Genomic DNA, 281,887 nt, shown 5'->3' with positions numbered 1-281,887 from the left:
TTCCTATACATAATACACAGTGCTCTTTCCCATTGACGCGTGACCTCTACAAATAGCCTACGTTAAAATAATGGGGATATGCCTAGTTAACGTCGCTGTGTGAAAAATAACCGGCCAATATTAAAAGTACTCTTCTAAAGTTCTAGAAAATATAGTTTTGTAACATGTCCTAATTTTTTTAGCTAATTTAGATGTTTGGAAATATTCGTACTTTGGTGTTTTAGTTAATGTTATAGGTAATAGTGCATTGCCTAGTTAACGTCGCTGTGTGAAAAATAACCGGCCAATATTAAAAGTACTCTTCTAAAATTCTAGACAATATAGTTTTGTAACATGTCCTAAATTTTTAGCTAATTTAGATGTTTGGAAATATTCGTACTTTGGTGTTTTAGGAATGATATGTAAACGACAGATAACACCAAAAAATATGAAGAAATTATTTCCAAACCGTGTTAAGTCTGCAAACCACCATGTTTCTCATTTTCAAGAACGCTGGTTAACAATAAGCAGAGTTTTGTCTCATTTCGTAAACAAAAGCCCACACAGAATTGTTCTCTAGCGCTCGCTTTATAATCGTTCACCCAACTGAAACTATAATCCCAGCCATTGCTCCATTGTACGTGTAAAAGCAGAAACATATGATGTGTGTATTTAACCAGAGAAGATATGATTTAATCAGTTGAGCTGCTTTCAATGAGTGTTATCTTGGTATACACTTCTAGTGCCCGTTTCTATTCATCGTTATGTATTCTTCTCCCGTGCATTATTTTCGCGAACTACCCTTCACAGCCCAAATTATATAAACCTGCACGCTAAACAATGCATTATCTAAAACCTGCACGCTAAACAATAGATTCTAGATAATACGTGCACGCTCAAATACTAGAAATACTACTTTCACATAACCATAAAGTAGAGTTAGGTGGCGCTTTAGACACAGAGATCACATAACTATATAATTGTCTGTTCGATATATATACCAACAAAAAGTACGAATATACATTCTGTGGTGTTAAAATGGTATAGTTACAAACGGTGTTCTATAATAGTGTACAATTACCGAATAAGGTGCAACTCGCTAGACTTGAGTCCAGTCCTCGTTTACGGAGTTTAGGATTAGGGTTTAGGGTTGGGATAGGGCAGTCTTGTAATAAGACTAGTAGAGTTGCACCCTTGCAAATATCATTGTCATAAATTATGATTAATGACCTCAAATAAATCAAACATCAAATGAGAATAATCGAGCTTCTATTAATTAAAAGGGCCAAAAACAGGTGGATCATAATTATACAAGATGACACCATTGCAAAATATTCAGCATTTTACAAATGAAATACATGTAGGCCTATATCTAAAATAACATAGCCGGGCCCGGGTAACACACACTAGCGCATAATATCATGATCATGCTTTATAATACCATAGGCCTTCAAACACATGTGTTTGAAGGCCTATGATAATACTGAACAAATTGTTAAATCCCAATGTCGTGTGTTTTAATATAAGTAGTTCAAATTATAGAGCTATAAAGTCCAGTTGATATTCACCGTAGTACTAGTCTGACATCTAAATCGATCGTTCCAACCGGTTCAGTGCTCTCTGTGTTCGAAACCACAATATTAAATGATCACAACATAAAGTCAAGTCAATTAAACCATGCGTGAATAAGTTACCTAAGTATGACGTATGGCGCAATCGATACCATTGATTACAAGGATTGATTTTCTTTACCAGTTAAATGCTACGTAGCTGGTCAATGTCCTGACGGTGTTTTTAAAATGTAAGATATTTTCCCTAATATTAAAACTAATATAATGAATGCAGCAATTAATATTGCCTATTGTTTTAATAGGCCTACACTCAAAGTGTATGACGGATAATGTACTCGTGCAAATGCATTCGTCAAGATAATTGCACTTGCCATGGAGTTATTGCATTTAGCTTTCGAGCCTATCGGCTCTCAAGCTAAATGCAATAACTCCACGGCGCGTGCGATTATCTTGACGAATGCATTGCACTCAGTTCATTATCCTTATCTTAATAGCTTTTAATGGGGTTTAAGTCCTGCAAAGGTCGAATTGAATTCTACTGTAGACATGACTGCATCATGTAAAAACCAGAATTTAAAAATTTTTTCAGGGCGTTCTCCTCAGCAAATGTTATAATATGGCTTTAACTTTTACTCATGATAATAAATTAATTTTGGTATGAAAATGTAGCCATTCGATTGTTCTTACTTTCTATTATTATTTGAAAGCAAACCTAGGTTTTATTATACCATGATAGGATGTGGATAGTTCACTAGTGGAAAATTAGATTTTTCATTACCATATGTAGGGCGAGTGTGTATGTGACAATGGCTTCAAAACAAACTACTACCCCATTTTTTTTTTTTTCAAAATTGGTTTCCATTTTTAAATTTTGTTTTTGACGTCAAGCGTCTAGGCAAACACTGACGGTTCAAATATTATGTGCGTGTTTGCTTTTGTGTCAGTTTAGGAGCGTGGGATTGGAGGTAGGTGTGAAGTGTATGGGGGGGGGGGGTGCGAGGTGGGGTTGGTGTACCCCCCATATTTTGCCAGCTGGGGATGGTCCATACATCATCCCCCCCCCCCCCAATGTTGACGCTTATATGTGGATTTCTGGCCTCATATTTGGCCATTTTAACCTCAAAAGTGCAAATTTTTGCGCGCTTCGCGAACATTTATTCCACTTTTCAGCACATATGAAAATGTTTAACTACAAAAACGATTCTTTTATAAATGCATCTACGTACAGTTTCCACCTCGATACACCCGAGTACACAAACATTTCCAGCACAGGGAGTCTAATCTCCACCCAGTCTGTGTTATACTACACGCTTGAGTGCATAGCATCATAAGAGCTGTGTGAGATCTAGTGGAAACTAGACATTTTTGCCAAAACCTCAAGTGTTCCTTTCATCCAATCAGAATTTTTTTTATATCGAACTTAGATCACACTTATATTGGCCAAATACCATGAATACTAGCTACATTAGAATGAGCAATGGCCACTCCCTTTCAATTGTAAATCTTGTACAAAAAGTTACTGTGTTATCATACGGTTGTAAATTCAATGAACTGACTTTGCTAAAAAGCGCTTTCAAATTGATATGGTTTAGCTTCAATTTTTTATGGCAACATTTTTCGCAGCCTGTCAGCCTTGTGTATAGTTTTGTCAGCCTCGTATACGTCACTTGTCGCGTGTCCTGTACCCGGGTCCTGTACCGCCTAAAATGCATAGAGATTTAGTGTTGCGCCCTCAACAAGTATAATGATCCAGAGGGATGACCTAATACGAGATCGAAGTTCCCTGCTTCCCGGCCCAGTAAAATGATCCAGATATCCAGAGAGGTCAAGTGCCTGTGCCGTACATCCCCAAGAGGTAATCCATGTATTCCAACTGTTCAAGGTATCTATGAATGATTAATTAGGTGACGTATTTATAAACTGCGGATGTCGTGTTTCGCCTCTGTTTCTAGAGGCGGCGGATGACATGATCGAGCCGGCAACTTGTGAAACGGCCGTATGCATTTTCCAATATAGGCCTAGTCAGTTAGTTTTGTGGGGTTCATTATCGAACCCCAACGGTTTTAGCTTGTATTTATATTATATTTATATTTATCAACATAGGCCTATTTAAATTGTTTGTGATATTTCAAGCGTTTTAAAATTTCAAAATAATCCCATTCAATTACACGGTTGACGATGAAAATTTACTAAATTTAGAGAATGCAATGCGGCCACCACCTGTGTTTCTACAAAATCACGAATTGAATGTTATTACAGCCATATATATTCAATTTTTACACTGTAAAAACTTCTAGACACCCCATCTTGTACTCAATTTGTAAACATAATTAAATGCTAAAACATGTTTAGGAATTTGATGCTTTGTGGTTAGCTATTCAGCTTGCATCCAGACGTGTTTTTATTGTCGTGCTATTATTTATCCTTCGTTTTCACACTTTTATCTACGTTGTGATCAATTTTGATGTAGTAAGTACTGTCAACGTTCTTTTGTCATCCTATAATGAACTCTCGCTAGCCTGAGATTGACTTTATTTGCTCCCATTTGATGTGTTTACACTTCACGATTCTACAACAAGTCAGCGTAAGCTTCCCTGTACAAGTCTATGTATTACTAAAGGCTGACATTAAGTGTTGCTTCTGCAAGGAACTCCGTTGATTTGTGTTTCATTGACTTTGAATGTCAGCCCTGTGTGAAACGGTCGCAATGCACCTGTTGGACACCAGAAGTTCGAGCCAAAGAATAATTTACTCTCCTGACTTTTTGAAAAGCTTGAACGGCAGCCCCAGTAACTTTATTGACAATGACTTAAAGATTAAACTTGATGAAATTAATACATACCGTAAACGAAATAAACGCGGTTGTCGTGGTGGTAAAAATGTACCAAGAAAGATTCAAGTAGTTGAATCTGCCAGAAACTCTGCACCAGTTACTGTTGTTGATTCTGGAAGAGGAGTCAATTACAACAACCTTTGTAAAGTAATGTGTGAGACACCTGTCGCCACCAGTACTAAGCGCCCCCATAATGACGCCCCATCTTTTGTGCTCACAAATGCACAATCGCTTATGAACAAATTCGACGAATTTGAATTGCTCTTGGAACAAGAGTCTATTGATGTAGGCGTCGTTACAGAATCCTGGTTTCGCCCTCACTATCCTGACTTTATGTGCAATATTGATGGATACGAACTGTTTTCAAATTCCCGTACTCACTCAAGAGGAGGAGGGGTTGCTATTTATGTAAACTCACAGATCCCAGCCAGAGAAGTTTCCGAAGTGTCAGTGCCTGATGAATTGGAATGTGTATGGGTACAACTGCAGCCAAAGCGACTACCAAGAGACGTCTCCGTCATTGTGGTTTGTGCAGTTTACATTCCGCGCGACTCACCAAATCAAGAACTTCTCAGACTTCATTTACTTGAATCAATAGACTTACTTCATACCAAGTATCCTGATGTAGGCTTTGTAATCATGGGTGACTTTAATAGAATGCAAATCAACAACATTCTTTATAACTGTAATTTGAAACAATTGATCAAGTTTCCCACCCGTGGTCAAGCCACTCTGGACCTTGTACTAACTAACATTGGCGCTCATTATAATGAGCCCATTTCCTTATCTGCGCTTGGGAAGAGTGACCATATAAGTATCATGTGGAAACCTTTAGAGCATGTTGCCAAACATTCCAATGTCAAAAGGACATATCGCTCCATGAAAGAGCACCAAATCAGAGAATTTGGTAACTGGATCCAGCACAAAGACTGGACCAATGTCCTTAACGCCAGCAACACTCAGCAAAAAGCTGATGCTCTCTATGAGTCTCTCCATGGTGCTGTAGAGTCATTCTTCCCTCTAACCACAGTAAAGGTTCATAATAATAATAAGCCCTGGATGTCTGATAAAATCAAAAAACTTGTCAAAAAAAGACAGCTTGCCTTTTCAACAGGTAACAATGAGGTGTACAAGAAGCTGCGTAACAAGGTACAACGAGAAATTAAGAGGGCTAAGCAATTCTATTATGCTAACAGGGTTCGTAATCTTCAGGCTACCAATCCACGGAAGTGGCATCAGCAAATCAAGACCATGACGGAAATACAAAATCTGAAGTCAGCATACCTGTCCCAGGGGTGGACAATGATGATCATGTTGCCATTGCGAATAAAATCAATGATCAGTTTGTGCAGGTCTCCTCCCATATGACACCTTTGGATCTTTGCAATCTTGAGACCTACTTACCGGCCATTGAGTCCCCTCCATTGCTCTACCCATGGGATGTGTATGCTGAACTCAGTAAAGTTAAAGCCAGTAAAGCATGTGGCCCAGATGGGGTTTCCCCAAGGTTGATCAAGGAATTCGCATACGAATTAAGTATCCCTGTAACGGACATTTTGAACTGTTCTTATCATGAGGGAGTGGTCCCCACACAGTGGAAAAAAGCCATCGTTGTCCCGATCCCCAAAACAAAACCTCCCAAGGTCGATAAACTTAGACCTGTCTCCTTGACCGATGTTTTGTCAAAAATAGGTGAAGAATTTGTTGTGAAGTGGATTTTGGAAGACATCGAAGACAAAATTGACCCCCAACAGTTTGGGAACATCAAGGGTATCTCGACTTCCCACGACTTGATCAACCTCCTCCACACTCTTCATCAAGGTGCTGACAGGGTCAACAACGTGGGAACGGTGGTTCTGACGGACTTCTCCAAAGCGTTCGATATGATAGACCATAACATCCTCACTGAGAAATTTATCCACTTGGGAGTCCGCAGATCCATCGTTCCCTGGTTGTGTGACTTTGTCAGCAACCGTATGCAATGTGTTCGCTACAATCAGTCACTCTCTGAGTTCAAAGTTCTCAATGGTGCCCTCCCACAGGGGACTAAACTCGGCCCAATTGGCTTCCAGGTTATCATTAATGATGCAGTCCAGTCCAAAGATGCAAGCATCAACTGTTGGAAGTACGTGGATGACCTGACACTTGCTGAAAATCGTCCGTATTCCCAACCAAGCAAGCTTCAAGACACACTGGACGAGTTCACTGAGTGGACAAACAAAAACAAGCTTAGCTTGAACCCTAGCAAGTGTCAGGCCATCCAGGTCTGTTTCAAAAATGAACCACCGCCCCCTATTGAGCTTAAGATAGCTGGTAAGCCCTTGAACTATGTAACTGAGGCTAATATACTAGGGGTTCACCTTCAAAATGACTTGAAATGGGACAAAAATGTTAATGAAATAACAAAGAAATCCAACCAGAAGTTGTATATGCTTAAACTGCTAAAAAAATTTGGTTTCAATGACGAAGAACTAATTACTGTGTACAAAGGTTATGTGCGCCCTATTCTTGAGTACGCAGATGTCACCTGGCACTGCTCGTTAACAACAAATCAGACAAAGTCACTTGAACAACTCCAAAGACGTGCATGCAGGATCATTTTAAGCCAGAGATTTACCTCATATGCTGAGGCGGTGCAAGCTTGCGACCTTGAGCGCTTGTCAGATAGAAGAGAAGATCATTGTAGGTTAGCCGAAGGGCTTGCCGACTCAGACCGTACCAAAGATCTTCTTCCTCCATCTAGACAAAGTGCTCATGGTCGCAACCTTCGCAATGCGCATAAATTCACCCAACTGCGGTTCAGAACCTCTCGCTTCCAAAATAGTCCCATACCATACTTTGTGGACCTGCTAAATAAGTAATGTGTAATTTTTCTTTTTTATTCATGTGCTCATTGTATCCTGCATGCACAGTGGCCGTGCAATAACCACCCCCCCCCTTTTCTGAAGTGTATTTTGCAATGTGTTTCTTTCCTTTTCTTTTCTTTTTATTTATTAATATTTAATGATACTATTTTAAAAGTGCAATATTAGTTTATGTAAATGAAATTTTATACCATTTTATGTGTTTTATAGATGTTATTCTTTAAAAAATATTTTTGAATGTTTGTTGTTTTTATCTTTGTAAATTTATCATGTAATTTGACCTTCGGGTCACCTTTTGATAATAAAATATGAATATGAATATGAAAAAGATATTAAAGACCCATTCAGTGATCCCAGCGTAGGGCCTAAGTGTAAAAAAAATAATCAAAATTAGGCCTATTTATAAATTGCTTAAAAGTGAAGGATATTCCAAATTAAAGTCATTCAAATGGGGCTATTTCAGAAAATAAGTGCACACCCCCTATAGAGGAGTAACTTTTCAATCAAAGAAATGTCTGGATTTCCAAGTCTGCTTTCTGAAAACGACTGGAATTCATTCCAGTTGCCAATGTCACTTGATAAAGCTGAATTGGAAATCCAATGAAATGAAGGAAAAATCAATGTCCAAAATGAACACTCAAATTCAGGATTTCTGAATTTGAACTATATTTCTGCCGGATTTGTTTGCCTTGGGCACTTTAAAAGTTTGGATTTCCATAAAAAAAAGTCCGGAAATTCGAACTCCTCTATAGGGGGGGGGGTGCATCTATTTTCTGGAATAGCCCATTGTCATTTGGTGTTTATGAAATGAAAAATTTGCCAAAAAATCGAAGAAAACATCAGTATTGATGAAGTTGAAGCCCAATTCAAATACACGTAGCTAATTTATGTACTGTCAGTATCTAAATTGCAGATTCACGCAAACATGGTAAAGGCCTTATTATTTTTGGCTTAAATACACAGCTTTCTTGTGAACCACTTGCAGGCTATGTTATAGCACATCTTTGACAATGGCAAAAGTACTAAAATCTGGTTTATGACTTCCTTGTACTCAAATTGAGTAGGCCTACCAAACAAACAACCAACACTGAGCTCCACCCGACTCACCCGCTGTCCCGCTCCCCCTCACTCAACATTGAGCAATTTTTACTATTTTTTAAAAATTAAGAGTGAAGCGAGTTTACAATGGCTAAAATACACAGGGATTAGATTTTGCCAGGATTGCCACCTTTATTAAACCTTTGTAACTGTTATTACATTTTGCTTGGTATTTCAAAACATTATAATAACATTTAAGTTCCCTTTTTAAAACATCGAAATTTGGTAGTTTTTCTGTCATCTTTACTCTATACAAATGAAGTTTTGCAATAGCCAAAATCAGTGTTAAAATAAAATCACGTGTTGGTCCAAAAAGAATTAATTGAGGGGTCATAGCTAGCTCTATATTAAGCTTCTCTTTTATCCAGTCTTTAAGATTATCCCAAAAATCTGAATTTTGATGATTTTTTCGATCATGAGCAAATCACTGAATGGGAATGGGCCTTTAAACACTTGATGTTTTGAAGTTTGACATTGGTGATTTTACACGTATTTAGTACTACTACTACTACTGCTACTACTGCTACTACTCAGTGCTACTACTGCTACTACTGCTAGTACTACTACTACTGCTACTACTGCTACTACTGCTGCTACTGCTGCTACTACTACTGCTACTACTGCTACTACTGCTACTACTGCTACTACTGCTACTACTGCTACTACTACTACTACTGCTACTACTGCTACTACTGCTACTAGCCTACTGCTACTACTGCTACTACTGCTGCTACTACTGCTACTACTGCTACTACTGCTACTACCTACTACTACTACTGCTACTACTACTACTACTACTACTACTACTACTACTACTACTACTACTACTACTACTACTATTATTATCATTCAATCATTGTTATTATAAATCATTCTTTCTCCTCTTCTCCTTCGTCTTCTTCTTATCATCATGTTATTTAAAACAATGCATGTAATCCCCGGATGCAATCATGATCGCATCATCAGTAGAATCATTAGAATCACCATCATCGGATTCATCATTATCATTATCATCATCATCATCATCATCATCATCATCATCATCATCATCATCATCATCATCATCATCATCATCATCATCATCATCATCATCATCATCATCATCACCATCGGTCATCGGACATCATCATCATATCTTAGAATCACCATAATCCGAATCATCAACACCACCTGAGTCAAATATCATCATCAATAATCAGCTGAATAATAATAATAATAATAATAGCTTAATAGTAATATATATCAACGATGATTATTATTCTGACATTCAACATATCATGATATAGTTGTATTTGTCAAAAGCAAAAACACAGTATCCTTTCAGTTTGTACTACGTCACCTGATTAATTATTCATAGTACCTTGAACGGTTGGAATACATGCCCACTGCCTGACGTTTCTGTTGCGTGGTACACATGATACTACTCCTCAAAATAAGAAAAAACTACTTTCTAATCCTCTGTATGGATTTTTAAGGGGGTCAAAAATGCACTTCCTGGCAACGATGCACATGCAAAGTACAGGTTATGGGGTCAAATTTTCAGAATGCTCCCAATTATGTCAAGTAATATATCAAATTACTCGTATGGTCATGAGGATTCCAAAATGTATAGTTTGTTATGTGTCAGACCTTTCAGGAGGGCGCTATGACGAAAAATGTTAATAGGTAAACGACCTTTTTGAAAGTATCAAAACACAAAAAATACAAAACAAATCTTATGTTCCTAGTAACATTAGACTACATTCTTTCAGATGCAAAAGACTAGAAATTCATATCTGGTGTACACCTAAAGTTATTAGGTGTCAAAATTTGCCGATTTTAAGCGCCATTTGTGGCTGAACCACTTTAGGGGGCCTAAAATTCTGTAGGGGTCTAGAAATGTCTCTTTTTTGAAATGCTCATAGACATTGGCACCTGGTTAATCCATTATGAACATAATTAGGACCTATAAGTGCACTGTGGCATTATCATGGGTCCTTCAAAATCAAAGATAATTTGATTGAACAGTATGAAGTGCTGATTTTGACCCCCTCTGAAATCCCAACGAAATTCCGAAATCAATCTTTTTTTTGGCACTAGGCATTTCAGACACAGCCAGTGAGTGAAAACATTCAAAAAGAGGGTCACAACTGATTTAATTAAGAAGAAAATGCCTCTCAAAGAGAGCGCTTTGTCATTTGGACACCTTAAATTCCCAATTTTGGTCAAGGTCGCCAAACTTAGATGGCCCGCCATTCGGAAACGAAATTGAAGTTGAATTTTTTTCTTGTGACCTCACCTAGGGGTCCATGAAAGGTACCCCTGAGCCAAAGGAGAGCATAATCCAAGAGGGTGGGTGTACACTCAGTCTGTTTTGACATGGACTGGCCCTAACATTGCGTTAGCTTGCGTTCGACGAACATGATAAACAGATGCTAGTCGAGACTAATAATTCTACCAGTACCTAGATGCTCTTGAATCACAGATATTGGAACACACTACTACTACTTCTTCGAGTTGGAACTGTAACTGCTACCAGATCAGAGAACGCCGGGGACCTGGGTACGAATACGTAATACCGTACGTGTCAAGGTATAAACTGTACTAGGCCCTACAATGGCGGACATAATAACCTTAAATGTTGGCGGTCACATCTACACAACAACAAGAAGTACTATGACTCGGTACCCTGATTCCATGTTGGGATGCATGTTTGGTGGCCAACTACTGCCGTCAGCAGTAGATAAACAAGGCAATTACTTCATAGATCGGGATGGTGCAGTCTTTCGGCACGTGTTAAATTTTCTTAGAACATCTCGGTTAGTCTTGCCGAAAAATTTCACAGACTATGAACTGTTGGGTGCGGAAGCAGACTTTTATCAAATACCAGATTTAATCAATGCTGTGGCTAAATTTAACGAGGACACGGCTGAGGATATTGTTGTTATTGAAAAGATAGTACTGGAAGAAAGTGACCATAATCCTGATGACACGCCAGAGATATTTTCAGACTGGACAATACGAGGACGCGAACAAACTATGGTACTTCTATTTGATTATGTTCTTAAGCGAGGACATGAAGGGCTGAATGACACTACCAGTGGAATTAAATTGGACTCCAGTGCGGGCTCCAGTGAATTGAGAATCAAAACATACGAACTTATTGAAATAAACCACCCATATATCCCGTATGATATACGCGGTAATTCGATTCAGCGAATCCTAAGCGATGGCTTTGTGGCCGATCGCGATGACCCCGGCGATTCCGGTGAGAATCTGGCTCAGCTTCGTATATACCGCTATTTGATGACAGAATTGTGGAAACTTGGATACAGACTCACTCATACAAAAATAGGAACATTCACTGATGACGGAATCGACAAAGATGTTCTTAGTCGTTCTAAAATTATAAACGGTGATATATTTCATTTTAAGAAACCTACACTTTGATGGTTTACTGTCGTCTGTTACATCCGAAGTAAAATCTGAACGGGATCCAAAGGCAGAAGTAACGTAAATATTACGATATTTAACTTGAAGACCAAGATCACAAATGGTATCAGGAAACCGTATGACGCTGCTTTAATCTTATGGACAACAGAAAATCATAATACAGAATGCAACAACAACGTCGTATTGGAAAAATATTAACCTCTTTGATCGCAAAATTATAGGCAATAAAACTATAAAAGCTCACATTGACCAAGATTTCACCCATGAACTCTGGGTTTTCCAATGAGCTATCAAATTGAACTTGTGAAATGTCATCGATTCTACCGCGAAGCCTAAAAGTTATGTTTGCTTAGGGACCGTTCACAAACACTTGTAGGGGGGGGGGGGGGGGGCGATGCAAAAAAATTTCATCGCAGAAAATTTCAGGGGCCCCTTTACAGACCTCAAAATTTCAGGCTCCCCCTTTTGACATGAAAATTATGGGTCAATAGAAAAGCATATAAACTCAATTTCCCAGGAAAATTTGTGGTCATTTTTTTCAGGGCCCCCCTTAGGCATGTTAGGAGGGTCAAAAATTTCAGGGCCCCCTTTTTGCATCAGGCCCCCAACAAGTGTTTGTGAACGCCCCTTAGCAACAAGCATTGTTGATCATGTAGATATATATGCTGATTTGAGGCCGCTCTTCTACTATCGACTAGTACCATGAACAGTCGTTTGTAGTGGAAAAAGAAAGGAAATTAGCTTCTTCTTGACATAGATTTAAACAAAACGATGCCAGACATCGTTTACTTGGTTTACATTACACGTGAGTTCTCTAAGGTTTACATCAATAGCGATTAAAATATTTGTTTGCGGTACAATTCGCTACTTGCACGGTTCCGCCATTATGCACTATGTGCGGGAGAGCCTCGAACTGGCAGCATACATGAATGGGAATTGAACTAGTCATAACGTTCTGTGTAAGGTTACATAATTCTTCCTTTCATGTATGCTGCCAGTTCGAGGCTCTCCCGCACATAGTGCATAATGGCGGAACCGTGCAAGTAGCGAATATACAGGGCTAAACCTGAGGGGAACCAAACTTTTATTTTGATAGGGTTTGTACAGCGCGGAGCACCGATCAAAGTTTTGCAAAAGAACTGTTATGTAGCCTGAAATGAGTCCCTTGACCGCTGCATAATTATAATGCACCCGCAACACAATTTCATGCCAGTGTCCCACCATGCCCACGGGGCTAAGGTTTCAAAGCTGGTTTAGATGTTTCTCAACTTTTAGAGCTTTTAAGGTCTTGAACCTTTTGAAAATTACTCTTGTCGATGTGATTTTCGCATACTGCCGGATACTAGACTAACTCCGAACGCGAGTGGCGACCATATCAAAAATGGCTGTACTGTGTTTAGCTCATAAATTGTAATTTTATAACGTCGCCCCATAGTCATTATAATAATTATAATACCGTAAAAATTCGACAATAAGCATAAATATTTGCCTATTAACGAATAGTTAGGACAAATTGAATTTTTAGGGTAGTTTGTTATACTTTTTCATTGTGTTTCTTTTAATTTACTAATATAACGCAGCTATTTATAAAATTAAAAGGAAAAAGTGAAAAAAAGTTTACCCAACTACCCTAAAATAATTCGTTCTTGTTCGAGCAACTCGTTAATAGGCACATATGCATATGCTTACTATCGAATTATTTACGATACTGTATTTATAAATGTAAAGTGTGCTGAGGCTTGTGGATCAACGTCTAGGCGTTGTGCCTGTGCGTAGCGCACTATAAATCACTGCGCTTTTCTTTTCTTTTTTTAGTTCACCTGGAATCGCGACTTGGATCATGGCGTATACTTAATGAACTCTGATCAAAATGTGATGAATAATTTGTGTATTAATGGTTGATGTATCATATGGACATTTTCAACTGTCTACATTCTTGTCTGTAATCATGGTAATATACGATATGAACGACGTGCCGTGGTAGTAACCGTACCTCGCACAGGATAGCTGAATAATATTGAAGCAGCAGTTTATTTCCTGACCATTACGGTACTTTAGTATTTGACCTTTTGGCACATTTTCTAGTTTTATTGTCAGTCTCATGATAACTGTCATTGTTATACAAATAAAATGTTTCTTAAGGACTAAGTACGCTTGAAGTCAGAACTTTCAATTTTACAGTCAGCGAGAGGCTATAACACACGCTTGTATTGTGTTGAATTTTTTTTTTTATAGAAGATCATGTTTTAAAGGTGGGTGACCCGATCGACATTCTTAAGACCCCCCTCCCCCACTTTACCCCGTCAAATTATCATGGATATGGCTTGTTTTAATACTTACAATAGTCCCATACATACCAGGGTTTAATGTGCATCCCCGGGAATCTACCAAACCAAGGTTTTTTAGCTTCCTTTCTTTCTATACACATTCAAGATGTTAACAAAATTAATTCCCGGCACTTCAGACTGCGAGACATTTTTCACTCCTTTGTGAGACAATTTTTTATTGCAAGATATCTAGTGAATAATTACAACCTTATTATTCAATCATTACTACTGCTACTGCTACTAGTACTATTAATTATATTCCATCATTGTTATCATCGTTTTTGTTAATGACGCAAGGCCAAAGTCACCCTTTACCCGAAATCACACGAATAATAATAATGATTACTTATTACGGCATTCAAACATAGTTGTATTTGTCGAAAAGCGAAACACTACAGTGCAAGAGAGCATTAATGCCCAAAATTTAAAAGCTATATAATTTATGAACAATATACACTACACATAAAAAATACTACTATATGGGATTTTCAACATATAAGAATCCTAACAATCAAGTACCAACATGCACAGTTTTGTCCTTATATCACTTTTGGTTTTTTAACAAAATGTTATCAAACCTCTACTGTGATTGGCAGCTGCATAAGGCATCTCTTTGATAGCTGATAATGCCCAGCCATTCAGCAATTTGCTATTAAATGGCCTTGATAGGCTTGAATGTCATCTGCTACAAAACCATCACACTCAAGGACCTGGTCACCCCATAATGCTGCAGGGAACACAATACTTTGACAATAGGATGAAAGACTCATTATTGATTAGGCGCGGATTTTAAAAGAACAGCTCATGTGCGTGTGTAGCCAAAAATTGGAATAGAATGTTTGGAATTTTGTAACTAAAATACTAAATGCATTTTGCAAAATGTGCTCTGACAAATCTATAAAGCATTACATTAGCTTTAATTTGACATATTGCTTGACATGTTTGGAATTATGGTAAATCATAAAAAATTTATTTATTATCGCAAATTAATTAATCAATATCATGTCCATTAATTAAAAAAATAAATACAAATATGCAATTTTTCTCCGACAGAATTGTAGGATTTGACAAGAGTCAATCTTTCCTGTAAGTTTGATTTTTATAACATATTTACTTTTGACGAAAAAAAAAATAAATTCATTTTTTCATACATTTCTTTTTATTATGCTAATTATATGAAAATGAACGAAAACGTGTCAAATTTTGCAACCTATATTAAAGATCAGAGTTTGATCAAAATATGTTGTAAGTGACATCTTTCACTTTAATCTAGATTTTAAATTATGTGTCAATCTGTCCAAAATTCAGTTTTGGGCATTTATGCTCTGTTGCACTGTACATCTTTTCGTTATAGTTTGAAATTACGTCACCTCATTAATTATTCATAATACCTTGGACGGTTGGAATACATGCTACCACAGGCATGACACTCGCTCATTTGCATGGCAGAATGACCACACCATTGTTCATTTGTGTATGGAGAGCCATTATACTAGAAATACATGTTACAGGTATTCAATTAGTACACCGTGGCCCGGGTGCACCGGAAACCCCAAATTCATTAAAACAAAACAAAAAAAAAAAACCCGCATGTGTGCAGATAAATGGGTAACAAAATTAATTGGTTTCAAATATTGGGCTATTCCAAAAATAGGTGCACACCCCCTATAGAGGAGTAAATTTTCAATCAAAGAAATGTCCGGATTTCCAAGTCTGCTTTCTGAAAACGACTGGATTTCCAGTTGCCAATGTTACTGGAAAAAGCTTGGAAATCCAATCAAATGAAGGAAAAATCACGGAAATGTTGAAAATAAGCTCTCAAATTGAGGATTTCTGATTTTGAACTATTTTTCTGCCGGATTTTTTTGCCTTTGGGCACTTTAAAAGTCTGGATTTCCAACAGTCACGACTGGACAAAAAGTTCGGATATCCGAACTCCTCTATAGGGGGGTGTGCATCTATTTTCTGGAACAGCCCATTAATGAATTCACACAAACATATGGAATATAACGGACCATTAAACCATTGAACTCATAATGTTAGCAGGTCATATGTGTTGACCTTCTATTGTTCATCTGTGTATGGAAAGCCAAAACTCCATCGGTTTCAGGGCGTAGTTCACCGGAATGCTATTGCAAGCCCGGCGACACTCACTAAAAATGGGTGACGGGGATGTGCGGCCACATTGACCATGTTGACCCAAATTTTTCATCTCGCTCTCACGCAATGACCCCCTTTTTGTTTTACTGAACTCCCGCTCACCCAATGCCCCTTGTTTGTTTTCCTAACACCAAAAGACCCCCTTTTTTCAACTTTACAAAATTGTTCCCAGTCTCTCTCTCTCCTTTTTTTGGTCAGATTTTCCCCAGTCTTACGAAAAGACCCCCTTGTTTGGAACCTTCTCACTGAAAGACCCCCCCCCCCTTTCGGTGTCTAGGCTCTCACCGAAAGAACCCTAGTTTCGAACTGCTGTCCGCACATCCCCGTCACTTCCAGTTCCAAAGTCGAGTGCCCCCCCGGGATTGCAAGTACTTTCATATTATGCACTAATCGCTGCGCTGCTAATGGATCGATGCGATTGAAACCCTAATAAATTATTCATAACAGTTACGTAATCAGTCGATAGCTGCGGACACTCTTCATTTGCAAACTATCAAAATTCGCTTTATATAGAAACCACTAGACGTTCGCCTTTTGTATCTCTTTCCTTGTTGGAAAGGTATAACGTTGTGGAGATAGGAACATGTACAGACCATCCGGGACCTACTCTGCCATGTTTGGCTGAGTAACGGTACGTGAACACGGTCTTTTGTGCCTATGTAAATTATCCTCTGACAGGTATTGTGTTGAGGAATGACCCCACGACTTTCACGTGCTTAGAATTGTACCATTGACATTTATCAAATTTTGACGTTCAGAAAACGATCGGATCTTTCTATATATGCAGATCATATTCGTTAGCCTGATATCTGGCCTTTAAACTTACCAATATTCTTCAGAAACTTGCTCATACATCTTTACGGCATGAAATAGACGACATTTGTGTGATATTGGCAATGTCAAAGGTTACGATAATCTGGACTATTCTACTTTACGGGGGAGTCCGAAAATGAACTTTGGCAGGGGCTGAAATGCATTTTTTACTAGCGCAATCTCTGTTTGTAACTAAAGCATTTGGAGTTCAAAGACAATCCAGCGTGTATTTTTTTTTATTCCAACGGGCGGCCGGCCGGTCGGTCATGCGTGAATTATTCTCGTTTTATACAGGTGTTTTACGTTTCATGTTAATTTACTATTCCTAATCCACTACTCCGTCATTTATTCACCCTAAAGTAATATGGACATGACGAGCCCGGGATGAGGCGATCGCGAGGTCAAATATATGTCAGATGCGAATGCGATTGCAGGCTACCCATAATACTAAGCGTGTATGATGGGCTATGTATCTATCGAAAGTATCGTATCCCACAAACTACATTGTACCAAATAAAATCTCATGGTAATAGACTACAAAGCATTATTGGTAGGGAAGATTGTTGCAAATGGAAAAATTCACAGCGCCCTCGGCGCATCAGGTCAAGAGGTCAAATGATGCCAATGATGTAAATAACGGAAGAACCGAACAATTCCCTCCAAGTAAATGCAAGCGTTTTCACGGCAAATCAACAGGGATCGTTGAATTGAAGGTAACACAAATGGGTACAATATCTTGGTCAATATTGAGGTTCATTTAAATAGGTAGGGAAAGTGTGCATAAATATGAAAAAATATGTTTTTTCAAATGGAATTTTACAGCTCTTGCGGTACATGGCAAGTGACCCACGAACACAATGAAAAGGTCAATTTTCATCATTTATTTGTTCTGTTGCGTTCAACCATCTCCAACAATTTTTTCAATGTAAGTGCCTCTGGCCCTAGTGGAAGTAAAAACGGATACTATGGCCAGAGTTCTAGGGCTAGAAACCACGTGAATAGAATGCCCTAGCTCGAGATACTCTAGCTAAAATACAGGTTTACATTTACTATCTTACATTATCTTGCTGTATTTCAGTTAGAGCGCCAGACGTCAATCTTCCGGTTTTTTTTTTGGAGAACAATACTATTAGACGAAGAAGAAACCCGCCTCGGAGCCCGCCCTACTCATTATTTCATTGTACTTATTGCAATTTGCCTCCACACATTACGTAATCAACACAAAGCTTTTGTGAGGATTAGTGAGTGGATAAGAAATTGACAGCGGAGGATACGAAGGACGTGCCGATTGTTAGTTGTTAATCATGAATTGCCGCAACGTTTTAGTATTTTACTGCATGCACCAAAAACAAATTTTGCCGTATTTTTCCAAAGATCATCTCATATGAAGTAAGCTGAATGCGATCTGTACTTTTGTTACATTCCGATCGCTTTTGATCACCTATTATCGGCGAATTTGCTTGAAAACACGTGAGTTCATGTTGTGTAAACATAATTAGCATAGACACAAATGAAATTGCGATGCAATACAAAGCAATTTGAATGCGCAATATCTATTGAAATAACGTGGCCCGGTTTTATGCAGAATTAGACCACGTCTGGAATGCCCTCTCAAGAATATCATTAATACGTGCTCTGTGTCAACGAATGCACTCGACAAACATAATAAACAATTTGCTAGTCGATACCTGATAGTAATAGGCCTATATAATATACCTGTCCATGTAAAACTCTTATTCCATGAGTTGACGTTCTAGATCCCCGCTTGAATTCAGTATCGAAGTTACGTAATGTTACTATGTCAACGGGATCACGCGCTTGAGTTATGAACCACGATCGAAACAATCACCACACAAAGTATATGGCACTTGAAGGCATATCAAAATAGCGTGATCCGGTAACCAAGAGAATTACGTAACCACTTCGATGCTGAATAGAGGCGCTGCATCATTTTATCGATTGGCTCCAAACAAAGGATTTGAACCGGTGTCCTTCACCGTAGTTATGGCGGAGTGCAGTCCATTCAATCAAATGTTGTCATCAACCTATTTGATCGTAGTGCAGGGTTATGTGTGAGACGAACTGTCACGGTAGATTGCAATCATGCTTTTGTTGAATGCATTTGAGTAGTCCGCCATATTTACGGGATGATACCAGGAGGGTGAAAGTGCATAGGAACGATGCCGGAAACTACGTCACGCTATTGTTCGACCTAGGCTACATATTTTTTAACGCATGCGTGTTTGTCAATACAGCTTTTAGTCTCCTCCACCTTCGCAACACGGTACGTGGAGTGTCTGGAATCACACTGACGGCGGAAGAGAATACTAGCTGGTCAGACAGTTTAATTTTATCAAGCATTTAATACCTGAACAATCACCGTCGTTTGATCGATTTACTACAGAATATATTGCATATTCAAAATATAATTTTAATATTGTAAACCTGTTAACTTATATATTTGTGTACTAAGTATAAGGACACGTGAATAAAATCATGTCGAAGACAAAATGGCCGCTAATCCGCCTATTGTCTAGACCTAGGATACATATTTCAACAGAGGGCAGCAGTCTAGGATGCCTATCCCTTTGTCTATTATTCCTGATGATACCAGGGATGCCGATCGATATAATGGGATAGGCATCGTAGTATTACGTAACACACCGAAAGATGTAGTTTAACTCTAGACAATAGGCGCCATATTGCAGGAGGGTTAGAGTTCATAGAGGAAACGTTAAAGGTTAGTAGATTAGGTCACCCAGGCACATCACTAATGTGTTTCACGAGTTGTAATACCGACAGGTAAAACATTGATTTTGTAAAATTCTCCCGATTTTTTAAAATTACTAAATAAGGTTAGTACTTCAAACCATTCTTTGATGAATCTATGCAATATGACGGTAATTTTTGAAACATCTAAGAATCAATCTTAAACATCTTCATGATATTCATTTTTTTGCGCATGGTCAAAGCATGCTCTTGCGCTATCCACAGACTATCCGGTGGAAACTTCAAAGCAACGATCATGCGTTAATATTTACAAAATGGCGAATGATGTAGTTTAAGTCGAACAATAGCGTGACCGGCGTGACGTAGTTTTTGGCATTGTTCCTATATGCACTTTCACCCTCCTGATATAATGATGATACGTCACATGCAAGGCCTCTATCTAGTTACTACTTCGAGCTGAAACTGTAAACTGTTCTACCAGATCTGAGAACGCCGTGTGCGGATACGGTACGGGTACCTGTACGTGTATGGTTGGCTAAGCAGATCATAACGTGTACTAATACGTGTATTCGAAATTTCGAATACGCGTAATGGAATCAACCAATCAGCGTTTAGATTCGAGAACGTGGGTTACAATTTCGACCTCGTGAGACTGCCCGCATGTGATATCAACGCAATTGGCACTTGTCCTCGTGCACTAATAACAAACTTTACTTAATAATCAAAAAGCTTATAATTATCATAAGAATAAACTATAAGAAGCGGCAGAAGAATATGAATGAAGATTATTTTGAAGCTTTTTGAAACGGACCCGATATAGCATTCATTTCTACATACTTACAAAGTATGATGTTTTGCATAAAGAAACACCGCGCGATGTGTGTTGTAAGGGTGCATACTACCAAATTACTGTCCCCCATCATTTATTAGACATTATGATAATCATCCCTGAAAACAGAAACATACAGTCATGCAGCGTACACTTAAGTGTGAAACATATGTTTGAACCTGAGGTAGGCCTATACTAGTTTCAGGTTTGAACATACATGAACACTAACTTATGCAGGATATACCCCATGCAGCATACGCCTATACGGTAGGTCTGACCAAACACGGAGAAGTTGAAGGTCACTCTGTATATATATTTATCTTGTACCTGACCAGCATGCAAATCCCTCAGAATTGAGAGACCCGCAGGTCAAGGGCATGGCTGTGTATGTGTTGTTCGGTATCGGCCGCTTTAGGGGCAGGATACGGTCACTGTTCTAATATTCTCTACTTTCAAAGAATAATTCCTATTATAATTTATATGTAGCCTAGCCTAATACTTTAGGATTCAGTGTGGAGACAGATATATACAGATATTGCTAATTCATTTGTTACATACACTATCCGCTGTTTAAAATGTTTTTATCCCAGGACGGAATAAGTTGGTATAGTGGAGTGTATCCTATCTATTATTTGCTACATTAGAAAATATTTCAACACGGAATAAATGCATTTTAATTCCCCCAAGAGAATTTTTGAAAAAGCATTTTGTATAAAGGAAGCCGATAGGCCTACCTTTAACCCTTCTCCCCTAAAAAGATATGAAAATACCAAAAACGACTTTATTCTCTGATCTTTTAGCATGTTCTGTTCATTCCCGTCATTTCTTACAAAAAACCGCGTGATGTAGCACGGTGAGGATTAAAATTATTTCCGAATTTTTATCTGCAGTGAACGAGGTTGTTTACGTGCCTCGATTTAAATACACGGGCTTTAAAATTCCCTCCCACGTTCTCGAAACTCAACGCTGATTGGCCTATTCTATTACGCGTATTCGAAATTTCGAATACACGTATTAATACACGTAATGACCCGAATAGCCAACCATATACGTGTCAAGATTTACAACTGACTAGACTACATGTATCACCGTGCATGGCCATAATGGCGGACATAATAACCCCGGGGGGTTCACTTCCATTGTGGCCTGTACATCATCCGCGATAATCAACTTTTGAAAAGCACCCTAAACAAGGATTTAACCCTTGGCTAAAACGATACCCTAAACAGGGATTTTATTCCTTGCATCAAATTTCATACCCCAAATTTCATTTCCGCGTATTTAGCAATTGCAATTTAGACCCTCCCTCGGGTCCATGGAGAACGACTGGTAATGTAGATTACAAATCAACCCTAATCAGCGCTCAATGGACGAGTATATTTCTATATTGCTGCATGGTTGACTGTGGTGGGTGTAATTAGTGGCGTCGATTTGTGGATGAAGAGGAATGGGTTTTTGGCATTGAAGAAAATAAGGGGGGGGTTACAGGACTTTGGCATTTTTTTCATAGGGCATTATGTAATTATTTATTGTTACACTATCCAGAGATGGAACCGAACCGAGACTGGGGGCCAGTCTATTGCAATTTTGATACCCTTTTTTCCCATTGTTCATGTTTTTGACACCCTAAACACGTTACGCGCGTATCGTGCATATCCACGAAAAACTACCCTTTTACGCGTTTTCATTATCGCGGATGGTGTACAGGCCACAATGGGAGTGACCCCCGGGATAATAACCCTAAATGTTGGTGGTAACATCTACACAACAACAAGAAGTACGATGACTCGCTACCCTGATTCCATGTTGGGGTGCATGTTTGGTGGCCAACTACTGCCGTCAGCAGTTGATAAACAAGGCAATTACTTCATAGATCGAGATGGCGCTGTCTTTCGCCATGTGCTAAATTTTCTTCGAACATCTCAGCTAGTCTTGCCGAAGAATTTCACAGACTATGAACTGTTGGGTGCGGAAGCAGACTTTTATCAAATACCAGATTTAATCAATGCTGTGGCTAAATTTAACGAGGACACGGCTGAGGATATTGTTGTTATTGAAAAGATAGTTCTGGAAGAAATTGAACCATATGAGCCTGAACAAGGATAGACCACAGACATTTTCAGACTGGAGAATACGGGGACGCCAACAAACTATGATACTTCTATTGGATTATGTTCTTAAGCGAGGACATGAAGAGCTAAATGACACTAGCAGTGGAATTGAATTGAACTCCAGTGAATTGAGAATCAAAACGTACCAACAAATGATTGATGAAGATAACGATGATTTAATATACGTATGATGTATGCGGTAATTCGATACAGCGAATCTTAGGCGATGGCAACACGGATGGCGATACCCGTGAGATTCTGGCTCAGCTTCGTATCTACCGCTATTTGATGATAAAATTGGGCGAACTTGGATATAGACTCTATGATACAAAAAGAGGAACATTCACCGATGACGGAATCAACAAGGATGTTTTAAATTTCCTTAAAATTATAAACGGTGATACATATACACTTGAAGAAATCTAAACTCTATTAAATTCACCAGAAGAAGAAATATAGCACCATATCTCTTATAGTAGGGATGACCAATGAACCATGCAGGGAGGGACATGCAGGGAGCTCAACTGTGCACTGCTTGCACAGACATTTCTAAATTGAGCTCATTCTTTTATTTTTCATAATTTTTCTGTAAAAATTGGAGATGTTAATGCCAATTATGTTTTGTAACTATCCTGCAAAAATTACAGCAACATAACTTATTGGTTTTTCTGTAAGTGTGAGTCAAAATTGGTCCATCGCCACAGTGCGCTTAATTGCCAGTGGCCAAGTGCAGCACTGCTCAGAATGGCACAAAATATTCAGATGAATACGATCAGGTGAACACCTTGACCTACTAAGCTGTAATTTAGCAGAGTTGTCGTTATTACCTCTATCATACCTTCTGTAAATAGGTTAAAAAATGGACAAGTAGATCTCGAGTTAAAAATTAAATCACCAGCTTCCCTTTGGAATTTCCATACACCTTTCGAATCATGTTAAATAGACACCTTTCTGAACATAAATGTGAAGTTTCGTGCTCATTTGTTGTATTTTTCACCTGATCTCAACCCTAAACATTTCTTATATTTATACCATCTGCACTGACTTGCTGCTATACAGGGTGTAACAATAAAATTTGTACAATTGCATTTTGACTTCTCTGGAAAAAACTAAAAGAGTTACGGCACAAATGTAATATGCAATAGAATTAGTGATATCTTGGCTAAAAGAAGACGTTTAGTTGGTTTCTTTACTAACTTGGGTTCAAAAGTTATGTCTGATTAATTAAATCGTCCAGAAAACGTGTTGGGCCACTTTTGCCATGTTAGCGTATATCAAGTTTGAACCGCGTAGATTGTGTTTATCGTGCATTGAACATGAAAGAACTGACACAAAAGAATTATAAGTGGTGTTTCGTCATATAATTAACATGAACTTAATAATAATATGATATTTCTTTAAAATCTATAAATGAAGTCATGGAATCTCTTTCAAATTATCTTATAAATTAAGTAATTTCTCATATCCCTGAGATATCATTTGGTAAAACTGAGAACAGTTTTTGCACCCATAAGTACAAAACAGTAAAAATTTGAAATTAAGTTCAGCTGGGCTTCTAGCTGTTCTGGGGCGACCACTATTGCCAGCATTTATGTCAACACATTTTACATACTTCTCATAGTTATTTGTAATTGTATGTCTTGAAGGAAGACATGAGTTTGGAAAATGAGCTATAAACATTATGATGGTTTCTGCTTGACTCCATGTGCTATCGAATGTCGCAACCATAAAAATACGCTCTTCCAACGTGAATTGGGGTTGAATGTGTTGAGCTGCAGCCACGATTTCTAGTAAATGAGGTTGTTATGTCAGTGCTTAGTTGTGACTTTCAAAAACTCAAGGAGATATTCTATTATGTAATCATTTCTACCACTTCGAATACCCCATTGGTTAAATTGACCTATCATAAGAGCAACCTCCAACTGGTCCATGGTTCAACTCTATTCAGTCACTTTTGTAACACTTATAGACAAAAGTGGCCCAAGCGGTTTTAAGATTAGGTTACATAATTGGCTATATCTTCACTTGTATACCTACGATTTTATTGAAACAAAGCTTATCTGATGGCTAAAGAAATTATCTTGATAGACATATTAATATCAAACCAAAAAATAGGCGGCATACTTGTGTCATTCTATTTTCAAAATTGTACAAATTTTTATTGTTACACCCTGTACACGCACAGGAGCTGTACTTTTAAAATACGCGCCTAATCAATTATGAGTCTTTCACTCCATTGTAAAAGTACTGTGCTCCCTGTAGCATATGGAGTGACCAGGTCCTAGAGTGTGATGGTTTTGTAGCAGATGACAGTATTCATTCAAGCCTATCAAGGTCAGTTATTAGCCACTTGCTGATAGGCTGGGCATTATCAGCTATCAAAGCGATACCTTATGCTGCTGCCAATCACAATAGAGGTTAAACATTTTGTTAAAACCCCAGAAGTGATATCAGGACAAAGCTGTGCATGTTGGTACTTGATTGTTTGGATTCCTATGTTGAAAATCCCTTGTAGTAGGCCTACATTAGTATTTTTCTTATGTGTAGTGTATATTGTTGCGGAAAAAAAAGTTCACCTGGACTTTTGATTTTGTGCCACTTCGGCCATTATGGATGATTTTTGGCAAATGTTTTCTAAAAGCATGATTTAAAGTGCCTCGGTTTGAAGAAATACTTAATGCTATTGACTAGTAAATGCCATTTCATAAGAAACCAGTGATACTTTCACAATGTTTGCATATATATTTAAAAAAAGAAATATAAAAAGGTAAATATATGCTTATACCAATTTTGCTCACATTGCTATTTTTAGACTTTGTCAATTTATTTCGTTCCAATGACCGGTCAGAATGGGAAACTTTAAAATTCATAATTCGAAAAGGTTTTGACCGATTTTGACCATTTAACCACCAAAATACTTCTGTTGGTGAGTTCTTTCCAAAAACAATCTTTTGTAGCAATAGGGGCAACATGAAATTATGATGGTCATCCCTACTTATAGTATGAGCAAGGTTTTTAAGTCAAGTCAACACATACATAAATGACAGCCAGTGAAAAATACTTATAGTACCAAGTACCAAGTCGGTATTAAAAATCTGAACTATTTTCGGGTTCAATGTTTACTCAAGAGCAATGGTGTAAGCAACGTGTGGACAACGTACATTGTATAATGAGGTGGCATTTGTTACATTTAGTACGCGATATTTGGGTCAATGTTTTTTACTTATCGAATCATATTATAAAAAGATATACAGGGTCTGGAAAACGTACCGTTTTGGTAAGTCCCGAAAGGCGTGTACGGGTGCGTGTTTACCAGTACATAGGCCCATAGGGCCTGCACTTTGGCTCGACATTCGAAAGGGGCGTGAATTCATTTTTGGATACGCCCCTATTATAATTAGGTATATACTCGCACACATTCCCTATATGTATATGGTCAATTCCAGCGAAAGCGGGACAAAATTCTCTCTATGTTAACTTTCCACTTTAAAATGTCATTAATAAAGGAAATCACGTTATTGATGGAGCATATCATGTCACGTCCAATGTGCTCTCTTTGTGCATATAGGCCTTTACTAGCAAGTCATACCAGGGGACAAGTTATGATGGCTTACATGAATTGGCGTTACCCACGAATTCAAAGATAAAGCATCATATATGTCATTGAATGTCCTTCAATCAAAATGAAATTATTACCGTTAGAAAGACGTTTGCATGATCTCTCATCATTATGTAAAACGATTGAATTCCACCAAAGTTTGTGGACTCTAGAGGCCATTAAGTCAATTTGGCTAATAATTTTGTTACCCGCGTATCAAAAATAAAATGATCGTTCTGAAAAATGTTAAGTGAATATGCCATAAATGACTATATCATGAAACGAAGATTCGTTCTATAATTCTGAGGTCCAAGTGATTATTTTATGCAAATACGTTTTACCCATAAAATTCCATAAAATCAAATTTGACGTTACCCACGTATCAACTGTTACCCACGAGTCCAGCAAACATAATTGCCATAACTTAAATTAATATTTAATGACTTTGGACACTGAATTTAGTTTGACAAGCGCTTAAAATTGTAAATCGTAAAAATAAGTTCACCGCTTTAAAAAAGAATCTACGACGGTTTAATCTTTCGTTACCCACGAATCCTGAATAGATGCTAACCTTGAAAAACAAGGAGATTGTTTATTTTAAGTTTAAATCAGCACATATTCAAGCCATGGGTATGCTATAATTTTTACAGTACTTACAGTTTATGCACCTAAGAAACGCAAACCCCAAACGGTACTATAGTACTTATAGCTTTACCCACGAATTCGACGTTACCCACGAATCCAAGGATTTACTCGTAAATTATATGTTTCTTATGCATCTTAACATTTTGAAAACATGCGAAATAGGTTCCAAAACAGTCCTGTTTAATAGCGTCCTCTTGAAGGCATACTGAAGCTGTATCATGAAGTTTTCTGTAATATTTTCTATTTTGCCGCTTACCAATACATACCTTCAAATATGTGTTACCCACGAACATTTTGGTTACCCACGAATCCCTACTTAAATTATAGTTAACAATGTATTGATAGTGTTTTAGTTCATAGGAACTGTCAAACACGAGTTAATAGAATATTGCTGCATGAAAATATGGAATGATTTTACTAAAATAATAGTGCCATTGCAGCCTGAATTATTGACATACGGAAAAGTATTTTTTATTTTTATTTAAAAAAATTAATAGGAATTGCTATTTTCCAGACGCTGTTACCCACGAATCCATCCGAGATCCTCATCCTGCGACGAGATACAAAATCTAACTTTATATTTATATGAAGCATTTATTCTAATCTTTCGAAATAATACAGTAATGTTAAATGATAGCCACTTTGGAAAGAGTTCGAAGAATTGACACAATCTTAACTGTACACCTGGTTCTTTCTTAAAATTTGTAATAACCAAAATATTTCTTTGTAGATATATGTAATAAAATTCTATTTTACGTTCAAAGTCTTCACCGATTTCTAGTGTATATGAGTCACACATAAAATATTGAAAGATATTAAAGAAAGTGAAATTTTATGGCGTACAACATGTGAAAAAGGCTTGAATTCGTGGGTAACATGCATATGCGCATTTAACACTTTATTTGGTCTAGCAAGAAAAGTTATTTTTCAATCCGATGGCACTTCCACCTGATGATTCACTAGATATGATCGTCTCATTTGATAAGTCTAGAATTGAAAAGGAAAACATTTTCAAAATGGCCCCAGAGAGAATTTTGTCCCTTTGGCTGGAATTGACCATATACATGTACCACATGTAGTAAATCTGTCTGCTTTATCTGCATTGTGCCGTTCTTAAGCAAATAGTTAAACACGATTTCATCAAACATTATAACAATAGCTCTTTTACAGTGTGCAATCATCCCGGGCAATAATTGGGCAATAATAGAGGATGTGCGTGAAATTATTGATTGGCTCCATACAAAGGATTTGAACCGGTGTCCTTCACCGTAATCATGGCGCAATGCAGTGCATTCAATCAAACGTTGTCGTCAACCTATTTGATCGTATAGTGCATTTGTTATGTGTGTGAGACGAGCTGTCGCGGTAGATTGCAATAGCTTGTAATCATGGTTTTGTTGAATGAATTTGAGTACTCCGCCATATTTACAGTATGATACGTCATAATCTAGGTGATTATTTGCATTGGATGTCTTGAATACGCTGGCGAAGTTGTGTAATAATCGGATTAATGCTATAACAGTAGGTGAATACAAGTTTTGAATATATCGCGTTGCAAAGCCCCATTCAGTGATCCCAGCGAAAGTGGGAAAAATCAAATTGTTACTTTCATAAATTTTTTTAATGAAAAATATTGCCAAAAAACCCAAGAAAACGGCAGTATCGACGAAGTTGATGCCCCATTCAAATACATGTAGCTAATTTATATATACTGTCAGTATATAAATTACAGATTCACGTAAATGCATTATTTTTGTCTTAAATAGGCCTACTCGGCTTTCGGCTGAACCACTAGCAGAAGATACCAAATTGATGTTTTATGACCTTTGAAATTCTTTTGTTGCGAGTGACATGGTCAGTTCAATACACGCCGAGTGTCCTTGACAGGTTTGACTCTGCTTCAGTGGTCATGAAAGAATTCAAAAGATAACCTCTGCCCCAACAATCCCAAGCAATTGTCTGAAACTGCTCTTCGGATGATGTATCATAAGAACTCAGTCGTCAAATGATGATAGTCATATAATGACCAAAAGATTATTACTGACTATATCATTGAAGACTGAGTTCCGCAGTCTAGTACAAAATCTGAATTTTGATGATTTTTACGATCGTCCGGATGAAAAAACCACTGAATGGGCCATTAGTACCCTCCTCTCCTTACCCTGGCAATATGAATAAAAGAAAAATAAAGAAAAAATTAAATAAAACAAGAAAAAAAAGTCAAAGAAAAGAAACAATAAAAGAAAAACAAATATGAAAAGTTCGAATAATATTTGGTTTATAAAATTAATGTGACCGTGATGAGGCTCGAACTCACCACCTTCCGATTTAAAGTTCGAAGCGCTCGTGTACCAAATTCTGATGCCTTTCCAAGTGAGCTAGATGCTCCTGAGATACGAAATAAAAATAAAATAATACACTGTATACCTGCTTGTGTCGGTAATTGATTTGCTCTAATTCCATAATGGTACAGTGCAACAGAGCAAAAATGCCCAAAATTTAAAAGCTATATAATTTAAAAATACTAATACAAGGGAATTTCAACATAAGAATACAAACAATTAAGTACCAACATGCACAGCTTTGTCCTTATATCACATTTGGGTTTTTAACAAAATGTTATCAAACCTCTACTGTGATTGGCAGCTGCAAAAGGCATCTCTTTGATAGCTGATAATGGCCATCCATTCAGCAAGTGGCTACTAACTGACCTTGACAGGCTTGAATGAGCACTGTCATCTGCTACAAAACCATCACACTCTAGGACCTGGTCACTCCATAATGCTACAGAGAGCACAGTACTTTGACAATATGGAGTGAAATTATTGATTAGGTGCGGATTTTAAAAGTACAGCTTCTATGTGTGTATAGCAAAAAATTGGAATAGAATGTTTGGAATCATGTAACTAAAATACTAAATGCATTCTGCAAAATGTGCTCTGACCAATATATAAAGCATTTCATTAGCTTTAATTTGACATATTGTTTGACATGTTTGGAATTATGGTAAATCATTAAATAAAATATTTATTAATTAATCAATTAAGTCAATTAATTAAAAATTTAATGCAAATATGCATATTTTCTCTGACAGAATTGTAGGATTTGACAAGAGCCATCTTTCTTGTAAATTTGATTCTTATAACATACCGGTATCGTATTGCGTCCCGTTATAGTTGCAGAAAAAATACGCGTGCAGGACACACATACGCACCCCCCCCCCCCACACACACACACACCCAGGGGATCGTACCGTTTTACAATCGTATAACATTCATTGGCGCTAGTAGTAAATTCCAATTTTCTTTGCTTTACCTCACTTGTTCGGCTCAAAAATTAAAGGGGGACATATCTGACAGTAAAAGCTTACATTTTATGGAAATTATGTTTAACTATTTGCTTAAACAGCACAAAACAAATAAAGCAGACAAATTTACTATGGGCCTATACGTATGCCAGGGACTGTGTTGAAGGGACTGGAAACGGCTTCCACCCATTGTCCCATGCGGGTTGTTGGTTTACAAATTATCCTCAGTTGAGCAAGCATGAATAATACGTTGATCGTAGTCCGAATAATCAGTCCCAGAACCAGTGGCGTAGCGTGGGTCATCTGATTGGGGGCACCGACCATGATTGGGAGGGGGCGCACCAGGTCTGATTGGGGACACAAGCCATTTTTGGCAATTTTCCTATGGGATTTTTAAAATTTTGCAATCGATTGGGGGTGCGGGCAGTGCCCCCCCCCATGCCCCTATGACGCTACGTCAATGCCCAGAACAAAATATAAATTTCTGACATGATCGTGCTCTGGATCTGAACTGTTTCCGTTTGAAATCTTGATGGCAAATTGGACAAAAGAAGCACATGGTTCTACTTGACCTCCTGAAACTTCCGGGCATCCCGGGGAGGGGTCAATCAAGGTCACATGGGGTCAAATTTTCAGAGTGCTCCAACTATGCCAAGTAATATATCAAAATACAAAATACTCGTATGGTCATGAGGATTCCAAAAATGTATAGTTTGTTATGCGTCAGACCTTTCTACAGTACGACAGCAACTTTGTGACCTCTTTTGTTCGACAGAAAATTTATACGGGTTGGTGAACACGGGTTACGTAACACAATTGAAATTTTAGCCGGCAAACGCTTTTTATCAAAATAGCTCCAGAAATTGAAGACACGGGTCGTATATTGCTCCATTTATGTACCCTGACCACAGATAAGATATCAACCATTTGTGTAAAGCAACAAATAACGTGTAAAAGTTTAATTAAATGGGAAAAAAGAAGCTTGAACATGTCCAAAGTAGCTCGGAAAATGAGAAAAATTGCATGTCACAAACACAAAAATGTTCATATCATCCAGCAAGAAAAAGCGCCGGAATCAAAAATGGGTGTCATGTTATAGAATAACTAAAGTTAGCTTGCCTGAAAATTTCATCACTTTAGGTTGGGGTAGGCCTATATTTCTAGTCGCATATTGAACATGTTGAAATGTTTATCTTTGTGCGTGACTACTGTCACGCCATATATTGTACGGGCGATGTTTTTCCTGCAAAGAAACTTTCATTGTCAATTGTCCATTGTTGGTTATTTATCTTGAAAATAATACTCCCAACGTTCAAACAATTTTAAAAGTCAGCATAAAGGTTTGTGTTACATTATTTGGACAGTGTTAATTCATTCCAGAAATAGAATACACGAGTGAGCAACTGAGTGGGAATAACATTGCTATTATTGTCACCGAATTAATCATATCTCTGGTATGGCTTAGTGGTAAATACATGTATTTGGAAGTTCGATCTTGGTTCGAACCCCGCAAGCACCTCTCTTTGATTTTCGATTTGATTTTAACTCATATTTTTAAATCCTAGTTTTCATATTTTTATTAAAGCCATAATATACGATTTCGGGCAAATTTGAAGTTTTGTTATTCCAAAAATTATAACAATATTTATAATATTAGTAAATAACTGTCAGGAAGGTTTTCACGTTACATTTGAAGCAGAAGTAGCGAGATAAAAATGAAAAGAAAACACTTAATATCTTGACCGCTTAACTGTGGTGTTCTATGGGGGACTAGTCTTAATAAGTTAGTTGCTCTATCTGGACAACGAACTTGGCTGATTCCAATTAGGTGTAATCCGAGGTGTAAGTTGGACATTGTGTAAAAATTACAAATATGCCAAAATATTAGGTTTGAAATTCGTGCATCTCATGATTTAATATGTATGCATAAAAGCTCATAAAATATGTTGCCGATAGGGAGGGTCTAGTCCAATTAAAAATCGTGAAAATCTGTGTTGACGTTCCTTTATTTGATAGGCCTATATATATATTCTTGAACTTTTAAAAATTACTTAAGTTTGACATGCTTTATTTGATTATTTCATATTGAAAGCTACTGAACTTAAATGCATTTTTTGTAAAAAAGATATGAACTCGAATGTAGGATTAGGCTTAAACATGCGTTTCTGTGGCATCCACATCTCTCATACCACATTATTAAAATATTATTTTGTAATATTAATATTGGTATCTCAATTGTAAATTATTTGGCTTTGCATTGTTACTAATTTATTACAAAATGTTTTTTTCTATATCATGTTATTTATATGTATGGCATGTGTTGAGATGAAAATAAAACTGAACTGAACTGAACTGAAATAAATCATGGAAAAAAGTGGGCCTTCAAGCTGACATTCATTAGGCCTATATTATTAAAGACAAAAGGAAAGGAAAAAAGAAAAGAAAAACGAACTGAAAAAATCCACATAATCGATAAAATAACACGGGAATCGAACTCACAACCTTCAGCACTGCACACCTTCGCTCTGTCCACAAGCCATCGCAACTTGTTCGGGCAAAGGGTATTCTTTTGCTATCTTATTTCTCGTTCAACATGTTCAAGGATCTCACTCAACAACAATCTTTTCAAAACTGCTTGTACTTCAGTTAAATGAGATGATACTACCTTCTTTGACGACTACAATATTTTGTTACACAATAGAGTATTTTGCATTTATAAAATATATAACAATAGACGTTTTTAATTGCTATATTAATCAATATAACATGTATAATAGACAGCGCCGGCTGGGATCCATTTCGTGAAGCATCGTGACACTTGCAACGTGCGCTTACGACACGAGGACTCAAAGAACGCAACTTTTCAACCTACGACTAGGTTATTCCACCGCTCATTTTCGCTGAAATTTTAATACAAGCTGTGGTTAATTAATGTTTATCATAACAGAAAAGCATTAGACCGGCGTTTCCTCAAAGCTGTAGATATAACCATTTTTGTTATCGTGACATGCATTTTCTCTCATTTTTTAGGCTACTTCGCGCACCAAAAGCATTCATTTTTTCCACAATAATTCAACTTTTACACGTTATTCTTTGCCTTATACTCATGTTTCATATCTTATCTATGGGCTCAATATGGAAATGAAGGGAGAAACGACTCGTATATTCCATTTTTTTATGTTTTCTGAAAAACCGTATTTGCCACCTGATTTTCAACATTGCGTTACGTAACAGCAGAGGTCACGCCTGTAAAAATTACCGGAAGTGAGCTAAGTTGCTGTCGTACTGAATAGGGTGCTTGCACGGAAGATCATAAGTTCAAATCATCCCCCAGATACGCTCCAGAAGACATATGCAAATGCATGGAGTACAATACCAATCACCTGTAAACTGGTATAGATCAAAGTAAATCGTTGTACTCCATGCATTAGCATATCTTATGGAGCTTGTCTGGAGGATGATTTGAACTAATGACCATTCGTGCAAGCACTCTATTTGACATAACTTTAGAAATATTTGAATAGGGCAACATGAGTAAATAATAAGAAAACAAACATCACGCCCTCGATGCAACTCGCATGTAATCGAAGGCCATAAAAGATAACCTGATAACAATAGCTTGACAATAGCTATCTATAATCCGTTTCGAGTCCCTTCATACACAGTCCCTGGTCCAATGCATATACTGTGTGTATTGTTCCCGGGTATAGTCAATGCAGTCAAGCAAACATGTATTACATTTTGAAAAGGCTATAGTGTATCACAGGCATGTATTGAATGGCCAGTCATGTCATGTCAGTCATCTATTGGTTTTTTGACCATCGTATCACAGTGATGGCCAATCACAGGCGAAGTAATCAAATAGCAGTGACTGTTGCCTTTGTTACCACATGTCAGTCATCTTGTGATTATTGGACCATGTAAACCTGCAAAAAACGAGCCAAAGTGCAGGCCCTATGCCTATGTTTCACCCATGCGCCGTCGTTAGCGAACATCATTACTGCGCCGGTGAACTACGCAGTGCGAAAAAGCATAGTGGTAAAATCCACACACTACTAACCATGCTAACAGACTATTCGCCAGCTGCCAAAGTCCCCGTGCCTTTGTATGCTGTGAATTCTCGCATATTCATGAGGGCCGATTGTTCAATCTTTCGTGCTGTTGTAAAAATATTTTACTCAACACTGAGTAAAGGTCATAGCTCACCAGTTGAGTAAAAATACTCAACATTAAGCTCATGTTAGGTCTCACAACTCAACAAATGAGTAAAAAATTACTCAACATTACTCAACTCAGTGTTGAGTAAAATATTTTTTGCAGTGTGTCTAACAAATCACGTCAGTGTTGCATGCTCTCGCGTTAAGGTACGTTCATACTACCACCGCATTTGCGATGCGTTGCTTTGCGATGCCGATATATCGATTACTTTTTGCCGCAACTCCACGCAACTCGTCGCATTTCCAAGTTTAAATATATAACTTCATTGCGATATCACAATGCAGTAGTTTGCAGTGCGGCAACACACCGCATCGCAAAGCAACGCATCGCAAATGCGGTGGTAGTATGAACGGACCTTTACGCGGTAGAGCGTTGCGTGTCTTCGCGTTTACACAATAGACCGTAAAATACGCCGTATGATGTCGTAAGTCTTCATCAAACGATTGATGCTGGAACTTTTGGCGAGTAGTCTGTGGTATTACGTTACCGAATTCCCTATACGCCGTAGAAGTGACGTCATAATCGGATTAACTACCATAGCAATAGATGAATACAATTTTTGAATATACCGCGCTGCACTGCAGCAGGTTGCACTCATCACCAGTCTTCAATCATATAATAGATTGAAAACAATACCGCTCTTTTCAAAGAGACTAATCGTACAGGTGCAAGTGATTAGCATTTCTTTGACATCTATGGTTCAATGCATTGGTACCGCATGAACGTTGTAGTGTGGGGCGATATAGCCAAAATTGAATTCATCTATTGCTATGGTAGTTAATCCGATTAACTACGTCACTTCTACGGCGTATAGCCCATTTGGCTCTCACGAGGCAGTGACGTCAATAGCTTGTAGCAGTTCGGCTACTTCGTGCGTGAACAGAATTCACCATGTTTGATCGCGAGTGTAGACACGCCAATTCGTTAAAGCAATGCACACGATTTACACCGTGCACTGACGTCACTGCATGGTGGAAGCCAAACGGACTTAACCTTTCGGCACATTTTTTAGTTTTATAATTTTATTGTCCGTCTCATTATATTAACTGTATTTGTAATACAAATAAAATGTTCTTTAGGAGTATACGCTTGAAGTCGAAACTATTTAATTTTTCAGTCTATTCTATTTATGTACAAGGTATAACACACGCACGCTTGAATTAAGCTGAACAAAAAGATAATGTTTTAATGATGAGCGATCCGATCGACAACCTTGAGACGGTACTATCCCTCACTTTTCCCCATCAAAATGCAAATTTTGGCATCAGCTCATTATTATTGCTTCAGAACACCAGTGAGTTGTTAAGCCTAAAATATGTTTACGAAATTCGGAAAAACAAACACATGGTAGTGTAACACTCCGGAAGTCATAATGTTTATATGGACCAGTAGGATACACAAATTTTGAATAAGATCGTTTGGATGATGTGCCTCCATCCATAGAAAATATTGTGTGATGCAATCGGACTACCCGCCTTTAAGGGTAGACGAACATTGTTGGTCGAAGCAAAATAAAAATCGATTTTCATTATCTAGGTCAATATATTATTAAAAATTAACACCTTGATGTTTTGCAAAAGTTCATTCTACAAATCATATACTTTGAAAACTTGCTTAATTTATTGTTGTTAATGAGTTATGTACATTTTACAAAAGTGTTGTTGTTTCAGCCCTCTTTACAACATAACTCAAGAACCACAGGACCTACAAAAATATTTCTGTGATATTTGAATTCTTCTACACGCTCGCAAGGAAATGAGCAATGCAATTTTTGCCAAAGCTCACTACCATTTGCAAGATGTTGTGAACTACCAAATCGCAACACTTTAAAATAGTGTATTACCTTAAAGGCTCATTCAGTGATCCTAGCGAAACAAATTTTGATTCTTTATAAATTGCCTAAAAGTGAAGGATAAGCCATTAAAATTGTCATTAGTGCATCGTATTTTTTTTTTTGGTAATATAATGATTGATAAATGCAGGACTGCATAACCAACACTCGCATGGCATAGTTGTTAACATCATCGTTGCTGTTAGGTCCCGGGTTCGAAACCTGGTCGATGTACCCTTTTATAGTCTTTCTTTTTAATCTGGTTTTCGGCCGCGGTTTTCCATTTACAATGCACGTCCTGAATATAAAATCGGCGCGCAACTCGGGGGGGAGGGTAAATTTTGGTGTATGAGGCTATAATCCCCTCGCGGTTGATGGATTAGTATACCTTGGGCAACCCCATGCTTCCCCAAATTATACGTCCATCGACTATAGCTAGTGTCTATGAGCCGGTTTGTCGAAGCATGGATAGTGGTCAGGCTTCTTGAGCCATCAGGTTTAAGCTCAACAGTGCTAACAATTTCACATCGTACACCAACTATAGAAAGATAAATCAATAAAATTGGATCCACATTGGTAGGGCTAGCCTGCTGGCTTAGAAAGCCTGACCACTAGCCAAGCTTCGAGGAATCGAACCTATGTACACAGAATTAGGGTTCAAATTTACGGGTCATATCCGTTCGTACCTTCCTTGTCTCCATCATTAATTGTCTGCAAATACTTCCTTCTTCTCCATTTCCTCTGATTGCTTTTCTTTTCCTTTTCTTCCTCATTCTGATGTTCTACATCCTCTACATGTATGTATTGGACCAAGTGGGACATGGACCAAGTGAGACAATGGACCAAACGAGACATTCACCAAATGGGACATGGACCAAGTGGGACAGGGACCAAATGGAACATGAACCTAATGGGACATGGACCAAGTGAGATATGGACAAAGTGGGATTGGACAAAAAGGGATTGGACCAAGTGGGAATTGGACTAAGTGAGGCTGGACTAGGTGGGAACTGAACCAAGTGGCATTGCACCAAGTGGTGTTTGACCAAGTGGCATTGTACCTAATGGGAATAAACCCTGAAGTCTAAATAATGAAACATTGTCTAATTTGTATATATAGATCCACAATGGCCGCTTATAGCCGCTTACCCAGCAAACACAAAATTTTTTGCAGAAAACGTTTAAATGTCGGGTTATAAGGGTATAAAAACGTTTTAATATCATTCCAAAATTTTTTTTGAAAACGTGATACAAAACATTCTAAACAGAATGTTATGATTTTGGGGTTGAAAAAATATCTTGCGAAAAATATTTGCCGAAAAGATTTGCAATAACGTTTTTTAAAAAACGTTTTCATGACCTTTATATAACCCGACATTTAAATGTTATTAAAACGTTTTGAAAAAATATCTTAAGTACATTTCTGTGTTTGCTGGGTATGCAGGGTGATACGAGCTAGAAAGGCCAAACTTACTTTTTACATTGTTTTACTCAATTACAATACAAGTTCATTTGCGTACATGCACTACTAACACACTGGTCGACAGATCTAAATTAAATATTTTAATGGAAAGCACAATACGATTGGACCATCAACATGATCAATAATAACAATACTCCATAATGACCTTATCCTCAAAAGGCATAGCTAAATTCAAGAACCATTGCTCAACTATTGACCTCAAGTTGTGGAGTATGAGTTTTGGTACCCAACATGCTCAAAGGTCATTTGATGCATGTAGAAACCTATTGGGGTTAAAGAACTATGTACTGACAGGTGACCGTGTTTGAGATCCTATTGGTTATTTTTTGATATTTAACAGTCTTTCTTGCTGTCGTTGCTGATCAGTTCCAGAAGTATTTTTCTTCTTTCAATCTTATCCAGTGAATCAAAATCCACTGAAGAATGTGAATGAAGACAACTATATCCTTTGCATATAAAATCCTTGCACAGATGACATTTTCCAAAATGGTGTCGCAAGTTACTTGCAGAAATCTCTCATTTCTTCTGGGAGCAGATTAGTTTCCATCCACTTTGTACGTACTTCAGAACTGCATTATTTTCACTCAATTTATCGAAGTAGATCCATCAAAAATCCCTCTTTTGGGAATATGTGCACTTTTGGCGTAACCTATCTTCGCTCATTGGTTGATGTAGTATTCTCACTACTTCTCTGGTTCCAGTTGCTCTAATTTTGAGAGCCCTTACTGTTCACAGTGTTTCTCGTATAGAACTGTAAACTTATACTAAGGCTGCTTTGACATGTCAGATCATCCAGTGGTAGTAATTGTAAATCTTTTCCAAACCAAGTCCGATTGTGTCCGGAGTAGACCATTATGTCTTAATTTGGTCCATTTTTACAGCTTCAAAACGATAACCATGAAATCCCGGCTTAAACCCTGTACTGTATGTCAAGTGAGATTTGAGTTCCATGATAATATTTACCCAGTAAATATTATTTCACGCGATGTGTGCTGTGCGTCCAAAAGAGTTGTATAGTTTCAATGCCCAAAACATTACGGTAACCGCAAAACCATGGTATCGGCGCGAGTTCCATCTTTTCTTCGTCGCTGATCTTGTAGCAATGTAGGAAATTGCCACGCCCACCCGGCTGGCCAAAAAGTCTTTTGCACCCCACCTCATTTTACCCTCCCCCAGGGCTCATAATTATTGCACAGCCCCTAATACACACATATCTCACGACGGACGGACTTTGTGCATTTTAAAGTAAATAATAATGACCTGTGCCCTTTTGTCATGTTTGTCTTGTTGAATTCCCTTCAGTGTCCCTTAATGTACGGTCGGCATTTTTCGAAATTTTCAGCTGCTGTTAAGCATAATAGGTTTGATACGGTTGCAACTGTGTAGTCTGACATCAGATGATCATCAATTATAAATATTATCACTGGTTCTATAAGACTGAGAACTATGTCGGACATAATAACCCTTAATATTGGCGGTCACATCTACACAACAACTAAAACCACTTTGACGCGGTACCCCAATTCCATGTTGGGACAAATGTTTGGTGGCCAACTACTGCCGTCAGCAGTAGATAAGCAAGGCAACTACTTTATAGATCGGGATGGAACACTTTTTCGATACGTGTTGAATTTTCTTCGAACTTCTCAGTTAGTTTTACCAGAGAATTTCGCCGAGAATGAGTTACTAAGAGCGGAAGCAGACTTCTATCAGATACCAGATTTCACCGATGCTGTTTCTAGGACATTTACACGATCGAAATCTAGCGTAAAAACGGACGGAGATATTGTTATCGAGAAAAGGGTCTTGCAACAACAGTATTCTTCCGATAGCCGGGCCGATACCTTTTCTGATTGGACAGTTCGCGGCGGAAACTATCACATCTTGGTGCTTCTAGCAAGTTCTTTCCGCAAAGGATACGGTATTATTTCTACTGGCATTGCATTTCATCCATTACAAGCATCACAACACCACACCGACATGATCGAAGGAGTTGAGTTTAACTCCGTAGTATTGAGAATCAAAACCTACGCTCTCAATAACGATAGATTGTCTGCGTTAAAGCTACGCGGTAATGCAATTCGGACAGCCTGTGGCGACGAATCTCGAACTCAGCAGCGGGTATTCGACTATTTACTGACAGAGTTGTGGAAGCTTGGATATGCTCTTTACGATACTAAGAATGGAGTTTTCACTGAAGTAAAGGACATCCCCCCACCTTCTCCTCATCACAAGGCCCGTAACAAGGTCATTGTTCACGTAGCTGGTGCTACGTTTTATTTCAAACCGTCTCCACGATAGATAATTTATATCAAGACAGGGATCAATAGTCCGACATTGCCCCTATGAATTCTCACCCTCAAGCATAGGCTATAGATCTTTGATCTGTGTCAGAATTCTTTTGAAAATATAGCCATCCCAAAGATTGTAGGTGTTCGACCCGGGTGTTCGAATGAATGACAACATTGTATTAATATCGTATGGTAATCTCAACCATACTCAATTTGATTTACGTTTTCTCGTTCCCAATATATGATTTTGCTGCGCTATAGAGTACAGACTGCAAAGTGTACTTACCTTCCAGCTGACTTTCCGACTTACTTACTTGCTTACTAAACTCGCAATAAACAACCGGAACTATTAGCTTGCCAAAGGACAAAGACTTTTTCAATTCACGTGTCACCGACATGTGACCATTTCACATTTTCTAAACGTTAACTTAATAAAAACAATAAAACCAAAATATAGTCCCATGACAAAAATTCCTCATCATTCATCATTATTTTCTTAGAATTGATTGTCAGCTTCAGTATACAACAATTAATACAACAATAAAACATTTCCCACTAGATTATTACGATAATTTCTCAATCTAAATCAAATTCAGTACTGATCGATGACGTCATATAGAGACTTGACATTTAGTATGGAATATTTTTTCACAGAATGCCAAGACTGGTCTGGAATGGGTCTGCATAAACCGCACGGGGTAAATATTAATTGGGATGTGTCGGGAGATGGTGTAAAGTAATGGTTTGACAGAAAATGGGCTTTCCATTAGTTTCCATTATGGCGCTCATAATGTAGTGAATTAGCCTAAAATGGCGGGTTTAAGGAGACTGAATTTGATTTTTGTGGGGGTAAAATCTCTGAATTTGAGCATCATGATTCTGATATTATCAAATTTATTGAGGTTGAGGTGATATTTACTGAACCTAAATACCAATAAGTGTTCGTCAGAACTGAAATGCACTTGAAATCTACCAGTTTTGAAAGTGGGAGGAGCTTTACAAAATATGGCTCTGAAAATGGGTACGCACTCAGAGAGTTTGAATGGCCTCCTGGGGCCAAATGTTATAAACTTACTGTACACAAAGAAACAGCATGAGTTCATTGGACAACCAAGAATCCGCGCGGTTGCTTTGTACCGTAAGTTTATGTTTATAACATTTGACCTCAGGTTCAAACGGTTAAAATACATCACGCATAATATAACCAAACGCATGCCATTTTACTTGAAATGTGTTATCTGTAACCATATGCAAACGAGCAACATTCTATACAAAATTGACAGCACGCATGCGTCTAGCTAATTTCCATCAAACTTTTTTCAACTGTGTCACATCGGGTGAAAACACGAATTTGCTTTCTTGTATTTTTACACTTTATACTAATGTATTGAATGTTATTTGGCGATGTGCCTTCAAATAAAACGCAGCAAATCTATAAAGCATCCATATCCGTCGCATGTTTTGTTTGATTGAATGAGATACCGCTCACGTCATGGTAGATGGTCAATCCTTGGACGTCCAAGAAATCTTAGGTGTGTAAAATCATTAGCGTGTAAAATCTTAGGCGTCTTTGGTTTAATTAATAATTGGCCAATGATGGACTAGTTTGTGATTTCTGGGTATGTGATTTGCCGATAAGTATAAGTATAGCACGTAATTATTGGACATCCAAGAATGCACATTGGACATCCAAGAATGCACATGGACGTCCAAGATGCAATCTTGGACGTCTAAGGTTAGGCTTTTGATGCGGTTGACGCAGCAAATCTATAAAGCAAATCTATAAAGCATCCGTCGCATGTTTTGTTTGATTGAATGAGATACCGCTCACGTCGTGGTAGATGGTCAATCTTGGACGTCCAAGAAATCTTAGGTGTGTAAAATCATTAGCGTGTAAAATCTTAGGCTTCTTTGTTTTAATTAATAATTGGCCAATGATGGACTAGTTTGTGATTTCTGGGTATGTGATTTGCCGATAAGTATAAGTATAGCACGTAATTATTGCACATCCAAGAATGCACATTGGACATCCAAGAATGCACATGGACGTCCAAGATGCAATCTTGGACGTCTAAGGTTAGGCTTTTGATGCGGTTGGCCATGGGTACTTTTGGGCCAATGGACATCCATGTTTAATGTGCATTGATAATATCCTGGACACTAAACCCCAGGGTTCCATATAGGTACGCGTCATGTGGCTGTCAATAGGCACCCAATCTCTATACCCAATTACCCCCTTTTTTAATCAGCTAACACCCAATAACCACACCTTACACCCAGTGGCCCAATCATTTAGAAAGAACATCAAATCTGCCCATTTTTGCGTGCTTCGAGCGCATTTAGAACAAATTTAACCTTTAGTGGCAATTTTAGCTTCAAAATTGCACAATTTTGCACATTTCTGCCCAGAAAGGTATTTTTCACTGTCAATGACCCCCAATTTTACCGGCTCCGCACTGAATACCCCCGTTTTTTGGAGTCTTCGCTAAGTGATCCCCTTTTTGTCGAAAAGATCTTGCACGGATAGACAACTATTGTCTCAGGTAGGCACAGGTACGTCACTTTCATATTCGACTACACCCCTCCTCACACAAAAACGTTTTAAATCAGTTATATTTTGGCTTTTGGCTTAGGTAAAAACGTTTTAATAACATTAAAATGTCGGTTTTGTATGAAAACACACTACAACAATATTTTTAAAATGTTTTCAAATTGTTATTGTAAACTATTTGTGCAAACATTTCTTGTCAACATTTATGTAATATTATTCTAAAATATTTGCACCCAGCAACCACAGAAATGTTTTTAAAATGTTTTTTTTTTTTCAAAATGTTTTTATAACATTTAAATGTCGGGTTATATCAAGGTCATGACAACGTTTTTAAAACGTTATTGCAAATATTATGGGCATACATTTTTCGCAAAATATTTTGTCAACCCCAAAATAACATTCTGTTTTGTATCAAGTTTTCAAAAATGTTGTTGGAATGTTATTAAAACGTTTTTTTACCCTTCATAACCCGACATTTAAACGTTTTCTGTGAAACATTTTGTTTTTACTGGGCAGTAGATTATCAAAAAATGTTTTTTATTGTTATGAAAACGTTTTATACCCTTAATATACCCTTTATATAACCCGACATTTAAACGTTTTATGACGACCTTTTATAACCTTTTCGAAAACGTTTTGTGTTTGCTGGGCCGGCACTGAACAATGTAAATGCGATATGTCCTCATTGCGACCGAAACCTGGGGAGCCCCACATTAAATGGTCAATATAGGGTCTGAAAGAATATCATCGATTGTTTTAAATATACAAATGGGTCCTCGTTCAAAGATATTTTAAAACAAATATAGAAATTATATATTTGTTTTCACCCAATTCCCCTACTTCACTCTTTATACGTTATTGAATTCATTATTATACAACGAGAACAGAAAAGAACAGGAACAGGCTTTTCCTTGGATACCAAGTGAAACGAGCAAGCAATAATATTGACTAAGACCTAGAGTAAAATTTAAAAAAAAACTCTTTCCGTTTTCATTGCGCTGTCACGTGGATCCTCGTCCAATGATATTTCTAAATATTTGTTTTCACCCAATTTCCCTTACTTAGCCCTTTATTTGAATACTTTATCGATTTCTTAATGAAGTGTCCCACACTATCACAGCATTTATTGAGCGCTATATCAAATTCTATTACCTCCACGACCCATTATTCAAAATCGCGCACTGTGATTTGTTGAAACGCGTCACGTGAGAGCCCATTATTCTGCAATAATGGGTCAAGCGCCGTAACACATTCTACGCACCGCATTACGCTTGGTTACGCGTGCAATATTTCCGCGATACGCGCTGTCACTTACGCGTACGCGCTCCACCTTGAAGTAAACAACTTAAAATATTTGTGCCAAAAAATGACATTTTCTCTTTAAATTGCGCTATTTTCTGGTAATAGAATAGAAATAAAGGGTGCAGCATTATCCTTTACACGCAAATAATGTGTCCTCGGCAGTAAAACGTTTAAATAATGGGTTCGGCTGCGCCTCACCCATTATTTACGTTTTACTGCCTCGGACACATTATTTGGGTGTAAAGGATAATGCATTACCCTTTATTTCATAAATATTACTACAGCACATACGGATATAAATTAGACGTATAAGAAGTACGATCAGACGTATAAGTGTGACGAGAACAGATAATAAACCCACATCACACAACCATGGCGACGGACGGACTTTGCGCTAAATGTAAATAAGGAACTGTGCACTTTTGTCTTTGAATTTTGTCGTTGAATTAGTCTATTATGGAGTCAGCATTTGTAAGAATTTTCAGTGTAGTCTGACATCACGGGAACATCAAAGATTTAATATCACTGATTAGACAAAACTGACAACTATGTCGGACATAATAACCCTTAATATTGGCGGTCACATCTACACAACAACTAAAACCACATTGACTCGGTACCCTGATTCCATGTTGGGATGCATGTTTAGTGGCAAACTACCGTCAGCAGTAGATAAACAAGGCAACTACTTCATAGATCGAGATGGCGCACTGTTTCGGTACGTGCTAAATTTTCTTCGAACTTCTCAGTTGGTCTTACCGGAGAATTTCGCCGAGAATGAGTTACTAAGAGCAGAAGCAGACTTCTACCAGATACCAGATTTCACCGATGCTGTTTCTAGGACATTTACACGATCAAAATCTAGCGAAAAAACAGAAGGAGATATTGTTATTGAGAAAAGGGTCTTGGAACGGCGAGCATCTAGTACCAGGGATGCTAGTACGTTCTGCGACTGGGTAGTTCACGGTAATTATAACACCTTGGTGCGTCTAGCCAGTTCTTTCCACCAAGGATACGGTAATTCTAGTATGGATGGAATTCACCCATTAAAAAGAAGTCCCAAGTACATCGATGGAGTTGAGTTTAATACCATGGTATTAAGAATAAAATCCTACAATATTCACTATTCACATATGTCCGGTAATGCCATTCAGAGCGCCTGTAGCGGAGACGGGTCCCTCACTCAGCTTCACATCTTCCACTATTTGGTGACAGAAATGGGAAAGCTTGGATATACTCTTTACGATACCAAGAAAGGAGTTTTCACAGAAGTAAAGGACATCCCTGAAATCACTCCTCCGGTTGTTCATGTAGATGGTGATACATTTTATTTCAAAGCGTCTCTACGTAGATAGTAAGGACATTCCTCCAATCACTCCTACGGTTGTTCATGTAGATGGTGGTACATTTTATTTCAAAACGTCTCCACATTGATCAATCCTAGATCATGATCTGTGATTCTTGCAAGGATTCTTTTGAAAATAAACCACTCGAAAGAGTTTAGGTGTTCATGGTGTTCGAATGAGTAGTCCCAATGCATTGTCATAATATCATATGGTAATCTTTACCTTTACTTAGGTGACGTTTTCTCTTTTCCAATTTCTAATGAATTTCTTCGACAGTGAATACTCTCATGCTGAGAACATGGAGAAAATGGCCTGTTGAGGACATTATTAATGTATAGAAGCTTATAGATGAGGCCATTAGGGTACTTCAAACGTGTCTAAATAATACGAGGGTCATTCAAAAAGTTCTACCTCCATAGTCACATCTCTGTTATCTTGTGAAATTGAAATTACCCATGGTTATACTCTTAAATCTTGGCTACAAAATAAAAGTTATGTGATTAAAATGTGATTTTTGGTTGTAAAGATTTGTTGGTTAAAGCGGATGCAGATTTGGTACGTCGGAAACGGTCTGAATTATCTATTAAATAATTTTGATTTTTTGAAATTCGCGATATAACACATTTTATGGCAAATGATTAAATATTTTAAAATTTTTAAAAATATCAAATTTTAATAATTTGTCATAACATATTTATTGAAATTGAATTGAAATTACCCATGGTTATACTCTTAAATCTTGGCTACAAAATAAAAGTTATTTGATTAAAATGTGATTTTTGGTTGTAAAGATTTGTTGGTTACAGCGGAAACGGTCTGAATTATCTATCAAATAATTTTGATTTTTTGAAATTCGCGATATAATACACCTTTTATGGCAAATGATTAAAAATTTTAAAAATTTTAAAAATATCAAATTTTAATCATTTGTCGTTACATATTTATTATATCGCGAATTTCAAAAAAAATAAAATTACTTGATATCAGAAGGACATTCCTCGTATTTAGAATTCAATTTGATATGTCTGATGTGCTCTCATGTTCCACAAAAAATACCGTAGAACGTTCATACCAGAGTCCTTTTAAGGGTCTCCGGTCTCTGCGTCGACAACGTCTTAAAAGACGTTATCGACGCAATGACCGGCCTGGGGCCTATTGAAGAGGTTAGCGCTACCAAAAAACTTTCTTCATAGGTGAGCTCTATTAGGCCACGAACAAAAGTATTTGTTTTGGAGTAAACTTCAGAACAACGGTGTGCACATGGTGTGTAAGGCACAACACATTATTAAGTCCTATGGCACTATCGGAGATCCGATAGGTACCGATGGCTCTTTCCATCATATCCGGAAGGTTTGCAAAGTGCTTTCGTTTTTTATTTAAATGGAAAACGATAACACTTTGTAAATGTTAATCATTATGCTTGATACAATTTATTACATCACCAGGGTATGAAAAAAAAAGAGTCACCGGTACCTAACCGGACACCGATAGTGCTATAGACCCGGGGCTATAGAACCAAAGAACCACCGTGGTAACTTACTATGGTAATTCTGAGAAAGACAAAGATTTGGTTTCTATAATAATATTTTTATTTATTTATTTATTACAATTTATCACTGGCACAGAGTTACAAAAATATAATATTGCACATAAGTTACATTAAAAATTGCACAATATCATAAAAGGAACAATTAAAATTGCACTATAACCTGATAACGGGCCATCCTCTCATTTTGTTCATTTAGTGAAAAAAACCTCATGTAGGCCTAACGTTTTAGCGCTTTTGAATAAAGTTTAGAGGGTGCTACCGGACTTGGAACATTTGGATATGAAGTCAATGATAATATTTTGAGAAAACACGCAGGATTGATTTTTTGTTGACAAAATATCAAAAATATATAAAAAATATCATGATAGTTTTCATACGAACGATATTTTTGATAAAAGTGATATAAGTGATAATCTTTATAAAAAAGATAGTGTGATACATGTAGTATAGGCTATTCAAGAAAATAAGTGCACACCCCTATAGGAGTAACTTTTCAATAAAAGAATGATTATCAAGTTTGCTTTCTAAAAATGACTCCAATTCCAGTTGCCTATGTTACTTAAAAAAAGCTTGGAAATGCAATGAAATGAACGAAAAGTCGAGGAAATCAGTAAAAGGAGCTCTTAAATTGAGGATTTTTGATTTTGAACTATTTTTCTGCTGGATTTCTCGCCTTTGTATACTTTAAAAGTCTGGATTTCCGACAATCACGGCGAGATAAAAAAGTCCGGAAATCCGAACTGCTCTACAGGGGGTGTGCATCTATGTTTGTAATAGCCCAAGTGACAGTTTTGATGGAATAGAGAGATGTGATATTTATCGGATAGACGTGATAGAAATTAAATATATCTGATAGAAATGATAGATATTATGGAAGTAATATCTAGGTGCCCAGCGAACACAAAAACGTTTTAAAAATATTTTGAATAAGTTATATTTTGGCTTTTGGTTTAGGTAAAAACATTTTAATAACATTAAAATGTCGGGTTATATAAAGGTCATGAAAATGTTTTAAAACGTTTTGTATGAAAACACACTACAACAATATTTTTAAAATGTTTTCAAAATTTTATTCTAAACTATTTTTGTAAACATTTTTTGCCAAATATTTTGTCAACACTTGAATAACATTATGTTAAAATATTTGCACCCAGCAAACACAGAAATGTTCTTAAAATGTTTTTTTCAAAACGTTTTAGTAACATTTAAATGTCGGGTTTTATAAAGGTCATGAAAACGTATTTAAAACGTTATTGCATATATGTTGGGCAAACATTTTTCGCAAAATATTTTTTCAACCCCCAAATATCATTCTGTTTAGAATGTTTTGTATCAAGTTTTCAAAAATGTCGTTATTAAAACGTTTTATACCATTTATATAACCCGACATTTAAACGTTTTTTGTAAAACATTCTGTTTTTGCTGGGCAGTAATTATCAAAAAAATGTTGTTTAATATTATGAAAACGTTTTATAACCTTAATATACCCTTTATATAACCCGACATTTAAACGTTTTCTGACAACCTTTTATAACCTTTTGCGAATGATGTCGAAAACGTTTTGTGTTTGCTAGGTGATGTATCAGAAAGAAATGAAGCTGAATTTATACTCGAATTTTGCAATGCATCGCTCGTCGCTTTAACATTTTTACTTATGGCTTACGCCTATCAGATAAATATCACATCTCTTTATTCTATCGAAACTATCAATTGGGCTATTACAAAAAATAGATGCACACCCCCTGTAGAGGAATTCGGATTTCCGGACTTTTTATCTCGTCGTGATTGATGGAAATCCAGTGATACATATCTGATAGAAATGATATGTCTGATAGAAGTTATATCTCGGATAAAAGCAATCGAAATTGAATATATCTAATGGAAATGATAGATTTTATAGAAGCCATATCTGGGTGATATATCTGATAAAAATGAAGTAATATAGAAGATAGAAATGTTATTTTTGATAGAAATACAAGAAATGTTATGATATCTGATAGTTTTGATAGCAGTGTAGGACTGCAGGTGATATAATTTGGTAGAAATAATAGTTTTGATAAAAGTGATAGAACCAATATCTCGTTGATATGTGATGCGATCAAGCAAAATCAGTCGGAACTCGGAAATATTGATTTTGTGATATAGCCAAATAAAGAAAATATTTCCTTTGTTTCCTCTTGTTTTGGAAACTCTTTAATTGCTCACATCTTTGAAACTGGTTGTTCAATTTCAATGGAGTTTTCTGCAAAATACAGCTTTGTAAATGTTTTTTACTATCCTGTAAGAAACTGAAAATTTATTATTGCCGAGTTCCGACTGGTTTTGCTTGATCGCATCACAGATATCTGTTCAAAATAATGAAATTATATTATCTGAAACAAGTGAATCACCCTAATAATTACCATACAATGCAGCTATTTCCTTGTTTCTGGTATACCGTAAACGTTCGCCTAATGGCGCTATGGAGTTCATGGAAATGAGAGAGCGCCATCCCTGTAAAAGCCGACTATTATCACTGATCATTAAGGGTACGTGTAGTTAAAGAGTGAAACCTATCGACACATACAATTATGAACAAGATCGAACAAACGTGTTCATGATAATGCGGTAATCATTCACCTGATACGTTGTGGCCCAGTGAGCAGAGCATTAGACTATAGTGCGAGGATAAAGGGAACTTGTGTAGAAGATTGATGGTTCGAATCTCATGCAGTAATTTCTGACAGATTATGATGTCTGTCAATGTTTTTTTTTCTGATTTGAGGAAATTTTATTCTCTATTTTCTTGATTTTATCTTTAACATTGTTTATATAATTTTATAATTTTATCTTTTATGTGTCTTTTTCATGATTCTTTGTTTTATCGTTTCATTTAAGAGTAACTCAATCCATTCAATCAAATGTTGTAATGAACCTATTTGATTGTATAGGCATTTGTTATGTGTGTGAGACGAACTGTCGCGTGCGACAAGTCTTTCAATTCGCGCGAGTGTCCTATGCATCAGTGGTCATAAGAGGTATATCATTTTATTCGAAAGGGGGGTCCCAAATATACGGGGATCATAAAGTCTTGGAAAGAATAATAGGAGGGGGTCATAAATGTTTTATGACCAAAATGTAGGAGTCACACGATGACCACAGAAAGTGTGTTATTTTATTCAAAAGACTGATTTCAATACAATTTTGGGGTTTGGGATCATAACATTTTTGTTGCCGAAATAGGGGTGCGTAATTTTATTGACGCAGACTTTTTGTAAATTAGGGACCCCCCTTCCGAAAAAAAATGATAGCCCTCTAAGAGGATTCAAAAGATAACCCCTGCCCCAATAATCCCTAGCTATATTTGTTTGAAACTGTCCCACGGAGGATGTATCATAATAGGCTCAGTCTTCAAATGATAGAAATAAAATTTGAATGAGTGAACGAACAAAATCATACAACGACCAACTGAATAGAGGCTGTGCATATGACGTATCACCCCGTAAATATGGCGGACTACTCAAATGCATTCAACAAAAGCATGATTGCATCTACCGCGACAGTTCGTCTCACACACATAACAAAATGCACTACGATCAAATAGGTTGATGACAACATTTGATTGAATGGACTGCACTGCGCCATGATTACGGGGAAGAAACTGGTTCAAATCCTTTGTTTGGAGCCAATCGATAAACGCAAGGCCTCTATAGCTATCATTGAATACTGGCTAGGATTCCACAACACAATGAGAACATGTTATAAGGCGCTTTGGAAGGCACACAATACCCCAATGGCTTTCCATATTATGTGCACTCAACAACTATTCAGTATCGAAGCCCGGTATCGAAGTTACGTAATGTTACTATGTCAACGGGATCACGCGCTTAAGTAATGAACCACGATCGAAACAATCAGTACACAAAAAAGGCATACCAAAATAGCGTGATCGTAATGATCGCCATACAAACAGTGCTTGGTTCCGATACCATCACGGAGTTACGTAACTACTTCGTGGTCTGATAGTTATATGAACAATGGTCTGATCTACTTGGGTTCGTTAAGAAAAGAAAAAATAGCTGATCATTTATAATGCATAAATGAATAAAGTAATGTAGTTACACAATTTGAAACATTGAGGCCGTTCTATTTTTCAAAGGTCATTTAACTGTTAAATGTAGTGGAATATATCACGCATTGATAGGTAGCAGGTGGAGCAAATTTTGTCAGCGGTTTTTCACTATGGACCACAATGACCTCATCCCAATGGCATAGTTCAATAACCTCAAGTAAACAATCATAGTGCAAAATTTGACCTCCAGTTGCAGAGTATGAGTTTTAGTACCCAAATTTTCAAAGGTCATTTAATAAATGTGCAAAATGTATTGGGGTTAAAGAACTGTGCCCTGATAGATGAGCATGTTGTGGATCCTAGTGTTTGTTGCCGTTTGTTTGCAGTGCCTATTTATCTAAAAAAATTAAATTAAAAAAAATTCACAATATTCGTTCGTAAAATGGGGACAAAATCCAAAAACATTTCTTGACCCTTCTTCACATAAAAGTGGGGACAGATATCAAGATTCGAACAAGAACCATTCACCATTCAAGGCGCACCCTCTACCGACTGAGCTAACGGGTCAGACAATAGAAGGGTGTAATTTTGAACTGAAGAATATTAAAAAAATATGAAGAAATTACAATGTTATAAAAAGATTTACTAAAATGAGTTAGGTTTAACGTATGAATCGATTTACAAATTAAGTCCAATGGTACTTTGAGAAAGAATACCTGAAGAAACCCCAAAACATTTGCTGCTCTAGCAACTAACCTAGTGACCTAAAGTATTGGGTCATGTCACGATATTTTTTTCTGAGGCATTATGTCCAGGTTGCTCAATTTAACATACACGTATCCTTAATGCTGTTGAGATTTTACAAGGATGGCGCTCTCACATTTCTAAGAATCCAAAAGCGCCATTAGGCGAACGTTTACGGTATGTCACCAACCATATTAAAATATCGGTGACTACTTGGCTCGTTATGCCATATGTCATTGCAAAGGTGTTCAGTCAGGTGTTGCGAACTTGAACATGTGATCCATGACGGCATATACCGCACCGATTATTTTGTTGCATTGTCTACATTGATCATTCTGCATGTTCTGTATTATTGCAAAATTGCTGAAAAACAAGAAAAGTTGTATCCGAGCATGCTCTGAAGAAAACAAATTTAAACTTAATGGAATTGGATCCAGTTCCAGACATCACTGACTTTGCAAGACGTTCTTACATGAACATGTAATTTCTAACATACATTGTGCCATCTACGGGTGCCGTATGGAAAATAGGGGATATTGAATGTAACTGACTCTGACTATACTATGGCGGACATAATAACCCTTAATGTTGGCGGTCACATCTACACAACAACAAGAAGTACTATGACTCGGTACCCTGATTCCATGTTGGGATGCATGTTTGGTGGCCAACTACTGCCGTCAGCAGTAGATAAACAAGGCAATTACTTCATAGATCGGGATGGTGCAGTCTTTCGGCACGTGTTAAATTTTCTTCGAACTTCTCGGTTAGTCTTGCCGAAGAATTTCACCGAATATGAACTGTTGGGTGCGGAAGCAGACTTTTATCAAATACCAGATTTAATCAATGCTGTGGCTAAATTTAACGAGGACACGGCTGAGGATATTGTTGTTATTGAAAAGATAGTACTGGAAGAAATTGTACCATATGAGCCTGAAGATAGGCCAGAGACATTTTCAGATTGGAGAATACGGGGACGCCAACGAACTATGCTACTTATATTGGATTATGTTCTTAAGCAAGGACATGAAGGGCTGAATGACACTAGCAGTGGAATTGAATTGAACTCCAGTGAATTGAGAATCAAAACGTACCAAGAAATGATTGACGAAGATGACGATGATCATACGTATGATGTACGCGGTAATTCGATTCAGCAAATCTTAGGCGATGGCTACACGGATGGTGATACCGGCGAGACTCTGGCTCAGCTTCGTATCTACCTCTATTTGATGATAAAATTGGGCGAACTTGGATATAGACTCTATGATACAAAAAGAGGAACATTCACTGATGACGGAATCGTCAAGGATGTTTTTGGTTTCCTTAAAATTATAAACGGTGATACATTCTACTTGAAGAAATCTACACTCCATTAAATTTAAATGATTATGTCGTCAGTTTGAGACAGTTTATCTGAAAATCTGAACTAAGGGGTTCAATGTTTACTCAAGACCAATCTGTCGTCTGGTGAAAGCATGAACAACGTATATATAAGGTGACATTTGTTTACATTTGGTATGCCCTCTGTTGGTCTGAGGTGGACGATGGAGAAAGTTTATTTTAAGCATTATCAAACTTGATTACAGGTGCCACAAGCTACAATATAACAAGTCAACAACATTAAAAACAAAGGTTCACAAGTTGGGATTTGAAGATTTTATATATTCTGCAATAGATACAGTATTCTGCCCTTTGGAAATCAACAGAGAGCGTTCTGATTGAAAACATATGACGTCACCGGTTATACGGGTTGGTGCAATATGTATACCGGGGGCAAAGAATATTTGTCAGGCCAAAAAGAGGGAGGGGGTGGCAACGAATTTTTGGCAGGCCAAAAGGGAGGAGGGGCTCGCGATATTTTGGTCATCGTTTTGATATTACACCCTAAAAAGGTGTAGAAACATGTTGGGGGAACATTCCAATATTCAAAATTTTCTACTCCTTGCGCTCGCATCACATGGTTAGACAATTTCAGGTTTTTAAATTGGGATTCCCTAAACTTTGGCATGTGTAAAGGATGGTTTTTTGGCATGTCGAAAGGGTGATGGGCAAGTGATTTTTGGCAGACCATTTTGAGAATTCACCACCCCAAGCTACACATAATTATTGCACAACCTAATAAGACCAAAATAATCCTAACGGTAACAGAAAAGCGTAAACAGTTGTACATTCCTTCGATCTTGTGGACAATGTAGCTTTTTTAGTTACGGAATGCGTTGTGTTGGGTACACTTTAAAGGAATTTATCTAAATCTTCCCAGTAGAGAAACACCATAACTAGTTTAACCTGCATGATTAATAACATGAATAATGATACTATATAAATATTATTAATCTGGTGACAAAAAAAATTATAGAGGGTCTTGTAAACTCACCGTTTTGGTCAATCCCGATAGGCTTTGCGTGTTTACCGGTACCTTGGCCTATGTCACACTCAAGTGCACATCGATAGCGAACATCAGTACCATGATCATACTGCGCCATCGCTAGCTGCCAAAGTCTCTGTGGTTTTGTATGCTGTGAATTCTCGCATATTCATGAGGGCCAATCGTTCAATCTTTCGTGCTGTTGTAAACAAATCACGTCAGCGTTGCATGCCTTCGCATTAAGGTCCGTTCATACTACCACCGCATTTGCGATGCGTTGCTTTGCGATGCGTTGCTTTGCGATGCGGTGCGTTGCCGCACTGCATCGTACTGCAAACTACTGCATTGCGACATCGCAATAAAGTTAAATACCGGTACATTTTAACTTGGAAATGCGACGAGTTGCGTTGAGTTGCGGCAAAAAGTAATCGATATATCGGTATCGCAAATGCGGTGGTAGTATGAACGGACCTTACGCGATAGAGCGTTGCGTGTATTTGCGTTTAGGCAAAAGACCGTAAAAATACGCCGTATGATGTCGTAAGTCAAACGATTGGCCCTCATTAACGGGTGATGCTGGGACTTTACCTGTTGGCGAGTAGTCTATAAATAGTAAAACACGCAAAGACTTTGGGGATTTACCGAAAAGATAAATAGCGTTTTTGCGTTGACGAATTGCCTATAGTCCATTTGGCTCTCGCGAGGCAGTGACGTCAGTAGCTTGTCGCAGTTAGGCTACTTCACGCTTTTTACAAAATTCACCATGTTTGATCGCGAGTGTAGACACGTCAATTCTTTGCGGCAGTGCACACGATTTACAGCGTGCATTTTGGCATCATTGCCTCGAGGAAGCCAAACGGACTTAATGACCTTTCGGCACATTTTTTAGTTTTATAATTTTATTGTCCGTCTCATAATATTATCTGTCATTGTTAATAAAATGTTCTTTAAGGAGTATACGCATGAAGTCGAAACTATTTAATTTGTCAGTCAATGCTATTTATGTACAAGCTATAACACACGCTTGAATTGTGTTGAACAAAAAGATAATGTTTTAATGATGAGCGATTCGATCGACAACCTTAAGACGGTCTCCCCATCGGAATGCAAATGTTGGCATCTGCTTATTATTATTGCTTCAGAACATCAGTGAGTTTTGAAGCCTAAAATATGTTTAGGAAATTCGGCAAAACAAACACATGGTAGTTAGTATAACACTCCGGAAGTTATATTGTTTATATGGACCAGTAGGATACACAAATGTGATGCGATCAAGCAAAATCGGAAATATTAAATTTTCAGTTTCTTATAGGACAGTAAAAAGCGTTTACAAGGCTGCATTTTAAAGAAAACCCCATTGAAATTGAACAGCCAGTTCCAAAGATATGAGCAATCAAAGAGTTTCTTAAACAAACAAAAGGATATGTGTCATTTGTTTGGCAATATCTCAAAATCAATATGTCCGAGTTCCGACTGATTTTGCTTGATCGCATCACAAATTTGGAATAAGAACGTGTGAATGATGGGCCTCCATCCATGGAAAATATTGTGTGATGCAATCGGACTACCCGCCTTTAAAGGCCCATTCAGTGATTCCAGCGAAACAAATTTAAATTCTTTATAAATTGCCTAACAGTAAAGGATAAGTCATTAAAATTATAGGTATTTTTTAAATGAAACATTTGGCAAATACCGATGGAAAAAGGCATTGTTGACAAAGCAAATTTGAAACCCCATTCAAACACATGTAGCTAATATAGGTATGTAAGTTGTGGAGTATGAGTTTTTGTACCCAACATGCTCAAAGGTCATTTGATGCATGTAGAAACCTATTGGGGTTAAGGGCTGGGGTATGAGCGACCTTGAAGTACAGGTATCTGGAGAAGGGAAGCAACGAGTTACCCCAAATCACAGCGACAGGTAGTGACTGGGCCGCCGAGTGCTAATATATATTTATTTTGAAAGGTTCGTGTTTGTTTTAAATTTTGGGGCGTTTTTCCAAAATTTCATATTTTTGGCGATATTTCAAAAAGCGACATGCCAAAGACAAATCTTTTGCACATACTTTGTTATTGCTAATACAACTCTTTTCTGCATACCTACGTTACAATTCGTTGTGGTGATTTAGTAATATTATAAATTTTGTGACTGCATTTTTGCGTTTTCGATGCGATTTTAGGCTTACCGTGATTTAACGTTGATATCTGGTCTTGCTCCTTTTATAATTTTACTTTGACCGTCGGCTTTTGTAAATAACAGAATGTAGATTGGCTCTGAATAAGTATCGTAGTCCTCTTGGTGGGTTTTTTCATGATATAATTAGTTTGTATTTGCATGTAACAACCCAAAATCGACCTCTGAATTCGGGGTTGAATGCTGTTTCCGGAATACCTGTGGACTCAAACAAGTGCACGAGTGGCGACTATGGTTTTATACTTCCCGCATTCATGATTGCGTCAACGCCTAATAATATACTTCTTTGTATAGGTTGAGTGTAGCTGGTATACAAAAAAATTGGTTACATGTCAATGACCATTAACTTCAGGGATAGATCCATTGCACGCCTTTCTATCATGCAGTATCTTTACCCACAGCATGTGCCCGTGTCATGTGCCAATATTGCGCAACGTTAAAGGTTAATATATATTTTTTTGACATGGAGAAGACTGTGTGCTTCTATGGCCGAGTGGTCTAAGGCATTGTGGTTTCTTAGTTGCTGTTCTCAGTGTCGCTTGTTCGAATCCGAGCGTCTGTTTCTTTTTCTTATGCGCTGATTTATTTTTCCAGCGTAGGTCCTAGAAAAACTAATTTATAATTTCTTTTTGTATTATTTATTTATTTATTTATTTATTTATTTATTTATTTATTTATTTATATTTATATTATATATTTATTTAATGATGTTTTGGGGCTCGAGAGAACGGACACATTAATTAATGAATGAATGAATGAATGAATGAATGAATGAATGAATTAATTTATTAATTAATTCATTTATTTGTTTGTTTTATTTATTTATTTATTTATTTATTTATTTATTTTTCGTTTGATTATTTGATGATTGAGTGAGCAGATTTATCGATTGCTACTTTAGTTGTGGGACTTCTATTAGAGTTTGAATGACATCGTACATTAGTATTGATTTTTCCGTTAAACATTATCAAGAATTAATATCACAGGTGTTATTGCAGATAGGAAGTTGGCTTAGTGATACTATCTGTTGATTCAGAACCGGAAGGTGCCGGGTTCGATTCCCACCTATGTCTATTTTTTTTAAAGACTTGGAAAATTACAGCAGTAAGTTTATTTGGCGCGCGATCTCAGTTATTCATTTTCTGATGGCTGTGCCTCTTACTGGCACCCTCCCTCTGGAATCCAAACCACGGTTCGCTCATAACACCTCCCTTAAAGAACTATGAACTGACAGATGAGCGTGTTTGAGATCCTAGTGGTTATTTTTTTTGCTATTTAAGTCTTTCTTGCTCTTGTTGTTGATCAGTTTCCTTCTTTCACTCTTGTCCAGTGAGTCAAAATCCACTGAAGACTTGAATGAAGACAACTCATTATATCCTTTACATAATTATAAAATCCTTGAACAGATGACATTTTCCAAATGGCGTCACAAGTTACTTGCAGAAATCTCTCATTTCTTCTAGGAGCAGATTAGTTTCCATCCACTCTGTTCCACGTACTTCAGAACTGCATTATTTTTACTCAATTTATCGAAGTAGATCCATCACAAGTCCCTCTTTTTGGGAATATGTGCACTTTTGGCGTAGTCACTATCTCAGTGGTTGATTAATATTCTCACTATTTCTCTGGTTCCAGTTGCTGTAATTGTGCGAGCCCTTTACTTTTCACAATGTTTCTCGTACAGAACTGTTTACAAAGGATGCTTTAACCTGTCAGATCTCTATCCAGGTGGTAGTAATTGTAAATCTTTTCCAAACTAAGTCCGGTTTTGTCCGGAGTAGACCATTATGTCTTACTTTGTTCCATTTTTGCAACTTCAAAACGATAACCATGATATCCCGGCTTAAACCCTATAATGTCAAGTGAGATTTGAGTTCCGTTAAAATATTTACCCAATAAATATTATTTCCCGCGATTTGTGCTGTGTGTCCAAAAGAGTTGTTTACGCCGTAGAAGTGACGTATGAATACAATTCTGACTATATCGCCCCGCATTACAACGTTCACGCGGTACCGATGCATTGAACCACAGATGTCAAAGAAATGCTAATCACTCGCACCTGTCAGATAGTATCATTAAAAAGAGCGGTATTGTATTCAATATATGATTGCAGGCATACACAGGTGATGAGTGCAACCTGCCTGTAGTGCAGCGCGGTATATTCAAATTTCTATTCATCCATTGCTATGGTAGATAATCCGATTATGACGTCACTTCGTATAGTTTCAATGCCCATTGACCTCCCAAAACAACGGTAACCGCAAAACCATGGTATCGGCGCGAGTTCTACCCATTCTTCGTAGCAATGTAGGAAATTGCCTCGCCCGGGGTTGGCCAAAAAGTCTTTTGCACCCCCCCCAACACCACCACCCTCATTTTATCCTCCCCCAGGTCTCATAATTATTGCACAGCCCCTAATACACACATATCACGCGACGGACGGACTTTGTAAATAAGTAAATAATAATGACCTGTGCCCTTTTGTCATGTTAGTCTTTGTTGAACATTTTGAATTCTCTTAATTATGTACAGTCAGCACTTTCAGCAATTTTCACCTGCTGTTTAGCATTAGGTTTGACACGGTTGTCTGACATCAGAGGAACATTAATTATAAATATTATCACTAATTCTATAAGACTGAGAACTATGTCGGACATAATAACCCTTAATATTGGCGGTCACATCTACACAACAACTAAAACCACCTTGACTCGGTACCCTGATTCCATGTTGGGACACATGTTTGGTGGCCAACTACTGCCGTCAGCAGTAGATAAGCAAGGCAACTACTTTATAGATCGAGATGGAACACTCTTTCGATACGTGTTGAATTTTCTTCGAACTTCTCAGTTAGTTTTACCAGAGAATTTCGCCGAGAATGAGTTACTAAGAGCGGAAGCAGACTTCTACCAGATACCAGATTTCACCGATGCTGTTTCTAGGACATTTACACTGTCAAAATCTAGCAAAAAACGGAAGAAGATATTGTTATCGAGAAAAGAGTCTTGCAAAACGTGTCACGACGGCATTCTTCCGGTAAAAACCCCACCTTTTCTGATTGGACAGTTCGCGGCGGAAACTATCACACCTTGATGCTTCTGGCAAGTTCTTTCCGCATAGGATACGGTATTATTTCTTCTGGCATTTTAGCTCATCCATTACAAGCAGGACAACGTCACTACACCGAAATGATCAAAGGAGTTGAGTTCAACTCCGTTGTATTGAGAATCAAAACCTACACTCTCAACGATAGCTATTCTGAGCCACTACAACCGAATGCACTAGCCTGTATTGGCGATGGATCTCGAACTCAGCAGCGAGTATTCGACTATTTGCTGACAGAATTGTGGAAGCTTGGATATACTCTTTACGATACCCAGAATCGAGTTTTCTCAGAAGTTAAGGACATCCCTAGGCATAAGGTTGTTCGCGTAGATGGTGCTACGTTTTATTTCAAAGCGTCTCCACGATAGCTAATTCTATTATATGCAAGCATAGGCTATAAATCTGTAATCTGTGCTAGAATTCTTTTGAAAATATAGCCATCCCAAAGATTGTAGGTGTTCGACCAGGGTGTTCGAATGAATGACAACATTGTATTAATATCGTATGGTAATCTCAATTTGATTTACGTTTTCTGGTTCCCAATATATGATTTTGCTGCGCTATAGAGTACAGACTGCGAAGTGTACTTACTTTCCAGCTGACTTTCCGACTTACTTACTTGCTTACTAAACTCGCAATAAACAACCGGAACTATTAGCTTGCCAAAGGACAAAGACTTCTTCAATTCACGTGTCACCCACATGTGAGTTGACCATTTCACATTTTCTAAACGTTAACTTAATAAAAAAACAATAAAACCAAAATATAGTCCCATGACAAAAATTCATTCCTCATCATTCATCAATATTTTCTTTGAATTGGTTGTCAGCTTCACTATACAACAATTAATACAACAATAAAACATTTCCCACTAGATTATTACGATAATTTCTCAATCTAAATCAGATTCAGTACTGATCGATGACGTCATATATGTATCCCTACCTATAAAATGGATGAAGTTCAAACTTTTTCTATGCCCTGTGCACGGTATTCTAGCGGAGCTGAAATTGTAAAGTACTACATACACTAGGAGAGATTACTACTCGTAATAATGATCATATGCCATCTGCAACGTGATTGGAAATTGCACACATTTATAAAAAAAAACCCGTTCAAACGGTTAAAATACATCACGCATAATATAACCAATTAAACGCATGCCATTTTACTTGAAACGTGTTATCTGTAAGGACGTCACAACCAACTCAACGAACTCAACCATATGCAAACGAGCAAAATTCTATACAAAATTGACAGCACGCATGCGTCTAGCTAATTTCCATCAAACTTTTTTCAACTTTGTCACATCGGGTGAAAACACGAATTTGCTTTCTTGTATTTTTACACTTTTTTACTAATGTATTGAATGTTATTTGGCGATGTGCCTTCAAATAAAACGCAGCAAATCTATAAAGCATCCGTCGCATGTTTTGTTTGATTAAATGAGATACCGCTCACGTCATGGTAGATGGTCAATCTTGGACGTCCAAGAAATCTTAGGTGTGTAAAATCATTAGCGTGTAAAATCGTAGGCGTCTTTGGTTTAATTGGCCAATGAGGGACTCGACTGTTTGTGATTTCTGGGTATGTGATTTGCCGATGAGTATAAGTATAGCAAGTAATTATTGGACATCCAAGAATGCACATTGGACGTCCAAGATTGCATCTTGGACGTCAATCTTGGACGTCTAAGGTTAGGCTTTTGATGCGGTTGGCCATGGGTACTTTTGGGCCAATGGACATCCATGTTTAATGTCCATTGATAATATCCTGGACACTAAACCCCAGGGTTCCATATAGGTACGTGTTATGTGCCTGTCAATAGGCACCCAATCTCTATACCCAATTACCCCCTTTTTAAATCAGCGAACACCCAATAACCACAGCTTACACCCAGTGGCCCAATAATTTAGAAAGAACATCAAATCTGCCCATTTCTGCGTGCTTCGAGCGCATTTAGAACAAATTTAACCTTTAGTGGCAATTTTAGCTTCAAAATTGCACAATTTTGCACATTTCTGCCCAGAAAGGTATTTTTCACTGTCAATGACCCCCCAATTTTACCGGCTCCGCACTGAATACCCCCGTTTTTGGAGTCTTCGCTAAGTGATCCCCTTTTTGTCGAAAAGATCTTGCACGGATAGACAACTATTGTCTCAGGTAGGCACAGGTACGTCACTTTCATATTCGAGTACACCCCCTCCTCACACAAAAACTTTTTAAATCAGTTATATTTTGGCTTTTGGCTTAGGTAAAAACGTTTTAATAACATTAAAATGTCGGGTTCTATAACGTTTTTTTATGAAAACACACTACAACAATATTTTTAAAATGTTTTCAAATTGTTATTGTAAACTATTTGTGTTTCTTGTCAATATTTATGTAACATTATTCTAAAATATTTGCACCCAGCAACCACAGAAATGTTCTTAAAATGTTTTTTTTTCCAAAATGTTTTTATAACATTTAAATGTCGGGTTATATCAAGGTCATGACAACGTTTTTAAAACGTTATTGCAAATATTTTGGGCATACATTTTTCGCAAAATATTTTGTCAACCCCAAAATAACATTCTGTTTTGTATCAAGTTTTCAAAAATGTTGTTGGAATGTTATTAAAACGTTTTTATACCCTTCATAACCCGACATTTAAACGTTTTCTGTGAAACATTTTGTTTTTACTGGGCAGTAGATTATCAAAAAATGTTTTTTATTGTTATGAAAACGTTTTATACCCTTAATATACCCTTTATATAACCCGACATTTAAACGTTTTATGACAACCTTTTATAACCTTTTTGAAAACGTTTTGTGTTTGCTGGGCCGGCACGGAACAATGTAAATGCGATATGTCCTCATTGCGACCGAAACCTGGGGAGCCCCACATTAAATGGTCAATATAGGGTCTGAAAGAATATCATTGATTGTTTTAAATATACAAATGGGTCCTCGTTCAAAGATATTTTAAAACAAATATAGAAATTATATTTTGTTTTCACCCAATTCCCCTACTTCACTCTTTATACGTTATTGAATTCATTATTATACAACGAGAACAGAACAGAACTGGAACAGGCTTTTCCTTGGATACCAAGTGAAACGAGCAAGCAATAATATTGACTAAGACCTAGAGTAAAATTAAAAAAAGACTATTTCCGTTTTCATTGCGCTGTCACGTGGATCCTCGTCCAATGATATTTCTAAATATTTGTTTTCACCCAATTTCCCTTACTTAGCTCCACCCTTTATTTTAATACTTTATCGATTTCTTAATGACGTGTCCCACATTATCACAGTATTTATTGAGCGCTATATCAAAATATTACTACAGCACATACGGATATAAATTAGACGTATAAGAAGTACGATCAGACGTATAAGTGTGACGAAAACAGATAATAAAGCCACATCACACAACCATGGCGACGGACGGACTTTGCGCTAAATGTAAATAAGGAACTGTGCACTTTTGTCTTTGAATTTTGTCGTTGAATTAGTCTATTATGGAGTCAGCATTTGTAACAATTTTCAGTGTAGTCTGACATCACGGGAACATCAAAGATTTAATATCACTGATGAGACAAAACTGACAACTATGTCGGACATAATCATCACAAACATCTACACAACAACTAAAACCACTTTGACTCGGTACCCTGATTCCATGTTGGGATGCATGTTTAGTGGCAAACTACCGTCAGCAGTAGACAAACAAGGCAACTACTTCATAGATCGAGATGGCACACTGTTTCGGTACGTGCTAAATTTTCTTCGAACTTCTCAGTTAGTTTTACCGGAGAATTTCGCCGAGAATGAGTTACTAAGAGCAGAAGCAGACTTCTACCAGATACCAGATTTCACCGATGCTGTTTCTAGGACATTTACATGATCAAAATCTAGCGAAAAAACAGAAGGAGATATTGTTATTGAGAAAAGGGTCTTGGAACGGCGTGCATCTAGTACCAGGGATGCTAGTACGTTCTGCGACTGGGTAGTTCACGGTAATTATAACACCTTGGTGCGTCTAGCTAGTTCTTTCCACCAAGGATACGGTAATTCTAGTATGAATGGAATTCACCCATTAAAAAGAAGTCCTAACTACATCGAAGGAGTTGAATTTAATACCATGGTATTAAGAATAAAATCCTACAATATTCACTATGTCCGGTAATGCCATTCAGAGCGCCTGTAGCGGAGACGGGTCCCTCACTCAGCTTCACATATTCCACTATTTGGTGACAGAAATGGGAAAGCGTGGATATAATCTTTACGATACCAAGAAAGGAGTTTTTACAGAAGTAAAGGACATACCTCCAATCACACCTCCGGTTGTTCATGTAGATGGTGATACATTTTATTTCAAAACGTCTCCACGTTGATCAACACAAGATATTTGCATGATCTTTGATTCTTGCCATGATTCTTTAGAAAATAACCACCCGGAAGATTTTAGGTGTTCATGGTGTTCGAATGAGTGTAGTCCCAATGCATTGTCATAATATCGTATGGTAATCTGTACCATACTTGATTTACTTACGGTTATTAATTATTTTAAGGGGGCTGTTAGCTAAGAAAATTACAGAAATGAGCATATATATGTGTAATTTGAGTTTTGCTACTTATTAAATTCAGCAGAGTTTTAGCTTTAAAATATTTTTACCCCATTAAAATCGGATGTTGCATTGCCAAGTTTCGGCTATTTGAAGTGAACAAAGTGTCGCGAAATATGGAAACATTTGTTCGTTTCCTATTCTTATCCATGCATTATTGTTTTTCGAGGTGCGATATGTAAAAGAAACAAATTTATATTCTAGTATATTAATACTATATTTCATAATTCCTCACCTGGCTATTTCAAATGACTTGAAACTTGGCAGAAAGGTGTATTTTGAGTAGATCTAGAGAAGTACAGAACAATTTTTTAAACAAAACCCTCAAAATTTGAAATATGGTGATTTTTTCCCAAAAATGGCCAAATTTTGAACTTTTTGCATAAACACAATCTTAAAACGTCTCAAAAACAAAAACGGAGCAAATTTTGTGAAAAAGGGCTCTGTACTTCTCTTTATTATACTTCAAACAGTTAAATATTGGTGGTTTCAGACTCATTATTGTTTTAATTTTTCTGAAAAACTTGAATAACTAAGTTACCATGGCAACGGTGGATGCAGCGACGAAAAAAAATATATTTTTGAGTTGAGAATTGTTATAGGTATGCACCAGTGATGATTGTTTATCCAAAAAGTCCAAACAAAAATACCTTCTTAGCTAACAGCCCCCTTAAACTGTTGTGATTTGGTAGTTCACAGCATCTTACGAATGGCAGTGAGCTTTGACAAATACTGCATTGCTCAATTCATAGCGAGCGTGTAGAAGAATTAAAATATCACAGATATACTTTTATAGGTGCTGCAGTTCTTGAGTTATGTTGTAAAGAGGGCTGAAACAACAACACTTTTGTAAAACGTACATAACTCATTAACAACAATAAATTAAGCAAGTTTGCAAAGTATACGATTTGTAGAATGAACTTTTGCAAAACTTCAAGGTGTTAATTTTCAATAATATATTGATCTAGATAGTGAAAATCGATTTTTAGGTTGCTTCGACCAACAATACCTCGTCTACCCTTAAATGACGTTTTCTCTTTTCCAATGTTAAAATGAATTTCTTCGGCAGTGAATACTGTCAGGCTGAGAACATGGAGAAAAGTGGCCTGTTGCGGACAATAATGTATAGATGAGGCTATAACGTGTCTAAATATCATATATGGTTTGAAAAAAGATGTTCTTATAATAATCATATACACATTGAAATATGAGTGGGTAATAACACAGTATCATTAAATATTAATTAAATTGTGCATTGAATGATGAATCACAGCTGATTTGCTAAATACCTGTAAATTTAGCAGTACAACGCTGCGTAATTAGATTGCGCAGATCGTAAAAATAAGTCATTTCAGCTGATGAATGGCAACGCCTCATTCGCCTCAGTAGGTGTGATTAGCCTGAGCCGCTCGAACAAAATCGCCATGCGTGGCTGTTGAAGAACTAGTGGATTCCCCTACCTATCATGTCAATTTCTGACACGAAGATGGCTGATGACGCTGTGCAACGAGAACTGGGGCACTTTCCTTGGATACCAAGTGAAACGATCAAGCAATAATATTGACCAAGACCTAGAATAAAACCAACAAAACTTTCTAAATAATGACCATTATTCAAAAACGGGAGATTGTATTACATAATTTTCTGTAAAATGCGTTGATAGCAGAATTTATTTCAGCACATTTTGACACCATTTGTAGCAATTGAATACATGAATACAAAAGCCACCTAAGTCCATGCGAAGTTATTTTGAGAGAAAAACCCGTGTATCATTTTAATTCCTTCAGTTAGATTTACCTGGTCAATATGGTAAGTTTTACGTGCAAATGAGTGGATTAACCTGTATTAGGTATGACGATTAGCATTTCAGGGACTTCGTGGGGTTCATTTTAAATTTTGGACTTAGGTGGTTTTTTGAATCATATACAAAGACAACAATGTTAGAATGAGATTACCACTAGTAAGATAATACAAAATAAAGCACACAGGTATGTATAATGTTGATAAGCATTCTGCCATGTAATATAAACCACACACTTTCCTTTATTAAACCCATTTTTTGTTCAAAAGTCATTCTCTAGCAATGAATGTGTTACAAGTGGACTTTTATACATACTGGATTTCAATCAATGTGTTACAAGACTCAAATCATGGAATTGGGTGATTCTTTCATACATGCTATTTTTCACATGCCCAATAGACACAGAGAATGAATTTGAGTTGTTCTTTCATGCATATGACAGGCCTATGTATAGCAACAATTTCCCATGCTTAACTCAATTTGGCCAAAGTATGGACTTAGGTGGTTTTTGTATTCATATATTCAATTGACTAAATATTGACGTCACAACGTACATTTAAACCAATGTAACCCAAGATTTGAAAGTTGCGGTAAATTGTATTGACTTTGTATTCAGTACAATAAAAAGAAACATGTGCAAATGATATCTGAGTGTTTTTATATTGTAGGAAAGTACAACTTTCAAATCTGGACTGACTTCATTACATTTAATTGACCGATATTTTATTGTTTTCTGGGCTATCGTATCAAATGAGGTGTCAAAATGCGCAGAAATAAATTCTGCTTCCAACGCATTTTACAGATTTGTATTACAATAGACCCTTTTTGAATAATGGCCACATATAAGGGAGGTTAGTTACTTTTTAAAGATGTTTATGTGTGTATCCCTTCTATTAGTTTAGCTCGATATGGAAGTTAGATTATCAGATTGTAACTGAAACAATATCAACCATACAGCACGATAACCAGCAATAAAAATGCATTTAAACTCAAAAAGTAGTACCAGCATCCACTTTTTACGGTTATGCGATTATGTCTGCTGGTCTTTCTGAACAGTATGAAATGATTTTTAGGTTCTGTCTTAGAGCTGAAAGTTAAAAATAAAGACACTGAATCACTTTTTGTCACTTACTATTTTCAAATTGGTTTCCTGGGTGTTCAATTTCCATGTACCATTTCTATAGTAAGTTTAAAAACTTCCAGTTAACCCTTTTTCTAATACAGGCAATTTCTGCATCAATGCATAGCCTTTATTCTCATTTGTTTCTCAATATTTGTTTTTATGTTAGCTTCATTTTAAGTAACCAGATCGTATTTTATGGTCATTTAAATTTGGTCTGCTTATGTCTATTTCGTAGATATACAGCCTGTCTAAAAAAATTGAGCAAGTGAAAAGCGCCCTCTTTGGCAATTAGAAAATACCATTGTGACATGATGCTTACATCAACGTCAATGTCGCAATCTTAGCTCTCAAATACCGTTTGTTCTGTTACCCAGTAAAAGTGGCACAATAGTGATTTTACCCATTCGTTGTTAACCATATCTCGCGATTAAAACAATCAAATTGTACAGGACAAACGGCAGTTGAGAGCACAGACTAAACCCTTGACGTTGATGTAATCATCATATCACAACGGTATTTTCTAATTGCCAAAGAGGACGCTTTTCACTTGCACAATTTTTTTTGAGACAGGCTGTATGTACAGATTATCACCATTTCCGCGACTCCAAATCCTGATTCATTTTTACTTCGCCTACAGCAAATACAAAAAGATATTAACACAGAATTTTCTCACAAGCTAGGTAAGACCCTAGGTTACAATCATAAAAATATGAAAGAACTACTAAATGCAGAAGCTGAAATATGATGATGGAGGTCGAACTTTTTGAATGATCTTCGTAAACTAAAAATAACGCTGCTACTTTTAGAACGTAACGCTATTAAAGCAAAAGAAGAACAAGAAGAATAAATCAGCTATATTCTGCGGTGATAGAAATGCTACAAAAACTAAGGAAACAAATGAGATTTTAAAACCCTCTTGAAAATACCCACTGATTGTGATTCCTACGTTAATACCAATTGACAATCTATTCCAGGTGCGAGCGTTCCTGCGTTCAGTTGAAATACTGAAGGGTTTTGATTGTATTTTTCTCAGTCAGAAGAGTGGTATCAGTATAACAGAACGCAGGCCAGCACGCGCTGGGCAGTGCAGGGAAACACAATTAGACAGGTACTCAGGAACACTCTTGGTGAGGCATTTAAACACAGTGACTAAGTGATGCGCTCTACAACAGGGAGCCAGTGCAACTGATTTAAGTACAGGCTGGCATGATTATATTTGAAAGCTTCACATAATTATCAGCTTCGCAGCCCAATTCTGGATGCGTTGTTGTCTTTCAATGTCTGCTTTAAAACAACCACAAAGCAACCCGTTGCCATAAGTGATCTTGGACAGGGCAAGGGCTCTTATGACCAAGTGACAAGTGTCATAATCCAAGTACCGACGTATCCGGGAAATGTTGAAACTGGTACGCAAGGTTAGAACAAAGAGTCTTGACATGAACGAACATAGACATTTGACAATCAAATATGACCCCTAGGTTACGTATAGAATCTGGAGGACAGGTGGATGTGTCCCCAACCCTCAAAGCAACCGGTATCATTGAGAGCTTCAGGCGTGGAGAAGTGGTTACAAAAACTCAGTTTTGCTGTCATTAAGTTTCAGCATATAAGCGCAGTAGCAATGGGTACGGGGTCTTTGGGATCGAAACTATAGTGTACAGCTGTACATTGTTTATATACAAGTGGTAAAACAAGTCAAATGATTCAACAATACGACCAACGGGTAAAATATACAGAGAAAACCTCGAGGGTCCAATGATTGAATCCTATAGGCCAAATTTGAGCTCAACGGGATCAGAAAAATTACCATCAATGCACACTGCTGGTTCTCTCAGACAGGTAGGATCTGAACCATTTCAAAGCTTTGCCCTGTATTCCAAAATCTGCAATCTATTGATCAGCATGTTGTGATTTGGTGTCCTTTAAAATATGTGACCGTTCATGGCGAATGAGCAGTAAATTCCTCCCCGGTCAATTTTGTTTTATTTCGTGTTTAAAAAAACACATCATAAACTTAAAAATGGTATATCATTTGACTTCAAACGATATCCAGAAGCGGGGTTATGGTTTGTTCAACTTTGCTCCTTCAACAAAATTATAGCTTTTAGGTTTTTACATGTGTCTCTTTTTCCACATTGCTGGCAATAAATATCAAACAGTCATAATTGGCGGTCATTTCAAATCATCCCCAAGTCAACGAGGTTTAAGAAAGTTCTCTCATTGTTAATTGTTGGTTATGCATACCTGTACAAAATACAATGCCTGGTAACCCGCCACTGCAAACAAAGACCAGAGCTATTAAAAGTTCTATAGCCATCTAAAGTAGAAGCTTATTATCCACTTCAACAATAGGATTATTAATTAGTTTTTGACTACCAAAATGAGACGGATGTCGGACCAGCTTAAGTTACCGATGAATACGACCTTCGTACACATTTCGTCGGCTGTATTCCATAGTGGCGTATTGTGATTTTTGGTCATTTTTTTTGAAAATTTTGCACATATATTTTTAATTATGTTCTCTTTCATTTTTCTAAGTCTCATCAGTCATAATTAGCTAATTAATTAGTAATTAATTAATTAAATGTGGCGTATAGTTACAAAGTGACATTTTCGTATTCCATAGTGGCGTATCGACCATACGCCACTTTTTATACACATTTTATAATTATGAAATATCGGCAAAAATTAAAAACATCGTATGTCATAGTGGCGTACACGTATCGGACCTATACGCCACTATGGAATACGAACGACGAAAAGTAATGCCATAGGGATTACACGGCGACCGAGGTGGCGTACGGTTAACGTTAGGTTAGGGTATTGCGTTTTGTTCGTTTTCCATAGTGACGTATAGTTTTATTTTCAGTTTGCCAGCAATAGTATGTATTTATTTCTTTTGAAAAATATATAACAATAAAATCTATTTAGTTTACTACAGAAATTTCACATCATTTACAAAATATAATGAATGTCTGATTTACACAACTCGATTTTAAATTGGCATTTCTTCAAACCCGATTTTCTCGAAAAGTTGTTTATTCGCGGCGCCCCACTATACGCCACTATGGAATACGGACGACGATTTTACACCGTAACTCAGAATACAATTTAGGGAATTTACGGCTCATTTGTGCTGCCGGGTCACATATTAGAAATAAATTAAACTTTCTTTCCGTCTCGAGTCGTAATATTTATACTAAAGTAAAGATATTACAGCTTCGTGTCTTATTTTTTCTCTGATACATATGGCTTTTGGCCTAAACACTAGCATGCTATGTTGGCACATCTATGGTACTATGAAAACAAAGGTGCAAAACATTTCAAATATAAAATTGGATGATTTTCCGAGTAAGCAAATCGTTGAATGGACCTATCTATTATCAGGTGATTATGTGATATGTCAAGTTGGAACTTGGAACTTGAACCCCCGCTTTAACCCACTATCCATAAACATAATATGTTTATGGATAGTGGATTAATATTATTCTTTATCCATACCGTATACATTATCAATACGTCAATTTGTATTACTGCAATATTCACAGAAAACACTAACTAAATTGGATTAGATACCGTAACGGACATAGACAGTTCGTCGAGAAGCTTAATTTAAAACATTTGTGTGTCCTCTACGGGTAGGCCTACGTGGGAAAAAGGTGGAGAAGGTAACTGAATATGGCAGACATAACAACCCTTAATGTTGGTGGTCACATCTACACAACAACAAAAACCACTTTGACTCGCTACCCTGATTCCATGTTGGGACGCATGTTTTCGGATAATCTCGAACCGTCAGCAGTAGGCAATGACGGGAACTACTTCATAGACCGGGATGGTACCGTCTTTCGGCACGTTTTAAATTTTCTTCGAACATCTCGGCTAGTCTTGCCGAAGAATTTCACCGAGTATGAGCTGTTGTGTGCGGAAGCAGACTTTTATCAAATACCAGATTTGATCGACGCTGTTGCAAAATGTAGCGACGATGAAGCGGATGGGGATATTGTCGTTATTGAAAAGAGAGTACTGCAAGAATTTGACTTACTTGGATTAAATCGAGTAAGATTTTCCGATTGGAGAATATGCGGACACCATCAAATATTGGTACTTCTATCTGATTACTTAGTGAAGGAGCTGATTGGAAGAGGACCTGAAGGCTGGATTGATGAAGACATGAATGATACTTATATAAATAAGGGAATTAAATTGGACTCTAGTGAATCGAGCCCGGAATTGAGAATTACAACCTACAACCTCAATGAAGATCTTGAGTACCCTCGTGGTAATGCGCTTCAGAAAACCGTAGGTGATGGCAACGAGAATCGATCTCAGCTTCGTATCTACCGCTACTTGATGACCAGACTGTGGAAACTTGGATACAGACTATATGATACAAAAAAAGGACAATTCACTGATGTCGGAATCGATATGAAAGCTTTTGAAATAATAGATGGAGATACATTTAAATTCAACTGTACAAGATAATTGATCTTTGGAACGCTCGGTCCATCGTCAATTTTGTGCAAAATACCGTAAGTAAATCTGAATATTTGGGGTTTCAAAATACGTACCTTACGCAAATCTGCCGTTGCGTGAATGCAAGAACAATCCCATGTTGGTATGCATGTTTGGTGGCAAACTATATACCGTCAGCAGTAGACAAGCAAGGCAACTACTTCATAGATCGGGATGGCACACTGTTTCGGTACGTGCTAAATTTTCTTCGAACTTCTCAGTTAGTTTTACCGGAGAATTTTGCCGAGAATGAGTTACTAAGAGCAGAAGCAGACTTCTATCAGATACCAGATTTCACCGATGCTGTTTCTAGGACATTTACACGATCAAAATCTAGCGAAAAAACAGAAAGAGATATTGTTATTGAGAAAAGGGTCTTGGAATGGCGAGCATCGAGTACCAAGGATGCTAGTACGTTCTGCGATTGGGTAGTTCACGGTAATTATCACACCTTGGTGCGTCTGGCCAGTTCTTTCCACCAAGGATACGGTAATTCTAGTATGAATGGAATTCACCCATTAAAAAGAAGTCCTAACTACATCGATGGAGTTGAGTTTAATACCATGGTATTGAGAATCAATACCTACAATATTCACTATTCACATATGTCCGGTAATGCCATTCAGAGCGCCTGTAGCGGAGACGGGTCCCTCACTCAGCTTCACGTATTCCACTATTTGGTGACAGAAATGGGAAAGCTTGGATATACTCTTTACGATACCAAGAAAGGAGTTTTTACAGAAGTAAAGGACATCCCTCCAATCACTCCTCCGGTTGTTCATGTAGATGGTGATACATTTTATTTCAAATCGTCTTCACGGTGATCATTTGCATGATCATGATCTTTGCAAAGATCCAGCCTAAAGATTTAAAGTGCCCGAATGACAAACGCGAACGTGCAGAAAGGGGTTTTCACCGAAGTAGAGGATACCCATGAGAGTTAATCATGTATCATGTATATGGTACTATACGTTTCATTTGAAAGCGTTCACGATGATCAATCCTGTAATAGATCTTAGATTTTTGCAAGGATTCTTTTAAAAACCACCAACAATGTATTGTCATAATATATCGTATGGTAATCTTCAACATGGTACTGGCTCCCATTTTCAAGTTTATAGTTTCCCAATCACTTGAAGCAGGTGACATTCCTTGTGACTGGCTTACTGCCAATATAACGGCAATTTTTAAAAGGGGGCCGAAAAACAATCCGGCCAATTACAGGCCAGTGTCCCTCACGTCAGTCACATGCAAAATCATGGAGCATATTCTCTTTCGTCATATAGTGCCTCATTTAAAAATACAATATTCTTTTTGACTTTCAACATGGATTTAGATCAAACCATAGCTGTGAATCTCAATTACCATAGAAGACCTTGCACGAAATCTTGATAATAGTTGAGTCGACTTCATGTTGCTCAACAGTTGGACAAACAGTCTGCTCAATATCAGTTGAGTCATGTTACTCAACAGTTGAGCAAACCGTTTACCCAGCAAAATATTACTCCTTGTGGATTGAATAAGGTTGAGTAAAAAAGGTCACAGCTCAACTGTTGAGGTATGTTGAGTAAAAGTTAACTCAACAAATGTTGAGTCATGTATTTACTCTTTTACTGAGTAAACTGTTTAATCAAAGGCAGAGTAAAGTTCTTGTGTCGGACCAGGTGACGAGTATCATAATCCAAGTACCGACGCATCCGGGAAATGTTGCGAAGCTGATGGTATACGTATTAAAAGGTCAGAACAAAGAGTCTTGACATGAACGGACATAGACATTTGACAATCAAATATGACCCCTATAGGTTACGTATAGAATCTGATATGTCCCCAACCCTCAAAGCAACCACAATCATTGAGGGCTTCAGGTGTGAAGAAGTGGTTACAAAAAAAATAGTTTTGCTGTCATTAAGTTTCAGCATATTCATTCTCATCCCAGCCTTAAAAGCGTCGATACAAAGAGATAAAAAGGAGTAGCAATGGGTACCGGGTCTTCATGGTCTTTGGAATCGCAACTATAGTGTACAGCTGTACATCGTCTGCATACAAGTGGTAGAACAAGTCAAATGAATCAATAATACGACCAACGGGTAAAATATACAGAGAAAACCTTGAGGGTCCAATGATTGAACCCTGTGGTAGGCCAAATGTGAGCTCAACGGGATCAGAAATAGTACCATCAATGCACACTCTGCTGGTTCCCTCAGACAGGTAGGATCTGAACCATTGCAAAGCTACTCCAATTTCACTCTGTTATCTATTGATCAGCATGTTGTGATTTGGTGTTCTTCAAAATATTGGAAATAAATTAAACTTTTTTTCCATCTCGAGTCGTAATATTTATACTTAAGTAAAGATGTTACAGCTTTGTCTTATTTTGTCTCTAATATGTGGCTTTTGGCGTAACCACTAGCAGGTTATGTTGGCACATCTATGGTACCATAAAAAAAAAAGGTGCAACACATTTAAAATATAAAATTTGATGATTTTCCGAATGATCAAGTCGCTGAATGGGCCTATTTATTATCAGGTGACTATATCAACTTGGATCTTGAACCCCCGCTTTAGCCCACTATCCATATAAAGACGGAATTAGACTAGTAGACATAATATTCTTTATCCATGTTATCTGTACCTATATATAGTCTATGTTATCAATACGTAAATTTGTATTAGTGCAACATTTACAGAAAACATCAAAGGAGCTGTAATCCGCGTATACTAATATGAAGAAAACGAATATCAAGAACAATAGACAGTTCGTCGAGAAGTTCTCAATTTCAAATATTCTTTGTGTCCTCTACGAGTAGGCCTGCTTGGGGAAAAGGTGGATAAGGTAACTGACTATGGCAGACATAATAACCCTTAATGTTGGTGGTCACATCTACACAACAACAAAAACCACTTTGACTAGCTATCCTGATTCCATGTTGGAATGCATGTTTAGTGGCAAACTACCGTCAGCAGTAGACAAACAAGGCAACTATTTTATAGATAGGGATGGTACGGTGTTTCGGCACGTGTTAAATTTTCTTCGAACTTCTCGGTTAGTCTTGCCGATGAATTTCACCGAGTACGAGCTGTTGGGTGCGGAAGCTGACTTCTATCAAATACCAGATTTGATCGATGCTCTCGCAAAATATAGCGAGGAAGCGCATGGGGATATTGTTGTTATTGAAAAGAGGGTAATAGACCAAATGTATTCCGATTGGAGAATACGCGGACGCCAGGAAACTTTGGCACATATATCCGATTATTTCCTTAAAGCAGGGCCTGCATTCTACAATGGAATTGTACTTGATACTACTGAATTAAGAATCAACACCTACGAGAATGATTCTTACCGGAACTTGCGCGGTAATTCGATTCACCGCTCATTTGGCAATGCGAATGTGAATTATATATACAATTTTTTGCTCACCAAATTGTTGCAACTTGGATATTGTCTCCATGATACAAAATATGGACATTTCAATGTTGAAGGAATGAATAATGCTGTGCGTCAATGTGGCATGTATGATGGGATAACAGGTGATACGTTCTATTTCAAAAAAAATCTTTAAGATTAGAGCGGTGTATTATCAAGTTCATCCGGAGTAGATTTGAAATATTTGGGAGGCTTGTTTATATAAATGTTTATTAGAGAGAACGCACGAACTTGACAGTTTGATCTACGCCGTAGCAAAATATCGTGAAGAAGTTGAAAGGGGTGTTATTCTTATTGGCAAGAGAATTCTGCAAAAAAATTATAACAACTTTGGAAACCAGGTACAGATAATACGAAACAAATATTTTCCGAGTGGAGAATACGTGGACGTCAGCAGATGTTTATTTCGATATGATTACTTCTTCAGTACGGGTTCAAAACGATTACTTATGAAAATCGGTTGAACTTGATGCAAGAACATCGTAATATAAGTGACATGATAAAAAAGGTATGCGTTCCCGATCTTGCGGACAACAGAAAATCATAATATGGTTACGTAGTAGTTGGTACAAATGACTTTCGCAAAATCAAGAGAAACAAAAGGACTTGAACAGGTGAGCTCTATGACTTCCAATCTGCCCTCTTACTTCGACTACTTCTACTTGATTACAATACCAGAATCCATCAGTAATGTGTGATGTTGAGCACGTTGAGGGCAAGGTCCTATGGAAGTCAGAAGAAGTGATTGTAAAGATATCAGAACCGGGATGTCCGCACTTCTCTTCTCGAATACCTCTGTGAGACTCACTTTAACGTGTACTTGCACTTCTATACACGGGACTTTCCGAGCCACGAGACGCTGTTCATACAGTACCTATATCTGTCTGTGCTTAGTAGTGTATGAGATCTCACACCACCAAATCAGAGTCCCATAGAGATATGTGCTAAATTTGCCTTAAGAAAACGTCATTTTTTCTTCACAGGAGCGACTCAGTTTTAAGCGACAGCTATGATGGTTGAAATCAGCCCTTGCCTGATCCCTCTGGCTGGGAAAAAATATAGGTTGACCGTCATTATTTTTTACGACTGGCCCTCGAAGTCTACGATGTCTGGGAATTGCCTATTTTACAGGCAAAACCACGCCAGTGTTTCTGTAAAGAAAAGGCTGCTTAAAATCATTAAAAGTTATTTGATCTCGCCCATCTGTGGTACACTTGCAGGAAATAATATTACTAATCATGACCAATCCAAATTTGGCTAAAATTATGCAAATTTCTGCTCATTTTAATGCTTAAATTGAGATCCATGGGTTTTTCTAAGAAGTGAAATTAAGGGCGCACAACGATATAATTCTATTTGGTGGTGTGAAATCATGAGAAAGAATTCTATAATTACCAACTAAACTATCAGCCTGTGCTTGCAGCATATGGCATCAAATCCCAGTGTACTACTAGACTTCTCCGTAGTCCACTTGCCAATTGTGCATACTCTGGCTATTGCATTTAAGCTTAAAACTCTGATTCAATTAATTTGCGCACGCACAATAGTGACATGATCAAGGGGAATGAGTCACTTGTCGACCATGGTCGAAAATGAGTTTTACATATATTTCTAAATATGACATTGAAAGCTTTCAGAAACTGAAAACCCCAAGTTGATACGACTTTTCTTTATAAAGTTACGTCACTTTATCAATCACTGAAAACAATAGAAAACAAAAGAATTTGAACTTTTTCTTCGGCAATATCTCAAAATCAATGTTAGCGACATCCGACTCATTAGATTTACACTTCTGATCATTTCAGTCACCGTACTCCCTCTGTTTCTTAGCTTCCCAAGTGGGCTACTTACTTTGGGTTGCGGTTAAGATTCTTAACACGGGACTCTATGGAGAGTTAGGCCAATTTCTGGCCTAACTAAAATTGGCCATGATATAATGCATCTTTAAATGGATCTGGCTTGTGATTGGTCGCTCAGATCTCGTTATGGTTTAAATCCTCCGGGCACCTGCCATTACCATTAATAACTACATGCTATCTCTGTGTTGGCGGGAACATTAAACTCTCAGTAGGTGCATGAGCGCGAGCGCGTCTTGTACTTGCTTGCGATTTCATTGGATTGATAAACAAGTAAGATTGACAGTGTGTGTGTTCGGGGCTTTGCCCGTTCAAAGTCCCGTTTAAAATTCAAACTACACAGTCGCGATTTTTAACTCGGGCTTTCGCGATTAATAAACTGACAGATTCTAAAATCAGAATTGTTCAGTATTGAAGTAGGCCTACCAATATAGTTATGCCATTATGATATGTTGCATTCAATAATATAAGCCTAGTACGTATGCTTTACTTTTACTGTCACAAATATGATTATATAAACTTTTTCATAACCATTATTTTTATACTGTAAATATCAGTATAATTTCGAGTTCAACTGAATGCGTTCATCATGATTAATAACATATTTTTATTTATCAAAAACCGACTATGGCATAGTCTAGTGTACAACAAGCAGGATGAGTTACAAATTAATGTTATCTGCCCATCTTTGAAAAATCTTTAAAACAAATCATTCTATATGACAGCCTGTAACATGACAGTATGTTGCCTATTATTTGTTAAAGTTGTATCGGTTATTGCACTTCTAATTATTTTAAGAGAATTAATTTTTTGGGAGACACATAAACGAGGTTGCACAAGAACATATTATTAACCCTAGAACTACTGAGCCATTTTCTGTAAACACGAACTACGAATTGGGGGGAGGCAACCACGAAATAGCACATGTTTTGAGGAGTTTTTGAGAACATTTCACGCAGGTGTGAAGTTAGGTGTGGCGAACTTGAGCATACATCGATATACCGATTATATTGTTGCATTTTCTATATACATTGATCTGCATGTTCTGTATTCAGTCCTCCCTACGCCATACTTTAATTTGCCCAGCACCATTTCTTGGATATGATTAAAAAAAAGGACAGTTTCGTTTGGCAGCCTGGGCCTCGAACCCACGCCGCGGCTCAGCTAGACGCTATCGTGGCAACAGTATACTTCTAGCGCCCTAGACCAGTAGACCACCTGACTTACTGGTAGCCACCTTAGATTTTTAACGTATAGCAACTCCCGGGAAGCAACTCCAACATATCGGGTATAGAATTAACAATATCATGACAAACAAAGACAGAAAACGTACTATATTTGGAATTTTTATCTGCTTAAACATATTATGTGTATTATAAGGCTAAATTATTGTTAAATTGCGTGTTTCTAAAAACAGAAGTACGAACATACATGTGCCGGGCCTCTATACATGTGCATAAATGTACATAATTTTTTGACTGCATGTGCATGGTATCGGTTAGTGCGATGTAAAGAGAGCCTGCCATTTTTCTTGTATAGACGTTGGGTTTTCACCTTTTATATATAATTTCCGCATAGAACCCCAAAGTTAATTTAAGAAAATTTAAGAAACGAGGGCATGGTGGCTCAGTGGTTACGGCCTTGGACTCATAATCTGAGAGCTTGCTTGACGTGCGTGGGTTCGAGTCCCCGTCCCGCCACCGTGTTGCGCCCTTGGGCAAGGCGCTTTGTCTCGCTTGCCTCACCCCACCCAGGTGCAATGGGAAGCTGTTAGGGGTAGTCACAGTCGTTGTACTGATGAACCCTGCGCCATTTGTAGGCAGCAAACGTGGTTCCGACATATTCTAATAACGGCGGAATAAATGTTAAGCGCTTAAGGCTGTTTACGGCATAAAGCGCTATAAATGTAAATATCTACATTTATTTATTTAAAATGGAAGATTAGATTATTATAAAAACAAAACAGCAATCTTTAGCAGAGTTCTATGTAATTTTTTACATAGATGTTTTGGCGTATGTAAAATTAAAATTAAATTATCTGCCTCCTAAACCACATAACCTGTACCACAATTGGCTATCACGAATCGTTATATATGATATACAGTAAATATTCATGTATTCTTTTATACATAGGATGGTTCAGTTTTTACACAAAAAATATTTCATTGAAAACCCTCCTACCTGGCCATTTCAAAAATGTAACAAGGCTTCCTTAGCATGTGCAATAAACTTGCATTAAAATTAAACTGATTTCTACATGGATTCTAGAAACACTTTGTGAATGGCGTCCACTGCTACGTTTTGTATTTTTGTAAAATTGTTGGAAACAAAGGAAGCTGATCCGAACATGCTCTGGAGAAAACATATTATAATCATTAAGGACTGAATTGGATTGGTTCCAGTACCACTACACGTACAGGCAATTTCTAACATAACATTTTGTCTTACGGTTGCCATATACGAAAATAGGGGAGATCGAATGTGACTGACTATACATGTACTATGGCGGACATAATAACACTTAATGGTCACATTTACACAACAACAAAAAGCACATTGACTAGCTACCCTGATTCCATGTTAGGATGCATGTTTGGTGGCGAACTACCGTCAGCAGTTGACAAACAAGGCAACTACTTCATAGACCGGGATGGTACCGTCTTTCGGCACGTGTTAAATTTTCTTCGAACCACTCGGTTAGTTTTGCCGAAGAATTTCACCGAGTATGGGCTGTTGGGTGCGGAAGCAGACTTTTATCAAATATTTGATCGACGCTGTTGCAAAATATCACGAGAAAGTGGGTGGAGATATTGTTGTTATTGAAAAGAGAGAAATAGCTTGGCGAAACGACAACATCCTAATTCATAATTCCGATTGGATAATACGCGGACGCCATCAAACTTTGGGACATCTATCTAATTATTTGATTAAAAAAGGACCTGGAGGCTGCAATGGGATTATATTTGAGTTCGGTGAATTAAGAATCAAAACCCACTTTTCGGCGCGTAGCCCTCCAACCATAACAGCCGTAAATGTACTAACAGTAAAGAATGTATACCACTATTTGCTGACCAAATTGTTTCAACTTGGATACTGTCTCCATGATACAAAAAGCGGACATTTCACTGACGAAGGAATCGATGATGCTGATCGTCAAAGGGGGGTAATAACAGGTGATACGTTTTATTTCAAAAACTCTACAAGATAATGTTTAATATTAGAGCGGTGCATCACCAAGTTCATCCGGGGTATATTTAAAATATTTTGGAGGCTTGCTTACATAAACGCAAGAACTTGACACTTTGATCGACGCGCCTTTGGAAATATCGTGAGTAGTTGAAAGGAATGTTATAGAAAAGAGAGTTCTGCAAGAAATTATAACAAATTTGGAAACCTCACGATACGCCACAAATATTTTTCGACTGGAGAATAACACTAGTAGAAATTTATAATGAGAATTCTTCCCGGAGGAATTCTTTCATAGATATAGTATTGGAATGACCTGACCCGGGAGCCGAATATACAGAAAGATTTTCCAATTGGAGAATACACGGACACTAGCAAAATATTGCTACTTCTATTCAATTCTTTAGTGAACAAACTGAGTGATGAGGTAGCTGAAGGGCGCAATGACGAGTTTGATGCTGAGAGTTAGGGAATTAAATTGAACTCTAGTGAATTGAGCCCTCTTTTTCTCCTATTTCAGAAAAGTTGATCAAGTATATGTTGGTATGTAAAGAAGCCTTTACCCGTATAGCTTTAATAAACCGATTTTTTCAATCGGCTCATAACCTTTGAAGATATGCCCTTTTAAAGAAATGTACCCGTTTTTCACTCTGTCCACAGATGATGTTTGGGTACATCAAAGATTAAATGATTAAAAGGGAATATTTTTAAAAGTTATGAGACGATTGAAATAATTGTTTCGGTTTATTAAAGCTAACAGGTAAAGGCTTCTTTACATACCAACATATACTTGATCAACTTTTCTGAAATAGGAGAAAAGGGCACAATGAGGGGTCTCTTTTTTGGGGGGACACCTGTAAGAAAATAATTTGTTTGACAAATGTTTTACCTCGGAATCGGATGAAATCATGCGTCAAAGGTTATGTATGTAAATATTGCTATTGCACTTTGGCTGCTTTAACTCTGACAGGGGACAGGACAATACAAAATGAACCAAAATTGTAAATTTAGTATATTGAGATTTCTTATGTCAAGTAATTTGACACCAGTTTCGATAAAATCAGACCATTTTAAAATGTTAACCTCTGCGTATGGAAATTTTATCATTTAACCTTGCTTGCTTGCTTATTCCGGGTGGTTTTCCCGAACCACGACAGCTTTCCATATCCTCCTGTCCTGCATCTGCATCGCCGTCCCCAGGTCAGATGCTTCCAGTCCGGGTATTGGACTTTTGGCTGCATTTTGACTTTGTCCAACATTTAACTCTATTTAAGCCTATTCGACCTTATAACTCCAAAACTAAACATTGTAGAAAAATATTACCATTTTTTATTCCCTGTAAAGAGAGGAACAATTTGAGCTACATTACAACATGATGGGACTGTTTTTAAGTTTTGGCCCCACTGTGACCTTCGACCCCTTGTGGGAACTACGCGATGTATAGAAAAAATGGAACCAATCAAATTGCCTCACCCCACAAAAAAACATTGGTTCCACTAATGTAGCAAAAGAAAACCCCAAACACATAGTGCCCTGTACTATATATAAGGCAATTTCAAGTTCATAGCTCATTAAGCTTTCACGAGAACAGACAGGGACTGCGGCAGGGCTCGAACTCGCATCGACACACACTAATTCACCGAAGTTTAACACCTTACCGATTGGGCTAACATGTCTGCTTAACAATGACCAGGATTTGAACCCGTGAGCTCTGTGAATCATACAGTTCCAATTTTAATCCAACTGGTCTCAAATTGTTCCTTTCGCAAAAATACATGTGAAAAGTTGCATTGCTTTGGATGTTTTGTTATATAGGTAACATCACAAAATAGGTCAAGGTCAACAGGACTCAAAGGAATTCGATCTTCTTTGCCATGTTACCAAGGTAACAAACCACCCGAGATATGGCAAACTATTCTCTTTTTTAATGCTTCTGCAAGCGGATCAGTATGAAACCAAATTTTTAAATTTTTGCTCCCCTATGGAATCCAAATTTTGACATTTGACCTGTCCCCTCATAACTCAAGAAATGTAAATAGGAGAAAGGTCAAACTATACTTTTTTCTGAATCCTTATGACGAGAGTAAAACATTGTCATGGTTTTTAACAACATTGAAATTTCACCCCTGCATAAGCTGCCATTTTGGATTTATGCAAATTAGACACTGTTCCACTACTTGGACTTTTGCGGAATTTTGGTGTTCTTTAATATATATAGTTTTCTGAAATGAATGGTAATTAAATGGTTTCTGTTGGGGTGATTTTTTAATTTGACTAGCCTATTAAAATATCTAGGTATGTTGGCGGTTCTAGATCCACACCGCTAAATACATTCCCCTATTATATTACGTATTGAAATGCATTTTGTAGGCTAATAAGACAACTGGTTGCTTTAAATGTATATTTATTTAGAGAGATCTGTAAGTAGTCGTAAAAGATGAAAAAGTGTATGACTGAATTTTTTATACACATGTCGAATGGAATGGACGTTTTGTAATCTCCCTGACCTGAATTCACATTACTATATTATTATTGAGCAAATTTTGTATCTCTAAAAAGCTTCAAATGTTCCCAAAAGGAAACAGAAACGATAATTTCAACAGGCCCGATGCTCTCACGTCGTTTGGGCTAGGTTACTTTAGTTGGGTGTGGATTCTTCTCGACAGCAGAGTCAACATTGAACTACAGCCTGAGTCAAAAAGAAATTTACCCGTCTTAAAAACAATGTGAAAAATATTTTGTGCTTGCGATCATTTCAATAAAACAGTACGGTTAATGTACAAAGATTACTTTGTTTTCTATCACCTGCAGAAAAAATCACGTACGCCAAACCCCAAGCGCTTTAAAGTTGAGAAAGGAACATTGAAAAGAAACGCCCATATTAATTATCTACAGTAAGAGTTTATTGTATTCAGTTCAGGGTTGAGGTTTGTGTGACTATAAGTGATTACAGTGGGCTACGCCAACCCCAACAGGCCTTAACACAATTTAGGCCTAATAAACCATTTCCCCGAATGCAGCCCCATATAAGGATAGAATCCTAATCAACCTGTAAAAATAACCATCGTAACCAGGATCAGCTCCATGAGATTATGCAAGGGTTAATCTAGGCAATTGAGAGATTGCCATTTCTACGAACGTCAGTAAAATCAATTAAAAATCACAATTCCAATGTGACTGGTGTTCAATTCGTCGCTCCCAAGACATATAGTGGCGTATCAGCCATTTTTGACAAAATGAGATAAGATCAGTTTCATAATCTATGTATAAAGCTCTACATTCTGACAAACTTTCAAGACATGCATGTCATTAATTAATAAAGTATTATCACTAATTAGATTTGGCGTATCTCACTCAATGGAATTATTGTGTACAACATTCCCCTTGTTTTGGACGACATAGTGGCGTATCATACGCCACTATGTCGCAAATATGTGACATATACCACTATTTTGGTATATCGCAGCTGTGTGGCCAATATGGATATGAATTCAACTATTATTAGACATATTGTCGTATGTCAATTTTGAATGGAGAATAATTTTAAAAAAAATTGACATACTGGCGTATACGTTTAATGACTAATTACAATTAATTGGTGAATGACAACAATGTATTTTATTTTTATACATTACATGTAACTTAAATATTTATATTTTCAAAAAAGGGGACATATTAATCGAAGCAATGTATGACAAACGGTTAAAAATGGCCATTTTCGTGATACGCCACTATGTCTTGCGGGCGACGAATTAATTCAACTGGCATTGGCATAGAAGTTAACGTTGACGTATAAGCAATCGTATATATCTTTTTGAGCAGTTAGTACCTTGTCCATGGAATTTTAAAGCTACAATCTTCAAAAATATTGTTCGACCACTTGAAAAGCCTAATAGAAAATGGTTCACTTCTCTCGACCCCTTCTACCCCGGTCCAATGTTGGAATGCACAATATGTTCTCCCAACATTGTTTCATACACTATTAAAACAAAACAGCCAATCAGTAAAGCGGTTAGAAAAGTACATGGAGTGCATTGATTGTGTATAATGGCACTCCGTGTACTACTCGCAGTGCTTTCGCTCGCGTTCGCGTCGCGTGGTTTTGATTAATTTTTTCGTGTATGAAATAGGTTAATAAATAAATGCGTATCACTTATTGCTCGAGAAATTGTACAAATTAACACTAACCCGCCAGGGGCTTTTTGGCGACGGGAAGGGAAAGAACGAAGTAATAAAGAGAGAAAACAAAGAAAGAAGTTGTTTGCTCCGGATGGGATCATGGGATTCGAACCCGAGCCCCCTCGCATGCCAACCACTGGCTCGGCGACACTTTGCCACGGGTCTTGTGCTTCGCTGGCCAGCGAAACCGTGCCTATATCACTTAGGGCGATTGCGTCATCACACCACGTGGGGTACACGCAGGAACAGCGCATATACGAAGTAGTATTTTGTACTACTAAGGCGTGTTAGGGTTAATGCACTTGTATAGACGAATCCAACGAGCCAATATGGTCAGGATTTGGTCGGCCATCTTTGGGTAGCCGCTAGCACCAACCTGGTGTTTTGAGCCCCCAATTGTGCAAATAAAAGCCGCCTAATACCTAGAGAAGATGAAAGGACGAGGAGGGTATAGAATAATACAATAGAGATAATTCCGCAGGTAATCCCGTCGCATCTATTTATACATAGTCCTTTTGTTCGCAAGTACATCCATTTGTAGGGTTTGATACCGTGTGTAGTTAATCCGATTATAATGTCACTTCAACAGCGAATAGACCACGTAGAAGCTGTGTGTTTTGCGGAAGGGAACTGCATATCAAAACCTTTAGTAACATTTCAGAATCAGTGAATCCACGACAGACTTGGCCATTCAAAACGCAACAGAAAACTGGCTAAAAATGGCCAAATTTTTCTTTAAATCGCCGTCAATTTCGAACTAGTGAACTCAGAATTCTATTCCCACGTTTATATTACCTCGAGATATTCCTTAAGACTAAAATTATTTTTTTGAAGCTGTAGGTGCTTCCATGAACCCGTCTGAATTTTTATTTATTCCATGTTTTCACTAAATTGTGTTCCTTTCCCTGCGTGGAATCAAGTTTTTCTGGGTTTTCCTGTCAAACCTGCCCTGTTCCAACAGTCACTCTACGAAATAGCGCTACGCTATTAAAAATGTCCTCGGGTTAATCGACTGTATAGACATTTTCCCTAATGGTCATCTAAAATGGTTATGATAGACCTGAATTTAGTCTCGCCGCATACAAAAAACTATGGGTACCCCCTAATCAGAAGTCAGTTCTAGTCCCTTCGATAACTCGCTGGGTCTGCTAGTCTTAGTCACAGTCTATATGGCACAGCATAATTCGCATTACAGTGAAATGCGACCAAGCGTAGACTTTGCGTAGACTATACGATCTATTTTTAGCATGACTCCACATAGCTCGCGTTCATGAAGGTCACTTTCGTTTTTCATTGCGCAGTGAATATTATTTTGGGTAAAAACATGTTACTTTTCACATAGAAAGGTTTTGATATGTAGGGCCTATTGTGTTGTAAACTTTAGTCATTCTTTTGTCTACCTGTGTTTACGTGGAAGGTGTAAAACGGGTTATGGAATGCAGTTTAAAATTTCCGCCAAGGCCGAATCATTTCACATTTTGGGTACATTGTAGCCGACGGGTACCCAACTAAAGGCTGCTAGTCAGGTGTAGGAATGCGTGGATTTGGATTCGTCTATATGTACTTCAGATGTTGATGCGTCTAAAGCACTACCCCTTTATTATACGCATCAACATCTGTACGCGTGCATTATTTTGTACAATTTCAATCCCAACAAGCGATACACGTTAATTAACTTATTAATACTGGTGGGAAAATAGAAATGGGATACGGAAAGAACTTTTAGTTCATGCAATATTGTAGATCATGCAAATTAGGAGTGTTTAAACACATTTTCAGAGATTGTAGCTCAATTATTTTATTTTACGCCAATAAAATTATAAATTGCTGGGACTCAAACTCGTATCGCCAAACACTGATGCACCGGGAGCCTAATATTTTATCAACTCAGCGTGTTGAATCGACTGCGTGTATTTATTCACAGAAGTCATGAAGGTTAACATATCTATTAGGCCTACATGTCAACGTGGAACTTGAACTCGCTATATAGGACGGAAATAGTGATCATACACTTTTCCTGACATCAGCACATTGTATATTGTATATTATTTAATCAATACGTCGATCTTTATATTACTGCAATATTCTTCAAGTTGAAAAGAAGGAGAGCTATATCCGGGTATACGGTATGAACCTGGAGTATGACGAAAACGGAGAACTAAAACGGATTTGATGCAGTATCAGGTATAAAACCTAGAAGTCCTTAATTTCTAACACTCTTTATCTATTCAGTGGTATAGGAAAAAGTAAATGGATTGACTACAGTGACTATGGCGGACATAATAACTCTCAATGTTGGTGGTCACATTTACACGACAACAAAAAGCACATTGACTCGCTACCCTGATTCCATGTTGGGATGCATGTTTAGTGGCAAACTACCGTCAGCAGTAGACAAACAAGGTAACTACTTCATAGATCGGGATGGTACGGTGTTTCGGCACGTGTTAAATTTTCTTCGAACTTCTCGGTTAGTCTTGCCGATGAATTTCACCGAGTACGAGCTGTTGGGTGCGGAAGCTGACTTCTATCAAATACCAGATTTGATCGATGCTCTCGCAAAATATAGCGAGGAAGCGGATGGGGATGTTGTTGTTATTGAAAAGAGAGTAATAGGCCTACGATTCCTGCCACACAATTCACAGCATTTTGATTGGAGAATACGAGGACGCCAGCAAACTTTGGGACATCTATCCAATTATTTCCTTAAAGATACGCCTATAGGCGACGGAGAAATTATATTTGACTCTAGTGAATTAAGAATCAAAACCTACCAGTTCAGCAGTTTTCAACAATTCCCGTATGAATTGACAGATAATTCGATTCAGAGAATATTTCGTTATGGGCAAAATATTTACCACTATTTGCTGACCAAATTGTTGCATCTTGGATATTGTCTCCATGATACAAAAGAGGGACATATCACTGAAGAAGGAATCGATGATGCTGTGCGTCAATATGGGGTAACAGGTGATACGTTCTATTTCAAAAACTCTACACGATAATGTTTAATATTAAGCGGTGCATCATCAAGTTCGTCCGGAGTATATTTAAAATATTTTTGAGGCTTAATACATAAACGCAAGAACTTGACAGTTTGATCGACGCGGCTTTGCAAAATATCGCGAAGAATGTTATTATTATTGAAAAGAGAATTGTGCAACAGATTATAACAAATTTGAGAACCTGACTATACGCCACAAATATTTTTCGACTGGAGAATAACACTAGTAGAAACTTATAATGAAAATTCTTTCATAGATGGGGATCTTGTTGTTATTGAAAAGAGAGTACTGGAAGAGCCTGACCCGGAAGCCGATTTTCCGATTGGAGAATATGCGGACACCAACAAATATTAGTATTTCTATACGATTCTTTAATGAACAAACTGATTGAAGGAAGACCTGAAGGGCAGATTAATGACGAGTTTGATGCTGATAGTGTGGGAATTAAATTTAACTCTAGTGAATTGAGCCCGGAATTAAGAGTTACAACCTACAGAGGTGAATTTTATATGAACGATATTGGTAATGCGGTTCAGCAAACCTTCGGTGATGGTAATGAGACTCGATCCCAGCTTCGTATCTACCATTATCTGATGATCAAATTGTGGGAACTTGGATACAGGCTATGTGATACAAAAAAGGACAATTCACTGATGTCGGAATCGATAAAGATGTTTTTGAAATAGTTGATGGAGATACATTTAAATTCATGTTGATGCGTCTAATGCATCAACATCTCAGTACGGATCCATTATTTTGTACAATTTCACTCCCAACAAATGATACGCATTAATTAACCTATAATTAACCCCTTACCGATTGAGCTAACATGACTGCTTAACATTGACCAGGATATGAACCCGTGAGCTCTGTGAATCCGGACCTACGCTCTGACCAACTGAGCTATGAAATTAATCTGGTAAAGCATTTCCTGATCAGGATATATTTGATTCTGCAATTCATTGTATGCATATGCCTTAATTCCAATTTCTAACTGAATGTTTGCTACGAATTTATGACTTTCGTTCTGTACCCAATTGTATGTACAATTGCAGAGATGGTTTCCGTTCTGTCTTTAAAGTTTCCTAACATAGGAAATGTTAGAAATAGAACAAAATATGTGCATGGCAGGATACGGAAATTTCACTGGTAAAACTTTTCTTCATTTAAAATGTCATGGTTCCTCTTTAAACACAAAATTTCACATTGTTCCGATCCATAATTAATTTTGGTATAGCTGTTTCATTGTGTTGGTGCTAAACATTGCCAAGAATTGTAAATAGTAAATCAAAGTTATTATATAGATTAATAGAACAATTATAAACCGTGTTTATGTAGATTGTCTTATTAGGCTAGTAAAATTCAGGGTTTAATGAAGTTACCACTAATTTCAACAGAAACTATTTAATTGCCATTCATTTTAGAAAAGTTTATTAAAGAACACACCAAAAGTCCCCAAAGGTCCAAGTTGTGCACTCTCAGAACATTGGATAAATAAAAATTCCCTTTAAAAGGGAAAGCCAGCCTCAATGTAGAAGAGGTCTTGTAATTAGTTTTGGTCAATGTGAAAGGCATTTTTAGGATCACGGCTTACTACATCCATGTTACATGACAGTCCACCAAACCATCAACGGTGAGAACATGTACACTGAAACTGCAGAAAACATTAACTCCTAATCTCATGTCAACTTTTTAATTCATTATTGTTCATTATTATTAATTCATTATTGTTCTCTAAATTGTTCTGTTCTGTTTTTTTTTTTTTTTTGTCTTTTCAGCTTTTTACCCACGATATCTCAATTTCCAATTTTTAATACCATAACTTACGAACTCAATATCTTCGCTTAGGAATGTCCGATTTTATTGGGGAAAACGGCGTTGTGGAGCAAAATAGCTCTTTATGTGAAAGCCTCCAAATTTATAAGCTGTCAAAAGATGTCTGTTTTTGACATGATACGCCGCATTTCTTAAAGACCCATTCAGTGATCCCAGCGCAAGAGTAAAAAAATTAAAATTGTTTATAAATTGCTTAAAAGAGAAGGATAGGCCTAAGTCATTCAAATTATCATTTGGTATTTTTGAAATGCCAAATTTGGCAAAAAAACCCGAAGAAAACAGCAGTACTGACGAAGTTCAAGCCCCGCACTTTTCAAATACATGTAGCTAATTTTAGATACTGTCAGTATCTAACAAGAGCACCAATGGTGCTGTAGCACATTTGTTATGGGTTATGGTCAGGAATTGAAATTCATTGTGTTGGTGGTTGTGTGCAGGTTTTATTTGTTATGTTGTTTGTAAGTGCAGTTGTTAATTTTTATTAGTTTGCTGGCAGGGCTGTGATAAAGAGCGTAGTTTAGTTTATTACCTTCATTGCACATAAAAATATCAAATTGTGGTGTGTGCTGCAAAAGGGCAACCCCGAACAGGCATACAGGCCCACTAGATGGGGTCCCTTATACACACACCAAATAAAAGAACTAAAATTACACAGTACATAATTATAAACACATTTAAAAAACACTATAAAATACATTAGAAATACAATATTATACTAAAATTGAGTTGCCAAATTACTTCAAGACATCGCAGAATTCAAATAAGCACCAGTGAAATTGCAAAGTAGGTATACTGACAAGTTAATTTGAGATGTAGTGGTTAGTGGTGTATCTCTCTTATTGATTGTAGATATTTGTTAGTGTATTTGGTGCTGTTGACAGGTTTTTGGCTGGTTGCATTGGGCAGGCAATGTAGATTTGGTATAATTGGATTGTTTCATGTTTGCTGGTTTGTAGTTTATAGTTGAAGGTATTTTATAGGGTTGAGTTGTGTGGAGTTGGTTGCTGGGAATGTTAGGACTTTTGTTGTGTGAGTGCGTATTTTTGAAGTTGTAGAGTTAAATGTACCATCTATAATCAATATATAGTAACCAATATACAGTAACCTGTATACAACTGCGCCATACAAATAAATATATAATATGTTGCACAATAATCTGGAAAAATGTAGTTTTGCCAGAGGTAAGGTTCAATAAAAATTGTAGCATATTTGTTCATTTTTATGTCACATTATGTTAAAAATATGCATAAACTTAACTAGGTATGTGGGAAGTGAACCTGTGTACTTAGTGTGCCGCTAAATATGGGTGGTTTTATTCTTGGGTTTGCTGTGAGCAGTTTTTTTAAATTGAAACATGTAGATATTTTCATTTACAGTGTATTATAGATCTGTAGTTACAACCCTTTATACATGAGTTTAGTTTTTTTAATCACATTGTAAATCTGATTGGAATTAAGGGTATTAATTTGCTCCACATCTGTGTTTGCTTAGTCATTTTATTGATACCGAGAAATGTACAACAACTTAAGGTGGTTTTAAATGCAAATTAAAGATCTATGGATCGTTTTCATCTTTGGCACAGAAGATAATATAATCAGATTGTAAATGATTGAAATTAACTGATTGGAATCAAGCGTATTAATTTGCTCCACAGATAATTCCATTATCTATGTTTGCTCAGTAATTTTATTGATACTGAGAAATTTACAACTTAAGGTGGTTTAAAATGCAAATTAAAGATCTATGGATCGTTTTCATCTTTGGCAAAGAAGAAGATAATTATTTTAAAAGTTTTTCGGCAGTGTTTTCAGCACCCTACCTCCTCTGATTATTGCTCTCCAGGGACCGAGAAATTTCAGACCTGAATACTGCTCTCATATGGTTGAAATTGCACATGTCCAAATAAAATGGAAATGGTGTCAAATCGTTCAAGAACATCACGAATGACCTCCCTGCTGATTTTCCTGTAAAAAGTTTGTAAGTAATGTGGAATCTGTGGCCAAAAAACAAAAATTTCACTTTGACCCCCATTTCTTTTACGGGCAAATCAGTGGAGGTGCGCAGGAACATGACTCAACATGTGAGTATACTTTTATTGCGACAGATGAAGTGATTTGCGACTCGAAAAAACAGCAAAAAACTTTCAATGTGATTGGTCAGAAGCCAATAGCGACTGCTTGGTTATCATGGCAACGGTTTTATTACCTTCATAACATGGCCAACATATCCCTACATAAGTACAAACTGACTTGAGATTGTATAAGGTTTTGGAGATATTTGCAAAAATGTTGGAATTCATGATTTCCCTAAACCTTGCCTTTAACACCACCTTAACAATGACCTAACAAGTAGGTGTTAATATGTTAACATACATCAAGTCTGGACATTAATTTCTTACATGCTATAGTCAATCACTTTTCCTCACATTTCTAAGTTTATATTTACAGTGTACAGGATCTGTTTAAGACCAATCAACGATTAAATGTTGTAGCATTAAATGTGTTAATTGAAAAACTAGAAACGTGTTAATATGTTACAAAGACACAAAGTCTGGACTAGCATTAAATGTGTCAGTGCCAATGATATAAACTAAGTTTTGCTACAATCGTTCTGAATGTGCACTAATTTGGAGAATTTGAGACACTAATTGCTCATGGCTCGCGCACAGAAGTAGGGGCCTATATATACAGCATGAGCCCAATTGGTGCTTTATCTATTGACTTGCCGAATGTAAGGCAAAGCAACACTGAAAAGCAAACATTGTAGCCGCACTGAAGCAGTAAAGTTCAACATCTCTTTTACAAAATCGCCAGATCAAGGAGTTTGTACAGTGTTTGTAATATATGAAAAGCACCACAAACAGTCTGCATAGGAGACTATTCCATGAAATTCCGGTCCGAATTTTTCTAGCTAAATAAGTAACAATCATGAACGATCATGCAAAGATCGCCCCCTCAAATTACCAGCTCCATTGCTCAAACGATGTAGCAAGAGAAAGAAAAAACATAGAGAAATCTAGACCATGCCTATAGCATCATTTGCGTTGCAAATGTGCTAAAAATACAGATTCGTGTAAAATGTCTTATTTTGTCTTAAATAGGCCTACACGGCTTTCGGCTGAACCATTTGCAGACTTAGCACATCTATGTAATAACAAAGGTACGGTACCAACATTTTGATGATTTTTACGATCGTCCGGATGAGCAAATCACTGAATGGGCCTTTAATATTAATAATAGATAAGCTGCCTTTAAAAATAATATTGACAATGTTGAGAGTAGGAATTACCTTGACCAATTCAAGCAAGCACTACACACCCATTTCCAGACTAAGGATTTGGGAATTAAGGACTAAATAAATCTTCGCATGCACACTCATCCCTGCTCGTCAGCTTCCCTAAGGAGGATTGGGCAGTATTCGACAAGAAGAAGAAGAAGAAATGTCTCAAAAATACAAGATGCCAGTTTTATTCCGGTCTGAAACGATCAGACAATATTTTAAACATTAATAACATCATAAACCCAAATCGTGAAAAAATCACCCCAGGTAGATTTTTAGCTATTTCCCCATTTACGATCCTGCCCAAAAGTGTCTGCTTTCGATATACCACGTCACAAATACTACACTGCACTGACTGCAGGTTTTAGTTAAGGTTGGTCTGAACCCTGGAATTATGGAAACTTTCGGGCCTCATAACTTCTAAATTGTTTGTCTAAAGTATATAAAAGTATACATATTTAGAATGACAAAGACTGGATAAGTTCATCTGTGAGGTCAAATTTGGGCCAAAATGGCACTTTTGGCCCAAAATCCCCAAAATAACGGTTTTTAATTTTTATTAATTTTTAAAAACTAGATCAAAATATCTAGGACACGTTTTTTCATTTTTTTGAATTTTGACCAATTTCACCAAAAATATTTGAAATTTGTGCCAAAATCGGGCTTTTTTATGATTTTTTTGAAAAATCAACATTTTTTGACCATTTTTGGGGCAAATATCTCAAAGTTAGTCGAAATTCAAAAAAATGAAAAAACGGGTCCTAGATATTTTGATCTAGTTTTTAAAAATTAATAAAAACAAAAATTTGGCCCAAGAATTTTTTTTGTTATGGTGCACAAAAAAGAAGTGGGCCAAAAACCGTTATTTTTGGGATTTTGGGCCAAAAGTGCCATTTTGGCCCAAATTTGACCTCACAGCTGAACTTATCAAGTCTTTGCCATTCTAAATATGTATACATTTATATACTTTAGACCAACAATTTAGAAGTTATGAGGCCCGGAAGTTTCCATAATTCAGGTTCAGACCAACTTAAAAAGGCATTTCGTGATCCACAGCATCATCCCCAACTTTTCTCAAAAAAAAGTTGAGATTTTTATATCACTGGAAACCTCTGGCTACATAATGTTTATGTACAAAATATTTCTTGCAGATTAATTCGTTTAGCAAAGGAATCGTGAAATTTGAATTTCGTTCTGGTATACCAGAACGAAATTACAACACATTGTCTACACATAATCATGCATAACTCGAAAGGCAAAATCGAAATCAACTGAAATTTTTAGAATAAGCTTTTTTGTGGATATCTACTGAAAAATGTCATAAAAAGAGGATGCTAGGATCACGAAATACTCCTTTAATTCGCCATATAACATAATATAAACTCACCTTACATGTACATTTTATTTTAAAATAATTTGATATTAATTCGCAATGTATAGTTTACTATATGATAGATGGTGGCAAGCACATTTATAAAGGACTGATTACTCACTGCAATCTTCACTCTTGTGTGTTTTGACTGTAAGTTTATGAATCAAATAAAAAAGATAGAAAGTAGCTTCACTTACGTTATGTGTCATTTTATTTATAACATAGAAGTTATTAAATTAATAAAGTAAGACAATTTATTTATCTATAAGTGCATGTCAAATGGGTACATTGTTCAATACTATAGGCCTACATGCATAAATTATGCCCACATGCATAAATTATGCCCATATTATAGCTAGGCCCTAAAAACTTTATTTTGCATCGGATTTTCCCGTTGAAAAGACAAAACTGATGTTTATGATAGCAACTATTTCATCAATAGCATTTTGAGTCATTTTTATCCATAAAACGACACAGGATAGGATAGATAATTACTTTGACATCAATATGGTCCATATGATGAAGATTTTGATTCTTAGATCTGTTATCAACATGATATCACGCTGCTCAGTGGTCAAGGACCTCGGATCATAGGTGATGTAATTTTCTTCTGCTGACCATATGATGCTGTATATTAACTATTATTGTTACATTTTAGGCCTATACCTAAAACTTTTAAAGTCACATTAATTCAAACATAACTTTGGTAATACTCACTCGTTTTCATTCGTTGAAACGGCAAAACATACTTACTTTTCCTGACAAATCGAATTACAATAATTTTAAAAATTCCACCGCAAAAATAAAAAAAAATAAGTCATTCCAATACCAATAAAAGTTAATCTCTTGAGCAAACAGACCCGATCCCAGAAATATATACCAGCCCGCGAATGGGCTGGCGAAAATGAATGGGCAGAAAACAGTTGGTTAATAACTTAATTCTGCAAACATGTTTAAAATCGCCTCTCGAAAACAATAAAATACATACGAAATTCAACGCATATATACAAAAATTTTCAATTTCGTCAAATTTCGCGTGCACGAATTTCACTTTACTTGGGCAGTATTTTCTTAACCCTAAATAGGATTTCAATGGAACAAAAGGCATTTGATCGCTAAAAGTGTACATGTTTTAAAATGTAAGGGAATTATTATTTTTATATTCTTTACTTTGTTCTCTTTCATTTGACACTACTCAGGGATCATACCTTCTTGACATTTTGAGATATGAAGAGTACACAAAATATGAATATTGACCCAGGGCTTATGAGGAGTGTCACCGCGGCAAGGAAATTATTTGTTATTATATATCTCTTTCATTTGACCCCACTGGGGGTCATACCTTCTTGGCATTTTGAGATATGAAAATAATCAATATGAATATTGACCCGGGTCTTATGATGAGTGACAGCCCCGGGTGGGAAAATATTTTCATTATATTCTTTACTTTTTTCTCTTTCATTTGACACCACTTGGGGGTCATACCTTTGTGGCATTGCAAGATATGTCCGTTTCAGACCAAAAGGTTACTTAGTAAGTAAATAAGTTAGTAAGCAAGAACCATCTCTATCATAGGCTGATCAGCAAAAACAGTTCCTCATACGATGGATTGTTTTTGCTCGTTTGTTTGATGTCTTATACAGTAGCGAACAGATGCGAGGGCTCTGGGTTCCTTTCTGTTTCGGAAGAAAATTTTCAACATAAGAAGATCGGAAAAACACATTTTTAAGTTTTTTTGCAATATCGACGTAGTGACCGACCTAGGCCGGGCCTATTGCAGAGGATAGAGCTACCCTCTTAGAGGGGGTGCCAATTAGAACCTTTTTTGGCCCGTATATTGAACCCTAGCTCTCGAATCTTCAAAAAAAGTTCCAGGAAATCTAGGAACCCTTTGGGGAACCCTTATAGGTTATATAGAGAACCGAGAACCTACAGAGGTTCCCCAGAGTGCCTTAGGAACCTTTAGTGGTTCCTTTGAAAACCATAAAGGGTTTCATATACGGGACAAGAAAAGAACCCTTTTAGCAACCGTTTTTCTAAGAGTGTACCAAAACCCTCTGTATAAAGTGATAAAGTCTCTTTACTTCCTGAGCTTTATTAGGTCAAGTGTGTTTGGTTTGAAATAAACTTTAGAACAAAGGTGTATGATATTAGGCGAAGGGCCTGCGGGATCAATTACCATGGTGATTCTGAGAAAAACAAAGTTTCTGATTTCTGTAACGGGCTATCCTCCCATTCTCCTCATTTTTAGAGAAAAATACCCCATGTAACATTTTAATACTTTAAAAAAAGTTAAAGAAAGTTAAAAAAGTTTAGAAGTTGCTACCGGACTTAAAACATTTGCATGTGAAGACAATGGTAATATTTTGTGAAAAGACGCAGGATTGACTTTTTTTTCCAAAGTATCAAAAATATATCAAAATGTTCATGATTGTTTTCATACAAATGATATTTTAATAGAAGTGACGTAAACACGTAAGCTAATCGTAGATGCATCCTTTGTAGCCTGAATCCTTCTGGCCTCTAATGGCGGCGCCTTTTTTACCCACAATCCTTCACGTTACCTTATTCGAGCGGCCGTGCGTAAGTATTCGAGGACTGGAGGATCGAGTCTACATCCTTTGCGCTTATTGTTTTACCCCAGCGCATCTTAGCTGGGAGTGGAAGGACCAGCAATCAATTTGAAAAATGACCATGGGGTGAAGCCCACCATAGGTTTCTACAGTAAAGTCCGTGATTTTCATTTTGCTCTTAATTGTAAATCATTCCAAGAGCTATTAACTCAAGAGCTATAAAACTCAATTCATTTCGCCGAAAATCAATTTTGCCTATACTTGTGTACAAAGCCAGAAATTCCCAAATTTGCATGGGCTCGCTCATATTATGACGTCATAGCGTCATTACGTGGGGAATGTTTTATTGTTTATACTTAGTTGTGTATCACTTGATAGAGAAGACACATAACTATATACATTGTTACCAAATATTTAAATATTTTGGTATAAAGACGTTTATATAACTGAAAATTAGCTCCTCCTTCGTATTCCGTGTTAGCAAACATAGCTCAGTAGTTCTACAGGGCTAATAGAAAAGTTAGAATTGGTATATATCTGATCTGTTAGAATTATAGTTTTGATGTAAGTGATATAATATCTGATAGAAATAGCTTTGATAAAATTTATATAAGTTGATATCTAGTTGATATTAGTTAGGTGAAAAAGTTCAATGTGGTGACCACTCTCTGGCTAGTAAGTTTTGACGATTGATTCGACTTCTATGGACCATTTAAAATTAAAATAACCTCCATGTCCCTCGCGAAAATCCCGGCGTTTTTCGCTAGAGGCCAAAATCCAAAATGGCCGCCGCCACCATTTTGAAAATTTAAGTTTTGAACCTGAGTACCTATAATCATGCACAAAGACACTTTTTCGTATATGTCGAGTACCAGGATTCCGATTTTGACATTAGTTTGACATTACGGCATCATTTTCACCCAGAAATCCAAGATGGTTGCCTGCACCATCTTAAAAAATTTAGTTTTGAACAAGAGGACCTAAAATCGTGTACAACGACACTTTTTGGATAAGTAGACTACAAGGATTTCAAATTTGACATTACTTTGACATTACGGCCTCATTTTTACCCAGAAATCCAAGATGGTGGCCGCCGGCGCCATCTTGAAAAAAATAAGTTTTGAACCAGAGTACAAAGACACTTTTTCCGGTAAATCGACCTCAAGAAATCCGAATCTGACATTAATTTGACGTTATAACATAACTTTTGCCCAGAAATCCAAGATGGCCCCCATTTGGTAGAGCGTAAATGTGATTTTTGAATGAGAGCAGAAGCATAAGTGTGTCATTTCCGCCTTATCTGGAGTTCATGTCCCTTATATGGGGGTTAAACTGCCTTATCTTGGGTTTACGTCCCTTATCTAGGGATAAGGCGCCTTATCTGTGGTTTAGACGGCCTTATCCTGGGTTTACGCTCCTTACCTGTGGCTAAGATGCATTAACCTTAGCATATCGCAGTCTAAACCCAGATAAGGCATCTAAGCCCCAGATAATGCGCCGTAACCCCAGATAAGGAACGTAGACCCCCGATAAAGCAGTCCAAACCCCAAATAAGGCGCCTTAACCCTAAATAAGGAACATAAACCCCAGATAAGGCATCTAAACCCCACATAAGGTGCATTAACTCTAGATAAGGGTCGTTAACCCCAGATAAGGGTCGTAAACCTCAGATAAGGCATCTAAGCCCAAGATAAGGCGCCTTAACCCCAGATAAGAGACGTAAACTCAGATATGGCAGTCTAAACCCCAGATAAGGCCCCATCTGGGGTTTACTTGTCTTATCTTAGGTTTATGTTCCTTATTTAGGGTTAAGGCGCCTTATTTGGGGTTGGGACTCCTTTATCTGAGGTGTACGTCCCTTATCTGGGGTCACGGCGCCTTATCTGGGGTTTAGACTGCCGTATCTGAGTTTACGCCTCTTATCTGGGGTTAAGGCGCCTTATCTTGGGTTTAGATGCCTTATCTGAGGTTTACGACCCTTATCTGGGGTTAACGACCCTTATCTAGAGATAAGGCACCTTATGTGGGGTTTAGATACTTTATCCTATTTATGTTCCTCATTTAGGGTTAAGGCGCCTTATTTGGGGTTTGGACTGCTTTATCGGGGGTCTACGTCCCTTATCTGGGGTTACGGCGCATTATCTGGGGTTTAGGTGCCTTATCTGGGTTAAGACTGCGATATGCTAAGGTTAATGCATCTTAGCCACAGGTAAGGAACGTAAACCCAGGATAAGGTCGTCTAAACCACCGATAAGGCGCCTTATCCCTAGATAAGGGACGTAAACCCAAGATAAGGCAGTTTAACCCCCATATAAGGGACACGAACCCCAGATAAGGCGGAAATGACACACTTATGCTTCTGCTCTAGTTCAAAAATCACATTTACGTTCTACCAAATGGGGGCCATCTTGGATTTCTGGGCAAAAATTATGTTATAACGTCAAATTAATGTCAGATTCGGATTTCTTGTGGTCGACTTACCGGAAAAAGTGTCTTTGTACACGATTTTAGGTACTCTGGTTCAAAACTTATTTTTTTCAAGATGGCGCCGGCGGCCACCATCTTGGATTTCTAGGTAAAAATGAGGCCGTAATGTCAAAGTAATGTCAAATTTGAAATCCTTGTGGTCGACTTATCCAAAAAAGTGTCGTTGTACACGATTTTAGGTCCTCTGGTTCAAAACTAAATTTTTCAAGATGGTGCTGGCCACCATCTTGGATTTCTGGGTGAAAATGATGCCGTAATGTCAAACTAATGTCAGAATCGGAATCCTTGTACTCGACATATCCGAAAAAGTGTCTTTGTGCATGATTATAGGTGCTCTGGTTCAAAACGTAAATTTTCAAAATGGTGGCGGCGGCCATTTTGGATTTTGGCCTCTAGCGAAAAACGCCGGGATTTTCGCAAGGGACATGGAGGCTATTTTTTTTCTAAATGGTCCATAGAAGTCGAATCAATCGTCAAACCTTACTAGCCAGAGAGTGGTCACCACATTGAACTTTTTCACCTAACTATATATCAGATAAATATGGTTTTGATAGAAGTAATAATATCTGAATGATAGAAATGATAGTTGTGATAGAAATGATCGAAATTATATATATCTTATAGAAATTATCGAAGTATTTATAATCTGGTAGAAATGATCGTTTTGATAGATAGACTTTATAGAAGTCATATCTACAATCTTAGACAAAGTACTAGGAACGCTTGGCACACTCTGCCGTAGTTCCGTGCAGAATTTCTTATGATCATGGAAATGACGTATATTGTTCTTGGGAACAAACATGACAACAATGATCTACCCTTCCCATCAATCAATGTTGGGGACATTGGGAAACCGCTTAAAACATTGGCAGTTCTCAACATTGCACGGGGGAAAGGGGGTGACAGTTTTCTGTTATGTACATCTAAGCGTTCCAAGACTTATTTCCAAGATTGCAGGAGATTATATGTTAGAAAATAATAACGGGTTTTGGTGGACGTATAATATACGAGTGAATCGGAGGCACTTGTATTTCAAGTTGCATATCACCGGCGTATAAGGACAAAGTATTTGCAAGTATTTTAGTGTTATACATCGTGATTAACACACCTAAAACCGCCGGTAGTGATCAGTCACGAGGCCTAAAGAACAGCCTACGAACTAACACATATGTTTTGAGGAGTTTTGGGGAACACTTCAATTCACCCAGAATAATAATTACCATGATAATAATGTGACCCGTTACAGTGTTAGGTACCTTATATAGGGTGGTACATATGTCACAAGCCATATATCACAACTTGGCTCGTTATTTTCCCGGTTATTTGTTATGTTATTGCAAAGGTATGAAGTCATGTGTTGCGAATGACGGCATACATCGATATACCGTACCGATTATATTGTTGAATTGTCTACATTGATCTGCATAATTCTGCATTCACTCCTCCCTACGCCATACATAAATTCTCCAGCCCCATTTCCCCAATATGATTTTTTAAAGGAAAATTTAGTTTGGCAGAGGTGGGCCTGTACGGGTGCGAGTCATGGGTAATCACCAAGGACATGGGAAACAAGATCAATGCCTTTGCAACATCTTGCTACAGAGTCATCCCAAATGAAACTATCTACAATATGACCAACACCACTCCACTGATTGCCAGAGTCAAGATTCATCAACTCAAATTTCTCGGCCATATTCTGCGTCTTGAAGATGACGAGCCTGTGAAAGAATATGCCCTTTATATTCCACCACATGGGAAGAGGAAACCGCGGACACTGTACTTACAGTACGTACAGCACCACCTGGTAGATACTGAAGGGATGCTGCAGCCAAACAAAATTGTTTCGCTTGCCCAAGATCGCAACAGTTGGAGAAAGCTTGTAGTCGCCTGCGCTCCGCAGCCGACTGATGATGATGATGCTGTGTTCTGTATTATTGCAAAATTGCTGGAAGCAAAGGAAGCTGATCCGAGCATGCTTTGAATATGTTAAAGAAAACATATTATAATTAAGGGCTGAATTGGATTGGATCCAGTACCAAACATGACCAAGCAGGCAAAAGACATTCTTAAATGTACATGTAATTTCTAACATAACATTTTGTCTTACGGTTGCCATGTTGCCATATATGGAAAATAGGGGAGATTGAATGTAACTAACTATACTATGGCGGACATAATAACACTTAATATTGGCGGTTACATTTACACAACAACAAAAAGCACTTTACTCGCTACCCTGATTCAATGTTGGGAATTTGGGATGCATGTTTGGTGCAGCAGTATAGACAAACAAGGCAACTACTTCATAGACCGGGATGGTACAGTCTTTCGGCACGTGTTAAATTTTCTCCGAACTTCTCGGTTAGTCTTGCCGAATAATTTCACTGAGTATGAGCTGTTGGGTGCGGAAGCAGACTTTGATCAAATACCAGATTTGATCAATGCTGTCGCAAAATATCATGAGGAAGCGAATGAGGATGTCGTTGTTATTGAAAAGAGAGTAATACAACAGGGAATACAACACTCTGAAATCCCGTCTGAATTACATTTCCGATTGGAGAATATGCGGACGCCAGAAAACTTTGGCATTATCCCATTATAATCCTTCAAAGAAGGGCCTGACTTCACTGAATTACGAATCAAAACCTACGTTTAATTACGAGATATTATTTTCGGCATCTTATTTGGAATTCCACGGTAATGGGATTCATCGCAAATTTGGTGGTGCGAATGAGCGTTATAATTTATCTACAACTTTCTGCTCATCAAATTGTTGCAACTTGGATATTGTCTCCATGATGCAAAAAAGGGACATTCCACTGATGAAGGAATCGATGATGCTGTACGTCAATATGGGGTGACAGGTGATACGTTCTATTTCAAAAACTCTACACGATTAAGTTTAATATTAGAGCAGTACCCAGCTAACACAAAAATGTTTTTCAAACGTTCTAAACAGGTTATATTTTGGGTTTTGGTTTAGATGGAAACGTTTTAATAACATGAAATGTCGGGTTATAAAAAGGTTAAGAAAACGTTTTAAAACGTTTTGTATGAAAACACACAATATTAAAAAAAATATTATTGTAAAATATTTTTTACAAACAGTTTTTGCCAAATATTTTGTCAACACTTAAAGCAATATTATAACATTATCATACAAAATAGATTAGCAATTCTTTGACATGAAATGTTAGTTTTACTGTCAGATATATCCCCTTTTATTTTCGAGCCGAACAACTACGGCAAAGCAAAGTAAATTGGAATTTACTACCAGCGCGTATGTCGCCAATACGTACCACTCCTTCGGTCATGTTATGGTACGACCCTTTGTTGTGTAGATCACCGTTCCGCACGCCGTGTGTACTGTGTGTTACGAACATCGTGTATGCGTTCGACTAATAATTCCATCGTAATAATAAGACGCCGGTTCCGGCGCTTTATTCAAAATCTCGGATTTTGACAAAACTACAGCACCTAGAGTCTTGAATTTTGCAGGGTATATTGGTTTAATAAAGTACAATATAATCGTATAAAAAAGTGAATTTAAAAAAATCAGTGAGGGCGTCCTCCTCAGCAAATGTTATAATATGGCTTTAAATAACATTATGTTAGAATATTTGCAGAGGGTTATCAACAAATGTTTTTGAATGTTATGAAAATTTTTTATACCCGTTATACCGTAGAAACCCGTCTACAAGGAATAGTGGCGACTGTGATGATAGCATAATTCACGCTAGCGCCCTCCACAATATTATATCATTATGGAATTTGAGCAAATCATTTACCCACACAAGCAGGTATACAATGTATTATTTTATCTTTATTTCGCATCTCACGAGCATAGCTCACTTGGCAAGGCATAAGACTTTGGTTCTTTAGATCGGAAGATGGTGAGTTCGAGCCTCATCACGGTCACACAAACTTTTATAAACAAAATATTGTTCAAACTTTTCATTTATATTTTCTTGCATTTTCTAATGACTCCTTTCGTGATCATTTTTTTTTCATATTTAGTTTAATTTATTCTATTGTTTTTCTTTTATTGTTTCTTTTCTTTGTCTTTTTTTTTCTTGTTTAATTTTATTTTTCTTTATTTTTCTTTGATTCATATAATATTGGCAGGATAAGGAGAGGAGGAACTAAAGACCCATTCAGTGATTTGCTCATCCGGACGATCGTAAAAATCATCAAAATTCACCTTTGTCATTGTCATAGATGTGGTAACATAGCCTGCTAGTGGTTCAGCAGAAAACCGTGTGACACATAATATACATTTGGCTACATTTTATTATACGATAAATACGAATTTATTAAACATGGTAACAAATATTCTCTAGCAGATCGGTTATACGATGGAACTGGTAGGCATAGGCCTATTATAAATTTGGGATATTAAATATCTTCCTGACGAGACAGATCTGCGCATGTGGTCAAAGACGATTCCTTACTAGCCACAGACCGTCCGCTGGAATTAGTTGAACATGAACCATTCGAGCTCATTCGCTATGGCTGTTGGTCGGACCTCTCATCTCTCCACATCGATTGTGACCTATAATCCCCGACATTGCCCTTATGATTTTGTTTTTGTTTTTTGTTTTTGGTTGATTTGTATGGCGCTTTCAACTACTGGGGTTATTTGCGCCAGTACACACTCCTTTGTCAAGTTGCACCTGTATAACTCCATTCAGTCACAATACGTAGTTTTCTGCTTCGCTGCATCTTATTTATATCTATCCTCTTCAAGCCTAGCTCGTTGATATCTCCTGCTGTATCTGCTCGTACACTAATATCCATATTGTTCCTCTGTCTGTGTGGTAAAAACCAAACGGTGTCTCTTCAGAGCCACACCAGGCTGAGTCAGCCGAGGAAGGGCTAAAACGTGGTCAAATTACTTTGCATGATCCTACGCTAGCTTGACTTCCTCGCATCCAAGCCTGTTCCCCAGAGCCCAAGTTAGCGTTATCCATCCGACACCACGTGGAGGTTTGGGTTGAGTTGCCCGCGAGCAATTGCCCTTATGAACTCACATCCTCCTGTTTTATTCCAATACGCTGGCGAAGTTACGTAATAATCGGATAACTACCATAGCAATAGGTGAAAACAATTTTTGAATATACCGCGTTACACTGATACGTTCAGGCGGTACCTCTTCATTGAACCATATCATGCTGCACCTGTAAGATTAGTATCTTTGAAAAGACCAGTATTGTATTCAATCTATGATTGCAGACATACACAGTACAGGTGATGAGTGTAACCTGCTTGTAGCGCAGCGCGATATGTTCAAAATTGTTTTTACCTATTGCTATGGTAATTAATCCGATTAATTACGTAACTTCACCAGCGTATAATGGCCGAATAAATTCTGACCATCACTTGGCTTGTTGGATTCGTCTATACTACAATTCGCTGTCGAAGTGACGTAATAATCGCAATAACTACCATCAAGCAGATTGCACTAATCACCCGCGTATGTCACCAAACATAGATTGAATACCACTCTTTTCATAAATACTAATCTTACATGGCGAGTGATTAGCATTTCTTTGACAACTACTGTATAAGTGGTAATTTTCGCGAGGGTTTTATTTTCGCGAATTTCGCGATTAGAGCTCCAACCGCGAAAATAACACCTCGCGAATATATGCAATAATGTATTAATAGTATAAGGAAGGACTGGGCAATCGCGAAAATAACATCCGCGAAAATGTGTCTCTCATTCCAAATCGCGGAAATAACTGTACGCGAAAATTACCACTTATACAGTATGGTTCAATGCATAGGTGCCACGTGAACGATGAAGTGCAGGGCTATATATTCGAAATTGTATTCATCAATTGCTATGATAGTTAATCCGATTAATTACGTCACATCGACAGCGAATAGCCTATGAGTATGGGTGGGTTCAAGTGGAACAAAAAATAGTGTATGTCCATTGCTAGCTATGGTAATTAATCATGTTAGTGTTTACATCACTACTTCGGTGAAGACAAGAGAAGTGTGCCTTCTCTACCAACGCCTGTGATATAACAGGTGCAAGCGAAACAAAATTGAATGACCAGAATAGTTTCCTTTGTCAGATGAATTGATTGAAGTTTTTGAAGACACTCTATTCTTGATGGGACAATAGATTCAAATATGGAATAATTATTATTCCTCATCTATTTTTTTTATTGAAAAACTGCAATTGTGGCAACAGAACAATATTTATTTTGATTTCATCACAAGTCTTTCATTCTGGCGAGGGGTAGAAGATGCATATATTAAGTTCGTAAAAAGGACCAAGAGTATTAACTAAATTGAACACCCCTGCAGTAAGTTGGAACAGGTTCTTGTATACAACATTAAAATGCTTAGATTAGATTTGCTTCATGTATTTTCCAGCACGATGAAAGTGTTCTTGTGCGGGCTTCTTGCGGTCGGAATGCGTCATTATGGCAACAGCGGGCTAGTCGTAGGGGAAGGTACAACCCCCACGATGAGAACGCAGTTGCCATTGTCGACCGTTCTGGCCGCAAGAAAGCTAGTCTAAAAAGAGACGCGGCCACGGTGGTGGCCGGTCTTTTTGACGACACACTTATACACATAAGTAGAAACAAAATCGTGCTTAAGCCAAAAATGCACCCTACCTACCATTCCTCAAGAATTGGGATGGCACAAAGGTGCAACATAGGTTTTTATTGCAAAGACGAGGACAGACAAGTAGTTACAACACATCTGTCTAACCGTGGGTTTCGCTATTATTTAGAATAAATGCTTTTACTAGTTTCTATAAAACCACAAAATTACTAAAAAAACTATAAAAAACCCTAAAAATAAAATTTAAAAAAACAAACAAAAAACACCTAAAATTAAAAGTAGAAAGGTAGATTTGAAGAAAGATAAAAAGAACAAGTCAAAAAGTTAAAATTAAACGAGAATGAAAACACGGAACCGGTGCCTGGACCATGCTCTCTTCAGTTCCAAAGTCTGACGCTCTATCAATTGAGCTATACGATCCTGATATACGAAACAGTCGTTATTATGTCAATACAATTGATTGGTGTTACAACATACTTAGATGGAATGCATAGCCACCCAGTGCCAGTATTATATTTGCTCAAACTCCAAATACAAAAAGCAACCAATTTTATTGAGGGCGTTTCTTAGGTATATCCTTGTAGACGGGGTTTTACGGTATGTCATTTATATAACCCGACATTTAAATGTTTTCTGGCAACCTTTTCAAACCTTTTGCGAATGATGTCCAAAGCGTTTTGTGTTTGCTTGGTATATCGGCGAGGGGTGGGGGACACTTAAAACAAATGACCATACGGTTATGTTCCCCGGAGGCCCGTTTTGGATTTTGCAGCTTCAAGAGACGCCCTAAAGTTTCCCAAATTAGAGCTCCGAAAGACCCTAAGTTGATCATTTGTTCATTCCTTACATTTTACAGGCGACAGTTTTTACAGGCGATTTTCAACCAGAAAGCCAAGAAATACCCTTGATTTTGACCTCGTTTTACCTGTTCATAACTCAAAAAAAGACACCCTGATACGAATTACTTAAACAATCCAAGTGAGCTTTGTGACTTCCATTCTACGCTCTTGTTTCTATTTCTCCTCTTTCGAAAAGGAAAATCCAATCGCGTACACCAAGATGTCAATAATTACAGCTGCCCATGCAGTAAATTATTGAGAATTGAAAGTTTTAACTCTCTAATTTCTAACTTTAATTCTGTACGAATGTCAGTTAAATCAATTCAAAAATCATTCTAATGTGATTGATGTTCAATTATTTCAACTGGCGTTGGTATAGTTAACAATAAGCAATCGTAATATCTCAATATAAGCAGTTCCGTGTCAAAGGGGATTTTAAAGCTACAATCTCAGAAACATTTGTTCGACAACATCAAAAGCCTAACTGGAAATGTGCCACTTTTCTCGGCCCCTTCTGCATGTTCTACCCCCGCCCAATGTTGGAATGTACAATATTTTCCCAATATTGATTGGTGGGAAAGGGAAGGCGGATATGTAGAAAGAACTTTTAGTTCAGGCAATACTAAATATTATAATTCTTAGATTCAAATGAATCATATAGAACGAGCAGTGTCATAAGGAGAACTTGCGAATTAGGAGTGTTCGAACACATTTTTTTCTGAGATTGTAGCTCCATTATTTCATTTTAAGCGAATACAATTATAGTAATTGCTGGGGCTTACACTCGCATCGCCAAACACTGATGCACCGGGAGCCTAATACCGTAAAGGTTCGCCTAATGGTGAACTTGGGCTCCTTTGCCTTGAGGTCAATTTCATGTCCAAATAGAGTGCTCCCTGTCCTGCTCTGAAATCACAACACGATTTTAGGTTCCGTGCCCTTATTTGCTGGTGGGAATTTTACGGGAGGGCACTCTTAGGTTGTGCCTAAAATTCCACTTACGTCTGCAAGTAAGCCCATAGCGTCATTAGGCGAATCTTTACGGTACTATATGAATTGAGCTAAAACGATCGACAGCACTGCGTTGTTTATTCACAAAAGTCACCATAAGGTTAACATATATCTATACGTTTGTCAACTTGGAACTTGAACTCGCTATCCATATAGGACGGAAATAGTGGTCATACTCTTTTATCTAATATCTGTACATTGTATTATTGCATGATATTATTCTCTCAATGTATATAATACTGCAATATTCATGGAAAACAGGAGAATCGTATCCGAGTATTTGCTATATCTAGGGGTTTGACGAAAACGAATGTGACAAAATCAAACGATTTGATCCAGTACAGGCATAAAGTCGAGAAGTTCATTGTCTCTTCAATCAAGGAAAAAAGGTGGAAAGGAAATTGACTATGGCGGACATAATAACTCTTAATGTTGGCGGTCACATTTACACGACAACAAAAAGCACATTGACTCGCTACCCTGATTCCATGTTGGGATGCATGTTTGGTGGCACACTACCGTCATCAGTAGACAAGGACGGAAACTATTTCATAGATCGGGATGGCACAGTCTTTCGGCAAATGTTAAATTTTCTTCGAACTTCTCGATTAGTCTTGCCGAAAAATTTCACTGAGTATGAGCAGTTGGGAGTGGAAGCAGATTTCTATCAAATACCAGATTTGATCGACGCCGTTGCAAAATATCGCGAAGAAGTGGATGGAGATGTTATTATTGAAAAGAGAGTAATAGGCGTCACGAACTACGGAGAACATCATTCCGATTGGAGAATACGGGGGAACCAGCAAACTTTGGCACATGTATCCGATTATTTCCTTAAACATGTTCATAAAGGGCCTAGATATTGCGATGGAATTCTATTGGACTCCACCGAATTAAGAATCAAAACCTACCGGCCTGATGACGTGCGCGGTAATTCGACTTATAACACATTTGGCGGTGATAATGAGCGTTCTATCTACAACTATTTGCTCACCAAAATGTTGAAACTTGGATACCGTCTCCATGACACAAAAAAGGGACAATTCACTAATGAAGGAATCGATGATTATTTGTGTAAATTTGGGGTAACAGGTGATACGTTCTATTTCAAAAACTCTACACGATAATGTTTAAGATTAGAGCGGTGTATCATCAAGTTCACCCGGAGTAAATTTGAAATATTTGGGAGGCTTGTTTATGTAAATGTTTATTAGACAGAACGCACGAACTTAACAGTTTGATCTACACCGTTGCAAATATCATGAAGAAGTTGAAAGGGATGTTATTGTTGTTGGCAAGAGAATTCTGCAAAATATTATAACAAATTTGGAAACCAGGCACAGACAATACGAAACAAATATGTTCCGAATGGAGAATACGCGGACGTCAGCAGATGTTTATTTCGATATGATTACTTCTTAAGGCATGGGTTCGTTAAAGTAGCGTTCTCCGAAAAGTTTTTCGATAAATTCATTAATTTCTCAAAAAGTAAAAATCTCAGTTTAATAAAAATAACGGTTAAAATGAAAGCCATTATTGGGGGCCTAATTATCGTATCATTATAATAGGTCTGGCACCAATGCAAGCATTTGTTTCGGTGTCCTAAATTCATAGTAAAATATGCTGACGCTATTTTTACAAATCGCCTGGAATTGCATATTTAGGTTTCAGCGATTGCTAAAAAAAGTGGGGTATGCTTATGAAAAGCGTTTCCGCTTGGAATGTAGATAGTTATTGTTGCTATTACTGTTCGCGATTTTAATTTATGCACTCTTTAGCCGACAATTTTCAATGCATTTTACACACTCAAAATGTCGCTCGCGTAAATACTGATATTTTAAACAGTATCCGTTTTTAAACAAAACAACTGTCCACATTAGTTCCCAAGACTTTGATGATAACATAGATACCAAATCAGACTGCATGTGACGAACAGATTTTAAACTAGAATTGACAGAACCAGCGAAGGCCCTATGAAAATGCTGTTTCGTAATAAATCGCGTTGTGATAAAAAGAGGGAATTTATACATCCTTTTGGCTGTTTTTTATACCAAGGAAATGCGTGACCTACACCAAACTTCTCATGTAGCCTTGACTTAATGTCCGTGGCTGTTTGATATTATTGAATTTAGACGATTTTAACTATTGACTTACATTTAACCCGATGTTTGGCCAGAGAATGTTGTATTATATTCCAAAGATGGCGACAGCTACAGACTCACTTTAAACTAGTAAAAAGGACACGTTTCTGCTCAGATGTTTCAGAGTTTGAGACCCTATATTCACGGTTTTCCTACTAGCATTCAAACCTATGACAAATTTTGCTGGTTTGCGATATGCGATTTTTCATCCTGATGTGGTAGTGATGTCAGTACAGTGAGCATTTAATTGGGCACAGCCAAATAATTACTAGCGTTCGGTCAAAGCGCTGCAGCGCACTGGTGTACACATGCACACGCTTACGACGCCACATAGATGCGCGAGCGAAACAGCTGCTTCAACGCGCTGACGTTGACTGCCATAAGGGTGAAAAATGGTAGGCCTACATGTATGACTATAAAACCTCAAACTCGCCCCTCTATAAAGGTTGGCAAATGAAGGAGGCGGCAGTTTAGTGAATATGCGAGTGCAAGCGCCGCCCTAACCGTGGAAGGTTTCCGCATACCGAATATAGGTTTATATCATGGCCTCTAGGCCTCATGGTTTATTTTTCGAAAAGAAAGCATAATCAATTGAGAAGGGAATGGATATTGCCATAATAATATCAAAGTTAATACTTGTCGTCCATAACAAGAAGGAATGCAGCACGATTGTATAATATCCAGCTTTGGTATTTCATTTTCACTAAACATGAAGCTTTATCTTTACTAGATTTATGAAATGAACGTTAGCAGACCAGGCCTTCTACATGTAGTGAGCATCACATTAGATTGTGTTTAAAAGAAATATTTATAAAATAAATAAATAACATTAATCCATATAAGATTTATATAGCGCACCAGAGGATACAAAGCGCTGTAATTTTGCTGCTACTATAGTGAATCATCAGAATCAGATATCATCAACTATGCCGATTGTAGCCGATTAGATTGTAACATCCACTTATTATCTCAGCAGTTCTCCAAAGTCCATTGGATGAAGAAAGATGTGAGCGTTATGAATTAATAAGTGTCGCCTCCTAGAAATATCCTAGATAACCAGCTTGGATGATAAAATATTATCTAGAACCATGCATCTGTTTTTCAAGGTCTCCCTTTCATCTTTCTGACCTCAAAGAAAGGATTAAAATTATTGAATAGAGTCCATGACCTGATGCAACGCATTATTAATGAGTAGCTATTAGGGACAGTCATGCTGTTATGGTTGAGCGAGCAACGTATGACCACTACACAGGTCAATGGCCTGATTGCGATCTGGCGGGTTTTTTAAAGCACGGTCCCTGAACTACGGTGTACCATGAGGGACATGCAAACTTAAAATATTTTTTCACAAACTCAAATATTTTTTTACAAACTGAAATGATTTTCTACAACTCAAATAGTTTTTTTACAAACTCTAATATTTTTTTTACAATCTCAAATAACTTTCTACAAACTCAAATAATCTTTTACAAACTTGAAATATTTTTTGCAAACTTTCGACTTTCACGAGAGAGCAAGACTCCCAGCGAGACTCAGGCTATCGAGATTGAGTATATGCGCGATGCGATAATATGATTTTTTTTAAAAAAAAGAAGGGTCTTAGACCGCTCGGCCACACGACTTGTTGGTATCCATCTTGAATTTTTTTGTACATATAATCGCAACCTCAACATAGGCTTACCACGTGGCAAGCAAAGACAGAAAACGTACCATATTTTGGAATTTTATTTGCTTAAAAACATTAATGTGTATTAATAGCGCTCAATTGTTGTTACGAGCCGCACCATTTGATTTCCAGGGGGCATGGGATTTTTTTGAAAAAAAAACTTCGCCCACTAGTGAGACGAAAAAACAACTTCGCCCACTAGTGAGATGGAAAATAAATCCTCCCTTTGGAGGCGATAAAAAAATACAAAATTCGCCGCCAAAAAAAAAAAAAATCTGCCTGACCCAAACTCCATGCACCCCTGATAATCTAATGGTGCGTCCCCTGCGTGATCTAAATACAGAAATCCGACAATAAATGGGCCTCTACATGCACAATACATTATATTAAAGTTTGCAAAAAAAAAAAAATAGTTTGTAATAATTATTTGAGTTTGTAAAAAATCATTTGAGTTTGTAAAAAATTATCAAAGTTTGCAAAAATTATTTTAAGTTAGCATGTTCCTCATGGTACACCGTACTGAACATAACATATCCGTGGGCATATGACCGAAATTGCCTGGCAATTGACGTCTCATGTCAACACAGTCTATAGTGTGATTAGAACATTATTGTCTGGTGATCATTATAGTATGATCAGTACGAAAAATCCAGATTTTCAAAAATTAAAAGAACCACTTTTTAGCGGGAATTTTCGTAAGTTACACAGCTGAAGTTATGAAAGGGTTGAAAGACTACAATATTATGGCATAAACAAGAATATGTTCGATTGGTCTTTATTCCTATAGTCTGTGCCCTTAAAAGGGCATTTCGTGATCCACAGCCTCATCCCCCACTTTGCTCCAAAAAGTTGAGATTTTTATATCACTGGAAACCTCTGGCTACATAATGTTTATGTACAAAATATTTCTTGCAGATTAATTCGTTTAGCAAAGATATCGTGAAATTTGAATTTCGTTCTGGTGCACCAGAACGAAATTACAACGCATTGTCTATGGAGCAGTGCAATACACATAATCATGCATAACTCGTGAACGCAAAATCGGAATCAACTGAAATTTTGGGAATAGGTTTTTTCGTGGATATCTAATGAAAAATGACATAAATAGAGGATGCTAGGATCACGAAATACTCCTTTAAGTACTAAGTACATTCAGAATTAGTTGGGGGTTCAAAACAATTACTTAAGAAAATCGGTTGAATGCGAGAACATCGTAATATAAGTGACATGGTAAAAAAGGTATGCGTTCCCAATCTTGCGGACATAATATGTTTACGTAGTAGTTGGTACAAATGACTTTTCGCAAAATCAAGTGAAACAAAAGTCGACATTCACGAGGACTTGAACATGTGAGCTCTATGACTTCCAATCTGCCCTCTTACTGAACTACTTCTTCTACTTGATTACAACACCAGAATCCATCAGTTGAGGACGTTGAGGTCAAGGTCATCTAGAAGTGTCCAGCAAACACAAAACGATTATAAAAGTTTAAAACAGGTTATATTTTGCGGTTTTTGGTTTTGGTCAAAACGTTTGAATGACCAGATGACATTAAATGTCGCGTTACATATGTTTGTCAAATGTTTTTAAAATGTTATAGCAAAACATTTTTTTGAAACATTTTTGCCCAATATTTTGCCAACACTTAGATAACATTATGTTAGAATATTTGCATTAAGTTATCAAAAAATGTTTTGAACGTTATGAAAACATTCTATACACTTTATATACCCTTTATATAACCCTACATTTAAACATTTTCTGGTAACCTTTTCTAACCTTTTGGGAATGATGTCTTTCCGGGATTTTTGCGAGGGACATGGGGGCTATATTTGTCTAAATAGTCCATGGAAGTCAAATCAATCGTCAAACCTTACTAGCCAGAGAGTGGTCACGGAATTGAGGTTTTTGACTAATACTACAATCCAGTAAAAAACAGAATTTTGAACAATATTAAGGGCGTCCTCCTAAACAAATGTTACAATATGGCTTTAATACACTTTACAGAAAATATCAGAGAACTATGGCCCAATACACAAGGTCTAATTAAACCATTTTTTCAATGAGGGACGCAGCTTTATATAGGAGCAGAATCCTAATCAACATGTAGAAACCATCGTTACCAGGATAAGCTCCCTGAGATCACGCATGGGTAAACCTAGATAATTGAGAGATTGCAATTTCTAACTCTAAAATGCTGCACGAATGTCAGATAAATCAATTAAAAATCATTCTAATGTGACTAGTGTTCAGTTAATTCAACTGGAAGGCAATGGCATAGAAGGAAACGTTGACGGATAACAATCGTAATATCTCAATTTGAGCAGTTAGTTCCGTGTCCAGCTGATTTTAAAGCTAAAATGGGTTATTCCAGAAAAAAAAAACGACCACCCTCTATAGAGGGCAAATCTGTCTTTAAAAAGATATACCTGGAATTCCAGAGCACATTTTCAAAATAAGTATGGAATTCCAGCAGTTTCTGATTATATGTTTTATTATAATTTTCAGACACAATGGCTTTGAGCAAAAAAGTATGGAATTCGAGACAAAATAATCTGCAGAAAAGTCAGGATTTACTTTGATTTAATTTTGCAAAATTAAGGGAAGCAAAAGTGAACATTCACCAGGACTTGAACATGTGGGCTTTGTGACTTCATTATACGCTCTTGTTTAATCTGTTACTCCTTCTTTTCGGAAAATCCAAACACCTAGATGCCATTAATTAAAGCTGCCCACCCAATAAAATATTTTTCCCAGGAAATCCACAATATTCTCACAACATTGATTGGTGGGGAAAGGGAAGGCGGATGTGTGGAAATGAAACATATAGTGTGCGCACTGCGCAGTTATAAACCATTTTAATTTTTTAAAACTTTGGCTGGTATTACTGAATGAGACTTTAGAGGTGTTCGAACACATTTTTTTCTGAGATTGTAGTTAAATTATTTTATTTCACGCGAATAAAATTATAGTAATTGCTGGGGCTCACACTCATATCATCAAGCACTGATGCACCCACCGGGAGTCTAATTCTTAATCAAAAGAGAGATAAGACGACTGCTTGTATTTATTCACAAAAGTCAAAATAAGGTTAACATATCTATATGTATGTCAACTTGGAACTTGAACTTGCTATCCATATACATGATATAGGACGGAAATAGTGGTCGTACTCTTTTATCTGGTATCAGTATATTGTAATATTGCATTATATTATTCTCTCAATGTACAGTATATAATACTGCAATATTCATGGAAAATAGGAGAGGCGTGTCCGAGTATTTGCTATAAATCTAAGGGAATGACGAAATCGAATGCGACGAAATCAAACGATTTGATCCAGTAACAGGCATAAAGTCGAGTCCAATTTGTCTATTCAATCAAGGAAAAAAGGTGGAAAGGGGATTGACTATGGCGGACATAATAACTCTCAATGTTGGTGGTCACACCTACACGACAACAAAAAGCACATTGACTCGCTACCCTGATTCCATGTTGGGATGTATGTTTGGTGGCGAACTACCGTCATCAGTAGACAAACAAGGCAACTACTTTATAGATCGAGATGGTAAGGTGTTTCGGCATGTGTTAAATTTTCTTCGAACTTCTCGGTTAGTCTTGCCGAAAAATTTCACCGAGTATGAGCTGTTGGGTGCGGAAGTAGACTTCTATCAGATACCAGATTTGATCGATGCTGTTGCTAAATGTAGTGAGGAAGCGCATGTGGATATTGTTGTTATTGAAAAGAGAGTAATAGGCCCTCTACATCAGCATCGTTTTCATTCCGATTGGATAATACGCGGACGCCAGCAAACTTTGGCACATATATCCGAGTTTTTCCTCAAAGAGGGGCCTGCAGGCTGCAATGGAATTGTATTTGAATCCGGTGAATTAAGAATCAAAACCTACACGTATCGTAACGGATATCATCAATTGTACGATAATTCGACTCAGAAAACATTTCATTCTATGAAACATATCTACCACTATTTGCTCACCAAATTGTTGCAACTTGGATATTGTCTCCATGATACAAAAAAGGGACATTTCACTAATGAAGGAATCGATGATGATGTGCGTCAATTTGGGGTAACAGGTGATACGTTTTATTTCAAAAACTCTACACGATAATTTTTAAGATAAGAGCGGTGTATCATCAGGAGTAACTATGAAATATTTGGGAGGCTTGTTTATATAAATGTTTATTAGAGAAAATGCAAAAACAGTTTGATCGACGCCATTACAAAATATCGCGAAGATGTTATTGTTATTTATTTATTTGCCAAACGTACCATGTTAGACATAATCTCCATCCAAAGATTGGATACTGGCACCCCCTAAATTACAGAACGAAATCGTTCAAATTGGGCGCTTTCGTTGATGACGTCAGTTCAGGGATACACAGTTACTTCCGGTTTGATTGTAAACACAACATGCCCATGCATCACAGTGGTATCGGGCCAACGATGCACGATCTCAGTCATTATCATCTTACTTTACATGAAAAATATCTTAAATAAGAATAACATGAATGAATCATCAATATCAAATCAAGAATGAAGTTCCTGAATAAAGTGTGTGGATTTAAAAATGGGGAATTTAAGTACTGTGGTGATTTAGTATGCATTGCGAAGAAATTGCGGAGTCAAGCCATCCACGATGTACATAGGGATTAGGGAATTAAAGTACAGCACGAAGAAGCGAAGATTCGCCGAAAAACTGGCTGCAAAAACTAACTGCTAGTGCTACCAGTTCAGATCATCACACCAAGTTGAGATGAGCTTCATCACAATGAGAAAATGAAGCAATGGAATAAGTTATATGTAAGTGGCGTAGCGTCATAGGGGCACGTGGGGCACGTGCTCCCCCAATTGATCTGAAATTTTTAAAAATTCCATATAAAATTGTCGAAACACGGCTTGTGCCCCTCAATCAGATCCGGTGCCCCCCCCCACCACCAATGTGATGACCCACGCTACGCCACTGGTACATTTAAAAAAAATAGTTCTAAACATTATAACCGGTCATGAATGATACTCATACGGGATGAACTCAGTTGTCGAGTGTTGACACTTGCGGTATCCGCGACCGTACTACTTGCAGACAAATTATGATGCATTTGATATTCCCATTCTTTAGCTTTATTGGCCATCAAAAGAATCGGAAAAATTGTTTTTAGTATTTTGACATCATAAGCTTTCCATTGATATATAACTTTATTTATAATGAGTTTTACCTTTAAACTAGGTGAAAATCATCCTTGATGTGAGGAGAAACATGAAAGCGTCAAGATGATATTAAAGGACAAATGAGGTCAGATGTCACCACCTGATATTCGTGGCTCTTGAGCCACAGTAGCTCTAGTTTCAACTGGCGTTGGCATAAATAACGTTAACATAAGCAATCGCAGTATCTCAATTTACGCATTTACTTCACAAGTCTAATTGAAAATGGTCCACTTTTCTGAGCCCCTTCTAATATGTTCTACCCCTGTCCAATGTTGAAATGCCCAATATTCTCCCAACATTGATTAGTGGGGATAGGGAAGGCGGATATGTGGAAAGAACTTTTAGTTCAGGCAATATTTTAATTCTTAGTTTCAAATGAATCATATAGTTTGTGCAGTGTAGTAAGAAGGCCCATTCAGTGATTTGCTCATCCGAACGATCGTAAAAATCATCACAATTCAGATGTTGGTACCTTTGTCACGGGTTTTGTCATTGTCATAGATATGTGCTATAGCCTGCTAAAGTGGTTCAGCCAAAAGCCGCGTATTTAAGACAAAATAAGGCATTTTACATGAATTTGTAATTTATATACTGACATTAGCTTTATCAATAAGTTACTTTATCAATAAGTGTGATAAGACGACAGCGTGTATTTATTCAAAAAATAAGGTTAACATATCAATATGTCAACTTGAAACTTGAACTTGGACTATCCATATAGGACGGAAATAGTGGTCATAGTCTTTTATCTGACATCAGTACATTGTATTATTGCATGATATTATTCTCTCAATGTATATAATACGGCAATATTCATGGAAAACAGGAGAGTCGTATCCGAGTATTTGCTATAAACCTAAGGGTATGACGAAAACGAATGCGACGAAATCAAACGATTTGATCCAGTAACAGGCATAAAGTCGAGAAGTCCAATATTTGTCTATTCAATCAAGGAAAAAGGGTGGAAAGGAGATTGACTATGGCAGACATAATAACTCTCAATGTTGGTGGTCACATTTATACGACAACAAAAAGCACATTGACTCGTTACCCTGATTCAATGTTGGGATGTATGTTTGGTGGCGAACTACCGTCAGCAGTAGACAAACAATGCAACTACTTTATAGATCGGGATGGTGCAGTCTTTCGGCACGTGTTAAATTTTCTTCGAACTTCTCGGTTAGTCTTGCCGAAGAATTTCACCGAGTATGAGCTGTTGGGTGCGGAAGCAGATTTCTATCAAATACCAGAATTGATCAATGCTGTTACAAAACGTCAGGAGGAAGCGGATGAAGATATTGTTGTTATTGAAAAGAGAGTACTAGGCCAACCATATCACCGTCAATTCGATTGGAGATTACGCGGACGCCAGCAAACATTGGGGCATCTATCCGATTATTTGCTTTGATTATTCACTTTACCTTGTTATTTCAACCTAAAATGGACAGCAACCCTTAACGTCAGTTATTACTAGTATTATTAACCCTTAACGTCAGTTATTACAAGTATTATTTCAACATTTTGAATAAAGAATAACAAAATCAAAATTTGACTGAAATCGTACATTAAGGCTTTAACTATGCATCGTGTTTGATAACATTAAAAAGTCCCATGTAACAAATGTACATTGACTACATTCTAACCAAGAAAGGACCCACTCCAAAGGTAACTTAGGAGTTTTATTCGCGAACTTTCACATAGGGCTATTTCATTTAAAATCCGCACTACCCCTGTGAAAGATTTTGGAAATATCCTCCGCAGGGGGTGTATGAATATCAAATGGAATGAGCACATTAAGCGGCTCCATATGAATTTCACACACCCTCTGATTCAATCGGGATCAACAGAACATTGGAGAATGAGTTTCAAATGGAGCTGCTAGTGTTCATTCCATCTGAAATACATTCTCCACCATGTGGAAGATATTTCCAAAGTATCCTACAGTGAGAGTGTGGATTTTAAATGGAATAGCCCATAACCTGGCTGCAAAACCAGGTGGTGGCCGCATTGCATTCTCTAAATTCAGTAAATTTTCATCGTCAACCGTGTGTTTGAATGGGATTATTTTGAAATTTTAAAACGCTTGAAATATCACAAACAAATAGGCCTATGTTGATAAATAATATAAATACAAGCTAAAACCGTTGGGGTTCGATAATGAACCCCACAAAACTAACCGACTATATTGGAAAATGCCATACGGCCGGATATAACAAACGAACTGTACCCAACAATGGCCACACTCGGACATTTTAATCGACAAGCCCCCTTCAACATGTTCAAAAGCAATAGAGGCCCTGCATGAAATTATCGATTGGCTCCAAACAAAGGATTTGAGCCGGTGTCCTTCGCCGTAGTTATGGCGGAGTGCAGTCCATTCAATCAAATGTTGTCATCAACCTATTTGATCGTAGTGCAGGGTTGTGTGTGATACGAACTGTCACGGTAGATTGCAATCATGCTTTTGTTGAATGCATTTGAGTAGTCCGCCATATTTACGGGATGATACGTCACATGCAAGGCCTCTATAGTTCTTGAAAGATAGTGACATAATGATTGACAGCTGTCACGCTTTGTACTTAGTGGCTTACTATGAATGGAATTATAATGGATTGCAAAACTGTTCTTTGTTTACAAGTTAAAGTTTGTAAATCAAAGACTTGAAACAGCACATAATGCCCGAGGACGGAATGAATGTCTCGGCTTTAAGAATTCACTTTGTATTATGTGACATGTATAATTTTAGTTACAAAATACAGAATAATTCAATATTATTTTTGGCTGTACTAAAAATAGCATGTCCGAATAAGATTTTAGATTCGTGTTCATAAATGTGCATCTTCAAAAGTTGGATTATCTGTGCCATCCAATGACGCCCTCTTTGTATCTCCATTGATATCAGTATTAAAAGCGCCATCTTGTTTTTCTTCGTTTCCATTAGTAGTCGTTTGGTGGCGCCTATGAAAAATAAAAAAAACAAAGAAGTGGTCAGGAAAATAACCAGGAGGACGCAAATCAATGGTTTGGTTCAAATCTTTCGTACCGGATATTTTGTAGTTTTTATAAATGATTTATATCCATTTGTTGTCAAGGTTCAAATTTGTTGACGAGCTGAAGTGCGGAATAAATTAGCGACGTCTATATTAAGGGGCGTAAAACAGACTTTTTATGCTTTTTGGTCAGAAAATGTCAATATTTACCAATTTGCGAGAGTAGGGAAGGAAAAATTGGGTTCGCTATGCTTTCGTGGAAAAAAAATAACCCAAATCTTCGGGAAAGGTCCAAAAAAGGTCTATTATTTCAAATTCAGCCCCACCCAAAAAAACAAAAAACAAAAAAAAAACAATCCTGGCTACGCCCTGTCTATATTAAACGAGTAGTGAGTAATGCACCAATATAAAATGCTGGTTTCATACTACCCTGCCGGTTGCCGCTGAGCGGCGTGGCGCATGCGCACTGCAAACAAACGGACACAATCAAGGCTTGTCATTGGTTGAAACGCCCTGCCGATTGCCGCAGCGGCAAGCGGCAGGAAAGTATGCTGGGGGCATAATGCTCACTCAAGGATCTCATCTTTTGCATCTCAAATTTGCGAAAGAGGCCACTTACTTTCCAAACAGTTCTCCTTCTTGCAAAGTCTCAGGTAAGGCTTTTCCTTTCGTCTCGGGCAGGATGAGAGCAAGAAGACCAGCCGATATGGAGCATGCGCCAAAAATGATCAATGGAAGAGGTTTCCAATAATCACCGAGTACCAAGATAAGTGGTGCTAGAATGCCACCAATACGTGCAGACATTGAAGATATCCCCATACCAGCACTCCTATGTAAACAGATTAATGAAGAAGTTACAGAATGTTTACGTACTATCGTGACTATTAATTCGAAGACATCTCCATAGATATGGTATAGTATACAAATATTGACTGCTATGAGGGGCATAGTTAAAATTATAGGTCCACGGTGACCTCAAAACCATGACTATGCTCCGAGGCGTACCCGAGGGGCATAGCCGTGATTTTGAGATCATCGTGGGCCTATAATTTTAACCATACCCCGAATAAAAAGCAGTCAATATTTGTTTCATATACCAAATCTTAAGATTCTTGTCATATGGTTGATTAAAAGCATCGATTTTGGGAAGGAACAGCACAGATTACAATCTGCGATTCCGCGTAATTATAACGCGCGAAAATATTAACGCGTGCGTAATATCATTTTACGCTGGGAACAACGCACACGCAGAACTATGCCCGGGAAATAGTTACTTTTGCGGGCATAGTCAAAACTATGCCCGCTCTTTTAACCAATCAGATGGCAGGAATCTTTAGAGCTCTTTATATGAGGTATATAATTGGATTTGTTATATGCGTTGCCTGACATGACCCGGTCCAAGAGGAAGCATCAAGGATATATCGCCATGTGATTCGCAGGGGTGTAGATCCATATTCCGAAGTGTTTTGTTCAGAATAGTGTTTGCTCAGAAGGATTATTTATCTGTGCTTTTTCAGTCTATAATATCGAATTGATTAATTCGAATTAAACAATTCATCGAGTGGCCATGGGCAGTGCCATTAGACATGTTACAAGACTACCAAGTGACAGGTGATGGACCGTACCCACACAATTGAATAGGCACGTTTTTGATAATTTTCTTTAAGGTTACTCAAAACTTACGTAGCTAATTTATTATACATCAGCCTTTTTAATATGTTATGAAAAACTTAATTTTAAAAATATCTAGCGACGGAAATAAAAATCCATCGACGGATAGTCTTGTTATGCTCTCACAATCTTAGAAAAAAATCTGAAAAATCCAAATTTTGGTCTAAAACATGCCCAAGGTTACTGCTGTCCCATTCAAAAGTACAGGAAGACCACCTACAGCGTTGAGGTCAACTTTCTAGACTTCCTGTCTACTGGCAGTAATGGCTACTACCCAGTGCTAACATCAATGAATTGTTTAATTCGAATTAATCAATTCGATATTATAGACTTTTTCCCCCGACAAATTTTTATTCCGAAAGGTTTCTATTCTGAAGGGTCAGTGTTTCGAAAACATCGTGTATTTTGCACCGAAAAAGTTTGTATTTAAAAGAGTCATTTCTCCAAAAACATAATTTTCCGAATAAAACCCTTTCAGAGAGGTCAACTTTCGATGAAATAATATACATTTCGGAATAATTACCATTCGGAGTACGTGTAATGACAAACAGTTTTAGGTAAACAACCCATAGGACCTTTTGGACATAAAATATTTTAGAGCGGAAGTCTTTCGGGTTTATGGCTTGCTAAATGGTGTGTTCGGCCACACGACCAGGAAAAAATACTCGGGCGTGAGGCGTATATATTCAATTCAATTACTGGCAGTGACAAAAATTAGTGCCCCCAAGCCGCCTCGCACTATCTTTTTGCAAGATCGTCTGACAAGCATCATTTAAAGAGCTGACTAATCGTAGCCATGCCTTTTATCATTTTTATTGTGTTTTGGTCAACCAGTCAGCATTCAATTTTGCTTATTCCCTAACCCCCGGGAGACATAGAGGTTAATCTTTGTGGCTTTCAAAGGGGGTTATATACTGGGTTACTTGACCATACGGCTATGCTTCCAGGGAAAGACCTTTTTTTGGACTGCACCCATATCAAAAAATGAGACCTTTTTCGGATAACTTCCCGATAGTCACCGGGTAGACACCGGCAAATTTCACATGCAAATTAGATAGGTAGCGGGTGACTACCCGATAAATTTTTGGGAAACAATAGTGGATACCTTTCAGGTAATAGGTACCGGATGACTACCCGATGACTGTTTTGGGAAACTAGCGGGTAACCACCCGATGACTTTTTTGGGGAACCAGCGGATAACTACCCGATAACTTTTCGGGGACCTATAGCGGATAACTTTTGGTGACGATATACCTGATGACCTCTTTGGAGACTTCCTGTTGACCTTTTGGGGAATGCAGAAATACAAATTCATGAGTATGCACAAATTTATTAGGCAATTTAGCTTATTATTTGAATTGTATAGTTTTTGGAGAAATACAACTTTGCAGTCATGGCAGTTGAGCTTGTGCTAATTGCTATAAGAAACTTGAAAGTGTACAGTGTAATTATTGTAGTTATTGTACAAAAATATTCTTCTGATTTAAATTCCAATTAATGTACAACTAAATTGATATCAGCATATAAACATGTATACAGTACCTAAGTGTGATCACGTACATCACTGACACAGCCTATAATTTCTATATCAAATATTATAATTTATTTACAACAAATAGCTTAACATAAAGCTTATAAGTTAATTGACACATTAGCTGATGATTAGTAATTTAATTGACATTAATTTACTGTCAAAATCATGTATGATTTACTAGAAAAGATATAAACTAAACATTCAAATGTGTCATATATTAGGTACATTGTGTATAAAAACTGCATCAATACAAATCATTTCATACACATTTTCCTACCTGCATTGTCATATGAAATCAAGCATTCAATGCTTTATAATTCCTACAGCATGTTCCAGATTAATTATTAAACATCTTGTAATGTCCTACATGTAAATCCATACATTTTGGACCACAAATAACTTGAATATTCTGCACAAATATATTCCCACTGCCAACAGCTAGCTACTCCATTTTGAATTCATACAGTGACCTTAATTTGACCATATACCCACCCACGCATTCTTAAGATGCTTAATGCTATTTTCAAGGTCAAATTAAAAGCGGATAACCACCGGGTAACTCCTGCAAAGAATATAAGTTTCTGGGAACCTTCTGGGTAACTCATTTGAAATATTTGAGTTTTTGGGAGACTTCCGGGTGTCCACCCGAAAACTTTTGGATAACTTAATTAGGTATCCGCAAGGTATCCGCTAGCGGGCACTTTCGGATAACTCTGGAAAAGGTACCCGAAAGGTTTCTGATAACCACCGAATGGTCATCGGGTGGTCACCGGGAAACTTTTCTTTTTGCTATGGGCACAGAAACCCAAGAAAAAACAGTGATTTTGACAGTTCGCAGCTCCAAAAAAAATCCTTTTCCCTAGACGCACCATTTCCAGTTCCGCGTGGAGCATACCCATCAAATAAGATCAAATAATCGGCGATTTAACCCCCGTTACACGGTTTATCTCATTGATCAGCATAAATATTAGTCAAGTAGACAACTATCAGTTCTTTTCATTTCAAGTTGTCCCTGTATAAATACCTACCTTACTGGCGTTGGGTAAAGTTCGGCAGCAAATACGTAGGTTATAGCAAAGGAGGCTGCTATGCAAAACTTGCCTATCATCGCAACAGTTGTACGCCAAACTCCAAGAGCTTCAAGAGATTAACAAAATCATTGTAAGATATATAAAAAATAAATGGTTCTGAATGTAGTCCTCATTTTGCACACATTATATTTGGGCCTTATATAACTGCTGAATTGTCAGTCTAAAGTGCAAAGTAATTTTAGAATGACAAAGACTTGATGAATCCATAATTCTGTGATGTCAAATGTTGGCCATAATGCATAATGCTGGATACAAATTTTAAAAATGGAGTTTTTTACCAACATTGTTTCTGAAGTAAAAAAAAACCGATTCATTTTTACTTACGACCTTTTTTGTTACGTTACACAAAAAAACTTGGGCCCAGATTTGACCTCACAGATTGATTCATCAAGTCTTTGCCATTCTAAATACTTTTATAGAAGTATATACTTTTCTAGATACTTTTATATTCTTTAGACCAACAATTTAACAGTTATGAGACCCAAAATTTCTAAATTTTTCAATCGATCGGAGGCAACGCCCACCCCCCGTGTCCCTATGACGCATTAACATTTTTTGGAATGCTTGAACATTTTCAAATAATAAATTGAGATTTTCTACTTTAGCATCAAGGAAATCTATTAATTTCATTTAAGCTGTAAAACTTTTATTAAGAACTAAACTTTGATTGAAATCAATCTGAATGCCCATTCTAATTTCAAAAGGTTTCATTATTAAGTGTATTAAGAGCATTAAATTATTTTCTTTCTTTCACACGATCGCATTTAGGATAATGATCTCCCCATGTCGATTGTTGACACCTTTGTTGGATGACGCAAAACGGTTCTAGAACATTGATCGAAGTGGAATTAATATCTTGGTTATTATCCTTTACAGCACAGTTTATAAAATACACCATTTTTTGTCTTAAAGAAATATTCATCATTCGAATGTAAAGATATTTTTGGGACATCATGTATATTTTAATACTCACAAGAATCAACAAATGGCTTTATCAACTTGGAACTTGAACCATAGACCCTATAATGCTTGAACCCACTATAAAGACAGAAATAGTTGACATAATCTGGCAAATCTGGCATGATCAATACGACAATCTGCATTGCTGCAATATTATTATAATATATATTATATAGGAAAAAAGAGAAGATCTAGGCTACGTCCACATATGATGATATGAACGAAACCGAATGCTAAACAACTGTATTTGTTCACCGAGAAGTGCAGAATTTCTAACATACTTTCTACGTTTTCTACGAGTGATATAAGAAACAAATCTGGGGACTATGTCGGACATAATAACCCTTAATGTTGGCGGTCACATCTACATCACAACAACAAATACTTTGGCTCGCTACCCTGATTCAATGTTGGGATGCATGGTTAGTGGCGAACTACCCTCAACAGTAGACAAAGACATGATCTACTTTATAGATCGTGATGGCACAGTCTTTCGGCACGTGTTAAATTTCCTCCGAACAGGTCGGTTAGTTTTACCGAAGAATTTCTTCCAAGTTTCTCAGCTCATAGAGGTTCTTATCTGGCAACAAAACTGATTTTGTTCAAACCGCTATCAATATCGAAATCACAAAAAGAGAGGATGGAAAACGTCGTGACATTTGTCCAGTTTCTAAAGGCGTGTGATTGTTCCAACATTAATTAAAGCCATGTTATAACATTTGCTGAGGAGATCGGCCTCAATATTTTTCAGAATTCTGTTTTAACACGATTATATTGTACTTTATTAACCATCATACCCTGCAAACATCAAGACCCTTTAGTTTTGTCAAAACCCGAGATTTTGAATAAAACGCAGGAACCGTCGTTTTATTATTACAGTGAAAATATTAGTGGCACTTGCTAGTGTAGCTTAAGCCCTGTTATTCGTAGGCTTAAGTACAAGCTGATTTTGTTTGTTTGTAAGTTTGACTGCAACAAGGTGACTTTTTCCAATTTTGTCACCTTCCAAGAGAGAACTACACCAGGAGTGCTCATCTTAAGAAGGGTGAAATTCGACTCCGAAGATGACCGCGCTCACCTGGTGATCTACCAATGAACTATACTCCCCCCCCTCCCTTTTTTTCTCGTCATGTGAGTGTAAAGATCTTTTTGAGACAGCATGTATAATTATTGTAATATTCACAAGAATCTACAAAATATTACGGCTTTATCTATTACATGTCAACTTGGAACTTGAACCATAGACTTATGCTTGAACCCGCTATAAAGACAGATATAGTTTACGTCGACAAATGGTGATATACGAACGAAACTGAATGCCAACAACTGAATTGGTTCGCCGAGAAGCGCAGAATTTCTAACATACTTTCTACGTCTTCTACAAGTGTTATAAGAAAACAATTCTGGAGACTATGTCGGACATAATAACCCTTAATATTGGCGGTTGCATCTACATTACAACAACAAGTACTTTAGCTCGCTACCCTGATTCAATGTTGGGAAACATGATTGGAAGCGAACCACCGTCAACAGAGGACAGGAGTTACTTCATAGATCGGGATGGTAAAATCTTTCGGCACGTGTTAAATTTCCTCCGAACGAGTCGGTTAGTCTTGCCGAAGAATTTCACTGAGTATGATCTGTTGGAAACCGAAGCAGAGTTCTATAAAATACCAGATTTGATCGAAGCTATTGCAAAATGTCGCGAGGATATTGTTGTCATTGAAAAGAGAGTATTGCAAGTGCAAGAGAAATCAGAGAGATCTGAGTATGTGTCATCAACGTTTTCCGATTGGAGAATACGCGGACGCCAGCCAACTTTGGTACGTCTATCTAACCAATTCTCTAGAAAAAAGGGTCATTATCAACGTTCACATATCATGTTTGATGAACAGCACGAAGGAATTGAAATTGACTCCTCTGAATTGAGAATAAAAACGTATATCCGCCGTGAAGATAGTGGTAGAACTGGTGCAGGTACCCTGTGTGGTAATGCGGCAATTCCAGAAATTAATAATAATAATATGGCCCACAATGAATCTGAAGCGCAGCGTCGTATTTATGGCACTTTGCTGAACAAGTTATGGCAAATTGGATATTGTCTCCATGATACAAAACGAGGACATTTCAATGATATCGGAATCGATGATGCTGTTCTTCGTCTGGTCAAAGTAATAGACGGTGATACGTTCTATTTCAAAAACTCCAATTGTGATTAATGGAACGGTGTTTCATCAAGTTCATCCGAAGAACTAAGTCAGGTCTGAAATATTTGGAAAGCTTACTCATCCGCCGCTATAACATCAATTACCACCTTAACGCGGATGATGTTCAAATTGAAGTCTTTGGAAAGCTTACTTCCATAAACATGATAAATGTTAATAGCAAGAATACAAGAAGAACGTTTAGTGACATATCAGACAAAATACAAAAGTGGTAAACAGGTAAAACTGCGAACAAGTCTTGTGGCCAACAGGAAATCACACGCGGAATACACAAGATCGCGGGATTTGGTATAAATCAATTAGAGCAATGTCAATATTCACCAGGATTTGAACCTATGACGTCTGGAACTGTGGATCGACCACCGCTCTTACTACTGAACTATAAAGGAAGCTTGTGCCATCGAAGCGTAAATAGGTATAATAACACATGAAACCAATATCGCAAATCTTGATTCGCCAAGTTTTTTCAGCTTATAGTGATTCTTATCTGGCAACAAAACTGTTATTGTATTGCAACCCTCTATCAGTATCGACATGACTTCTGACTTTAAAAGAACAGGACGGAAAGCATATTGACAGTTTCTAAAGGCGTGAGCTTTTTCAACATTAACTAACCAATAAGCATTGACCATTCCACTTTAAATCCCTACACCCCCTATCTCCCACAAAGGGAGTGTGAATTTCAAACGGGAATACCTGAATGGGTGACTCCATTTGATATCTACACTCACTGTGTGGAAGATGTCTTCCATAGTGGGTATATGGTTTTGAACTGGAATCTACCCAATGCTTGTTTGTGGGTACATGAAGGCTAAAGTCATGCACATTGGAAAAAAGCAATCGATTTTTTGGTAGTGGCAAGAAATTTTAAACAACTTTTAATAAAAACTTACGAATGAAAATTGTTGCAAAACAAGCAAATCCGCCGATGATCATGGTACCAGCCAAGTTGATCTTCCTGCCGAATAATTCAATGGCTATAAGAGAATATAAATAAGCGGGAACCTCCACGGCGCCTGATATAAAGAATGCTACATATTGATCACCCCCGAGGTTTGATGTGCTTAGGGACAGCCCGTAGTATACCAAACTATTAACACACCTGCGATGAAAAGAAAATATCATAAAACCCAGAAAAATAATCATTAATTAAGACTGAATGTTAAAACGTCTTCTCTCTGTTCCTAGTTTTTACTGTTTTTACTGTTATTAACGATTTTCTTGGCACTATATGGTTCTTGCAATTATTATATTTTTGTATCAAGACAATGCCATCGTTCCCGATGGAGCATCAATGTAGGGATGTGAGAAAACCTGTGGAGTATTACCCCAAATTTTACCGTAATGGTCGCGGTGTGCCGCTGGTAGCGTTATCGGAACAAACTGGGTGTCATCTCTTACACATGTTTAATTGTACAAATGCGACCTAATCATATCACTATTATCAGGCACAATGAGTCGTAAGTCGGGCACTACGGTTTATATGTTATTTGAAATTGTTGTACATTTGTTTAAGAGGCTATCACCTATAATAATTATGATGTTGAAAACGTCACTGATGTTAGGCTTGTGGTTCATTAAATATGAATATTTCCATATCACTGTTATAGACATTAGAAATGTAATGTTACATTATTGCATCATTCAAAATTGACCCATTTTCGTGAATTCCCGATAACGGTATACGTCGCATCGGCGTGACGTGTATAGGTTAATATCGTAAAGGATCTCGGGATATCAATTGACCTTTTCGGTAAATCCCGTTATTCTTTGCGGTTGAAGACCTGAGATGTCATCATTTGATGTCAGGCCGATTGTTCACATCTTCAGCGAACATCGTTACTACGCATTTGAAAGCCGTGAAGTGCGCAGTCACGATGTGCGCATCGGCGTGACGACATCGCAGGTCAACCCGCAAAGAATTATGGGATTTACCGGAAAGGTGAATTGGTTCGAGAAAGAAACTCATTTTGCTTAATTTTGTCACATATTCTGTTCCGGATAATGACATAAAATGTACAATCTTACTCAGAAGTCCTTGTATATATTATTCAATAAATCAGTAGTAGTTGTAAAACGACTAGTTCGCGTTGTCAGAATTTGAGACGCGAACTAGTCTTTTTATCTCTGTCTTTTATTATAATGTCCTCATTGAGCTTGATACATACTGATTGTGATAAATTGATATAACATTTTCGTTTTTCCTCTTGTAAATATTGATACTCAAACTCTTTATAAACATACCAGTTCCACATAAGATTGAGAGTTTTTGCTCGTAGATTTGGTGTTTTGTACAAGTCGAGAACAGACGGTTGCCGTTCTGTCCTTAAGATTTCCTAAAATAGAAAATGAAAGGTACCGATTAGTATTTACAAAAGGGTAAAGAGAAATTTAATTTTTTTTCTGAAAACAAATCCACGTCAAACATTTTGTGTCCCAATTCTGGTTTATAAAGTTTCTCATTTCAAATTTCGAGTTCTCCTTTCACCTGGAAACAAGGTTATCACCCTTCTTCCTGCAAAAGAATCGTGTTAATGGAGTATTCATTGACCGGTTCCTAATGTTTCTCTACTTGTTTTTAGACAAGTTTCTCTACCTGTTTTTAAACAAGTAGAGAAACATTAGGAACCGGTCAATGAAGTTTCGTAATTAACTATTTAAAAATGCAGTATCCATAAAATGATGTTTTACATTGAACCAATTCGATTGAACATTAACATCAATCAAGACCTACAAAGCAAAGTTCTCAACATTTCAATTTAATTTACTCATGAAACATAAACCATTTGATTTGTAAATATGTTCCAAAATATATAGTTAAGGGATGGAATAAAAACTTGACTGGCGGCCAACCGCCGGTTCCGGGTGGTTCCGTCCGGTTGGAGCCGGTTTCTATTATTCTAAACAATGGAACGCGGTTTAACCGCCGGTCGAATTTTGATTACAACCCTTAATCAGTGTCGATCTAATCAAAAATGTCCAGCTATGACTGTGTAAAGTCTGAGTCTAAAGTCATGTGAACTTTATATCAGTTTACTTGACTGCACGTAAATGTGGTCTCCCCGTCAGTCCGAAACATCGTCAGTCCGAACCCCCGAAAGTCCGAATTTTTAGGGTTAGGGTTAGGGTTAGGGTTATGTTTAGGGTTAGGAGTAGGGTTGGAGTTAGGGTTAGGGTTAGGATTACGTTTAGGGTTAGAGTTAGGTTTAGGGTTAAGTTTAGGGTTAGGGCCTAGTGTTAGTGTTAGGTAAGCTTAAAATTCGTACTAGCGATGGTTCGGACTGACGGGGTTTCGGACTGACGGGGTGTACCCCACGTAAATAATCGTGTTCAAAATTAATATGAAAATACACTTACAAGGTGCTTATTTACTTCGACTTCTTCAAACAGTGGAATAGGAAGCCGTTTCTGATTAACATCTGCAACTTTCCTGAGTATTGTCTCCGCTTTCCCATATTTGCCCCGTGATATTAACCATCTTGGCGACTCGGTCAATATTCTGATGAACAAAAAGATCAGTGAGGCAAAAACAACTTTATTTCCACTTATTGTTTCAGTAGATGGGTAGCCAATATCCGGACGTCCGAGACGGGCTACTTTGTATTCGGGCGTGCTATTTTCCTAACCTACCCGTCCGACTGACGCCCTGAAATGTTGCCAGTTTATAAGTAGTGTTGTACCGACAATCGAAATGCCGGGACAAAATACACCAAATTTTGGATGTTCTTCCGTTTGTTATGCCGCTTTTAGGCAACAACTCAACAATCCATATTTTAACTCAATTATCCTAAAACTTTGCTCACCTTGCTCGACGGACGACCTGAAAATTTGCAACTTATTTATAGTTGCGTATCGACAAAATTTACCAAATTTTGAACAGACTATTTTCAGGCATGTCATGTTACTTTAAGGAGCAGCCTGTTCTTCAGACTAGTTGCTTTTTTGCTGAATTTTACACACTGCCATAAGGTATATTGCATTCTGGTATATAAAAGGCTCAAAGCATTGACTAATAAACAAGGCGGTTCTCGAACCACGAGTTTCGCCTGCTTTCGCGATTATATAGTATTTCAGGCGAGACAATAACGCAGATGGTACGCCGCCAGTCCGAACCACCGCTAGTCCGCCTGCTTATTTATAGTCAATGCTTGCTTCCATTTGTATCCCAGCAGATTTGACATTTCCCGATCAGCAATATAGGCCTGCCTAGAGAGCGGATGTCTGAATTCATTCTACTTGATTATAAGAAACAGCCGAATAGGTATTCGGCATTTTGCAACTTCAGTGTACATGTGTCCAATAATTAACATCACGCGTAACAACGAATACCGTAAAACCCCGTCTACAAGCATATAGTGTGCTTCTGATGAAAGCTACATTAATCCAGTCGCCATTATGGAGTTTGAGCAAATAAATTACGGATTCAAGCATATACAAACAAGTATTATTTTAAGACCGATCAATTGTATTGGTATATTAACGCTTGCTTCGAATTAAATAAGCTTTTATAAAAAACTATATATATGCTTGTAGACGGGGTTTTACGGTAGCTTATCATACTCACGGAATAAGAAAAGCAAATAGCGCGACTGGTATCGTCAAGACAAGTTGAAGAGTTCTCCAATCCCGGACAAAGTAGGCCGCTAAAGCTAATAACATATACCCAGATGCGAAGTAAAATTCAATGGCTACCCCAGCGATAACTCGCTTAGAAGGACCTGCGATCTCTGTAACTGTATGTGAATACAAACAGACATGTCATCTTCATGACCCCGTACCGTCGTCTATATATTATATACACTAGTTCACCCGTTGCAGTGAGAGTAACTGATGGCAATGCTATTTGACCCCTGATGACCCTTTTGACTTTTTGACATGTTCTCCTCATATCGAGGATTCTTTCTACCACTTTTAAGCCCAGTTGGTCATACTGACCCCATATGACCTTTGCCCTCGATTGACCTCGGTTTGATTTTGTTCATGGTCCCGTTATATGGAGAATTACTTTCACCAAGTTTTACCCGAAATCAGGCGAAGTTTAAAATGCAGCCCCTGGATGACCTTTGACCTCGGATGACCTCGATTATTTTTTTACGTGTTCCCCTCATATCAAGGATTCCACCCACCAAGTTTGAGCCCGATCGGACAAAGTTTGAAATTTGAACCCTCCGTAATGACCTTTGACCTCGGTTGACGTCGATTTTGTTTCACGCATATATATTCCCCTGGTATCAAGGATTCCACCCACCAAGTTTGAGCCCGATCGGACAAAGTTTGAAATTTGAACCCTCCGTAATGACCTTTGACCTCGGTTGACCTCCATTTCATTTTGGGCATATATTCCTCTCGTATCAAGGATTCCACCCACCAAGTTTGAGCCTGATCGGACAAAGTTTGAAATTTGACCCCTCCGTAATGACATTTGACCTCGGTTGACCTCGATTTTATTTCAGGCATGTAATCTCCTCGTATCAAGGATTCCACCCACCAAGTTTGAGCCCGATCGGACAACGTTTGAAATTTGACCCCTCCGTAATGACCTCTGACCTCGCTTGACCTCGATTTTTTTTCGGGCATACATTCCCCTCGTATCAAGGATTCCACCCACCAAATTTGAGCCCGATCGAACAAAGTTTGAAATTTTGACCTTTGACCTTGACCTCCAATGACCTTAAAAACCACACGGTCAACATGCTTTTTCCAATACCTATCCATATCCAAAATATCGGATCGATGCGTCTTAGCGCGGCGAAACGCATAGCCGGACAGACAGACACACAGACACACACACTTCGCTGGTTATTTTAGTATAGTAGATTGTGTATCGTGTCAGATCAGTGAAGCTCAAATAGGTCTAACTTTGATTTCATTGGCACTTCGAAGAACACAATGGGTTAAAGTTACCACTTATTGCAGTGCCGCCGGATTGCTATAAACTGTTCCAGGATTTTTGAAATTCGGTATATTTGTTTATATTGTTTACACGAGTCGTATAATGTACTTACCAATTACGAAAGCCATGAGAAATAGTCCCATGTTACACATCGAAAGAAAAAATCGAAATACTGTATATGTGATAAAGTCAGGCGAGAAGGCAACGGCTACTCCTAAGACGACTTCCATGAGGACACAGATGAAGAAGGTTAGATAACGCCCAATCCTAAAGACAGAAAGAAAATGTAAGCTAACGGGCTTGAGTATTACGTTACAATTTACAAGTGCCTTAAAGAATATGACAAATTTCACTGAATATTTCAGCCAAATCAATAGTAATAATATCTGTGTCTGTAGCATATGCCCCATAATGTCGTGAGACCGGTGTGGCAACTGCTCAGGTGAGGATATCATCCTAGGAATTACATGACTGCATATGGTTATATTGTGCAACTCATTGGTCATGCTCTGCCTCTCTCGATTATATGGCATCATGCTTATGTGGTCATCTCAGGGGACTCAACTTGTGACGTGAAAATGCCGGCAATCATTGTTTAAGTCTGAGGTCACGTAATGGACTTATTTGGGCAGCTATTTCACATTTTCATAATGCAGAACGTGCTCGTGTGTACGCAGGTGTTTTAAGCTAACGCTCGCGTTTTGAAGCTGTGCCCATTGATATGCGTATTGACGTCACTGACTGTAAATAGTATATTGTTTTTGAATTCAAATGATATGAATAAGCCGCTTGAGCACATACTTTATTCCAAGTGTAGAAAAAATTGTCAAGATTAAAGTTATGATACTTTTCAGAATTATAGGGCTACTTTGTCCGGCTTATAATTGGTGAAGACTCATAACATCGTGAATTGATGTCCACGCAGTTTGGCGCAGGACCTTTACGCCAGTTGCGCTTTACGTAATGAATGACTGCCTCGAGCTATTTACGAGCAGAAGTGGGGACTTTTATTGACGCGCGCAGTAGCAAAAACCGAATATTTTTAGCCAATTATAAACCGAACATAGTATAACAAAATAATCACATTGATTGTACAATTTTGCACACATTACAGTTAAGTCGTACATTCTCATCTCCGCGCAAGAGTTTGATTGTAGCTCGTGAAGTTTGATCATGGCTTGTGACAATCGAAAGCGATTCTCCGTCAAAAGAAACGCCTGGAATGGTGCATTGTGGGTTATAGGGAAAACATTAATTCCCATCCTTACCAATCAGCCATCGATCCGAAGAGTACAGATCCTATGAGAACCCCAGCAAAATAAATAGACTGTGCAATGCGTGGTAATGTTTTCCTGTCACAGACAAGGTCAAACTGTAGAAAACAAAAATAATAAAAGGTAAACAAGTAAATAATGTCATGGACTACCATCTCACCTGTGGCTTTTAAATTACAACTGAAATGTTACTATGTGGATCATGATTATCAAATAGTATTGATGCTCTTTTGTATTTTGTATGCTTTGTGTATGGAATTCTGCTGAGTTGGGAGCACCGCGCCTTGTGGTGGCATTCTCTTTTATGCTTTCGGTGTTGGGGCCTCAGTCCTCCCAGCATATAAATATACCTCGATGTTTTTTATTTTATTTTATTTATTTTGTATTTTGTATTTTTTTTTTTTTCAATTTTGTTGTTGATTGCTATAGAAGAATAAAATTTAAAAAAAAATGAAATATCGCAGTGGTTAAGGTCTCCAACTCTGGTTTGAGCATGTGGCCCCGTTTTAAATCCCCAAATAAGTTATTCTTTAATAATTTTACGCACTCTCCAATTCTACTTTTGGGAGCAGATCCGTGGGGCAAGTGATAACCTTAAAAGTTCCCCCTCCCATGGTTATTAACACGTGGGTGAAGTTTCCTCTAAGAATTGGAGTGCACTTTTTACAGCTTTTTACCTCACACCTTACAGACACCTCGCTGAAGAAAATGTGTTCTTGATAATATTGTGGTTGCAATGCCTTCTCATTTTAGGTCGTTCGAAGGTGAGGTCTTATGGCAGCATGTATGAGTCGTGTGTGTGTGTACAGGGTGAGTAAAAAAAAAAAGTGCAATAGAGAAAAGAATCCATTTTATTTAAGAACCGAGTTGAACCTGTTGGGTTTCAAAACATTTTATAAATGATATACCCATTTGTGACCTTGTGTGAAAAAATCAAGGAATTAGCATTTATCGTTTTGTTTTTATGACACATTTGATAGCGATATCCAATTTTAATGTTTGTCCAAGAGACAACTAAAATTTGAATATCAGCTCACTCTGTGTGAGGTAGATTTGGAACAACTGCCATTGTCTTAACCTCATTGGCATTGAAATAAAATGTAACAACCAAAGTGTTATTACTTTTGGTCTTTTCATTTTACCTTTACTCTAAAGATGTTTATACTCTATCAAAAACATACAAATTTGTGGGCGGGTTTTTGAAATGTCGAAATAAAATTGCAAATTGAAGTGGAGTGAATTAAAAAAATATCCAGGAAGTTGGACATAATAAAAAACTGGAGTAGGAGTCGAGTGTGGTATGAAGGACTTAAAGTAATGTTAGAAAGATTGTTTGAAAAGAAAAACATTAAAATAGCGCAAAAAATCAAACTTATTTAAATTAAATTCAGTTTTGTGCTTTCATTCAAAATACATGGTACCTCGTGGACAAATAATGAAATTGGGTATCGCAGCAAAAGGACGATATTCACCCAATATTTTTTATATCAAACTTGGGTCACACAGCATTATGGGAAGCTTTATGTATTGGTGGTATTCAAGGTCATATGTTAAGGTTAAATGTCAATTGTGGTCACCATGTATTCCTGATTTGAGCCCGCATCACTTGAGATTCGTCTAGTATGGGTAGAATAGGCAGTACGATGGCGAGGGCAATTCATAGAGCTTATTTTCTGCAACATGAAACTTAATTTAAGGTGGTCCTGATGAGACCCGTTAATGGGGATAAGGGGATACATCCACCCGGTTGTAACACTTTTTTCGGTTATATTAAGCACTATAAAAGGCGCTGCCTAAGCCGCTTACAAGCGTTAGCAGGTGCCTCTTTTGCCTCTTGGATAGCGCCCTCTGTTGGACTAAACACTCCAAGTGGACCCCAATATTAGGGTCCCGCAGGGCAAGAAAGTAAAGAGTACCTTAATGTAAAATAGTAACCTTAAAGAGTTAACAACACATCTGAATTTATTCATAAAGTGTTACACAACTGAGCTCGTCATTTAATAGCAAAACATAATCCACGATAATTGAGGTGTCGATCCAAAAAGAACACAGTGACATGTAAGGACAAAGTTTCCTGCCCAAATCCTACTTAAAAAAAAAAGACCTTTAAGGTAATTTGACGCCACATAATATAATTATATTGTTTATAAGCGTAACGAATGTAAGACAACGGCCTGATAAATCATGTATAGTCATAAAACCATTATAGTAAATCAGGTGAATGACATTTCACTAGCTATAGCCTCCGCACATACGGGACAAAAACATTGTTAATCTCGATAGACATAAATGCAGACGCTTTACATGTTATAAAGTAAAAATAGCATGTATTACCTAGCTGGGGGGTTTACACCCCCCAGCTAGGTATTGTAATCGTTCGGGTTCTTCCGCTGGCAACAAACCACTGTAATCTTCCCGTTTTCTTCCGCTGGCAACAAAGTGAAATAGCACATGTTTTTTACCTAGCTGGGGGGTTTACACCCCCAGCTAGGTATTGTAATCGTTCGGGTTCTTCCGCTGGTAACAAACCACTGTGAAACCCTGACTTGATGCTATGTAAGAATTATTTGACTTGTGAAGATATGGTTTGGCCTTTTTGAATCATTGTTTTAGCTGCGGGTGTTAGCTGCGGGTAGCAGCTCTATTAATAAGTCACCATGTCTCTCCGTCTGTTAGTCCGTCCGTCCGTCCGTTAGTCCGTTAGTAACAAACGCTAAAAAATGCTGTTACGTCTACATTGTTTGTCGCATGGCTATGATACTTGGGGAGGGGGGGGGCCCATACCGGCCCCATACTGGAAAAGAGTTTCGTCCCGAAATTTGGGAAAATGAGGGGAAATTGGGAAATTGAAGAGAATTAAGGGAAATTGAGATTTTTTTGAAGAGAATGAAGGGAAATAGAAATTTTTTGTTCTTTTTTTTCCGAAATTTTTTTTTTTGAAATTGTTTTTTTCCGAAATAATTTTTTTCCGAATTTTTTTTTTCCGAAATGTTTTTTTTTGAAATTTTTTTTTCCGAAATTTTTTTTTTGTGAAATTTTTTTTTTCCGAAATTTTTTTTTTCCCGAATTTTTTTTTTCCATGTTGGAACATTTTGCAGGGGGCAGGTCAAAGGTCAGCTGGGGTCAAATCTTCGAATTTCAATATCTGGACATCTGTAAGGGGTACGGGGCTCAATCTCGGTGACAACCTCATGACCTGTGGAACATATTGGAACATTTTGCACGGGTCAGCTCAAAAGACATCATTCTGGGGCCAAATCTTAGAATTGCGTTATCTGGACATCTGTAAGAGGTACAGGGCTCAAATTCGGTGACAACTCATGACCAGGGGTGAATTATGGAACATCTTGCAGGGGTCTGGTCAAAGGTCATCTGGGTCAAATCTTAGAATTGCATTTTCTGGACATCTGTGAGGAGTACCGGACTCAAAACTCGGTGACAACAAGCCTCATGACAGGGGAACATTTTTGGAACATTTTGCAGGGGTCAGATACCTCCACAACACCAACATGCCCCAGCTAGGTTTGTGGTCTATGACCACCATTTGCCTCTAGTTCTATTTGCGACCTTTAATCTCTAGTCACGATATATACCCTGATATTGAACTCTTGGAACGGGTCATTCCATTTGAACTCCTTACACTCCATATGCATAGTATGGAAGATATATCCTTAATCTTTTACGCAGGAAGTGTGAATTTCAAATAATTGTTTATCTGAATGGGTGATTCCATTTCAAATTTACACTCCCTGTGTGGGAGATTAAACTCATGTCTTCCATGGGGTGTATGGGTGTCAACTGGAATAGCCACATTTAACGCTCCAAGTGACGATATCATGCAGAGTAATCTTAAACAATTATTTATAAAGATATAAAATTACTGGCACCGGCAGTTGTCAAAATAGTGGCTTATAAAGTTGATAAAATATTTAATATAAAAACGGTGTGTTTTCAAATCTGATTTAACTCGTACTTCTGACACTTTTTGGAGAAAAATCAGCAGCACAAGAGTTTAGGCTTTTCGGTATATATGTTTTAAACGCTTAATTGTTTCTGGTCTACCATCTCATACATCGACAGTAAAATATATAAATAGCAGGATTAGGATAATTTAGACGTTTACACTCATCTAAACGCCTAACCTAAACACTCATTTAAACACCTAAAAGTATTATTGTTCATCCCTTCATTCCTTTTGAAATCCACGCAACCCCTGTGGAAGATTTTGGAAATATCTTCCAGAGGGGGAGTATATTTTTCAAATGTATTTGATCAATGTTCATCATTTTGAAATGTTATATACTCCCCCTGTATTATGACTTTACATATATCTTCCACAACTGGAGTATTTCAAATGGAAATTACTATTATCTATTCTATTTGAAAATCATACTCCCTCTGTGGAAGACTTGGCTAAATCTCCCAGGGGTATAGTGTCCCTAGTGTACGTGGATTTGAAATGGAATAGCCCGCATTGTATTCAGATTCAAACCACATCATGATTAATGGACGTGGTTTTAAACAATAGAGGCACAATGCTTTATAATGCTGATTATAACCCGCCTATTGTTTTCACGCTTTTATATAATGTTTAAAAAAGTGTCAGAACATGCCAAAATCTTTGCTCTTACGTGCCAAGAAATCTTTGGCCCTCTAACCTTACAAGTTACAACCTCCTGGCAACAGGAAAAGTTTGCATATTTGAAAGATTTCCTACTGTTTTTCTACCCTTTTTTAGTAACCTATTTATTTAATTATCCACACATTTGGTAAACACCTTGATTTGGATATAAAATAGGGTAAAACAGCACATTTTCTAGAGCTTCGCGCAAAATGAACCCAACGTGTATCCAGTTTGACTTCATAAAATAATACTTAAAATGATATTAAATGTTCGCATATATTCCAGTAAAATTGGGCCGAAATAATTCTCACTGGGCAATTTTTTTCTTCTTCCCCTGACAAAAAGGCCAATCACATCACTGCACAAATCCTCCTCCTCCTCCTTTGACTTTGGTATACCATAATAATTCATGCCATCCTCTGAGATTTGCCCAAAACATATATGGGGACATGTAATAGACACTGTGTATGTAACCCGGGTATGTAATACTATGTGATGATGATGGATTTTGGACGTACGTAGTATACGATTTTTAAAACAACCGACTTTTTGGAGACTCTCTACTTGGCCTTAAAGAGTAGGCTAAGAGTTAACAACACATGTGGATCTATTTATAAAGTGTTACACAAGCTCAACATTTTATGGCAAAATATAATTCATAAATAAAAATGTCAAATTCGCCAAGGTCGTGAGCAGTCTAAAAGAACATTATGTAAGAACAAAGTTTGTTACCGTGGTAACTGCACAAACCTGGTCAGTTGGCCTGGCCAACGATGTTAGCCCTTTAACACTGTTAAACCACAACGACTGGATCTAACTAAAAGTGTAATGTTCTGCCTCATTAAAGGTCAATGACCTATACATGCGTAGGTTGTATAGGAACTGTCAAATATAAGTTCGTCTGTACTATCATAATTCGAGATATCTATAATAATTTAATAAGTTTATTGCAAAATGTATTTAGTGATATCTGTGATCATTGTTAATTTAAGTTCAATTGATGGCAGGTAACTTGCCTGAACCTGTTAGTTCGGAGATACTTTCTCGGGTCAATGGCGAAGTGGAAATTTTCGCTACATGATTCCTAGCCAAAGTGCAAGTGGTAGATCGTCTTATTATTGACAGCAAATAAAAATCAGAGACATCAAAGGTAAGTCAAAGTGATCCGATGTTTGCATTTGGTATAGCCTATTCATCTTATATGAAGGATTTTACTATAAGGCTAGTGAAAGTCGATTCCGAGTGTATCGTCCCCCGCCCACGTCACTTTTTGGACACCAAAAACAACCGCGTCAAATTTTCAAAAATGCCAAAATAATTCATTATTTTCAAAGTATCAGTGTTTTCACCAGTTTTAGCAATTGGAAACATATATTTTTGTTTGTAAAACATATAAATTTATAACTTGGAACCAATACCAGGCTCTTTTCTAACTTTTCTAGTCCCTACCCATATAAAAACATGTTTATAAATAACATATATGAGTGTGGCTTTAAATCAACTCGCACTTTAGGTCATTAATGAAATCTGATGAAATAATGAAAAATGAAAAAGTCACCTCACCAACCTGGGAAAAAAAAGGGACGATAAACTCGGAATTGACTTTCATTGGCCTAATAACGTAAAGGTTTTCAATTTACTTCTTCTCCTGCGCGCGCGGGATTGGATTTCAGAATTTAAAACGTGTATCGCAATGACCTATAGATGGGTGGTATACCACCAAAAGCTACCAAAGGAGATGAGACAAACACTCTATTGTTTATACCACCCTAAGGGAAAATATTGCATACCTACAATTTTAAGGGGTTATGAGCCGGAAAATTATGAGCTTTTTTGACACTAGGATCCACAACATGCTCATCTTTCAGGGCACAGTTCTTTAACTCCAATACTTCTGTTTATTCATTGAATGACCTTTAAAAATTTGGGTACAAAAACTCATACTCTGCAACTTGAGGTCAAATTTTGCACTATGATTGTTTAATTGAGGTTATTGAACTGTGCCATTGGGATGAGGCCATTGTTATCCATAATGTCAGTGCAAAATTTTGATGAGGTGAAGATTGAGACTTGGTCCCAGGCCTCGGTCATCCACCAAACTATGTGCATTGTCGGCTATACATTGCTAGAAAAAAGGTTCTTGAACTGTTTTGTATGTAGAACATTAAATGGTTTTACAAAGAATGCATGGTCTGGAAGTGCCTGGAACTAGGCCATGAAGAACTCCAGGGAAGAACCATGGTAGACCTGAAAAAAGTGTTGTTAATGTCAGAAAGAACTATTTTCGTGTTCTTTTAATTTAGAGTTTAGGACAACCAAAATAAAGCGTATGCAGTTACGGACTTAAACTTCATCATATTCTGGTTGCCATGGTATAAACGTGCATATTACATGTATCATGTGTATACGTATGTCACGGAAAGTAACTTTTGTAAGTGGTATATACATGTAAACAGGTCCCTTTAAGTTAAGTTTAAACCAGGGCTCTGATATGAGCGTTTGGACATTATTTTTTGTGGGACATGAGATATCAAATAATTTTGATTTTCTGAAGTTCGCGATATAATACACATTTTATGGCAAATGACTAAAAATGGATATTTTTGATATTTAAAGCCTAAATTAAATGTGCCTATTGTCAAGTCTTCATCAGGCGGTTTAGGGGATTATACAGCTTCATTCCATAATCCGTGCCTTGATACTAGGTCACCGTAATATCATACAGTAATGAGTATGTGACCAAGCTGACCGCAATCAGTCCAGCTTTCCAGAAAGTGACACATATATGGACAGTTGAAGACACGTCATGCACGAGTACGTCATGCTGGATGGAAGCAGTGTTTGCATTTTCTTTCAACTATACTATCACGAGCTCGTGATAGGTGGGACTCATCGTGGATAAATATAATTATATGTACACTAACTTTTATAAATCTATACCCTTGGCGTAAGTTGGGACTTTATTGACTCGCGCACTAACAGAAACCGGGTAATTCTTGCCTTTTACGATTTGCTCATAAAACATTGGTAAAATATAACAAACTATTTAAGGCATTATAACGTAATGACAAAACCTTACCTCTGAAATAATACTGGAATGATACATACTTCTATCGTAAACCCATCCTGCATCACATGCAATTGAACTGGTAGAATTGACATCCTGAATATCGCCAGGAGAAAAATACAATTCCGATATGTCATATCGATCACATTTAGCAAATTCTGTACAATCCGATTTGGTACAAGGAATTGTGGCATTTCGCTTTGCTTCTTGACAAAGTCGATCATCAATAATCCCCCCATCTGTGCAATTGATGGAGTCTAGTTCTGGAACGGCGCACCAGTGATCTGATTGTCCGGCTAAAAACACCTGAGATAAATGATGAAGTGCCGTAGGAATGGCTGCGAAACTGATTAGAAGAAATATACGAATCTGGAAAGGCCCAAATTCGCCGATTGTCAACAAGATATCGTCGAATTTCATTTTTGCAGTTTTTGATCACAGTTTGTCTCTTTGGTGAAGTACCTCGGCGATCAAATTTGTGCGTTCAAATTTGTGAGATTTAGTTGCTACAAGGAGCATTGCAACAATCAAACGGTGATCATAGTCGTTAGTTTAAAACGAAGAATCCATGCATTCATCACATTCCCAGTTATTTAGTATCGGCAGTGTTTTATCAAGTGGTAGCAAACAAAAAATAAATGTTTCCAACACCTCTTTTGCACCGCTCACCCGGACTGCTCAGTGTCTTGACTTGCACTATGAAACTAGCTTGAATGAAAATCTAAAATACTTAACGAATTCCTCTGTGTTCTTCCTTCTTGTGTCCAATTTATAATATGAGGACGCGTAACAGCAGTATTTCGGTTCATATTTCTCGTTACCTCCTGTGAGCGTGTCGATTTAACTCTAACCCCGTATACACTTATACAGTTGGTCTCACAGTGGTGGTTTGCATGGATTAAGTTCATCCAAGTTCAACTTATCTCGAGTACTAGTGTTTATACTTTAACTTTTAAGGAGCTTTGAGGGAATTATCAAATCATAGAATCATGCATTTTAATAGGAAAACTACGATGTATAATTTCTTCATTATTATGCACGACATTAAACACAAAATATAAAGGAATAAAAATTGTTAAGGAAACTAAAACACATCACAAAATAATTGTTGACGAGACAGTATTTCGGGTAAAAAGTCAAAAACATTTTGCACCTGTTTGAGAGCAAAATTTATCAAAGTACTCGTTCAAAATTCAAGTTGGCCTTTGTGTGGTTTTTCTAGCTCCATTCTGGTGACATATTTTGGATATCGGCCTTTTTTATTATTTTTGTAAACTATATTAGTCAACAAATATAATTTTTTGACTAAAAAGTTTTGTAAGTGTTCGTATACGGTTAAGGGATGGGGTATGAACGTTTGGACAGTATTTGTTGTGGGACATTAGAGCACATCAGACATATCGAATTGCATTCTGAATACGAAGAATGAAGTTCTGATATCACATGTGATCTCATGTCGCACAAAAAATACTGTCAAAACGCACAAAACGCTCATTCCGGATCCCTTAATGACGCACTGAATATGATTTTGCTGTAGTGTAAATGACAAAAATCAATATATGCGCCCTTTAATATTTTCTCACCATAGCAATGCACGACCCAATATCATTAGCCTCGTTAAACATCATAAAGTCATCTTTCTTTAAGAGTTATTTTTGTTTGAGCCTGCGGGTCTCGTGCATGGGACGTATCAATCTCAGAGCTCGTGCGCTGTTGAGTTCATGAACGGTATTTTAAAACAATGATGATTTTATGATGCAACAACAAAATCATATTCAGTCATATTTTTGTGTTTGACGTGTGGCAGGGCTAGCATTGGGCCATTCCAGTTGAAATCTATACACCCCCTGTGGAAGAAAATGACTTTAGGGCTTTAAGGTGGCATGCAGGATCACTCAAAGTGGGAAATTTTAGACATCGTTCTGTATTGTATCTTTAAAAATTAAATGATGATAGGAACATAAAAGTATATTATTAGCTTATATTTTCAGAAAAGAAATGATCCAAGGAATTCAACTAGTACAGCAGACTTATGCAAAAAATGAGCAATTGTTGAGAAAAGCGCCAAAATATTAATGTGACTTTCCAGGCCGGTTTTTTTTTCGTTCACCATAACAACTTCCCCCTAACATCCAAAACGATGAAAATTTTATATATATGATCTAATGACACAAACTTAAATCTGCCATGCTAGTTGGATTTCTTGGAGCATTAAATTTTCCTTTCTGAAAATGTAATGTATACTTTTCATCATGATGTTAAAGATACAATACATACATACATATAAAAGATATTTAGGACGCAATTCGCCGCAAGGCAACATTGTGTTTACAAAAACAAACAAGATAACAAACAAAAGTTCAGAATAAATTAGTTTTGAACAGTTTCTTGAATTTACCATTTTAGAGTGATCATGCGTGCCCCAATATAGAGTAACCCATTAAATTAAATTAACCACATTTGAAACTCACTCTCCCTTAAGATTAAGGTCATGTCTTCCATAGGTGTTCCATAGGGGTATGGAATAGTCCACTTTAGTTTTCTCCCGCGGCATAAATGCTACATATTTAATATTTAATATTGAAATACTCGGAGCCAGGTTAGTTCTTAAGGATGCTTTAGGATGATGCACTAAAAATAGACGTTAGAAGCTGTCATATCCCGAACATCATTTTTTTTCATTACAATCATGTTTTGTACGCCTGTTGTACTCTTAGTTTTTATTGATAATTGTTAATTGTTTGTTAATTGAAAAGATATCTTAATAAACGAGAGCTTTTTCTAAATATGTGTCACAATTCTTTAATTTCGGTCACTATTTCAGTAGTTAAACACTATAGAAAATACGATATACTACGATCTTTATACTCACACCCAGTGTGAGGCTCATGTGAGGGCAGTATATGAGGATTCAACGATGGACGTGCAACTAAAAACTTCCCAAAAATATGTGTGAGCGGGAAGAAGGGGAAGTATCAAAAGTTTCATGGCCATATTCCACCCTATCGAACCCAGTGTGAGGCTCATGTGACTCTGTGTGTGAGGGCAGTATATAAAGATTCAACGATAGACGTGCAACCACTAAAACTTCCCAAAAAGTGTGAGCGGGAAGAAGGGGAAGTATCAAAAGTTTCATGGCCATATTCCACCCTATCGAACCCAGTGTGAGGCTCATGTGACTATGTGTGTGAGGGCAGTACATAAAGATTCAACGATAGACGTGCAACCACTAAAACTTCCCAAAAAGTGTGAGCGGGAAGAAGGGGAAGTATCAAAAGTTTCATGGCCATATTCCACCCTATCGAACCCAGTGTGAGGCTTATGTGACTCTGTGTGTGAGGGCAGTATATAAAGATTCAACGATAGACGTGCAACCACTAAAACTTCCCAAAAAAGTGTGAGCGGGAAGAAGGGGAAGTATCAAAAGTTTCATGGCCAGATTCCACCCTATCGAACCCAGTGTGAGGCTCATGTGACTCTCTGTGTGAGGGCAGTATATAAAGATTCAACGATAGACGTGCAACCACTAAAACTTCCCAAAAAGTGTGAGCGGGAAGAAGGGGAAGTCACGGTATCAAAAGTTTCATGGCCATATTCCACCCTATCGACACCAGGTGTGAGGCTCAGGTGACTATGTGTGTGAGGGCAGTATATGAGGATTCAACGATAGACGTGCAACCACTAAAACTTCCCAAAAAGTGTGAGCGGGAAGAAGGGGAAGTATCAAAAGTTTCATGGCCATATTCCACCCTATCGACACCAGGTGTGAGGCTCAGGTGACTCTGTGTGTGATGGCAGTATATAATGATTCAACGATAGACGTGCAACCACTAAAACTTCCCAAAATGTGTGAGCGGGAAGAAGGGGAAGTATCAAAAGTTTCATGGCCATATTCCACCCTATCGACCCCAGTGTGAGGCTCATGTGACTCTGTGTGTTAGGGCAGTATACGATAGACGTGCAACCACTAAAACTTCCCAAAATGTGTGAGCGGGAAGAAGTGGAAGTATCAAAAGTTTCATGGCCATATTCCACTCTATCGAACCCAGTGTGAGGCTCATGTGACTCTGTGTGTGAGGGCAGTATATGAGGATTCAACGATGGACGTGCAACCACTGTACAATTTGTCAAACATAACATCATTCTGGATATTATGACTGCCATAAGCCCATTTTCAGTAAGTTTCACCCAAAGCATCGATTGGTGCATGAGAGGGCTATTAGCCTGGGGGCACAGGCATATATTGACACGAATTATTATCCTGTAAATAGAACCCTTTTCATGCAAATCTGATCCCTTTTTTCCTCAACTTACACCCAATGACCTTCTTTATTATATAAATTTACACCAAACCTGCAAATGTTGCGGGCATTGATCGCATTTTGAACATATTTAACGTTTTAGTAGCCATTTTAGCTTTAAAATGGCAAAGTTTGGCACATTTTTGCCATTTTTTGCCAAAGTTACTTTGTCACGGTCAATCACACCCAGTTTTTAGCATTTCCAACACTGAATGACCCCCATTTTCTTGTAGCTCCCACTTTTTTTCTTACAACTCGTTTTGGAGTGGTAAAATACCACTCCACAGGGATTGTGACAGCTATATTGTTCACTCTCAAAAGTGTGGAGTAACCACTACAACATGAAAGAAGAGTTATCCCTTATGTATCATGTATATTATCCTTTGAAATATGTGACCGTACAGCACGAATGAGCCGTAAATGTCCAAAATTGTATTCTGAGTTACAGTGTAAAATGTGCATGAAGGTCGTATTCATCGCTACCTCAAGTTGGCGCGACATCTATCTCATTTTGATAGTCAAACACCTTTTAAACCAATAAATAATCCTATTGTTGACGAGAATAATAAGCCTCTACCTTAGATGTCTATAGAATTTTTAATAGCTCTGGTCTTCGTTTGCTTTGGCTAAATCCTGTTCAAGTGGTGGGTTACAAAACATTGTATTTTGTTTAGGTGTGTATAACCAACAATTAACAATAAGAGGACATTCTTGAAGCTCGTTGACTTGGAGATGATTTGAAATGACCGCCAATTATGACTGTTTGATATTTATTACCAGCAATGTGGAAACGAGACACATGTAGAAACGAAAAAAGCTACCATTTTTTTGAAGGAGCAAAATTCAACAAACCATAACCCCGCTATATTTTCTAAACACGAAATAAAACAAAATTGACCGGGGAGGAATTTACGGCTCATTCGTCGTGTACGGTCACATATAGTATTTTCACTCTTTTACACTTAGAGAGTATAAGGGGCATGAGAGAGAAATCTGTTCTAATTCTACTCTTTGTGATTATTAAACTAAGCAAGTACTGAACCTATCATTCATCCTGACGTGAAAACCAAATGCTTCATGGCGCCTGCCATTCGTCATGACCGTGGTTAACCTACGCCAGCAAAAGATAGCTACAATGTATTTTTAGAGACATTGTACAGAGACAAAAATTATCTATCTATCATTCCGTGTATCGTTATTTGGCATGGGCTCGAAGTTCACTCTAAAAAAAACCCGGATATTGCCGATTGAGTATTGAGATGATGTGATTGATTGTACATGACTTTATGCTCATCATGGCGGCTCTAGAGGGAAAAAATGCTAGTACACAGAGAGCAGACGACAAAGAAGAAGCAAATTCAAACACAAAAGAAGCAGACGACAACAGCACCACCAGTTTTAGCGTTGACGATGCGGATGTCACTGATGGAGACGAAACGCGTTACGGCTGGTTTTCAATCCGACCAAAATTCCTACAATGGCTTAACAGCCCAAAAGGTTACCTGTTTTGCCTATGTTTTTACCTATTCGGTCAAGGAATGGCTGTGAATGGACTCGTATATCTCGTCATAACAACCCTGGAACGCAGGTTTAAGCTTACTAGCGTAGAAAGTGCTTTTATCTCTAGCACCTACGACTTCTTTTTCATGTTCATCGTCATCTTCGTGACCTATTTTGGTGAGCGTGCGCATAAACCAAGAATTCTTGGCATTGGTGCTCTGATATTTTCATGTGGTTCTATCGTGTTTACTTTGCCTCATTTTCTATCGGACCCGTACAACTTTGAGGGTGCCGAATTTGACACCTGTGAATCCAATCGGACAGACCCAAATGTTTGTTCTGAGGACGGCGAAGAAGAAAATCTACGTAAATACTACCCGGTGTTTATAATTGCACAAGGCTTACATGCTTTAGGAGCATCCTCTATCTTTACCCTAGGTCTGACCTATATTGATGAGAACTCTCCGCCAGGAACCGCTGCAATCCATACTGGTAAGTCTAGCTTATATTTTCAAAGCTTTCCCCCATATATTTTGGAAAATGGTCATCATGTGATTGGGATCAATCCCATGTAAAATACATCCTTCTACATTACAATTAATAATACAGATACAGGGTGTCACAGAATGATTAGCATCGTGTAACCTATTCTCCCGATTTGAAAAAAAAAAAGATATATTAAAAATATAAACCCGTGTTTCGAATTTTATTCCCTGTGCTATAATTGTACACATGTCACCTACTTGTGTGACTGATATTATTGAGAATCGATGAAAACCTGGTGTATTTTATTTAAATTACATAACGCATGGATGCTTATCTTTATATTCCAGCCATATGGTACAATATATTGAACAAACCGTGCTCTCGGAAGGAAAACCACCAAATTTTGCACAGATGTAGAGTTTCATATGTTGAATAATTATATTCTGGTGAAATCTTGTATTGGGCTATTGCAGTTGAAATCTACCACCGATAGAACACATGACCTTAATCTTCCACACAGTGGGCGTAGGTAACCCCATTTGAAATGTACACTCCCCGGCCCTATTTGGAGGATTAAGATCATGTCTTCCATAGAGGGTGCATGGATTGCAACTGGAATAGCCCAAAATTGTCATAATATGGGAGATTATACAAGATCAAAATAGATAAAAACGCAGATCTGATCTGTGTGCAAAACTGTGCATAATTTAAAACCCATGCAGGGGGTGGGGGTTGTGTTATAGATTACAAATATTCCCTTTAAAGAATATTGTGCCTTTTAATAATAACAACAACAATTTTATCCGGTGGTCATTTACTCACAGGATACTATAATTCGACCAATTCACAACAGTTATAGCCTTATAATCTGAGACAGAATTAAAAATACTAATTCGTGTCTGACGTCATTGTCAATCAAATTCCCACGACACTTGATTGGTTAGTAGTGTGTAAAAGGAAGGTTGATTCATCTGGTGCCGATCGGAGAAAAGGAATCGCAGTAAATTGCGAAAGTTACGATACTTTTACAAGGCAAAAAGCAACTTTTCTAGGCATTGTTGACACGGTGCCGCGATCGGAAAGAAAGTTTCCTGTAACCAAGACCTAACTTTTAAGATGATATTCAATTTTGAATGTGCAAAATTAACCATAACACACACTATTTATCGCCGCGTTCAGAAACTCAATTATTACGACACTCGTAAACAAACTGTCCGAATTTGATTGCCATATGACGTCAGACGCAATCTAGTCTTTTTAATTCTGTCTTTGATTATAATGTTCTACATTTTGTTATTTCATTGTATGAAGGTATTTTCTACATCACGACAACGTTGGGTCCAGCGGTTGGGTTTCTATTGGGAAGTGAATTTCTTAACATATACACTGATATATTAACCGATGAAGAGTAAGTTATAATGTACGATTTGCTCATAGAGACGCCATCAATTCTTATTATTTTTGGCCCAATGGTAATACCCAATTACACTCTGTGAAAGACTAAGCCAAAAGTGCTTTTATTACAGTAAAAGAAATTAATAAAGCCCAGGTGTCCCCAGGTTTATTCTCCAAATCTCCCATAGGCTCTACAGTTAAGCGGCAAGTGGGGTTTCCTTCATTTTAATTCATTATTTCGGCTTAAAACCAGAAAAATCTTGTTGACAATTGTTAACCATATTAATTAACACATTTTGGTAAACAAGAAGACTGAAGACTGAGGTAAAAATCTACATGTATGTAAAATTATCTTTTTCCGAACGCAATAAACATCTAAAAAAAAGTAACTAACCCCCATTAATTAATGGTCATTATTCAAAAACGGGCTATTGTATTGCAAATCTGTAAAATGCGTTGGTAGCCGAATTTATTTCTGCGCATTTGACATCTCATATGATACGATAGCCCAGAAAACAATAAAACACCAGTCAATTTAATGTAGTGAGGTCCAGATTTGAAAGTTGCACTTACAACAATACACAAACACTCAGATAACATTACACAGGTTTTCTTCCATTATGATTATACTGAATTCAAATCAATACAATTTACTGCAACTTTCAAATCTTGGGCTACATTGATTTAAATGTACGCTGTGACGTCAATATTCAGTCAATTGCTACAAATGAGGTGTCAACTTATACGCAGAAATACATTCTGCTTCCAACGCATTAATTGCCCGTTTTTGAATAATGGCCATTATTTAAGGGGGTTAATTACTTTTTAGAGTAGAATGCTGTCTTTATCCAAAGCCAGAGGAGGTCTCAATCCCGTCCCAGTTTGCAACACGGTCAAACTTAGGACAAGTGTGGCTAAAAACCGGAACAAATGAAGGTGCACATTTTAAAATCCCCCCTGCCATCCCCGGTCGTTACGTCCCTGGTCATGCTGGTTATTATTACTATCGATTTGGCTGGAAAGTTGAGGAAATGCCACATATTCTCGTTAAGACACTTAACCTTATGTCTTATTATCCAACATTATAAACCGGTTTTAATTAATTAATTAATTGATTACTCGTTTAATTATTTATTATATTTCAGTGTGGCTATAACCCCTAACAGTCCATTATGGGTTGGTGCCTGGTGGCTTGGGTTCCTAGTAACAGCTGGTGTATGTTTGCTGGTGTCGGTGCCTTTGCTTGGCTTCAATAGGCACCTTCCAAGTAAGTAAACATATAGTGCTGCAAAATGGTGCGACATATGAAACCTATTGTGCATAGTGCACAGATCTAAAGCTCTCGATAAGCTCAACAAATGAAGAGTTTTGTTGCAAACCCCTTACATCCACTTGAGCAATTTTGAGAAAACATTAAAAAATCATCAAAAAAAATACTGCGATATGGGGGTTTGCAACAAAAGCAATTTTTGCCGGGATGTTTGGATAGGATAAGCATCCCGCCAAAAACTGCTTTTGTCCATAAACCCCTTATATCAGTGATATTTTTGATGATTTTTTGATGTGATTTCAAAATACCTCTTTAGTTTCTTTCCAAGATGGCGGGAACAGAGTTGAAACAGGACTTAAATTATAAATTGCTAATATCGTGTTGAAAATCATACCAAAATAATATTCTTATGATAGGATTCAGAAAAAGCATCGACTTTCCTTTTGCTCAATCATTATGACAAGAAGAGTAGTTTGATTTGTTTTTCAACAAACTGTGAGCAATTGCTACATTAATAGCTTGATTTGTCTCATTTTATTCCCATTTCTTTCAAAAAGGTTACAAGTCAGCACAGAAGCAACGGGTTAACGAAACACAATCGGGCGCCGAATTCAAATCCAATACCACGACCTCTGGAGTCAACAAAGTTGCCGACTTCCCTCGCGCCGTATGGACTCTTCTAAAGAATCCTACTTACTTCTTCATCGATCTGGCATGTATTACAGAAGCTTTCTTGCTTTCGTTTGTATCGTTGTTTGGACCGAAAATTATCGAGTCTATTTTCAACCTTTCAACGGGAGATGCGGCTCTTTACACAGGTATGTTCGTGTGCGTAGCGAGGAAGGTGTCACTAATAGGATGTTGATATTGTTCTTCCTATCTAATCTATAAACGAATCCAACGAGCCAAGTCATGGTCAGGATTTGGTCGGCCATTATAGGGTCCCCGCATGCACCAAACAGGCGTTGTGAGTGCCAAATTGGGTGGATTAAACCCGCTTAAAATTCGATGTTAGATTCTTTTGTGCTGTAAACTATCATCATTCTTTTGTCTACGTGTAACACGGGTGATAGAATGCAGTTTATAATACCCTTCAAGGCCGCATCATTTCACAGTTTAGGTGAGATAGCTGGGTCCCCGTCGCGGCTATGGCTGCCATTGAGGTGTAGGAATGCGTAAAATTGGATTCGTCTATAGTGTGCATCCCCTGAATCGATATTAGCTGGCGAAGTGATCTAATGATCGGATTAACTACCATAGCAATAGGGTAAAATAATTTTTGAATATACCGCACTTCAGTAGTACGTTGCATTGAACCATATCAAGTTGATCACTCGCACCTGTAAGATGATCTTTGAAAAGAATGGTATTGTATTCAATCTATGATTGCAGACATGCACAGGTGATGAGTGCAACCTGCTTGTAGTGCAACGTACCCTACTGCTATGGTAATTAATCAGATTATTACATCACTTCGCCAGCGAATACTGGGACATAACGGACAATATTGCCCAACATTTGCCATATGCTTCTGCCATTAGTCTGTTAAAGACCAAAATTTACCACATTTCGAAAAATGTTAGCATTTTTTTTTCGTGAGCAATTGTCCTGGTAAAGTCACATTCAAAGACAATAACTGTGTGAAATCGAGCCCCGTTTTTTGACAATCTATGATTTTCCCGATAGTTCATGCTGACATAGATCGCTTTTGACAATCTATGATGGTGATTAATTTTTCTTCCACAGGGTTTGTGGTAATGCCTTCAGGTATCATTGGATCCCTGGTGGGTGGATATGTGGTGATGAAATACAATCTTACCGTCGCACAGATACTGAAATTCATCATCCTTGTGCTATGTCTATCGGGAGCATGTGTCTTCGGATTTTTATTGTCATGTTCTAATGTGCCTTTTGCTGGAGTGACTGTTCAGTATCAAAACACGTAAGTCGTTTTTGTATTGAAATTGATCCTTTACGACGACAGGGAACAACAGCTTTACACAAAAATACTAAGGAAAAAGGTACATGATACTGGGGGCAATATTTTTAAGAACACAATTTCTCTTATTTTAAGTATCGGAACGGAAAAATATTTAGAATACAACAATTGCGGAGGACGGTGGCTTATCGGACCTGCAATCATAAGGTCACGGGTTCGAGTCACATCGCGACCAAGGTATTGTCCTCAGGCAAGGACATGTACTTAATCCCGTTTGCTTCACATTAACCAAGTGTAAATGGCTATACCGCCCTTTACTGGGAAGGTAATTAAGCAACACAATACACCGAAAATTGGAGAGTCTGACCTATGCCGCTTCGAACAAGAGATGGTCACTAATTCGGTTTGTAAGCACATGAAGGCATGAACGTTAACATTCTATTGCAAATTTTTATTTTTGTCCAGAACTCAGGGACACGATGGAACATTTAACTTGACTGCGCCGTGCAATGCAAACTGTAAGTGTGAAGATTCTTTTGACGCAGTGTGTGGCTCCGATGGTGTCATGTATTATTCATCATGTCATGCTGGATGTACAGTCGAATTGGACGATATAAATGGATTAAAGGTATTGCTTGATTATACAGTAGGCTATACTAATGATAATTATGTGAAAAATGATATTCCTTGACTATCATTATAGGACTATGACTGTCTAACTCTTTAGAGCTGAGGTGAGCATTAGAATTTGGATTATGGTTAGAGTTAGATTGCATTATCATCATCATCAACTTTCGGCTGCGGAGCAAACGATCACAAGATTTCGGCTTTCGCAGCGATCTTTGGCAAGAGGCTAAATGTTTTGCTTGAATCATGACTTCATAATACCCTAGCACCCATCAAGAACGCATAACATCTGACCTGCTCTGGGTTAGGTCAGTAGTCTCAAACGAAGTACCTATTATTACTACGTTTAACTACGGTTAAGTAGGAGGTGCTTGGACGTCCAAGCAGGTCTACCCTTGTCATAAGTGAACAGATCTTCTGGCAGGCTCTTACCAGTGGGATGACACTCTTATTCACATGTTTATTTACAACGCAAACCTATATCGAATCCCGGTGGTTTGCGAATAATGAAATGTCTGCATCCCAGGATCAATTAAACCCTGGTATGAATTATTTATTAGCTTTCGCCACGATCCGTTTTGCAATAACATAAAAGCACTTCAAATAACAGCCCGTTGAGTTCAATGAACTACGCCCTGAAATCGATGGAGTTGTGCCTTATAAAGAAGCTCTCCCATTGACCTCTATTCAGGTCAGTGAGCTCTCCATACACAAATGAACAAGTACAATTCAGTATCGAAGTTACGTAATGTTACTATGTCAACGAGATCACGCACTTGAGTAGTGAACCACGATCGAAACAATCACCACGTAAAGTATATGGCACTCGAAGGCATACCAAAATAGCGTGATCCGGTAACCAAGGGAATTACGTAACCACTTCGATGGTGAATAGGACAAGGCCAGCACCTATGACCTGCTTAGTGACATGTTATTTTGAAGTCTTCTAAAGCTTAATATCTTGAAGATTAGTATTCGTTTGTGCATATGGCCTGCGCATTTATGATGCAAAATATTAGTTCTTATATAAAATTACAAATACTGGAATTATGACACACGGTATAGGTGATATATAAAACGACTAATAAAATCATGTCATCATGGCGTCATGTCAAAGGTTCATTATATCCCGTATGTTTGTCTAAATTAATTAATATTTTGAGAACAATTTCTACACTCATTTAATATGTACTCAGGTGGAACCCGACTTTTTTTAATTTTCATTTCTTTGTATGTAACAAATTCAGGTTTTTCTATTGCGCGGGGCCGCCGGGCAATACAAATTTAGGCTAACATTGAATAAACGCGGAATTAAGAACAGGCGTTTCTAGTACATACAGCGTCTGACTCTACCTGAGGACCTAGCCTGAGTCCCATGGGCTCCAAGAATGGCTCTCCATACACAAATGAACAAATACAATGAAGGGTCGCCATTGCTCTCCATACACAAATAAACAAATACAATGGAGAGTCCGACTGCCATGCAAATGAGCCAAGTGTCCTCTCAAGGTATGCTCTGTGCTCTTACTCTGGTAGGGACGGATGTGTCCTGAGAATCACAGCTGGCGGTTCGTGGATGAGAGGTTAATTGTTGGTCAATTGTTTGACTATTTTAAAACATTCCGTTTAATATTTAACATTATCCTGTAGCAATATTAAGGGTATATTTCGTTTTGTTTTCACAGAAATATGGGAATTGTTCATGTATTCCAGGCTTAGGCGATATCTCTGACGAATACGGTACAGCGGTAATTGGTAAATGTAGCCACGACTGTCCAAACCTGATCCCATTTCTTATTCTCCTTGGTGTTACAATGATGTTCACATTCATGGTTCCTGTTCCATATGTAACTGCAACGATCAGGTAAATCAACACAATCTAATCTAACTTTATTTTATAACAATTTTCGAGATTTTAATCAAAAATAAGAAACGAGCTCATAATTATATCAAACTTTCTATCAAAGATCACGTTGTTTGGAACCAAAGTGGCTAATCAAAAAAATTCCCTGCATTTTCTGCTTAATTGGCTATATAACATCCGATGAAACAATTCAATAATAAAGGGCATTTTTTAACAAATATTTATACATCTGGGGCACCATATTAAATAAGTGTATGCATAATAGAGAATTTTGTATTATGTTGATGTGGATCTCCATCTGTCCATTTTTATACCAAGCTTTAATTGATTTTGTAATTTGTGTGATTACTTTCCCGTAAAAATTCGATAGTAAGCATAATTAACGATTTGCTCTGACGTGAACGAAATTTTCAGATAGTTTGTTAAACTTTTTAATTTTTTGTCTAATTCACAAATATCTCTAACACAGATATTTGTACATTAAAAGAAAAGAATAAAAAAAGTTTTAAAAAATACCCTAAAAATTCACTCTTGTCCGAGCAAATCGTTAATAGGCACATATGCTTATTATCGAATTTTTACGGTATTGATAAGTACTTTTTAAAATCCAATTTGCATTTTTTAATAGATGCGTGGATTATTCTCAGCGAGCATTTGCTCTCAGGTTGCAAACACTGTTAAATAAATCATTAGGTAAGTGGTGACGTGGGTTCAAAAATGACTCGTAGTTTTAAGAGTATACATCTTATCAGCATAAAATAATTATATTCCACAAAAGAACGATGCTTTCAAATATTTTAATTTTCAGTTCATTTTACGTAAGAAAACGAAACACATAGTCATACGCAATAATAGTATATATGTAACCTGTTTTATAACCATTTACCTAACAGGACTCGTACCAGGGCCAATTGCTTTTGGCGCCCTCATCGACAAATCATGTTTCCTCTGGGAGTATGATTGCAACGGGGGTCAGAACTGTTGGGTGTACAACAACTGGCAACTTTCGTACTACATTGCTCATGATACTTGGCTGCCGAACTGGTTCAGTAATTTTCTACTCGGTTGCCTTGGCAACGTACAAACCGTCGACACAGGAAACGGACCGGAAGCAGTTGACACCGAATGATAAAGAGCAAACGACGACTGTCACATAATCAAGGGAAATGAGTCAGATGTCACTAATATTGATTTGAGATATTGTCAAAGAAAGTATTAAAATTATTTTGTTTTACATTGTTTTCAGCGATTGATTAAACTTGCTGTAACTTTGCAAAGAAATGTTGTATCAACATGGGGTTTCAGTTACAGAGAGCTCTAAATGTCCTCTTCAAAAACCAATGTAAAACTAATTTTCGACCAAGGTGGACAGGTGACTCATTCCCCTTGACTATTATTCAGGCCAATTAACAACTAAAACTTTTGGCCATAAACTTAAGTTCAAAGCATCCTCGATATGAGGAGAACATGAAAAGTCAATCTGAGGTCATCCGAGGGGTCAATGGGAAAAATGGGGCAAAATATTTAAGTTTGTCCAATTGGGCTTAAACTTGGTACAAATCATCCTTGATATGAGGGGCGCATGCAAAAGTCAATCATCTACGTCTAAAGTTCAAATGGGGTCATAGGTTAACATCGGTCCAATTTGGGCTTAAGGATGAATTTGCACCAAGTTTAAGACCAGTCAGGCAACTTTTAATCTGAGATCATCCGAGGTCAAAAGGTCAAATGGAGTCAAATGTTAGAATTTGCCCGATTGGGCTTAAACTTGGTGCAAATTATCCTTAATATGATAGGAACACACCTTGGTCTGGGGCGGACATTTTAAAAATGAATTTAGACGAGCAGCAACGACATCACTTGCATTAAATTCCAGATGTTAAATCTACATCATATGCAAAGTTTGAGGAAATTCGCACGAGTCCGTTTTATTTTAGGGCCATTTGTCTATAACTGGTCTTTACATGTAGCCCTATGGAGAGAGTGCCCGTTGAGGGCGCTATAACCCCCATTTTAGGAACAAAAATGTGATTTAAAAAAAAAGCGGACGAGTATGTAGTATGAACATGTAGAAATATAATCAAGTAGTTGCCCTACCTGCTCTCCTCCGAAAAAATAAAAAGTCCTATACCTCAATGATAATGAAACCTAGGTGAACATGAAACATCAATTCTGATGAGGTCATCTGAGGTCAATGGTCTAGTTGTTATTGTTCCTAGCTGTAATCAGAAAGATAATTGATTAATATCGATCGAATCAACGTTGAATGATTTGACAGGATCACACAGCAATTTGATTGTGCAAACATGTTGGGGTTAAAGAAAGGTGTCCTGTCAGAAGAGCGTGTTTGAGATCGATGTTAGTCATGCTCAGACGCTCAGGGAATTCTTAAGGATCGTCGTGCTCGAGAATTGCGACTCTATACCCGAGTGCGTGTCCACACGACTCAAATTCAGCCTGGAATCCTCGAGTGTTGCAATGCCGCATAACGTCAACTCTGGAATTGCAACTGGGAGCTTACTGTAACCCATCTAGTGGCGTGCCAAATATAATTAATATGGAAGAAGAGGCCATATCGTGTACCCTCGGAAATCGACTTCTATTCGACGTGTGTAGATCAGACAAAATGCGAACTTGAAAACGATAAGCTATATTAACTAACTCAAAAAAAATGTCCCAGGGTTCAACAGGGTTCAACAGGGGTCAAATTGAATACAACAGGGTTAGAATTTCCCAACTGCTCAGATTTTGTCAAAACCTACGCCATCGTATTCCTCTGGTCATAACAATGAAAAAGTACAGTTTAACCTATGTCTATATTCTGCGATATATCGTCTAGCCACACAGGGGTTAGAAAAGTCCTCCGATTTCAATGAAAATGTTCTATTATTCGTCATGTAAAATGAAGTCAAATAATTTGCGAGGGGGCACGATAACAAGTCTATAATGCATTCTTTTAACTAAGCAAATAGCACTCGAGAATCGCAAAATGTATCATTCACACGGCAGTAGCACTGGAGGACCCCTCAACTGAGCATTACTCGAGGAAATTGTGAAATTCCTTAAATTTCTTGGGAAAAATTTGGAGATATATTTGGGGGCAAACTTAGGGATTGATATCTTCTAGAGCATGCACACGGCAGATTTCCCACAAACTCGAGAACCGCGTTGCTTAAGCAAATAGCCCTCCGTGTGGACGTACCTAGTATAAATCTTGTCTTTTCCTGTCAAGTCATTCGTTAAATTATCTCTGATTTTTGTTATGATATGATAGAACTACATTTTATGCCCTTTATTTCAATGTACTCTTAATAATCCTAACCTACTATGACAAAAGGAAGCAGCGGACACTTTGATGATTTGACGATTTATATTGATATATCTCGAAATAAATTGCCCATAATTACAATTTCATCAATGTTGTTTATAACAAATTTACTGTTAGAGATTGTTTAGTTCACTTTTTAGCAATTTTAGGAAGTCTTTGGTGATTTCTAGCCATGAAAACTGTGTATTGACACCAATAAGAGCGCAAAAAACTACTTTACTCCAAAATCGATATATTGATTTATCTGATAATCAATATTGCCGAATCACATTTTCTTTCACGTCACATCATCCCATGTTACATTTTCTACAAAAATTCAAAATTCCAGTCACAAATCTCTTTCCATTATAAACTTCCTACACTATTTTTAAACTTTCGAAGAGCTATAACTTAAAACAACAAATATGTACTTGCGAGCTTTTTGCGCTTGTTCCATATCTCAATAACATCAAATTAGTCATTACTGCCTTTTGTCAAATTGTCTGTCAAGTTGTCATAGTAGGACAGAATAGGTTGCTGTCCTTTTTACAAAATCTTTATGTTAGCTTTGAATGATGATTATCAATCAAATTATCTTCCAATACAAATAATCATATATTTGGTTGTATTAAGCTTACTATGATTGCTTATATTCTCATCAGTTCGTTTGGAAGTATTATGCTATTACCTAGGATACAAAGAAACAAATTGGGTCTTTTTTCCATTTTAATTTCTCCTCTTCTTCCTCTCTTCAGGTGTCTTTATATTTGTTTATGTTTTTGTTATTTTCACTCGTCGAATAAAGATTTTATATAACCATGTGATTGTAATCATACTAATTATTTCATTGAGTACTATCGCTACGTATGTAAACAAACGTTAAGCAGGGCGTATTTGATACAGACAGATATCTCCGATAATAACATCATCAGATCATGAAGCTAGCTTCATGATCAGATAGCCTATTATACAAATAAAGTATGAATCCGGGTAATGCATAAGCTTGGCTATTACTATAACACGTTTTGATTATTAGTGTTAAGTAAAGTCACAAGTACAACAATTTATTGTTAAGCTTCCTCCAGTCTCGAGCTCATCTGACTAAATTAACAGAAAGCTATATAACCAAAACGAACAGTCCTGATCGTGGACACATGTGTAACAGGTTTAACAGACAGCATAGCACATCAATGGAGAATTCCTACAGCAAGAACGCCTTTACTAACCCAAACTTTAAAGCTACAGATGAAGATGAAATTGTCAAGGAAAAGGCTGTTTTGGCTGAAGAAGTCGTAGACATGGCTGACAAAGACCAAGAGGACGCGGACAACCGATATGGTTGGCTTTCGTGGCGTCCCGACTGTCTACAATGGCTCAACAATCCAAAAGGATTCCTTTTCTTCCTCTGTGTATATTGTTTTGGTCAAGGAATGACAGTCAACGGTCTTGTCTACGTTGTTATAACTACTTTAGAGCGAAGATTCAACCTACCGAGCGTACAAAGTGCTTTCATATCGAGTGCTTACGACTTTTTCTTCATGTTCTTTGTTATTTTTGTGACCTACTTCGGTGAAAGAGCTCACAAGCCTAGACTTTTAGGGTTTGGTGCTTTGATATTCACTTGTGGCTCGATTGTGTTTACGTTACCACATTATCTAACGGGAGAATATGATTTTGAAGCTGCCGAATTCGACACCTGTGACTACAATCGAACTGAACCAGATGTCTGCTCGTCGGATACTGAAGAAGAAGAGCTAAAGAAGTATTATCCAGTGTTTCTAGTAGCCCAAGCTTTACATGCTTTAGGAGCATGTACTATTTATACTTTGGGAATTACATATGTTGACGAAAACTCAACGCCTGGTGCGGCAGCTTTATACACAGGTAAACTGGCAATAGCTGTCATATCTACCCTCGATTAATGCAGTAACCGATGAAAAGTAAACATGTATCATTACATTTACCATGTCGATGGCCGAACAATTAAAGCCATAATGTACGATCTTATAATATGAAATTGATTAATTTTTTTAGACCTGATTTATGCCATAATACGTTTACACCTTTTCAAACGTACACCTAAATGGAATCAGCCAAATGTGTTGTGTTTGTAGGTCAACACAGCAATTTGGTCATCCCCCATCCATAGAACTCCACGTGGCACAGTGACATCGCCCCGATATCTTCATAGTAGAAATCGCCATGGTAGGATGAATCCACAGCCACACATGGCTATTTTATTCGGACCTTATGAGATGCATATTATTAGCGAAGTGACCTGACTAAGGCTATGACAATAGACGGGTTAATTGATTTCTCGCTGTGTGAGCAAGCTTGTATACGACATTGCGGTCAATGGTTAATATACTGTCTCCACTTGAGTGAGTGCCGCTATAGCCTGCTGCGCGCTGTAGTCCATAGGCCTACAGGACCAACGCAATATAAAATTGAGAGTTTTGGTCAAATTTTGAGGTCAAAGCGCACGGCCAATTTTCAAAGCGCACGCTAACGACTATAATATCTGTTCAACACGTATTTTCAAGTGTATGAGACCACATCTGGTTTCTTGAGAAAAGTCATTTACGGGAGATATTCATCATTTTCGAACTCAGTATCCGAAGATTTTCGTCTGATATCAAAATCGTGCATAGCAATTCACGTGTATCGATCCCGTGTATTCATTTTAATGTTATGTCTCTGCTGCACCAAATAATTATTAGCCAGGCGATGTCGGTGTGCGTGGGACTCCATGTTAAATGGCCAAAATAGCCTGTGGAGTTTCTTTCACTTTTACCTTGATATTGTAGTTTAAAATAGACGGGTATTACTAATATTATAATATATTTCAGCATTTTGGATAAAGAATAACAAAAATTCCTCGGTAGGATGGCTTTAGAACGTGTTTGAGAGGCAAATCTTCCGTTTTTTAACCTAAGAATAAGACTCCAAAGGTCAAGTAATACACCAAATCTAAAATCGTATCTTTATCTCTCTGATTGAGGAATTAATGAGATTTTGTAAAGAATAGTAACAATAAAGTGTCATATTCATGCTGATGTTGCTGGAATATACCATTCCTATGAAAAATACAGACATCATCTTATGTCGTATTGTTTTAAAACACTGCATGCATGTCTTGGCGACGTTAAGGGCTCGTGTCGTATTTTAGGGTTGTAGCCTCTCTGTAAGGTGTATTCTGGCAACACCTCCGTAATTGTTTTATTATCGATAATGGCAGTCAGCAATGGCGATTTCCTTTTGACAGTTTGGGGATGGGGTGGAAAATATTTCTTGAAGTTTCTTAAATTCAACACCTTTTGGCGATAGTCCATCGTCGATGGAATAAGTTTATATGGTACAAATGCGAACGAAGCACGCTTAAAAGTGCCATATTGAAGTAGTAGTATTTTTATTTTTAACATAATTTTGTCACTTTATTAAGGTATATTCTGGACAATGTCAACGTTGGGTCCTGCCGCAGGATTTTTCTTCGGTGGGATGTTCCTTGATATTTACACTGACATAAATGCAGAAAAGTGAGTATTTTTGCATACTATAATCTGTTGCAAAGTTCCTTTTCAACGACGTCTGCATGGGACCTTGAAGAAAATAAAACGCGCTTAATTTGTAAAAGGAATTCTGGAAAAAATTATGTATTCATCGTTCAAAATATAAAAGAGAATTAATCACATTAATACTTTAATATAGGGTATAAATCGTTTCTCAAAACATTTTTGAAACTTGATTCAAATAATAATAATAACTAACTATCGTTTGAACACTTGGTGTTTTGAAGATCAAACTCCTGTGAATGGGACATGAGGCTGAAAATACATGATGCGTTTTATAGGTAGTGTTTACGAGTATATGTACTTACATCTCTCTCAATGTTGGATCAGACACTTCGCTCAACCACTTTTTACATTTATTCAGCATTCAATATTGAATAGGCTAGTGGGGATCCCGGGGGGCACTTCAATATGAAATGGATATAGGTGTAGGGCTGGCACTTTCGCAGTAAGGGGCATTCGGTGAGAGCAAAATGTAAAAAATACGGGGTCATTGGGTGAGAGCATGATTTTTGGCATTCGGTGAGAGCAAAATGTAAAAAATATGGGGTCATTGGGTGAGAACATGACCTTTGGAACCTTTGGGTGAGAGCCGAAACAGCGTCAAAAACCTCGAAAATCAAATTTTAGTTCAAAAGGCTTAAAATTTCTTTGTTTTTTCAAAAATAGGTAACAAAATCAGTGATAAATGAAAGTTGCTGTTCAAATTGAAAAATAAGGGTCTTTGGGTGACAGAGCAAATGGGAAAATAAGGGGTCTTCGGGTGACAGAACATGTGTTCGTAAAAAAATATGGGGTCTTTGGGTGAGAGCGACGCTGAAAAGGGGGGTCTTAACAGCCCTACATACGCGTCACCTCCAAAGTGGGAGTGCCCCCCCGGGGGTGGGGATACATGAAATAAACAAAGTGTCCCAAGCTTTTCGCGCAGGATTGTAGATACAAAGTTGTTTGTTGTATAATTATTGCAATTCACTATAATTAAATAACTGATTCTTTTAATTTTATTTTTACTAGTGTCAATCTTAATCCCGATAGTCCATTATGGGTTGGTGCCTGGTGGCTTGGGTTCATTGTGACAGCCTGCATTAATTTCCTTGTGGTTATGCCACTGCTGGGGTTCAACCAATATCTTCCGAGTAAGTATTATATAAAACGTGTCGTATTGACTTTGATAGTGAGGCGAATATTGATTCGGCTCTTTGTTAAATTCATGTTATATACAGGGGATCAGCTGTAGACAGTCAGAGGGCAGTGTATATACATTTTGAAATACCCTTATATTACGTTAAGGGGGTACTACACCCCTGGCCAATTTTATGCCTATTTTTTTTCATTTTCTCAAAAATTATAGCGCATTGATGACAAGTAAGATATGTATATTATAGGGGCAAGGACTACAACTACTGCACTGAAAATTCAGCAACTCAAGGCAAGTAGTTATTGATTTATTGATCAAATAGTGGGTTTCCCTCATTTTTGGCTGTAACTCCACAACTGTTGTCTGTGCTGAAATAAATTTCCAGTGCAGTAGTTGTAGTCCTTGCCCCTATAATATACATATCTTACTTGCCACCAATGCGCTTTAATTTGTGAGAAAAATGCAAAAATAGGCCCAAAATTGGGCAGGGGTGTAGTACCCCTTAATGTAATGCCTATTGCAGAATATCGTTATGCGTTTGGCAGGCGGCGGAACCGTATTCGTCTTTTTGTTATGTTCATGTTATACGCATAAATTATTTTGAATTAGATAACAAGAGATCAACGCCGTAGCTCTAGAGGGCAGCATATCAATTTTAACACGGGTTCCAGGCGGTATCGGACACGCGACATGTGACGTACGAGGCTGACGAAACTACAAGGCTGACAGCTCGTTCAAAATAGACGGTTAGCAGTTAAAAATTGTCGCACCCCAACGGTTTTAGAATAATATAATTTTGCGTTGACACCACATAACACATTTACACTTACGGGGTTCAGCGTGATAGGTAAGTGCAAATGGGCGGCATACAGTCTGTCCTCTTAGAAGTACAAAGTAAATAGACCTCGGAAACTGGAGGTATGAGAATAATTATTTCTGTGCAATGCTTCTTTGACGCGCCAACTGCTGCGCGATTTGTACTTGCCGAGCGCACCACGCTCTTTATGCGTCACGTCGCGTTCGCGTGTGACGCAAAGCATCGACCCCCGACGTCACAAATATGGTTTGTACTTCTATGTGGACAGACTGTAGGCATATAGGGTTAGCTAGCGGTGTAGCGCAGCATGGTCGACGCTGATCATCGTTTAAAAAAATTGATATGCTGCCCTCTTGAGCTAAAGCGCTGGTCACCTGTTCTCTAATTCAAAATGATTCATGCCTAACAAAAGTCGACTCCGGCTAGATTCGGCCGTCTGCTAATAAACTCAAAACGATATGTTATGATAATATTTGATTTATTACCAGGTTACAGAGAAGCGCAAAAGAAGCGAGCACGAGAAACCCGAACAGGAGCAGAGTACGAAGCAGAAACAACAGGAATGAATAAGCTGAAAGATTTCCCGAAAGCCGTTTGGACACTGCTGAAGAATCCAACTTATTTGTTCATTGACTTAGCGGTTATTTGCGAGGCTTTCTTACTTGCCTTTATATCCGTGTTTGGGCCAAAGATTGTGGAATCCTTGTTCAATCTTAACTCGGGAGACGCAGCTCTAGTTACCGGTAAGTAGTTTGAATCACAAAACAGCCACCTCGATTTTCTACGTGTAAAGGTACCATTGCTTTTGCCGTTGAGTGACGCAGCTAACAGTACTCTAGTCAGTGCGTGTCTTGCCTTTTCGAAGAGTTGAGTTGCAAAAGGGCTTACATCCATTTATTAGTTGCTATTAGCTGCCTTGAGTTGAAATTTGCTATAAAGCGTACTTAGATAATCTATTGTAGTTGGCCGAACTTTATGTAAAATACCCAGTATTTTTAACAGTGCAATGCAATGACCCTTACATTTTTATATCCAGGTGTAATACTGACACCAGCTGGCGTCATTGGACCAATCACAGGCGGGTATATAATGAAAAGATTTGATCTCAAAGTGAACCAGATTTTGAAGTTTGTTATAGGTTGTCTGTTCCTGGGCTTTCTCTGCACTTTTGGTTTTCTGTTGTCCTGTCCTAATGTGCCTTTTGCTGGAGTATCTGTGGCGTATCAAAATAGGTATGTCAACCTTTGTTTAAAGTCGTGTTTATTATCATGTTTGTTTAAAATTTGTGACATTGTACTGAAGTACGCCCATTTGAATGATCATAACTTTTAATATCTAGCAAAAAAAATTGGCTTGTTTCATTTGTAGCACTTATTATTGGGTTACACTGCATAAATTGGACGAAATTTTCCCAATGTTGTATAATTTACCTCTTTATCAATCATGGATTTCCAAACATTGGGCTTTGATCGATGTCATAAATTCAACCAATTGAACATTAACTTATAAAAGACGTCCACCAGCAATGATATCAACCAACTTATTTGCAGTGTACCTTATATGTCCAGATTCAAGCAAGTACAAACAAGTATTATTGTAAGACCAATCTATTGTATTGGCATATTTACGCATATATCGTATTGATTTAGCTTTCATCGAAAACACTACATGTTTGTAGACGAGGTTTTACGGTATTCAAGTTTTGTTTTTATGAAATGTATAGTTAAGTATTCTGTAACTTGACCTTGTTCTTTCTTAAATGGCAATGGCACATGATTTTCAAATCCAGCACTCTAGATATCATTGGCAACACCAACTTGACTGCACCATGTAATAGCAACTGCAAATGTGAAGATTCGTTTGACACGGTGTGTGGATCCGATGGTGTCATGTACTATTCATCATGTCACGCTGGGTGTCTTACAGAAACAGAAGATGAAGATGGCAACAAGGTAAGTAAGGGTCAAAGGAATATTTTTCCTGAGATCATTCCAATCCCAAATATTAATTTACACTACAGTTTCTCGTTGTTTGTTTGTTATATGCAGTATTCAGCATTTAGGTGTCATTGCCTTAACAAAATTGATAATATCTCTCTCACTTCCTTTTCCAACCAAACACGAGGCAAAACTCACTTCATTTTATGTACCTCATCGACCCATCTGTGTGTATACACTATGGACCACAATGGCTTCATCCCAATGACATAATTCAATAACCTCAATTACACAATCATAGTGGCAGTGCAAAATTTGATCTCAAGTTGCAGAGTATGAGTTTTTGTACTCAAAATTCCAAAGGTCATCCATTGAATGTACAAATGTATTGGGGTTAAAGAACTGTGCCCTGATGATAGATGTTGTGGATCCTGGGTCTAGCTAATATGACAACCTGGTGATCTATCTCGTAAGTGAATTATTGTGATCAATTCTGTTAAGGCAATAGCATCGTATGATGGATTCTGTAAACATTACGATACAAGTGCCTCGAAGAAAAAGTTAACATTTCACGCAAATACTAGTACTAATTTAGTCATTTTCTCTGATGCCAGCACAAATTTATCTTTTGTAACTCATTAAGTTGGTCATATCTGTGTCATCTACAGTCTCTGCCTATATGTCAATCTCTGTATGTGGTCACATTATTGTAAACCCCAATTGTGAAGTGAAAATAGAAACTTTTAAGTCAGAGGAAACGTAATGAACATAGTCTCATAAGTGGATATAATTCGTAGGCAAAGCAAGCAAAATTAATTAAATTAGATATACATGTATGATTATATAATATGTGACGTGATCAAGCAAAATCAGTCGGGAGTCGGAAATATTAATTTTCAGATACAGCCAAACAAAGAAAATCATTTATTTTGCCGCGTTTTATTTTGGAAACACTTCATCTGTTCATATCTTTGAAACTAAGTGTTCAATTTCAATGGGGTTGTGTGCAAAATGTAGCTTTACAAATGCCTTATACAATCATGTGGGAAACCGAAAATTTAATATGCCCGACTTCAGACTGATTTCGCTTGCTCACACCACATATAAATCATGAAAGATTGATCATAATTTATGAATCAATATTTCTTTAAGAAACTGCTTGTTTGTTGTTGTTTTGTTGTTGTTGTTCGTTTATTAGTTGTTGTTTTTTTTTTTTTTGGGGGGTTCCTCTTTTTTGTTTTCTTTATTTTTCTTCATTTTTTTTTCTTGTTTTTGTTTATATAATTAAGTCCAATTACTGTCATCTATGTACAGGAATATTCAGATTGCACATGTATCCCTGGAAACTCGTCCAACGTCTTTGGGACAGTGAGCTCAGGAAGATGTAGTTCCATGTGCTCCAACATGGTGCCCTGGTTGGTGGTTGTATTTGGAGCTCTTCTCTTTACATTCATGGTTCCCGTCCCATATGTTACTGCTACCATGAGGTAAATATCATATTATTTAGGTCATCATCCTTTCATATGATTGTAAAGATAAATCTATACTCGATCGATTTTGGACAGAAAATAATTTGATTGTTTGCATGTTTGTTTGTATCAAACGGTGACACTTTTGTGAATGATCGTAAATGGAGAAATAGCCAAAAATCTACCCGGGGGTAGTTTTTTCACAATTTTATTAATGTTTATTATATAGTTTCAGACCGGAATATAACTGGCATTTTCTATTTTTTGAGACATTTATCAAGGTAATTGCTACTCTCAACAATGTCATTATGTTATTAATAACATTTTTAAAGGCCGATATCTCAATTTCCAATTTTATAATACCTTAACTTACGAGCTCAATATCTTCGCTTAGGAATGTCCGATTTCATTGGGTAAAACGTAGTTGTGGAGCAAAATATCTCTATATTTAAGATATGGCACGTCACAGTTCAGTCCCGATTTATAAACACAAACATGCATTATACACTGCGCATATCCACATAACAAAGCGTTTTTCTAGTATCTAAGCAACCAATGACATCACTAATGTAAAATAATTGAGCTCCTTCTTTTTTGTTTATTACAGATGCGTTGATTATTCGCAGCGATCGTTTGCTCTAGGATTGCAAACACTTCTTAATAAGGCACTTGGTAAGTGTAGTCTAGCTTCTATATGAGCCACGTACGTTAGTACTTTATAAAAGTCCTAATAGTTCAATGATCTCCATTCAGTAATTACTGCCAAAAGATTGATCTCTTTGTTTTTATACCAAACTCAGCAAATAAAAGAACTGTTTAGCTCAAACATGACTTAGGAAACCCGAGTTTAAGAGTAACTGACTGTGCGATAATAATGAGCTCAACCGGGAGTAAAATATATATCAAAACGGCGTAGGAAAAATTTTATGCTCTCTTTTCTTCCCTCTCTGCCTGCTGTTACGAGTCGTACTTGACTCAAGGCCAAAATCACCTTTTACCCGAACTCACACGAATGCACAACACAAATACACTGTTTGATTTTAAGCTAACAAATCTAAGTCTTTAATTGAAAATAGAGTATGCTTGGTACATACATATAACAACAATTACAATAAAATCACACAATCAGTTTTATTATATCGGTACTTAACCAGCGGTCTTCTTGTTGGTGATTCTAGAGTTCTTGCAATGTTCTGGACGACTGATGTAATATATCCTTATTCACTTGTCCTGCGAAAATCAGCGAAGTCCATAGTACACTTGCATTTATAAATCCTTGCGTATAAAATCCTCATACGAAAATGATGATGCTTCCTCCAATCTCCTTTGCTCTGCTATCTCCACAAATATATCTCCTTGCGCTGCTATCTCCACAAATATGTCTCCTTGCGCTGCTTTCTCCAAAAATGGTGTTTCTTTCACCAATCACTCTTTTTCCAGGGAACAGGTTTCTTTAACACAGCTCCGCTGTTTTTTGACAGATGCGTGGCCTTCACAAACCCAGCAAACTCCAGCAATTTGACAGAAGAACTTTTAATCCTTTGATGAGGAAGAGCACTTTTGTGTGCTCGCTGTCTTCTTCGTTGCTGTATTAAAATTAGCTCAATTATTGGCTATATAACTGGTTAAAATGCACTTCTTTTTTGAAGCACGAAGACCATCACACACATGTGGAATATCTCAATCTCCCATGGCATTCTGTAAAGTCCCAACAAAAGTCTCCAGCTTTTTATATATATCAGTACTCATGCAAAAAACCCATCATCTATTAATAAACCATTACTTCAATCACATTTTCACAACATTGCTGCAATCTTGGGATTTCCCAATATTAATAATACACATTCACCTTTCACATTACATCACTTCCTGGGGTTTTCCTGATGGTGCAATAATGAACTGGGGCTTTCCAAGTTCCAAACATAGCTCTGACTTTGTTTACAATAATTTGGGGGAATTCCAAAAATGACTCTCCACACCATTATCTTGCACGTACAAGCTGTACAAGGGGCTTTCCCATCTCATGACATACTTTCAGCTTGTAAACAAAGTTAAATAATTAAATTAAATTAAATTACTCAGGGCACATCACACCCTCCCCTTAAAAGAAGAAAGTTCGAATGCAATGAAAACTTTCTTAAATGCTTTCTTCTTTTACATCAACTTCAACATATTATCAACTTTGAGTATTTAACTCATCATACACAGTGACTACTTGTCACACAAGTTCCCTTTTAAAAGGAATTTTTTGTTTATTAGCCCTTCTTATGCAATTCTGGACAGGGCATCAGCCATTACATTGTCTTTTCCCTTAATATGTTTGATGTCCAGATTGTACTCTTGCAAGGTCAAACTCCACCTCACCAGTCTTTGGTTTTTGTTCTTCATCCTGTTGATGAAGGTGAGGGGATTGTGATCTGTGAAAACAAGCACAGGGTATACTGTGGTACCCAAATACACATCAAAATGTAGCAATGCTAATAGCAATGCTAGACACTCCTTCTCAATTGTGGAGTAATTTCTCTGGTGCTTGTTGAATTTCCTTGAAAAGTAACAAATGGGGTGATCTATTTGATCTTCACCCTCTTGCATCACAACACCTCCACAGCCTATGTCACTGGCATCAACAGTCAACTTGAACTGCTTCTGAAAATCAGGTGCAGTAAGTACTGGTGAACTCATGAGTATTGATTTGACTTTGTGAAAAGCATTTTCACACTGTTCTGACCACATGAATTTTGCATCTTTCTTCAACAAATCAGTCAAAGGACTTGCTATCTCTGAAAAGTTTGGACAGAACTTTCTATAATAGCCAACCATTCCTAGAAATCTCATGAGTGCCTTCTTGTTTACAGGTGTGGGGTATTGCTCAATTGCTTCAACTTTGGCTTTGATAGGTTTCACCTGACCTTGACCTACAACATATCCTAAGTATGTGACTGTGGCATGGCAAAACTCACTTTTTACCAGATTGACTGTCAATTGTACTTCTGACAGCTTCTTAAACAATTGATGGAGTTGTTCCATGTGTTGTTCCCAAGTTTGACTGTAAACAATCAAATCATCTACATACGCTTCACATCCCTCTATGTCTGCCACAATTTGGTTCACCATTCTCTGAAATGTTGCTGGTGCATTTTTCAAACCGAATGGCATGACTTTGTACTGGTAAAGACCAAATGGTGTACAAAAAGCAGAAATCTCTTTGGCACGGTCTGTGAGTGGAACCTGCCAGTACCCTTTCAAAAGATCAAATTTGCTAACAAATTTTGCATTTCCAATTTTGTCTATGCAATCATCAATTCTTGGAATTGGGTACGAGTCTGTCTTTGAATGAACATTTGCAGCTCTCATGTCTGCGACCAATCGGTATGAACCATCAGGCTTGGGAACAAGTATACACGGTGAACTCCATTCACTACTACTTGGTTCTATGATATCATTGTCTAGCATATAATTGATCTCATTTTTGAGATGTTCCATTTTCAATGGATTGATTCTGTAAGGATGCTGCTTGATTGGTTTTGTATCACCAACATCTACGTCATGAAATGCAGCATTTGTTCTACTTGGCGTATCAGGAAATATATTGTCAAATTTGTGAATCAAATTTGCAATTTGACTTTGTTGATCTTGAGAAAGATGACCTAACTTTGAGTCCAAATTAGTGAGCACATCAGAATTGTTCAATTTTACATTATACTCTTTGTGCTCCATCTCTTTATCCTGGTCAAATGTGACATCAGAATTGTCATCTTTACTCTTGTCTACATTGGCGATTTTGTCTACATCGGCATGTTTGTCTACATTATCAGCATGTTTTACTGTACACACAGGTTTTGGAATGCCACTGTCACTTCTTTCAACATACTCTTTGAGCATATTTATGTGGCATAACTGCCTGCTCTTGCGTCTACCAGGAGTCTTGATAATATAATCTACTTCACCCACTTTTGACTCTACTTCACATGGGCCATGATATCTGGCTTGTAATGGGTGTCCTGGAATTGGAAACAGTACTAGAACTTTGTCACCTGGTTTGAACACTCTCTCTTTGGCATGTTTATCATACCATTGTTTCATTTTGGCTTGACCCTGTTTCAAGTTTTCTTTGGCGATATCAGTTACTCTGTTAAGCCTATGCTTAAAATTGGAGACATAATCCAATAAATTGATATCTGATTTCTCATTGAGCCACTTTTCTTTCAACAACTTTAAGGGCCCGCGCACTGTGTGTCCAAACACTAACTCAAAAGGACTAAATCCCAAAGTTTCCTGAACAGCTTCCCTAGCAGCAAACAACAACAAGTGCACTCCCTCATCCCAGTCCCTCTGAAATTCCAAACAATATGTCCTGATCATGTTTTTCAATGTTTGGTGGAACCTTTCTAGTGCACCTTGTGATTCTGGATGGTAAGCACTTGAGGTATACTGTTCTATACCTAATTGATACATGACCTGTTGAAATACTCCAGAAGTAAAGTTTGATCCTTGATCTGACTGTATGGACTTGGGGAGCCCCACAAATGTGAAGAACTTAGTTAAAGCTTTCACTATAGTCACTGCTTTAATATTTCTCAAGGGTATGGCTTCAGGAAAGCGTGTTGACGCGCACATAATTGTCAGAAGGTATTGATTACCTGACTTAGTCTTTGGTAGGGGCCTACACAATCAATAATAACCCTACTAAATGGTTCATCAAAGGCTGGAATTGGCTTTAATGGAGCAGGAGGTATTTTCTGATTTGGCTTCCCTACTACTTGGCATATGTGACATGTTTTGCAATATTCAGAAACATCTTTTCTGAGAGTGGGCCACCAGAAATGTCTCAGAATTCTTTCATGAGTTTTCTTAAAAAGGAAGCCCCGCCAGAGCAGTTCTTCTGGGGTGAACCAAACCACCTGCCTGGTTACCAAATTAATCAGTGACAAGGTGCTCATTGATGCACCTGTCAAATTTCTAGATAAACATTTTCATTAATTAATTTGGTAACCAGGCAGGTTTGGTTCGCCCCAGAAGAACAGCTCTGGCGGGGCTTCCTCTTTAACACCCAAATGCCCTGCCATGGGACTATCATGTGCTATGTTAATTACTTCAGTGTGGTAGACTTTTGGTACCACAATTTGGTGCACTACCTTCCACTCTTCATCGGCAGGTACATCAGGGGGCGCCATTTTCTCATTAGCACATCATCTTGTTTGTAAAAACAGACAGAATTTTGTTCTGCTTCCTCTAGGGTCAATGCCCTTTGATTGATTTCTTTGAGTTCTGGGTCATTTTGTTGCTCCAGAATTAGCTTGTCATGACTTAATGGGTCTTTCATGGTTTCCCCAATTTGTTCATGCTCAGAGGCTGTGTCATCTTTAGGGGTATTTTTATCCCCAGGAGAAGGAAGTTTATCTTCTTTCTCATTCAACTTTGACACAAATGTGTCTTCCAAATTGTAGCCTAAGTCATCAATTTGGTTGTCCTCAATTGTTTCTAATGAAGCTCTCTTGCTCATTGCCCGTGTCACTGCACATGCAGGAAATATCTCCTTTTCCTCACTATTATCATCCTGCAAACAGGGCTTATCTGTAACTATTGGGTCAGGAAAAACCTTCCCCCCTGCCAAGTCATTTCCTAGCAACATGGACACTCCCTTGACTGGCAATTCATGTCTAACTCCTATGGTTACCGGACCAGAAACCAAGTCAGATGTCAAGTTAACTTTGTGGAGAGGTACATTAAGTATTTCCATCCCAATACCCTGGATCAAAGCATTACCTGCTGAACTATCCTCATTAAAGGGCAAAGTTCCTTCCAGAATCATAGACCGTGCACAACACGTATCTCGCACAATCTTAATGGGCTTTGGACTACCATTATCACCAAGTGATACTACTCCCTCTAACACAAATGGTTCAAATTCTTCACACACCTTGTCTGTCTCACCTCCCTTTTGTGGGAATTCTTGTTTCTTGATTTGACTGACTTTTTTCTTTGACACAAGTGACACTGCACATCCTACAGTATTACTAGCAGTTTGGTGCTGTTTTTGTGCATCTTGTCTGCCTTTTAAGAAATAACACTGGGTCATCGTATGCCCTGGTCTCTTACAATGAGTACAAGTTACTTTGGCTTTAAATTCAGTCCCAAATTTTGCTCTGTTACCTGAACTCCCTGGGGTCCCTCTACCACCAGCACTATGCTGTGAATTAGACTGAGATCTCCCTTCTTGTGTACCACCCTGATTTGCTCTAAGTTGGTTATGGCTGAACCTGCTTGAATAACTTCTGTTATGACTAAATTTACTTGAATTCAACTTGTGCGTCAAGCCATAGTCGTCAGCCATTGTCGCCGCCTCACTAAGCGTTTTAATTTTGCTAGCGCTTTCATCCAAATGGGTTTTAATGTCAACGTGGACACATTTCTTGAACTCTTCTATAAGAACCAATTGCTTAAGTTGGGCGAAATCATCTTTGACTTCTTTTGAACCAAGCCACCTATCAAACATTTGTTCTTTTACTCTAGCAAATTCTACATGGGTTTGATCTGCTTGCTTTCTTGAATCTCTGAACTTTTGTCTGTATGCTTCAGGCACCAGCTCATAGGCCTTAAGGACTGCCTGTTTGACTTCTTCATAATTATTACACTTCTCTATTGGTAGAGCTGAGTAAGTTTCCTGGCCTTCCCCACAAAACTACTTTGTAACAGTAGGGTCCAATGCTCTGGAGGCCATTTCAAATTTGTAGCTACCTCTTCAAAATGTTGAAAGTACTCGTCAACTTCTTTCTCTTTGAATTTAGGCACAAGCTTTACATACTTTGTAACATCAAACCCTGACTTTGACTTTGAGGAGAAACTTGATGAGTATTAATGTCACCTAGTTTTGCTAACTTCTCTTGTTCAAACTCAATTTCTTTTTCTTTCAAATGTGCTTCCATTTGAATCTTAGCTAGTTTTTCCTTTTCTTCCATATCCAATTTTTGTTTTTCAAGTTCCAATTTTGCTACCTTTTCCTTTTCTTCTGTTTCTAATTTGTGGTGCTCAAGCGCCATCTTTTCTTAGCGTGCTTTTTTCTTCCATTTCTAGTTTCTTGTTTTCCATGTCTAGTCTTTCTTGTCTTTCTTTATTTTCCATATCTAATCTTTCTTGTTTTTCTTTATTTTGCATATCTAGCTTTTGCATGTCCAACTGCAATTGCATTTTCATTTTTCCATTTCCACCTGAACTTCTAGTTCTTTCAACTTAACTGCATCCCCGATTTCAGTTTTGACCTCTTTTCTCTTGTCCAAAATGGATTCCTCAAAATACTCTTCATCAACCAAAACTTCGATCAAGGCATTTTTGATTATTTGTTTTCTGTTGGCTTGCTTTACATCCAATTCATAGTATTTTGCAAATGCTAATAAATCAGGTTTCTTCAACTTATCAAACTTCTCCCAATCTATAGTTTCAAGAAACTCTTCTGCTTTGAACTCTGCCATACTGTACTTTCACTTTCAAGACTCAGTATAATAATGTCAACTTTTTTACAGTGTATATCCCGGACGAGCCCCCAATTTTGTTACGAGTCGTACTTGACTCAAGGCCAAAATCACCTTTTACCCGAACTCACACGAATGCACAACACAAATACACTGTTTGATTTTAAGCTAACAAATCTAAGTCTTTAATTGAAAATAGAGTATGCTTGGTACATATAACAACAATTACAATAAAATCACACAATCAGTTTTATTATATCGGTACTTAACCAGCGGTCTTCTTGTTGGTGATTCTAGAGTTCTTGCAATGTTCTGGACGACTGATGTAATATATCCTTATTCACTTGTCCTGCGAAAATCAGCGAAGTCCATAGTACACTTGCATTTATAAATCCTTGCGTATAAAATCCTCATACGAAAATGATGATGCTTCCTCCAATCTCCTTTGCTCTGCTATCTCCACAAATATATCTCCTTGCGCTGCTATCTCCACAAATATGTCTCCTTGCGCTGCTTTCTCCAAAAATGGTGTTTCTTTCACCAATCACTCTTTTCCAGGGAACAGGTTTCTTTAACACAGCTCCGCTGTTTTTTGACAGATGCGTGGCCTTCACAAACCCAGCAAACTCCAGCAATTTGACAGAAGAACTTTTAATCCTTTGATGAGGAAGAGCACTTTTGTGTGCTCGCTGTCTTCTTCGTTGCTGTATTAAAATTAGCTCAATTATTGGCTATATAACTGGTTAAAATGCACTTCTTTTTTGAAGCACGAAGACCATCACACACATGTGGAATATCTCAATCTCCCATGGCATTCTGTAAAGTCCCAACAAAAGTCTCCAGCTTTTTATATCAGTACTCATGCAAAAAACCCATCATCTATTAATAAACCATTACTTCAATCACATTTTCACAACATTGCTGCAATTTTGGGATTTCCCAATAGTAATAATACACATTCACCTTTCACATTACATCACTTCCTGGGGGTTTCCTGATGGTGCAATAATGAACTGGGGCTTTCCAAGTTCCAAACATAGCTCTGACTTTGTTTACAATAATTTGGGGGAATTCCAAAAATGACTCTCCACACCATTATCTTGCACGTACAAGCTGTACAAGGGGCTTTCCCATCTCATGACATACTTTCAGCTTGTAAACAAAGTTAAATAATTAAATTAAATTAAATTAAATTACTCAGGGCACATCACACTGCTAAAATTGCCTGTCTCCTCCATTCGGCTACCTAAAATTCCTTGTCACTCCCCCTTTGCCAAATTGATGGAAACCTAATTTGCAAAAGTGATCTGGTTATATAATGCAAGCGTAGCGAGCAAGAAAATGTACATATATTAACGTGTTCTAAAAACCTTTTTAGAACATTAAGGTGCCCCATTAATTTGTCAAAAATCGCTTGCCATCCTTTGGACCAAACCACATTCTATAATTGAGGACCCAATTAAAAAGACTAGTTTGCGTCTGACGCCCTGTCAACCAGACCAAAATTAATGCCGTAGCGCACGCAGGTCAGCAATCACACCGCGTGGTTGCCCTGACGTCAGACACAAACTAGTCTTTTTAATTCGGTCTTCAATTATAATGCGGTATACCGGACATAGCGATTGTGGTTTGACAAACTATCTTCACTCAACGAAATGCGTATCATACTGCTGTAAACTGTCTCCATATAGATAACCGTATTACCTAATACCATACCCTAAAGTGTCTTACGTGAAGTGACGATCGCATTCAGCGTCAAGACAAAAAGGACAAATCGCAAAACGATATGGTTACCCTAATCAATTGTTGTAATACAAATGGGTCGTTAATATAGTTGCATGAGATTCGCCACTATGCTATGCACAAACCACGACAAATAATTGAATCTATTTCTGCACTGAATCTTATTATTTTGCTATCCATTTGATACATACAGGTGTAGTACCCGGTCCTATCGCGTTTGGCGCACTCGTCGACAAATCTTGCCTTCTGTGGGAATACGAATGTAGCGGATCACAAAACTGTTGGGTTTATAATAACTGGCAAATATCAGTGTACACATTACTTATGGCTTTAGGGTGTCGGGCTTGTGCACTTGTATTCTACTCGTTAGCATTGGCTACTTATAAACCTCCAGAAGAAACTTACGAAAAGGAAGATATCGTGAAGTATGAGTCTAAGGAGGAGAAAGTTGAACTGAGACCAGTCGTTGACTACCCAGAATAAGATCGTGGTTGTTTACATCAGGGCGTGAATATAAAATGGAGTTTCCCGATTTATGAAAAGAAAGAAGACGATACAAATTATCATGAAATATGAGGCTGCGATTGAGAAAATAGAACTTAGTGACCAATTATCAGAATAGCTTGTTTAAAAAAACAAGATAATGGATAAAATAAAGTTTTTGCATCGTTTCATCTTTGTTTAAACGGTCGCTCCGTGTGGAGACACGCTTGGGTCCTGATGGGACCAGGCTCAAACAAAATGCTCAAGCCAGGCTAAAAAGCCTATTATAAGCATGCTGGCCTGTATGGAAAGAAAAGTGAGAAACAGATTTGAAGGCATAAGAACAAGGAAAAGAAGGCCACTCCCAACAATCATGTTAACAATTTTACTGTCAGCCTTTGGGTCAAGAGAACGGAAGTGCTTAATCCAATCTCAACTCCCACTGACGCTGCCTTTACCGGTTATTGTTTTTTAGATGAAATACAAGTATAATGTAGAATTCGCACAAATGTCAAGTATATTTTCGTGTTACTTCAAAACTCTACTTTTATAACATTGTTTATCCAGAAAAGAATAGACTAGAATGATATGTATCTTATTGTATTATCCGAACAAATTAGATGATTTTAGAGGAGACTATGAATGCAAAGAAAAAGATAAGTGAAAGGTACATGTACCTTTCATTTATCTTTGATATTGTACACGTACCTTTCACTTATCTTTGATATCAAAGATAAGTGAAAGGTACATGTAATCAAAGATAAGTAAAAGGTACATGTACAATATCAAAGATAAGTAAAAGGTACATGTACAATATCAAAGATAAGTAAAAGGTACATGTACAATATCAAAGATAAGTGAAAGGTACATGTACAATATCAAAGATAAGTGAAAGGTACATGTACAGTATCAAAAATAAGTGAAAGGTACATGTACAATATCAAAGATAAGTGAAAGGTACATGTACAATATCAAAGATAAGTGAAAGGTACATGTACAATATCAAAGATAAGTGAAAGGTACATGTACAATATCAAAGATAAGTAAAAGGTATATGTACAATATCAAAGATAAGTGAAAGGTACATGTACAATATCAAAGATAAGTGAAAGGTACATGTACAATATCAAAGATAAGTGAAAGGTACATGTACAATACCAAAGATAAATGAAAGGTACATGTACAATATCAAAGATAAGTGAAAGGTACATGTACAATATCAAAGATAAATGAAAGGTACATGTACAATATCAAAGATAAGTAAAAGGTACATGTACAATATCAAAGATAAATAAAAGGTACATGTACAATATCAAAGATAAGTGAAAGGTACATGTACAATATCAAAGATAAGTGAAAGGTACATGTACAATATCAAAGATAAATGAAAGGTACATGTACAATATCAAAGATAAGTGAAAGGTACATGTACAATATCAAAGATAAGTGAAAGGTACATATACAATATCAAAAATAAGCGAAATTTAGGTACATGTACAATATCAAAGATAAGTGAAATGTAATGTTTAATAAACCTTTTCAAGTCCGTCCGCCCGCATAGAACAGGGTTTCTTTTTTTCGTCGCGTAAAGGCCACATTTTTTTCAAAATGCTTTTTATGAGTTAATTAGACCAGTACAAGTATCTTCCTGCGAAATAAAAGTGTGGCTGAGTTACTTGTTTGAAAAAGTTACTTGAAATACTATTAGTCGCCATTGTTTAAAGTCAATTGTTAATATCTTAATAATTATAACTAAATACCAGTAACCAAACATCAATTATCTGGGTATTTGTTTAAATATTGAATAACTTGTTCCAAATTGTGTTTTTGTGCCATGTCTCATAGCACAGAATAGTTGGCTGCCCTTTATCAAAAAGTTTATGCTTTAAATAATGATTATCAATCAAATTAATCTTCCAATACAAATAATCAAATATTTCGTTTTAAACTTACTATGATTGCTAGTCTTGTCATTAGTTGTTTTATGCTGGCTATTACCTAGGATACAATAAAACAAAGAAGGTTTTTTTTTTTTTCTCTTCTTCCTCTCTTCGGGGTATCTTTATTTTATGTGTATGTTGTTTTTTCAATTGTCGTTAGTAAAGATTTTCTCATACTTTGTTATATATCTGCATAACCCTGTGCTTGTAATCACAGTTTCATTGATAATTATCGCTACATGTACGTATGTAAACAAACGTTGATCAGGGCGTATTTTGATACAGATAACATCTTCAGATATGCAGTTAAAGTGGTGAATCTGGGTAATGGATAAGCTTGGATAATAATATTATGACACATTTTGATTATTAGTCTGTTGTTGTGTTGATTAAAACTACAATTACAAAGTTTTTATTGTTACGCTTCCTCCAAACTCGGAAAGCTAACGGAAAGCAATATTGCCAAAACGTGGTAATGTGGTAAATGTGCTGAAATTCCGGGCATATGTTTAACAAGTTGAACTGACAGCGTAGCATAGCACAACAATGGAGAACTCCTACAGCCAGAACGCCTTTACTAACCCAAACTTTAAAGCTACAGATGAAGATGAAATTGACAAGGAAAAAGCCGCTTTGGCCGAAGAGGAAAACGTTGACATAGCTGACAAAGACCAAGAGGACGCGGACAACCGGTATGGTTGGCTGTCGTGGCGTCCCGACTGTCTACAATGGCTCAACAATCCAAAAGGTTTCCTCTTCTTCCTCTGTGTATATTGTTTCGGTCAAGGAATGACAGTTAACGGGCTTGTCTACGTTGTTTTAACTACTTTAGAGCGAAGATTCAACCTACCGAGCGTACAAAGTGCTTTCATATCAAGTGCTTACGATTTTTGCTTCATGTTCTTTGTTATTTTTGTGACCTACTTCGGTGAAAGAGCTCACAAGCCTAGACTTTTAGGGTTTGGTGCTTTGATATTCACTTGTGGCTCGATTGTGTTTACGCTACCACATTATCTAACGGGAGAATATGATTTTGAAGCTGCCGAATTCGACACCTGTGACTACAATCGAACTGAACCAGATCTCTGCTCGTCTGATACGGAAGAAGAAGAGCTAAGGAAGTATTATCCAGTGTTTCTAGTAGCCCAAGCTTTACATGCTTTAGGAGCATCTGCTATTTATACGTTGGGAATTACATATATTGACGAAAACTCAACTCCTGGTGCGGCAGCTGTATACACAGGTAAAATGGTGACTATCGTAACTATTCCTAATTAAGGCAGTAATGAAGGATATTATTGTGACAAGCAAAACCAGTCTGAATTGAGAAATATGCAATTTTCAGTTTCTTATATGATTGTAAAAATAATTTGAAAAGCTACATTTTGGAGAAAACCCCATTAAATTTGGACAACCAGTTCAAAGGATATGTGCAGTTAAAGAGTTTCCAAAACAATAGGAAACAAAAGGATTTACTTCCTTTGTTTGGTTATATCTCAAAGTCAATATTTCCGACTTTCCGACTGATTTTGCTTGATCACATCACAGATAGAACTGATGAAAAATAAACGTGTACCATTACATTGTCAAATTGAATAATACATAAAAAATAATTGTCAATTGCATTGCTAATTTCGATGGTCGCATCAAGTGATGCCTGCGTTTCAAATTATGTTTTCCAAAATATGAACGCACCTGACAATCCAAACGCATATTGCATGTTTTTGCGACAAGATTGAAATTATGCTTCATGACCTGCATTCTAGCAAAGGATTGTAGGCTAAAAGAAGGTTTATCTCTCAAAAATTTAGCAAAAAAAGCTAGGTTCTGTGATTTTTTTAATAAAGTTATACGCGGGATTTTGTGTGTGTATTTTTACCCTATCTAAAAACAAGCCTGTAAAAAAAGGTCCACCGAACAGGGCTACGCACTAGGCTGGCTTTCACACGTTAGTAAAACACTGTCTTGGCGTTATAGCTCCGAAGTTACAGTAATTTGTCCGTATTTTTGAGCTGGTGTATTCTGACAACATCTGCGTAATTGTGGAATTATTTTGAAATGAGTGTACCTATTTAAACAAGTTATAACTTGCGACACTCATTTTTATATTAATACTACTTTCACAACTTCGGCAAATATTTGTAGATCATCATGATGTGTACTTCTTCTTCTTCTTCTTCTTCTTCTTCTTCTTCTTCTTCTTCTTCTTCTTCTTCTTCTTCTTCTTCTTCTTGTTGTTGTTGTTGTTGTTGTTGTTGTTGTTGTTGTTGTTGTTGTTGTTGTTGTTGTTGTTGTTGTTGTTGTTGCTGTTGTTATCCGTATCATCAAAAATTTTCACCTTATTAAGGTATATTCTGGACAATGTCAACGTTGGGTCCTGCTGCAGGATAGTAGTATACCCCGCTTTAGGGCCTACTTAATATTCATGAGCTCATGAATATTAATGAGGTAGGTGTGGCTAATTTGCATATATGAATAGTAATGAGGTAGATGTGGCCAATTTGCATATATGAATATGAATGATGTAGGCGTGGTTAATTGGCATATATGAATGCGAATGAAAGAGTACTGCGACTTCGGACATTCGACACTGAAACTTCGGACATGCAACCTTGAAACTTCGGACATACGACCTCGAAACTTTGAACATTATTATTATGGGACATTCAGCTCGTTCGAAATTAATATTACGGGCGTTGAGATTCCAAAAACATATATCGATTTAACTTTCGAAATTAACATTACGGGACATTCAGATTCCAAAGACGTTCGCTCGTTTGATCGACAGTAAACCGTCGCGATATTTTAGATGAACGAGAAAAACAAGACATCTCGGGTCTCCTAACGAAAGAATAAAGAGAACGTGATACGGTAAAGTTTGTGCAGTATTTTTTTTACACGTTTCTACAATACATAATACATGCATATACGATATAAACGCAAATGTATACAATATTTTACGGTATAAGGCCTACAAACAACTCCCTATGTACGTATATACATATTTACAATATTGTACGGTATAAGCCTGCAATCAACACCCTTTGTATATACGATATTTACAATATTTTAGGGTATACGACCTACATCCAAATCCCTATATTATAAACACACGATTAAAAAGTTATATACGATATTTACAGTGTTTTACACGTTAAACATTCTACGTTATGAAAGTAGATGCACATATTTAGATCGCTATAGCCGCATCAAACGTAATTTTCGACGTCTCGCTTTAAGTGAGCCACCTTGTCTCTTGCTAGGTTAACCTCCTCCGCTCGCTTGAAACTATAATATCCACCTTTTTCCTAGTTCGACTGACCAGCTCCGCTTTCGTGTAGATTAACCCATCTGATAACGAGCAATAAGCGATATTTCGAAACATCATCATCTGTAAAAGCCCGTCTCTTCCGTTCCGATACCCTTTATCTTTCCATTTTGCCACGGATACCATCGTACTCTCTATAAAATCGTATATGCTCATTTCTGTTGGTTCACGCGTATAATTTGAATAACACTATGGTTACCATTTCTGTCATCCATAAGGTGTAGATCTCCACAATAACACGGTGTCACGAAAATGTAACGCGGATCATCCATCATAAAATCTACACACGCGTCAAATTCGTCCATATAATCCTCATTCTCTTCGAAACCTTCATCGGTTTCCGTTTCTTCGAGGCAATCGTGTTCCGCTTTAGGGTATGGCAGAACAACGTCGCAAAGTTCGCAAGTAAAAATTTGTATATATATCGGTTTGGTAGGATCGTAAAATTCACCCTCGATGTCCCACCTTGCTAGTTGATGCGCGTCTATAGAAATAATTTCATAGGGTTCCCGATGATCGGGTTGGACGTTTTCTGCAGCCATCGCGAAAAGTTCTTATAGGTACAGACGTTTTCAGAAATAATGACCGCGAGTAATGACGTATTTTCCTTTAATACACGAAACGTTCGACAGTTATAGACGCTACGTACGAATACGACGCGATCACACTGATAGTGTCTCTCGACGCGGAACGTTCATCGAGCACTCAAAACTTTGTATTACGATGACGTCACGACGACTATACACAAACATTTAACGTTTGTGAAAGAAGGCTACGAATACGAACAAAATAAAATTAACAAATTTCAAGAGACTACGTGGATGAACAAGACGTATATCGTCTTACATTTACAAAAATAACAAGATGCATGTACAAATAATTAAAAGTAAAGAAGCGATACTCTACCTACTGCAACATCACGCGGCTAATTCTTTCTCCACGGTTAAAGGATTCCATGCATTTCACGGGAGAATAGTTGTATCAAACTTAAACATTTTACCCTTTTGATTTTATGGAAAATATTTCTCTAGAAGGCAAGACCAACTTCTTCGGAAAACGCGTCGGGGAATGCCGGAGTCATGGCGGAAGAGTAGCGACGGGCTACTCTCACGGATTAATTTTAACGTGGATTATCGCCCCAATGTAACGCCGATATTATTTGCGAGGCGTTAACGTCATTAAAAACACGACTCGTTAGGCAATAAAAATGTTGGTGTATTCACCAATTTCCGAGACTATCAACGCTAATTAATTGAAAGTATTTAACAACGATCGTTTTAATATCTAGTTTTGCAACTGGTGGGTAATTTTTTAAAACGCAAACCGTTAATCGGTGGGTGATTTGGCGATTCAAGAAACAACGAGCATTGCGACCGTTAAAAACACGATCGGTGGATAATTTGGCGACTCAAAATCAACGAGTCGCGCTCCAATTTACCGGCGTTTATATTGCAACAGTTTACGAGGCGTGACAATTTGTTGTTGAATCGATTTTAAGCACCGGTTTCAACGCCGTTCAAAAATACATTCATTCATCGGAGGAAAATATCCAACAAAGCGATAGTATTCAACAAACATTTGCGGCCGTGTCGCCGCTAAAAACACGTTAAAAGCGGAGATTGTAACGTCACGCGGTAGATAATTTAACGAGTCAAGAAACAACCAACAAATCGAGACTGTTCAACACATTACGGTCGTTACAAACATTTGCGAACGTTGCGTTGTTACAAAACACGATCGGTGGACGATTCGGCGTGTCCAGACACAATCAACAGATTAATAATTAGTCTCGCTCCAATTTACCGCCGCTAATATTTCCGACTAGGCGTTGCAACGTGTTTTCTCTCGTTAAAAACACGATCGGTGGTTGGTTTTTTCGGCGTGTCAATTAGCCACGCATCTCGCTCCAATTTAACGCCGATAATATTTGTGACTCGGCGTTGCAACGTGTTTTCTCTCGTTAAAAACACGGTCGGTGGTTGATTTGGCGTGTTTACACATATTAATGGACGTGGCGTCGTTACAAACCACGGTTGGTGGTCGCTAATATTTACAACCATTACGCTAAAATGTACGCTAATATTAACAACCTTTGACAACGCGCTGCACCGTGATTTTATTCATACATCGCGCGAATCAATCGGAACTCGTTGTTTAGGCGATTTCTCTCGTTGGGTGCACCCGATTTCACTCGTTGGGTGCACATTGGGTGCACCTGCTCTCGGAACAGTACGCTAAACATTTTTAAACTGACGCGAATCGTTCGTCGTTGGAAAATATCCAACAAAACGAGAGTGTTCAATAAACATCTACGGCCGTTAACAACAATCCCAACTTCATTCGGAACCGTATGGCAAACATTTTTACTAACGGCTTTAACGGCGTTCAAAAACAACGTGAATAATTTGGCGAGTCAAGAAACACGCCGTTAAAAACACGTATCGTTAATCGGTGGTTAATTTGGCGGGGCAGAAAAAAACAACCAACAAATCAAGACTAACCAGTTTTAACGTCGTTAAAAAGCGCTGATCGTAACTACGCTCGGTGGATAATTTAGCGATTCAAGAAATAAACAACAAATCGAGAGTATGCAACACACTCATTTATTGCGTTTAACCAACAATCGCCGATCGTTTAATAGTATTAACGTACTTTTCGTTTTAATCGTCAAAAAAGGGATAGCGAATCTAGAGTCCAGAAGACTGAAATGTTTTTTTTATGTAGTCTCACTTAGTAATCACCTACGATAGATAGCGACGTACAGACATTACGTCAGAACAAATAAATTCGTAATACAACGTAGAGTTAGGCTGCTAAGATAGTTTTATTAATTTAATATTAATTCAAGTTATTGACTTGCCGACACGTACCAACTCTACCCGCAAAAATTCGTTGTAACATTAATTTATCTAGCCAAGGAGGACTAAACGATATAATCATAAATCCTATAAAGTATAGAATAAATCCAACAACGGTATATTCCTGCAGTATTCCATTAATATAATTCCAAGATCGTTGTAGGTTTGGTGAAAATAAATCGCCCAATAAAATCCGATAAATTTCCGATATTGTCCTAAGTTAGGTTAAAACAGAACGCGTGATCAAATTCACGAAGATATGATCGGGTATAATAATTTAGCACTACACGGTATAACGATGTTATCGCTTCAAAATCTTACGGTCGAGTGATGACGTCAAACGCTTCGAGGGATGATATAGTACAGCACGTCGAACCGTTCACGTGTACACACCGCGTGACAGCGTGTCACTCGCTTCGATAATTATCGAGCGATGACGTCAAACGTTTCTTTTGATTGGCTCGGTCGATCGCTCCAATTTAGCGTGGTTATTTCGCTCGTTAAAAACACGATCGGCGTTTGATTCGGCGTGTCCAGAAACAATCAGCAAATTAACAAAAGAGTCTTGCTCCAATTTAACGTGGTTATTTCGCTCTTTAAAAACACGGCGATTCCGCATGTTCAGAAACAATCAACACATTAACCGTACAAAAAAAAATAGAAACAAAAATTTAAAAAAAAAAAATTTAAATAAAAAAGAATTTCAAACAAAAAATTTAGAAAAGTTTAAAAAATGTTAAAAAAAACAGAGAAAGAAAAACATTAAAACAAAAGTTTTCAAAAAAAAAAACATTAAACCAAACGTTTTCAAAACAAACTTCGAAACCAAAAATTAAAGCAAATCAAGATAAATAAAACAAATTTCGAAACAAAAAGTTTTTAACAGAATTTCGAAACCAAAAATTAAAACAAATCAAGATAAAACAAATTTCTAAACAAAAAGTTTTTAACAAAATTTCATAACAAAAAATTAAGACAAATCAAGATAAATAAAAAAATGTCAACAACAAAAATTGTTATCGAAAAACATACAAGAATTCATATTCCCCTATGAGACGGCGTATCTGAATATTAAAGTTCCTGAAATGCAAAATGACGGACATCGTTATCTCTCGCCCTACCCGTCACAACGAATAAAGTCTGATACGACACTTTTTTTTTTTTTTTTTTTTTCATAATCTTTATTAGTAAATCGATAGATCGCAAGAAGAAAATCGACTTTCAAAACATATCATTTTTTTTCTTTGGTAAAAAAAGAGGAAGTTGTAAAGCTATGCGCCGGAGCAAACGTCCTTCTTCTTATTGAGCGATTTAACACATTTTGGGGCACCATTTTGTAGTTTTGTCCCCGAGGCATGTACGGTTCTGAATTTGAGAAGCGGACGGATGATCATTTTCAAGGTGGAGACGAGAGGAACCGCGTCGCGTAGTCTTTTTCTTCTTGGACATCAGTCTTTTATCGGTTACTGTGCGGAGAAGATACTTATGCGTCGAAAGTTTCTTTTTCTTCCTTTCAGAATCCGAAGGACCGTTACGTGTCTTTGAGCGGAAATGACGCTCGTGCGTCTTCATCATCTTCTTCCGCCCTCGATCTAAACGTTTCAGAACACGCATCGCGCATTCGCACAATGCGTCGACGATGCTATTATCGACGTGTTGAATGATGGCTTTCCTTTGGCGAGGGTTACACTTTGCCAAGAAGCGGAGCGCTTCGGAGTTACGTTGTATCTTCTGCAACATGTTGAAGGCGAATGACACTTCTAAAAGACGGGACACGTTAATATACTCATCGCGGCGAAAATTAAATCTTACTTAGAGACGCCATAACCGTAAGGAAAAGTTTCGAAACCGTCGGAGATCCAACGTTTGTCGAAGACGACTCTGTAATCCTTCTTGAATACTCGAGTCTCGATATTCTTGGTATGAACGTTGCGTACGATCTTCCGAGGATCCGTCACCGTCACTTTCTCTCCTTCTTTTTCTCCGTCCGCTTTTAAACCTTTCACCATACGTACCAGGGTCGAAGCGTTGACCAGTTCTGAGTTTCGAGCGTTCAGCGTGATCCCTCTCACTTTCATGATGGTTTTACCGGTATCCGTGGTATACGAATAATTCTTGCAGCCTCCCGTGACGAAAGAAGAGATGTGATTGCCATCGTGCGGAGCGACCTCGTCCGTCAATTGACCCAAATAGTCACCGGTAGGGGGTTCCCAATCTCCTGGACGACTGAGAAAAACGACGCTGTCTGTAGAAACGGGAAAACATTAGATATAATTAAAAATAAAACACGCGCAAAAATTGTACAAACGCGTTTCTATATCATTGCGACATTAAACAATTAACCTCGTATTAATATCTTGAACAAACGAGAATGCTTACCCGTATCTTGGTACATGGCGCGATCCCCCAACTTTTCCAGGACTTCGTACAACTTCAACCTGGCGTGGCAAGTCGTAAAAGCAGCGATGACGACGTTGGTGTTCGGGTTGACTCTTGCGAAAGCGTCGTCATCTTTATAAGTCACTTCGATGACTTCGTCGTTGATGAGTCGAATATTGTCGACGGTGACGCTATCGCTCGTCAATAGCTTGTATACTTCGGAAGGATCGTCGAGGATGACGGTTTGACTCATGTTTGACCTTTGAGCGAATTTGCCTGTAAAAATAATAGTAAATCAATAAAGAGATGAGAATCCTGCTAAGAGTACGTATCTGAAAGGATGACGATGGGTGTACGGGTTGTAATGTTTATAAATTTTTCTTTAAACTCACCCCACATGCTGTTCAGACATAGTTTGGCCAAAGATCTCATGCCTGGATTCTTCTCGATATTGTCGGGGTCAATCGCACGCCTTCGTTTTCGAAGTATTCGTCTATGTACCGTCGTTTGTCCTCCTCGGTCACGCACCAGTCGGGGTAACCGCTCGCTTCCTGTTTTAATTGGAGGAACCGATCGATGTAGTCGGTGAACAGTCCGCCCGTCTTTGTCTCTTTATCGTACTCCGCACGTTGCTCCCAGTGCCACACCACTTCGATGTCCTTGACCTCGTAACCCATCTCCACTGCTTTCTGCACTTCGAGCGTCACCCAGGTACCCCTGATCGTCCTGGCTTTATCCGAATGGGGACAGTATGTCTGCCGTTTTTCTTCCATGCAGGTACCGCACAGGGCGAACATCAACTTGTCGTGACACCTCGCAGGCAAGACGGGATGAAAAAGATACCTGGGCGGTAAGACCGTGCACCGAATCAAACCAAAGTACTCCGAAACGTCTTCGAAATCGTTCGTGATAATCCGAGGATGGCCGACGATGTAGGGACAATACTTGTTAGCCCACGGGTAGAGGCTAGATGCGAGAAAGAAACAAAATAGGTTATGTCTTGTTAATTTTTTTTTCAAATATTTAGCCCTGACTTTGCTGAGTAATAATACGCGAATCGAAAGGATTATTTAAGGACGGTGCGATTCGACCTACCTGGTATAGTCCAAATATCGGATGACTTCCCCGTCTCGGACTTGGTGAAAGAGCCTGGTCGCTTCCGTTCTTCCACCGTAGAGAGCTTCCTTCGCATTCAACGGTTCGAAATGGCTCGTAACGTCGATCCTGTCCTTCTCATCCTTTGGAAGATCTCGCCAAATCCCCTTCCATTCATGTTCCCACATTTCAATAATCTCGTATTCGGGATAGTTGATCTCTATCTGATTCTTACGGAAGAGAGTTAACCTGTAAAGTTCGGCCATGGGTTTCTGGGAGATGGGGTTGAGGGTATCTTCGTCGTAACAATCGGGACATCCGTGGTATAGACACCCCTGGTAAGAATAGATCTTACGCGTCTCAAAATCGATGCCATCGACCGTCACTCTTCCATTCAACCGCACTTCTCCCCCGTTCATGGCGTGAACTATAGCGGTATCATTCTTGAGAGCTTCGTAGTTGAGCCACCGTATGGAGTCGCGAGAGAAGTTCTGGCCCGGCCCGTATCCATTCGGAGGGATGATAGCGATGGTCTCCTTTTCCAGAAAGTTGCGGCGTAATACGAGGTTGCACGCGGAGGCGATGGTGAGGGGTTTATCCAACGGATCAACCCCTGGATCTTCTAAACTAGTTTTCGTCACGTCCATGAACATTTCCCTAAATTTCATACAACACCGACGAAGAATAGCGACGTCGCTAACGCAGTATTTCAGGAGCTCTTCTTGGAGATCCCACGTCAATCCCTTCTCCTTTTCGGCAGTATGCCAGGCCACGAACTGATCTTTACCGGCTTCGGACATGCCGTCAGGGTCGAAAAACTCGGCCGCCGGTATCTCTCCCACGTAATGTTCGTTATCTTTGGTGTTGAACAGGTGCGGAAAATGACCCTTGCATAATTCTTGAACGCCGAAGCTCTTGGGAAGTTTGGATAATGCCATTGGAAAGAAATTCAGACTGTCTTTGAAGGTGATCCCTAATCCGGGTACGAAGATGGACATGATCTTGGCTCCGTTCATGATGATGTTGGGTTTAACGCCATTGTCGTACAGGAATTGGAGAATGAAGTAGCCGTCGTATCCCTAACAAAAAAAAGAATAATTAAAAATTGCGGATATATAAATATTATATAGTACAAGGACCTTTAAGGTGTTAGCAGCACATCTGCATTTATTCATAAAAGTGTTGTACAAGCTCAGTATTTAATGGCATAATATAAGCCATGATGATAAAAGTGTCCAACTAGCCAAAGTCCTGACCATCTAAAAGAACATTGTGATATATATATAAGGACAAGGTTATTTGCCCAAATCCTAATATAAACATTTAGTAATTGTTGGTATTTAGTTCCTGCATAAACCTGCCAGTTGACCAGGCCAACGCTTATGGACCTTTCAATCTATACTACTCAAAAGTGTCTTTGGAACCTACCTTTAAATTATGCGCCAAACAGACCGCGTGTTGGTGTTTTTCCTCTTTGAAGAGCCACAGACAGAACCTCTCCATACAATCGTCGCCTCTGAAGATCACCTGCTTTTCTACTCCACATAAGTCGCACGGTTCTTCCCAGGGATATGGTGCGCACGTCTCACAAGATTTCTGGGCAACACAGAGGTTGGGTTTATGAATCCCCGTCTCCTGTCGACTTTCCACGTCGAAAAAGATGTAACTGAAACTTTTATCCTTGTCCGCATCGGAATTTTTAACTTCGATGGGTTTTATGTAGCATTTATGTCCGGCGGGAAAGTTGCCTTGACAGACTCGACACCACACGTCGGTACAGTTATGTTTCGATTCTTTTCTTAAGCAATGTCTGTTGACCACTCTGTCGCATTTTTCGCATTTGAAATACTGCTTGCAGATGGTACCGTACTTCTTGATGCTGGTTCCCGGTTGTTTGTGGTTCTCGTAACAGGTGCGGGATTTAAAGTACCGCTTGCAGTCGGTGCATCGAACCCATTCGTCGACCTCGTCGCTCAACAGACAGTTACCGGAACGACAGATCTTACACGTATTCTCGCATCGATGCTCCGTTTTATGATCGTACGGCTTCTTACAAGGATGACACCAACGATTCCTGTTCAAATAGGCGCTCATGGAAGTGATGAGATCGAAATGATGGTTATTATATAGTAGATAGATGCCTTCGGGTTTCTTCGGCCCCTCGTATATGATCTTGTTCAGGTGGTCTTTGGAGACGACGCAGAGTTGGTAATCGGGAACCACTTTTTGAAACGTTTCCAATTGATCCAAACCGCACGCGCTAAAAGGTACGTTCGCTTTACCGTGAAGAGCTCTAGCGCGTAGTTCCTGTTCAAATTTCCCATCTCGTATACATTTCCATGTATAATCTCTAGCATTCAATTCGTGTTTAGCGATACCCGTTACTATAGCTCGCGCGAGACACATGTTGTCGCTCCGGTTGGTGATGGGGACGATACAACGCCAGTCTTTCTTCTTCTCCACCCACGTCTTGAGCACTCTTCGGTCCGATCTACCTCCGTCCGGCATTTGCATGTGAACGACGTTGATGTTCATGTTACTATCCAATTTGACGTCCTTTTTGGATTGGAGAACGTGCTCCACTCTAGTCATAAAACGGTCCATGGTAAGGTCGTCCTTCTTAATAAAAGGTAGGTTGATGGGTTTGTCCAACCCCGGGGCTTGGAGGATAATCCTCATCATGTCTCTAGGGCGAACACCGTCGCCGAGTCGTCCCAGAACATCGTCGATGATGGCGGAGAGCGTGGGTAGTCCATCTATGGCGAACGTGTCCTTCACGTCTTTTACTCTTAAACGATAATCCGTAGCCGTTGCTTTAAATTTTTTTACGTGCTTGCTGTGCATTGATTCAAACTCGTAATACCGAGAAATGTCGGTCGTCTCCGAGGTGGACGCTTCGTCCGGAGCCTGACATCGATCTGTCTCGTTCTCTCCTTCGTCGACTACAGTGTCGGCTCTCAATTCATCCACTGATTCATCGGCCGGTCGTTTTCGTTTTTCATCCACGTTCGTCGCATCTTCCGCGACCTAATTACCGAGAACAAAAATATAGGTTAAGAGTTTACGTACGTACGTTCGTTTTTTCTTACAAGATTATATGTTTTTTTAGAAATAGAAAATAAAGCTTTTACTCACGTTTTCATCCATCATGACTGGATTATCCCCTCCCGTCATGTTGTCGTTATCGACCGTCTCCATTAAGTCATCTAACCATGTCCTCCAATCCGTATTCTCGTCGACGGGTACGTTCGAAGTCGGGGTAATCTTCAACAAAGCGTCGAAATCTATATCACCCCCGAGTTCCAAAATTCGTTGAAAAGCTAATCCCGAAATCTCGGTCCGCCAGTCATCTTCTTCGATCATCCCGTTCAATCTATCGAGATCGTCCGTGGTGTGGATTTCATTGGCGACACTGGCGTTAGTCGGAGGTACGGCAGGGATTCCCGTATTCAGCGCGGCAACGGTAGACGAGGGGGCGAGTTGACCTTCGTAGATTAGAGTCGGGGCAGTTTCTCCTTCTTTATTAGGCACTTCGATGTTCCGCTCTGTAGCGAGTTGAATTATACGTGCGAAAGACATGGTCGTGATCTCGGTCCGCCCATTATCTTCATCCATGATCCGCCGCAACTCCTCGAAATCTTCAGAGGTCGTGATTTTTTCAACGAAATTCAGTCTGCTGGAAGATTGAATATCGGGGTCTTTTATCAATTCGAACATTCTGAGCACCGCGAGTTGATATAAATTGTCGTCTAACCCTCTTCCTATGATGGCCTCGAGTTTCTCCAACGAGCGGCACTCACTAATAAAAACATCCATGTTGCGAGAGTTATCGGACCTTCGTGCATCGATGTAGTCGAATGAGTGTCTTATCTGCACACTGCCGTTTTTATAGTATATGAACTGCGTGACGTCATTCGGAAAATAAAGTTAATAGTTCACCGCTGAACGTTACGACGAGAATCTACGCTCTCACGTGTTGTGTACACGAGAAACGGTTCACTAATTGTCGAACTTTATCGACCGAGCCAATCAAAAGCGTAGCTTTAGAAACGTTTGACGTCATCGCTCGATAATTATCGAAGCGAGTGACACGCTGTCACGCGGTGTGTACACGTGAACGGTTCGACGTGCTGTACTATATCATCCCTCGAAGCGTTTGACGTCATCACTCGACCGTAAGATTTTGAAGCGATAACATCGTTATACCGTGTAGTGCTAAATTATTATACCCGATCATATCTTCGTGAATTTGATCACGCGTTCTGTTTTTAACCTAACTTAGGACAATATCGGAAATTTATCGGATTTTATTGGGCGTTTTATTTTCACCAAACCTACAACGATCTTGGAATTATATTAATGGAATACTGCAGGAATATACCGTTGTTGGATTTATTCTATACTTTATAGGATTTATGATTATATCGTTTAGTCCTCCTTGGCTAGATAAATTAATGTTACAACGAATTTTTGCGGGTAGAGTTGGTACGTGTCGGCAAGTCAATAACTTGAATTAATATTAAATTAATAAAACTATCTTAGCAGCCTAACTCTACGTTGTATTACGAATTTATTTGTTCTGACGTAATGTCTGTACGTCGCTATCTATCGTAGGTGATTACTAAGTGAGACTTCTTTCAAAAAACATTTCAGTCTTCTGGACTCTAGATTCGCTATCCCTTTTTTGACGATTAAAACGAAAAGTACGTTAATACTATTAAACGATCGGCGATTGTTGGTTAAACGCAATAAATGAGTGTGTTGCATACTCTCGATTTGTTGTTTATTTCTTGAATCGCTAAATTATCCACCGAGCGTAGTTACGATCAGCGCTTTTTAACGACGTTAAAACTGGTTAGTCTTGATTTGTTGGTTGTTTTTTTCTGCCCCGCCAAATTAACCACCGATTAACGATACGTGTTTTTAACGGCGTGTTTCTTGACTCGCCAAATTATTCACGTTGTTTTTGAACGCCGTTAAAGCCGTTAGTAAAAATGTTTGCCATACGGTTCCGAATGAAGTTGGGATTGTTGTTAACGGCCGTAGATGTTTATTGAACACTCTCGTTTTGTTGGATATTTTCCAACGACGAACGATTCGCGTCAGTTTAAAAATGTTTAGCGTACTGTTCCGAGAGCAGGTGCACCCAATGTGCACCCAACGAGTGAAATCGGGTGCACCCAACGAGAGAAATCGCCTAAACAACGAGTTCCGATTGATTCGCGCGATGTATGAATAAAATCACGGTGCAGCGCGTTGTCAAAGGTTGTTAATATTAGCGTACATTTTAGCGTAATGGTTGTAAATATTAGCGACCACCAACCGTGGTTTGTAACGACGCCACGTCCATTAATATGTGTAAACACGCCAAATCAACCACCGACCGTGTTTTTAACGAGAGAAAACACGTTGCAACGCCGAGTCACAAATATTATCGGCGTTAAATTGGAGCGAGATGCGTGGCTAATTGACACGGAAAAAAACCAACCACCGATCGTGTTTTTAACGAGAGAAAACACGTTGCAACGCCTAGTCGGAAATATTAGCGGCGGTAAATTGGAGCGAGACTAATTATTAATCTGTTGATTGTGTCTGGACACGCCGAATCGTCCACCGATCGTGTTTTGTAACAACGCAACGTTCGCAAATGTTTGTAACGACCGTAATGTGTTGAACAGTCTCGATTTGTTGGTTGTTTCTTGACTCGTTAAATTATCTACCGCGTGACGTTACAATCTCCGCTTTTAACGTGTTTTTAGCGGCGACACGGCCGCAAATGTTTGTTGAATACTATCGCTTTGTTGGATATTTTCCTCCGATGAATGAATGTATTTTGAACGGCGTTGAAACCGGTGCTTAAAATCGATTCAACAACAAATTGTCACGCCTCGTAAACTGTTGCAATATAAACGCCGGTAAATTGGAGCGCGACTCGTTGATTTTTGAGTCGCCAAATTATCCACCGATCGTGTTTTTAACGGTCGCAATGCTCGTTGTTTCTTGAATCGCCAAATCACCCACCGATTAACGGTTTGCGTTTTAAAAAATTACCCACCAGTTGCAAAACTAGATATTAAAACGATCGTTGTTAAATACTTTCAATTAATTAGCGTTGATAGTCTCGGAAATTGGTGAATACACCAACATTTTTATTGCCTAACGAGTCGTGTTTTTAATGACGTTAACGCCTCGCAAATAATATCGGCGTTACATTGGGGCGATAATCCACGTTAAAATTAATCCGTGAGAGTAGCCCGTCGCTACTCTTCCGCCATGACTCCGGCATTCCCCGACGCGTTTTCCGAAGAAGTTGGTCTTGCCTTCTAGAGAAATATTTTCCATAAAATCAAAAGGGTAAAATGTTTAAGTTTGATACAACTATTCTCCCGTGAAATGCATGGAATCCTTTAACCGTGGAGAAAGAATTAGCCGCGTGATGTTGCAGTAGGTAGAGTATCGCTTCTTTACTTTTAATTATTTGTACATGCATCTTGTTATTTTTGTAAATGTAAGACGATATACGTCTTGTTCATCCACGTAGTCTCTTGAAATTTGTTAATTTTATTTTGTTCGTATTCGTAGCCTTCTTTCACAAACGTTAAATGTTTGTGTATAGTCGTCGTGACGTCATCGTAATACAAAGTTTTGAGTGCTCGATGAACGTTCCGCGTCGAGAGACACTATCAGTGTGATCGCGTCGTATTCGTACGTAGCGTCTATAACTGTCGAACGTTTCGTGTATTAAAGGAAAATACGTCATTACTCGCGGTCATTATTTCTGAAAACGTCTGTACCTATAAGAACTTTTCGCGATGGCTGCAGAAAACGTCCAACCCGATCATCGGGAACCCTATGAAATTATTTCTATAGACGCGCATCAACTAGCAAGGTGGGACATCGAGGGTGAATTTTACGATCCTACCAAACCGATATATATACAAATTTTTACTTGCGAACTTTGCGACGTTGTTCTGCCATACCCTAAAGCGGAACACGATTGCCTCGAAGAAACGGAAACCGATGAAGGTTTCGAAGAGAATGAGGATTATATGGACGAATTTGACGCGTGTGTAGATTTTATGATGGATGATCCGCGTTACATTTTCGTGACACCGTGTTATTGTGGAGATCTACACCTTATGGATGACAGAAATGGTAACCATAGTGTTATTCAAATTATACGCGTGAACCAACAGAAATGAGCATATACGATTTTATAGAGAGTACGATGGTATCCGTGGCAAAATGGAAAGATAAAGGGTATCGGAACGGAAGAGACGGGCTTTTACAGATGATGATGTTTCGAAATATCGCTTATTGCTCGTTATCAGATGGGTTAATCTACACGAAAGCGGAGCTGGTCAGTCGAACTAGGAAAAGGTGGATATTATAGTTTCAAGCGAGCGGAGGAGGTTAACCTAGCAAGAGACAAGGTGGCTCACTTAAAGCGAGACGTCGAAAATTACGTTTGATGCGGCTATAGCGATCTAAATATGTGCATCTACTTTCATAACGCAGAATGTTTAACGTGTAAAACACTGTAAATATCGTATATAACTTTTTAATCGTGTGTTTATAATATAGGGATTTGGATGTAGGTCGTATACCCTAAAATATTGTAAATATCGTATATACAAAGGGTGTTGATTGCAGGCTTATACCGTACAATATTGTAAATATGTATATACGTACATAGGGAGTTGTTTGTAGGCCTTATACCGTAAAATATTGTATACATTTGCGTTTATATCGTATATGCATGTATTATGTATTGTAGAAACGTGTAAAAAAAAATACTGCACAAACTTTACCGTATCACGTTCTCTTTATTCTTTCGTTAGGAGACCCGAGATGTCTTGTTTTTCTCGTTCATCTAAAATATCGCGACGGTTTACTGTCGATCAAACGAGCGAACGTCTTTGGAATCTGAATGTCCCGTAATGTTAATTTCGAAAGTTAAATCGATATATGTTTTTGGAATCTCAACGCCCGTAATATTAATTTCGAACGAGCTGAATGTCCCATAATAATAATGTTCAAAGTTTCGAGGTCGTATGTCCGAAGTTTCAAGGTTGCATGTCCGAAGTTTCAGTGTCGAATGTCCGAAGTCGCAGTACTCTTTCATTCGCATTCATATATGCCAATTAACCACGCCTACATCATTCATATTCATATATGCAAATTGGCCACATCTACCTCATTACTATTCATATATGCAAATTAGCCACACCTACCTCATTAATATTCATGAGCTCATGAATATTAAGTAGGCCCTAAAGCGGGGTATACTACTCAGGATTTCTGTTTGGTGGGATGTTCCTTGATATTTATACTGACATAAATGCCGAAAAGTGAGTATTTTTGCATCATATATTCATCGTCCAAAATAAAAAGAATTAAAAAAACTATACACAGCGAACACAAAACAATATATATCATTAATAACATTTAAATATCGGGTTATATAAAGCTCATAAAAACTTAATATAGGGTATAAAACGTTTAAATAACATTAAAAATATTGAAACTTGCTTCAAATAATTATAACTAACTCTAGATACCAAGTTGTTTGTTAAATGTTTATTGCAATTCACTCTAATTAAATAACTAATTCTTTTCATTTTATTTTTAAAAGTGTCAATCTTGATCCCGATAGTCCATTATGGGTTGGTGCCTGGTGGCTTGGGTTTATTGTGACAGCCTGCATTAATTTCCTTGTGGCTATGCCACTACTAGGGTTCAACCAATATCTTCCAAGTAAGTATTATGTAAAACATGACTTGTCGTTTTGAGTTTGATAGAGAGGCGAATATTGATTCGTCTCTTTGTTAAATTCATGTTAATGCATGAAGTATATTGAAATACTGAACAGGGGGTCAGACATAGAGAGCCAGATGGCAGTATATATATTATTTAACGTGATTCAGCGAGATAAGGATGAGTTGAACTCAATGTTTATCAACAAAGGCAAGGGACTGGCTTATCGATATGCTTGAGCGAACTGCATACAACCACTACACTGTTTTAAAATCACGGGCCCTGAACAAAATATGATGCGCGCGCATACTGCCAGGCAAAAAACAATGGAAATTGTGATGCGTGCGAATACTGTCAGGCATTGATCTCAGAAGTTAACTCTTCTGTAGGGTAAGACAACAATACGGTGTTGCGCGGTAATCCCCTGTTCAATGATTCAATAGAATTCATGCGTAACACGAGGTTAACTGACGAAGAAGCAAATCGATATTCAGCTCTGACAATCTCATAACGATAACGAGAGACTGCTTACGTCAGTGCTTCTTCTATGCCAACAGAAGTAAACATTGGCGGCGCTGTTGCATTCCGTAAGGTACATCCCCGTCGTAAGCAAAAGCAACCTCTCAATCGACATAAGAATTCGCCGTAAAAGTGATGATTAACTACCATCGATATAGCAATAGATGAATACAATTTTTGAATATATTGCGCTAATACAATGCCGCCCTTTTCAAAGATACTGATCTTACAGATGCGAGTGATCACCCGGGGGGGCACTCAACTTTAGAAGTGACGGGTATGTGCCTACCGGTGTCGCGAAGTAGGGGCCTATCGGTAACAAAGCGTTATTTTTAAAAAGGGGGTCATTGGGTACAAACAAAATAAAAAAGGGGGTCATTGGGTATAATATTTTGAAAAAAGGGGGTCATTGAGTATAAGATTTCAAAAAAAGGGTCATCGGGTAGAAAATTTTGAAAAAAAGGAGCAAAATTTTGAAAGTTTCGGCATAATTTTGAAAAAATGGAGCAAAATTTGAAAGTTTTGGCATTATTTTCTTGCATTTTTATGATCCTCTTCTAGACAATCTAGAAAAAAAGGGGGTCATTGGGTAGCCGCAACCAAAAAAAGGGGGTCATTGGGTAGCCGCAACTAAAAAAAGGGGGTCATTGGGTATGACTTTAAAAAAGGGGGTCATCGGGTATAGTCGACTTCAAAAGAGGGGGCCTATTGACAGGCACATACCGTCACTTCCAAAGTTGAGTGCCCCCGCCCCCCCCCCCGGGAGTGATCAACATAATACTGACGAGTATTCCATAACATTACGATTGAGGTCTTCATCCCTGTTCTTTGACATCTGTGGTTCAATGCATAAGTACCGCGTGAACGTCTTAGTGCAAAAACACGAATCCGGATTCGGCCGTTTGCCAAACCCAATGACATGATACATGTACATGAATTTGATTTATAAACATTCAGGTTACAGAGAAGCACAAAAGAAGCGAGCCCGTGAAACCCGATCAGGGGCAGAGTACAAAGCAGAAACAACAGAAATGAATAAGCTTAAAGATTTCCCTATAGCCGTTTGGACGCTGCTGAAGAATCCAACTTATTTGTTCATCGACTTAGCGGTTATTTGCGAGGCTTTCTTACTTGCCTTTATATCCGTATTTGGGCCAAAGCTTGTGGAATCCCTATTTAATCTTTCATCCGGAGACGCTGCTCTTGTTGCGGGTAAGTACGTAGTTCTTATAGATCCAATCACACTGAAGACACCCAGCTCGAAGTTCAACATGTGGGGGGCTGAAAAAACGAACATTGACCCATTCTGAGAGGTGCCCACGGAATGGTTAAGTTCTACTCACGGAGTCGCAAAATTTTTCAAAAAATACGTCAAAAATACCAATTTTTCTGTTTTATGATGACATTTTTTACTTTACCTGAACTATTGGGGGGGGTGAAGGGTATTTGAGCCCCCCCACACCTAATTTATTGAGGGGGCTGAGTCCCCAGCTCCCTGGTTCCTAAGCTGATGTTAAGCATAGATTTTAAATGTGTTAAGGTACCATTGCCTGTCCAATGAATGACGCCCGGGGGCACTTCAATATGAAATGGATATAGATGTAGGGCTGGCACTTTCGCACTAAGGGACATATAGGTCATTGGGTGAACACATGCCCTTTTTTTAATGGAAGCTCTGGGTGAGAGCCGAAACAGCGCCACAGAAACCTCGAAAATCGAATTTATAGTTCTATATAATTAAATGGCTTCAAATTTCTTTTTTTCTTCTTCAAAATAAGTAACAAAATCAGTGATAAATGAAAATTGCTATTCAAATTGAACTTGTAAGGGTCTTTGGGTGACAGATCAAATGGAAAAATAGGGGGTCTTTGGGTGACATGGCATGTGTTCATAAAACAAATATGGGTTCTTCGGGTGACAGCGATGCGGTAAAAAACAGCCCTACATACGCGTCACCTCCAAAGTTGGAGTGCCCCCACCCCCGGATTGACGGAGTTAACAGTGCTCTAGTCAGCATGATTATTCTAATGCAACCATAATGGGCCGCAATACGCTAAACCTAACGCTAACCCTAAACCATAACGCTAACCCTAAACCATAACCCTAAACCCTAAGGGTTGGGGGTATTGCGGTTTACTATGGTTGCAGAAAGAAATTAAGCGTACTGGGCCAACTATGATGAACAACTCAAATGTTGGATTGTGTGGTTTCATTCAACACTACAATTGAGTTGTTCATAGTTGGCCGAACTTTGTGAAAACTATCCAGCATTTTAACGGTGCAATGCAATGAAAAACCTTTACATTTTGATATGCAGGTGTAATACTGACACCAGCTGGCGTCATTGGACCAATCACAGGCGGGTATATAATGAGAAGATTTGATCTCAAAGTAAACCAGATTTTGAAGTTTGTTATTGGCGTGCTGTTCCTGGGCTTTATCTGCATTTTTGGTTTTCTGTTGTCTTGTCCTAATGCACCGTTTGCTGGAGTATCTGTTGCCTATCAAAATAGGTATGTCAGCCTTTGTTTAATAATCTATTCGTCTGCATATTAATTGTTTGAAATTTGTAACATTACTGTATGAAATTTAAATTACGGTATACATTGGAACGATCATACCTTCATTTCTATAGCCAATTCACTTTGTGCTTCATTTTGTAGCCCTTTTAGGCTACCTTTGATTTCAATCCAGACTCCCTATTAAAATGATCATATTAATCATTCTACAACTGGACTTAAAATGATCATATCAATCATATTAGTACAGTGATAGTGCCATCTGTTGTTATTAAGTTTATGCCGTATAAAAAAATTGAAGCTATATATGAGACCATAGAATATAAAAAACATGTAATTTGATAACTAAAATTCCGTTGGGGAAGTATCGCCGTAAAAAACAAAAACGCTCAAAAACAATATTGTTCAATGTTGCCCCGCAGTGTTACAAAGAAACATTATTTCTCCAAAAACAACAGCGATCAAGCTTAAACTATATTCAGGGCATTGCCTGAAGAATGAGGGAAAATAAAGTAAAAATAAAAAAAATAAAAAATAATATAATCAATATTGGAACTCCTCATTATGGGAGTTTTGGAATCATCCTTACCGGGCATGCGGCCTTGATCTTTTGCCCCCCCAACCCGTCAGGGCTTAAAAATGCGTAACCTTAACTATGCGTAACCTTAACCTTATCTATATGTAACCGTAACTTTAAAATGCGTGAATGCGTAACCTTAACTATCACTGATGTCTTTTTAAATTTACTTAACGTTGTAAAAATTCAACTTTGACGCGCTATCATTAACGTGTACGCTTTGAATACGCACCCAGCGAAAATAATACGATGCATTTCGAATTGAAGTTTTCTGCGGGGAAGGTATTAAAGCCATATTATAACATTTCTGTAAAAATAGATTAGTATTTATTTTCCATAAAATGTTAGCCTTTACTGTCAGATATGTCCCCTTTTAATTTTGAGCCAAACAAGTGAGGTAAAATATAGAAAATTGGAATTTACTACTAGCGCCAATGCATGTTACTCCCGCGGTTGTAATACTGTACGATCCTCTGGGTTGTGTGTATATGTGTATCCCACACGCCGTGTACGTACTGTACATACGTGTTCGACTAATATTTCCGTCGTAATAATAAAACAACGGTTCCGGCGTTTTATTCAAAACTACAGCACCAAAAGTCTTGATTTTTGCAGAACTTATCTTTATTGACTAAAGTACATTACAATCGTGTAAAAACCAGAATTTATAATTTTTTTGAGGGCGTTCTCCTCAGCAAATGTTATAATATGGCTTTAAGCATACTCAAAAATGCGAAGATCGGTCATTTTTTGCAAAGGTCGCGTACGTTAATAATTTGACCTTTAACAGAATACGCGCATGATGGCCCTCTGACTGAATTGGGTTATGATTCAAAGTTATCGATAATAGTTCTTTGTAACCATGTATCAACTTACATGTTTTTATATTCTATGGTGTTAAATATAGTTTTATATACGGCATAAACTTAATAAGAACAGATGGCGCTATCACTGCACTAAAATGATTGATATGATCATTTTAAGACCAGTTGTAGAATGATTCATTTTTATGATAATTTTAGTGAGGCGACTAGGTTGTTTGATTTATATGTCTGTAGGCTCTTCCGTTTGATATGTTTGTATTGAGTACCTAGTATAGCTGATATATTCAATTGCTGTTTAGTCGAACATTTTGTACCTTGAACTTGTTCTTTGCTTAAATGACACTGCTTTAATACCTTCAAATTCCCATGAATTATCGAATCCAGCACTCTAGATATCATTGGCAACACCAACTTGACTGCGCCATGTAATACCAACTGCAAATGTGAAGATTCTTTTGACGTAGTGTGTGGTTCCGATGGTGTCATGTATTATTCATCATGTCATGCTGGATGTCTTACAGAAACAGAAGATGAAGATGGCAACAAGGTACGTATTGAAAGGGTCAAAGAAACATATTTTCTTGCCATTCCAATCCCAATAGAACTTGCACTACAGTTTCTCATTGTCTCATTGTAAATCCCAAGCTATAACACTTAAATACGTTAAGGCTTTTAAATAAACTTAGGCTTTTCTACAATGTACATTTTTAGAAAAAGGTTTCATATTTTCAAACGTACGTATTCTCCTACACATCACAAATCCAAAATAAAGGCAACACCGTCCCTATGGTTTACAAGTTTCTAAATGCTAACGTTTAGCTAAGCGACATGTTTAGATGTCAAAAATCAACCTGTATACAATCTAAACACGAGCTAAATAGTGGTGTTTAACGAACTTATGTTTAGATTATATACAGATTGATATCTACTAAACATATATAATCTAAACACAAGCTACACATGGTGATTAAGATGGGGTATAAGTGTTTATAGTCAAATGCAGCAAACCTTTGACGAGCGCGACTACCGTGATGTTGCAAATTCGGCGCTAACAACGCGTACAGCGCACAGTTCATTCATAAATTTCCACTCAGCAACAATATATCGCCTTAGCAGCCAATCAGAGACAAGTGCGTCCAACGCAGTAAATACGAGATGTATCCTTACAATACGCGCTCGTCAAAGGTTTACTGCATTTTAGTATAGGATGCATTTAGATACAAATTCAAAGTGTAATAACTTGAAAACCAAAGGGACAGTGTTGATTTTATTTTGGATTTGTGATATGTAGGAGAATAGGTTTCAAAATATTAAACCTTTTTTCTGTAAAGGTACATGTAGAAAATAATAACAATTTGGTTAAACGCGTGTTTAAACGTTTAATGTGTTTAAACAGTGTTACAGCTAGGGATTTACAGTGTTGTGCGTTATACATTTATGTCAATGCAGTATTCGTCATTAGGTGTCACTGCCTTATCAGAATTGATCATATCTCACCTCCTTTTTCAACCAAATTGACATATTAATAACTCCTGTAGTGACTCAAATTGCCTCTGTTTCCTGGGAACTAAAGACCACACAAAGTCATTTTATGCAAGTCATTGACCAATCTGTGTCATGCTGCCTCTAACTAATATCTGACAGCCTGGTGATCTGGTTTCCTCATCAGTGACAGATACTAACCTCGGTGCTGCGTGCAAAACCTCATACATTTGCAAAATATGATATTTTGCATATGCAAAATTACATACTTTCCAAAAGTATGTAGTTTTGCATATGCAAACTACATACTTCGGCAAAATATGTAGTTTTGCATATGCAGAATATCATACTTTACCATGTTTACGGTCACTATGAAAAAATACATGTTTTGCTGGGAAACCCCGTGCAGTTCGTGTTTGTGAATAAGGGCGCATGTCACAATGATTGTTAACTTTAAATTTTAAAAGGCAAAATATAGCGGATTGTGTATGTAACAAATGAATTAGCAATATCTGTATCTGTCTCCACAATCCTAAAGTATTAGGCTACATATAATATAATAAATTATTCTTTGAAAGTAGAGAATATTAGAACAGTGACCGTATGGATCCATTCTGCCCCTAAAGCGGCCGATACCGAACAACACATAGGGCCTACACGGCCTTGACCTGCGGTTGTCTAAATTCTGAGGGATTTGCATGCTGGTCAGGTAGAAGAATAATAACAGAGTGGGCAGAGTGACCTTCAGCTTCTCCGTGTTTGGTCAGACCTACCGTATAGGCGTAGGCTGCATGGGGTGTATCCTGCATAAATTAGTGTTCTTGGTCAAACCTGAGAGTAGTATACCTCAGGTTCAAACACATGTTTCACACTTAAGTGTACGCTGCATGACTGTATGTTTCTGTTTTCAGGGATGATTATCCTAATGTCTAATAAATGATGAGGGACATTAATTTGGTGGTATACCCTTACAACACACATTGCGCGGTGTTTCTTTATGCAAAATAAAAGTTATGCAAAACATCATACTTTGTTAGTATGTAGATATGAATGCTATACCGGGAGGGAATCGTTGTGATCATTTCTGTTATTAAGGCAACAGCACCGAATGATTGATTTCGTAAACATTAGGTTACAACCCAGTGGGCACATGTTAGGATTTCAACGTTGAATCAACGTTGAAACAACGTCGAAGTTTCAACCTAACCTGATTTCAACCTAGAGGTTAGTTGAAATCAGGTTGAAATTTCGACGTTGATACAACGTTGAAATTTCAACCTGATTTCAACTAATCTCTAGGTTGAAATCGGGTTGAAATCAGTTTGAACTCCATCAGGTTGAAGTCCATTTGCAAATACAACGTGATTTCAACCTGATTTCAACGTCGAAATTGATTTCGACGTCGAAATTTCAACGTGATTTCAACGTGAGGTGTGCCCACTGAGAAGTGTCTCGATGAAAAGGTTAACATTTCGCACAAATACTTTTACTAATTTTTGTCATTTTCTAGGCCAGCACAAGTTTATCTTGTGTAACTCATTACGTTGCCCATTATCATTGATTATCTGTGTCATGTACTGTCTCTGCCTATATGATAATCTCTGTATGTGGTTACATAGAAAACCCAATTATGAAGTAAAAATAGAAACTTTGTTTAAGTCACAGGAAACGTATAGAACGCTACATTATTAATTGTACTCCAATTAATGTTATCTTTGCACAGGAATATTCAGATTGCACATGTATCCCTGGAACAACAAATTCGTCCAACCTCTTCGGGACAGTTAGCTCGGGAAGATGTAGTACCATGTGCTCCAACATGGTGCCCTGGTTGGTGGTTGTATTTGGAGCTCTTCTCTTTACATTCATGATTCCCGTCCCATATATTACTGCTACCATCAGGTAAAGATACGATTGTTTAGGACCGGGGGGCACTCAACTTTAGAATTAACGGGTATGTGCCTATCGGCGTTGCGAAGTAGGTTCCTATCGGTACAAAAAGTTGTTTTAAAAAGGGGCGTCATTGGGTTCAAACAAAATGAAAAAGGAGTCATTGTGTATAATATTTTGAAGAAAAAAAAGGGTCAATGAATATAAAATTTATAAAACCGGGTCATCGGGAAGAAAACTTTGAAAAAAATTGAGCAATATTCTATTTCTTGTTGCAAATTTCCCAAATTTACAATACAAATTTGCTGAAATAAGACAATTTGAAAGTTTCCGCATTATTTTGTGGCATTTTGATGATACAATATTGTAGGAAAAAAAAAAGGTTATTGGGTAGCCGCACCTTAAAAAAAAAAGGCAGTCATTGGGTATGGCTTTTTAAAAACAGGGAGTCATGGGGGTATATTCGATTTCACAAAGCGGGGCCTATTGACAGGCAGATACCGTCACTTCTAAAGTTTAGTGCCCTCTTCAATGGTGTTTTGGGCATCACCTTTGATATGTTAGCAATATCGTTTATGTCGTAGAAAATATAATGTGAAGATATGGATGCTGTAACAAATAACTTCATTGCATGCATATTTCATTCGTGATTCATCAACACAAACATGCACTGTTATATCTACACTACTGCACTTGACTTATTCATAAAGAAGCGTATATCACGTATGTAAAATAATTGACGTCTTTTTTTTGTACATTACAGATGCGTTGATTATTCACAGCGATCGTTTGCTCTTGGACTGCAAACGCTTCTTAATAAGGCACTTGGTAAGTGTAGTGTGGTTTCAATATGCGCCAGATTCATGACATTAGTCTTATTTAATTACAAACTTTAAGAGAATCAGGGGCTGTGTAATAATGGGCTCAACCGGCCGTAACATTTCAAAACGGTGTGGCAAACATTGCCCTCCTCTCGGTCTGCAAAAATTACTTACCTCTTCCTCTCCGTCTGCCAAAAATAATTCTGTGCCCCCCTTTCCACACGCCATATTTATGGGAACCCAATTTGCAAAAGTGATCTAGTATTACTTCTTAACATTACGCCATTTACGCGCGATATTCAAAATTCCCGCGCCGAAATTTTCTAGTGCAATGCCGTAATGATTATTTGTGCTCAATTGTCGTCAGCTTTCATTGTATTACTGGGACGTCATTGCACTCGACAATTAATTTCAGTGCCCGGGAAATATCGCGTGTTGAGAGACGGCAGTTTTTAATCATTTTTATGGCCAATATGAGTTTGTTTAAAATAAAATCACGTGATTGATGCTTGATGATTATTTTTCTAACATATAAGGCAAAATGTTGTGATTTCCGGAGACTTCCTTTGAGAACCTCTGAACCAATACTAGGCTTGTTTGTACTCATTTTAATGGATTTTTCATGCTGATTACAAATATGGTCATGCAAATGTGCAATTCCAAAATCTTGTCGGTTGACATCCGCGTGGAGAGAGTTTAATCGTATTATTTTGCTATCCACTTCTTACTTGCAGGTGTAGTACCTGGTCCTATCGCGTTTGGCGCACTCGTCGACAAATCATGCATTCTGTGGGAATACGAATGTAGCGGCTCGCAAAACTGTTGGTTTTATAATAACTGGCAAATATCAGTATACACATTACTTATGGCTTTAGGATGTCGGGCTGGTTCACTTTTATTCTACTCGTTAGCATTGGCTACTTATAAGGCTCCAGAAGCAACTTACGAAAAGGAAGATATCGTGAAGTATGAGTCTAAGGAGGAAAAAGTCGAACTGAGACCTGTCGTTGACTATCCAGAATAAGCTCGTGGTTGTCATTAGGTTTCACTGCCTGAACAGAATTGATCATTTTTTCCCTTTCCTCCTTTTTTAACCAAATCGACGGGAATAAATTTTATAGTGAGGGATCAACATTTAACCACACAATCAGACAAAACTTACTTCCTGGGAACTCTGGGAACTAAATACCACACAATGTCATTTTTATGTAACTCATTGACCCATTTGTGATATACTGCCTCTGGCTGTAATGACAGCCTGGTAATCTGGTCGATACACAGACAGATACTAACCTCAGGAGGGAATTCAATTTTTGATCAATTCTCTTCAGGTAGTGAAACGTAATGTTTACATTAGGTCGTGAATATAAAATGGAGTTCCACGATTTATGAAAAGGAAGAAGCCCCGGGGAAGAAGACGATACAATTGTGAAATATGAGGCTGCGAATGAGAAAATAGAACTTAGTGATCCGTCATCATCAGAATATCTTGCTTAATAACAATAAGATAATGGATAAAATAAAGTTTTTGCATCGTTTCATCTTTACCAGAACAGATATTATTGGTTTTTTTAGATGGACGACCAGTATAATAGAACTCGCACAAATGTTAAGTATATTTTCATGTTACTTTAAAACTCTTCTTTTATAACAAATACGTCATTACATTGTTTATCCAGAATATACTAGAATGTGTCTTATTGTATAATCCGAACAAATTAGACTAATTTTCGTTTTGATATATGAAGAGCTTGTTTCCAAACCATGTTAAGTCCACAAACACATGTTTCTGATTTACCTGTGCGATATTGCAATGGGTTGTGATGCTATAGGTAGAGTAAATTCAGTTGGATACACCATTACAAAGCAAACAGTGGATGGATGCACAGTAACAATACTGTGTAAGGCCGTTGTTTCCCAAATGAGAACAATAATCTGCATATTGTTAAACAGCATTGTTGTGGTAAATAATGTTGATGGTACAACTCATTGCTTCTAATTGCTAACTTGAACTTCCAAGTTAGAGACCAAGTTCAAACAAAAAAAATTATATTAATACCTGAACCAATAAGTACTATATTCCACAACAATATCAAGACAACAAAATAATATATATAGTTATAATAATTTTAATATTTGCAAAGTCACTTATACATATTGATAAATTGATGATTGATTGTAGAATGATGATTTAACATAGCTTAAAAGTTTAGTCCATATATTCCAATCGATGACCCGATTTCTCCATTTTATTTCAAGATGACGATGATGATTATATTTAAAAATATTTAACAACCTCAAGGCGATCCAATTAGTATAATGATGCGTAGTTAATGAAGTTGTATACCGGTTCATTCCCATTCATTCTGACGATGTTACATTAAGTGTCTAAATAAAATTGATAACAAACTTGCAAATAATAAATAATACTTTTAGGGTTTTATATCTGATAATGTTAAACATGTCCAACAAGATATTTTAAATAACTTCTGCATGATTTTTAATTAAAAGAACCAATCATTACTTTTTGTAATAAACATAAAACACATTCGAATGGCTAAGACCAAAACAACATTATTAATTTGCATAATCATGATAATGTTACATCACTTCACAAAAGGTCATTGTTAATTTTAATCCATTGGAATTTGTTTCTTTCACATAATTCCATTTCCATGCCGGAACTTTCACATAAAAGAAAATATGAAAATAATTTACGTGAAAATTATATTTGATAATAAACATTTTTAAAAATGTTTGACAACCACAAGAATTATGACAGTCCCAAATTTTCACAATAAACTAAAGATTTGGATAACAATAAATTTACAAGACACGATATCTCGGGGATTGTCTTTTTCCCGACAATTTGAGGAGATCAAGGTCCCCGCCTGAAATCACATACATTAGAAAAAATGAAATTATGGCCTAACCCAAACACGGGTATTATTTACATGTTATTCATTTAGCAAATACTGGCTTTGTCAAATGAATAATTTCACATTTCTGAATATTTCCAAAAGTCATTATTGCACAAAGAAAAATTATGGAACTTACGTTTTCCAATCAAGTCTTTCGGCTTAAGATCTTAGGTTTCAACAGATGATGTTGGACTTCTTCCATCGGCCCATGTTTTACACACAATCACACATCACATAAAATTGTGTCACAAAAATCATCTCAGATGGTACGATTAAAAAAACATTTTGACACCACTTTTCTTTTAAACGTTGATGGGCCTATCAAATTTCATAGGCTTCCCTCATCTTATAAATTATCGGCTTTATGCTTACAACCCATAAGCTTCTCATAAGGCCATGTAAAAGCGGCGCTGGTGTTTTTCACGTTGATATCGTAAAGATGTTAAGTCGCAAGTGAATTTGATCAATTGAATTAAACTGCGCAATAAAATGTAGCGGGAATTATGAATAGAAATGAGAGTCATGTGACATCCTCGTGAAATTGAGGGCGCAAGGCCAAATATTGATTAACTAGTAACAAACGCACGGCGCATGCGCGAGCCGGGAAATTCAGTTTTGGTTTTGAAACGTAAACAAAGCTGAATATCAAAACGACTCCATGCAGAAAATCACTTCTTTTTATAAAACTAAGCAAAATTACAACAATTACTTTAGGGAATATAAACACCAAAGTCATATCTAGCACATATGTCAAAAAGAAGTTGAAAATTCATCAGATAAGCGAGAAATGGTCGAATTTTCGGTCAAAAAAAATTTCGAAAAAAATCATATTTTTTTGGCCTTAAAACTTGGCCATAAAAAATTCCCGTACACCACCAATTTCATGATTTTTGTCCTCAAAAATTAACTGAGTAATCCTCATAGTGTTTTCAAGTCAATTCCCGGGAGACGGAGAAACGGACATATAGAAAAAAGATATTTAATTTTATTTAATTTAATCCACAAATTGACACCTGAGTCGGGGCGTTGCAAACGTGTCGTACATGTGTAGGGACCGATTCTACAGCAAGCGTGAACTTCCCGGCTCGCGCATGCGCCCTGCGTTTGTTACTAGTTAAAATATTGATTAATCACGGTATGAAGCCAACGGGTATAAGGCATGCTCGCGCGTATTTTAAAAGATATAAATTAAATTCAAAACATATCTAAAGTTCAACGTAACACTAATGTCAAATTTGTCAAAGTAATTGTCATTGTACCACACAAGTAAATGAGAAAGATGTGGTTGTGGATTTCACATGGTTTGGAAACAAGCTACATGTACAATATCAAAGATAAGTGACAGGTACATGTAAAATATCAAAGATAAGAGAAAGGAAATCTTTTCAAATCGAAGTTTTCCTAAGACAGCTGCCATTTGTTTATGGATGACCCAATTTATAATTCCGGGTCATCGACGCTAACACAAACGAAACTATTTAGCATGAACACAAATCTGCAACAAACACAGTCATGATGAAGCGTGGGGTATGTCTTCTGTAAGAGATTGATGCTTACGTTGTCAAGTATCAATTTTTTCAAATCTAAAGTACCGAAAGATGACACAAATTTTCACTTTTCTTTCCATTACTGTCATATTGTGAAGTGCCAAATATATGCTATGAAAATATTTTTCCCTATGACCCCATGTAGACTAGGGTGATTCACAAAAAATGAAATTGGTATTTTTCAACGGGACACCCCCTCATTTTGTTCATTTTGGTAATAAAATTATACCTGCAAAATATGAAAAAAATTCAAAAAAGTTTAGGGGGTGCTACCGGTCAATGAACTTTTGTACACAAAGTCAATGGGATTTATGAGCCATTTTCTTTACAACACAAAAAAAGCCATGTTAATTTTCCCTGATTGTGCCAAAAATATTTGATCATAGTGTGAGTAATGTCCTTAAAATAAATGCTAAAGAAAATTGTGTTTATGGGGCTCTAGTTCTTTTTTTTTTTTTTTTTTAAATGTATGTAGGTTTGTAACTGTAAATTATGTTATTTAAGTGTTGAATGTGTGTAGGTTTGTAAATTTATGCAAGTGTAGTGTAATGTTTAATGTGTAATCCAGTAGTAAATGTGTCTTAGCCACTCTAGCTCTTGTCACAAGTACCTTGCACAAGGTGTAGTTTTGAACTGGCCACTATCCAATGTTGTGACCCCAATTTATATACATTTCTTTTCAACCATGGTGAATCTAATCCTTCCTGTGGTCATTCAATTCAAACAATACAAATCTTCATCAGGTATGGCCATAATGACCACCCCTGATACAGATGTATGGATTTTGATAGTTACTATTACATAAGATTTCAAAAGCTGGTATCACCATTGGGGTAAACTAATATGTGAAGAATTTTAATCTTTTTTTATCAACAGTTCAGTTCAATAAGGTATAAATTTGGGGTGCCTGGTGGGATTCAGGGGATATCCCAGGGTATTCTTTTCTTGAGCTACACTCCCTCTGTCACTTTTGAAACATTTTTATTATTACAGTCAACTATGAACTTTAATTTGGTAAAACCCATGTTTTCACAAAGTTAGGTATATCATTGAACATTTACTTCAGTTTTGCAAGCCTGGTAGACTTTTTAGGCCCTGAAATAAGCGTTTGAAATTTTTGACAAAAAATCCCATTGACTTTGTGTACAAAAGTTCATTGACCGGTAGCACCCCTAAACTTTTTGAATTTTTTCATATTTTGCAGGTATAATTTTATTACCAAAATGAACCAAATGAGGGGGTGTCCCGTTGAAAAATACCAATTTCATTTTTCGTGAATCACCCTAATGTAGACATTGGCTAAATAAGCTGTATTTTCGCTCAAATGGGTTTGTGATTCATGATATTTCTTTTACCCCATTTTGACTGAATTTGCAAACACCTCACTGCACCTTTACTTGGTTTTTGAACTTTTATTAGAAATGGTCTATTGTAGCACCTAATTTCCATTACGTTTTGTTACCTATAGAGATTTGATCATGTCTCACCTCCTTTTTCAACCAAATCGACGGTAATAACTCTTGCAGTGAGGGGTCAACAATTAACCACAAATTGCCTCAGGCAAATCTCACTGGGAACCAAATACAACACAAGGTAATTTTCATGTAACTCATTGACCCATTTGTGTTATATACTGCCTCTAGCTATGACATCCTTGTGATCTGGTCAACTCATTGACAGATACAAACCTCAGGAGGGAATTCAATTCTCTCCAGGTAGTGAAACGTAATGGGCTTGATCAAAATAATGGATGGATTTTGTCCTGCAAATAAAATCAGAATAAACCCAAGAAATACATCAGAGCTAACAACATCGGCTGACGACGCGGAAGTTCCTCGAAAGCGCTCCCGGTAAGCGAAAATAAACAAGTAGTGTTGAAGATTATTTTAATTTACTTTCAGAATAAACCCATAGTAATAATTTATCAAATTCAAAACTAAACAGTTGAACATTGTGCAATATGTGCATTCACTGCCTTTATCATTGTAATAAATGAACATTAAGTATTAATGTCAGTGTTACGGTCTTTGATTGATTGATTATGCACAGAACTCCTTGAAAATGATATACGACGTAGGATGTGTGTATTGACTAGAAAACCTTACTTGCCAAGTTTGTTTTCCAAAAAGCGTCTTTGACTTTTTTGTCTTCTCGAAATCCCATTGAATTACTACAGGGAAGGGTTTTTGAAACCAAAGATTTTATTAAACCTGATATTTTCAATATATCACAGAACTTAATTTAAGAGTTAATTTAAGTATATTATTTAAAAGGAATGTTGGTACTTTTTTATGGGTTTTTTTTTTTTTTTTTAGGAAGGTGCTATGGTTACCAAACTTTCAGGGGTGGCATTAAGAGTAATATCTAAATTCTCTCGCCAGCTTTTTCCAATTATGTGTTTCCATTTTAAGCTACAGTGTTTCTAACATTCCCTAAACTAAAAAAAAATGGAAAAAATAATTTTTAACGTTTCATAACGTCTCGTCCAATATTTTAAAACTCATAGCTCGACCAATAAATATGGGCTCAATCGAACCAATTTTATATCAAACTTGGCCACAAGAAGCACTGACCCAAGCTTAATATAACTTCTACACGGATAGGGGTCAAAGGTCACATAAGGGTTATTAGGGGTCATTTTGTGAAAATTTTGAAAATGCTACTACTCCTTTAAATAAAATGTTATGACCACCAAACGTGGGGAAAAGGCCCAAGCTTCAAATAAGTTGTACCACAGATTGGGGTCAAAGTTCATGTTAGGCTTGTTAGAGGTCATTTTGTGATAATATTTGTGTGAAATGTAATGAAGCAGCTATCATCTTAACCACAGTCTAGACCAACTGAACATGTCAGAGATTGTCTAGTGCAGGGGGGTGGTGTGGTTTGTGGAAGATAGCTGACAGTGGATCTCACATAAGATTTTCTTTTGGGGGGCGGGGGCTATTTGCTGTATAAGTGGACCAGGTAAGAGGCACCGGAAACTGTGTTAGGAATGCAATTTGGCTTGGTAATAGGGGAAAGTGCTGAGGGCAGCGTGGGTGGGGGTGTCAGGTCAAATTCAAAGTTGCTCTGATGGGGCTGTAACTCCGAGAAAATGATCACTGACAATTGAGGAGTATGAAACTGCAAAGGTCATCCGAGGTCAAAGGTCAGGTCAAATTTAAAGTTGCTCCAAACGGCCTGTAATTCAGGGGACACAATCCCTGAGACTTGAGGAGTATAAAACCGTAAAGGTCATCTATATCTGAGGTCAAAGGTCAGGTCAAATTTAAAGTTGCTCTAATTGAGCTGCAACTCTGGAAAAATGATCCTCGACTTCAGGAGTATATACAACCGCAAAGGTCATCCGAGGTCAAAGGTCAGGTCAAATTTAAAGTTGCTCCAAACGACCTGTAACGAGGCCGGTCGACTGCATATCCGTCAGTACACGCTTTTCAATACGGAATAAATGCTAACCTCATCGTGACATCATCCAAGCAGCAAAGTTCATTTCCCATTGAAAAAGCGTGTGTTGACGGATATGCAGTTGACCGTTTTGTAACTCAACGAAAACAATCCTTGACACTTGAGGAGTATAAAACCGTAAAGGTCATCTGAGGTCAAAGGTCAGATCAAATTTAAAGTTGCTCTAATTGAGCTGCAACTTAAAATGATCCTCGACACTTCACGAGTATAAAACCGCAAAGGTCATCCGAGATCAAAGGTCAGGTCAAATTTAAAGTTGCTCAAAACGGCCTGTAACTCAGGGAAAACAATCCCTGACACTTGAGTATAAATCCGTAAAGGTCATCTGAGGTCAAAGGTCAAGTGAAATTTAAAGTTGCTCTAATTGAGCTGCAACTCGGGGAAAATGATCATCGACACTTCAGGAGTATACAATCGCAAAGGTCATCCGAGGTCAAAGGTCAGGTCAAATTTAAAGTTGCTCATGGAAAACAATCCCTGACATTTGAGGAGTATAAAACCGTAAAGGTCATCTGAGGTCAAAGGTCATGCCAAATTCAAAGTTGCTCCGATGAAGTTGTTACTTGCAGAAAATGATCCTTGACACTTGGGGAGTTAATGTCATCCAAGGTCAAAAGTCAGGAAAGGTCAAATGTTGAAATGGGCCCAATTGGGCTTAAAGTGATGCAAATTATCCTTGATTTGAGAGAGCATCCTTGATTTGAGAAAGCATGAGTTTACCCGAGGCCTAAGGTCAAACGAGGCCAATCAGAATCAATCACCGCCTGACGTTCGTGGCTCGTGTGCCACAGTAGCTCTAGTTAATCTGTGGTATCCCCTACTTCGGTAACTTCATGATTGCAAATACTAGTAGTGTCAATTAAATATTCTTTTTCTAAATCTCTTTGAGTCGATGAACAATTTGCCACAACTTTCACGTAAATTGGAGCAACTTTATTGATGACCCCTGAAAAACGTGGAAATTAATTTGACCCTTGACCGGTTGTGAACTTCTGCCCTATCATGACTATAGGTCGCATTGAGAAAAACATTGGGATCCTATAAAATGATGAGACTGAATTAAAAATATAAGTTTGCGTCTTACGTCACTGTCAATGATACTCACCACGATCCTCGCGTAAATGATGACCTGAAAGTGTACTGCGCCAATAAAGTATCCTTACACTTAGAAAATAATCACAATTTCAAAACTAAACAATATTGGGGTAAATTTGTTTTTTCAATAGATTTCACTTTTAAAACTGGACCTTCGTTCACTTTGGAAACTGTGATCATTTTTCCAAGTGTAAGGATACTTTATTGGCGCAGTATATAATCAGTGTGTGCTATTTATTCATGCTCCAAATGTTGTGAAAAGATGCATCGTTTCAAATAGCGACAGTTGATTAAGAGATAACATTTTATAATCATTATTTATGGTCAACATGATTTAGGCCTACTGGGTGGGCATTTTTGGGTACTGGTGGACAAGTTGAATTTACTGCGTGGGCAAATACCCACCCAGTATCCTGTTATTTACTTCCCTGCTACTGATGGGCCACATCCAAGACCCCACCCCTTCAGAAATTAGAAACTTTTGTAAAATGAAGACCTAATTGAAGCGATTTGGTGGACCATTTTGGCACTATCAGACTATCAGTGCAAAATTTTAGTTTGAAAAAGCCGAATTTGAGAAATGAGCGGTCCATGAAAGCTCATGAAGCCTATCGTCATATTCGTAGACAAATTTTCACTATTTTTGTAGGCCTATAAATTGTATTAAACATAAATTGGCAAATGCGCGAAAGCAGAATAAGGGGTGGTGCAATAATTATGTGTACCCCCGGGGCGGTGAATTATAGTGGGGGCAAAGCTTTTTTGGCAGGCCAACAAAAGGGGAGGGGCTATTTTTTGGCAGGTCAAAAGGGGGTCAAGCGATTTTGGCAGGTCGAAAGGGGGGCAAGCAACATATATTTTGGGTACCATTTTATATTACGCCCTAAAAAGGCGTAGGAAAACGTTAGGAACACGTTCAAATATGTAAAATTTCCTGCTCGCTGCGCTCGCATTATATGATAAGACAATAAGGTTTTAAATTCGGGTTCCCCAAAATCTTGCATGTGTAAGGGGGGGGCAAAGATTTTGGCACGTCAAAAGGGGGGGCAAATGTTTTTGGCACGTCGAAAGGGGGGGCAAAGATTTTTTGGCACGGCCAATGAGGGGGGCGGGCAAGCGATTTTTGGCAGACCATTTTGAGAATTCACCACCCCGGGGTACACATAATTATTGCACCACCCCTAAGCGAATACGGCCAGTTACATATCGATAAGGCCTACACAGTGTCTGTTTTCCCCCTCAGAATATGGAAAATTTTGCAAACTGAAGGTCTCTAAAACACCACCAGGCTGACCCAAAACCCTCTCTAATACCCCACCCAGCCATCACTCTCTCTTATACTCCACAAGACACTCACTAGCTCTAAAACACCACCAGACTGGACCACACTCTCTCTAATACCCCACCAGACCCTCACTCTCTCTTATACTCCACCAGACACTCACTAGCTCTATAACACCACCAGACTGGCGCACACTCTCTCTAATACCTCACCAGACCCTCACTCTCTTGTAATCCACCAGACACTCACTCGCTCTAAAACACCACCAAACTGGCCCAAACTCTCTCTAATACTCCACAAAGCCATCACTCTCTCTTTTACTCCATCAGACCCTCACTCTCTCAGAAACAGCACCAGACTGGAGAATACCCCTTTAATCCCAAAACATTGTGTCCCTTTAAGCGGTTATAAACCTCTTAACCCCATTGTACGTCTTGACGTATATTTGAAGGTAGCTACCAAAATGCTACCTATTGCGATACACTGTGTTAACCGGTCGTACCTATTTTGCTTTTTAAAGCATATGAACTTTGACCTCTAGGGTTGCGGCTAGCATAGCATACTTCTAGTGTCTTAGGCCATCATTGTACTAAGTATGAACCCTGAGGGCGCTATAGTTTTTGAGCTAGAGCTGTAGTCCATGACCTTTGACCTCTGGGGTCGGGGGTACCCTTGGATGTTTCTAGGGGTCATGGGCCATCATTGTACCAAGTATGGGCCCATGGGCTACTTTAGTTCCTGAGCTAGAGGTGTGCAAAGAAGGAGGAGGAGGAGGAGGAGGAGGAGGAGGAGGAGGAGGAGAAGTCGCAGACTAAACAACAAATACAATATCTATGCCCCGTTGCACGGGCATAGACGGGCATAGATAAGCAAATCAGGATTGCCACTTTCTGATCCTTTATTTAGTACTGTTATTGTACGATAGTCAGTTCTGGCACTAATCTGGAGATTGCACGGTGATTTATACAGAGTTAGGTGGGGAAAGGGTTTTTTTTTAGTGTTGGTGGGGAAAGTTGTTGTTTTTTGCTCATGTAGTGAGGGAAGTGGGTTTTTTTTCAAAACTTCATACGCCCCCCCCCCCTTGAAGTCTAATGGTGCGGCCCTTAAGATTAAGATATTAATTCTACTACAAAACAATCTTCCCAGATAGCAACACTACGTTGGCCCAACGTTGGTCCAACGTGGCACACCGTCATCATCCCTATATCTTCGTGTTAAAAATTGCCGTGATAGTACGATGAATCCTCACGTTTTCAACAACTACGCATGGTGATTTTATTCGAGATAGGCCGTGCAACTCAGGCTAAGCATACAATTTGAGATTTTGAGCGCCTGCCACACTGTTTCTATTCTATGTTTTACGATTTTCGCATGATCAATATATGGCTGGCCGTAACCGCCACAACGTGTAGCTGCTACGCGTAGCTTACTTTTCGCTTCGCGGAGCTAAATTGACCAATCATGTTAGATCTTTTCATTACGCGGAGCCAGTGGATGCATCCTCGTTTCAGAGAGAGAGAAAACTCTTGCCAAAATTAATGTTTACTATGGGGATTTTAAATGAATCGATTGTAAATAAACCACGACCAGTTGTACAGGATCAATACCATTGTTTGATTAGTGTATAGTCAATGTTACCTTGCATGCATGTGTAATGTGTGTGGCGTGTTTGTTTGTTTGTTTGTCTACTGTGTCAGGCCAGGATCACTGACACCCACGGTACTGATACTCTCATACTATCACGGTGATCATATTGTTGAATGTTGTTGACTTAAAATAATCATGATGCAGTCATGTCTACAGTAGAACTCACCACGACCTTCGAAGGACTTAAACCCTATTAAAAGCTATTAAACCAAGATAACACTCAATGAAAACGGCTCAACTATGTTACATCAGATCTTCTCTGGTTAAATACACACTGCACTTGTGTCTGTTTTACCTGTGCAATGAGCAATGAGCTGGTATTATAGTTTCAGTTGGGTGAACGATTATAAAGCGAACGCAAGGTAACAATACTGTGGGCTTTTGTTTACGAAATGAGACAATAGTCTGCTTATTGTTAACCAGCGTTCTTGAAAATGAGAAGCTTAATGACTTAACACGGTTTAGAAATAATTTCTTCATATTTTTGGTACAAAAATACCAATATTTCCAAACACCTAAATTAGCTAAAAATTTAGGACATGTTACAAAACTATATTTTCTAGAATTTCAGAGAATACTTTAAATATTGGCCGCTTATTTTTTACACAGTAGTGACGTCAACTAGGCAATGGCCTATACTTCTAACATACACTATTTGTAGAGGTCACGCGTCAATGGTGAGCGCACTGAGTATTGTGTATAGGAAAACGGACAGTAACTACAGTATGTATGGCCTACTACTAGTATATAAAGTAAATCCGAACTGGTTTGCAGTTTGCTGAAGGTCGAATTCCGCAGGGACACCGCGCAAGTTATACAAATTAGCTCCCGGCGATACACTGCAGATCGCAGAACTGTGTGCATAGTTTACCACCACTCTGCCTAGCTATATAGTTATGTACAATACTGTATGAGTTTCTTATGAGTGCATGTCTATCTTAATAATAAGTCAGTTCGTACTTTTCATAACTACTTTTTGAATCAAAACTTTCGTGACCGAGGATATCTTGCAACTACGTGACGCTCGTCTGGCAAATTCTTAATGAATAAATTCGCTTCACGTAATGAGTAATTCGTACTTAATTAGTCAGTTTTACCTCCGAGTAATGAAAAACTCTAACATGATCATGATTGGTCAATTTGGCTCCACGGAGCAAAAAGTCAGCTACGCGTAGCAGCTCCACGTTGTGGCGGTTGCGGCCTACTATATCAGTATCCCATATGATATTTCTATTGCAAGAAAAATTTATTTGTTGTCAGGTTTTATCTTAAATACACTAACTGCAAATTAAATACACTAATTAGTGAGGACCGGTATTTTGCTGTGGATATGTTTAACTGCAATTTGCGGGTAAAAAATTGAAATCCTGAGTAAAAATTTTGATCATATTCAACTCTTTGAGAAAAAATTTATATAAAAGAATGCATGTAAAATGCAGCTGCAATACAATGTACATTATTGACACACTATCACTCTCTTTATCTACGGCAATAAGAGAATATCGATTTCAATCGAATTGAATACGATGCTCAGTTTTGAGTTTGTAGTTGACTACTAAGCGACCTAAGCGATCGATTGCTAGCCAATCAGATAGAACTCCTTTTCTTGCGTTCGGTGAAATACCAGTCGCCCGTCGCTCACCAACGGAGTATTAAATTTATATTTATCGAATAGGAAGTCGACACTGTGCGTGGGCGAACTGAATTCTTGCGGTATAAGGTGGTATATAATGAGGATATTTCTGGAAATCGGGAAATGCTCTGAGCATGTTTTAATAGTTTAATTGAGGAGGGCAAAATACACTGATCAATACGCCCTTTGTTTGAAGCAAATCGGACATGCTGTTTTCATAATGAGCTTATTTGCATAAATGCTAATTAATTATGCAAATATGCAAATTATGGGCGTCGTCACTATATAATACAATAGAACATATTTGAAACACTTTGACCAAGTTTTAAGGCAAAGGTACGCAAAAAGTACCCTGAACATTTATGCATGGATTTTGAGCAAAATATTGGCAATAACATATTAATGAGCTTCTCTAGTCATTTTTGCTCAACTTAATTGATTAGTGATAAAACAATAAGATACAAACAAAATAAAAATTGATATATTTTTAAAACCGTATGTCCAAATTGCTTCAAACAAAAGGTACAAAAGAGTACTTCCATAATGCCACAAATACTACCTTAAATGTAAGATTAATATCCCTTGCATGTTTCTGACAATCAAGATCTTACTTCAGTGAGTTTGGACAATGCTCACCCTGATAGGGTTCATTTCCCTTAGGGGTGGTGCAATAATTATGTGTACCCCGGGGGTGAATTATAGGGGGCAAAGATTTTTGGCAGGCCAAAGGGGGCAAGCATTTTTGGCAGGTCGAAAGGGGGGGGTCAAGCGATTTTTGGCAGGTCGAAAGGGGGGGGCAAGCAATTTTTGGCACATATATTTTGGGCACCGTTTCTATATTACGCCCTAAAAAGGCGTTGGAAAACGTTACGAACATGTTCAAATGTGCTAAATTTCACGTCAAAAGGGGGGGGGCAAAGGTTTTTTGGCACGTCGAAAGGGGGGGGGCAAAGGTTTTTGGCACGGCCAAAGGGGGGCAAGCGATTTTGGCAGACCATTTTGAGAATTCACCCCCGGGTACACATAATTATTGCACCACCCCTTAAGTGCCAGTTCTGATGCGATCTATTAAAGTAGACTGGTTAAGATTTGTCTTTAGTGTGCTTAAGGATGTGTCTTTTGAGATCAACATTATGTGCATAGCATTTCTGACAATACTCACACTGATAGGGTTTCTCTTTAGTGTGAGTTAGGATGTGTCGTGTGACATGCCCAGACTCTGAAAAACATTTCTGACAATACTTACACTGATAAGGTTTCTCTTTAGTGTGAGTTCTGATGTGTCTTTTAAGATCACCATTTCGTGTAAAGCGTTTCTGGCAATACTGACACTGATGCGGTTTCTCTTTCGTGTGAGTTTTGATATGACCTTTAAGAATACCAGATTGTGTAAAGCATCTGTGACAATATTCACACTGATAGGGTTTCTCTTTAGTGTGAGTTCTGATGTGTTTTTTGAGAACATCAGATACTGCAAAACGTTTATGACAATATTCACACTGGTATGGTTTCTCTTTCGTGTGGGTTTTGATATGAATATTAAGAGTACCAGATTGCGTAAAGCATTTTTGACAATATTCACACTGATAGGGTTTCTCTTTAGTGTGAATTTTTATGTGTCCTTTGAGTGTGCCATGGTTTGCAAAACATTTTTGACAATACTCACACTGATACGGTTTCTCTTGAGTGTGAGTTCGGATGTGTCTTTTGAGATCATAAGTTTGTGCAAAGCATTTCTGACAATACTCACACCGATAGAGTTTCTCTTTAGTGTGAGTTAGCATATGTCGTTTGACATAAGACTCTGAAAAACATTTCTGACAAAACTCACACTGATAAGGTTTCTCTTTAGTGTGAGTTCTGATGTGTCTTTTAAGATCACTATTTCGTGCAAAGCATTTCTGACAATACTCGCACAGGTAAGGTTTCTCTTTTGTGTGAGTTCTGATGTGTCTTCTGAGATGACTACTTTGTGTAAAACATTTCTGACAATATTCACACTGATAGGGGTTCTCTTTAGTGTTAGCGTGTCCTTTTAGATTGCCAGATTTCGCAAAACATTTCTGACGATATTTACACCAAAACGGCGTCTCTCTAGTCTTTTTAATTCTAGCATCTCTAACATATTTCATCATATGTCTGTCAACGTGACCTTTCAACCTATTCAAAGAATAGAGGTAGATTCCACAAAATCCACAAGTAAATGGTTTTAAGAGTCTTACATTCATTTTAAATGTTTTCAACATTGTGTCTTGTTGCTTGATACAGTCAAAGTCAATTCATTAAATGTATCTCCAGTAAAGAATTGGATAAGGTATCTCAGAGTTCAGTTGGCGCCTTACTATATCCAGGTCGTGATTGTAGAATTATACTGCAGATTGACCAATAATCAGCATCTGAAAGATGAAGAATAACATATAATGGGGACTGCTCTATAATCCGACGCTTCTATAATCCGAAGGTTCTTTAGTCCGAAGGTTCGCTAGTCCGAACATGTGTTCATAGCATTCGCTAGTCCGAATTTTAAAAGAGGTTCTCTTGTCCAAAAAAATTAAAAAGAGGTTCTTTATTCCGACGGTTCTTTATATCGAAGGTTCTATAGTCCGAATTTTAAAAAAGGTTCCCTAATCCGAATATTAAAAGAGGTTCTTTAATCCAAATTTTAAAAACGGTTCTCTAGTCCGAATATGAAAATAGGCTCTATAGTCCGAATTTAAAAAAGAGTTCTATAGTCCGAAATTTCAAAAAGGTTCTATAGTCCGAAACGGATACCGTGTTCTTTAGTCCGAATCAGTAAAAAGGCTCTATAGTCCGAATAACATTAACATTTACTGCGCCCTCTAGCTGGATAATAGCAGAGTTTATGGTAAACGGGATGACGCTACTTTTAGCACCCCCCGTCATTAAAAACAAATCCTGCGTACGCGCCTGTTATCCCCCAACTTACTGTAAACAAAGATACTAAAAATACGATATTTGCTCCAAAAATGTTGACATATTTTTACACCATCAGAAACGAAAAGAAAAACAATGAATGGATCGAAAATATAAAGAAACCTGAAGAAGTACAAAAAAAACACACACAAAAAACAAAGCAAAAGCAGGAAAAACACAATGAAAGAAAATAAATGAAAGAACAAATGAAACAACTGAATAAAGACTAAAAGGAAGTCCAAATGAAAGAACAACGAATAATGAACAAAATAATGAACATTGCAGAAAGAACAAGGAGAAGAAAGAAAGAATGTAATAAAGATAGAACGAAAGAAATTTGAATATAGAACAAACAAAAATGAGAAAGGGATTTTAAGAAAGAGCTAATGAAAAAAATATCGAACGAAATCAAGAATGAACAAATGAATGAAAGAACAAACTAAACGACAAAAGAAGAACGATTCAAAAAAAGGACAAAGGTATACGAAAGAAAGAAAAAACAATGAAAGACAGAATGAAAACGAACACAAAACAGGGACAAGCAATGGGCCAGCCGCCATCACTGCCAATTGCATGCATGTTACCCGCTCGCATCCCTGATAAAAGCCAGCCATGATATTTTACACCCCCCAATCGCAAGATAAAACCATACTTTTACTATTCTGTAAACTAATTTGTTTAAATTACTACATTAATGCCGCAGCATTTACATGCATCGAATACATCGTATATTATTTAGTATCTTACAGTGTATAATATTATAATAAAATGAACAAAAGATAAAAATGAAGAAAATACCACCAGAATGAATTGGATAAACGTCAATGTATGCTACGTAAAATATCCAGAAAAGCAACCATGTTGAACTTCAGCGGATTTATATTTAACAATTGATGATTTGACACTGAAACAAATGATGAAAATAAAATTCGGACTATAGAACCTGTTTACCAATTCGGACTAAAGAACACGGTATCCGTTTCGGACTATAGAACCCTTTTGCAATTTCGGACTATAGAACCTTTTTTAAAATTCGGACTATAAAAGAGCCTATTTCCATATTCGGACTATAGAACCCTTTTTTAAGTTCGGACTATAGAGCCTATTTTCATATTCGGACTAAAGAACCGTTTTTAAAATTCGGACTTTAGAACCTTCGAAATAAAGAACCATCGGAATAAAGAACCTTCGTAATAAAGAACCGTCGGAATAAAGAACCTTCGGACTAAAGAACCGTCGGAATAAAGAACCTTCGGACTATAGAGCTTCCACCCATATAATAAGCCCAATCGCCATTCTAATTTCCGGTTTTTGAGAGCAGTTTTGGGACACTTTGACAATTTTTATTGTTTGTATCTGATTGGAAAATTGACGTAATTATTATTAATTTTCTTATTATTGTCCTAATGTTGATCATTCAAAATACTAAATAAGTAATTTATAAAATATTAATATTTTTTATATTTGTTTTAATTATTGTAAAACATTTTAGATTATATTTTGTACGTACAAAAACCCAATATTTCTGAATTTTCTGAAAGGTCAAAGGACAAAGTGTCCCAAAACTGCAAAAACAGTCCTACAATGCATTTGACAGTTTCGGCATTTTTTTGTTGCATTTTGATGATGCTATTCTAGAAAAAAGGGGGTCATTGGGTAACCGCAACCAAAAAAAGGGGGTCATTAATAGCCGCAACTAAAAAAGGGGGTCATCGGTATGGCTTTTTTAAAAAAGGGGTCATCGGGTATAGTCGACTTCAAAAGAGGGGGCCTATTGACAGGCACATACCGTCACTTCCAAAGTTGAGTGCCCCCCTCCCCTGGGGATGTCACACGAAATATTCATCTCAGAAGATGCATCGGAACTCACGCAAAAGAGAAACCATATTGGTGTGAGTATTAATTGTCTAAAGTGTTTTATTACAAATTGGAATCTCACAATGCATATCCAAACTCACACTCAAAACCATATCAGTGTTAGCAGAGCAGAGCTAGGAAGGATTGACGGTTGATATCGGTTCCTAAAGATATTTTTTTTTTTTTTTTAAGCTCATATGTATACCTTCCAAAAGTGTGGGCTAACTCCAGGAAGAGGGATCCATTATACAGGGTTAAAATGAAAAATGCTTGCATTACTGTTAAATGCATAGCCAGGTATCTGTCTAGTGAAAAGGTTCTCGACCACAAGTCTCACCTGCTTTCGCGGCCACCTGCTTTCATGATTATTTTTGGTAACAGAAGTAAAGAAAAATTGGCTCTAAAATGGTGACTGTACCCACCAAGTTTCATGCCCATCTATCAAATATTTGGCTCTAAATGTTTACTGTACGTACCCACAAAGTTTCATGCCCATATGACAGTTTTACAAATTTGACCTCAGATGACCCCTGGTGATCCCCAAATGACCAAAAATTTGGCACTAAATGTTGACTGTACCCAAGAAGTTTCATGCCCATGACAATTTGACCTAAGATGACTCCTGGTGACTCTAAAATGACATTCCGCAAAGTTTGGCTTTAAAATGGGGACTGTACCCACAAAGTTTGATGTCTATCTGACAGCTTTTACTAATTTGACCTTAGATGACTCCTGGTCAACCGAAAATGAACGTCCAAAAATCTGGCTCTAAATGTTAACTGTAACCCCGAAATGTATGCCCCTCCAACAGTTTATACTTATTTGACCTCAGATAACCCCTGGTGACCCACAAATATTTCCCTCAGTTCCTCAGTTTCTTTCGTGCTAGTTCTGATGTATTAGATTGTGTTATAAACTGATAGTGTGTTTTTTGTGTGAGATGTGTTTTTGAGATGATCAGGTTGTGACATTTCTGACAAATACTCACACACGTAAGGTTTCTCTTTAGTATGAGTTCTGATATGCCTTTTGAGATCACTATTTTGTGCAAAGCATTTCTGACAATACTCACATTGACAGGGTTTCTCTTTGGAGAGAGTTACGGTGTGTCATTTAAGATTCCCAGATTCTGTAAAAACATTTCATTTAGGGATTCAATCATGTTTCACTGGTGTTAATCACCGATTAACAATGGTGCGTCTGCGTCATCTGCATGGTTTACAGAACTGTGAGTTCTGATGTGGTATTTAAGAAAACTAGACACAGTTTATTTATTTAGTGTGAGTTCTTTATGTGTCGTTTGAGTGTTCCAGATTGTGCAAAATATTTCTGACAATACTCACACTGATAAGGTTTCACTTTAGTTTGAGTTTTGGTGTGAGTTAGGATGTGTATTTTGAGGTTGTTAGGCTGAATAAAACATTTCTGACAATATTCACACTGATAAGGTTTCTCTTTAGTGTGAGTTCTGATGTGGTATTTAAGAACACTAGATTGCACAAACAATTTCTGACAATATTCACACTGATAGGGTTTTTCTTTAGTGTGAGTTCTGATGTGTCTTTTGAGATCACTATTTTGTGCAAAGCATTTCTGACAATGCTCACACTGATAGGGTATCTCTTTGGTGTGGGTTAGGATGTGTCGTTTGAGATGACTAGACTGTGTAAAGCATTTCTGACAATACTCACACTAAATAGGGTTTCTCTTTGGTGTGGGTTAGGATGTGTCGTTTGAGATGACTAGACTGTGTAAAGCATTTCCGACAATACTCACACTGATATGGTTTCTCTTTAGTGTGAGTTGAGAAGTGAATCGTAAGACTACTAGGAAGGGTAAAGCATTTCTGACGATAATCATCCTGATGAAGGTTCTCTTTAATGTGCGTTTTGGTGTATGTGTGTCCTTTTAGACTGGCAGGTTCCTGAGGATATTTACAGCAAAGTGCCTCTCTAGTCTTTGTTTCTGGCAGCATTAACATATTTCATCATGTGTTTATCAAGGTGACCTTTCAACCTATTCATAGAATAGAAGTACATTCCACAAAATCTACAAGTAAATGGTTTTAAAAGACTTACATTCATTTCAAATCAACATTGTGTCTTGTAGTAGATCAAATATCAATCTGTATTCAGCATGGACCAAGTCAGTTCTTTCGCAGTAAAGAATCGGACAAGACAAATCAGGGTTGGTACCTAACTGTATCCTGGTGGTGATGATGGTATTATACTGCACACTGGCTAATAATCACAGCATCTGAAAGATAAAGAATATCATATATTCTAAAATTATTACTTGTCTGTATGGAATTCGTAAAGGCCCATTAGACATTAAAGGTTCTGATTAAAATATTAATACCAAAACCTAAGGTGGGGGACAGATGCGCGTCTTGTAGCACTCTCTAATGGCTGTAAAGTTTACAATTTTCTGTTGGTTTTCCTACACTATTTTTACCAATAATTTCAATCTGCCTTGCCTTGCCTTATGTTTCCCTTCGCTTTCAATCACCTATCAGTCTTATATCATTGGCAAAGCTACATCAAAGGAACATCCAGTGAAGTGTTGAGTGCCCCAAGGTTCTATTGTTGGACCCAATAATTTCTCTATGTATACAGAACATGATGTTGGTGATATGGTATACGTTATAATAACACATCTGTTTCATATTTTCATATTTGAAATGCCAACCTTAACATTTGACCTTTGACCCAAAAAAACTTAGACCTTTTGGGTCATTAAATATTTCAAACATGTTTAGAATCAGAATGTCGTAAGAATAATTCCTGTTAAATTTCACCTCGATTAGAAATTTTTTAAAATTTGGCCTTTGACCCCTAAACTTTGACCTTTGGGGTCGTAAATATTTTTAACATGTTAAGAATGTCGTAAGGATCATTCCTGTTGAATTTGAACTCGATTGGACCAATTGTAAAATTTGACCTTTGGCCCCTGAACTTTGCCCTTTGGGATCACGAATATTTTAAATATATTTTAAGGATGTCATAAGGATCATTTCTGTGCAAGTGGCATCAGCGTACTATGTTAAAATGTGCGATAGAGATTAACAATTTACCTTGACATAATAACATAACATGGCAGGAACAATTTGCATTATTGGTGCTAAGGTGGTGTAACTGGTGTTCAATTTGCAATTGGTGGTGTTCGTACTGATTGTAGTACGGTACACACCAAAACTTGATGACGATTGATAACCATGTGCAGAAACAATGACAAAAATTACAGAACTATGTTACAGAATTTAGTTTTCCAAAAATACAAACAAAATAAATAAATTTTTTCTTAGTAAAAAGGAGATTTCTGTGGCGGCACAATCTTTTTTATTAATATTTACCAAAATGCAAACGCTGAACACGTTTACACGACAGTGGACCTCCGCTCCATCCGCGTAAATATTAGTAACCTCCACGCCAGCACTGGCTGCCGTACTTGGATTGCGCGCTACCATATTTATTAGCATATTTTGCGATTCGCACTTCTGCCCTTAGGCCATTAAAACTGTGGTGTCCCAAGGTCGGGGGTTCCATCAATTACTTAATTGTTAGTGTGCTATACATAATTGTACAAAATAGTGATTTTCAATACATGATCATGAATTGATTGAACAAATTGAATCTCCTACACTAACTGGTATAACTGTGGTTCCGTCAATAGAGGGCCAAATACAGTAAACGCTTCTCGGATTGGTGTACATTGGAAAATATATCAGTCTGTGTAACCTCGAACTATATATCAAACATCACCAGACGCACAGTGTCATCGCCCTAATATCTTCATGGCAGAAATCGCCATGGTACATGTGTAGGTTGAATCCACCGCCACGCATGGCCATTTTGTTCCGACCTGTTTAATAGTTTTGAGACGCAAAATGGGCCGAAGGTCATCTGACTAAGGCTACTGACAATTGCCCGGTGACTGACCTCGCTGTGTGTGAGTCAGTCGAGCATGGTACGCCATAGGTCATGCTTTTAGACTACCCACGATTGGCCTATACACTGCGCTTTATAATTCGGCACATATAAAATCAGACTTATTGTCAGTTTTTGAGTTCAATTATGACGCAAGCTTCGACAAAATCATTTACGGGCGATATTCATCATTTTCTACCCCGGTATCCAAAGATTTTCGTCTGAATATCAAAATCGTGCATAGCACATTCACGTGTATCGATCCCGGGTATTGATTTTAATATCTCTGGTGTACCAAGTAATTATTAGCCAGGCGATGTCGGTGTGAGACGTTCAATAACTGTAGGCCTACATCATGTAGGTATGAAAGGTTAATTCAAATTTGCATCATTTTATATACCGTATCAAATTAAATTAAAGCCTTGAGTATATTATAAAAGAAAGCTGAAACTGAAAACCGTTTTGTCATTGCACTTAATACATACATATACTTACCTACATAATATGGTATATATAGTTTATTTTAAAACATATCATACATGACATAAATATTATCTCTGAAGAACAAATTGATTTAATTCCAAACTTCATTTATCTCTGAAGCTTACTGGAATATGTCAAATTTTAATGACTTCCAACCATGATTGATGATCAATATTACTATTTTATTTTTAACCTCACCTTTAGTTGACGAAAGTTACAAGATGCGGTCGGAATTATTTACAAGTACCGCAAAAATGAGCAAGAAACTGCTTCGAAAACGACAAAGCCAAAACAAACTCGACCATTTTGGTCTATAGCGTTTTTAAAGACAGCTCGTCTTACGCACACTACGGGGGCACACCACTAAATAATCGGACAGTGCACTGTCACGATTTGAGGTTGGGGCGGGGGTTGGGGGGAGGGGGTTCGAGTACTTTCACTTGAAAATTTCGAAAAGATTTTCTGAAAGTATACGAAATCCAAAAGGGGGGGTCTTTACATACCCATTATGGTCATTTGTGTTAAGTGACCGTTGCTGTTTAGGCCTAGGCCGCGGCCGATAGGCCTAGTAGCCCTTACCAAAGTGGTTGCCTGCACTAGGCATTGAGCATGCCATTTATAGGATTTGGCATGCCTATCCATTGTATTTGGCAGGCCTGCCATTGGCCATCCATGGCTGGCCCAATGCCATTAGCCTTCCAAAACCCATGGGCCTGCAATTTGGCCGAAATATTTAAATTAGGGCAGGCCTGCGCGCCCTGACAGGCCTGCTATTTTGCATGCCTATCCATTGTATTTGGCAGGCCTGCCATTAGCCATGCATGGCTGGCCTAATAGGCCTGCCAATAGGGTAACATCCCGCTATCTCTAAGGACCGCTATCTCTAAGGTTCGCTATCTCTAAGGTTCACTAACGTGTAAAGTCTATGGAGATCCGAATCCCGCTATCTCTAATAGAGAAAAGGGTTCGCTATACCTAAAAAAAGGTCCGCTACTTCTAAGGTTTGATATCACTAATTTTAAATAAGGTTCGCTATCACTAATTTAAAATAGGAGGTTCGCTATCACTAATTTTGAAAAAGGTCCGCTATCACTAATTTATTGAAGGTTCGCTATCTCTATGGTTCGCTATCACTAATTGCAATAAAGGTCCGCTATACCTAAGGTTCGATATCACTAATTTTGTTTAAGGTTCGCTATCCCTATTTAATTAAGGTTCGCTATCTCTAAGGTTCGCTATCACTAATTTCGATTAAGGTTCGCTATACCTAAGGTTCGTTATCACTAATCTTAAATAAGGTCCACTATCTCTAATTTTAAACAAGGTCCGCTATCTCTAATTTCAAATAAGGCCCGCTATCTCTAATTTTAAATAAGGACAGCTATAGTGAACCTTATTTAAATTAGAGATAGCGAACCTTATTTAAAATTAGAGATAGCGAACCTTATTTAAAATTAGAGATAGCGAACCTCATTTAAAATTAGAGATAGCGAACCCGGGCTTATTTAAAATCAGAGATAGCGAACCTTATTTGAAATTAGTGATAGCGAACCTTAGAGATAGCGAACATGACAATGATCCTGTGAACAACTATTTTGATATTAAGGCTCGAAAAATGCTGGGCCTTGTTATGTAGATAAGCAAATTTCACGCTCCATGACTTTCACGCTGGATCTCGGAGCTTGTGCCTTTGTTATACTAAATCCTTTCCCTATTTTCTGTGCACAAGGACGTTCCTATACAGGTGAATGCACATGAAAAGAGTGCATCGCACGACTATAACGTGCGATGTTAATATTGCAATAAGGCCCCATGTCACAGGGGAAGTTGCCCAAATTCGTCCAAAATAGTCAAAAATGACCAAAGTTGCGCAAAATTGTGCAAAACTGCTCAAAGTTGTCATTTGACTTTGCAAAATTTGTGACAATTTTGTGCAACTTTGCATTAACATTGAGTAACTTTGTGCAACTTTGCATTAACATTGAGGAACTTTGCGCAACTTTGCATTAACATTGAGTAACTGTGTGCAACTTTATGCAACTTTGTGTAACTTTTGCACAATTTTACGTAACTTTAAGCAACTTTGCAAAATTTTGGGAAACAGAATACTTTATTGCTAAGGGTAAAGACAAGTTATCTGCCCATTTCCGTAAATGGAGATTTGATTTGTAATTTTTGCTATATCTACAAATGTATATCATAAAGTTTTGATGGCTGCATGATCTATTATCCTATGATTTTTCAACATTTATTGCTGGATTGTATCACTGGTGTTAAATTTGTGCAAATTTTTTGTTTTTGGTGATTTTTTGTGATTTTTTATGATTGCTTTGTACTTCTTTTTGTGTGATATCTTGTAAAATAAAAAACACAGAAATATAAAAAAAACTTTGCAAAATTTTACGCAACTTTGAGCAACTTTGAAAAATGTTATGTAACTTTGCGCAACTTTGCAAAATTGTATTCCACTTGGCAGAACTTTGTGCAACTTTGGTCGAGCTATGAGTTTTAAAAATATTGGACGAGGCAATATTTTAAAACTCATCTAGCTCGACCAAAAAATATTGGGCATAAAGTATTCAATTTTATCATTATTATGTTTTGGATCTAATATTAGCTCTGTACTATACAATATGCAATGTCATAAAGGGGTCATAACTTGATGCATCTTGGATCTACATAAGCTTTAATACATAGATATATGTATAGACGGTTTGAATTACCCGGCCCTGCGATGAACCTGGCTAGGGGTCAAAGGCTAATAGCATTTTCAGAGCTACGGTAACCATAACCATGGTAACAAGTGTAAATACTGGAGCATATTATAAAACTTTTTCAAGTGATGAAAGCGGGGATGAAAGAAATAACTTTTGAAAACAAAATATCTCACTTCCTCTTCTGAGCCAAGTTTTCAACTTGTTGTTGACCCCCATTTTTTTAACTGACTGTCATCAAATGATCCCTTCAATCAATTCATTTCGCGTCCACTCCTCAATTTCTGGGATCAGTCCATATTTTTTTTAATTAAATTTTAAGGTTAGGCCTAATGTTGATAAACAAGTTAAATTTTCACCATGAATCACTTGCAAGTATTTTTGTGGAACTCTAAAAGAGTATAATCCTTCATAATCTTAAACATAAAAAGGGCCTCATCATTTTCCTATAATTCCTATAGTTATAAAATGCTGATCGAAAACTGCTAGCTCTGTCAATATCACATGGAAACTGCAGTATTTCATTTTTTTTAAGCAAAATAATAAATAAATGTTGGGACGTGAAACAACTTTTCACTATAAAAAACTAAAAAAAACTTTTGCCAGCACCAAGCGAGCAGAAAAAGAAATAAAAAGCAAATCAGGATTGTCACTTTCCTATCTGATCCTTTTATTGAGTACCGGTATTGTAGGATAGTCAGTTCTGGCACTAATCTTGAGATTGGTGTTTTAAGATTAAGATATTAATTCTACTACAAAACAATCTTCTTGTGGCGCTTTTAAAAAAGGTGGTATATGAGGGTATGTCTGGAAATCAGGAAATGCTCTGAACATGTTTTAATAGTTTAAATGAGTAGGGCAAAATACACTAATCAATATGCCCTTTGTTTGAAGCATATCAGACATACTGTTTTCATAATGAGCTTATTTACATAAATGATAATTAATTATGCAAATATGCAAATTAGTGGGCGTGAACTCGTCACTATATATAATACAATAGAACATATGTGACCGTACAGCACGAATGAGCCGTAAATGTCCTCAATTGTATTCTGAGTTGCAGTGTAAAATGGGCATGAAGGTCATATTCATAGGTATTTCAATTTGGTGCTACGTGTATCTCATTAAATGAGGTACACGTAGCACCAAATTGAGGTACCTATGAATACGACCTTCATGCCCATTTTACACTAACTCAGAATACAATTCAGGACATTTACGGCTCATTCGTGCTGTTCGGTCACATATTTGAAACACTTTGACCAAGTTTCAAGGCAAAGGTAAGCAAAAAGTACCCTGAACATTAATGCATGGATTGTCAGCAAAATATTGGCAAAAATTACATATTAATGAGCTTCTCTGGTGATATTTGCTCATTAACTTGATTGATTATTGATAAAAACAATAAGATACAAACAAAATATAAATTGATATATTTTTAAAACCGTATGTCCAAATTGCTTCAAACTTAAGGCATATTGATAAGTGTGCTCTACTCTACTAACTTAATCTGTTTATGATGCTAAGAGTACTTCTATAATGCCTCATATACTACCTTAAGATTAGTATTCCTTGCTTATTCCTGACAATCAAGATCTTGCTTCAGTGTGAGTTTTGACAATGCTCACCCTGATAGGGTTACTTTCTCTTTAATGCCAGTTCAGCTGTGATCTTTTAGAGTAGAATGGTAGGATTTATCTTTAGTGTGCTTAAGGATGTGTCTTTTGAGATCAACATTTTGTGCATAGCATTTCTGACAATACTCACACCGATAAGGTTTCTCTTTAGTGTGAGTTCTGATGTGTCTTTTGAGATCAGAAGTTTGTACATAGCATTTCTGACAATACTCACACTGATAAGGTTTCTCTTTAGTGTGAGTTCTGATGTGTCTTTTAAGATCACTATTTCGTGTAAAGCGTTTCTGGCAATACTGACACTGATACGGTTTCTCTTTCGTGTGAGTTTTGATATGACCTTTAAGAATACCAGATTGTGTAAAGCATTTAGTGTGAGTTCTGATGTGTCTTTTAAGATCACCATTTCGTGTAAAGCGTTTCTGGCAATACTGACACTGATACGGTTTCTCTTTCGTGTGAATTTTGATATGACCTTTAAGAAAACCAGATTGTGTAAAACATTTGTGACAATATTCACACTGATATGGTTTCTCTTTAGTGTGAGTTCTGATGTGTCTTTTAAGATCACTATTTCGTGCAAAGCATTTCTGACAATACTCGCACAAGTAAGGTTTCTCTTTTGTGTGAGTTCTGATGTGTCTTCTGAGATGACTACTTTGTGTAAAACATTTCTGACAATATTCACACTGATAGGGGTTCTCTTTAGTGTTAGCGTGTCCTTTTAGATTGCCAGATTTCGCAAAACATTTCTGACGATATTTACACCAAAACGGCGTCTCTCTAGTCTTTTTAATTCTAGCATCTCTAACATATTTCATCATATGTCTGTCAACGTGACCTTTCAACCTATTCAAAGAATAGAGGTAGATTCCACAAAATCCACAAGTAAATGGTTTTAAGAGTCTTACATTCATTTTAAATGTTTTCAACATTGTGTCTTGTTGCTTGATAAGAGTCAAAGTCAATTCATTAAATGTATCTCCAGTAAATAATTGGATAAGGTATCTCAGAGTTCAGGTTACTATATCCAGGTCGTGATTGTAGAATTATACTGCAGATTGACCAATAGTCAGCATCTGAAAGATGAAGAATAACATATCGTCGGCTGTATTCCATAGTGGCGTATAGTGATTTTTGGTAATTTTTTTGAAAATTGGCACATATGTTTTTAATGATGTTCTCTTTCATTTTTCTAAGTCTCATCAGTCATAATTAGCTAATTAATTAGTAATTAATTAATTAAATGTGGCGTATAGTTACAAAGTGACATTTTTGTATTCCATAGTGGCGTATCGACCATACGCCACTTTTTATACACATTTTATAATTATGAAATATTGGCAAAATGAAAAACATCGTATGTCATAGTGGCGTCCCCGTATCGGACCTATACGCCACTATGGAATACTGAACGACAAAAAATAACGCCATAGGGATTACACGGCGACCGAGGTGGCGTCACGGTTAACGTAAGGTTAGGGTATTGCGTTTTGTTCGTTTTCCATAGTGACGTATAGTTTTATTGTCAGTTTGCCAGCAATAGTATGTATTTATTTCTTTTGAAAAATATATAACAATAAAATCTATTTAGTTTAATACAGAAATTTCACATCATTTACAAAATATAATGAATGTCTGATTTACACAACTCGATTTTAAATTGGCATTTCTTCAAACCCGATTTTCTCGAAAAGTTGTTTATTCGCGGCGCCCCACTATACGCCACTATGGAATACGGACGACGATATATTAAGCCCAATCGCCATTCTAACTTCCGGTTTTTGAGAGCAGTTTTGGGACACTTTGACATATCTGACATATGGGGAAATTATTATTAATTTTCTTATTGTCATAATGTTGATCATTAAAACTACTAGATAATTAATTTATAAAATATGATTTATTAATATTAATATTTTTTATATGTTTTAATTATTGTAAAACATTTTAGATTATATTTGTACGTACAAAAACCCAATATTTCTGAATTTTCTGAAAGGTCAAAGGACAAAGTGTCCCAAAACTGCAAAGACTGTCCTACAGTGCATTGCAAACTTCCAATGCCGATTTGGCTTATTCGTAAAGGCCCATTAGACATAAGGTTTTGTTTCTTTAAAATGATTAATAACAAAACTTGAGGGACAGAGCATCAGAGGCACGTTTCGTGGTCCTTGCAAATGGTTGTGAAGTTCATCGATTCCTGGGGTACGTCAGATGGGTGTCGTTATTTCAAACAACCGCGCACTTGATGTTCTACCACATATTGAAGCGGTAACCTTGTCAGATGACACTGAAAACCCTTTGGTCAGCATCAAGAGAACAGACAAATAAATAAAAATCAAAGCAAGATTGTCACTATCTGATCGTCATTTTTTTCGATGTCACACGAAATATTCATCTCAGAAGACGCATCGGAATTCACACAAAAGAGAAACCACATTGGTGTGAGTATTGCCTTAAGTGTTTTATTACAAATTGAAATCTCACAATGCATATCGGAACTCACACTCAAAAGAAACCATATCAGTGTTAGCAGAGCAGAGGTAGGGAGGATTGAGGGTTCATATCGGTTCCTAAAGATTTTTTTTTTAAAAAGCTCATAATATATGGTCATTTTCACGGTAAAGGGTGTAACTTTTGATTTTTAGGGTCAAAATTTCAAACCACTTAAATATGTTTCTGTTTACTGAAATCATGCATAGAAGCAACTTAAATTCAAGTAAAATAATGTTTCAAGGCTTAAACCTTTTGATTTCTAATAAAAATTTGACATTTGCATAACATTTTGGTTAAAATCTAAGAAAAATGTATTTTACATAACCTCAGAAAATTTTGACATGAAAGCTGGAATACATGTGAAATTCCATTCCAAAGTAAGTCAACAGATATAAGTTAAATTTTATACCATGTTTTGCTATGTTTGTAATTGCAGTTTTGAAAATTTTTAACATCAAGTGTCATATACAATGGAAATTTCCAAACCTTAAACATATTTTTTAAGTTTTAATTGGGTTCCTAAAATAATTTGAATGTCTAACTTCATGTACAAATACTACTTGATGAAAGGAACCTCCCAGCCAAGTTTCACAGAAATTGGAGTTATTTTTTAGAATTGGCAATTCAAGCGATTTGTGTTTCGGAGGCTTCAGTTAACAACACAGGTGATCATAAAAGTAAAATATTTAGCTAACTACTACAAGTTGACATAAAAAATAGGTAAAAAATATCACAATTACCAATTTTCATGCTTTGCTTCTAAGTATTGAATTTCAGTTGTGACAAAATTAAATTATCACAGCAAGTCATTTTTTTTGTTTCGGAGGCTTCATGTTAACAATTGTTAAACATTGCAGAAGTAGTTTTTTTGAAAACAACAGTGTTGGGATCATCTAAGCTGTTATTTTCTTGTGTGTATTGAATCAATGATTCTATGCGGCAGATATTGTAGATTTATCACACATTAATTTTTTCACCCATTTGTTAAGTATGGTGTTTTTTGCATGTGAAGCCTCCGAAACAGGCTTTTTAAGTTATCAGTATATTTTTCAAACATTAACCATAATGTCAATTTTTTTTAAAATTTATGACATTCTGCACATATCAAGTAATAATTACAATGCAGATATCAGTATGAAACACACCAATTTAGATATGCATAGATGATAATTAAGTTTACTGTTGTTTGGAGGCTTCATTTGTTTCGGAGGCTTCAATTGTTAACGGAAAGTTTGTATTGGGTCCCATTTTCAAGCGGTGATATATATCTCCACGATTTAAAAACATGTGACTTGAGGATCTACTTTGCTACATTTTGATAAATAGATTGGATGAGCTCTTTTATTTATATTTGCACAAGCTTGCTGAACAGTTTGTTTCGGAGGCTTCAAAAAAGTTAACGGAAAAACGGCTATTTGAAGTCAAGATTTTATAAAAATTTTAAAAGCTTGCAAATCGGCTAATTTTTGTTACCCATTTCAAGTTAAGATAACAACTGTTATAAATCAAGAAGAAGTGAAGAAATAACCAAGAATTATGAACCAAAGCTACACCCACAAAGTTTGTTAACAATTGTTAACGGAAAATGAAGCCTCGAAACGACAAATATCAAGTCCGGTTCTCAAAAATACAGGGCCGTTCACAATTAAATCTAATGTGGCAGTGTTTACTGAACATATGACTGTACTTTCAGGATAAGAAAAATTATCCATGAACTAACTGAAGAAAACACAGGGTTTTACAAAAATGTTACTGTTTTTTAAAGTTTTTCAAAATGGCAATATTAAGTACATTTAAGCCTGCTAAAACTGAACGCAGTAACTCCCAAAGCTGATTATGCTACCCAAGGTAGCTGCTAACTAGATGACTTATGTGGCAAAAAATTATGGAATTCTGTGGCTTTATTAGAACACTACGGATTAAAATGTTAAAAATCCAAAGTTACACCCTTTACCGTGAAAATGACCATATATGTATACCTTCCAAAAGTGTGGGCTAACTCCAGGAAGCGGGATCCATTATACAGGGTCAAAATGAAAAATGCTTGGATTACTGTTAAATGCATAGCAAGCTATCCGTCCGGGTATCTGTCTAGTCAATAGGTTCTCGACCACAAGTCTCGCCGGCTTTCGCGACCACCTGCTTTCGTAAAAATTGGCTCTAAACGGTGACTGTACCCACCAAGTTTCATGCCCATCTGTCAGCTTTTACAAATTTGACCTCAGATGACCCCTGGTGACCCCCACCCAGTGACTTTCCAAATATTTGGTTCTAAATGTTCACTGTACCCACATAGTTTCATGTCCATATGACAGTTTTACTAATTTGACCTCAGATGACCCCTGGTGACCCGCAAATGACCTTCCAAAAATTGGTTCTAAATGTTGACAGTACACACTAAGTTTCATACTCATGACAATTTGACCTGAGATGACCCCTGGTGACCCCAAAATGACCTTCCCAAAATTTGGCTCTTAATGGGGACTACCCACTAAGTTTCATGCCCATCTGTCAGCTTTTACTAATTTGACTTCAGATGACTCCTGGTGATCCCCCAAATGACCTTCCAAATATTTGGCTCTAAATGTTTACTGTACCCACAAAGTTTCATGCCCATATGACATTTTTACAAATTTGACCTCATATGACCCCTGGTGATCCCCAAAAGACCATCCAAAAATGTTGCTCTAACCCTTACCTAAAAAACTAGCATTCCCTTAGCACTCACTAGGCATTCCATTGAATGGTAAAGAACCAGTAATGAATGCCTAAATGGTGAATGCCTCCAATACTATAACATTGAGTTAATAGGCGGTTGTTAGCACTCAACCACCTGTTTGCTAGCCCTCAACCGCTTATGGTCATGTTTTTTGAGGTGGGACCCAATTGCGTCACATCTTGCAATTTGTCAAAAATCAACTCATTTTTTGTATTTCTGATTATATTTCTAAAAGTTTTCACCAAAACTATGTAAAAGTATACATATTTAAAAAACATATATTGTCAGGAATGCAAATCTGTCAAGTTTGAGTGGATATACAGGGTGTGCCAAAAATATACAGGGTGATTCCACTCAAAAATACCTAAAAAATTAAATTTCTTTACCACTCCAATATTTCTACATAGTATATTAAATTGGAAAATGAACTTGATATTTGGAATGTTCACAATTAGCCCTTTCATAAAATATATAGTTTGCACTATATTTGTTAAGCCCATTGTGTTATACAGGGTGTGAAAAAAGTTGCATTTTAATTTGCTTAAAAATTTAATGCAAAATTTCCCTAAGTGCCATTAATTGAAAGCAAATACACTTTAAATTTGGAAAATGTATTCAAAATAGTTTAAAGAATTGTTATAATATCACATTTAAATATCTAATTCCCATAGGGTGTTCCAAAAATCAATATACCGGGGGTACATTGAATAATTTGTCACAATGGTACATGTAGGCCTACGTGTAGGCATATATACATGCACAATAAACCTACATCAATAAACTAACAATAACTACATTTGTAGAGATCAATATGTCATCAGATTAAATCCTTTGACTGTAATAATCTCCTTTGAGCAGATTTAAAACAATTTAAAACCAAAAGATCTATTTATGACAGATGAAATTTATTTTCATTCCTTTTTTCATGAATGCAAAATTTAAAGCCCATTGTATTGCATGACACACATTCCATTGCATTAATTGAACTTTAGCTCATTAAATCCTTAATTATTAAATGGATTAAGATTACCTTGGCAATTATAATTATAGAAAGTTAAAAAGTCAAAATGCAGTTTTACTTCTACTAGGCAACAAAGTGAACACATTTATTTTAATGAACACCAACTTCCCATTGGAATTACACAGAGCTCCTCCTCTACCGGCTCCTCCTCTACCGGCTCCACCCCTGACTAATTAACTTAATTAAGCAGTTGTAATTAATTAATACATTTGTTCAACTGTATTTGTTATTTTTTCATTAAATTAATAATTTATCTTCAAAATAAGACCAAAACCAACTCTTCATGATGGATTTTAGCAAAAATATAGGAATAAGAAGAGAAAAAAATTTGGAAAATGTGACAGCTCCACCTTTTTTGGGTGCCCACCTCAAAAAACATGACCTTATAGCGGTTCATAAGTGGTTCATAAGCCCTCCTCAGAGGCGAAATATGTAAATGAGCTAAGCACTCGAACCACTAAGGAGGCATTCGAACCACTAAGGAGGCATTCAAACCGCCTAGCATTTAAACCACCTAGGAAGCATTCGAACCGCTTGGGAAGCATTCCAACCGCCTAGGAAGCATTCCAACCACTAGGAAGCATTCCAACCGCTAGGAAGCATACCAACTGCCTCAGAAGCATTCCAACCGCCTACAGGTTAGCACTCGAACCACTTATTTAGCCCTCAACCGCTACTAGTGGTTCGTAAGTGGTTCATAAGCCCTCCTCAGAGGCGAAAATATGTAAATGAGCTAGGCCTCGAACCACTTAGTGGCATTCCAACCGCCTATGAAGCACTCCAACCGCCAATGAAATTGCCAATCACCTCAGAAGCATTCCAACGTACCGCCTATAGGCATTCCAACCGCTTATAGGTATTCCAACCACTTACAGGTGAAGCACTTGAACCACTCTAATTATATAACTATGCTGGCTAAGCAATTATACGAGAGTGACGAATAGGAATATAATGCACTGCAGAAAATCGCACATGGTAAGCCCAGAATATACTCCATTTTTTATCCATTGTGACAGACGCAGAGGCATTTTAGTTCAGTACAGCGTCTGTCTTTGTCCAGTCTATGATATTTTTAGTGTAGACACTAGCGGAGATGTGACTTCTGGTTGAACGATATAATTGTCAAATCAGCTTAGAATTCAGTGTTGACATCAATTGAGTGAACGCAAAGATGCAACATCTGGTGGCAAAATCACATCCGATGGATAAATCACTGCGTCTTTTGTCTATGGAAAAAAGTGAGTAAATTTGAGGCTTGGGCCTTCCAATTCAAATGCGAACTATGCTTCAATGAATTCCCATCACATAAAGGTAGTTGCTTTAGCCCTCTAATTGGACGGTTGTATCAGCCCTTGAATGAATATATCAGAATCAAAGGATACCATTATTATTATTGTCTCAATTAACACACAAACCATATGCAAACACCAGAAAGCTGGCCACTGCTATGGTTGTTATATAGTTTATCTTTTTTATTCTTTGATGTAATTCTCCAAATTGACTCCTGGAAACAAATTTTAATAATTCTTATCAACAACTGTGGAGGTCCAAACTATTCCCTTCATAATAAATAAAGTCAAAATTGAAAAAAAAAAAGACAATTTCCCCTAATTTTGCGCCATATGAGTGCTTTTTTTAGTGGATTTGTGTGTGGTATAAATGTACACTATTATTATTAATGTTAATAATAATGCCCCAATATGCTAACTTATAGCTCCTCCTTCCTAACACTAGACCATTCCATATTTCAAGAAACTGCCTACATAAAAACCTATATTCAAAGTTACATCTAGTCATATAAGCTTACCTATACTTACACCATCCATATTGTGGCATATTATTGCACACAAAGATAACTATACATGGATCCTATACATGTATGATGTTATCCACATAATATGCATTGTCATGTAACATCCCAAATGTAAAGAGTGAAAAATAAGGCCTATAATAAAGCTGGAAACATGAAAGGATTAAGATTCAATCATCTCTGCATTTACACCAGTTCAAAATGGCAGTTAGGAATATATTCCCATCATGCACCTGTTTGACCCTTGGGTCAACCACTAAGGAATGCTAGTCAAGGCTATTAGCAGAATGCCTAATTGAATGGAATGCCTATTACTTAGAAATTTTTTAACCGAATGCCTAATACTTAGAAATTTTTCAGTGGAATGCCTATTACTTAAGAATTTTTTTAACCGAATGCCTAATACTTAGAAATTTTTCAGTGGAATGCCTATTACTTAAGAATTTTTTTAACCGAATGCCTATGACTGATCCGAATGCCACTGAGTGCCTATAGCAAACCGCCTAATCCTAGAATGCCTAAGTTATGAATGCCTAAGTTATGAATGCCTAAGTTAATAGTATTGAGCTTTAACGAGGGCTTAATGAGTAAATAGGCATTCGGTAGCATTCTTGTGAGGCATTCGGAATGCCTGTGAACCAGCTCTATAGGCATTCATTAGCTGCTGAGTGCTAGTGACCACCTAGTACCGCTATCCTTGGCACTCGAGGGCTTGGCGAATACCTACAGAATGCCAAATAGGCATTCATGTTTGGTAAGGGAAATGTTGACTGTACCCAAGAAGTTTCATGCCCATGACAATTTGACCTAAGATGACCCCTGGTGACTCTAAAATGACCTTCGCAAAGTTTGGCTTTAAAATGGGGACTGTACCCACTAAGTTTCATGTCTATCTGACAGCTTTTACTAATTTGTCCCTTTCAAAAACAAAAACAAACTGAAGATCGTCCAATTCATATGAGTTTTTCATTCGGAATGTCCGTTTGTTATTGCCACTCAACCTTACAAGATCGTGTGATTTTTCTGTTGCAGGAATAAAACTTAAATAATAAAGCGCAGGGTTCGGTTTTTGCCAAATGGTAAAAACTGGCAAAAACTCACATATAGTCACTCAAATATTAAAAGTTAATGCAGAAAGCTCATAAACAGCAGCATACAACTTTTAATGAATCATTCAACATAATTTTTATCTCATCAAGTCCTTAAAATGAAAAAGTTTTGAAATCTGATATATGCCACATTTCGGTTAAATGCAGTTGAGCAATGAAAACACATGCCTTAAAAAATAAAATATGTTACTTATAAAATACAAAATCTGGCTTTGTTACACTCAGGAAATGATTTTTGTAACTTTGACTTCAATTCGAATAGGAAACAAAATCAGATATTTCCTTTGTTTTAAAATCAATTCCATTGTCCGACTGATTAACAATTACCTTGACTTCAAATCTAATTGGTTTGAACATATAACATGGCAGAACTACTACATGTAGATAGTGTTCATAGAACACGACCTAGCCGGGCGTGCCGGTGCCGGAAATGCCAATCTTAACATTTGACTTTTGACCAAAAAAACTTAAGACCTTTTGGGTCATAAATATTTCAAACATGTTTAGAATTAGAATGTCGTAAGAATAATTCCTGTTAAATTTCAGCTCGATTAGAAAAATTTTAAAATTTGGCCTTTGACCCCTAAACTTTGACTTTTGGGGTCGTAAATATTTTAAGAATGTCGTAAGGATCATTCATGTTGAATTTGAACTCGATTGGACCAATTGTAAAATTTGACCTTTGACCCCTAAACTTTGCCCTTTGGGATCACAAATATTTTTAATATATTTTAAGGATATCATAAGGATCATTTCTGTGCAAGTGGCATCAGCGTACTATGTTAAAATGTGCGATAGAGATTAACAATTTACCTTGACTTAACATAACATGGCAGGAACAATTTGCAATTGGTGCTAAGGTGGTGTTCAGTTTGCAATTGGTGGTGTTCGTAGTGATTGTAGTATGGTACACACCAAAACTCCCAAGTCACTTGATGACGATTGATAACCATGCGCTGAAACAATGACAAAAATTACAGAACTATGTTACAGAATGGAGATTTCTAAAAATACAAACAAAAAAATACATTTTTTCTTTGTAAAAAGGAGATTTCAGTGGCGGCACCAGGATTTTTGATCCAATCATTTTTATTTATTTGCCAAAAACGCAAACACTGAACACGTTTACCGACAGTGGACCTCCAGCGCCGTCCACGTAAATATTAGTAACCTCCGCGCCAGCGCTGGCCGCCGTATTTGGATTGCGTGCTACCATATTTATTAGCATATTTTACGATTCGCACTTCTGCCCTTAGGCCATTAAAACTCATCAATTTCATCAGTTCCATCAATTACTTGTTAGTGTGCTATACAGAATTGTACACAATAGTGATTTTCAATACATGATCATGAATTGATTGAACAAATTAAATCTCCTGCACTAACTGGTACAACTGTGGTTCCGTCAATTGAGGGCCAAATACAGTAAACGCTTCTCGGATTGGTGTACATTGGAAAATATATCAGTCTGAGTAACCTCAAACTATAAACACCAGACGTTCAATAACTGTACAATTACATGGACGTAGTAGGTATGCCAGGCAAACCTTAATTAATACATTTTGCTAGTCGGCCAAATTCGCCTAGAACACAATACTTATTTACAAGTATTTAAAAGAACAGGTAGGTCAGGAAACCTACATAAATATATTGTCTATACTTCACTTGACCCAAATATATGATTTTTTATGGTGATGAGACACTCGCACATGTATGGAATTTTAGAGGGATTTTGATAGCAGCTCCACATAGAAAAGCTGCTATCATTATGAGACTAAGATCTAGAAACACCCCCCGAAATGTGAAAATTGTTTGCTGAATCTTTTTAATGAAAGTCAATCTTTGACAAGATGTAACTTTGCTACAGAAAGTGCTATGACAAAAAGGTTTTCAGTTTTGGCTTTCTTTACTCAAGGGCTTTAATTTGATATAAAATGATGCAGTTTGATGGCAAATTTGAATTCACCTGGCATACCTACATGCCATCAAATTGCATCATTTTATATACCGTACCAAATTAAAACCTTTGAGTAAAGAAAGCCAAAACTGGATGAAAGTGGTGTAGCGTGAGTTATCACATTGGGGGGGGCACTGACCATGATTGGGGGCACCGGGTCTGATTGGGGGTGGGCACAAGCCGTTTTTGGCAATTTTAACAATTTCAGATCGATGGGGGCACATGCCCCCCATGCCCCTATGACGCTACGACACTGTAGCACTGTGACTTTTCATGTAACACATCTTGTCAAAGATTGACTTTCATCCAAAACATTCAGCCAACATTTGATGAATCAATTGCAAAACAAAACGGCATAGTCTCATGACAAGAGCAGCTTTTCTATATGGAACGTACTGCTCTTAAAATCCCTCTAAAATTCCATGTGCGATTATCTCATCACAAAATAAATTATATATTTGGGTCAAGTATAGAAAAAATATTTATGCAGGTTTCCTTGACAAATCTTTTCTTTTAATTTTCTATGTAAAATTTGCATTGTACTTGGACCAATTTGGCTGTGATGCCTACACATGCTACATGGTATATGGTATAGTGTAACATCATACAAGACATGTATCTCTGATTCTGAAGCTTACCGGTACTGGAATATGTCATTTATGTTAACATGGTTAATGACTTCCAACCATGATTGATGATCAAATATATTACCATTTTATTTTTAACCTCACCTTAAGTTGACGAAAGTTACAAGATGCGGTCGGAATTTTTTGCAAGTACCGCAAAAATGAAGAAACTGCTTCGGAAACGACAAAGAAAAAAAGCCAAAACAAATTCGCCAATTTTGCAGGTCGATAGCGTTTTTAAAGACAGCTCGTCTTACGCACACTACGGGGGCACACCACTAAATCTTACTATAATTCACCAGAATCTGTACATCTGTTTGTCTGTTTGTCTGTCCGCCTCTTTTCTCGGAGACTAGGGGTCGCACGTTCGTCAAACTTGGTCAGAGAAAATAAAGGTAGAGAAGCGACACTCTCTGCAAACTGCCTATACCGTGCTATACAGCGGTTGAAGACAGGCGTCATCGCCGGCCAAGTCTTACTACGAACGTGTAATGAGAAGATACCATATAGAGTCCTACATAGAGATCTGAGGAAGAGACGGTCCGAATTGACCTAGTGACCTATAATTTATTAGAGAATCACATTTTTCGAGTATTTGCTCCGCCCACCGCTGTCAATCATTCTAATGAACAAATGAAACAAGCTCTGGCATTCTGGCAATGACGTAATCCTAATTATAAATGAGAAAATCACATTGTACATGTAGGCCTAACTGTCTGCTGTACTTCATGTCTTCCAACAAGTGCCGGAGTGTCGCTAGCCTGACTTGGTGGGTGGGTGCAGCTTGGTATGAGGAAGAACGAGTTTATATTTTTTAAGGTCAAAGGTCAACGACGGGGTCAAGTCCAATTGAAGTCTAATTTCAAACATGTTCAATGGCAAATCTAGCCATGCCATTGTGTTGACCTTGGACTATCAAGCAAAAGTTTCTACGGTGACCTTTTCGCCAGACCTACGGTTAAGAGGTCATAAGTAAAAAAAGGTCAACATTTCAAATTGCCCCTATGGAGCTCAAACTTAGTGGGTGGGTGGACCTTGGACTAACAAACAAAATTGTCCATGGTGACCTTTTCGTCAGAACCTACGGTTAAGAGGTCATAGGTAAAAAAAGGTACAAATATCAAATTGCCCCTATGTAGCTCAGACTTGGTGGGTGGGTGGACCTTGGACTAACAAACAAAAGTTTCTACGGTGACCTTTTTGTCAGACCTATGGTTAAGAGGTCATAGGTCAAAAAATTTCAAATTTCAAATTGCTCATATGGAGCTCAATCTTGGTGGGTGGGTGGACCTTGGACTAACAAATAAAAGTTTCCATGGTGACCTTTTTGTCAGACCTATGGACAAGAGGTCATAGGTCAAAAAACATTTCAAATTGCTCCTATGGAGCTCAAACTTGGTGGGTGGGTGTAACTTTGGCCAAAGAAACTTAGGTTTACGTTTATTAGGTCATCCGTGGTCAACGGTCGGGTCAAATTTCAAATTGAGGGCGAAAGTCAGGTCAAATTGCAAAAGCTGCAATTTAATTGAGCTCAGCTGTGAGGAAAGTGATCCCAGCCAAAGGACACACCCTGATGTGAGATCTGTAAAAGCCAATAACCATGACTGTCGAGAACCGCGAAATACGGGTAACCGCCTAGTAGGCCTACTAGTAATAGACAGAGAGTGCACTGTCACGAGTTGAGGTTGTGGGGGGTTCGCAGGCGGCGAGTACGAGTGGCATGATCGAGCCGGCAACTTGTGAAAGCGCCCGGCCGTATGGCATTTTCCATAGGCCTATACTCGGACTCGGTTACTTTTGTGGGGTTCATTATCGAACCCCAACGGTTTTAGCTTGTATTTATATTATTTATTAACATAGGCCTATATTTGTTTGTGATATTGCAAACGTTTTAAAATTTCAAAATAATCCCATTCAATTACACGGTTAACGGGTTAACGATGGAAATTTACTGAATTTAGAGAATGCACGGTGACCACCACGGGGGGTGGGGGAGGGGGTTCGAGTACCGCTACTTTCACTTGAAAATTTCGAAAAGATTTTCTGAAAGTAGGCCTATACGAAATCCAAAAGGGGGGTCTTTATATACCCAGATTACATTTGTGACCCCCCACCCCCCAGGGCTGTCAACTATTTGGAATTGCTTGGCGTGAGACTGAGAGGCCTACCGGGATTTGCCGACTTCAATGTTCATTTTGACCCATGATTATTTGAGCCACAGCGCTCGAGAATGTGAAGAGCGGGGGTAGTAACAACAATTTATTCATGGCGATGCGTGAGATTTTACTCAATTTTCAGCTTTTTGCGTGAGATTTACTTTTAGGCGTGAGATTACTATCTTGGCGTGAGAAAGTGATCCAATGCGTGAGACTCACGGCCAATGCGTGAGAGTTGACAGCCCTGCCCCCCCCCCCATCAAAAAATTTTGGTGGGTAGGCCCTATGCTCCCCCGGAATTTTGAGGTGGTGGGTCTTTGGGAGCTGATGGCGTACCGGTAAAAAAGGGGTCTTTCGGAGCTGCGAACCGGGCTGTGAACAAGTAAAATGGGGTCTTTTGGAGCTACGAAAAGTCATAATCATGGGTCTTTCTTGGCTTTTTGGTTGAAAATCGCCTGAAAAAACAAGAAATATGAGGAATGAGCAATAATATTTGGGTCTTGTAGATCTGAAATTATCAAAATCAAGGGTCTTTCGGAGCTGTATTTTGGTCAAATATAGGGGGCCTTTCGGAGCTGCGAAACCCAAAAAGGGGGGTCTTTCCGGGGGAGCATATCCGTATGGCTATTTGTGTTGAGTGCCCCCCCGTTGCTGTTTATAGGCCTATAGTAGCCTATTAGCTAGCCTATAATACCAGAACATCACTCTTTATTTATAAAAATATAACAAAAATCGCGGTCCTCCGTTCTGAAGGATGCCACAAAAAAACGGTACAAGCTACATTTAAACTATTCTATGAAATTCTAGAAAATATAGTTTTGTAACATGTCCTAAATTTTTAGCTAATTTAGGTGTTTGGAAATAGTCGCACTTTTGTGTTTTAGGAAGGATATGTAAACGACAGATAACACCAAAAATATGAAGAAATTATTTCCAAACCGTGTTAAGTCAACAATCATTATGTTGCTCATTTTCAAGAATGCTGGTTAACAAAAAGCAGGGCATTGTCTCATTTCGTGAACAAAGGTCCACATACCATTGTTTCCTTGCGTTTCCTTTAGAATCAGTTACCCAACTGAAGCTGTATTATAGCACCTCATAGCGATACCGCACATATAAAACAGACACATGTGCACAACCAGAGAAGATCCGATTTAATCAGTTCAGCTGTTTCAATGAGTGTTATCTTGGTTTAATAGCTTTTAATGGGGTTAAGTCCTGCAAAGGTCGAGATGAATTCTACTGTAGACATGACTGCATCATGTGTAAATTGTAAAAGCACCCCTAGGAGTATTCTACCAACAACCGAATGAAAGCGACCCTAGATACCTGGACCAGTTGAGATTAGCACTAGATAGAGTGAAGGCGGATAGTGGTAGGCCTACAGTGATATCTGACATCTGTCTTCAAAATTATATTAATATGGCATCAGAAACAGCACCCTCGCATGGATAAATAGTTTCCTTTCAAACAGGAAACAAGCTGTCTCAGTTAATGGAACTCATTCCAACTGGGTTGATGTTACCTCAGGTGTCCCGCAAGGGTCGGTCCTTGGACCGGTCCTATTTCTATTATACATCAATGATATTAACGAACACATGACAGCATATTGTACAGAGAGATAAAGAACTCAGATGACCAAGAAATCTTACAGAAAGATCTTGACTTCCTAGCTGAATGGTCTGGCAAGTGGTTAATGCAATTCAATGTCAAGAAGTGTGCAGTGTTAAACATCACACGCAGAAGAAACCCTGTATTATGTCAATACAATCTCCTTGGGGAAAACTTGAATATAGTCCAACAACATGACTATTTAGGTGTTACTATTTCCCATAACCTGAACTGGAACGACCACTGTACTAAAGTCATCAATAAAGCCAGCCGTACACTAGGTCTCCTGCGGAGAACTAATTTGTCCCCCTGTTCAACAGATGTCAAAGACAAATCGTATCAAACACTTGTGAGACCACAAATCGAGTACGCAAGTGAAGTTTGGAACTCGTGTACAACCACCGAAATCAATGGACTGGAACTGCAGGTTCAAAGAAATGCAGCCAGATTTGTTTTCTCTGATTACCGCAGAGAAACACATGTGTCACCTCTTGTAAACTGGGAAGAAGAGCCAAAAATTGGGAAGGGAAAAGGGGGGAAGGAGAGAAAAGAGGGAAGAAAAAGGGAAGGAGAAGAGAAAAAGGGGAAAAAGAGGGAAGAAGAGAAAGGGAAAGAAGAAAAGAAAAAGAGGGAAGAAAAAGGGAAGGAGAAGAGAAAAGGGGAAGGAGAAGAGAAAAGGAAAGAAAGAGGGAAGAAGAGCTATACTACTCTCATTGTGAAATGTTGTACTCTGAACACTGGATTTTTAGCTTCTAATAATTATGCCAAAACCATGAGCCCCAACGGGGCTTTGCCCCTGGACCCCACCAGGGGCCCTAAGGCGGGCCCCTGGACCCCACCCGTTTATTACTTCGCGGCAAGCCGCTCGCGATGCGCACATAAATAATAATTTTGGTCAAAAATTGGGAAATTTTTCAATCTTGCCCCCCCCCCCCCCCGGGAAGGTCAGGTCTGGTTACGCGCGCCCCTGGCGCCAGCAATATGGGAGATGCAGCCTCTTCATGTTCTACATATCCTTTAAATGAATTCGAATCTTGTATATAGCGCACCATTTTGTTTTTCGTTTTTATTATTTGGATATGCTTCGCACCCTATGTTTGTACTTTTCATCCTAGTAGGGGAGACCGGGGCGTGTCCGCCCTATTTTCTTCAATCTCGCCTAGAGAGGACAATTCTCATGTTAGAAGGCTATAGTTTTTACATTTTTAAGCTGTATAGCTAAATACTACCACATTTGTAAGAACATTGAGCTACGGCAATATTAATAATACAGTAACGGCAGGAGAAGGGAAAATAAAAATCATGATGACAGGGCGGACTTGCCCCGTGCTGGGGCAAGTCCGCCCCTATGGTGGGGTAAGTTCGCCCTGATAAAAAGAAAAGGTTATAATATTGCAAAACAATTATAAATTTAATGCAAACGTTTAGTAATGGGTAGATTAGGCACTCACTCTCTTCCAAAGAGTCTACTAAATTTAATGGAGGGGTATAATGTAAGCTAATAAATGTAGGGGACCAAAATGAGCAAAACCTTTATTTACAACTTGGACATTAATGGTTTTAGAGCAAAAACGGTGGTATGAGTAATACTGATACCACTTAACTTTAAAAAATATGCTTGCATGTAGTTTACCCTTCTTAAATGTATTATTATCAATATTTTGCATAATACGCCGATGGGGCGAATCCGCCCCGGGAGTCTGCCTGCACAGGGCGGACTTGCCCCATCACATACAGGGCGGACTTGCCCCAACGGTACTTTTTTCTTTACCTTGTGTTATGCCTACTAAACACAATATGTCGATCTTTTAATTGCATAATATGTTGGGCAAAACGTTCACCTTCCAAATGAATATAAGAACCAAAACCGTCTCTGCAAGGTCTTGAGATTATTACAATATTAGGCCTACTAATTTTTAAAATGTATACTTCCTTGACTCAAAAACGTTTTTTGACGATAATTACTCTGGCGAAATGTGTCGGACTGTCTTGTTTTCTTGGGTATTTAGCTATGACGTGTGCCAGCTTATTACATCATCATTGTACTTTTCCAGCAGTCACGAGATCAGAAACATGGGGTGGGCGGACTTGCCCCGAGGGCGGACTTGCCCCGAGGGCGGACTTGCCCCGGTCTCCCCTATAGCTGAGATCAGCTTTTAAGGATTATGGAGCCAAGAATATATGTCTTGGTGCAGTGATTTCAACATTACCCCAACTTGCCGGATATCGCATATGCGACACATTATCGTTGAAATCTGGGTGTAAAAACCAGTCGTCTCCCAGAGGATGCTTGATATAGTGAGCGACTTCGGTCTTGAACAGTTGGTTAAAGAAGCCTACTACAAGGAAGAAGAACATCTTAGACTTGTTTCTAACATCAAAGCATTCACTTGTAGAGCACTCAACAGCAGCTCCTGGCATTTCAGATCATGATGGAAGTACCGATAATTGACAGTCAACCAAACCTAAGATCAACAAAACCAAACCGCGTATACCATTTATCAGTACCACAAGGCAGATACTGAGAACATTAAAGTCATAATGTACGATCTTATAATATGAATTTGGTTAATTTTTTCAAACCTGATTTTTGGCATATTTGTAATGTTTACACATGTCACAACTTGCACCTAAATGGAATCAGCCAAATTTGTTGTGTTTGTAGGTAAACAGAGCAAAGTTCGACATAAAGTCATAATTCAAGAAATTATGACTTTATGCCCATAGAACTGCGTGTTATACGGCCAAAATAACGTTACCTCGTTATTTCAGCTCAAAATGGACAGAAACCATTCCCGAATCCCGATCATTATCGTACTAGTATGATTTCAGCATTTTGAGTATATAATGACAAATTTTAAATTGGAAGGAAATCGTACATTAAGCCTTTAAGAAGGACTTGAAAGGACTAAGGGGTAAAATGATAAACAGAAACACCCTCAAGCAAGACCAGAGAGGAGCTGTGGCAGGAGCTGATCGAAATCTGGCATCGCCAAGGCGATGGAAGATCCCGGGGAAGATCACATTTCTACCAAGAACATCACAAAGAAACACCAATCTCCATGGATCAACAGAGACATAAGTAAACTTCGGAAGAAACATCCAGGCCTTGCCATCCATCACTCGCTGGCATGATGCTAGGCGAGTGATCGAATTTTCACAAATATCACTATTTGGGTATACTCAAGTAGATTGTCGGTCTTAAAATGGTATTTATGCCGAAATGCGCGCGAAGCGCGCTAAAATATTTGACTTTGTCCGCTTGGAGGGGTGGCACAGAATCGATTAAATGCTGAATTGACTGATTCGATGGATGATTTTGGGAGATTCGCAGCGAGTGATATTTAGTGTCTATTGGCGAGTGGAAAATCGCTCACTAGAAATCGAGTTTGGGCGAGCGGTGGCGATCGAGAGCGATCGCTCGCCTCATGCAAACGGCAAGGCTTGAACATCGTGCCTACAATAGGGCAAGGGAGTCACAAAACGATGGTGCACGACTGGGAGAAGTTTAGAGAAATTAGGAAAGATGTGAAGTTGTAAACAAAAGCCCAAAGAGATCTTATCTTGACTACGTGCGCAACAAATGCCTTGAGTCGATCTGATAAACAATTTTACAGCTTTATCAAGAAACTCAAAACTGAAAAAGTAGGCATTCAAGCCTGAAAGAGAATGGAAGGCTGACATCGGACAGTAAAGTGAAGGCAGATATACTAAATAGACAATTTGAGTCCGTATTCACCAACAGGGTGAAAAACATCACCACTCACAGATACCCAGCTATGCCTGACGTGGTGATCAAAAGTGACGGAGTAGAAAAAAGCAGCTGCGGCCAAACAAGGCAGTTGGACCCGATGGAGTTTCAGGGAGAATATTACAAATGGCAGCGCAGGAGCTTGCCCCAGGACTCACACTGGTGTTTAATAAATCTATCTACTGGCAATCTGCCTCAGGATTGGTTAACAGCAAATATAACACACATATACAAAAAAGGTAACAAAACAACACCATCTAATTGAATATATGAATACAAAACCCACCCAAGTCCATACCTTGGCCAAATTGAGTTAAGCATGGAAAATTGTTGCTATACATAGGCGCGGCCCCTTCATATGTATGAAAGAACAACTCAAATTCATCCTCTGTGTCTATTGAGCATGTGAAAAATAGCATGTATGAAAGAACCACCCAAGTCCATGATTGAGTCTTGTAACACATTGATTGAAATCCAGTTGTATACAAGTCCACTTGTAACAGATTCATTGCTGGAGACTTTTGGGAAAAAATGGGCTTAATCAAGGAAAGTGTGTGGTTTATATTACATGGCAGAATGCTTATCAACATTATACATGCCTGTGTGCTTTATTTTGTAATATCTTACTAGTGGTAATCTCATTCCAACATTATTGTCTTTGTATATGATTCAAAAAACCACCCAAGTCCAGTATTAAAAATGAACCCCACGAAGTCCCTGAAATACTAATCATCATACCCAAAACAGTTTAACTCGTTAACCCACTCATTTGCACGTTAAACTTACCATATTGACCAGGTAAATCTAACTGATGGAATTAAAATGATACACTGGTTTTTTTCTCAAAATCACTTCCCATGGATTTGGGTGGGTTTTGAATTCATGTATTCAATTACAGACCAGTGTCAATCGCCTCAATACCACGCAAATTTTTAGAACACATAATCCAATACAATGAAACATATCTGGAGTCTGGACAGACACTCAACGAGTTGCCAGCACGGTTTTAGGGCTAAACATTCATGTGAGACACAATTACTCCAAACAGTGCATGATTTTTCTACTTCACTTGACAAAAAAACACACACACTGATGCAATAATAATGGACTTTAGCAAAGCCTCTGACTCAGTACCTCACAATAGATAGAAGACAGATAGACAGATATGGAATAACCGGTAGCACGCATTCTTGGGGAAAATTGTTTTTGACAAAATGTAAACAGAGGGTGGTTGTTGATGGAGAGCATTCAAATTATGTTGATGTGCGTTCGGGCGTGCCACAGGGCACCGTGCTAGGCCCATTACTTTTCCTGCTCTTTATCAACGACCTCCCTCTAAACACAAAGTCAACAGTAAGACTTTTTGCTGATGATTCATAGTGCAGTTATGTCTACAGTAAATTTTTCATGACCTTTACGACACTTCCCGGGTTTAAGTGCTGTTTGTCAAGTGCCAACAATAACCCAGTGCTAAACTAGTTCCATCTAAAACAGTCACAGCCAATTAGCGCCTAGAATGGGCCACTTGACTGCCATGGTTACCATTTCCGGTTGGCTTCACACTGGTTTGGGCTCTCTCTGACTTGAGTTTCATGCGATCTCCTGTCATTTTACTTATCGTCCGGAACATTGAGTGCAACAGAACGTTGTAATCAACTAAGGGGTGGTGCAATAATTATGTGTACCCCGGGGTGAATTCTCAAAATGGTCTGCCAAAATTGCTTGCCCCCCCTTTGGCCGTGCCAAAAACCTTTGCCCCCCTTTTGACGTGCCAAAAACCTTTCCCCCCCCTTTTGACGTGCCAAAAATCTTTGCCCCCCCCTTACACAAGCAAGATTTTGGGGAACCCGAATTTAAAACCTTAAATTGTCTTAACATATGCGAGCGCAACGAGCAGGAAATTTTGCATATTTGAACGTGTTCGTAACGTTTTCCTACGCCTTTTTAGGACGTAATATAGAAACGGTGCCCAAAATATCTGTGCCAAAAATTGCTTGCCCCCCCCCTTTCTACCTGCCAAAAATCGCTTGACCCCCCCTTTCGACCTGCCAAAAATGCTTCCCCCTTTTTGGCCTGCCAAAAATCTTTGCCCCCCTATAATTCACCCCAGAAGTAAGCACATAATTATTGCACCACCCCTAACAAGAAGACAATAATTATGCCGGATTTGTTTTTTTAATTTCATCAGCAAGCTTTATTATACACGAGACAAGAATACACATACAATAGCACAATACCGTAAACGTTCGCCTAATGGCGCTTTTGGATTCTTAGAAATGTGAGAGCGCCATCCTTGTAAAATCTCAACAGCATTAAGGATACGTGTATGTTAAATTGAGCAACCTGGACATAATGCCTCAGAAAAAAATATCGTGACATGACCCAATACTTTAGGTCACTAGGTTAGTTGCTAGAGCAGCAAATGTTTTGGGGTTTCTTCAGGTATTCTTTCTCAAAGTGGCATTGGACTTAATTTGTAAATCGATTCATACGTTATACCTAACTCATTTTGGTCAATCTTTTTATAACATTGTAATTTCTTCATATTTTTTTAATATTCTTCAGTTCAAAATTACACCCTTCTATTGTCTGACCCGTTAGCTCAGTCGGTAGAGGGTGCGCCTTGAATGGTGAATGGTACTTGTTCGAATCTTGATTTCTGCCCCCACTTTTATGTGAAGAAGGGTCAAGAAATGTTTTTGGATTTTGTCCCCATTTTACGAACGAATATTGTGAATTTTTTAAATTTAAATTTAAATTTTCTTATTTTTTTTAGATAAATAGGCACTGCGAACAATCGGCAACAAAAACCGCTGACAAAATTTGCTCCTCCTGCTACCTATCAATGCGTGATATATTCCACTATATTTAACAGTTAAATGACCTTTGAAAAATAGAACGGCCTCAATGTTTCAAATTGTGTAACTACATTACTTTATTCATTTATGCATTATAAATGATCAGCTATTTTTTCTTTTCTTAAAAGGATCGAACCCAAGTAGATCAGACCATTGATCATATAATTATCAGACCACGAAGTAGTTACGTAACTCCGTGATGGTATCGGCACCAAGCACTGTTTGTATGGCGATCATTACGATCACGCTATTTTGGTATGCCTTTTTTGTGTACTGATTGTTTGATCGTGGTTCATTACTTAAGCGCGTGATCCCGTTGACATAGTAACATTACGTAACTTCGATACCAGGCTTCGATACTGAATAGTAAGTGCACATAATATGGAAAGCCATTGGGGTATTGTGTGCCTTCCAAAGCGCCTTATAACATGTTCTCATTGTGTTGTGGAATCCTAGCCAGTATTCAATGATAGCTATACGCCGTAGAAGTGACGTCATAATCGGATTAACTACCATAGCAATAGATGAATACAATTTTTAAATATACCGCGCTGCACTGCAGCAGGTTGCACTCATCACCTGTCTTCAATCATATAATAGATTGAATACAATACCGCTCTTTTCAAATAGACTAATCTTACAGGTGCAATCTATGGTTCAATGCATCGGTACCGCATGAACGTTGTAGTGCGAGGCGATATAGCCAAAATTGTATTTATCTATTGCTATGGTAGTTAATCCGATTAAATACGTCACTTCTACGGCGTATAGAGGCCTTGCGTTTATCGATTGGCTCCAAACAAAGGATTTGAACCGGTTTCTTCCCCGTAATCATGGCGCAGTGCAGTCCATTCAATCAAATGTTGTCATCAACCTATTTGATCGTAGTGCATTTTGTTATATGTGTGAGCCGAACTGTCGCGGTAGATGCAATCGTGCTTTTGTTGAATGCATTTGAGTAGTCCGCCATATTTACGGGATGATACGTCATATGCACAGCCTCTATTCAGTTGGTCGTTGTATGATTTTGTTCATTCACTCATTCAAATTTTATTTATATCATTTGAAGACTGAGCCTATTATGATACATCCTCCGTGGAACAGTTTCAAACAAATTATAGCTAGGGATTGTTGGGGCAGAGGTTATCTTTTGAATCCTCTTAAAGGGGGTCCCAAATTTACAAAAAGTCTGCGTCAATAAAATTGCGCACCCCCTATTTTGGCAACAATGATCCCAAACCCCAAAATTGTATTGAAATCAGTCTTTTTGAATAAAATAACACACTTTCTGTGGTCATCGTGTGACTCCCTACATTTTGGTCATAAATCATTTTATGACCCCTCCTATTATTCTTTCCAAGACTTTATGACCCCCGTATATTTGGGACCCCCCCCTTCGAATAAAATGATATACCTCTTATAACCACTGATGCATAGGCAATCAGCGCGAATTAAAAGACTTGTCGCACGCGACAGTTCGTCTCACACACATAACAAATGCCTATACAATCAAATAGGTTCATTACAACATTTGATTGAATGGATTGAGTTACTCTAAAATGAAACGATAAAACAAAGAATCATGAAAAAAGATACATACAAGATAAAATTATAAAATTATATAAACAATGTTAAAGATAAAATCAAGAAAATAGAGAATAAAATTTCCTCAAATCAGAAAAACAAACATTGACAGACATCATAATCTGTCAGAAATTACTGCATGAGATTCGAACCATCAATCTTCTCCACAAGTTCTCTTTATCCTCGCACTATAGTCTAATGCTCTGCTCACTGGGCCACAACGTATCAGGTGAATGATTACCGCATTATCATGAACAAGTTTGTTCGATCTTGTGTATGTGTCGAGTTTCACCCTTTAACTACACGTACCCTTAATGATCAGTGATAATAGTCGGCTTTTACAGGGATGGCGCTCTCTCATTTCCATGAACTCCATAGCGCCATTAGGCGAACGTTTACGGTAGTTTAAAAACATTAAAAATAAACACTTGCAGTTTATAACCTAGACACAAGGATACTCGACCAGCGAGTCCTTGGCAAGGGAAATAATGAGTACATGGAGCGCAAAGACATCAGGACTCAGAGGATGGAGCACGGAAGACTTGAAAGCAGAAAAGATGGATCAAACGCATTCAACCCCTCCGTGCCACAACCACAAACGCACCCGATGTCCATGGGCTCCAGGCACTCGGTTAAAATACAAATGTGAAGCTGTGGAAAAGCATCTAAAATGCAAAAATATATATGATTACAATTTAAAAATATCTGGTTCCTGCCAGGTGGGTTCGAATTTAGAACAGAATATGCTAAAAGAAGTACAAAGAGCAATTTTTTATGATCAAATCAGTTTTTATCTTCAACCCGGAGCTCGATATTTTCAGGAAGGGGGATAGTGTTGAGGTCCCACATTAATTGTTTGTCAAAACCCTCCAACATAAGTATCAAAAATTGAAATTTGAAATACATATACTCCTTGTGTGGGATATTAAGGTAATTTCTTCCATAGAGGGTTTGGATTTCAACTCGAATAGCCCATTATTGCAACAACAACAACAACAACAACAACCATGACAACAACAGTAACAACAACAACAAAAGAGCTGCTTATTTTGTCAACCGCGGGTCATATTCATGGAATTACGGTTGATAGTAACTGGTAAATACAATATTATGTTGTTCTTGAGGGAAAACACACTTGTCCAAGATTTAGTATCACAATGCCCAATGCTTGGATCACCCCCAATACAACATATGACCAACGGTAGCTATGAGTTGTTCGGTAGATAAAACCTGCATGCAAAGAACAAAATAGAGAAGAAAACAACAATTATTCGACAATGCACATTCCACCTTGTTAGACATGCATTTGGTTATGTCTTGAGTTAGGATTAGCCGTATGGTTAGGGGTAGGTACCCAGCAAACACAAAAACGTTTTTAAAACGTTTTAAATAAGTTATATTTTGGCTTTTGATTTAGGTAAAAACGTTACATTAAAATGTCGGGTTATATAAAGGTCATGATAACGTTTTAAAACGTTTTGTATGAAAACACACTACAACAATATTTTTAAATGCTTTCAAAAAATGTTATTGTAAACTATTTTTGCAAACATTTTTGCCAAATATTGTGTCAATACTTAAACAAAATTATGTTAAAATATTTGAACCCAGCAAACACAGAAATGTTCTTAAAATGTTTTTTCAAAACCTTTTAATAACAGGTCATGAAAACGTTTTTAAAAATATGCTATTGAAAATATTTTTGGGCAAACATTTTTCGCAAAATATTTTTTCAACCCCAAAATAACATTCTGTTTAGAATGTTTTGTATCAAGTTTTCAAGAATGTTTTTGGAATGTTATTAAAACGTTTTTATACCCCTTATATAACCCAATATTTAAACGTTTTCTGTAAATCATTTTTGTTTGCTGAGCAGTAGATTATCAAAAAATGTTTTTTAAGGTTATAAAAACATTTTATACTCTTAATATACCCTTTATATAACCCGACATTTAAACGTTTTCTGACAACCTTTTATAACCTTTTGCGAATGATGTCGAAAACGTTTTGTGTTTCCTGGGTAGGCCTATAGTCAGTCATGGCTAGGATTATATTAGGGTCAGTCCATGTCGAAACAGATTGAGTGTACACCCATCCTCTTGGATTTTGCTCTCCTTTGGCTCAGGGGTACCTTTCATGGATCCCTAGGTGAGGGCACAAGAAAAAATTCAAATTCCATTTCGTTTGCGAATGGCGGGCAATCAAAGTTTGGCGACCTCGACCAAAATTGTGAATTTAAGGGGTCCAAATGACAAAGTGCTCTCTTTGAGGGGCACTTTCTTCTTAATTGAATCAGTTGTGATCCTCTTTTTGAATGTGGTCACTCACTGGCTGTGTCTGAAATACCTAATGCCAAAAAAGATAGATTTCGGAATTTCGTTGGGATTTCAGCGGGGTCAAAATCAGCACTTCGTACTGTTCAATCAAATTATCTTGATTTTGAAGGACCCATGATAATGTCACAGTGCACTTATAGGTCCTAATTATGTTCAGAATGGATTAACCATATGCCAATGTCTATGAGCAATTTAAAAAAAAGAGAAATTTCTAGACCCCTACAGAATTTTAGGCCACCCCTAAAGTGGTTCAGCCACAAATGGCACTTAAAGTGGGCAAATGTTGACCCCTAATAACTTTAGGTGTACACCAGATATGAATTTCTAGTCTTTTGCATCTGAAAGAATGTAGTTTAATGTTACTAGGAACATAAGATTTGTTTTGTATTTTTTGTGTTTTAGTATTAAGTTGACGCTTTCAAAAATAGTCATTTTTGCCTAACATACCATGCATACAGGATACGGTACAAAATGCCAATTTTAGTATGATATTTTTTATATTTTGATCACTTTATAGCCATTTGTATTATTTATCCTGATATTTCAAGTTGCTCTTGAGTCAAGTAATAAGAAAAACTACTTTCTAATCCTCTGTATGGATTTTTAAGGGGTCAAAAATGCACTTCCTGGCAACGATGCACATGCAAAGTACAGGTTATGGGGTCAAATTTTCAGAATGCTCCCAATTATGTCAAGTAATATATCAAATTACTCGTATGGTCATGAGGATTCCAAAAATGTATAGTTTGTTATGTGTCAGACCTTTCAGGAGGGCGCTATAACGATAAAAATGTTCATAGGTCAACGACCTTTTTGAAAGTATCAAAATACAAAAAATACAAAAGAAATTTTATGTTCCTAGTAACATTAGACTACATTCTTTCAGATGCAAAAGACTAGAAATTCATATCTGGTGTACACCTAAAGTTATTAGGTGTCAAAATTGCCGATTTTAAGCGCCATTTGTGGCTGAACCACTTTAGGGGGGCCTAAAATTCTGTAGGGGGTCTAGAAATTTCTCTTTTTTTTAATTGCTCATAGACATTGGCACATGGTTAATCCATTCTGAACATAATTAGGACCTATAAGTGCACTGTGGCATTATCATGGGTCCTTCAAAATCAAAGATAATTTGATTGAACAGTATGAAGTGCTGATTTTGACCCCCTCTGAAATCCCAACGAAATTCCGAAATCAATCTTTTTTGGCATTAGGCATTTCAGACACAGCCAGTGAGTGACCACATTCAAAAAGAGGGTCACAACTGATTTAATTAAGAAGAAAATGCCTCTCAAAGAGAGCGCTTTGTCATTTGGACACCTTAAATTCCCAATGTTGGTCAAGGTCGCCAAACTTAGATGGCCCGCCATTCGGAAACGAAATTGAATTTGAATTTTTTCTTGTGACCTCACCTAGGGGTCCATGAAAGGTACCCCTGAGCCAAAGGAGAGCATAATCCAAGAGGGTGGGTGTACACTCAGTCTGTTTTGACATGGACTGACCCATTAGTGTTAAAGGGCGTTAAATGTTTTTGGCACGGCCAAAGGGGGAGGCCTATGATTACGAAGTGTCATTAATTTTGTTATTCTCTTACGGGACACGATGCTTTTTAGGAAGGAAATGATATTTCTTATTGCGCTGTGATTTATTCAGTTGAAAATGAGCTATTAAAACACTGTTAAAATACTGATGATGGAGAAATTCAGCTGTGCTGTGTTGGGTGCCCCATCCTAGGTGAAATTATCAGGATTTTTTGAAATAACCCGGGGAAATAACCTATAACAATAATAGATATTGAAAAACAACAACAACATCGCTCCGCTCCTATCTGCGTTCTGACCACAGTGTCTAATGGGCTATTCCAGAAAATAGATGCACACCCCCTATAGAGGAGTTCGGATATCCGGACTTTTTGTCCAATCGTGACTGTTGGAAATCCAGACTTTTAAAGTGTCCAAAGGTAAAAAAATCCGGCAGAAAAATAGTTCGAAATCAGAAATCCTCAATTTGAGAGCTCATTTTGGACATTTCCGTGATTTTTCCTTCATTTAATTGGATTTCCAAGCTTTTTCAAGTGACATTGGCAACTGGAATTCCAGTCATTTTCAGAAAGCAGACTTGGAAATCCGGACATTTCTTTGATTGAAAATTTACTCCTCTATAGGGGGTGTGCACTTATTTTCTGGAATAGCCCAATGCAAGCGTCAATTTGAATCTTGAACCTATATACCTCAAGCCTCGGCATGTATATTATCGACGTCGATTCGATGCCGATGATTGAGGTAATGCACAGAGTAACCGCCTTCAACTCATTTGCATAGAATTGGATACCAGGATCGTATTCTGATTCGTTAGCATACTTTTGGATACCTCCATATTTGGTATTACCTAAAAATGTTGTTTACATAGTGACGTCATTAGAGCTGGTCACTTCGTCCAAAAGCCGACGAACGAACGTTTGCAGGTTTTTTTAAATTGAAATACGTTTTCTCACACTTTCATACACACAATGTTTTTCCCAATACTGAATACACACAGGTTTCTCCAGATCAGTATTTAAGAGAGATTATCTGAGAAACACTGACACCATGGGAAAAGGCGGAAGATGGGGGTCAGCAAATTTCAACCATATTTTCAGGTTGGCAATTTAACAAGTTTGGATAAGTGTACACAGCAATCATTTAAAAAAAAATCTGGTAAGTTCCCTCCTGGGCAAAATGGGACCCCCTAAAATATGCCCCTAATACGTATTCCCTGACTTGTAAAATGCCGTTTTATACCACTTCTAGTTTCCTTTGATTTATACAGATTAGTGTCTACAGTTTCATTTTAGTATGTCATCTGTGTCTGTGATATTTTTACCGTTTTTAACCAAGATCTGTAATTGAATTTTTAGTTGATTTGTGTTTTTCGAGCCCCGTGAAATATTTTGAATTGGTTTCTCCCTCCTCAAACCACGGACTCTTGCCCTTATTATAGCTCCTTTAGTAGTTTCTTTATACAGCTTATCTAGGTGTAACTTTGCTTCATTATATATCTGTTCTTAAATAGGCCTACATTTCCATCATTGTCTATTTTCTCTTCTAATTATTTAACATAATTTTCCAATTTCTCAAGAAGATTTTTTTACGAGGGGCTTTTTTTACAACATTTTACAGTGACGTCTTTTATATTTCTTTTACATAATTCCCAAGTAAGTTGATTTGATATTTTTCCGGGTATAATCCTTTTGGCAAGAACAAATAACTTTACGAATCTCTTTTTGTAATTATTATTATTTGGGAGTGAAGAATTAAATTTTTAAAAACCTGGTCCAGTATTTGTTTTTCCCATTTGTAATTTTAATGAAATAGCATTATGGTCTGTTTTTACAGAGGGTCTAATATCAGTAGTTTCAACAGCGTCGATGAACTCTTTGTGAATCAGCCAATAACCTAACCTAGAGAATAAACCAAGATTTTTTTTCACGTGAAGTGACGTTTTTCTGGCCACCTGTGAATGTGTCTCCAGATATCAATTAAATTACAATGTTTAATACTTTTTTAAAGATAGTTGCATGGTATATTTGCCCTTTTCATATTTTTAGAACTTATCTTTATTATGGTTTTGAGTACAACTTAAATCACCACCAATAATAACATTGTACATAGCATTTCGTTTAATCCAATGAAATGTTTTCTTGAAGAACATATCTTAAAATACGATATTATAATCAAAATTGATCTGTTGATCTGATCAACAAAACAAAAATTGGCTGATTCCATATAGGTGTTTTGTCGTGACAGGTGAAGCTTACGTCGTTACATATATGACCAACAAATAGGGTTGAAAAGAATAACAAATTTCATATAATAAAATCGTACATTGTAACTTTAAAAACACATGCAATGTAATTGTAGACTGAAATAAAAAGACTTATTTGCGTATGACGTCCTGTCAACCAGACCAGAAATACCACACTGCGCAGGTCAGGAACCAATCACGATGTGCCTTTGCCTTGACGTCAGGCGCAAACTAGTCTGTTTAAATCGGTCTTCAATTATAACACATACCTGGTACAAAGCCACCAACAATTCTTCCAAATCCACTGATGCCACGAACCCATCCCATTGAATTTATCAGGCGCTCCTTACCGAATTCATCAAACAGTACTACATTAGTACTAGAAGAAGTCATGCCTATACCCAAGCCTTGGAAGAATCCTAGCACCATCATCCCCGAGTACAGCTCCACCATGGTATCCAGAGCAAAGCTTACAGTCGTTATGCACATTCCAAAAGTCCACACTGTCTTACTTGATATCTCGTGACCTGACATACTGCTGAAAACACCCGGCAGAAGTCGGCCAATCAAGTCACCAACTCCAGCAGACGTGGAGATAAAGGAAGCTTGGAGTATTGGCACGCCTTTGCTGATTACATTTGGGACCAGATATATCAACCATGCCATCTGAGAGAATCGTATTGTTGTTGACACCAGGGTGATGATGATGAACATGTGATCTTTAAAGAGGGAACCATCCATTGTTCTTACTAACGAGAAACAGCAATCTGAACATAAATTGTCGGAGTTCTCATCTTCTATATTAGCGCCTTCTATTTCATCCTCTTGAAGTAAGAAATGGTCCAAATTATCTGTTCTTGTTGGAGGCCTTAAAAGAACACCAAATACGGCAATGTGAAATGCTAGGGCACCAAGAAGCCACATTGCACCTCGCCATCCATATATTTCAACAAATATTTGAGTTAAAGGTCCTAATAACATAATACCAAGTGAGGATCCCGCTATGGTAAAACTGTTAGCCAGACTGAAATGTTTATGAAAATATTGTCCTAGCACAGCGAATGGAGGATCGTTTATTAGACCAAAACCTATGCCTGCAAAGGAATTGAAAGAGAATTATTGTGCCAACCAATTATAATGTAAATGTAACGTGAGGCCCCAATGATTTTCATTTCGCTCTTGTGGAATTATTTCAAGAGCTACTAACTTTTTACTTGTTAGATAGGTACAAAATAGTCATTTCCTTTTACATTTAGCAGAAAATTAGTTGGAAATCGCATTTTTGTAGAATTTTTAGCCGAAAATCAATGTTGCCTCTACTTTGGTACATAGCCAGAATTTCCCAAATTTGCATGGGCGCCCTCACCTTATGATGTCATAGAGACAATTTTTGTACTTAATTTGGTATCACTGGATAGAGGAGCCCCGTAACTATCCATAAGTACCAAATATAACATTAATAGCAACCACGGCCACGAGGATTTTATATGCACCCAATATAGTTTTTATAGGCCGCATATAAACAATTCTACGACGGTGAAATTTTTTTTAAATAAAATTGTAATTGCTAGCATGCTATCAGTAATGTCATCCTTTTTGACATATTCTTGGAAAAAGACGAGGAACTTCTTATTTGAAGGTTCTGTGGAGAGATAGAATGCTACAAGAACTGCTTTAAGGGCTAGGTCACGGGTAGGTCATCCACTTTTGCACATGAACAGTATTTTTTGTGGGACCTGAGAGCACACCAGACATACCAAATTGGATTCTGAACACGAGGAATATCCTTCTATTATCAAATAATTTTGATTTGATGAAATTCGCTATATAATACAAATTTTATGGTAAATTATAAGAAATTGAAATTTTTGACATGAACACAAATTATAACTCTGAATATTAAAGAAACAAAATGTTACTTTTTTAAGTCGCCATGATTGATTGTAGCATTTAGAGCTAGGTTCAGGAATACGCCAAATCCGAAAAAAGGGTGCCATACATATGTTGGCGATATTATTTAACAACCCAGGTGACCATTAAACCTTACGAACGTTATCAAGAGTGTGCAAGTCCCATATATTATGTTGGCGATATTATTTAACTTAACAACCCAGGTGACCATCGTGCCAAGGTGACGTGGATGATCGAGCCTTTAAAGTGATTCATCCCAGCAAACACAAAATGTTTTACAGAAAACGTTTAAATGTCGAGTTATTATAAATGGTATAAAAACGTTTTAATAACATTCCAAAAACAATTTTGAAAACTTGATACAAAATATAATGGTATTTTGCAAAAATATTTGCCCAAAATATTTGCAATTACGTTTTAAAAACGTTATCATGACCTTTATATAGCCCGATATTTAAATGTTATTAAAACTTTTTGAAAAAAAAAATTTAGAACATTTATGTGTTTGCTGGGATGTTGCCTTATGCGATATTTTTACTTTCCTGAATAAAGCGTTTCTACTTGGGAAATTACCAGGTTTGAATAATGATCACTCAAAACACTTGAAATAAATGAGTCATCAGGCCAACGCGTGTTTTTACATGATGTCCACAAAGACCAAATTAGTCAATTAGTCAAGACAGTGTGATTTTTACAAATGAAGAGCTTTGATGCAAAACCCCTTACATCCACTTGAGCAATTTTGAGAACACATCAAAATATCATCAACAAAATCACTGATATAAGAGGGTTTTCAACAAAAGCAGTTTATAGCGGGATGCTCATCCTACCCAAGCCATTAGAAAATGAATTTGGAGAAAACCTTCTGATAATTACAAACACTCGCTGAGCATCAAGACCTTCCCTCTAAGCTTTTAATCCGATAAGCTGATTATCTATTTGTTTTCATGAATTGTAAGACATTCTTTGATGTATTACTGAGCTCAATCATCTGAAATTACTGGAGCGTGAGCCACCCAGGCTGGTGGCTCAGCATAGTATTTTATTAACAGAAGGTTTTCTCCAAATTCGTTTCCTAATGATCCCGCCCAAAACTGCTTTTGTTGAAAATCCCCATATATCAGTACGTTTTTTGATGATTTATTGATGTTTTCTCAAAATTGCTCAAGTGGATGTAAGGATTTTGAAACAAAGCTCTTCAAATATGGGACGCGTTAAGGGATGGTGTATGAACGTTTGGACAGTATTTATTGTGGGACATTAGAGCACATCAGACATATCGAATTGCATTCTGAATACGAAGAATGTCCTGATGATATCAAATAATTTTGATTTTTTGTAATTCGCAATGCAATACACATTTGATGGCAAATGATTAAAAGTTGATATTTTTGATATTTAACAGTACTCGAAGTAAACTTTATAAATCTGATGATTTATACTTAAAGTGTATGTAGGTGGGATGAAAAGCCGACGATCAATTGAAAATTTTGACCTTTCGTATTGAAGATATGGATTTTTTTCCCCAAAACACAAAAAAAATTTAGGTCTTTTTAGGAAAAAATCCAGGTGGTGGTCGCAGTGCATTCTCTAAATTCAGTAAATTTTTCATCGTCAACCGTGTAATTGAATGGGATTATTTTGAAATTTTAAAACGCTTGAAATATCACAAACAAATAGGCCTATGTTAATAAATAATATAAATACATGTTAAAACCGTTGGGGTTCGATAATGAACCCCACAAAATTAACTGAGTACCGGTATATGGTAAATGCCATACGGTCGGGCGGTTTCTCAAGTTGCCGGCTCTATCATGCCATTCACCGCCTGAAAAAATCCATATCTTCAATGTGAAAGGTCAAAATTTTCAATTGATCGTCGGCTTTTTCTCCCAGCTACATACACTTTAAGAATATATCATTAGATTTATAAAATTTACTTCGAGGACTGTTATATATCAAAACTGTGAAAAATATCAAATTTTAATAATTTGCCATAAAATATGTATTACATTGCGAATTTCAAAAAATCAAAGTTATAGGGCATATTTCGTATTCAGAATGCAATTCGATATGTCTGATGTGCTCGCATGTCCCACAAAAAATACTGTCGAAACGCTCAAAACGCTCATTCCAGATCTCTTAAGTACTACAAAATTATCGGGATCATAATGAAGAGCTTGTTTCAAAAAGGGATTAAGTCACTTTTCCAGTGTCAGATGAAGTCCAGTGAGATTGGATGAAAAGTTGGAAAATTCGAAACGGTAATTCCAGTATTTTATTCAGAATTTATATATATGGGCCAGTTCGGGCAGTTTTATTCAAAGACCTTGTTATAATTGTATCCAAAATCTCGTAATTTGCAACCATTTTGTTACTCTTTCTAAAAAATACACCTACCGCAAAAACCACAAAGGAAAATTACGAATTGACCTTATTATAATTGTTTCCAAAATTTCGTAATTTGCAACCATTTTGTTACTCTTTCTAAAAAAAATACCTACCGCAAAAACCACAAAATGAAAATTACGAATTGCCCTTATAATAATAGTTTCCAAAATTTCGTAATTTGCAACCATTTTGTTACTCTTTCTAAAAAAAATACCTACCGCAAAAACCACAAAGGAAAATTACTAATTGTAGAAAAGACTGTGAAAAGGAAGCAAGAATCATTCCAGCACTAAGCAGGATCCCACCCATGATTACTACTGGTCGACATCCACAAAGTCTGGCAAACCCTCCAACCACTGGCCCTTTAAAGAAGAAAAGGGATAATGTTGCTTTAAGGGGGTACTACACCCCTGGCCAATTTTGTGCCTATTTTTGCATTTTTCTCAAAAATTATAGCACATTGGTGACAAGTAAGATATGTATATCATAGGGGCAAGGACTACAACTACTGTACTGAAAATTCAGCAACTCAAAGCAAGTAGTTATTGATTTATTGATCAAATATTGGGTTTCCCTCATTTTTGACTGTAACTCCACAACTGTTGTCTGTGCTGAAATAAAGTTTCCAGTGCAGTAGTTATAGTCCTTGCCCCTATAATATACATATCTTACTTGTCCCCAATGCGCTATAATTTTTGAGAAAAATACAAAAATAGGCACAAAATTGGGCAGGGGTGTAGTACCCCCTTAATGCTTATTTAGAATGATTTCGAGTTGTGTGACAGAGATAAAAAGACTAGTTCGCGTCTGAAATTCTGACAACTAGACAGAAAATGCCGTACTGCGCAGGTCGGCAACTAATCACGGCGCGCCTTTTCCCCGACGTCAGACGCAAATTAGTATTTTTATCTCTGTCTTTCATTATAAAGGTCCGTAATCCGATCGACTGCCTCATTCCCTAGATTTTTCTCATTGTTGATGAGTTTTTGGTATCATAGGCCCATAATAGACCATTACCATAGTCTTCCCATCCTGAAAAAAAGCGGGTCATTTTTACTAAAATGGTTAAGATTGCCCACTTTCAGTGATTTTGGTGTCTTGTTTAATGCATGTTTTCTGACATGACAAATTCAACTGAACAACTTACAAATCTAAATGGTCTTTTTGACCTTGAAATGTCAAAATAGCCGATTTTATGCATTTTGGTGGTCATTTAATTGGTCAATGGCACTCCGCGTGGTAGTACACGGAGTGCCATTATACACAATCAATGCACTCCGCCTACTTTTCTAACCGCTTTTCTGATTGGCTGCTTTGATACAGGAATGTATGAATTTGTAATATTTGGCAAAGAATAACCAAATTAAAATTTGACCGAAATCGTTAGGTGTCGTCCTTTTTGTTTTTATATAAAAAAATGTATAAACACCCGTTTAATACCTATAATATCTCCACTCGATGCGCTTATTGATACCACCAGTCCAAGGATCCATATAGGAATATCAAGTTGAGAATGCAGTGTTGTTAGTAGAACACCAAATGATTTTCTTAGTCCAGTGTTGAGGAACTTAGTACCAAGACAGCTGATAAGGACGAACCATTTCCATCTATTTGGACGCATCTGATTTTCCACCACCATGATTCTGCGAAGAAATCAACAATTAGGCCTACACAAAATGTGTAACAGGTTACACTTGATGTAGCCTCAATTAATAACCTGTTGTATTTGTAAACTAATATTATGTGAAAATGATGCCGTAATGTCAAACTACTAATGTCAAAATCGAAATCCTTGTGCTCGATATACCTGAAAAAGTGTCTTTGTACATAATTATAGGTGCTCCGGCTCAAAATGTAATTTTTCAAACTGGCGGCGGCGGCCATTTTGGATTTTGGCCTCTAGCGAAAAATGCCGGGATTTTTGCGAGGGACATGTGGGGTAATTTTTTTCTAAATAGTTCATAGAAATCAAATCAATCGTCAAACCTTACTAGCCAGAGAATGGTCACGGAATTGTTTTTGACTATAATATAGGCCTACTACTTGTTAGGTATTTTGACTTGCATGCAGGATATTTTATTGCAACCAATCTCCCAAAATACAAACATAGAGTCGATCATCTGAATAGTGAATCGCTGATAGAGCCTTAATATATCCGTCTCAACGTTCACTTCCACAAAACGGTGGATATGTGGATATGTGTGGGTATATATTCCCTCACTATGGGGACATCAACCACCTACGGGGACATTTCAAAGTCCCCTATAAACACAGGTACCTCTTAAAACACGTAAAACACCAAAATTGTATAGAGGGGTGTGGGGACACTGTTTTGAGGACATTATTGACCCATATACACATGCACGTCCCCATATATTTATATATATATACACTCCAATTATTTATGTCCCCAAAACGCTTCTTTTTTTTGGTCCCCATAACGCCAGTTTTGTATGTATATAATGCAAAAAAAAATCAGGTTCGAAAACATTTCATATAATAAAATCGTACATTATGGTAAACAAAGACAAATGTATACTCACCATATATACTGAGTTATTATATGACTTGAGAAAATTGCTGTATGGTATTCATCTGCAGCGTCGTGGAAATGTCAATGGCTTGATAAGTGCAAGTCAGGCTGTCGAGTCTAAAACGTTACGAGGTTAGGCCGCAACTGGAATACTGAAGCTAACAACATAACTTTTATAAGCAGGGCAACATAAATGAATGGCAAATGAACGGGCTATCTGATGCTAAATGGCCTCGTAAATGGCAAACACTCCCGTATTATTGTCCAATAGTTGATCGGTATTGGCATCGCCTTTATTAAGTCACGGTAGCGTGCAACCAGGGATCTATACGAAGGGATAAGCATCCTAGGTTACATAACCAAACCGGAAGATGTATCCTAGGTCTAGACAATAGGAGGATTAGCGGCCATTTTGTCTTCTACATGATTTTATTCACGTGTCCTTATACTTTAGTACACAAATATATAAGTATATAAGTACAATTTTAAAATTATATTTTGAGTATACAATATATTTAGTTAGGTGAAAAAGTTCACTTTGGTGACCACTCTCTGGCTAGTAAGGTTTGACGATTGATTCGACTTCTATGGACCATTTAGAAAAAAAAATAGCCACCATGTCCTCGCGAAAATCCCGGCATTTTTCGCTAGAGGCCAAAATCCAAAATGGCCGCCGCGACCATTTTGAAAATTTAAGTTTTGAACCAGAGCACCTATAATCATGCACAAAGACACTTTTTCGGATATGTCGAGTACAAGGATTCCGATTCTGACATCAGTTTGACATTACGGCATCATTATCACCCAGAAATCCAAGATGGTGGCCGGCACCATCTTGAAAAATTTAGTTTTGAACAAGAGGACCTTAAATCGTGCACAAAGACACTTTTTTTGGATAAGTCGACCACAAGGATTTCAAATTTGACATTACTTTAACATTACAAACTCATATTTCCCCAGAAATCCAAGATGGTGGCCGCCGGCGCCATCTTGAAAAAAATAAGTTTTGAACCAGATTACCTAAACTCGTGTACAAAGACACTTTTTCCGGTAAGTCGACCCCAAGAAATCCGAATCTGACATTAATTTGACGTTACAAAATAATTTTTGCCCAGAAATCCAAGATGGCCCCCATTTGGTAGAGCGTAAATGTGATTTTTGAATGAGTGCAGAAGCATAAGTGTGTCATTTCCGCCTTATCTGGGGTTCATGTCCCTTATATGGGGTTTAAACTGCCTTATCTTGGGTTTACATCCCTTATCTAGGGATAAGGCGCCTTACCTATGGTTTAGACGGCCTTATCCTGGGTTTACGTTCCTTACCTGTGGCTAAGATGCCTTAACCTTAGCATATCGCAGTCTAAATCCAGATAAGGCATCTAAACCCCAGATAATGCGCCGTAACCCCAGATAAGGGACGTAGACCGCCGATAAAGCAGTCCAAACCCCAAATAAGGCGCTTTAACCCTAAATGAGGAACATAAACCTAAGATAAGGCATCTAAACCCCACATAAGGTACCTAAACTCTAGATACGGGTCGTAAACCTCAGATAAGACAATCTAAACCCTAGATAAGGCGCCTTAACCCCAGATAAGAGACATAAACTCAGATATGACAGTTTAAACCCCCGATAAGGCGCCGTAACCCCAGATAAGGGACGTACACCTCAGATAAACCAGTCCCAACCCCAAATAAGGCGCCTTAACCATAAATAAGGAACATAAACCTAATATAAGAGAAGTAAACCCCAGACGGCGCCTTATCTGGGGTTTAGACTGCCATATCTGAGTTTACGTCTCTTATCTGGGGTTAAGGCGCCTTATTTTGGGTTTAGATGCCTTATCTGAGGTTTACGACCCTTATCTGGGGTTAACAACCCTTATCTAGAGTTAAGGCACCTTATGTGGGGTTTAGATGCCTTTTCTGGGGTTTATGTTCCTTATTTAGGGTTAAGGCACCTTATTTGGGGTTTAGACTGCTTTATCTGGGGTCTACGTCGCTTATCTGGGGTTACGGCGCATTATCTGGGGTTTATATGCCTTATCTGGGTTTAGACTGCGATATGCTAAGGTTAAGGCATATTAGCCACAGGTAAGGAACGTAAACCCAGGATAAGGCCGTCTAAACCACAGGTAAGGCGCCTTATCCCTAGATAAGGGATGTAAACCCAAGATAAGGCAGTTTAAACCCAATATAAGGGACATGAACCCCAGATAAGCGGAAATGACACACTTATGCTTCTGCTCTCATTCAAAAATCACATTTACGCTCTACCAAATGGGGGCCATCTTGGATTTCTGGGCAAAAATTATTTTGTAACGTCAAATTAATGTCAGTTTCGGATTTCTTGGGGTCGACTTACCGGAAAAAGTGTCTTTGTACACGAGTTTAGGTAATCTGGTTCAAAACTTATTTTTTTCAAGATGGCGCCGGCGGCGACCATCTTGGATTTCTGGGGAAATATGAGTTCGTAATGTCAAAGTAATGTCAAATTTGAAATCCTTGTGGTCGACTTATCCAAAAAGTGGCTTTGTACACGATTTAAGGTCCTCTTGTTCAAAACTAAATTTTTCAAGATGGTGCCGGCCTCCATCTTGGATTTCTGGGTGAAAATGATGCCGTAATGTCAAACTAATGTCAGAATCGGAATCCTTGTACTCGACATATCCGAAAAGTGTCTTTGTACATGATTATAGGTGCTCTGGTTCAAAACTTAAATTTTCAAAATGGTGGCGGCGGCCATTTTGGATTTTGGCCTCTAGCGAAAAATGCCGGATTTTCGCGAGGGACATGGTGGCTATTTTTTTCTAAATGGTCCATAGAAGTAGAATCAATCGTCAAACCTTACTAGCCAGAGAGTGGTCACCAAAGTGAACTTTTTCCCCTAACTATATTCTGTAGTAAATCGATGAAATGACGGTGATTGTTCAGGTATTATATGCTTGATAGAATTAAACTGTCTGACCAGCTAGTATTCTCCTCCGCCGCCGTCAGTGTGATTTCAGTCACTGTCGTGTTGCGAAGGTGGAAGAGACTAAAGCTGCATGTATTGACGAACACGCATGCGTTAAAAATGATGTAGCCTAGGTCGAACAATAGCGTGACGTAGTTCCCGGCATTGTTCCTATGCACTTTCACCCTCCTGGTGCAACTCTGCGCAGGTTGACGAATTTCAGTCCAACATGTCCAATTTCCAAATGACTCATGATGCAGTCATGTCTACAGTAGAATTCATCTCGACCTTTGCAGGACTTAACCCCATTAAAAGCTATTAAACCAAGATAACACTCATTGAAACAGCTCAACTGATTAAATCGGATCTTCTCTGGCTGTGCACATGTGACTGTTTTCATGTGCGATATCGCAATAAAGTTTGTATTAAAGCTTCAGTTGGGTAACCGATTATAAAGAAAACGAAAGGAAACAATGGTATGTGTACCATTGTTCACGAAATGAGACAATGGCTGGCGTGCTTTTTGTAAACCAGCATTCTTGAAAATGAGCAACATAATGATTGTGAAAACACGGTTTGGAAATAATTTCGTCATATTTTTGGTGTTATCTGTCGTTTACATATCCTTCCTAAAACACAAAAGTACGACCCTCTCCAAACACCTAAATTAGCTAAAAATTTAGGACATGTTACAAAACTATATTGTCTAGAATTTTAGAAGAGTACTTTTAATATTGGCCGGTTATTTTTCACACAGCGACGTTAACTAGGCAATGTACTATTACCTATAACATTAACTAAAACACCAAAGTACGAATATTTCCAAACATCTAAATTAGCTAAAAATTTAGGACATGTTAAAAACTATATTTTCTAGAACTTTAGAAGAGTACTTTTAATATTGGCCGGTTATTTTTCACACAGCGACGTTAACTAGTCATATCCCCATACTGTTAACGTAGGGCTATTTGTAAAGGTCACGCGTCAATGGGAAAGAGCACTGTGTATTGTGTATAGGAAAACGGACAGTAACTGCAGTATGTGACTTTGTGTATTAAATATTACTAGTCACCCGCCTTTCGCGGTCACCGTCTTTCGCGGTCACCGTCTTTCGCGGTTACCGTCTTTTGCGGTACTGATATTTTATATCATTTATTTTAATGTTCTATTTAATGAGATTTGTGAAGTGAGAGGATATTGTCATTTATAATTACAATTGAGAAGGTCAGGAGTCTTGGGGTGCACATGCAGCGCAATTTGAAGTGCAGTCTCAGAACAATCAAAATAAATTTACAATTTAGGACACTTACGTTCAACATGGGCCTAAATATTTAGCACAGACACAGATTACCTGTCAGCTACTCCTGAGTGAGTGAGCAGACAAACCCTCTCGGACCCAGGGTCTGAGCATGATTTATAATAAATTATTGTAATGTCCCTTTATAGTTAAATAAATGTAGGCCTTGAAGACATCCAAATGCTTAGCCTTACCAGACTTGCACCTGCATTGCTAAAAAGTCCCCAATTTTTTTTCTTAACCACCTGTTCACATCTGTTTCTACATGTATGGGACAGGAAATTGTCAAAAGTCTCAGGGAAAATCAAGTTCAAAAGTCACCCATTTGGGCTATCGAACCACGGGCTTGGCAATCCTGATTAATTTGTCATATTAGTCAAGCTTTAGTAGCTGCTCTCCTGCCGGGTTAGGGCGCACACCACTAAATAAACTCCCATTGAAATACGTGTAAATATACATGAAAGTAAGTTTGTTTTTCTACCCCATGTAAAACCATTTTTCATATTTTGGTAGCACCAATATCTTAAATTAAATCTTAGATTAAAATTTATATCAAAATTGGTTTTTGAGAAGTTTTGCTCAGTTTGACCTCTTTTTAAACTGCGTGTTTGATTCTAAAGACTTACTGGAAAGAAAACAATACAGTTCACTTCTTACAATTGGCAGACTCTGTCTCCATCTCAACTCCTGCATCAATCATTTCTTATATGTCCTCGCATGTCGAAATTACAGACGTGCGCGCAGTGACTGGATACATTCAAGTTAATCACAGCATGGAAGAAAGAGATAAGAAGGAACCACAACGACTTCGATCGGCCAAGTTTTAATCCGCTTATCTATTGACGCATGAAAAGAAAAGCTATCAATGGTACTTCCTTTCATGTATGATCCATTTACCGCGATCGATGCTTGGCGAAATCATTACTGGAAAAAACTATAACAAACCCATCCACGAACAAACAAACGCTACCCGGGAGTAAGATTCTGGAATTTCACTGATGCTCTGAACATGTATAGTAGCTTTGTTTTAGGATCTACAGTCAAACTGTTTTCTTGATCGTGTTGTGTAGAAAATGTCCTTTAACACATCGAAAAGGTCATCAAAATCGGCCGTTTTTTTGCTGAGTTTCATCTTTATCAAATAATGTAAGATTTTTGTGACTTTTTCGATGAAAAATAGATGTAAAATGTTCTTAAATAATGCACAATGTTCCGGTTGAGTCCGGTACATGAAACCTGTTTAATTTAATAGCTTATATGTGTATAATCGTAACTATCTAACTCGTTTTGGTGCCAAAGATTGCCAACTCTGAGAAAAAAGTCATCAAAGTTCGGGAAAATTGGGCAAAATGGAAGAAAGAGATGTAGGCCATCAATGACCGATGATCACGTCACCAGAGAAAATCATATAGGGTGCTTGCACGGAAGGTCATTAGTTCAAATCATCCTCCAGACACGCTCCAGAAGACATGCAAATACATGGAGTACAATACCAATCACCTATTTACCGCAGGGTATTGATCAAAGTAAATCCTCATGAATAACAATGTCAATGAAATGTCGGTAAAGGGAGTGGACAAAGTGAATGCGTTCGTTGTGGTTCCTTCTTATCTCTTTCTTCGATGATCACACGTCGAACACTATAAAAGGTGTAGGAAAACATTAGGAACACGTTCAAATATGCAAAATTTCCTGCTCGCTACGCTCGCATTATATGATAAGACAATAAGCCCAATCGCCATTCTAACTTCCGGTTTTTGAAAGCAGTTTTAGGACAGTTTGACCTCTGACATATCGAGAAAATTTACGTAATTATTATTAATTTTCTTATTATTGTCACAATTTTGATCATTAAAAATACCAAATAATTAATTATAAAACACTAATATTTTTTATATTTGTTTTAATTATTGTAAAACATTTTAGATTATATTTTGTACGTACAAAAACTAAATATTTCTGAATTTTTTGAAAGGTCAAAGGACAAAGTGTCCTAAAATTGCAAAAACTGTCCTACAATGCATTGCAAACTTCCAATGCCGATTGGGCTTATTTAAGGTTATAAATTAGGGTTTCCCAAAATCTTAGTGTGTAAAGGGGGGGCAACGATTTTTGGCACGTCGAAAGGGGGGGCAAAGGTTTTTGGCACGTCGAAAGGGGGGGCAAAGATTTTTTTGGCACGTCGAGAGGGGGGGGCAAGCGATTTTTGGCAGACCACTTTGAGAATTCACCACCCTGGGGGTACACATAATTATTGCACAGCCCCTAAAGAGTTTCACAAAATCTAAGGAGCTTGCCGCACATGTTGCGTGTGGTCAATTGTCAAATACAATATAAAGACTAGATCTGGCTTGTGATTTGATGTCCAGATCTCGTGATAATTTTAAATCTTCCGGGCACGTGCTAATACCCTAAACCGATTTGTGACATTTCACAAACTACATACATAATTGTACGCAGCTGTTATACATACGCTTATAGCTTCAGAACTAATATTGTTTTTACAATATTTCAACATAAAAAGAAGGATGATTTATTAACGCGCATTTTGATACCATATTTGTCCAATTTTGTTCAATATTAACAACACAGCAGAGTTTTGAAAGACAAATACCCAAATTTAAAAATTGCAGCTATTTGTATTGATTTGAAGTCAGCGCGAAAATAATGGAGGGTTATACATGCCACAATGCTTGTGTAATAACCATTGATCGCTGTAAACTGCAACATTTAAGATAAGGATAATGAACTGAGTGCAATGCATTAGTCAAGATAATCGCACGCGCCGTGGAGTTCAAAGGTGTAGTACAAACTCAAAATGGAGACATGTATTCAATTCGATTGAAATCGATATTCTATTATTGACGCAGATAAAGAAAGTCGATAATGTACATTGAATTATAGATACAGCAGCTGGATCTTACACGGGTTCCTTTGTATAATTCATTTCTCAAATAGTTGAATATATTACAATGTTTACTTTGGATTTCAAAATTTTTACTTATAAAATGCAGTAAAATATATCCACAGCAAACAGCAAGGCCCCGCTAATTAGTGTATTGCTTTTCGAGTTAAGGTCCGTTCATACTACCACCGCATTTGCGATGCGTTGCTTTGCGATGCCGATATATCGATTAGTTTTGCCGCAACTCAACGCAACTCGTCGCATTTCCCAGTTAAAATGTATTTAACTTTATTGCGATATCGCAATGCAGTACGTACTTGCAGTACGATGCAGTGCGACAAAGCACCGCATCGCAAAGCAACGCATCGCAAATGCGGTGGTAGTATGAACGGACCTTTAGTGTACTGGAAACAAAACCTGCGTTTTTCCTGACAACAAATCGAATTTTCTATAATGGCAACACCATAATCATGACTAGAAACCACAGTTGTGTTTGACCAAACACGAATATCTATGCCCGTGTTTTCCGCTTTAAATGATATAAGTATCATTATCATAGCACCTAAAATAAAAAACCGCCCAATTGGGCGCCAAATGCAAAAGTTAGTGACCATCATGTGAAAGCCCTTGTTATAAACTGTAATTGATATAAGTATCATCCTCATAGCACCTAAAATTAAAAAAAGCGCCCAATTGGGCGCCAAATCCAAAAGTTGGTAACCATTATGTTGAAGCCCTTTTTATAAGCTTTAATTGATATAAGTATCATCCTCATAGCACTTAAAATAAAAAAGCACCCAATTGGGCGCCAAATCTATAAAAACTGGTGACCACCCCCTTGGTCACCCCCTTACAAACCGTGACAACCCTTAACCCTCCTAACACCCATTAACCAACCATACGCCATGTCCCACAATGACAACCTTTTGAGGTGGTCCAAGGCACTAATATCAAAAAGCCTACACATTCCCTTTTAAGGGAATTTTTGTGATCAATTTCCTTGACGTACGATTCAGGCCGTTGGGTCATAGGCCATCATTGTTCCAAGTATGAACCCTGAGGGCGCTATAGTAGTTGAGCTAGAGCTGTTTGAAATTTTACACATATTGCCCCCTGTAGCCCATGACCTTTGACCTTTGGGGTCGGGGTACCCTAGGATGTATCTAGGGGTCATGGGCCATCATTGTACCAAGTATGGGCCCAGGGGCTACTTTAGTTCCTGAGCTAGAGGGGTGCAAAGGACTGATCTTGAGAAGAAGGAGAAGGAGGAGAAGGAGAAGGAGAAGGAGAATCCGAAGACTAAACAGAACAAATACAATATCTATGCCCCGTTGCACGGGCATAGATAATAATGTGGTACTGATCATCATGCACAAATCATAGAATAGAAACTATGCGGCAGGCTCTGTGTGATATCTCATATCATGTAAATGGTATGCTTAGCCTGAGTCGCTCGGCCTATCTCAAACAAAATCGCCATGCGTAGCTTTTGAAAAACGAGAGGATTCGTTGTACTATCACGGCAATTTTTGACACGAAGATATAGGATGATGACGATGTGTCCCGGGACTTCCATAAGAATTTGGATTGTTCAAAATAGGCAATCTTTTACACAAAAGATACAGTTGACTCATCACAATAACTTTCATCCAAATTTCAACATTACGGGGGGGGGGTCGCAATTTTATTGACGCCGACAATTGATAAATTTGGAACCACCACCCCACCCCCTTCCGCAGAAAATGGCAGCCCCCTTTGATCAGCTCGCAGTAGGCGGGAAATGTAATAGCTTTTACCACAACGCCGAAAAGTAGACCCACGTTAAGAGTTTAATAAAGTTGACCTGTCTGGTCTAAATTTTGTGTGTTATTAGAAAGTATAAAATTTAATAAATTATTTCGCTATTAATCCGCGATGTTTTAAGGCCCGCCGATTACGAGCTGATCAAAGTATAGGCCCCAGTATTATTATAAGCCCTATTTACAATAGGCTATCGAGTTGACCTCAATGTTTATTAACACAGGCAAAGGACCGGTATATCTTTATGCTTGAGTGAACCCCATGCAACCACTACATTGTTCAATAGTTATGATGTGGCGGAAGCACTCAAGGAGGTTAGATATAGAAAGGAAAAGTAATAGATTACGTAACGCATATTGTTCCTTTGTGCCAATTAGCGTTCCCGCCAAGATATTCATCGAGAGGTACCTTTTGTTCGGGACAAAGGGCTTCCGCCATTAAATCGGTAACTGACCTGACAGCGTATTAACGCTATATAGGCAGGCCACTGTCAGTGATCAGACGAAAGTCACGTGAAAGCGTCTGCGAGCGAAAGGTACCTTTTGTTATAATACCACCCAAGGGCGTGCTCGAGTTGTCGCATAAACACAAAAGCACAGATTACCGTCGATATAGAATTATTTACCACCCATCATTTAGGCGCCTCATTTAAATAAATTCAATAGAGGCGCTGATCGACTACCCGTAACAACGTGTCATTGCTGCCAGGTATCACTTTCTATAAACTACTTCGCAGCTATAGTATTATGCTGTTATCATGCATATGGTTATCATGGTTATAGGCCTGTTCAATCAAATCAAATGGATTTCTTAATATCACAAATATTCATTTTAAAAGCCAGATCCAATTGAGGTAGTGAAGGTCGAGAGGTGAAAAGAGGAGAAACGGATGGGTGATCGAGATTGTAGGGGAGGGGAGGAAGACAAAAAAAGAAAGGGGGAGGAGAGAGAGGGAGGAGAGCAATGGAGTCAAGCTCTAAATTACATAGGCGTAGATCGGGGGAGGGGTGATGTGGGATCCCCAATATTTTGCCAGGTGATGGTCGATATAATCACCCCCCCCCCATTTTGACGCCTGTGTATTTGTTTCTGTCGAAATTTACCTCATATTTGGCCATTTTAGCCACAAAATACCATTTTTTAGCGCTTCACGCAAATTAATTCCACTTTTGTCCCATATTTAACCAGTTTAGTTTCAATAGGCCTATGATAACATTTTCCCGCGCATTTGTACCATAAGGTTCACTGTACCGGGTAGTTTTAAAAAAATCATATAATGCGAGCGCAGCGAAACAATTTTGCATATTTGAACGTGTTCCTAACGTTTTCCAACACCTTTTTAGAGCGTAATATAGAAACGGTGCCTAAAATATGAGTGCCAAAATCGCTTGCCCCCCTTTCGACCTGCCAAAATCGCTTGACCCCCCCCTTTCGGCCTGCCAAAAATGCTTGTCCCGCCTCCTTTTGGCCTGCCAAAAGTTCTTTACCCCCCCCCCCTATAATTCACCACCACGGGGGTACGCATAATTATTGCACCACCCCAAGTATTTGGAATTATAATATTGCAACGTTTGCCCCAGTCGTAAAATTAGGGGCTGTGCAATGAGCCTATTTTCGGAGTGTGGGTCCAACTTTGGGGCCCTACCATTTCCTTATTTGTTGGTTCCTAAGACTATATTGCTTAGAAATGTAAATATGTGCCTAAATTTATCACCATATAAATTAGAGCATACCGTGACCCCGGGGACCGTGACACTTTCGTTTTGAAATGTGACCTTAAAAATTGGTAAAAGTCCTTCCGTGGGGCACAAATGTGCATTTTCAGGTACCTCTAAGTCAAAAACTATGCAAGAAACACAGCTTTCAATTGAAGATTCTGAAAATATGGGAAAAGGTTACACAGAGTACCCAATTTTAAGCCTAGTATCTACTTGCATCATCAGAAAATATGAGTCTTCAAAAATGTAAAAAATCAGTGACGCGAGTGACACGATGCACAACAGCGAAAGAGGGAGGTCTTCGGACATATCTTGAAAACGATTTGCAGTAGTAGGCTCAAATTTTCTGGGTGTTCATTCTATTTCTATATGAACATTTCTAATGAGGCTCATCAAAATCTGAGGGGGTCAGTCCGGGAGGTCAGTCACCCTTGGGACCGTTCACAAACACTTGTTAGGGGGGCCTGATGCAAATTGGGGGCCCTGAAAATCTGTGACCCTCATAAAGGGGTGGGGCATGATAAAAATGACCACAAATTTTCCTGGGAAAATTGAGTTTATATGCTTTCCTATGGGGTTGACCCATAATTTTCATGTTAAAAGGGGGGTGAAATTCTGGAGATCTCAAAAGGAGATCCGAAAAATGTTCGTGAATTTTTGTGTGCATCAGGCCCCCCTAACAGGTGTTTGTTTTAGGGTGTAAGTTAATAACAGAAACAGCCATGCAGAGAATGAACTCAACCGTACTTATTTCGATATATCCACATGTAAAAGACAAAAGACATGAACCCCCCCCCCCCGGCCGTCTCCCATGACGCTACACCACCGTCTGGAAAATGTGTCGCCGATTTTAAATTATCCTTATGACATCTTTGATGAAATCAATGTTGCTATTACCCTGATTATGCAATAATATACAACAATAGGGGCTATGCAATAATTATAAGCCCTGGGGAGGGTAAAATTGGCAAGCTGAGAGGGGCAAGCAATTTTCGACAGGGCGAGAGAGGGAGCAAGCCATTTTCCATAATGCTAATGTCTGCGCCCATGGGTGTCATGTGTCCCGAACATTTTCCCGCGATAGTGTTCCTTTAATTTTGACTGACTGATGTGGTATTTAATAACGTAAGATCGTGCAAAATAGTTTTGACAATATTCACACCAATATGGTTTTTCTTTAGTGTGAGTTCTGATGTGTCTATAGTGTTTTTGAATCTGTAAAACATTTCTGGCAATACTCACACTGCTATGGTTTTTCTTTAGCATGAGTTAGGATGTGTCTTTTGAGATAACTACACTGTGTAAAGCATTTCTGACAATACTCGCACTGGTAAGGTTTCTCTTTAGTGTGATATTGTTCAGCCAGTCTATTCTCAAAATGAAAACATGAAAAATGAAAAAAATGAAACCTGTACAAAGTAATGGGAGCATTTGTTGGAATGAGGGGATGTATTATGTTGCAAAGGATTCTGGGAAGGGTAAGATATTTTCTCTGCATGCTTGCTATCCCTATGGGTTTTCTTGCCCTAAACCTCTAATGTGTACTTTATCTCTTATACCCAAAATTGTAAAAACACATATCTAGGGTTTATGCAATAGCTGCCAGGTCCTTTATTTTAAGATTATGTACAATATAGAATGCAGAAATTGTCAAATGTCTATAGGGTAGCTATATTGCAGATAATGGCCTTCTTGATATCGTTACAACTTCTGCAACATGTTTGCCTGGCCTAATTAAGT

General features: G+C 37.7%; 9 protein-coding genes and 1 pseudogene across 12 annotated transcripts; 7 read left to right on the top strand and 3 right to left on the bottom strand.

The window, feature by feature from the left end:
• Positions 1-22,418: 22,418 nt before the first annotated feature.
• On the top strand, positions 22,419-22,742 carry LOC140140562 (BTB/POZ domain-containing protein KCTD6-like). Its single transcript, XM_072162319.1, has one exon. The coding sequence runs from the start codon at positions 22,419-22,421 to the stop codon at positions 22,740-22,742; it is 324 nt and encodes a 107-aa protein (XP_072018420.1).
• A 36,128-nt stretch (positions 22,743-58,870) lies between these two features.
• LOC140140561 (BTB/POZ domain-containing protein KCTD6 pseudogene) lies at positions 58,871-59,317 on the top strand (annotated as a pseudogene).
• Positions 59,318-74,224: 14,907 nt separating this feature from the next.
• LOC140140560 (BTB/POZ domain-containing protein KCTD21-like) lies at positions 74,225-80,443 on the top strand. Its single transcript, XM_072162318.1, has 2 exons — positions 74,225-74,563; positions 79,131-80,443. The coding sequence occupies exons 1-2, from the start codon at positions 74,225-74,227 to the stop codon at positions 79,482-79,484; spliced, it is 693 nt and encodes a 230-aa protein (XP_072018419.1). The 3' UTR covers positions 79,485-80,443.
• A 5,619-nt stretch (positions 80,444-86,062) lies between these two features.
• LOC140140558 (uncharacterized) lies at positions 86,063-108,137 on the top strand. The gene is made up of 4 exons (XM_072162317.1): positions 86,063-87,018; positions 100,856-101,078; positions 104,966-105,045; positions 107,363-108,137. Exons 1-4 carry the CDS (start codon positions 86,297-86,299, stop codon positions 108,135-108,137), a joined length of 1,800 nt encoding a protein of 599 aa, XP_072018418.1. The 5' UTR covers positions 86,063-86,296.
• A 5,084-nt stretch (positions 108,138-113,221) lies between these two features.
• LOC140141250 (organic cation transporter protein-like) lies at positions 113,222-142,236 on the bottom strand. Its single transcript, XM_072163058.1, has 10 exons — positions 141,387-142,236; positions 133,678-133,781; positions 132,522-132,676; positions 131,081-131,249; positions 129,874-130,015; positions 128,761-128,852; positions 127,410-127,618; positions 123,269-123,377; positions 119,655-119,864; positions 113,222-119,003 (listed from the first exon to the last, which is right to left on the bottom strand). Exons 1-10 carry the CDS (start codon positions 141,792-141,794, stop codon positions 118,871-118,873), a joined length of 1,731 nt encoding a protein of 576 aa, XP_072019159.1. The 5' UTR covers positions 141,795-142,236; the 3' UTR covers positions 113,222-118,870.
• A 4,699-nt stretch (positions 142,237-146,935) lies between these two features.
• LOC140140557 (solute carrier organic anion transporter family member 4A1-like) lies at positions 146,936-152,956 on the top strand. The gene is made up of 6 exons (XM_072162316.1): positions 146,936-147,667; positions 148,973-149,069; positions 150,202-150,323; positions 150,884-151,144; positions 152,073-152,268; positions 152,731-152,956. Exons 1-6 carry the CDS (start codon positions 146,962-146,964, stop codon positions 152,954-152,956), a joined length of 1,608 nt encoding a protein of 535 aa, XP_072018417.1. The 5' UTR covers positions 146,936-146,961.
• A 6,261-nt stretch (positions 152,957-159,217) lies between these two features.
• LOC140140556 (solute carrier organic anion transporter family member 4A1-like) lies at positions 159,218-177,044 on the top strand. The gene is made up of 9 exons (XM_072162315.1): positions 159,218-159,947; positions 161,506-161,599; positions 162,647-162,768; positions 164,076-164,330; positions 164,624-164,819; positions 165,377-165,539; positions 166,839-167,011; positions 167,601-167,665; positions 176,399-177,044. The coding sequence occupies exons 1-9, from the start codon at positions 159,218-159,220 to the stop codon at positions 176,686-176,688; spliced, it is 2,088 nt and encodes a 695-aa protein (XP_072018416.1). The 3' UTR covers positions 176,689-177,044.
• Positions 177,045-179,174: 2,130 nt separating this feature from the next.
• LOC140140555 (solute carrier organic anion transporter family member 4A1-like) lies at positions 179,175-206,701 on the top strand. The gene is made up of 9 exons (XM_072162314.1): positions 179,175-179,871; positions 187,971-188,043; positions 196,924-197,045; positions 198,522-198,776; positions 199,882-200,077; positions 201,869-202,031; positions 204,690-204,868; positions 205,620-205,684; positions 206,412-206,701. Exons 1-9 carry the CDS (start codon positions 179,175-179,177, stop codon positions 206,699-206,701), a joined length of 2,040 nt encoding a protein of 679 aa, XP_072018415.1.
• Positions 206,702-220,306: 13,605 nt separating this feature from the next.
• LOC140141249 (uncharacterized) lies at positions 220,307-244,784 on the bottom strand. Of its 4 annotated transcripts, XM_072163054.1 has the most exons (4): positions 244,665-244,784; positions 242,790-242,932; positions 226,137-226,314; positions 220,307-221,663 (listed from the first exon to the last, which is right to left on the bottom strand). In XM_072163054.1, the coding sequence occupies exon 4, from the start codon at positions 221,511-221,513 to the stop codon at positions 220,350-220,352; it is 1,164 nt and encodes a 387-aa protein (XP_072019155.1). In that variant the 5' UTR covers positions 221,514-221,663; positions 226,137-226,314; positions 242,790-242,932; positions 244,665-244,784; the 3' UTR covers positions 220,307-220,349. The 4 variants fall into 4 exon arrangements, 3 of the variants coding, with proteins under 3 accessions (XP_072019155.1, XP_072019157.1, XP_072019158.1); XM_072163056.1 differs by lacking the exon at positions 226,137-226,314; XM_072163057.1 differs by lacking the exons at positions 242,790-242,932; positions 244,665-244,784 and adding an exon at positions 228,666-228,778.
• Positions 244,785-256,926: 12,142 nt separating this feature from the next.
• Positions 256,927-274,424, bottom strand: LOC140140554 (monocarboxylate transporter 12-like). Its single transcript, XM_072162313.1, has 3 exons — positions 274,382-274,424; positions 262,908-263,732; positions 256,927-257,749 (listed from the first exon to the last, which is right to left on the bottom strand). Exons 1-3 carry the CDS (start codon positions 274,422-274,424, stop codon positions 257,628-257,630), a joined length of 990 nt encoding a protein of 329 aa, XP_072018414.1. The 3' UTR covers positions 256,927-257,627.
• Positions 274,425-281,887: the final 7,463 nt, after the last annotated feature.

This window comes from Amphiura filiformis, chromosome 19 (assembly GCF_039555335.1).
Source record: "Amphiura filiformis chromosome 19, Afil_fr2py, whole genome shotgun sequence".
Classification (NCBI taxonomy): domain Eukaryota; kingdom Metazoa; phylum Echinodermata; class Ophiuroidea; order Amphilepidida; family Amphiuridae; genus Amphiura; species Amphiura filiformis.
Note: the sequence above shows the minus strand (reverse complement) of the source record. Positions and strands in the feature narration are given on the sequence as shown.

Coding starts and splice junctions, on each gene's coding strand:
- LOC140140554 (XM_072162313.1), bottom strand. CDS start 274,424: ATGATTGATGCAGGAGTTGAGATGGAGACAGAGTCTGCCAATT. Junction 263,733..274,381: donor GGAGACAGAGTCTGCCAATT/GTAAGAAGTGAA, acceptor ATTCCTTTGCAG/GCATAGGTTTTGGTCTAATA. Junction 257,750..262,907: donor TGTTGGTGGCTTTGTACCAG/GTATGTGTTATA, acceptor CTTTGCATGCAG/GTTTTATCTACCGAACAACT.
- LOC140140555 (XM_072162314.1), top strand. CDS start 179,175: ATGGAGAACTCCTACAGCCAGAACGCCTTTACTAACCCAAACTTTAAA. Junction 188,044..196,923: donor ATGAAAAAGATACCTGGGCG/GTAAGACCGTGC, acceptor TATTTTTAAAAG/TGTCAATCTTGATCCCGATA. Junction 200,078..201,868: donor TCTGTTGCCTATCAAAATAG/GTATGTCAGCCT, acceptor TATCGAATCCAG/CACTCTAGATATCATTGGCA.
- LOC140140557 (XM_072162316.1), top strand. CDS start 146,962: ATGCTCATCATGGCGGCTCTAGAGGGAAAAAATGCTAGTACACAGAGA. Junction 151,145..152,072: donor AGATGCGGCTCTTTACACAG/GTATGTTCGTGT, acceptor TTTCTTCCACAG/GGTTTGTGGTAATGCCTTCA. Junction 152,269..152,730: donor ACTGTTCAGTATCAAAACAC/GTAAGTCGTTTT, acceptor ATTTTTGTCCAG/AACTCAGGGACACGATGGAA.
- LOC140141249 (XM_072163054.1), bottom strand. CDS start 221,513: ATGTTGAAAACATTTAAAATGAATGTAAGACTCTTAAAACCATTTACT.
- LOC140140562 (XM_072162319.1), top strand. CDS start 22,419: ATGACTCGCTACCCTGATTCCATGTTGGGGTGCATGTTTGGTGGCCAA.
- LOC140140556 (XM_072162315.1), top strand. CDS start 159,218: ATGTGTAACAGGTTTAACAGACAGCATAGCACATCAATGGAGAATTCC. Junction 164,820..165,376: donor TCTGTGGCGTATCAAAATAG/GTATGTCAACCT, acceptor TTTCAAATCCAG/CACTCTAGATATCATTGGCA. Junction 167,666..176,398: donor ACTTCTTAATAAGGCACTTG/GTAAGTGTAGTC, acceptor TGATACATACAG/GTGTAGTACCCGGTCCTATC.
- LOC140141250 (XM_072163058.1), bottom strand. CDS start 141,794: ATGAAATTCGACGATATCTTGTTGACAATCGGCGAATTTGGGCCTTTC. Junction 133,782..141,386: donor ATTCCAGTATTATTTCAGAG/GTAAGGTTTTGT, acceptor TGTTTTCTACAG/TTTGACCTTGTCTGTGACAG. Junction 119,865..123,268: donor CTTTACCCAACGCCAGTAAG/GTAGGTATTTAT, acceptor CTGTTTACATAG/GAGTGCTGGTATGGGGATAT.
- LOC140140558 (XM_072162317.1), top strand. CDS start 86,297: ATGGCGGACATAATAACTCTCAATGTTGGTGGTCACATTTACACGACA. Junction 101,079..104,965: donor TCGTTGTTATTGAAAAGAGA/GTAATACAACAG, acceptor TGTATTTTCCAG/CACGATGAAAGTGTTCTTGT. Junction 105,046..107,362: donor CGGGCTAGTCGTAGGGGAAG/GTACAACCCCCA, acceptor ACAGGCATAAAG/TCGAGAAGTTCATTGTCTCT.
- LOC140140560 (XM_072162318.1), top strand. CDS start 74,225: ATGGCAGACATAATAACCCTTAATGTTGGTGGTCACATCTACACAACA. Junction 74,564..79,130: donor TTGTTGTTATTGAAAAGAGG/GTAATAGACCAA, acceptor ATACGAAAATAG/GGGAGATCGAATGTGACTGA.